Source organism: Spea bombifrons, chromosome 3, assembly GCF_027358695.1.
Source record: "Spea bombifrons isolate aSpeBom1 chromosome 3, aSpeBom1.2.pri, whole genome shotgun sequence".
In the NCBI taxonomy this organism is placed as follows: Eukaryota; Metazoa; Chordata; class Amphibia; order Anura; family Pelobatidae; genus Spea; species Spea bombifrons.
In genome coordinates, this window is record NC_071089.1 from 16,762,298 (window position 1) to 17,024,383 (window position 262,086).

Consider the following 262,086-nt stretch of genomic DNA (forward strand, 5'->3'; position numbering starts at 1 on the left):
ATGTTACAGAGTGAGAAATGTCCTGACCCCAAACGTTTTACGGTAGTGTATATATACAGTGTATATAATTTATTGTTTTATATAGCGCCATCATATTCCGGAGCACTGTACAATGGCTAAACATGTAGTAAATAGCATAACAAGCAGTAAGGAGCTTACAATGTAGAAGAAGTTGGGTTGTATTACATAAGTGGTGAAAGTGCCATTGTATTGAAGGACCAGACACACTGGTATAAGTATTGTCTGAAGACAGGTAACGGACTAGGAAAGGTGAGCCAAAGAAAGATGTGAGGAAGGCCGTTAATCTACACGTTCGTAGGCATCACTAAAGACTTGGGTCCTGAGGGATTTTTTTGAAGGACCAAAGGCAAGGGGAAAGACAGATAGCCGTGGAAAATCTTGCAAGCATGCATGAGAACCAGAATTTAGAGCACAGGACAGATGGAAATCATCGGATTAGCAGAGTCAATAGTCAAAGAGAGATAATGAGGCCCATTTTGTGTTTGGAAGGGACAAATGTCAAGGGTGACACCAAGACAATGAGCATGAGGAACGGGGAGATGATGGCACCATTAACATTAAGAGAAAGTGTGGAAGGAATTTTAGAACTGGAAGTTAAGGAGTTTGGATTTGGAAAGGTTGAGTTTTAGAAATCGTGCAATCCAGTTAGCGATGGAGGCATATATATATATATAGATATATATATATAGACACACAAAACACACACTGATGTAATCTCCCCCAAATTGAAAGCATTTATCCTAAGATTTTTGGAAGCAATGCTGTATTTCAGCAGTGATATGTCTCGATGACAATACTTTATAGTACCTAGAATAATGTTCTGTCTGTACATTATTCTAGATAGTTGGATTGCTGTGTAAATGAGCATTGTCACGGTGCAGAAACCATTGAACATTTCCCCACAGCTTGCTAAGGCTTCTTGTAACTTTGTCCCCCCAACTGGCTGTTTGACCACAAGGTACACACTTATTATAAACATTACCTCCAACATCAAAAAATGCCATCAATATTGCCTTGACATTTGACTGAATAGAACCATTTTGAACAAAGAGAGGAATTGCAGTTTTTTTTAGGTTGTAACCTTGAAAATCATTGTACATTACCAATAATACGAACATTGGTACGACGTGAAGGTCAGTCTGCAGCTTTTGAGATCCTCCAGTTAACGATCTTGGAATACATTCCGTGGACACTTGACGCGTGCAGATGTGTTCTGCAAAAGAAATTTCCAGTTCATTAGCGATTTCTCAAGGTTAATTGCCCATCATTTCAAAGAGGTTTTTTATCACTTTAGTGACCACTTCACCATTGCATGACATCGAAAGTCTTTCCGATTTTTTCTTGCCATCTTGACCAAAACCTTGGCCATCTTGAAAATGTTTTATACATTGATAAAGCACAGCCTCACACAAGCAATCATCACCTAAGGATGTATTTAACATATAGAGGATTTTTCACATTGTCCTTCATATACACACAATATATATATACAATGTACACGCAGGTATAAAGAAATGATTTGTTCATGTAATAGTTCGGCATCGCAGACACTTCTGTATTACCTCGGTATCACTATCTATAATAGACAAAGTCTGAGAACTTGTACTTATTTATTATAGTGATTGAATAAAACAACGTATAATTCTGTGTAGTAATAATAATTACATAGTAACAACGGTATAATATGTTTTTGTCAACTATTTTACCGTTTAAGCACCGTAAAGCATTAAGCCATACGGGGCCATAAGACGTTACTACTAATGTGCTGCCTCTTACAGTGAAAGGGTTAAACGAACGACTTTCTAAGTAAATATTTGACCACAAGTTTATTTTGTGTCCCGGTAATTGGCGGAAATAGCGCTGTTCTCTGTTCCTATAAATCATCGGGCTGTTAATAATTACACAATATTCAACTCTGTCACTGCTTTTTTGGATTTAAAAGGAGCCACTCCCTGGGATAGGCTGACTATTTTTAACATCAGAGAAAAGATCATTAAATAATCAATATAAGCCTCTGACTCAGCCGAGTCAGTGTGTGGCAGAAACCCCGGGTCCTGCGCATTCTATGTAATAATAGGTTTAGTAAGGTACCCAGAAGATATGAATGTAATATCAACATATGCAGCCAAACTAGGTTGTAATGTGCTGTGCTTTACAATCTTACTCTGCTGTATTGTTTTTAATTTGTGAGTGGAAAGTACTTCTGAATGTTATTGGTGACATGGCTCTGAAAAGTTTTCATGGGATGTAACCAACCCCGTAGTCATGAGGAGGCGTGGTGTGTAAGCATGAATGTACTAGTTGCTTCACTGAGCATGAGCAGGAAGTGCTGCTTCTGGGTACACTTCCTGGTTTCAGTAGAGGCAGCCGAGGGTGGAGTTACACGGAACTCTGATTTTCTAACATAGGAACGCAGAATTTGACATTCAGTCCATCTAGTCTGCCCCATTTCTAAATACTTTCATTAATCCCTGGCCTTATTTTATAGGAAAGCCTTACGCCTATCCCATGCATGCCTCAGCTCCTTTAGTGTATTAACATCTACCACTTCTGCTGGAAGGCTATTCCATGCATCCACCACACTCTCTGTAAATAAATACTTTCTGATAACAACATGAACCTAATGAAGCACGATTCAGTTTCTGTTAAAAGTATAAGTTGCGATCCGTGCGAAATGGACTTCATCGTGCATTAAAGAAAGAAAAGTACTGGGCTGTACCTTCAATACCTGCTGATCTTTCACTTTAGTTTAATGTATACTTCATTAATTGTGTATATATCTGAAATCTGCCAATGGAAATGAAATGAACTCCAGTGCGTGTATTGTTGTTCATTGTCTTTTGTAGCCGAAAGACCCAGAAGACTTTTAAAGACCTTCTTCAAACTCAATGCGATAAAGTTTTGCAAGTAAATCTCACGGTTAATGAAGGAATGAAGATTTATCATGTGTCTAGTTTATTAGTTTCCCCGCATTTCGCAGGCATGCCTCCGTGCTTCTCACGTGAATCTACGTCTGTCGTACCTGGAAAAGGAGATTACTGTGTGTGTGTAAACACGGTGAAAGTCCGGCTCCTCCAGAGGCTAAAGGAAGTAGATTAACAGCAGTTCTAATAACGCACGTCCTTCCTTAATTAAAATCCATTTTCCTTGCTAAAGAGGGTATTTTTCCCATTCTGACATTTGCAGATAAAATGTTTTTGCTGCAGAGCCAAGTGGTTAAACTTCGAATGAGATCAGGTGCTGGTTTTCTGCCAGTAAGCGGTGATTGTTCGGCAAGCACTAGTATAGTGAACACTAGTCAAATATTTATTATCGGTAAATAAATGACCTGACAAAGAGGCAGCACAACTAGATTTTTTTAAGCTCTTATTTATTTTACTTATTTATAATTTGGGCTTTATTTTTATTGCGGCGAAGTCAGGCAAATAGAACTGAAACAGTGTCAAGTTAACATAGTCCACGTTTAATCAGAAGGACCTCGAGGATCCACTCGGGGCGTGTATGCTACCTGGTGGATACATAATCTAACACTAGAAGGTCAGAGGCTTAGATGTAATGTAAAGAAGTTTTACTTCACTTAGGGAGTGGTAGATAAATTGAACAGCCACCTAGCAGAAGTGGTAGGCGCTAATACAGTGAGGGAATTTAAATGTGTAGGACAGACATAAAGCGATCTTGATTAAGGTCTGAATGTTTACAACAGGAAACAAAGTAGATGGGCTGAATGGTTCTTATCTGCCATCAAAGTCTACGTTTCTATGTTTACCGTCACATGACGTTACTCACATGATCAAACCTAAATACATGCATCGCAAAGTGAATTTATAATGGAGCTTTTACACTTCTGACTCATGAGCTAACAGGATCAAAGGTTTCTTTGACTGAAGACGGTATAAGTATTATCATGTAAGCCTAATATATTACTTTAAATTTAAGACAAGGCAGCTACAGACATGGAAATTAAACAAAGTTCTTGGTTTTGCTGCTTACGGTTGGGCACTTTATCTGCCTACAGAACAAACTCATCCAGCTTCTCACGGTCTAACAACCTGGGAGAATGAGGCTTGGAGCACAGCCTTATTCTGCATTACATAGCCCCTTAGATAGCAGCTGGTGGTCTATCTCGCTGTCATGTTCTCCGGTCACCGGTAAGGCTGTGGTGAGTGTCCACGGGAGGTCACTCTCTGCAACTGCACTAGAGACTGGAGAGGAGACCCACGGAGCGAGATGTCCAGACCGGGTGCATGACAATCAATTATAGAACAACAGACAGAATCATGGGTTAAATCTAGACTGCAAGCAGGATCGTAAACCCACCATGCTGTTCTGTATACTCCAACCACGGCCCCCGGGGGCTCTGGCTTGTAGATACACACCATTTAGAATCGCACATCGCATCTTCTCTCTGCTTCTTTCTCCGTACGCACGTAATATGTAAATAAAGCGAGCTGTCATGATACTCTCTTCTGAGTCGGATATGAATATGCTGTTCTTAAAATGTCTTCATTTCTGTTTTTCTTTGTAGTTCTCTGAAGTCTGCGCACTCACACAATAATTACAGCTCCACAACTCAGTCTCCAGAAGCTGTAAGGTAATCACGTGGTCTTTTGTTTAGAACAATATTGAGAAATATAAAGTATGTATAAAAGTATCTAAAACCCCAAATATTTAGCTTCTGCGCTCTAGTGAGAAGTCTCATTATTTTGTAAAGGATACGTTTCTCTGGACTCTGGACCTTCTCTAGCTGTGGTATTTGTACGTTATCAGTATCCTTGAACTGGATTGACAGCCTAGAAACACGTAGATTAGTTTAGTGTTTTAGAAGCTAGTTTGCATATAGATGATGACAAAAGTAAAATAAAATGATCAGATTAACACTTTTTAAGAGATTTGTAAATGATGCCAACAAATTAAAAAGTTCCATATGATTTGCCCTGTGGGGTTTGTAATCTGTCGCATGATTGGCATCATCCTTTTTTTCTTACTTATTAATTTCTTCAAGACAGTCAATAGCCAAAAGGGGCAGCTGTGGGCTTTTGAAGGTCATCGGGCCCTGGACGGTTTCCTCTTGTTGCCCAGCGGCAAAGACAGTCCTTTACGAGAAGAACATTTGTACTGTTTTCAGTGTAATGGGTAATGAGTTGAAAAAAAATCTCCCTAAAAACATTCCTTGTAATCAGTTTACAGTTTTATATAATGGGCAATTTCCGATTTTTTTCCCATTTCCTAATACTTTGTCTTATCATTATGTCCAATGGGCGTTTTTGTGTCTCTTGGTGCTGTGGCTGCTTTTAGATGAAGAAGAACATTATGATCCAGTTATTCTTGCTCAAGAGCAATTAGTTGGTCTCTATACAATAGAAATAAAAATAATTAAACAGCTTTTCCCTTCTTTCGGCTTAGTAAGTTATTGCAGAGATTAAACTCTATTAACTCTGAGAGTGTCTGAGAAAGGCAAAGTGGTCATATGTCACGGATGCTGCACAATACTCTTCTTACCACAGTATATTGAGAGTAATTTATTACCCTTATACAAAGTAATAATAATAATTAAAAATAAGAATAGCCTTTTTCCTCCCTTAATGAAAGTTTGTTAAAAATGTATGTTTTATTGTGTTCACTTTTATTATTTTTTTTAGCATTTCTTTAACTAATCATAAAGAATAACTCCCAACTACCGTTTTTCTTCCTGTTCCAATTTGTAGTATTTTATACTACAATCAATAATTTATATTGGACACTACAAATATATTCAAAAATTCTCCAGCGCTTCTACATTTCATTAAAGTTTTTTTTTTTTATAGATTATTCCACTTTATTACTTTTAACTAAACTCTCACCCAGCTGAAATACAGAATGCTGTTGTAACCGCAGTAATAGCTCATAAGCAGTCATGTAATCGCTTGGAAATTTATATGATTTACATTTATCAGAGGCTTCAAGCAATCATGGAATAAATATTGTGGTGAACCAAGGCAAGGAATTGTTTTTTGGAGACTTGCAGTTGCTTGATTTCCCTGTAACTCGGCATCAATGTATCAAGGTAGAGCTAATGAGTAACTTGTTGGTGGTCGGAACGCATTAAGTGGTAAAGAATCTCATTTTACTACTTTCTTCTATAATTTGCTGAAACTGAGAGAAAGTTGTGTTCATTAAGCATTCATTGAGAAAGTAATAGATACTTAATGCTTTATCGTAATTCCCTCTAATATAGTTACCGTATTTTGATGTACCTTTCCCTCCCCCCGTAGCCTCCTGGAGTTCCGGGGACTTAGTAAATACCTTAAAAATGATAGTTATTTCTAATTTATATCAAACTGTTTAAGTCTGCAGCCCTTTCCTAAATGGCCTTCGCCTTCTTGTTTGTATACTATTTCGGCTTCCTTGTCAGCGATATGCAGAGTCTGTTTGCAGATACCCAGCACTTCTACCTAATTGATGTTAGAAATGCAGAAGGCAAACATATTTTCTTCAGCTATTTCATGGAGAAAAACCGTCCCTTTAAATCTTCTATTTTAACTCTTTCAATAAAGCTTACTGTGTAGCTACTTGCCAGCACCCCTTGTCATAACCCTTGGCTTTGGCCTGTGAGCTTTCTTTATCAAATGGGTCTGAGGCGACCACCTTCACTCCTCTTAAAGTGGCAAGAAGATCCAGCCCTGCTTTCATATTTTGGCTAGAGAGGAAATGAAGGGGCCACACGTTTATTAGAGAAGTGTGAGTCCAGAGGAAGAAGACTGCATGCCCAGGGACCCTCTGTGTCCCCACATGGCACAACCCACCCTCACCTCTTCTTCACGTGACCTGGTAAAGCATGGCATCACCTTTTGATTAAATTAAATTGTTTCCCCCACTGGTACGTGAAAAAACACACGAGGCACCCTGCCCATTAGCATTTTGGGCACACATGCTGTGAGGTCAACATGTTTGTATGTACATATTTGCCCTTATTTTTCTTGTTGGGCCTTTTGGTGAGAGGGGGTTCTCTTTGCTCTACGTTGTGTACATTTTTAGAATACATTTTTATTGTTTTCTTTTCCGAAACTATCAAAACAAAAAAAGGAGAAACAACTATGTCATTCTTGCTACAATTCGGAATATATTACAGTAGGACGCCATAATTAAATGTCCTCAAATGATCTGACAAACAGCTGGTTTGTTTGTTCTTCTGGTTGTTTGGCATGACAATTAAGAACAATGACAACATCACTCATCTAGTGCTCTTCTTCCTCAGAGGATCACGTTCTCCCGAGCGTCAGAGTGGTGTTAGTGGCTCACAGTGGGAAACTTGATATTACCCATTCCAGAGGATGGGGGTCCGTGATGCCAAAGAGTACCTCAGTCTGCATCATTATGTGTATGATCTGCGGATCCTTTCCATAAAACTAACATAATTTAACTCAGGACTGTCATTGCCACTGATATGAGAGTTAGTAATTAACCATTAATTTGAGTTTGTACTTATATGTGTGTAACCTCACTTAAAAAAAGTGTTCATGTTCTTTTCTTTTGCCAATGTAGCATTCACCCTGTCCAGATAAAACGATTTGGATTTAAAGAGCGCTAATTAAAATAGTGCTCATACAAGTGCTAATATTGATAATGTCACCAAAAGTACCGCTCCACTTCCTGCCAATATGCCTTTTTAATGTAAGGAACCTAAAGGGTTACGTCCAACCTGAAACATAGCCAAAAGTAGTCTCTTTTGCTGGAAAAACGTCCCCGACATAAGTGATCCAACCTGAAAATCTCCTTATGTTTATCCTGATCCTTTGTGTTTCCAATCTCACATTTTCAGTAAATGAATCTCGACTCTTAAATCTTTTTATATAATCTACTCATGTAATATAAGCTGATCTGCATAAATATGGAAAAGATAGTTATCAAGATGATTGCAAATTTAATCCAATTGCAGTGCACAGGAGTGAAGCAATCCCCAGTGACCTTGAACGGAATGGAAACTATTGCAAGGTTAGAGCAGAACTCAGTATTAATGGACATTAAGTTCGTATCAGTCCGAGGATTTATGATGGTATTTACATCCTGCTGTAGCCTAACTGACAGAAATGGTGCTTCCTATAACATTTAGGTGTAGAACGTCCAGGTTAGACAAATGATGCTAAAACACAGAAATCAGGTTTATTGGAACAAATGATTATTTTTGGCGTTTGGATTAATTTATCCTTTTCGATTTTCACTCATTAAGATGGTCAAACACTGTATAGAAGCTATGTCCCTTTTTCCTCCCCTGACCAAAGCACGTTGTGCAGCCCATAAGGTCACCTCCATAAGTCTAAATGCTGCATAAAAAGTCTCAGTAAAGCCCAGTACCGTAGCCATGCATCTAACCACGAAAACAAATGTGTTTATTTTTTCTTATATACCAGGAGATGCAGTAAAGGATGCATAAATAAGAAAGCAACCTGCCATATGCTGCATGCTAAGGTGCTTTCATCACCGATACAATGCATCCATTCATCTTCCTTTTCCCATCTGTTTTCTGTCAAAATTTTGATTTGCATCTTGCTTTCCGCTGGAGAAGCTGAATTATTGATGAGATTCTCATAGTCGACAAAGCAATTTGCACTTATTTCCCAAAGCCACATCTGTAAAGTGCTTTAGCTACATATTTGGAGATGGAGTCCAAGTAATTTGTGCCTCCACTCGCTAAATAAAATTGTACTAATCTTATAGAATGTTCGAAAGCACTTCCTAAATGCTTTTATATATGTTGATTTGGTTACCGGCCCGGTGGTGGGTGGCAGTCTTGAGAATTTGCTGGAAGCAGGGCTAACGTATTTTTTATAGAGAAACAAAGTTTGTTATGGATCTCCCCGTGTCAAAAGCTTGTCCCAACTCGAGCAGGTGTCTTGTAGTATCTTTATACTTATCTAGTGACATGGATACATCTCAAGTCCTAACATAACTACATAGATTTCAGGAGATGTAGCTCCTCTTGACCTCAATTTCCAATAAGATCAGGTGTTCCCCTGGTTCTCCTATATCTGATTGTCTTGAGAAGTTATCTTTTTCCTCTCCCTGGCTGATACATTACTAGGAATATAGTCTCTGATATCATAATCTGGTCTCCTCATTTACACTGCACAGAGGTCTCCTCTCACATTACACAAACATTTTGACCTACCAGATGTAGGCTATGGTGGGTCGGTGTGTAGTTCCCGTGGTAACATACCAATTCTAAAAAGTTTTATGGAAGTGACTATGTCTAAGAAACTGTAAAACTGGAGTCCTGTATAAATTACTTTGCATGATAAAAAAGTGCCTTTCGTTAAATGTAAAGCTTGAAAACCATATTATGCCTCTGTGTAGCCTGGGGATCAAAGGGTTAAAGATGGCCTAAGGAGCGATATCATAAATAATAGTGTCGGTAGAATCTTTCCCTTTCCCAAATCCTTTTTTTTATGTCTGAGGAACCCACCGTAAGCGTGCTGAGCAGGTTCTGGGGACCTGCATGATTATTCTTCTCTACCATTTAACGGCTTCCCTTTTTCACCGGTCTGACTATGTTAAGGGTGGGTTCAGCAGACTTAATTGTTACACAGCCTCTAGCACACATTCTATCTTCCCTCAAGTCAAATAGACTTAAAATCTTGAAAACAGTAACAATGTTTATTTTTCACTAGGTCGTAATGTATGATCATGCGCGGAGTTCTCAGACTTATTGGGTTAAATCTATGTGTAGAGTTTAGCAGAATATGCCTTACAGTAACTGGTTTTACATACCTTTACATATATCAGAAAGAATTAACACATTAATAGATGACGAGCTCACAAAAGCAGGGCCCTCTTCTTCTTCTTTAACGTGTTTGTGATATTCATTTTCTATATAGTCAACTTAATGACATTTTTGTTTTATATTGTAATAGTGCTTCTGGCACGCTGTAAATAAAATGTAATATGACACATTTAAAACTTACAGGGAGTCACTACTTTTTTTTTTGTTTGTTTTTTTCTTTCTTTTCTTCCTAGAAAAGAAATCAGACTCCAGATTGTCCCCTTATAGTCATTGTTTTAGATGTTTCTTTTGTTGAGTGGTTTGTACGTATAAGGAGGTTTCTCTTTTATCTTCGGTCTGCGAGTGCACGGAATGCTTCGCGTTGCCTAGTGAGTTTAATTGAAAAGAGAATTAAAACGATATTATGCAAACCTTTATTGGCACCGCGAATGGAAATGTGTAAGGGCTCAAGCTGTGACATGCCTGTGGTTCCTTTTGTTGTAGTGAAGAAAATAAAAACACATTTTTGTTTGACGAGGGACTATAGATTGTTTTTCTTTTGTAAAATGTTAACATGTTGCGTGATACGCAAATCAGTATCCGCATATTATACATTGATTTCTTTTTTTTAAAAAATTTTTTAACACTTGTTATATAAAACTGTTGTGTCAATTTTGGAACCCTTATTTTGAAATGATTTACATTAAGCAATTTAAATATATTTATTTAAATATTTAATAATAATAAAAAGCAATTTTTCAGTCTCAGTTCTTGTTTCCAAATATATAACGTAGGGGTTATCGGCAGGTACCTGTAGTTCTCATCATCCTCTATATTTTGTTGGCACTAGATCATGGGAGTTGTTGTTTAGAGGAAGCGTGTATAAGCGAGCGCCCAGGCATGTGCGGTGACTTAGCTCTCCTGATTGACTGGGTTCTTCACCGACTCATTGAACTCATGATGTGTGGAAGCTCCCAGCAAGTAAATGAAAGAGCATTGAGTCTCATGAGCACACTGCTAAGAACTGGGGCATACTTGGTTAGTGAAGCAAACATGGCTTGGTTCATTGCTTAGGTTAAAAAAAAAATGGACATGATGGATCACTTTTTTAAAAAATGTGATTGTTTTACATGCATGTTTAAGAAAATGTGCAAGATTTGCCATATAAATGTAAAGGCAGTTTCAACTAGAGTGCAAATATACGAACATGATACTCTTATTTATGTATTTTATGATTTATGATACCCCCAAATGTATTTACAGAAACAATATTATATATATATGTATATGTAAGTGTGTGTGTGTGCGTTGGCTACTCGTTTACAAATTTAGTTATATCTGAGATAGAATGTAAAATATTAATGCAAAATATACACCCTTTTTAAAGCTACAGGAGTGAGCGCATTTTCCTCCAATTCCCTCCTCCAGAAACTGGTTTTAGGCAACATTTCAGTGACACTAATTGTCGGTCCATCAGTGGCTAAAGAGACAAGGGCAATCCAATAACAGGTGCCTTAGGTACATTGTCCCCTGGGCATTGTATCTTTAAATATTTCTGGATCAGACTAAAGACGTGAGCACACCTCAAAGTTTCCATTAACATTTCATTTGCTTCAAAGAGTTAGAAATGAAAACTTTGACAGCACTTCAGCTGAATCTGGAACAAACTGGAAAAAAAAACTTGAAATGCTGGAAAGGCAGAATTTTATGATCCATTTTAGGCGATGAAGAAGCAGGAACTGTGATTCCTACATGGATGGTGTCAGTAGCCTCACACAGCTTCTTGGATCTGCAATGCTTGTTAAGCAAAATTTGACATTTACTCTTAAGTCTGTACGACTCCACGGGGAGCTTCCTGATATAAACACCGCTCGTTTTGTGTTATGCGAAAGCTGGTGGTAGAAATGATAAGGTTTAGGTTACGTATCTCATGAACCAGAAACTGATCGAACTGATCTAAAAAAAGTACATGACAAGGAAAACGTGCGTATATATCTTAAGTCAGAGCTGGCAAGTTGGGGGACTTTCCAACTTTTTGAGAATTTAGAAGTCAGAGTCTAGTTGAGCTATCATGATTGGGTATAGGATGGGGAAATGTTTGTATCAAATGCAGGAAAAAGATGTTGTCTCATTAAAGGAGAGCCATATCATCGGGGCTTTCTGTTTTAATTATTGGTAATAGTTTGCAAAGTTGCGTAATTTTTAACAAGCTTTTTAATTGGAAATGGTTGGACAAGACCCTGAGTCACAGAGGTACCACTTTAAGTTCCCGTCGGGGCAGTTGTGTGGCCAAAACAACCCCAAGTAGGCCTACAGAACTTGGATGTGGATACATTAACAGGCCACATAAAATCCCTGAGAAACAATGGTTCAGATCGGATCTCCAACTCTAACAAAGTAACGGTTTTATGTAAGAAGACGCATGGAACCTCAATTAGACCACAGTCACAAAACAGATGTAAGCAAATGTGATATCAAGCGCCCATAAATGTTGTTTAACTCTTCATTTATACTGGGATGCGTATTGTATCAAGAACCTGAAAAGAAGAAAAAAAATGGTTAAAATGCATGGTTAAAAATGAACACCTACCAGATCAGCTCCAAAAGAGACTTTTCCCTTCAAGGAAACTTTAGGATTTATTCATCAAAGCGTGGAAAAGCATGTATGCTAACTGGAAAAAAAGGACTGTTGTTTTGAGGATGGCATCGAACATCTTAAGTTAAGGTAAGAAGATCCCCTTAAGAAATGGACAATGTACAGTTAGAGCTAGCAGATTCCATCATGCTTACAACAATGGACAGTGAGAATTAACAATAATACTAAAATAATATAAAATTATGAAATAAATTGCACAAAACTGACAATAATATCAACACGCGTTAGAACATACTGGTACAGAAGGAGACGATGCCCCCGCTCTTGCATAGTAAACTGATGTAGCCAATCCTACTGTTTCTGTAGCAATTGATATAAAACTACACAGTGAATATTGTAACATTGCGATGCTACGTTTTGGCAGAATAGTTGGAAAACAAATATAATCACGCATTAAATAAATAATATAAAAAAGCTGGTGGATTGTTGTGTTTTTGGGGTCAGAGGGCAAACCGTTGGAAGAGAGATGAAGATGAATTGAGCCGGAAACAAGATTTATATAGCAAGGAAAAAAAACACATTCATACCAATTTGGGCATTTCTAAAAACAATCCTGCTCCGAGGAAAAAATGTGCAAAGTTTCCGAAAGCACTGTGAGAATTTTAGTTGGAGATACGCAGATGCGGATATAAGACTTTTCATATTTTGATTCCTTACCAATGGATTGTGCCTTCAAATCCACAGATGCCTTTTAATAATAAAAAAATATATATATATGCAGGGATATAATCGGCTATTAGGACGGGTATTTGTAGCTTGTCGATCCATTTGCAAATCAGATTACAATTTGGAGTCAAAAAAAGGAACAGTTCAATGTGGGGTTTTTGCCTTCTTCTGGATCAATAGTGGGGTTGAGCACAATGGACTTGTACCTTTTTTTCAATGTAAATGAATATATTATACATGGGGTCCCTTTTATAAATGGCTTAGAACACAGGACAGAGTTGGTCTTGACCGGGACTTAGAGTTCCACCTTCATACAGATGCTTTGATCCTATTAGATCTAACCAGTGCAGGATAGGAAAGGTTCCGTCCCATGCAAGTGAAGCTGAGAACGTGTCTTAATATAAAATCTGCATAATCCCCCCATATACATTTACCGCCCCCCCAGCTATTTGCCATGCAGAATCTCCTAACACATGATAAACTTACTGCCAGTCAGCTTTAGCACTGGCTCATCGAGGACTTAATGAGATACCCAGTGCGCATGCGCAGAAAGTGCATTTTTTTCAGTGGATTTTTATTGATTGGTGCAAATCTTCCGGCCATTGAGGAGGTGGTGGGCTGCAGCTCTGTAGCTGCAGCTTCTCTATGGAGCCCATTAAAGCACTCACAAAGAACTTTACTGTGCCCTTGGTAATGCTGTCTAGGACTTCAAACTGTCCCTTTAAAATAATAGGAAACCTGTTTATTTTCTGACCAGCAAAGCCCTGTACTCATCCACATGAATTCATTTCTCTTAATAATTGGATCCTAGCTGTTCCTTCAGCGGTATGATCAATAAGGGGTCCCTGGGATGTCACTGTGTGATCTCTAGAGTATTAGATCGTTGTTCCTGAATTCTTTTTAATATTGACTTCATGTTCTCTCCAGCAATCTGGGGATTTTCTAGTGCTGGCAGCATAGCAGCCGTGCAAGCTTTTTTTAGATCTGGCTCAAATATTTTTAGAATGCCGTTTATACTTTGTTCACAAGATATATCGATGAACACAACTACCACTTCCATAATATTATTAATGAGCGCGTGCATGGCGAGAAAAGGTTTACAATCATCGCATACCGGAACAGATGCTTGGCTCTTGCCGTGTCCAGTACAATACGTTATAGTAACTATAGCCGCTCTGTTGCTTTTTTTTTAAGGGGAAATGTTATTTGAATATATTGAATATTAGAATATTCCTAATTATTATTAGAGATCCTACAAAATATAAGTTTAGGATAGAATAAAGTTATTATTTTTTTTAACGTTCACCTTTCGTATGGAGACAATGAGGGTCTTGGAAGGCACTGGCCCACAGCACACGACGAAAAGAAAACAGATATGATGTCATAATAAAGTATATCAGGTAGGGAATCCATAAAAAGTACAATACCATGTTAAACACCTTTTATATGAGCGTCCATTGCATTGTAATATATATATATATATATATATATATATATATATATATATATATATATATATAGATCAATATATATATAATATACAGATACGCAACTGCATCTGTGTACCAGAAATGAAATGTTTAATGAGAAATAAGTACATTTAATAATATTACATACAGTTTGTAACTATATTTGGTCCTTAATTATCCAATTAAAACTCAAAAATGTGTCTTTTCAGCGCATTTTTGGGTAGCTATCAGTTATAAGTGCTACGGAAATCATATACCTAGAAAGCCGACTGTAGTTTAAGTTTGCCTTAAATGCATAACATAGGAGCCAGAAACCGTCGGGAATATGTTTATTCCAACTCCTTACTTACGCCGTGTCTGCCTTGTCAGCAGCGAGGAGTGCAGTGGAAGCAGGAAAATACGGGAGGAAATGGAAAATGGCAGATACAAGATAAACAAAAAGTTTGACAATCTTTCAATAGTCATTAACTACCGCGGCACGAAAGCTGGCTACATTAAAATATGTCTTAGGTCAGATAAGTCCCGAGCAATATATCCTAACAAGAATGATGCCAGTAAAACCTTAACGGGAACTCCATATAAAAAAAAAGATGTTTTAAATGCACAATGTTTTCTTTTATTGCCAGACTTAATAATGTCCCATAGTATCCTACCAATGAGGAGTACTTATTAATTACCTTACTCTGCATTCTATGCGTTATATGATTATTATTATATTGTGTGGTTTACAGCATGCATGTGCTCCAACGCTGAATCTACTATAACGGTTATGTGATATGAGGGTTTGCTGTACCTTTAAGACTTGTTTCATGCAGAAGGTGGTAGATAAATGGAACAACCTCCCATCAAAAGTGGTAGAGGCCAACTGAGGGAATTTAAACATGCATGGGAAAGGCATGGAGCTATCCTGAATCTAAGACAAGACCAACGGCCGATTAAGGTCTGAGTCTCTACATCTGGGAAAACTGGCCGTCTAGATGGTATGAATGGTTCTTATCTGCTGTCGGATTCTGTGTTCCTGTGTTTCTATGGAATCAGAGAAGCTTAACATGGGTCCTCATCTGTCATCAGATTCTGTTTTGGGGTTGCAGGGACTATTAATGGAAAAATATGATGCTGAGAGCTACCATGTCTTTTCTGGGCATTACTGAAGGTGTTTTCTGAAAAGCTTGGGATGATGCTGTCATATGACGAGGCGAAGTGATCTAGCAGACAGGAAGAATAACACGAGGCACATGAGATTTTTTGAACTAAGTTTTGTAGACTACAGAAGTCACGTCTTCAGAAACCTGGCGCCTAACGTCATTTTTAAGCCGATATAAGAATTTCCATTTTTTGTCCGGCTAAAAGCATTTCAGCATTTGGACTACAGTTCCCATCATTCTTAGCTAGTACACGGACAGCCTGTAGACGGCTAAGGAACGTGGGAGTTGCTGTATTGTCCTATATCTCTAGTGTAAGAGAGATGTTAATCATATGATTGCCATCCTCATAGCTCTGATGTCACAAGGCCAGCATCAAAGTTACAGAACGTTGTATGTTACAGTATTGAAGGATCTGGTTCAAGAGTTCAAGTTGGTTAATAGCCTGGGTTTCTTTTAGCAAGATTGCATAGCTTATTTTACTTTCTTAGGAATAAGAGCCCTTTGTATGTAACCTACAAAGAATCTGAGTAATGTCTGCTCATATCATCAGTGTTAAATTAGAGCACTTCATTCTTACGTGCGCCTAAATATTAAGGAGTACGTTGTCGGGGAGGGGATCTTACATTCTTTCAGGGCTCCAAAAAAAGTTATTTTTATGCTCGTATCAAGAAAGAATATGTTTATTCTAAATACTGAGATTGTTGTACTTAGTAGATGGGTGGAATGTTCTGTATTAAGACACGATGGAACCAGCGAATTAACCACACATTGGAAATCATTGCCATACAGTATGCTTATAGTGATGAATGTTAACGTTAAACCCTCACTTATTCACAATATCTATATTTTTACAATCCACCAAAACATAAATGAAGAACTTTTTATATATATGGAACGAGGAGAATCTCATAAATGACCAAAGTAGACTGGTTCTTCTGCATTGATTTTTATATAAATGTGATGTAGAATGATATATTATTGTGATTGATGTACAATTATGTCTCGGACTTAATGGGACACTCCAGCCATCGTATGGACTTTAATGCATATGATAGCTGCGTGGTCCCTTTCAATTTTCATGTAGTCCATGTGGATTCTGCAGAATCTCCCCAAATGCATTTGCCCCGTTTCCCGCTCCCCAGCTAAATGCTATGCAGGTGATATACTCACCTCCAGCGCTGGCTCAGGGAAAGCTGAGGACGGGAGTATATTAACCTAACTAAGTACACCTAGCAGGGTCTAGACGACATTAATCTCTACAGCTATTGTTAGGCAATGGTTTCCAACCCCATACGTGGTGCGGGCTCATGTTCCCTATGAACTCCCTTTCATATCCCGACCCTGTATCTCAGGGTCAGTCTTCATAAGAGCGCTAAACTTAGCTTATTTTCATTGCAAAAAGAGCTTTATTCTCTAATAAGGATAATGACTTTATTATGAATAAGTACTACAACGGACCACTTTATAATATTAAACATTCTTCGGCTAAGCAATGATTATTTCACACTGTCTCGCCCGAACCATAAACATAGACATGTAATGCAGTTGTGTATTTTAAACATTATTGCAGTTCGACTTCCCACAAGGAAGCCTTTTCCTCACGATTTATTTTTATTAGCGGTTAGCCGGCTACATTATTGCCGTCCCAAATAAGGTAAGTCGTAAGCACTTGCTTTCTCTGGATACATTCTTGAGCGCTATTGTAAAAGTGCCTTGCTAAGGAACCAGAATAATGTGGGTAAATCATCTTTTCTAAGCGCAAAGTAATAAATGGCAATCCCAGTGTGCAGCGAACCTCCCAAGATGTTTTATGCCTTGGTCTGTGGTTTTACTCATTCATTCTCTTAAGACGAGACATTGTTCTTCCCGAGTTGGAGAAGGTAACTAGTCTTTGTTTTATCTCCTTATCTTTAAGGAGATCGTGGCGTGTTGGGAGTGACCGTCTCATATTATGGATCGCTCTCTTCTAGTCTGGTGGTGATCTATATCGCAATTAATGTCAGGAACAAGAAATGCTCATAATATCAAAAACTGTTTATATTCCATAAAAGCTTAGTGCACGATAGCGTGTCACTACACTAGGATGCTTTACTAACACACCTTTTAGAGGCAATGAAACAAACCCCATTGGGATCCCGCATTGTGTAGACTCTGTTTGTGTATGTTTAGTACATATACACAAAAGGATCTATGTGTGTTTCTCATTGTTTATTTTTTCAGACTTTGTTCCCCGGTTGATAGACTCTTGAGAGGGCTTGAATCGCCCACAAAGGATAAGAACTTGTATAAGAACACGGAGGCCTTGGAACAAGAGCCTTAGAAATCATCTCACCTAGATTTTCCATATCAGCCATTTTTCCAGGACACGTCTAATTCATACGTGTTGCTGACCACCAACTGTAAGGTGCTTCGGTGCATTAAGAGGAGGTGGGAATTATAACTTGATTAAGGGACACCAACAAAGAATGCATACTAAAGTAATTGAATATACGTTGTTTAACCTTTTTTAACCAAATGCCTTTTTAACCAAATGCCTTTAAGAGAAGCTGCAGTGATTACCATGGCGATAAACGTTGCATGAGAGTTATGTTTTATATACAGATCTCTACGACTGTTTTAACGCTGACTGTGCTGTTTTAATGAAACAACTCTGGATTCCCAAATGATTATCTTAATTATAATAATTATATAATATATTTTTCAGCAGCCATCTTTGTGGTGGCTGGTTGTCTCTGGGTAAAAGGACCAGAACGCAGCATATTTTTAGATCCCAGGGATGATAATGACAAATTGCTTGCATAATGTTATCGCAAGTTTACCTGTTCTAATCACTCTAGGAAAATTACTCCACATATGGGGAATTTCATCAGTAAATGTAATCAGAGCTAACATAAAAAAAGAAAAGATTGTTTAATAGGGATCAGTCATTTTCCAAACTTCTACGGAACTAATAGTACATCCAAGACACTCGGCATGCTTGGCTTACCGGGCTCATTCACTGGACCAGTGACTCACGGAAGATGATGATTGAACATAACAGATAGAGGTTCTCTTAGAATCATTGCCGGGATCTGAGACAGTAAAGGAAACATTTATTCCTAAATTCAGACTGAGCTATGATTTTACCACTTATGTGGTTTCAGGTTGCCCATTAGAAATGACTGAGTGTTAACTCATTGCTATGATTTACAAGAAACCTGGAAATCAGTTTTGTGCGCATGGGGCTCCATCTGATTTTGTTTCCCCCTTTCGTTTAACCATAGCCAGGCTGGCAATGAGAACTTTGAACTCCATCTTGCCACGTTTCTTTAGTTGATTGACACATGTATATGGACTGCCATTTCAATGATTGGTAGTCGCAACAATCAGATTGTGGTTGATTATGGTAGAGCTCTGCGTATGTCCGAAGCTCCGCACCATTACTAATCCTTACTGCCCTCCTTTGCTGTAATGTAATTTGCGACCCAAGGAAATCTCTGTTTTCCTATTTGTGTTCTTCATGTGCTTACCCCGCAGTCCTTTCTAATATTAGCAGCTGTCCTCAGCACTTTGTGTTTCTCGTTTTGACACTTTAAGGTTAATGGAGCAGCTACATCTGTTTTCATTTGGAACTGTTCAGGCTAAACCAAGGAGGGACAAATTTAGGTATACAAGTGTCAACGTATATTAACTCCCATCACACTCAGCTGGGTCACCATGCACCTTATCACAGTGTAATCTGTTGCCCAGCCCTTTGTAGCAGTACAGAGGAGCACCTTTGTAGCTGTATAGTTACATGGTAACCAGAGACGACTGTTTTATTATTATGCATTTATAATGACGGTGTACACGCAGATAAGGCATTTTCTATGTAATTATTTACTTATCATAGTGGAATGCATGGACTGAAACCAAACCTCCTTCCCAGTACCTGGGCAACAACCACATCACTCATGTCACGTGCTCTTAACCTTGCAGACCTAACCTCCCTCCGCACAAAGAGACACTGTCACCTAAACAGCGCTAGCTCTACGTGAACGAATGCTAAAGTGGCCTGGTGCTGCTTTGTTCAGGATGCAGATTCAACTAAACATCGTGTGAGTTTAGAATAATTGAAAAGTGGCTGAAGGATCTACGCTCGACTCAGATATTGATGGCACAATGTAGGCAGGAGGAGTGCGGCACACACATGTACAACCGCAATCTTTAATATGACGTATCTATTGATATTGCCATACATAGTTAGGCATTTATCAGTGTAGTGGTAGAGAAGACCACCAAGCTTTTACTTTAAAAAATAAAATAAAAAAAGACACGTAACAAATACAGAATTGTCAGCAAAACTAAATTTTGGTTTGTGATTCACTTCTTATAAGGCTCACAACCAGTATTTATGAAATTGGTGGCAAAATTTATTGTACAAGTGGTGATAATCGTGTATGTGTATATATACATATTATATATACGGTATATATATATATATATTATATATATATATATATATATATATATATATATATATAATAAAATAGCTGGGTCATCTCTCACGCATTTTCTGAATGGTTGCCAGTTAACCAGTTAGTTGTTACTTTTGGCGTCAGACAGGCTTAAACAAGCCTACAAATGTAGTTAAGGTTCAAAGTGGGTACACCAAGCATTCAGTCCAATAAATCTAACAGGTGCTGCTTATTGAGTGTTAGCAAACACAAACTCCCCAGGAAACAATCTAGATCAGCGTATACTGAAAAAGTCCTACCTCACATTGCTCTAAAACTAAACTTAATATTATAATATTTTAAAATCTCAACCCAAACACTAACGTATAATAGAGAGGTGCAGGATAAGGGGTTCTGGGGACCTCAAGCTACTTCTGCTAGGAGGCTGCTCCACATACTCACAACCCTCTCAGCAAAGTAAATATTCCTTACATTAAGTAAAACTTTCTTACATTAAATAAAAGAAAAATCTCAGGGGTTCTCAAGCTACTTCTGCTAGGAGGCTGTTCCACTTATCAACCACCCTTCCACTAAATCCTAAATTAACCACATCGTTTAAAAAACTAACAAGGATCCCAAGTGTAACGTGTATGAAATGTAAACCATTAAGCCCAAACAAATGTCCCTCCTCCTTTAACCTCTGTGGTCAAGCGAGGATTCTGTAATATTTTAGGGCAGTTGAGTGAGACAATATTAGTTTTCTTTTTAAGCCAATGTTTTTTTTCTTTGGGGGGGGGTCTTGTGCTGCTCCCACAGTTTCAAAACTAGCAGCGTGAGGTCCCCAGAACTTAATGTCAGGAATATCTACTTTACTGAGAGGGTGGTGGAAAGATGAAACAGCCTCCCAGCAGAAATGGCAGATGAATTAAAACATGCACGGGATATGGCTTCTGAATCTAAGGCAATATCCGAGACTAATAAGTGTTTTAGTCTTTACAGCACATTAAACAGGCAGACTAGGTGGGTCAAATCGGTCTTATCTGCTGTGAAATTGGTTTTTTTATGTCACTTTACAAAAAAAAAGGAAACATCCCAGGAATGCTTTGCCACCATCTTTCCACAACGAAAGATTGATGTTAAACATACACTTTACGGCAGGGGAACCAATGCTATCAGACTAATACATATTAGGTAATTTTTATAACAGAGCATAATTAAAATGTAAAGCATAGTTAACCATTTCAGTGCCTGCAAGGAAAACTGCGCATTAATTTACCACTACAGAGAAGCCAGGATTATATTATAATTTATTGCAGCTTCTATGGCAGGCACTGTGTACACTACATGCTTTCTCTTCTCCCTCCTGTCATTTATTTTCTCTGCAGCTGAACACTCTTTAATATACTGAGTCGCTCTCCCTCTCCTCTAAATGGAAAAGGAAATGAAATTCATTGTCCAAGAACTAAACGAAAAAAAAATGTCTGAAATATTAGATTATTCTTATATATGTCTAATATTGGCTATAATTGTTCCATGTACCTCCATATAAACCTCTGATTTATATGGCTTTTTCCTGATTTGTGATTGTAGGGCCCTCTTCACCTAATCTATTGGTTTGTCTTTGTCAATTCTAGTTTTGTACCCTTCATTAGTTTTGAATGTATGTACTGAAGAAAGTGCTGTGTAAAATGCTGCCGCTAAATAAATAAAAGATAATATTAATTATAATAAGGATAATGTATATGATAGCTGAGTGGTCCATCTGCCTGTCGGCTCCAGCACTGGCTCGCCAAAGGTTTGGGGGGATCTAACAAGACATGCATAGAAAGCCCCCCATTAATTTCACAGGGAGCACTTTCCAGACATTGATGGGCTGCTTTAAGCACCCAAACAGTGGCCTGAAACATTGGGCCAAAGGAGGGATGATCCACTACAGATCTGGATTTGCAACTACTCCTAAAGTTAAGTACTTTATTTTATTTATTTTATTGGCAGGTTATAAAGAGTGCAAATAAATAAAAAGTGTGACTGGAAGAACGCGGTGTAACATAGTCTGCATTTCTAGCAGAAGAAACTGAGTAACACAGGATTACGTTCTAGTGATGAGGCTGCTAATCCGCACTGCCTTAACTAGCGCCACGTGAGATTAACAAAGATAATACTTGGTGATTTAGGGTTTTTAAAGTGAAATGTTAAAGGATGGGCTTTTCACCTCTTCTCATTTATAAGCACGTGTTATTAAAAATTGGAGGTAGCCTCCTTTAAGGGTATTAAAGGACATTTGCAAGTCACCACCATGTCGGCCTAGGCCGGATATGTCCTGCTTCCTGCGCATGCTGAGTGGTACTCACTTTCTAGTCAGGGGTAGGCAGAAGGAGCTCTGCTCCCATTAAACTCAATGAGACTAGCAGCAGCCATCCGTGTTCATGCTAGCCAAGTGCGTGTGCACCAGATAAACACGCTCGCCTCCCAGTGACTAGACGATTGGAGAGCTTCAGAGCATGTGCGGGGAGGCTTACACTTCCTGGCTTCAGCAGAGGGAGCCAGGGGAAGAGTTATATGAAACTGTGTTATATAAAAACTAATGTATGTGAACGCTATAAAATGCTTTGGAGTTAATGCAAGATGGACTCCAATAGGAATTAAAAAAGGAAAAAACTTTATCACTTTAACAGTGCTAGGTGTTACAACTATCAGATTTAACATACCTTCCAACACTGCTGAAGAGAACACTGCTGAAGCAGAAGTTGAAACTTCTTCATGGTGGCCATGGTTTCCGCTGGGGTGGCCTCGCAGGCAACTAACCAGTCCTGATGCCCAGCTAAGCATAAGCGTGTGCAGAACGTAGCAAACCACGCTCACCTGTACACAGCGCCATCGTTTTTTGGCACAGGCAGAGAAACATCTCTCCCAATTTCCTTTCCCAATCCAAGGCATGAGTCCTGAATCAGTCGGCAGGTATGGCAGTAGGATAAGGCCACTACCTCTGCATTGCTCCACAACCTTAAATGTATCTCCCAGCTGCACAATGCTTTGCAGTGGGAGCGATCACTGCGATAATTAAATTACTTAAAAGTTACACACATGATCGTTTCCTGATGGAGCTGTCACATAATCTCTGCACACCACAAGTAGGCCAGTCAGCAGGACGAGTGACATCAGGAGGAGGTTTGTTTACATTAAGAAATATTGTTGAACAACGTTCCATCTAATTCTTCTTAGTTGGCGTGCGCAGAAAATTTCTCTTGTGCAAAAAGTTTCACAGAGTGTAATCTGTAATTTGTGTGCAATATCCGCGCCGTATAAAGTTTCAAAAACATCATTATTTTTTTCTTTTTTTTGGGAAAAACAGTTGTGCGCACAATTTTTGGACGTAAAAAGCTATGTGCGCGCGCACAAGTGCACAGCTTAGAGGGAACACTGTTGTTGAAATGAATAAATGTTCGAAACACACAAAACCAAGCTGTGTAACATTCTTATGGTGGGAAATCTACTGTAAGAATGTGCTTTTGTCTCATAAAACCACACAAGTTTGTTTTCAGTTCACATCAAAATAATGATTTATATATTATTTTACCACAAATGGTTTAAATAATTTATTGACCAATTTTAGGCAAATACTGTAGTGTACCTTCTGTGTGTCTTTTATGGTGATTAACATATCTCTGTCGCATTGAATATAAACATCATTGCCTGTATTTATAAATGGAATTGATCAAGTATTTTGTCATGGTTGTTTAATGTATAGTACATTGAAGAAGAACTTTTATAGTTCCATTTCAGTGAATTTCATTCTGTGCTTAAGAATGAATTGCCTACCGGGAGGTTATTGGACAGCAGTGCAATTAAATAGATGACAATACTTTAAAAAATACGTAAGACAATGGAACAGAGTACAAGAGGGAAGAATACTTTAATGGAGAAGGACAATAGGTTACAATCGAAAACCCTCTAAAAATATAAAAAAAGGCTTAGATCTAAGACAGCTTTACTGGGTAGGGCTAAACCTACATGGGATGGATCTAATGCTATCCTGGACATAAGACCAAGGACCAATTCAGGGCTAGTTCTTATCTGCCATAAAATATGTTTCCATGTTTCTATTTCCCAGGAAATGGTAGGCCTCGTTTTACACATTTGTATTATTTGAGCCTGGGACTAGCTTAGCGCACCGACATTTTTCTCTTCCCTACTTTATATTAATTATTGAAGTCCGAAGCCCGTTTGGAGCCACTTTGTGAAGGCCTTGTGCGTCTTCTGCCCCTTTGGCAGATCCGTGGCTGTGCGACTGCTGGCGGGAGCATTGGGGGATCGTTGGCGTGTAGCCCGTTAGATTTGGCTATTTCTATGTTTGGACATCCATTGTGATCTATTTTAGGCAGCTTTGGGTGAATATAAAGTTGCTTCATGTGAAGGTCCCGCTAATTTCTTTCCCCTTAATTATGATTCCTGGGGATGCAGCTGAGTCTTTCCCTTCCCAGTCTGAAATATGCTGTGGCTCTTATGTGAATTGTGTGTATTCACCCAATGAAAAATGGAAACTTCTAGAAATCCTAGAGGCGGCAGTAAGAACACTTTAAAGGATTAACTCCCTAAACTAGGCCAAAACATAGCTAAACATGATAAAGAATAATCCTAGCAAAGGCAGACAGCTGTTTTGAGTGCGTTGTCGATATTTATTAACGTTAATCCGAGGGTGATTTCCACCATAAATCACCGTACTTCCCTGTGCCTTTCATTTGGATTTAAATCATGTTCTTTTTTTGAGAAAATACCAAGGCTTGCGTAAGTACATCAACAAATTATTTAGGATTCTCACAGACCTAGATACTTTTAATCATTTTATATTTTTTTTTCATGGCTATCAGCTACATATGTAATTTATGTTATGCCTTAAACTATGTATATAATAAGCACATAACCTGTTCTAGAATAGAGTTATGACAGGGGACCCATCCCGAAATAAAGGAGGGCACTCAACAAACCACTTCCTATTTCAAGAGTTCAACATTAGTTGTTCAACATTTTGTTGAGAATTCCACTTTTATTGTGTGGTTATTATTAAAATTGATTATCTTTCAATTTTCTGAATACAAACCTTTGCAAAGACTTTCCATAGATTTTCTTAAGAATACATTTTGACAGAGAATCTGCATAGTATCTGGATTGCTGGTTTGACATCGGATAGCTCTTTGATTGCTCTAATAGAAAATTGGATTATACAGGATTGTGCCCATCTGTATAAATCTATCCTGTAACATTTAAGGTTTTTGGCAATAATTATAGCAGTATAGTTTTTTGTAGGCATATTGTTTTTAGGATATACTGGATTTTAATGCAAATGTGTTAATTGGGGATATATGTAATAATATAATTATAATATTAGAATTAGAATATTATAGAATATATATGGTATAGAATATTAGAATATTAGAATTAGGTGGGTTTTTGTTGCTTGAATAAATTGCATGTCACAGAGAATTAGATGTTTTTCCATTTGATCTCTTTTCCTTTTATAGTTAGAAAGAATTTCTCAATTTCTAGGTCATCACCACAACCAGAGGCATCAAAACTGGCATCGCCAAGATGGATCATTTTATCTTATTCAACAATCCTTTTTTTAAAAAACTATTTATTATTATGTTAACGTAAAAGACATGGATGGAATATTGCAAATTATTTTCTATAATAATACTTTATGAATATAGTTATTTGGCTTGAAATACATTTTTATGCCAATGCCAAAATCTGGTTAATAATTTATTCAAATACCCCTTACCAATGTTGTCCAAACAACGAATTAGCTAATGATTTTTAAAGCATTATGAAAATAAAATACCTTATGGTTGACTATATAGCTTTTTTTATCAGTCAATGAATAGTAATGGCAATTTCTACACACAGTTGATTTGGTTTTCTTACAGGAAACATATTGTCTGCTGTACTTTGAATCATATTAGACTTATTATATTACTTAAAACGATATACGTGTGTAATTTGGCTAAGGTAGAGGCTTGTTAAAAGCTAAGTTTAATACTAGATGGGTTTACTTACATCAGGGACACACTGGGGATGGCTAGATGGCCCTGACACTTTATGCCCAGAGGCTACCAAATGCTATGCAGCAGCCGGCTAGATATACACAGCCACGCATTACATTTTCTATTAATGCACATATGCAGCCGGTGGCCACATACTACAGGACCTGATCTGCTGCAGGAGTGGCAATATCTGTGAGTATGCGGCATACTGTCCCACAGGCTTGTGTCTAGTTTGCCCGAAGGCCAGTCCAGACCTGGTTTATGTCAACTTTACAGTCCAGACCTGTCACCGAAAATAAACGTAACATTTACCAACAGAGCAAATTGAGTATTTTAACACCAAATGGATTTTTTTATTATTATTTTAAGAAAATATATTATTTGTGGAAGTTATCATGCTTTTGGCTTTTTTTATAAATCTACTCACAGCCAATCAGGAAGTGATCGCCAGGTGCGTGCTGGGATCCATCATCCTCCTAATAGATAGAACTAAGCTTTGTTACTGTAGTATGTGTAAAACACGCTACAATGATATAAAGGCACGCCTGGGAACTGCGGGTTTCACCAGGCGTCTCCGGGGGAAGCTACTCCTTTTCAGGTCAGTTTCTTCTTTCTCCGTGCGGAGGAGCAGCGTTTGGCCGCTCATACTCTTTCATCACACTTTTCACCCACCAAAGGGCTCGCACGGACCCTTCACAAATGCACTCGCCCACAAAAGGGAGAGCTCCTGGTAGCCTTGTCGGGTTATATCTAGTTTCTAATGAACTGTTGACCAAAGAAGCTGCCAGGTCACTATTTTAGACATCTTATCAAAAAGCAGAGGACCTTTACCCTTTACACACTTTACACCGAAGAATGAATATGTTACAGAATGATTACCCTCATAACCATAAAATACACGGAGAGCAATTAACTATCACTTCCTGCAATATGTTTCCTTCGGAGACAAAAAATGGTATTTAAAGAATGACATCCTTCACAGTCGGTATTTCTTCAGTTTCCTTTTGTTTCTATTAAAGGGCTGCAGATTCTATATATATATATATATATATAAACACACCCATACTGTACCATTCAAAAGCCCTTGTTTTTAAAAGAAGAAGCCCTTTTGCAATGATGTTAGCACAGCTAGAAATGTCCTTGTTTTCCATGACCCCAAGCGTTTGGATGTTAGGATGGTATATATATATAATCAAGCAAAAAAACATGGATTCTGAGCACCTGTCTTTATTCATTTAAAATATAATATTTGTTGGGTTGTTTGAGAACGGTAATAAATCCCGACTTATGTCAGACTCCTTCTGCTCATCCGGTTTTTGGTTTCTGTCAACTTATACAGCTGGTTTTACAGGTGTCATTGCCGTTCACAAGACCAGCCAGTCCGGAGAGATACCTGCTGGTACTCAATACATGCCGAGCCCAGGAAATCGCTAATCCGAGTACAAATGTGAAAAATATAACTTAAATATGCTATGCTATTCTACAAACTATAGATTTTTGAATAAACCATAGCTGATGTTTTTGACACATCTGATCTTAAAAATCTACCCCAATAAAGGAGAAATATAGCAAAGCTCACTGCAGAAACGACACTGATCTTGTTGGGGTATTTTTTTATGTTTTTTATTTTTTATTTTGCTTATTTCCTTTTTTTTTTTTTTTAAAGCAATCACTTGATGATAAGCAAATGTTGAGGGCTACCAGGATGGTTGCGTGGCACGAAAATATAGGGCTGATAGATAATAATTATCAATCCTTTTGCATGTAGTGTCAGTAATGCAGATCTGACTATCTGTCTGTTTGATTAAGACTAAGCCATTCTATGGTTTTACCACAATGCAGTATGGTAAGGAGTCAGGCATAACAGAGCACGAACACACATGTAAGTTGTGACTATGCGGCTGCCTGAAGCCATATTATGTAAAAAAAACATCATTATTGATTTAATGTAAGCAGACCTTGGTGATGCAGAGGGGTTAATGTAAAGCTTTGCTTTTTGTCCAGTTTGCCTCAGCGCCTTATAAGTGGAAAAATGATGTCTTCTTATAGAAAGGGACCTACCAACAAAAAAATGCTAACGGGATTCCAAATTACGAATTTCATACACTCTATAAAATATATATATAAAAAATTATTATTATTAATATTATTATTATTATGTATTGCTTTATATAGCACCATCGTATTCCATGGCGCTGTACAATGTCTCAGATCCAGTAAATTCTCAATTCTTAAAATGTGTGTCCAACCCTATGAAGGTGACAGGAACCTGCTTAACTAGGTTCCTCTCGAATGTGCATTTTAAATAAGCATACTTTTGCCCCACAATCTCTTGCTGAAATATTTCTTCCCGAAAATCTTAATTCTGTCACTCAAATTCCTCTGCTCCTGTATTCCTGTCCATTTCTGACATCAGAGAAGGGGAGTAAACCTGTGAGAGCTCGCAGCTTAAATTAGACTGCTCTATTCACTAACAGGAGAGGAGAGCGACGGAAGAGAGCAGAGGTGAGCAAAAATAATATTTACTTAAGCAGTAGGGGAGGGCTAGGGTGTATGACGGCTCTTTGTTGCTAAGCAGCACCAGTTAAAACCACAAATGCAGTGATGGGCTGTTGTCTGATGGCACAGGACACTTGACTTTTCTGCTGCTTGTGGCATATCCAGTGTTTTAGTTGGTTGCGCATGGTTGCACTTTGTGAGAATGCAGAACATAGCGTTTGGCCACATGTATCCGGTCAGCGACCGCATTTACATCATTTATTGGCTGCTGGCCACTTTTAAGTCCACACACATCAGTTTCACCTTCTTCTCTTTACATCAAGTAGTTCTCATCTGGTGATATTTATGAGCTTACCTTAGGTGGAACAGCACCTTTAAACATGTATATATATAGACATTAGAAGCATGTTGTACTTTCTGATCTCAATATCTCCATGATTATTCCTCCCCATATGTTGTTAAGTTTATGGTGGGTGAGAGAGTAGAAGGGACAGGACAGGTCATTGCGTAAAACATGACACAGGTTGCCACCATTTCTTTGTGTCATTTTATGTTGATCTCAAAAGGTGCACCTTTTTCTGGCTACTAAAAAATGATGAAGCTGGCTCATAAATTTGTCCCTGTGGTTTCTACACAGATGCCCCAGCCCTGAAATGACCACCTACAACCATGCAGCTCAGGATTAGCTAAACATACCAGAACCTAAGAATTATTACGGATATGGAGGTCTATTGGTTTCCATGTTGTCAAGAAATTCTTTAAGAAAAAATAAGTTTACCAAGGTTGTAAATACAATGTTGCTATTCTTGTATAATCTGTTTTTCGGCAACAAATCAGCAACCATATAGAGAAAGTGGAAATGTATGTTTAAATCTATTTATCAAAAAAATCAAGTGGGTCTTTTGCTGACCATAATTCGGGCATCACATATTGTCTGTTTGCAGAGCTGCCTAATAAGAGATGGACCATATCTAACGGGCATTGTGATGAGACACTGTCTATGGTTGTATGGCTTGTAAAGGGAAGAGTAAACTTGGTTTCAATCAATATCATTGATGTACTCATCTATAGAATTTTACAATCGTCTCGGAAACAAAAACATTTTTTTTGTCATCCAGGATATAAATAACCATTAATATTGATGTCTAGAAAAACAGGTTACTTCCCGCATGTATAGAAAATACCGGTTTTACTAGTAGTGGTTATCTTTTTACACAGAGCCTTTTAGGGTTTTTAAACAGACCTCATACAACGGGTTTAAATGTTCATTAAGTCGACACACTTTATTTTTCAGCATGCACTATTTTTGCATGAAGAGCAATTTAATCATAAAACTAAATTGTAGCTCTCTTGAGTACTAACTAAACGACACGTCAGTCCTGGCTACCAGAAACAAAATCACCCTCTTACCTTGCAAAGCCAGTGATCTACAATCTCAAGTAAGTAGGAACGCAATAATAGTTGATACCAAACCTATGGGCAATGGGTTCGTTGTCAGGTGGGATTTTAAGTGGGGACCTTAGACTTGTGCTCTGACATTAGGATACTAATACATCCTCGAACCTTTGTGTCGGAGAGTATTGATCAGCCCTTGTGTCTCGTGGTTAAGAGGACAAGCTGTAAGGACTATGTCTAGGCCCTTAACTGATGTACTTGGAGATTCAGGGATCAATGGGTCGCCTTCTGGTACCTGATTATCTCATAACAAGCAGATCAGCAAGAGAGAGAGAATGCAGAGAAACACATTAGCAGTGAGGGCACCCGGCTCCCTCCGGCCCTCATACTCAACCTGGTGCAGGGGTGAAGGAGTCGAAGAGTCATTATAAACATTGAACGTGGAAACAGTTGATATGTTGAGGTCGACAACCACCTTGCTGTTTTTTTGTTTCATACGTTTCATTTCAACATTTAGAGTTTTGTTAAGTGGGTTCTCTTTAATTATCCTAAATAAATGCAGTTTCGGACATTGTGTGATTGATCGTTCTGCTTTACTTTTGTCTAAAATGCACAATAAATCCAAAATCAAGTCTGTTTCAGGGAATACACTGTGGAATTGAAGAAATAATGACATTTCTATGAGAAACACTTTTCTCTAGACACATAATTGGCCATTACCTTTCATTGTAATGCCTAAAGCACCAGTCTTTCTGACATATTCCGCGGTAACTCTATACCTTTCATGCACTGCCAGCTTGTAGAACATTTGTGTCTTTAGGTACCCAAATGATCACGTAAACCAATGTGCCACAGAATAGCGGAAAAAATATGCAATAAATTGTTCTCAAAGGATTTAATGAAATAAAAGAACAAAATGATAGCATTTTACTAAAATGTATGCTTCCGACTGAACACGCGGATCGTTATTATTATAATTTTAGCTGTGAAGAGCCAACATGCCTTTTCTAGAATGCAAAGAGCTGTTGTGTTTCCCAGACGCCGGAGTTTATTCTTGCTGTATGATAACAGATGGCATGCGGTTAGATTAGCTTCCTTCTCGGAGTGAAAGTTTTATAACATAACACTGAATCCTCACAGCATACAAACATGTATGAAATACCCATAATAAGGCCTGTTTTGGACTTTTTTTTTTTTTTTTTTTAAAGAAGATCAATGTTATTTGAAACCAGAAAGAACAGAAAGAGATGCAGTGTGTACTTTTTATGTTTTTTGTTTTTTTTTTTGCATTTTATCAGGGTAAATGCGGTATATAATGCTAACTATTGTAGTACCGGGCGATTAAACAAAGCAACTGCAAAATAAAATTGCTGTAAATATTCAAAGGATTTTAACCTCCTAAGTCACAAAGAGCCGTGTGCTTTCTTTCCAAAGCCAACTTATTTCTCTGGAAGCCCCTGTAGGGCACCACTGCTTCTCCCCTTTTCCTTTGAAAAGAAATAACTATACTTCCAGAACTGAGTGAAATCCCAACAGTGTTTTAGAAGCACTTTTGAGTTTTATGGCAGATGGCCGCCTCCTGACAACATTTCTAGCATGTTCACGTGTGCACAGTAAGGCACTGAACCCATATGTGACTTGCTTCTGTCATATGCATCAAGACAGACTTTGTTTCTTGTTTGCAGAAAGTTGGAGGACTCAGCAGGTCTTGTCTCTCCATTTATCAAGTTCACTCAGATTAAGGCAGACCTGCAGTTTACTATAGAGGATTAGCAATAGGGGCATGTGATTGGCAGAACATGATGGATTTACATCAATATTACATATGACCTCCGATGCTGTTTCTGAGGATGACATTACCTGTGCAATTCTTCTTGACTAGAGAATCATGAGAGCCAATGCATTGGGTGAGTGTTCTGCAGGTGATGATGCCTCCTTCACTGGACCAACCTACAGCATCATTTTTTAAGGCACATTGAACATTTTTCTCTCTTTGTGTGGCAGCTACTGTTGGTGCACTGCATGTATCTGAAGTCCTCTAAAGGATAACAAGATTGTTGTTTTGTGTTAATCAATGAACTCTCCTACTGAGGTTTGGGGTTATCTTTAATACATTTGCAGTGACCAGTCATACTGAGATGTTTGGCTCGTGTCCCTTGGGATACCAGTAAGAGGGATTAAAGGTTGCTATGGTGCAGTAGTAATCCAGCGTCCTCATTAGGACCACTATCGTGCTAGAAGTTGCATGTAGTATAATCCCCAGTGCTACTCTGGAATGTTTTACGTTAATACATGTATAGGTCATTTAATGTATGCCTTGATTAATTAAAGTTCCCACAGCTGGGTCTCTGTTAATGACCAATCTCAGGTGTCATAGCATGGTACTTAAGTCTTAAGGGGCTTTATGATGTGCGTATTCTAGGGAGCTATACTATACAAAGACATGAAGGTGCCCACCCTTTAGTCCAAAACACTAATCCTTTCTTCTCGTTCCCTATTTAATTTGTATCAACAAATAAAACTCTGTGTTCTCCAATGTTAAAAACATTTGTACTGCATGTGTATAAGGACAAGACTAAAACCCAATTATCCCAATCTCTTTTATTCCTGTTACCTTCATAACAGAATTATCTTGTTACATGATGCAAAAGCCTTTTCTCGATTCTGACATTACAAAATGTACATATGGTCAGCTCTGTTTTTTTAATTTAATTTTTAATATATCTATTATAAGTAAAATACTTGACTTTCCAGCTATATACAGCAAGTTAAAGGTTTTGTTTGAGGATAAGTAAGACATGATTCTATTATCACGCATTATTCTTGTCTGTGGTGTAAAGAAAACACTTTAAATAGGAGCTTTGCCCCAAGGCTAAATTCCAAATTAAACAAAGTGTGAAAAGGTCCCTTGTGTGTGTATATTCTCGGCCGCTGCAGCGCCATGAGATCCTCTCTACCTGTCCAAGTGTGTTTGGTTCTCTTCTGCCGAGCTTGAAACCCGGCAGCTTTAATGCTAATAACGCAAACAGCCATTACTATGTATACACTCTTAGATATAAAAAAAATGCCCCAAAAATCTATCTCAATTAGGGTGACCACATTTTATTTCTGCCATTCAGGGACACGCTATGAGATTAACCCCTGTGTTGCCAGGCACTAGCAGATTCAGAGAATTAACTCCCCTATTACCAGACATTACACACACAGTCACGCAGACGAACACAGTCACACAAACTTCCTTGGGCTCCGCTCCACACTCCCCAGAATGCACTCACTCCCTCCGCTCCCGCACCAAAAAAAAAACATTTGCCACACTGACTGCACATTAGGGGAAGACTGTGAGAGTAAGTAAAGTCTTCTTCTGACCCTACCGTGACTTTGAGAGATCCTCTCCCCCGTAATCATCCCCAGTGTCCCTTCATTCACTAAGAGATACCTCTCTTTTACTCACTCCCTGTAGTTCAGGTATAGATCAAATAAACAACACATGAAACAGCACTTGCATGTAGAGATCAACTGAATAAGATATACAAACCCTATATTTGCAGGTATACATAAATGATGTATGGAAACATAGCATAGCCGATCAACACATTAACACACAAACCCAGCTTTGCATGTATAGATGAATTGAAATTCACATGTGAACTCAGCACTGAAGGTATAGATCAAATAAACAGAATCAGACATACAAATCTTGTATTTGCAGGTATAGAATAATAATGTATGGAAACATAGCATTGCAGGTATAGATCAACAGAACACACAAGCCCAGCATTGCAGGTATAGATCAATTGGAAATCAAATGTAAACTCAGCACTGAGGGTATAGAGGGTATATTTCACACAAATCAATTACACATATTCATTAATGCATTCTCACAAATTCTTTAATTCTCTCATTCATACAATTCATCCACACAATAATTCATTCTCTCACTCATTCTCACTATTTATTTGAATATTCTTACTACCCCCTTTATCACTATCTACCCCCTCTCCTACTTTTTCTCACTATATACCCCCTCTCCCCCTTTCTCACTATATACCCCCTCTCCCCTTTCTCACTGTCAACCCCTTCTCCCTATCTACCCTCTCCACCCTTTGTAGTTCACTTACCTTGTAGAAGTCCTGCAGTGGGAGCGCGAGGCCTCTGCCTCCCTGCTCTACTGCGACCGAGCGAGAAGCCTCGCGAAGGAGAGTGAGGTGCGCCAATCAGTGCTCCCTCGGCTCCTGTCGATGCTACTGATTCCGGGACAATGCATTGAGGACTAAAACTCCCATTGCGGGACTGTCCCAGGCAATCCGGGACATGTGGTCACCCTACAGCAATACAGCAATACACTACTATATAATGTATAAAGAATGCTCCTGGTTTGAATTGTTACGTGTCTAAATCTAAATGGAAATCTAATGGAAATCTACACCCACCGCTATCCTTCTCTGTATTATGAAGAATTGTAGACACTCAGGGCATTGATGTTCATCTTAAGAATATGTATGGCTTGATCATGTTACAATGTTTTTTTTCTTGTGCTTTGCAGGAATAATAACTAATCTGGTTGAGCAGAACACAGCACCATTCCCAAGTTGTGCAAACACTAGTTGGTAAGTACCTACGGTCTGATATATAAATATACTGACTACTTAGGGATGCAAGTGTTCAATAATTCAGTAGTGTACTTTTTTGATACATTATTCCTTAATGTAGGATTGTTATTTTAAATTATATATTCAATTATTATTATTAAGGAAAATCATGGGGGTTTTATCTGTTGGTGCTGGGCCAGACCATAATATCGAATCTGATCCATTCAGCTCTTATCCGTGGGAAAACATCTATGCTAATAAACTGTCCACTGAGAAAAAGTACAAACATAAAATTTCCATGATTAAATGATAGATTTTCTTTTCTGAATGAAAATTTTTTTGAATATTCAACATGCTAAAGCTGTAATTAATTTAAATTATGTTTGATGTCTCTGTTTATATTTGTTTAATTTTATATATTTTATTTATTGTATTTTAAGTATTACCGCAGCCCTAACAAATGCATCTATTCCCTTTTCGTTCACGGATTTATGTAATGAAATACAGGAATAATCTGGTTAAAGACGAGCACACAAAAAACCCTAAAGCATATAATTAGGTGGTTCAAAGTCTGCAAATCCTCTATATTTCTCCTCGTTATATACTAGAATTAAACAAAAGTGACCCAGGCAAAGTATGCAGTAAATGTGTTAGAGTTATGAAAATGTTGGAAGACGATGTGGAATATTAATCCTAAATAAAAAGTTAGCACCCTTTTTGCAAATGGAGGGAAGTTGTTTCTGAAACCACTAATATGTAGTCAACCAAAGGTACCCAGCTCAATCTGTTACAGTCTCAGTCATGTCAGAGGGTTTGAGAAGGTAGAATTAGCTGGTAATAAACCTGTCTGTATATTATCGAATAGTTTTTGTATTGCCCTGAATATTTATGCCATTAGTTCAGGAGCACGCCTCCTAGATGTTGACCTTTGAGAACTTCCTTAGTGATATAGTTCTAGAAGACCAGGGCAGGACAGTCCTAGAATTTTAACAAATGACCTGGTGTTCTGGTCAACTTTGGCAGTACATAAATAGGTGAGCTTGCATATACAGGCTCTTCTCAGAGAATGGTCATTTCACATGGAGTTGTCCGTTTGCGCTGTAGACTCTGAATGAGGACCGACTGATGGAGAGACTTCCCTACCTAAATATAGTTCATTGTGCCTTAAGGAACAAATGTATTACCGCTATCCAAAATGAATTTTAACGAAAAAAGTGTCATGTCAGATTGTCCCCTCTGATTATAGACAATAACAACATCTGATTCTAAACAATAACATTATCAGAACGGTAACCCCAAAGCCAAACATTAATGTCTGTGATACAAGGCTGCGCATGGTAAACCTGCACCACAGTGTGGACGTTCCTTCCTATTCATTATTCATGAAGTTCTATGTAAAACCGTAATGAAATCTTTACCAGAAGCGCTTCATAAAAAAATGACTGTAAAGCTATGATAGACCTTAAATAACCCCTCGAGTCTTGGCTAAGATTTCTGTTCAACAGCAAAAACCTAGAACTCAAGACAGTTGGCCAAAAATACAACCATAAATATCGACCGCGGGCTTTTCCAATTCCAGCAAATGTGTGTTCCATTTTGGTTGTTCTTTTTCAGTTCATGCACTTCGCGTGGAACCTTCACTAGTTAAAAATGAAATCATTCTGTAGATGCGCTTTCCATTTCCATTTTCTTTGGGTTATGCGGAAACTTGTCACAACGGTTTTGTAAATATTTTTTTACATTTATATTTAGGATGGCATTTGGAGCCATGATTCCCTTTAGCAACATCCAGTCAAACGGCGTATTAACTGTATTCCACACACAAGAACGAACATCTGGAAGGATGGGCCAGACTATGGTGTCAGTAAGGACATCCTTGTGGGAGAAGACATAGGGATTGTTCTTAAACAACTCACACGAGACTTGCCTGGCTTTGCTAGCAAGCTCTATTTGTATCTGAACTATGCACTTCTATCCAGTTCAGTTAAGGTTGAATTATTTTAGTCCTCCTGGTGCCTTTAAGGCATGCGTCCCCACACTACATAGAAATAAAAAAGAAAACTTACAGTAAAGAAACAGTTAAATCATCCCAAATATCATGGAAAAGGAGATCATGACCATTCCCACCAGGGATTAGAACCCTGTCCTGTGTAAGCTGTGTGTCTAAAGCCCTTTATTGAACTGTAAGCAGAAGAGAGGATTAAGCCGAAGCCCCCTGGGAGGATACAGGTGTTACTGGAAGATTCACTTTAAAAGAAAAATCTCATTATTTACCTGGATTACTCCAAACAAGTACAATGTAGCCAGTTATTTATAGTCGAGAGTAAAACCTCAAAAGGCTCATTGAAATCTCTAGTTACTAGAGAAAGGATTAGCCCTTTTGCAAAGACAGAATGGGTCCATGATACACAGCGGCCACTATACAAAGTTGCTGTCTATAAATATGAACCGATTAGTCTCATGGTTTTTTTTTCCACAAATAAATAAACTCACAGTTCTTCTATCATAGATGAGATAACGAGGGGCTTGAGGCAGAAGTGCATATATATATATATATAATATAAAGGGATAAAATATATATATATAAAGGGATAATTCAACCACAAATCATGCCAATTCTCACAAAACCACTACAATGCTGCTACAAAAATAACATGGAGCGTCAATATTATAGCATTTTATTTTGTTAAAACACACCGAAAATACACTTTTAAAAATTGCATGCACTAGTACCTAGGGTAGATTTACATATTTTCGGGGTATGTACAAGTTCTGTTTGGAGGGGTAGATTTTGGGGTTAATTTCATCATCATCACTTGCATTAGCATGTAGTGGCAAAGTCAATGTAGTTTCAGGGAGATTATCTGCCAAGATGGGTTCACCATTTTCCCCAAGTGTTCCACTCCTGAGTCCCCGTTGAGGTTGGCTCAATGGTTTATAGGCATGCTTTTTAAATCTTAATAATAGAGCTTTAGCTTTGCCTTTCGTTTATAGGCATGAAGCGCCAATACATTTGAGCAGGTGAATAAAGGGGAAAGAATGCGGAATCACAGTTTCCAAGAGTATAGAACCAAGAACACATTGGCAGAACAGCTATTTTTAAACCTATAAGCTTTGCTCGCGTCAGATTGTTATCCAACATGAGCATTGAGTGCCTGGTGTGCAAAATGACAGAGACCCTTAATCACGCGGTAATGATACTTAGGATACCAGGAGTGCTGACTGTGGCAAAGTGGCCTTACAGCACTCAAACGGCGGGGAACATGCACAACTAATCTGTAGAGGGCTGGAAAGGAACCTTATTTTTCTTGAAAAAAATTAATTTAACCCGGCAACAAGCCAGGTAACAAGCCACGCATGTAAATGCCAGGAACAAGGTCTTTCTGTGATGTACCTTTCAGAAAGCGTGATAGAAAATGATGCCTTCCCTTTGAGATCTGCAGCCGTTTTTAGACCGTTTCCGTGGAGATGCATGGTGGTACATGGCGCATTGTGTTCTGTGTTGTTGGTGAATTAATTGATAATTTACCCCATACAGACACAAGCAGCAGATAATAGCTATTTGGCCCATCTGATATAAACATATTTTCAGCTTGCTGTACACCTTAAATGTTGCATGGTGTTTGGCATTGCCTCGTGTTACAGAGGTCTGTGCTTATCCAAATGCTTGCTTATCTCACTGAAAACACGTACCACATCTGCTGTCCATCCACCATTATTTAAGTGAAGTAATACGACCGTTTCTCAGTTACATCTTGACCTGTGAGTCAGTATACTGCGTTCATCTCCTAGGATTCCTCCTCCTAAAGCGTGCTTCCATTTCCTTTATAGAATCTTTTAATGCATTAAAATATCTCTATCAGATCTACCAATTCCCGTCTTCCCACCAACCTATTTGTGTTAACCATTCCTGAAACCATTTCATATCCCCCCTTCACAGTACAAGCTGTGACTGGAGATCTGAAGAGAAGGATGATCACTTCTATCCCAATAACAATGGCTCCTGCCACATAGCCAGTCATTCTGTTTATGTCTCCTTCTGCTTTGTAGTATTACCTTCTTGCCTTTACGTTTTCAAGAAATAGAACTCTTAAGTGCACTGTGAATTCTTTGCTGGGTCCTTCATTAGTCCACCTTCTGTTAGTTATGAGAAAACTCCAGAAACACTGATATTTGTTGGCTAACTAAGACAAGTTGGTCATTATTTCAAATAAGAGAGAATCCATAGACATCATTTAGTTATTTCCAAGGGATAAACTTTGCATTTTTATTGAGGTGAGAGAAGAAACAACCAGCTCAAAAAAAAAAAAAAAAAGTAGTGATACTTGATACCTTGTGCTGTTACGGCCTCTGTGATGGCTAGTACTCCTGGTAACTGGACCTATCCTGGGGCAGGAGACTTTCCACTTATACTTTAAGCATTTGCTGTGAAACGTAACATACCCTTTAATGGTGAAGGTTTCTCAAACAGAGGTTGTTGCCACCGCAGCTTTTAGCATAACTAAATGAATTAAACCAATATATTACGGAAATACTGTATTGTATTGTATTTTTACTAATGATGGAATAAGCTACGTGTGAAATATTTACATGTTTTCAGAAGACAACACAATTTGGGAAGCGTTGTCTTATTAAACTTATTCATAATTAGATTACTGTTGTGATGGTAGTCCAGCTGCTGGTAGCCCAATAAGCGCCCATCTCAGACAATGCTTGCTTTGTCCTGAAAATAGATGAAAGGTGAACATTTTTAAGAATTTTGGTTATCTTGTCAACTACTTAAAGGGTGACTTTGTTTAATTAGACAACACTTGTCATGGTTCCTTACCAAGATAAAAACTGTCAGTTGCGTTAAGACTTCCTAGAATAGTCAGCAAGGGTCGTTGTGATAACACAATTGTGTCACCATTGAAATCAGTTGGAATGCACCATAAATATTATGGTAATTTAGCGCCTTCTTCTTCTATTTCTGTGCCAGAATGTGTAAAGTTATTGTTTCTATTAAATTGTCTTTGTTTTCACCGCCTCCTGTTCTGTGTATTGTAATGATATTCCCCAGTTTTAGTTGAATGTACACTAGACTATTAAACTTGGCTGGTCTACACCTACCAACTGGAGAATCCAGCAACACTACGATGCCCCTTGTTTCTGGAGTTTTGTTTTATTGAACCTTTGTATTTTACACACTTTCATTCATTTATTTTACCAATACATTCGGGTATGTGTCCATCCCTTGTCTCACGTGGCACAAACCCAACAGGTTTTCAGGATTATACACAAAACACCATTTTGTCGACCACTTTAGAGAAATCCTAAAACTGGCAATGTTCCGGCATTAAAGGTCACAATTATGTATCCCATTATTTGAGGACTGAGAAGTATAGCAAATCCTGTTACTGTATAGGTTAATCCTCCATATGGTGTGCTATAACTCCTTATTTATATTTTAGAGAATAACAATGATTCATTCTAAGATGACAACCTGTAGAATATCCTATTAGATCTGTCTTTGTTTACAACTTAAAATAATTATATAAGCAAACCATTTTTTTCCTAACTGATGATATCCTACATAATGCTGACCTTTAAATACGTGGAGCTGTTGCGATGAAAGTTTAGTTTAGGCTATAATTTAAAGCTTAAATGAATATACCTGTAACGCTTGACTGTTGTACACAGTGCACACATCACACCTGGAAAGAAATCGGATACATTTATAATGAAGAAGGCCCATGTATTTTTTTTAGAGCGTAACCCATATAGTATATTTCGAGAGGCGTAACGCTACATCTAAAGCTAGGGAGACAGAGTAAAAAGAGTGTGAAAAAGTGAAAAAAAAACTGGGGCTCCCTTCTTCATTTTACTTATTCATCTTCGACTTTATAAATATATTTTCAAAAGATGCCATAATGAAGAAAGTGTTGTTTTTTTCACAGCGCAAAGTAAAATAGCAAGCCTTCTAATTAATCATGTGGCCTCTGTGTTTTTCCTTTTCCCTAAAAAGCACAGCTTGTGCTCATTTTACGGCTTTTTGCAAAGATTTCACTTAAAGGACATTTGATTTAATAGGGGGGACATAGCCTACATCTATTGATCCAAAAGCAATTTTACTACAGTATAGGAGGTTCTTTAACTTAAGCCTTAAGACCAAGGCAGACAAAAGTATTGTGTTACCAAAACCACCAGGGCTGTTTGTGGTTAATGGTAAATAAAGTGACTATTTTAATATGTACGCTTGATTCCCAGAACCTAGAATTCATGTTAAGTGATGTGTCTCTGGAATCTCCCAAACAAATCTACCAACGCTAGAGATTATTTTAAGATTCATTGACCAAACTTTGGCAAGTTATGGTAGCTTCAAGTACTTACCACCCAGAAAAAATGTCACTAGGGAGACCTCTGGGGTTCTGATTTTTTTTCTGCATTGGCCAACTAAAATCATCACCTCTACCTAAGGACTATCTTCTCTTGGGTTAATAAATATTTATCCAATTTCTTTATAAGGTTATAGTTCAAGATACATGGGTTAAAAGAATTTATACCAGTGTGTGTGTGTGGAGTTCTTCTTTTCTTCTTTTTTTGCTTTCTGGTGGTCAACACTAAAAGGCAAAGACATTGCCAACTCTCAGCATCAAAACCTTAGGTTTTAGTGAAGACATATGTGTGGATGAGATCCTCCTCAGACTGGAAACCTTGTGGATGTACATTGTGCTAGCAAACACACTTATGGGTCTGTAGATGTTGGGTTTGATGCTGATGAGTTTTTCTAGGTAGTATTGTACAAAGGTATTATCACGATTCAGCCTTTGTCCACATATCTGATTTTGGGCATATTAAGGAATGTATAATTTTTCTATAAATATACAGTAAATCAGCATCTGTTTGTCACTTCATTTACTGAGTCATAGAGTGGAGGAAATCCATGCCAGAGTAAGCAGTTATGAATGGTTTTGTTGCCTGGTGACCTCATCTCTATTGAGACAAAACAATTGCTAACCAAATATGTCCAGAACAATTATACTGAAAAGGGAAAGCACAAGGTATATGTAGATTTAAGAATTGAATGTCACGACAGAAAGAACTCTAAAAGTAATAATTAATTTTAAAAAAACACTTTAACTTGCACCACAGTCAGCATGTAAGCTTCCAAACACCAAATATAATATTATTCCTGCAGATGGCTATCGAAAATGAAATAAAACAGCTTTCTATTTTTACTACGCGCTAAAACTTTAATTTACTTTCTTCATAATGCATTTAATGCCAATGTTTTGCTTTTGGAAAGGCAGCTGTGAACTTTAATTAAATGTAGATCCGCGATACTTATTTAACAATTTAAAAGATTACTTAGGTCTCAGATGTAAGCTGAGGATTTCGCTTATATGAAAAGATGTTGACTTGGATTGTAGTTTAATAATGTACGATGAAACATTAAAGAACATCTGTGTCGTACAAAAAACCCATAGTTTCACAGTTATGTAATTATTCTATATTTTTTTTAGTAGAAGAAGACACTTGCAGGTGCAGAAATCCCCAATCACTTTAATTAAACCACATCGTTAATTTGACCTGGCTGGATAATTTCTCAAGCCTTGGGACTCGGCAAGGACCATAATGTGGCCAAAACGTTGCCTGTCTCTGTGGTGGCATAAAAGTCAAGCCTTAAGTATTGATAGATCCTCACACTCTTGACACCAGCAAACCCCGTGCAGAAATTAAAATGGACTGCTGCTCCTGGCAATAACAAATTAACATAAGCAGTGAAGTAAGCAACACTACCACATTTTACTTCCAGATTACATATTTGTCTACATGTTTGGGTAGAGTAACATATCCCTGAACATGGAGAACAGCTTCATTCACAGTACAAAAGGTTCCCAGAGTGCCTAGACCCTCCTGAGACCTCTGACAGGTATTGTGATCGGCAATGCAGGGCTATGGAGCCCTGCTTACTGATCACTCTGCGATCACCAGCAATGGGGATAAAAGTGAAAAGAGGGAGAAGCAGTGTTTCGCCCTCTTGAAAAAAAAAACATGAAAAAAATCATAAGGGGTACCATCCAGTTCCAAGAGACCTCAAAGGGATCTGTAAAAACATGTAAAAAAAATATAAAAAAAATAAATAAATAGGTGCCCAAACACTTTAGGGCCCTCCAGCTAGAAATACACACCTTTCTTACCCCAATCCAAAGTACAAAATAAGAATATATCAAATTATATAAATTCTCCCTTTTTCTGTAGGCGGCGTGTCTATACATTGGCCTCGCATTTTAGGTTCACTGGGAGATGTATAGTTATACAATATTGGATGTGGTAACTCTTGTGGTTGTTATATGTTTTTAGTGATATAATTCATTAGTTATGGTTAACTTTCCATGGATCAACTGTAGAGAGTCTGATCATTTTTCATGTTTTTGATTACATTATTTTCTGGGTTGCCCCCATAGCTTTTTGATTGGATCACATGTTTGATGTTAATACATTTGATAATTTTGTTTCAAGGCCAAATCAGGATATATATAGATATATATAGATATAGATATATGTGAATAAAAGCCGTATTAAGATACTATCTGTCCTTGAAAAAACAATTTATAATTGGGTACGCTAAACATGGAAAAGGAGGAACATGCCCCAGCCACTTAGGGGGGTCAACTCTTGTGTCACAAAAAGATCTTTCCCAGCCCTGAGTCAGGCATTTAAGAATAAGAATGTACCACAACAAGCTCAGCGCGACCTGTATATTCAGCGCCTTCTGGGGAAACAATGATTCATCTCCGTACAGGACACATTTGCAGAATGTTAGATGGCATCCTAATGTTTTCCCATCCCCCCTGAAGTCGGATCTTGGTTTTAAGCTGCATTTAGCATTTAACGTTTAGTGTGTAGACGTACATTATTTTAAACAAGCTTTATTGGATAATGTCCCAGTAATTGATAACCATGTTATATTGACATTGTTTGTATGTAATTTCCTTTCTTTTTTTTTTCTTCTTCTCCATTTACTCCCACACTTTATGTATTTAAACATATAACTTACCATAGTAATTCGCTTTTTGCATTGTTGTCTTCTACTTAACCCTTTGAGTGTGAACAGTTGTATATAAAGCTTTTCTGTTAAGTGTAATACGCAGTTTTTTTATCCTAATTTTGGGCAATTGGCAGATAATCTTTAAAGGACGTCTCATCAAATGTTTTATTACTAGTATCAGATTTAAATGACTTTTTCTAAACCAATGTGCTGTGTAGTTTTTGTAGAATGTAATGTTTTCAGGCAGCTGCCTATTAGCCATTTGTATGCGTTCTAGATCTGTTATTTTAGCCCAGGGTCAAACACTCTGACTCTTTCTTATACTGCCTATAGGATGCAATATGATAGCCTAATGCAAGTCTACGGAGAAACAGACTTCATTAGCATTTCCATAAAGAATCTGCTTCAGTGTGGTGTTTGAGCAGGGGAAGGCTTCCTCAATATCACACAATATACCAATTATTGGAACAAAATCAAATGTTTTGTATCCGTGCTATCCTGCATTACTGTATTTTATGTTCAATGTTATGTTCCTTTGCCTTTAAAGACTAACATACAAAAAAAAGAATTCACTTGCAGGTATACAGTAAACCATAGGGTAGTTTAATGTCATCAGACAGACACAAGTTAATTAAAAAAAAATGTTCTATAACCCCCACTTTGGTTAGTTATCACAGCAGATTTTATAAGAAACAGTCTTTTTGATTAATGCCCGGGACATGCCTCGGTGAGGTTCATACCGCGCCACGTTTAATTAACTTAGCTCGCGGTAAGGTGGCAGATTACCTTTTATGGGCTCTGCCATTTCAGGGTGCAGTAAAAGCTTGGATCGTTTGTACTGCTATAATATTGCTTTGCATTTTTTTTTTTAAGCCAGAGAATTCCAGATTAGATAAGGTCACAAAATGAGGCCAACCGCACTGAAGCTTCATTAGCGCAGCAAATAACATGTGCGAAAGCTGGTCCGAGAGAATCTCCAAAAAGCTGATTAACGTGGCATGACTTTCCTGACCATAAATGAAAACAATTTGATACGACGCTCGATAGATCCTCCCTAGCTGCGCAAATCCCACCGTCATTACTGAAACACTTTACTTGTTAATTCTTTATGCAGTTAAGATGAAGATGGTTTGTGTCTTTTGAGTTTTCCCTTGTGGATGCTCTTGACTTTCTTTAACCAGTGAAGAGCAGTGAAATTGCATGATTCATAAATATTTGAAGGTATAATTAGTAACCATTCTTGAACTAGGGGTAGTTCTACATAAAATACCCTGAAGTATGGGATCCCCAAAAACACCCAAACGTCCCAATAATACAGTCAATTATGTTGACAATGGAAAGGACCACTTCCTATGACATTAGCTGCGTTTTGTTCTTTGGTTTCCTTGTGTGGTCGCTCATGGAATTATAATTCCTGCTGTTGTAGCTCTACTGTAAAATATTCAGATTTTAATATCTTGTCCCCGTTTTTTTGATTGAGTTCGTATTATAGACAGATATAGAAAAGCAGGTAATTTATATAAATTTATTCTGCAGCTTTACTTCTAAATTAAACATGCGTTATATATATTAATGTTTATTTTGCTCAAGACTTTACAATATATTCATACTTACAAACCCTCTGGGTTTGACCCACAGTCTCCAGGTCAAACATAAATAACGGTACTTGTATATTAAAAAAAATTGGGGATAGTTATGTGCTTAACATTTTACTGGATGTGGGCTTTAGATATTTTTAAATCATTTTGGGGATAGGACAGGGAAGGCCAATATCAGGGGCATTCGGGTCTCTTCTTGACTATTAAATAGTGATGATAGTTTGGTGGCTTAGCCACACTTTTACAGCGGAGTCAGAAACACAACTGCCATATTTAGGAACCCTTTTTAATGCGGGGAACAAAGTCTTTGCATCTGCTTTGTGCGTCTCAGAAATTACAGAGCAGTTCTTAAGTGTGGAGCTTTGTGGAGTATACGCTGACCTTCAGAAACGCTCAGCGTTCACTTGCCTTTTAATTTGAGGTAGTGATAGCTGGTAGCCAAGCGCCCCTTTGTCTATGACATTTCCGGATCTATGCCAAATCCAAATCTAGCCTTGACGCATTCTCCAGCACTAGATTGTGAAATGTCAAATAACTGACCGTAATGTAGCTACAAATGGTAAATTATTGCCCTTTTAGCAAAAATAGATCATAATTCTGCTGGTTACATAGATATATTTATCAGCATACATGGTTTAGAATGCAATGTGGAAGGCAAGGGGGGCCATTTAAATGATAAATGGTAAACGTTGCATTTTTTTGCATGATGAATTTAATTTAAAGGGGAATTTAATTATTGCATTGGCATTGAGAAATAGTTGGATGCAAAAATTAAAACTGGAAACCTGTTTGTGCATTAAACATAAACTATAAAATAGACTATACCCTTTACCAAAATGAAAGCTAAATCTATTTTTTATATTCTGGTACTCAAAACATTGCTAAAAGAAAATACCGGAGCTAGAACTGTACACAATAAACTGGAATTAAAATGATAATTAAAAAGCAAGCAGCCAGCTTCTCATAGAGACTGTTACCAAGGCCACATGCAACAGACGGAGAATTTGCCCCAATGTAACCTTTACTTTAGATGGAGGGGGATTTATCATACAAACAATCTGTAAATTATATATATATCTATATATATATATTTATATAAATATATATATATATAATAGTAGTTTGAATGGGAAAGAAAGTAATACTTGTTTATTATTATTATTCATATTATTATTATTCTAATTACAATTTTACAAGCCTTAGGCCTGGTATATTACTTAAGTAACTGCAGATTTTAAAGTATTAATATTTCACATTTGTGCAATATACCGTATTTCCCCAAGTATAAGACGCACCTTAATTTTGGGGCCCGAAATTTAAAAAAATATATATTACATAAGGTTATTGTACTGGCTGCCTGGGCATGATATGAGTGTGATTGATGTTAGCTGCTAGCAATCGTTAGCAATCGCACTCCTATCATGCTCAGACAGCCAGTACATGCACATCACTTTCAGCCTCCCTGTGCCCCCTAAACACGCATCCATGCGATCACACACACATATATTCATTCATTTACTCCCCCACCCTTAGCTGAACTGCAGATCGTCTGGTCCGGCTCACTGACTTCCGTGGGGCCCGCTGTTTCCCTCTGCGTTGCTCGAGCAGGAACAGGAATTGAGCAGAGTCATGTGATGCGATGTTCATTCCATTCCATTGGGTTCCTGTGTCGCTGCGACACAAAAAAATCTACCACCACTGTATAAGACGCAACCCAGTTTTTAGATCCGCAAGACCAGTTTTTAGATTTTTCTAAAAAAAGGTGCGTCTTATACATGGGGAAATACGGTATATCCAGGAAGTGCCATATACTATAATGTGCACCATAAAATGGGTGCGTTGTATTTTTTATAGTTAATCAATAGAATACAGTAGTAGAAGGTAAAAGATTGTCATGAATCCTTGCTTCACATCTGGACTGTCCTTTGCTCCTGGGATATCCCCAGGACTCACTTATAGACCAAGAAGTGATCAATACGATTGACCTGTAATACTGCAAGCAATAAAACTGATTAAATCAACTCAGTGGTTTATGAATCAATTATACAGAAATCAAAACACTTAGCAAAATTGTATGGGTATGAGTATATATATATATATATATATATATATATATATATATATACACACACACACAGTATATATTGTATATATTATAACTTCCATGTGGACACAGAGAAGATGATTTTACCATGTATTATAAAACATGCAAGACAAAGACACAAAGCTTCTATGGAATAGAACTACGGGGAATTGAAATGTGTTTACCTACTTGTGCCTTGACTACGTGTGGGTATGGATATGAACTCTTTAGAGTGTGTTACAGTGACATTCGCTTTGAAGCATATTAAGATACTTACACAATGATCTCCTTTCCCGTGAGTAATTAAAGAAGAAGATTTCCTGAAATTGTCCTAATGTCTGCCAGCCGTTAAATGACTTCCGCCGACAGCCTTTAGCGATGGATGAATAACCTACAGCACCTTTCTTCCGTGGCTAACCTGGGAATGCAAGCTCCATCTAATATCTTTCAGTGCATGCAATGTATACATTATAAATGGACTTAAATGCAGATTTCATAAGAATGTGGAATGCTTGTCCTCATCATTGGCTTGTCTTTGTTTGGGGTAATGATGGGATAATAAGAATTGATTGAGAGAGAAGACGGACACTGTTCACCGGATGGAAGCACAAATCGTTCTTCATGGGAAACCATTTTGCGCTTTACACTCGCTTTGTACATCCTTCTCATCATTAGTAGACCTAATTTCCTATCTGCGCAACTCACGTTTCCAATTAAGCTCTTTAATAGCCCGAGAACTAGCATTATTACTTCGTAGCATTATCATTCAAATGCACTTAAAATGAGTGTGTCACATAGGAATACACTCATTAAAATGAAATATTTGCCTAGAAATTCACATCTTCTACAAATATTTCCTGTACAACTTAACAGCAGCTGACACAATTGTCTTCTCTTCTTTCCCATGGAGCGAAAAGAAAAAAATAGAACAGCTTTAAGCAGATTGCCTGGAATTTTGCTTGATGCCATCAGGACATGGATTAAAAAAAAAATAACAATGCCTCATTATGGACTGGCTAATCAGTATTTATTCATTTTATGGCCAACAAGATTCACATCCTAATAAATTGTGTTACAAACACAATGAACATTACACAAAATTGTGAGCATGGGGGGTCTGGCAAGGAGCACTTTGTGCATGTCCTCCTTGTAATTCCACACACAGCCACCAGGGTGTCTACAGTAACAACAACTTCATGCAGCAGTTACAAACAGACCCCGTCTCTTTTGTGCTCATTTGTATCCATGCAGCCCATCTGGATAAATGCGCGATAGACATTTTGGGACATTTTTTGTCTAATAGATGTGTTTTGAGACACTTTCATACTGGACATATTGCTGGACTTCTCATTGGCCTAAAAACTACTACCCTCTGTTTTTTGTGTCGGCTTATGGACTACAACATAAGATCTACAGCAAATACCGAAGGAGTACTAAAGTTGATTCCTAGGCTTTCTGTGATTTAGGTGAGCTATAGTTATGTCCCATGAGTGTCTTCTCTCCAGTACAGGAGTTATAGTTATGGGTTTGGTATGGTCGGTGAGCCCAATAACGTGTTTGTTGGGTTTAATGCAGGGCTTAGAACTTGGCTGTCTTCTATAAACCTTATAATTAAGGATAATGTTACGATAAGTCTAAAGCTTTCGTGACCACAGATTACCCGGTTGCTTGACAGGATTCTGTTACGTTAAAGTTAGCGTTGGACCTCACACATTTATTTTTTGTTATTTATTTCAGCATTTCTAGAAGAAAACATGGCAAAACCATATGAGTTCAACTGGCAGAAGGCTGTCCCTTCATTCATGCAGGAAGGTGCTATGTTTGACCGATATGAAGAGGTAAGATTTTCTAACTAGGCCTACAATTTTCCTTGTGGAACATCATCTCCCAAAAGTGGTGGAAAGTTGCCATCCTGTTAATGAAAGAGAGGATGGATTTATAATGGTTAATGTTAGGTGGAGAGCAACTTCAGAAAGACTAATTGCATTTGTCAGCTGACTTTCTAAGATCCCTTTAAACGTACGTAATAACCTGGTATTACGTTACTATCGGTTTCTTTTATGTTCTCTGTATTGATATATTGACATCCTTGTGGGTACTGTATAATTTGTTTGCGTTCCTTTTCTTTTCTTTTTTTTGTTTGTAGGAGTCATCTGTGTTTGAACCGAACTGCCTCTTCAAAATGGATCAATTTGGTTTTTTTCTTACATGGAAAAGTGAAGGAAAGGTAAACTGTAAATCTAAAATTCATTTTACAGCTCAGTGTCTTATGACTTACTCAGAGTGGAATATTCTAAGATTTCAATTAACCCCTTAAGGACAATGGGCGGTTCCTAAACCCATTGAAAACAATGCATTTTGAGCCCGTACATGTACGGGCTTTGTCATTAAGGGGTTAAATATTTTGGACTGGTTTTTCGTGAAATTGAGCTCACTGTCCAATCTGGGGTTTTTCTGTCATCGAGGATCTGAAGGATCCCCCTATATGGAAACAAGTGAAGAAATCAGTGATGCCTCTAATTGGGGACTTAGTGATCTCTGATCCCTCGGTTGAAATCTGTAACAAATCACTGCGTTACCGTGAACCATAAAGGTCAAAATGTAAGAAACTTACAGAAGAATAATTCCACTTATACCAAAGTATCCAGTGTAGTCTTTAAACAAAAAAGACTAAATGTATTCCTTAAGTGGCAAAGGAATTGGGTATTGTCTTGGACCCCAGACATGTTGGTAACTCTAGGTTATTCTAGAGACTTTAAGAATAAAAAAACAAATTCCAGTACAGTATTTTTTTAAATTTGATTTTAATATAGACTATAAACCGTATATATTAGTGGTAACATAATGTAAAATCGGTGTCATATTTGCATACGTCTCTCTCCGTTAATTGATAAGGACCCCATAGACAAATCAGTAGGGGGTAGGCTTACCAGCTGCATACACTGTATTTAATATCACTAACATTTAAATTGTATTATATATTATATTATGCCACTATTAATTATTTTCCATAGTAACACAATTATAATAAATGTACGGCTTTTTCTTTTCTATAATCCAGTTTCCCATTTATTTTCTCGTATTTAGGAAGGCCAGGTTTTAGAATGCTCTCTAATCAACAGCATACGTTGTGGCGCTGTACCAAAGGTAAGGTTCTGTAACATTGTTGTTTCTTTATATCTATAGTGAGCCCAATAAACCCGAAAAATAATGCAATTCCTTTTTTCAATAGGCTAAGGAGAAATTTGAATGAATTCTTAAGAAAAAGAGATAGCAGGAAGAGACACAGACATATCAGAATATATCTCATTTTCTATTAATTAGCAGTCACTTAATGTATATATTTTAATTTATCTATTTATATTTATTCTGTGTATACTTTCTATAGTACATATTATTTTATGCATTTACAGCATTATAAGGCTTTTTTAATCTTAAAAAAATGTTGAAAACAAGATTCTGCAGCTGTTTATGACATTATTTTGGGTAGCTGGTGCATTATAAATCATCAATTGGCTTCCTTATGAAATCTTAGTAATGTCAGGTCACTCAATCATTGGTTACGCTACAATTTAAACCTTATTTCTTTCATTCATACAGGACTCCAAAATACTATCAGCGCTGGAGGCAGCCGGGAAGGCAGAGCAGGAGCTAGAAGGCCGGATAGTGTGTGTCTGTAGCGGTACCGATCTGGTGAACATCAGCTTCACGTACATGGTAGCGGAGAGTGTGGACGTGGCAAAGGTATAGTATTTCAAGCCGCCGCTACCCTGATCTGTTCATGTTAATTACAGCGTGACTCCTGCAGCGAAATAATTATTGTATTACCAACAGCTCAGCATTCGGTAGGCAAAGTACGCGGACTCGTACATCAAGGGAAAGCAAATTAATTCTTCGGGCTTTTTTTCCCCCTAAACAATGTCCCTTGCCACCTATTGCAAATTACCGTAACACAATGACGAGCATAATGCCGAACAGCAGCACAGATTAGTGTACATCTCCATGTAGCTGTCTAGGGATCATCTCTGTGTGTATAACGCTTTGTCCTTTCCAAGTAATTGGAAAGCTGCGGTCTTTAAGGTATTATTTAACTCCAGTTCCCATCAGTCTGGTTGGTTTAGGATGATGTGAGTTATTAAAAAAATTAAATAAAGCAGCTAGAGGGGCACAAGTTTACAGGATGCGCATCTCAGCCCACACACTAAAACATAAATGGGTTACATTGACTTATGGACACATAATATATATACCTGTATATATATATATATATATATATATATATAAAAGATTTAATTCGAGCCTATTGTATTATCAAGCCTTACGCAAGAATCCTGTTAAACTGTGTTTAATAAGGTCCCTAGATCATAGAGAGACCCTGTCCTTTTTTGTGTAGAATATATATATATTTATATATATTGTATAGTATTGGCTTGTATTTTATAATGATAACCCTCTCAGTGCCAGAGTAGGGATTTGCTGGTAGAAGCAAGGGGGTTAAAGCTCTCACAGCCAATAGTTAACGGCAGCATCGTACCTAAAATGATAAATATGGGGCATTTGTTTAATATATTTCCAACCACGCTCCCAAATACTGAAGAGGTGGCCTGATCCTGCGTCACAAGCTCTCCCTTGCCTAGACTTGGCTGTTACTTTCTGTTGACCTTTCTTCTCTCGGTGGACACAGAGACATGTCTTGCAGGCACCTGTAGACACGTCAGCGAGAGTGATTGATGTTCCTGCCGAACAATGTTAATCCTCCTGACAAACCTGTGGAGGTCACAATAGAAACCTGCACTGGAAAGCTACAGAAAATGAGGACATATAAACAAAATAAATGGATTGAAAGGCCCAGACAGCACAGAATTGGTGACACTGCAGTGGAAGTATATATATATATATATATATATATATATATATATATATATGCTTATATATATATATATATATATATATAGTGTTTCCCATGAGCTTCACTAGGCCGTTGCCACACGCTTGTGCTGGAATTAAACCTTCAGATGGAAAATTGTAATGACTGACCAGCAGCAGCTTCTCATGTTGACAAATAACATGTTCTTTTTGGGTACTATCCTGTTTATAGAAAGACGATATATTATTCAGTATCACCAATGGAGGGATATGGATGTAGCCACCCATATTGTCAGATATGCTCATTTACTTGTTTATTTGTTCCTCACTATATTGATGTTAACATTTGTTAGACCAAAAGTGTGTTATATAAGAAAGTAGAATACGCCACGCTTGCTTTGCTTCAGCTATTTCATAAACTAGAATTATACTTACAGGAACAATAAGGATATTGGTTGAAGACAGTTTAACGCGTTTCGCGTCTGCGCTGACCCTTACTCAAGTTGCGTTATACTTTGGCAAAGCTCATTTGCGCTACCTCTGTACTGACACCCGGTGGCTACACCAGGAACAACAACTCCCAGCACCTCCACTATAATGAACATAATAGAGTAATCTAGAGAGGGGGTACAGAATTGAGCCACCTTGTAAGACTAAATTTCAATACCATTTACTGCAGCTCAAACTATAAAATAATACAAAATTTAAAGTACTTTTAGCACTCCAGTGTTATAGATAACCCCTGCTAGCGTTTTTGTGGTTGCAATATTTCTGACCTGGGGGTAAAAGTCCATCTATGGTTCCCAGGTGACCCTTTAATTGTTTTGTACCTGCTTTATGTTGTACAGTCATCGACACACCACCAGCTGGATCGATTGGTCACACTAAATAGTGTTAGGACACACCAAATATTTTATTATATTTCACTTCATTATTATGATTACATAATTGCTGGAACAATGTTATTTATTCAGTAACACAAATTTCTTGAAGATGTATCTTCATTTAATAATCAATAAGATTATCTTGTGCTTGACTTCAGGTCATTCCAATTCAGTGCACACAATGTTAAATAATGAAAGTTCATTCCATTCTAGTTATTTTGATTGCATTCCAACCAAGTGTGAAATGAATAAAAATAGGTTTGAAACTGGACTATCTTGATATACAAACGTGTAAATGAAATTAAAATCCTATGTTTCACATAAAGAAACACTTGAAATAAAATGTGTGTATAAATTGGACAGAGGGAAATTTCAATTCGCCACATCACCTTCAACAAGTAAAACAAAAATGTTTTCCTTAAAGAGCTTGTCATGTATATCCATGATGGTATATCCAACCAAAGGTGCCCATGTTAAAAACAAAAAAAACAAAACAAAAGCCCACTCCCTCTTCCATCAGGATGCCAATTAGTGAAGCAGAGTTCTACCAGCCCCTTCTTACACGTCAGTAACCTTGAAAACAATGTGTTGGAATTCACATTTGGACTGTCGTGTCCCAAGGTCCAGAATCTGTACCCCACTGATGGTGCCCTGGTTAGGCGCAGAAGGATCCTTCTCTTGGTGACACTAGATACCATGTTCTTACCTCCCACATGTGCTGACGGTCAGACACGGTTATGAAGGGAACAGGGACTTGAGGCAAGAAGAACACGCTCACCCTATATTATCACTGAGACCCTGGCCCGTTCCTTTATTGTAGGATAGGGAATGTGCACGTTTTGATGCTTTTTACGGTAATACTGATGAATGTTGACCTAGTGATGAGTGATTTGTATGAGGACCACACCAACAGATTAGATTTTGGACCAAACCACTATTGTGGCAATCTTTCAAACCTGTTCTCGCTAGCATGAGGCTTTCCTTTGGCAAACCACCCTCACAGTTCCTTATTTAGACTTTTCTTTTACACATGCTGTAAAATTACCATTGTTTATTTTCTTCCTGAGTCGTGCTGGCTGTCTTTCAGCAGCCGAACAATGAAGGGCTTGTTAACGGTGCCATTAAGTATAACTAAGGTGGCTGAGAGTGGCACAACACAATTTTATTAGAACACAACTTTCAGGGTGTTTTCCTACCCAAAGTGTAAACCAGCTCAGTTTATGTATATGTTGAAAACATGTTTTATGTATTATTGTCTCTCTTTGAACATGCTGGTATTTTTGTTGTTGTGTTTATATATTGTCTAGACTCGATATGTGAAATTACATTGTTGATTGTATTTGATGTAGTTGATAGCCGTATGAATTGCAGGTGAATGTGTTATAGAAATAAAAGGATAAATGGTGTACATTATTATATAATAACACATGCATGTATATATATATATATATATAGATCCATACATATATATTTTTCTCCCTTTAACAGCAGTCCGCATTTCAGATTTTGTTGCATTTTCCAAGAGTAATAGCGTTACCAAATATGGATTTTGTTCCAGTAACCTAAGGCTCCGAAAACTTTTAAAGGTCACATTAAACAATAATGCATTCTTCATATGAAAAGGAGTTTAACCAGCAATACAAATTTCCAACTATTGTCGGAAAAGAACAGGAATTCCCTACCAAGCCGGGAGACCCTCAGAAGTATCCAGAAATAACACAATGCTGGTATTATGGCTTCCCTGAGTACATTAGTGTATTTGGAACTCGTGGGTTTGCCAGCAAACTAGTGCATGTAGTTCTCAGAGCAGATTTGCTTGCATGTCGTGATCAGCAATTCCAGATCTAAATAACCAGATTCTTTTTTAGAAAATGCTCAGCGCAGTTAGAGACCGGATTTTCAGGTTTTGCTTTGTAGTTACAGATACGCATCAAGTGCTCTTCCGCTTAAGGCTGCAGAACCAGTCGGGTGAAAGTAATTTGTACATGTTCTGTAAAACTCTTTCTACTTTTACGTGACGTAGTTTACTTCAAGCTATTATTCAGTAAGAGACAGGACCATTGTTTCCTCTACAATAACCCATCACAGAAACAGTAAAAAATGGGTTTATGGCTTTTTTCTACCTGTTGTTCCCTTGGAAAGCTTATTCGTCTGGATTCAGTGCCGGTAATACATATCACAAGTAACTGAATAGCAATCCTTGGATATATTGTTCCATATATATAAACTGAGATGAACGGTCGCACTCCTTTTTGTCTCTTGTTTTATGTGACAATCGTTTTGCTTGTGATATTTTTTACCTGTGCTGAATTGCTCGCCCTAGAAGGGACACTAGAAGTTCTCAGCATTAAAGTTAAACAACATTTAGCCGCTAACTACAGATAAAAGTTACACAATTAAACATGTAACACTCCTAAATATTTATTTCTCCTAATAAATAAAACATGATCACCAGTTATTTACCGTCTTCTATGCTCTTAAAGATACATATTAACTTGCAAGAGATGTTCACTCTAGATGTCTCATCATATGTTAGGATTTATATTTTACACTCCTAAAGAATATATACAGATTTGAAAAGTGACCTTATCCCTCAGGAACCGATGGAACAGACCAGACAGCAAGAATAGTGGGCTGCTATTGTGTCAAGACTACTTTTCACCAAACTAACTTTTTATACTCTTATTGTCATGAATCTGTGGAGAAAGCACAGTGGTTACCATAACATGAAACACAGGACAAAGGGTTAATACCAGAGTTGGAAGGGGAACTGTTGCCATCATAGCTTTAAGCCTTACTACTAGTTTATTAATTACTGATTACTTAAAACTGCTTTTAGCTATTTTATATGTCATAGCTAATATGTTATTCGTTTGGAAAATTTGCATTGAAACATCGATGCTATAAGGCTATATAAATTGGAAGCAGACTATGACAGAAAGAGCATTATCTGATCATCTTTCTTCCCTGTCGTTCTCGCCCATCTCTCCATTCACTAAAGGTTACACAAACCAATTAACAACAACTCTTTCTAAAAACAGAATCACATTAGTCCTAGCAGTTGGTAAGCCGTTGTCCTAGCCGTACCCATGTTAGGAATAATCTGGTGGGTCAAAGAAAGTTGGTCCAGAGCGATACTCAAGCTTATATAAAACTACAACTCTATGATGATTATAGTCCAGTAAGTCCACCATCAGTGATGGTCTGAACTGCTTCCAACATACTCTAGTCTCTGTGGTGCATTTGGTTTGTCTCCTACGTGTCTTCAGCCGTTGCAGCTCTTACTGATTTTGAAATAAATTTTGTCAAAGTGTATGGCAGCATTTCCACTGTAAATGAACCCATGACGATGTCTTGCTTTGGTTGTGTGTCAAAGGGATGTGCACTTCCTTATTTGTTTTATATGTTTGTATGTCTTTCAGCAATGGGTAGAAGGGCTAAGGTCTATCACGCATAACTTTAGAGCCAACAACGTCAGTCCAATGACATGTCTCAAAAAACAGTAAGTGTCTTTTATGTGTCTGCTTTCTTCATGTTTATCTTATGTTAAAATTATGAGTTTTAATGAAAGGACGTTCACAACATCTCTATTAATTAGTATCTGTACATTTTACTAAGTGGTTCGGCATACGTTTTAGCTGCTACTCTGTGTGTCTGTAGTGTATGCGCAAAAGTGGAACTTTTGTATATTTGTATATACAATGTATATTTGTAAATTGGGGTTTTTACGCCTTCACTCACTTTCTCACGCACTCTCTCTCTCACTCAATCTCTCTCCCACAAACTCTCTCACTGTCAATGTCCCTCTACCTTCTCCATGCTCCGCGTCTCCTTCTCCTTTGTTCCACTTCTTGTTCTCTGTATCTTCTGGCTTCTCCGTCATTCCGCTTGTCCTGGCTCTCCACAGCGTTGTCCCACCCTGGTGTAGTAGCTCCGCGAGAGGTGGGGAGCCTCGCCGATTGGAGGGATGGGGAGAAGTTATCTATGTTTTGTGTCGAGGCACTGCCCTGATGCGGAATTACTACACCTGGGCAGAATAACACAGACAAATCAGCTGTCAGACAGATCTCTCTCCGCGGATCCATCTGCATTATTCTGGTCTGGTGTACTGCCGCAATAAGGCAAGGCCTCGGCGCACACTCTCTCATCTGATTGGTGGAGTGGGGAGAAGCTTGGCACTACACCAGTCCAAAATAATGCAGATGGATGAGCGGAGAAGGAGAAGCGTTTCTACACTTTCTCTGTGGAACCATTTGCATTATTCTGGGCTGGTATAGCAGCTTCAGGGCAAACCACGGAAACGGCCTCTGCATTTAGTTAATGTCAGAGGAGTTCTTGGAAGTTACTCCACATTTAACTGTGCGTCATACAGGGCCAGTAGTTTTGAGAGAAGCTCACTGGGGTTGGCCCTTTCTACAGCATAGATAAGTTATAGACTCCCAGTTTAGTGAATACATACATCAGTTGTATTTAGTGCTAGTGTTTTTTCACTTGGGTAATTTATCCCGAAACTGGTATCCCAAAGACCTCGGGGTATAGACCCGGTTAAATGGACAATAAAATCAAATTATACTTTTTGTTCATTTCCTACTCTAATGTTGAATGATTTTAAGAACTCTTACCGTTGTTTTATCATTATTTTCATGTCAGCAGGAGGAAATTAACAGTAATGAATGAATTTGTTTTCTACGTCCAAACTTAATTATAGATAAACAAGGGCTGACATCATTTATTTAAAGTCTTTTTTTTAACAGTGATCAATGACTGGCATACTAAAGTAATGGGTTTCTTTGTGTGAAAATCAACAACAATCAAATTAGCAGAGGGAAAGGTCTCAGTGCTTGTGTCACCCGCCCCACGAAAAGCCTGTTTCTGAGAACTGATTGTAACGTTTTTGAATGCTTATTGCGATTCGTAAAATGCGATGCAAGTTGGCCACATTCAGTATTTTACATTTGCTGCTGCCGACTTGATCCATTCATGAGCTATCTATGTGAGATCAGAAAAGAAAGAACATCTACACCCCAAAAATATAAAAATATAAATTTCATTATCAAATTATAATCTTAGATGGATAGATTGATAGGCTTTGTGCTGTATTATTACATACTCTACACGGGAGTGCTGATGGCTAGGAAGGCTTCTAACAATAACGCTAGATTAAATCTGCAAATCAGAGTAGAAACTGGGTTAGTGACTGCCCTGGCTATTACATTTTATGACAGGGAGATAGCGATGGGGCTCTATAAAAAAAACTGAACAGAAACTAACATAAAAATGTTTACTGATGTGAGAGGTTAGCGGAGTATCTTTAAATGTAGGTATTATATATGCTTTCCTCATGCTAAAGAACGGTCTAGTGTTTTCCTTCTAGAAACACGTTCTGTAGTAGAAGGTAGAAAATACATCTAATTCCCCAGTTTATCTAGCTATCACAGGATGGAAGCAGGCCCAATGATGATACGTCTTTGAGATTTGTTTTAATATATGATGCGTTTTCATATGATTCTCTTTGCATTTATACCAGTAACATAGCTGGTCCACACACTAATTCACCACGGATTTCCACTCTCAAAGTCCTTCTTCCCCGAACCTGAACTAAAAAAGCTATAAATAGAGAAATGCTAAAAAAGAAGAATTATCAGCCAACCAAGTGTGTAGAGCTGTTTGCATATACATAAAGGTGGAGAATAATGAGGACAAATCAATTGGTTATTTAAAAAATAATAAAAAAGATGCAACGCACATCGCCCAGGTGATGAGAATAATACTTAAGTCAAAAAGGATCTAAAACTTTGAGTGGACTCCAATCGCTAAAATTAGAAGCAAAAGCCCATCTGCTGTACATTACACAAGAGACGGTTAATGTACTGCCAAAGATCTTATTGAATTATTTTGAAAATGATTTATGTGATTTCGTTGGCAGGTGACTATCATTCTTAAAACACATTGACATGATCATATCGTTTACATGGTGTTTGGGAATGCGCATCAAAAACAGTACTGACCTTTATTCCCCTTTTTTCAGCTGGATAAAACTGACCTTTCTGACAAATGTAAATGGAAAGATCCCAGTAAGAAGGTAAGAAGCTTTATATTTTCAAAAATAGAAATCATAGAGAAATATGAACAAATAAAGACGATAGATATATTATTTAATAGCGATCAATGTTACAGATATATCCAGGGTCCGGTCAGGTGGCATGATCAAAAATTAAAGACATCTCAGTTCTCATGTTAGGGCACGTTTATTAGTTTCAAATATTTTAAAGAGTCATTTAAATAATATTTACATTTTTATGAAATTTGATATTTTCATTTTTATGATATTTGATCATTTATTTTCTCTTTTTAGTATTACAAGAACCTTTGCATCAGGAAAAACAGAAAAGGTCATTTTTCAAGCAATTAAGGAGTTAGGCTTTCCCTGCGGAAAGGTATGATTGACAGCTGTCTATGCCTGTCTATGTTTATTCTGTTGTTTGCAACATTGTTTGCATTTTCGTTTCTTGTGTTGGCTTGAAACGGATAATAAACCAATCCATAAAGTAATCTTTGCTGAGCTATTATCTAGAGGTGGGATTTATTTGCTATTAGGCCTTTTGGCTAAAATCAAGTGGAGTACGAATAACATAGGACAACACTTAGGTCCTCTAACCTTAAGGCTGCGGAGGCCATGGAGCACAGGGTATGCTTGGAGCCCCCTGGGTAGGTCAACAAGGGTGCTTAACATATGTGTGTATTGTGGTGGAGCACAGGACAGGTTCACGCTGTCTGGCACAGTAGAAGCACCAAGGACTATTTTTATTCCTCACTAGCCTATGGCTGTGGGTCTGAGGTTAACCTCATCCATGAACTAGTTTGTTCATAATGCTTACCATGCTACCATGTTTTTTGGCCAGTAAAGGAAGGAAGGGGTTGTATATTCCATACCAAAGGGCAGCCTTTTAGTTCCAAATTATCTATCATATAATATTAACAATAATATGATTACTATGTCTACTAAGACATTATTTGTGTTTTTCCCCACAGAACGATGAAATTGAGCCATCTGCATTCACGTTCGAAAAGTTTTATGAACTTACCCAAAAGATCTGTCCTCGAACTGATATAGAAGAGCTGTACAAGAGAACGTAAGTCAATACGCATACCATATGTACTTGAATATGTAATTTTAATAACACAAGATTATCCCTGGTAAAAAGTAACTCAGAGGGTTGTTTAGATAGTTAAGCTCAAATTACTGAAGCCCTAACATTGTGGTGGTGTTATGGGTTTCCATGACTGGGTTACAAGCAGCCAAACCCCTAGTTAAGTGATGATTGGGCAAATCCACCTTTCCAGCACATTTTTCCATACTACTGATAGAAGATGTTGTGAGCTGCAGTCAACCAAATATGGTTGCTGGTTGCCCAACCGTGAGTTGAGTAGACATATGTACCCCATAACACCTATGAAGCAGGCATTCTGCACGGAATACTTGGCTCATATTCTTGTAATGTTCTGGCTTGCTGTAACCATCTATAGATTAATTTGCCAGTTTACAGGTTAACAAAGTACACAAAGTAAACGAATTAAGGTTTCACACAACCATTGCCTTAACTGTAACAGAATAATCAAGGCAAATTGTGGTAACTATTTGAGATGCATTATATTCTGAATGTAGTTATGTGAGCATGTTAGCCATGATGTTACACACACACACATTTATGTTTATATATTTTCTTATCAAACTCATTGTTTTTCTAATAAATTTCTTTTCAGCATTGGAGAAAAGGCAGAGTTTTTAGCGGTAGACCAATTAGTGAGCTTTCTAAATGAAGTAAGCGATTTCATCCATTAACTTGTCGGAATTTCTTGTTTGCGGTGGCTTGCCTGTTCCAGTGTGTGCGTTGCATGTGTCATGCAATCAGTGTGCTCTTGGTTCCTGCCCGCTGATCCTTCTCCTGTTTCAGAATCCGGGTGCAGTTTAGCAAATTTTTCTCTGTATTCCCTCTCGCTTTCTACATGCCTGCTTCCTACTTGCTTTTTTCGTGACGGCAGCCTTGTGTTTGTTAGCCTGTTCTAATTGTTGGGGTGATTTATTTTGTTTTGTTTTTTTTTATGTAGATGTGCTTATTGTCTAAATTGTGACTCTAGTTTGTCATTTATAGTTATGTTGGTTTTGTTAATGGCGTGATTGGTGTTATGTAGACTGGTAAATGTAATGGTTTCGTAAGCTTCAATGAAACATGTTCACCGCAGCTATTCTTTCTTCATAGACAGCATGACACTGAAGGGACAGTCTAGACTCCAAAAATTATAATAATGCATTTTGCCTGGACTCCGGTGACTATTTCTGCATGCAAATAGTTGCATGCATTGTTTAGCTATGAGACGTTAGTCTCATTTAAATAGTCCCCATCACCTATACTGAAACCTGGATGTGCAAGCAGAAAACTTAATTCCTGCACATGCTTAATAACACTGCCTTTGAGGTCAATAGGAGATGAGCTGCTATTATAGTCAATGGAAGTAGCATCAGCCAATCACATGTAAGCTTAGCAACCATTTACCGTAATGAGAATACTACTGAGCACGTGCAAGAAGTGTACACAAGAATGCCCTCTACTTTCAGTAGTGAGAGCCGAGGGAGGAGCTAAATGAAACTTTCTAAAAGTTTAACTTTCTAATCTCTGTAAATGAAAGAATGCATGCAACGATTTGCACGTGGTAAAATTCTCCGGTATGCATTTAGGGTTTGTATAGGCCTGGGGTTATCCTTTAATAAATATAATATGTTTATTAATATTTGTGTTCTTTATGAAACAATAGTTAACACATCTTCTTTCCAGTCCAGCATAAGTTATAAAATTAAACTAGTTAACACAGTGCAGGAAGCAAACTACCAGCAGAAAGAATAGTTCAGGTGAATGTATGCGGACCTATAATTACATTGTTTAGAAATTATATGTTTACAATAATATACACTATAATTATTTGATGATTCTTAGAATAAAGGCTCTGATTTCGGTGTTTTTTGGAGTGATGTTGACTTAACCTTTTCAGAGTATAGAATGAAACAAGAGAATAGTGTTGGTTAAACACGAGATAATACTGTAATCATATCACATATAATATAAAGTGTTATCACCTGCTTAATATGCATATATAATGTAGCCTTTCTTAAAATTAGCAAATACACATCACAAACCATGCAAGGCTAAGCACATTTTAAATGGCCAGAGATTAACTCCCTCACCACAGCTCATTGATGCATTACAGAGACATTATCTGCATAGAGTAACATCCATATAGGCCAGCTGGCTTTATAGATAAACACACACATTGAGTAACAGTTGCTCACCAGCTCATTGAGTAACATTGGCTTATTGGCTTTATAGATCAATATTGGCTCATCTACCCCACATAAATATATAATGAGATAAAAGAAATATATTTTTATAACCAATATTGAAGATTTCAATTTGCCACCTTTTGATCACTTAGTGTCTATATTACCAAATAAAAAGATTTCCCGTATATATATATATATATATATATATATATATATATATATATATATATATATATAGTGTACATGTTTGGCTGCTAAGTATACTCAGACATACAGTGTTTTTTCTGTTTTTTTACACTAAAGACAAAGTACAATTAAGGAAAAATAGTTGTTCTACCAAGTGCACATTGAACCAAAAAACTTAGACATGGAGAACCTTAAAGCTGGTAAATGATAAGTCTTTAAATGCCGCATTAACTAAATGCTGGTTACTGACAAGTGCCTCCCTATATCAGTGTTTCCATATGTGCCTAACTTACATGAATCTAATTGCCTTTATGTATAGAGCATTATAGATGCATGTAGCATGTCCAGAGGGTATTAGTGTTTGCTGCTTCGGTAAATGTTTTTTTTTTGTATCCCTTACATTCAAGTATGTATTTAATTATTTGTTTGTTTTGTTATTTGTAATTATAAAACAATTGAGGAAAACTCACACTCACTATTTAACATGTTACAAAACAATGGAGTATAACTTATAAACATCAAAACATGTAGCCTGACAGCAGATAACCCATTACCATACCTGGGAACTCTCCGGGTGAAGGACCGGTCCTCCGGTTCTCCAGGTCAACACCCAAATCCTCCAGGTCACGCAAGCGGGTCTTGACACGCGCTGCTCCAAGTCCATTTCTCTTTTAAATGGGAGTGCATACTCACATCAGCAGGAACGCCCCTACCTCAGCGGGACCGCCCACCGGCGTCAGCGGGAATGCCCACTGATGTCACAGGACAGCCCTGACATCAGTGGGACCCCCTGACATCATCAGCGGGACCGACCGGTGGCGTCAGTGGGCAGTCCTGGCCGCGTCCCGCAAGGGAAGGCTCTGGGTAGATACTCTAGATTAGGTCTGACCAGAGATCTGTAAAGTGGCACAATCACCTCCGTCTTCCTGCTATTCCTGAACAACCATGGAAATACATCCACTAATGCAGCCTTCTTATAGTGTATGGTTTCTATACGTGTTGCCTGTTAAAGGTGATAGTTCGCCTGCCTATCTAGTTTACATTAGATATTAGAGGTTTTTACGTCGTATCTATGTTTTCACTTTGAACGTTTAATGCATTTTTGTTGTTTGTCTCCGTTCCCACAGCCATTAGCACCACAATATAACAAGGTTCACTGGCAGCGATCTGTAATCCCCTGACAATAATACGAACGTTATTAGTCCCTAAAGGCTTGCAAAGGAAGGCTGTGCCGATATGGATAGTAGACCCAGCTATTCCATGGAACTCTTTCCCACGGTGCTGGAACCCTTTAAAATACCGTGATATAGGTAGAAGGGGTCTAGAGAATATAGCACAGGTCTTCTATTAAATCCAAGAGAATACATATTCGGAAAGTAGAGTTTCCATTGTGCGTAAAGTTGGCGCCTTTTTTCTAATTGTTATTGACCCTAAAGCAGAGTATCTGTTCACTGAAAACTTTTGTAAACAAATATTCCCTGCGAGGTTTATGATGACCCTTCTCACACCTTAAAGACACGAAGACAGAGATATCCATTTTACTTTTTTTATGATCATTTTAAACTACCGGTGGTCTAACGCTCCCAGCTTATTTCACACACTTATGGCTTTTGTTATTTTGGAAAGGATGCTTAGTTGTATCTACAACTAGGCATCCTTTTAATGAAATAATGTGTATTTTTGACTGATGTGGAACTGCATGATTACATTCAGAATGAATCAACATAGTCCCTACTTTGTGTGATTATTTGTTTCGCTGTACGATGAGCGAATATCATTGTTTAGTAAATATGGAATGCCTATTGTTGAAATATATTTTTTTAATCATAGGATTTATCTTTGATCATCACAGATCATCACTTGGCCACTAGTTATAGAACCTATAAAGCCACCTTAGAGATGTTATTATGTTATTAGAACACAGTGTGCGGTGGTGTCTCCAGCCACCAGTCTTTTTATATGTGCAGATGCTATTATTGGAGGATTCACTGGCGTGGATATTAATGTAATTGCTAAAAACATGCAAATGTAATAAACACTGGCCTTTCAAATACAGAAGACGCATTTGGCTAGATTTCCAGGAAGTAGAAGTGGCTCTGATCTGGGTCCACATGCTTATATTTATACTCATGGCCCTTTCAATCATGGTTCTCCTACTTTCTATCCATACCATTCTTACACATAATATCTTATTAATTTTCCAAGAATAGATTACAATTGGTATTACAGAAAAGAGAAAAAATAAATTAAGTAAAAATAACCTGCCGTCTCCAACTCAAACAAGATAAAAAAAACCACCAAAAAAGAAAAAAAAGCTCAAAAGTCTTATGATAACAGAAACGCCTGTACCCCTTTAGTCTTATGATAATAGAAACGCCTGTACCCCTTTAATCTAATGATAATAGAAACGCCTGTACCCCTTTAGTCTAATGGTAACAGAAACGCCTGTACCCCTTTAGTCTTATGATAACAGAAATGCCCGTACCCCTTTAATCTAATGATAACAGAAATGCCTGTACCCCTTTAATCTAATGATAACAGAAACGCCTGTACCCCTTTAGTCTAATGATAACAGAAACGCCCGTACCCCTTTAGTCTAATGATAACAGAAACGCCTGTACCCCTTTAATCTAATGATAACAGAAATGCCTGTACCCCTTTAGTCTAATGATTACAGAAACGCCTGTACCCCTTTAGTCTAATGATAACAGAAACGCCTGTACCCCTTTAATCTAATGATAACAGAAACGCCCGTACCCCTTTAATCTAATGATAACAGAAACGCCCGTACCCCTTTAATCTAATGATAACAGAAACGCCTGTACCCCTTTAATGATAACAGAAACGCCCGTACCCCTTTAATCTAATGATAACAGAAACGCCTGTACCCCTTTAATCTAATGATAACAGAAATGCCCGTACCCCTTTAGTCTTATGATAACAGAAACGCCTGTACCCCTTTAATCTAATGATAACAGAAACGCCTGTACCCCTTTAGTCTAATGATAACAGAAACGCCCGTACCCCTTTAATGATAACAGAAATCCCTGTTCCCATTTGAACAATGCTGGAAGTTCCCAGACAATAGTTATTTTCCACCAGACCTACTTTACCTGTCTGCAATTTGCATTATAGATGAAAAAAAGATGGTTAAGCAACCCTGGGACTTACGCACACTATACAACCTCGCTGCCCGCAACTCCTGGGCTACCAAAAAAAAATGAACAATATCTCAGAAGAGCGACAAATGCATTTCACTTTATATCGGAATCTACGTGTTTTTCTTGTCCTTATCACTCCAGAGATGTATGATAAAGATAAAAGTGTTACCACCCTGGTTAATCTTTTAGCATATTTGATCAAATGCAGTGTAGGAAATAAGGCAAATAAATCCATGATATCAGTTGTCAGCAGCGACTAAAGTTTTGAGTTATTTTAGAAGTTCCTCTGTACTTCAGAACTGAGCCATAGGGTATGGATGTAGGACAGCAATGCATACCATCTGTGTGACTACTGTGCACCAATCTCCTTTCTACCAAACTTAAACTAATTAAAATACATATATGTGTAACATAATATCATCATAATCATATGCTATTATTATTGGTTTTTTTCAAACTTAGCACCAAAGAGATCCTCGACTGAATGAAATTTTATTCCCATTCTTTGATGCAAAAAGAGGCATGCAGATAATAGAAAAATATGAGCCAGATGAAGAACTGAAGAAAAATGGTAGGAACTAATGGATTTTGTCTACTGCGACAACGTCATAACTGTCTCGGACTATACGTTTATTATTTGGAGAACAGGCAAGGCACATCTGGCCCCTAGGAACCCAACACTTTTTTGCAAAATGTCAAAAACAAGCTAAATCCTTTTAGGTCATGCCAACAACATTCTTATGTTATACACGAAACCTATGGTTTTTGTTCCTAATTGGTTCTTGACAAGACGGTTACTTATTTGCTAGATACAGAAACATGTTATAAGCGACTGGTTGAAAAGAACTGCTTATTTTTGTGCCCTAGTACACTTTTACAAGAACCAGTAATTATAATTATATACATGTGATGTGTACGTCTTTAAGATTTGTCCGGCCATCTCTGTCTTTCTCATCTTCTTTTGCAACAATGTAAATGTCACCAATAAAGATCTTTGGAAAGGAAAAAAGGTTTGCTAATTGGCGAGCAAGTTAGCAGGTCAGCGCCCGCCGTCTCTAATGGATGGGGATCCTTGACAGCAGATTCTGTAGCGCTATTACGTATAAGTAGCATAAGCTAATGAGCAGGGGAGAATCTGACAGAACGGAGTAGGGAATTTCAGAGGATAGGTAAGGCATGCGTGACATTTGGAAATGCCAGTGCAAAGAAGCTGTAACATTTGAGGAGAGATAAATACATGGTGGACAGAGTGAAGAGGTTGGTTGGCAGGATATTTGGAGATGACAGCAGATATTGGGATGGTGCAGTCTTTTTCTAAGGGCTCTGTAGACAAGCAGCGTATTTCTGACTAGATCCATATATTCATTTAAATTACACACATTGTGGGGTTTGAGAGCCACTGCAAATAACGTTCTCATTACACTTATATGAAAATATATGGTGCATAGAAGGTTTGTGAAGCACCTCTATTTTTTTTCCTTTATAGGTCTTATATCAAGTGATGGATTTTGCAGATACTTGATGTCGGATGAAAATGCCCCTGTGTTTCTCGACCGTTTGGAATTGTACCAGGAGATGGACCATTCTCTTGCTCACTATTTTATCAGTTCATCCCATAATACATACTTGACTGGGAGGCAGTTTGGCGGGAAGTCCTCCGTGGAGGTGTATAGACAAGTCCTTCTGTCAGGATGCAGGTAGGTTGGCAGGTTCCAAGCTGACCCGTTTTGAACGAGGCAATCCAGCTTCCAAAATCATTTGCTTCCCCAAACAGAATAATTTCAAGGTTATTTAAACTATTATATGCACATTTAGTTTTGTTATTATAAATTTCAGCCACGATATTGCCTCAACGGCAAAGTGTTGCTATAAATGTGTTTTTCTCCTTGAGAATAACAACAGGTCACTATCTCCAACGCTATGCTATGCATCAAAACAAAAGGATAAAAGGAGACAGGAGCGAGGCGTGACGGCCGCGCAAGGTTTCACGAGCCCAGCTGCTGTGATGTCAGCAGAGGAAGGGGAATTAATAAGTGGCATAATCGTTCATTGCCATAGCAACACTTTGTATAAGGGTTTGTTTTGGTTGTTTCCTAGAATGGTTAATCACCTTGGAGAAGGTGTAGAAATAAAACTGAATAAAACTTTATAGCGCATACAGGTGATGGAAGCACAGTATGAGTTCTTTTCCTTGAACATATGAAACTCATATGGCGCACACTAATTACAAAGATGTTTAACATTAAGAGATGATAAATGTTTTGCACGATCACCCTAGGGTCACCCTGCTCACCCTTCTTGTACTTGACAATGAACTACTTAAGTGCATTTCATATTGTTGTATATGTGGTATAAATATTAGTGTTGGGATTGGTGTTAATCCTTTAGTCCTTGACTACATACGGCAAGTGCAACAAGCTAGGGTCCTGGCAAGAATCACTATTTGGGAGGGGAGGATGACAACTGTATAGGTATTCATATATAAAGAATCTTAACATACACACTATTGTTATATGACTGTTTTAACATTTTCCCCACGTCATCTTTGAAGAAGGTGCACCAAAAGAAAAGGAACTTCAATTGAGAACTAATCTGTATATACTTTCTCCTGTCATTGTGTATATTTGCCAGTAGTTCCGCTATTACAGTGCACAATGTTTAGATGATATGGTCTTTTATGTCTGCTGTTAAATGGTATTCTCCAGGCGTTTTTGGATGATTGTGTGGTTGTTTGGTTATTCTAATCGTTTGGTTTTATTTGTATTATAAGGTGTGTTGAACTTGATTGCTGGGATGGGAAAGGAGAAGACCATGAACCTATCATAACTCATGGGAAAGCTATGTGTACGGATATCTTGTTTAAAGTAAGTGCCCATCATATTGGCAATCATGGTTAAGGTTGGCTGCAGCTGCCCATACATCACGCTATCTTACCAGCATTAATCAAAAGGACGTAGCACTAGCTGTACCCCTGGCAGGTGCTTTATTTCTTACCATGTTTCTGACCCCCTCCCATTACCCTTTTATGATATTTTTAAGAACAGCGGCTTATTAGTGACTGTAGAGGCCTGGAATATAAAATTGGACCCTTAGTGATTAATTGTTCTATTTACATAGAAAATACCCTTACTGAGATACTATAGAACTTAAATTCCCATGAAAGAAACGGCGAACAAAAATGTACTTTTTGTTAATTGTTATTTCTCTTTCAATGGTGCAAAACAATTGCTGTAGAGCAGCAGGTGGTCTTCCAACATTTCCATAACTTTATTTCCCATGATACAGTTAGAAACTCATTTAGGTAGGTTTAGTTACATAGCCTTTTATCTTTATTGGGAAAAAAATAATTGCTCTTATAGACAACAAAATCTTGATGCTATTTTGTGTTTCCATTGAATTTTCATTATTTGTAATCAGATTTTTATTTATTTTTTGGTCAAATTAACCCCGTCGCTTTCTGCTCTTTTCTGAAGGATGTGATTGTAGCGATCAAGGAGACCGCGTTTGTCACATCCGAATATCCTGTAATACTTTCGTTTGAGAATCACTGCAGGTGAGATCCCCTTTCTGCTTTCTGAACATTTCAACATCTATGTATTAAACAAATGAAGCTACAGAGAATTGGCTTCACCGTGGAATTGCCTTAATGAAAGAGAAATGTAGCAAATTATTCCGCCTCATTCAGCTGGTCATAATGGTGTTTCCACTTTGCTAATTTTCAGGTTTTAAAGTGTATAATGTGGCATCTGTGGCCTGCGTGTGAAATTGGAGATTGTCTCCTTTTTGCCCTTGCCTTCCATAGCAAATATTTAGAGCAATTAGAGCAGTTATTTGTAAATAACCAATCATTAGTGCATGATCCCAAGAAATATCATATTATTGCCTCTTAACCGAGGATCATGTATCCTAGCCTTTCAGACTGTGATTAACACATCTAATTTCGGCCATGTTACCAAGTAAAACTAGCTAATGCTTGGGATCTTTAGTAAGAAGTCATAGATCTATCTCTGCCTGTCGCCACCCACTGCTCTTGAACGTACAAATAGATAATTGCCGTCCATCACGACTGGGGCCTCTACTCACCCTGCTTAGTCTTGGTAGGACATGGCCAGCTTGTAACAGCGGTGGACTATGGCTTCAGAGATCTACCCACGTTTGAAATAATTGCCACGTTTTGTTCCAACTGCACAAAACAAAATGATAGCATGTATAGGAAACACGGATCTCAGCACAATGGTCCATATGTGCCCAAAGTTCTTGGTGTCCGGGTGTAGCTGGGCTAATCATCACATGTAACCGTCAGAAGAACTCTATCAGTCAGAAGTGACTGTGACGGGATACTCTTAATTCTTCCATGGGTAATACGAAATAACATTTCTGTTTCATTTTTAGCAAATATCAACAGTACAAAATGTCCAAGTACTGTGAAGAAATATTTGGAGACCTTCTTCTGAAGCAACCTCTGGAGACGCACCCAGTATGTATACCTTGCTCGTTAGTTATTATAGTTCATGGCAGGGTGAAGCGCTTTTTTCACGTTGCTCTGCCATTCACTTGAGTGCAGGAGTCTCTCTGGGTCAGAAGCTGAGATCTATCGTTCATTCCCACAGGAACAGGTCACTGCATTCAACCAACAGAGCAAAGTGACGCAGGCACAACATACTCATCACGTAAAAACCTTGAGCTTTGCTTCCATCTAGTGGGGAAAAAAGTCCCTAATCATGAAAATGGAAAAAAAAAAAAGAATTTAGGAATGAACAAAAAGCTTGTTTTCCCATTTTATGTATTCTAAAGGTGCTATTCCTCTAGGACAAAACTTGAGCTCTGTAGTATATTAAACAAATGGAGGTTTAACCAAATAAAGACAACATAGACTCCTTTGGGAAGCTAGCATCTACCTTTGTGTCACATGACAAATGTTTCTAAGCAACAAATTCTGAATGAAACAAAAATTTACATTAATTTAACTAATTAATTCTGTGAAGGATGGAACAGCACCTTTAACAATTTGCCATATCTCTTCTCTTTGGTTTCTACTGTAAGGAAATAGAAATGTATTATTTGCTTTCAGCCTCCACGATTCTTCATTAGCTTCTCATGGTTGATCATTATTACTTAAGTTATAAAAGTGTAAAGAAGATTTGCTATCAACATATTTTTCTCATGGGATCTATATTAAGAATTTCATATTTATCGAGGCTAAATTGTTGATCCCGATATTACTATAATCAGTCCTTCCAAATAAATAGCTGAGAGGATCCACCATTCATTGACTATTTCATAGGCGCCCTACAGTTCAACCAGCTATACTTCATAACCTTCTAGAATGCACATATTAGTTTATAGAATAGTGCAATATTTAATGAAATGTGTAGCTCATAATCAAAGGTCTCGTTATTATTGTTGAGCTCCCCCTCAAGTTAATGACTATATTTTTAAACCGGGGGCATTGGCAGGCTCATTCAGGATCGGAGGTTTTGGCCCGTAGCTTCAACGTAACTTTACTTATCATATACACACAACCATTGTCATATGCAAATAACATTACACATCCTAGGAACACACGGAAGCTTTTTAACATGGCTTTGCCATTGTGATTATTGGCGATATGTGGCGACCATGTGACCTGTTTATCGAGGACACATAAGGTGCAATCTTGGTGTAAATTCTAAGTATGACGAATTATTGGAGAGCCATAATTAATACGGGAATCGCTACAAATGTAACATTTAGCCAGTTTGTCGCTTTGAGTAATCCGATATGATGCTCTCTGTTGGCTAGGTAATTTTAGGTAGGCCTTTGCCATTTCTTGTAATACCCCAGTTCCCAAAGGGGAATATATAATACAGACCGTAGAAGGCTCCCTGTACTGACCATTTCTTTTTCTATATGTGGCGCATGCAATAACACATTTTTGAAAGCAAAACAACCAATGCCAAAGTATAATATGAATTCTACTACTAAAAAATACATTTTAAAATTCTTGAAATGAATGATTAAACAGAGAATTTGAAAGCAGCATTAGTAGTTTATAGCATTTTTTGCGGCCTAGTAAACGTAGCATAATTTTAATCTGATTGCATTATTGCATGTCAAAAATGCTGTTATAGCATGCCTAATGTCATAACATGGTCTCTTTAACTGTGTGTTAAAGAAAATGAATGTATTAGTACTGATATCCATATAGATTGTAAGCTCTTTGAGGCAGGCATACCCCCATAACCATTTTTTGCCACATACATCACAGAATGTGTAGGCTACGGTGTACTTGGCTATTAATGTTTTAAAGATGGGGCTACAGATCCCATAATCCTCCCCCAGACATAAGTAGGAATTAAAGGGACTCTTAAAAGCTGCAAAGCAGAGGTAAGCTTTGAGATGTAAGTTGCATGCTTCTTCTCTAAAATCACCACTCTTGTTTATTTTCTTGCACTGTCGGTGGAGGATCATGGGATTTGTAGTTCAATAACTACTGGAGAGCCACAGTTTGCATTCCTCGCTTTAAAGCCACCATTCTCTAATCTCGTTACTGGAAGACCTTGCTGCTTACTGCAATACATTGTGTATTGCTGTAGCACTCTGTTATCAATTTCTGGGGTTTTCAGAGAAAAATATAAAACCTGAAAATGACATCACTCCAAAAGAGCTAGCCATTGCTTGGTTTGATCTCTGACCTGAGGTCAGCAAAGCCCCTGTGTTGTTTAAATATATAATGTTATCATAATTAGAAATAATTCTAAATGGCATGAACGTGCATTAACCACTTTCTATACCTAAATTGTGTATGAACGGTTAATGACATGCAACAGATTTATCTGTCACGGAGCAAATGTGCAATACACAAGGTTATAACGCATACGTACACATTAATACTGCTTCCCTTAGGGCGTTTTATCCAAGGTGTGATGCTAACACGCTTGTGAAAATGATGCACATTTTGGAAAATGACTGCACGTTTCGTAGCACTTTATCCTTTTTGATGAGTTTTTTGGAATATAAGACTTGCTTTTTTTTTCAAAACAAAACAAGTGCCTTTCAATTTGCCTGCATCTTATATTCTGAAAAGGTTTCAATAGCTGCTCAGATAGTTTAGATGTTTCTAAAATGATATATGTGTTATCAGGCGCATTAAACTTGTATGTTACTTTGTAGTGGGGATAAAATGTTCCTTTAAAAAGGAAGGACAAGGCTTGTGCATTCTATGTTTAGATCTACAAAGTTACATCAAAATATAAAGAATTCATTCATTCATTCATGCAAGTTCATGCATATTAATGCAAGGACTTTATTTTATCCTAATGTTAAAAATAAGAGATTGGTGTAGTATGCTTATTAGTACATCCCTTTATAACATATACATTATTAAAATAAAAAGAAGTGTGATATATAAATATATATATACACATATAGACTATATCAATATATATATTTATATATATATATATATATATATATATATATATAAATATATATTTTTATATATATATACACACGCACACATATGTTTGTATGCTAGAAGTTATTATTTGCGCTTTATTTTAAACAATACATAATAAATTTCTATTTGTCTCTTACAGCTTGAAGCAGGGCGACCTTTACCTTCTCCCAATGATCTCAAAAGAAAAATTCTTATTAAAAACAAGCGACTGAAACCGGAAGTGGAGAAAAGTATGTTAACATGATAGAAGAAACTGCAATTAATTATCCGTGTTATATATTTGTAGGTGTAATGGGTTAAGCATTACTAATTATAATTATGTATCTGTAATATCTTCTAGATTTTGTTTAAACGTTTTGCCCAAGGAAAATCTTGCCCAAAATCCTGCTGTAAACAATGCCTATTGGTTAAAACAGCAGAGCAGAAGTAATATTCAGCGCTTACTGTGAACTATGTGTTCATTAGCGGTGTCTTATATAGAAGCATACCAATGAGCACCCTGTGTCTGTCTCTTTGGTGGTTTCCTCTTCTACTTTTAACTCCTCTCTTGATGATTTTGTTGATTATCCTTATATCTCAACAGAACAGCTGGAAGCAATAAAAAGTATGATGGAGGCTGGAGTAACTGTGGCTCCTGTTAGTATTCTTGAAGATGACAACGAAGAAGAAATAGAAAATGGTATGCGTTACAAACAATTTGTAAACAACTTTTACTAATAAACCAAAAAACTCATTCATGAAATAGTTTGCGCTTTGGTTAAAACCAAATCATGCTCCTTGATTATAATTAGTAATGAAGATAATAAGTTAGCCCTGTAAAACATGTCATACAAAGTCTGTTTATACACTTATATATATACACCATATGTATGTATATACCAGATACATTTTGTGACCAGTTGGTCATTTTATTTGATCAAAATGTTCTAGTGTTTTGGCTTCCATAATATACTAAAATACTTTTATTATGAATGATTCAGGCGGGGGCCGTAAGTCACCATAGTCATTAATATTCTAGGCAAATAATTTTAGCGTATTTGCCATTTCTAACCTTCCGACAAATGAAAACATCTCTAAGGAAAAGTTTAGAAAGGTTCATGCCATGGACCTTATCCCCAACATTCGTACTGGAGACAATATGGAGCATATGAGTGGTATCAGACACGTCATCAGTTGCTACAAAGAAGAAAATCTGAGACTTGTCATTTTTCTTTCAGCTGATCAAGAAGAGGAAGCTCATCCCGAGTTAAAATTTGGGTCTGAACTATCAGCCGATGACCTCAGTCAAAAAGAAGTTGCATTAAATCTGGCAAAAAAGGTACCTGTACTTAAACATAGTCCCTTTTCTAGGCATCCTTACCTGCTATGTGCAACTTCTCTGAGCATATTGTCTAGAACTTTCCATACATGTTTATTGTGCCTATATAATAAGTACATTGTACAGACACTCCGGACACATCAGGCAGCAAGCGTGTCTGCATCTGTATGGGAATATATTTTCTGAAATAGTGTTATTTTTTTAGGCACTTGAAGATGCTGAACAAGAAAATAACAATAAGAAGGTAATTATGTTTCATTTGCTTGCAAGAAAGCTATCTAGTGTTTTGCTCCACTGTCTGCACAGAATCTATACATCCTGGCAGCTGTTATAACCCACAGAGTGTCCGGGGGGGCCAGTGTGCAGTAGTAGGCATCCAATATTGATAAAGTAATGCATATGCGCATGCCATACCAGCAGGATCCATGTTCAGGCCTGATCCGATGGTACAGAGGCAGATCCAGATGGCAAGCCGGTGTAAAGGACAGGGATACAGGCAAACGTTAAACAAAAGCTGAAAAGAAGCATTGTGCCGAGTTCTGGGATCTGACTCAAATGTAAAACATGAAGATTTAGTTGATCATATGGCCATACGATGGCAGCTTGCCACCACTTCCCATTAGGCAAGTCCCAACACTTTCCCTAAACTAAACGGAACACCGAAACTAAAACAGGGGAAACGGAACCCAGGGCGCTTACCTGTAGCAAGTAGGAACCAAGCATAGTGTGGCAGAGAAACAAACTCAGGCACAGATATACAGGGAACGGGGTGCATAGTACTGCGGCAGCACCCAAAACATAGAGCCTGGGACCAGCTGGCTTCACCCGCGTGTCATCACCACACAGCCTTACACGTAAATTCACTTGTTATATAATGTAGCAATTCACATTTAATGCATTATCAATGCAGAACCCTACAGATAAATTAAGTAGTCTCCATTCTGGCTGTTCATCTGTGTATTTAGCATCGTAATGCCAGTGGATCCTGACAATGAACCAAAAGTCTTTATGGGAAATTGTGGCATTTCAGGATAATGCCGTGGGCTACACTTACAACTTTTAAGTGGCCCGATCCCTTTGAAACGTGTACATTGTAATTACCCTAGAGCTGGGAAGTAACCCAGAGCTAAATACACATTTTCTCCAGTGTTAGTAAGAGTCTGGTGTAATTCATTGAGAATATGTGTGATATATTCTGTTTTAGGGCACGTTATCCGTAGAGGAGGAACAGGTGTGGATGGCGAACTATCAGCATGTGCAGGCTACGACCAACATCCATCCATTCTTGTCTACATTGATCAACTATGCCCAGCCTGTAAAATTTCAAGGCTTCAAAGTGGCAGAAGGTAATGTTTTCCTTGCTTTCATAGCACGTGGAGGAAATTTGACGTTTTGTTCTTATACAGGGCCTGAAACTGAAAGTAACGCAGTAACTACTTTCTATAGTTCTGTACCCTAAATACTCTTATGTAGTATTGTTTACAGATTAAAATAAGCACAATATATATGCGTGTACATTGAAATGAGCCTTATATGTATACCAATATATTCTAAGCAGTTATAGTGATTACCAAACAAAAAATAATAGCTAGGATTTAATAAATGAATTTATGAATTAATTAGTATATGTTTGAATTAATGTATTTATGCAAAATGGACACATGCAACCACACGCAGTAAGCGTGTAAGGGTGAAGTCACATATTCTATACTTTATTTATATATTCCAGTATATCTATCTATCTATATATATATATATATAGATATCTATCTATATATATATAGATAGATATCTATATATATATAGATAGATATATATATACATACATATATACACACACACTACCGTTCAAATGTTTGGGGTCGCTTTGCTGCTTTCAGGGAAAACAAGAACATTTCTGATCTCTATCTGTAACATAATTGCAAAATGGGTTTCTAGTGATCAAGTAGCCTTTTAAACTTGGATTATATATATATATATATATTTGTTTTACTAACATACTGCGTTTATAAATATGGAAGTTATGCATGTGTTTTTATAACGGTTTCATTCAAGAAAAAATGTTTTAAAGCTTAAAAGGCAACATAATTAAAGCAGACAGATATTAGAAGGCAAGTCCTTTCTAAAAGCAAAATTTGATATGGAAACCGTATTTAGGGAAATATCCACAAGGTGGCTCTGAATAAGTCAGTCCTGGAGTACATCTTTATTATTGATGGATGCAGCGTGTACCCATGCAATCCGCGTGTTAATGCCTTTGCATCTCTTGTGGTTCATTAACTTGATTTAGTAACATCATTTACATGACTCTATATTTAGTTTTAAACCACCAGGGTCATAAAAAAAACAGTAGGATGTTTAGAAAACAGCTTGATTTTCCTGATTTTGTTTCTTCTCTGGCAAATGAAAACACCCCGTTCTGATCTGCTCTGTGTTTTCGTACATCTCTCCTCTGTGTCACATTTTCTACCAGGTTAATGTAAATGCTTTTACTTGTGCATGTAAGTTAAAAAAGATAGTTACTCAGGAAAAAATAATTATGTACTTTCTGATTTTCTAGAAAAGAACATTCACTTTAACATGTCCTCTTTTAATGAGTCGGTTGGGCTTGGATACCTGAAGACACATGCCATTGAATTTGTGAAGTATCCTTTCAGTTTAATGTTTTCCCGTCTTTCTACTTGAGCTGTTTGTGCTACAATCCGAAAGCTTGGAATCTAATTTCTTTCTAGTGGTGAAATGAATGTAGTTTCTTTAGGCACTCCAAATGTATCCGATGAAAACGTCGAACAGTAATTTTGAAGCGTAACTTCAGTTTACAGCCCAGATGCCCCTGTGTCCTATACTCTAGAAATCTGTCCTAATTGTATGGTTGGCCAATTCCAAGTCCATCGTTGGGTGGGTGATGAAAATGTAAGTGAAAAGCTACAAGTCTCTATTGGGCACCAATAGGCTGGTTTGGTAATTGCTTAATTTTATCAATGCTAAGTTTGCACAGACCTCTGTAGGACACCCTAACATTGGCTTCAGAAGGTCACGCGTTCAGGGGAGGAATTCCCCTGAACGCGTGACCTTCTGAAGCCAATGTTAGGGTGTCCTATGCCGGCACTCTTCACAAAGACCAAGGTAAGTCTGGGGGAGAGCTGGGTGTTTGGTAAGGTAGCTCTTAAGGTACCCTAAAACAGCTCCCCATCTAAATGCATCATATTATGGTACCAGTTCCTATTGTAGACACCAACCAAGGAATATACGGAGAACGCACAGTGTGCTTCTTTTATTGTTTCAGAGGTTGATATATTAGCTTTATCTGTAAGTTCACAATTATCCATTCATTTTCACAATAACAAATTATTATCTATAAACCATCATTTTATTCTAGAAGCTTTTATTGTTTTAGTTATTTAGTCTAACCTTTTACAATGCCTGATCTTTCCTTGAGTGATCTTGAGATGTCTGATTTTGGTCCTCACATGGACAATGTTGGCTCCTTTTATGATCATGGCTATATCTGTTGACAAAATTGGTACATGTCTTTATGCAACTTGTTCCTGAAACTTGCTCTAAAATGAGTATTTGAGTACTGAGAAGCTGTACACGTAATGTCATGGAATCTTAGCAAGTAAGAGTCTGATAATTTGAGGAGCACATGTGGAGAACACAAGGGTTTTATTGTATACTATGGACTAAAGGGCTCTCAAATTGTAGCTGTATTAACGTTCCATTTTTCGATGAGCTGTAAGATAACGCAGATACATAAAGCATAGTCTGTCGGGGTTGGTTCATAAACGGTAAAATATTTTGATCTCCTATGTTCATCGTGCACCTTTTTAATTTAAAGATTGACTTCCTTACTGCAAATACAATGAGTCATAAAGCAGAAGGCGGATATAATGGGATGTCATGCTCATTTTTTGCTCATTTGCAGCTCTGTATTATTTCCCTTAACAATTTCAATAGCTATAACAAACGTCAGATGAGTCGGATCTACCCTAAAGGGGGTAGAGTGGATTCCAGTAATTACATGCCTCAGATTTTCTGGAACGCCGGCTGCCAGATGGTGTCTCTGAACTTTCAGACCCCAGGTAGGTTGCAGCGTCCAACTATGCTTCATGCCAAGAACTATTTGCTTTGTAACTTTCAAAACAGATGCTACAAAAACACTTTTTGGCATTTTATGTATAAACACGAATCTGGCGAAACAATTCTAAGATGTAAAACAAATGTCTAAAACGATGACCATCCCAGTTCATTCATCAAATTACATTATATAGTACACTCAATTAGTGAAATAATGAATGAAGCAGCACTAATGTCTGGTGAAAGGAACCACATTAATCAGGGCTGAAACTAATGTTTGTAATGGGTAATGTTATGCTAGTATAACATCTCCAAGATCATAGGGGCATACTATAGGAGATGGCTCTAGAAGACATCCAGTACAGAATTTTAGTTCAACTGGCGTAGGATTATGAATGTCTTTTGTTTATTGACGGTGGATATTAGAGAACTGTCATCTTTAGAATAGCACCGGAGTCTTTGCTGCAGTACTAAGCCGACTTTGTTTAATATCAAAGATCTTCAGTTATTGTGTTATGATATGTAACTTTTTCCAAAAATCTGAAATTTGGGAAGATAATCTTGAAGCGGCACACCTTCCACCTTCATTTGTCTAGAACATACTGTCAAGTTTTAATCTAATTTAACTAATGCATCTATATCCAGTAGGGTTTTGTTTTTGGTAAATTAAACACTGCAGCCATAAAGTCTATTTTAGAATCACATCAGATGTCTGATTGAGGACCCAAGTTAAGCTGAAGCCAACTCAAGTCAACTCAATATTAAGGGGAGAGAAATGTGACTTGTACCCAGGGAGTTCCCTTTAAACTGTCCTTGTGGCATCCATCAAGTGTCTTAGAGGACATGCTTTCTGGCTTCATGTCTTAAAGTCCATACTGGGGCACCAAATGAGAAAGGACCATACATTTTGTGTTTTAACAGATTTAGCAATGCAGCTGAATCAGGGAAAGTTTGAATACAATGGATCATGTGGGTAAGTAATTCTGCTTGAATGAAACAAATATGCAAATATAATTTAAAAATTGACTGTAAAGGTTAATGGATCTCCAATGCTCTACTTAAATAATTAAACTGGTATTAAATGAAGAGTGATTTAAATCATATAAATTATGTATATAGCTGTACTTAAGGTTAACCCTTTTGTAACGGACTTTATAGTGCAAGGATGACCTTTTTTTCATTTTGTATGGAGATTATCTAGTTTCTTCCAGTTCTCTAGTGTGTTTGTTAGTATAAGACCCTCGGCATTAAATAATGAGCTAGAAGAGGGCAGAAAAAAAAATATGGGTTAGGGAGGGGACCAGAGATGGACTGGTTATCGCTCTATTGAATAGACCTGTGCAGATCTGGTACCTTCTGTCAACCCTCAACAAATCACATTTTGTTCCATAAGCTCTATAGAAGACATGAAATTTGATGTTCTATTTCACATCATCGTAAAATCCTTCAGACATCAAAACTATTCAGCAAATAGAGGTCAAGGAGCTTAATGCTGTCACATCTCTTATCACGCGGCATATTTCTATCCTGGTTCATTCAGCGTAAATGCCAGATTTTATTATTAGATTGCTATGGGTGTTCATTTGGAAAACAAAATGCTTCATCACGTATTAATTCATTTCCACAAGCTACCTCCTGAAACCAGATTTTATGCGACGCCCCGATAGAACATTTGACCCATTCTCGGAGACCCCTGTGGATGGCGTGATTGCAGCAACCTGTTCTGTTCAGGTAATTTATTTACAGTTATTCCAAATGCAGGCGTTGGCTTTTACGATTCACAAACAAAACTAACACCTTTTGTAGCAATGGTTCTAAACCAGTATATGCACAGCGTGAGTACGTACCCATCAACATACTGAAAGAACATTACGGCCACAAATGGCGGGGTTTCATTTTCACAATCCTCCCAGTTTCGTTTGCTTTGATGAACACAGCTGTACTTTTTATTCTCAAATGAACTGGAAATGGAGTAGCCATTGGTAACCACAGCCATGCACCTTTCTGTTCATTTAGGTTATATCTGGACAGTTCCTATCAGACAAAAAAATCGGCACATATGTAGAGGTTGACATGTACGGGTTACCCACAGACACCATCCGGAAAGAGTTTCGTACGCGCATGGTGATGAACAATGGTCTGAATCCTGTTTACAATGATGAACCATTTGTATTCCGAAAAGTGAGTATAGTTTGTTTGATGTGTGGAATAAAGAAGACGGATACCTCTGTGAGATGGATCCTAACTGCGTTCTCTTTTTGGTGCTAGGTTATCCTACCTGATCTAGCTGTTCTGAGGATAGCCGTGTATGACGACAACAATAAATTAATAGGCCAGCGGATATTACCTCTTGATGGTCTACAGGCTGGTTATCGTCACATTTCTCTACGAAATGAAGGCAACAAGCCACTTTCACTACCCACTGTCTTCTGTAATATTGTTCTGAAGACCTACGTTCCAGATGGATTTGGAGGTAATGTTCTCACAAAACCCTAAAGCTCAGGCCCAAATCCCTCTGAATGTATTAAATGGTGCAAAATACAGTCACCCACAAAGTCATCACATGATACTGACTACTGTTTGTAGAGGGAAGTTGCTTAAAGTGAGTGTTGGTTGAAAGAAGCTTTTTCTTGATTTATACATTTGCTTTGTGAATAATGCACAAATAATTTGTCATTTCTACTATACAGATATTGTGGATGCTTTATCAGATCCAAAGAAGTTTCTCTCTATAACTGAAAAAAGAGCAGACCAAATGAGGGCAATGGGTATTGAAACCGTAAGTATACTTACCAAAATGTTATCAAAACTCTGTAATTAAAGAGTCAAGAGTATATTTATGAAAGAGCAGAATATGAAAGTATAATACGTGGGAGGGTAGTAGAAGAGTGGAACAACCACCCAGCAGAAATGGTAGAGGATAGTAGAGTGAGGGAATTTAAACATGCATGGGATAGGCATAAAGCTACATCAGGAAAATGGCAGACTAGATGGGCCAAATGGTTCTTAGGTGCCATCAGATTCTATGTTTCTGTGTTATCTGGGTGTCTTAAATATATCATTCATAAAAATGGATTCCAGGGCATCAGTGACTAGGTTGCACTTACTAAAACATGCCTGAAATACACCATAAGCAGCTACTTATAGCACATACACTTATTTTTAAGAAAGAAATATATCGGTGTGCCTGCAGGCTGGTTCAAAATACTCGACTGTCTGCAGCGTCATAGTGAAAATCATGTGTGTGCTCTCCTAGATGTTGCCACTTCATCACTTACAGGGTACAGATCATACATCTATAACGTTTAATCGCCCACATAAAGAATTCTCTTACACCCATTGCTGGAATCCAAATGTTTATGCATTGGCCTTAAATATCCCAGAAGGATAGAGTCACAAAGTAGTGTGAAATTTGTTATGGCGTGTCGATCCCAAGTAGACTTGGCCACGCCAAGGCTGCCCCTTTAATAGTGCTTTTACATGGCAGGGTGAGCATTTAATCACTGATAAGGATGGACCACTCTACACGCTATAGGAAACAGTCAGATCATTCATTACATTATATTTTATTATATACACGTATTACATGAATAGACCAAATGAATGACATGAATACACTTAAGACATAGTTACGTATTTCATAATGCTTGTGCCTACAACAAAAACCTAACTCATAATGTCTGTATGACGGCTGTACTTACTATATGACGGCACTTATTGTCCTCCCCCTCTATTATACTATAAACTATAAAGCACTAGGTATGTCTGTTAATGCTAAATAAATACGGTATATACATACGCTAATAGAGAGTTGAAAGGTTTCTTATTATAAAGCAGGTCACACTTGGTAGTTCACAGTCCATTACACCAACAGATAGCAATAATGCTAGTTTTTCAAACTGTTGCTAATACAGAATATATTTTTTTAGAGTGATATAGCGGATGTGCCAAATGACAACTCCAAAAACGATAAGAAAGGGAAGGTGAACAATGCCAAAACAAACGTTACTCCTCAAACCAGTTCAGAACTGAGACCAGCAGTAGCTTCATCCTCTGGCACAGGACCTGAAACTAAACGGGGTAATTTGCATTTTAACATCATTTTCATTAGGCATTTATATATAGATATATACGTATAAAATTATGACATTCAATCTTTTTTTATTTTTTAGTTATGGAGGTTATTCCTCAAGTGAAACTTGAAGATTTGAAACAGATGAAGGTATGCTTTGCGACAATGAAGAAAGATTGACAATTATTAGTTTTTTTCCATTTGTTAAATAAAATAGGATTTTTAAGTAAAAAGTACATATAAAAAGGGGCATCTGTCCAAGTAAATCCAAGGAAATTTGGATTTATCGGCCGCCTGTAAAGATTTTTGCATGGGGTCAGTGACCCTGAATGTCCTCCTTTTTGGTATGCGGAAGATTAGGAGGTTAAATATATATATATACATGTCTTTATTGTTTAACTAGGCATCTTTGAATGTTATTGTTTATGTTATTCCTTTCAGAGAGCAAAATAATTTAGCCTCTGTTTGTTTAAAAATGATAATATCAACGCAATGGTATGATTGGAGTTTAGAGTTTCATATGTGACATGATTTGTTTTTTGGGGGGGTTGCTAATTTTAGGCATTCATCAAACAGCAGAAGAAACAGCAGAAGGAGCTCAACAGTCTTAAGAAGAGGCATTTGAAGGTTAGTGATCTAGTCAGCTAGAAGATGCCATAGAACCTGTGATATAACCAACATCGTGTTTGCAGCAGTTAGGATGATGTAACCTAGAACCTTTTAACTTCCACATCACAGGAAATTACCTCAGAGATGCCGAGTGGAACAGCGATTAATATTGTTTAGAAATGTTACAAATGGAAGGGTGCTGTTTTGTAATATTATGAGTGGGTTGTGTGTAACATTTCCTATGTACCCGTTAGGATCTAGTTATACACATGGCTTCTAATAATTCAACTTCGGCAACTAAACTCTCTCCTGTTTTTCCATCCTCTGTCTCACCAAGAGCCGAAAGCTTTGTCGTCCATGGTGGTTTGAGACGATTCCTAACAGCAAATGGCACAGACCCCCAATGGGGTGTATACAGTACTTATCTAGGGTGTCTACAGTCAGAAACCTAGATCTGCTCCATTGAGGAGGTTTTTTGTGGCTACATCCATGTTCTTCTACAAGCACATGCACAAGCTCACCCTTACACATGTATACATAAAGACATACATTCTCGTATGCATACACATGCTATCCTAGTAACAGAGAGAACGTACAGTTGCAGTCAGGCCTGCTGTATTCTGAGAAGTCCCTCATGGTCTGCTACGTATATAAACAAAAACAGATTTGTAAGCTCTTGGGATCAGGACCATTGTTGTACCGTCATGTATGTATGGTGTGTTCCCTACACTCCCTTGCAATAGAGTTATGGGATATATTGTTGCCATGGAAATATAATAGCGTTGTTATGTTTAGGTGATTTAATCGGTAGGTTTTTGTACCTGATCTTATAAATGGGTGTACGTTTAGAGGGTCTTCCGGCTGGTTATGTAAGAATCGGTTTGACTGCCTTGAGCCTTATTGCACAAAAGCAGTTATGTTAGATTCATTTACACGTTGCATGCGCTGCCAAGTATTGCTTCTTTCCTTTTCCTTTTGTGGGTTTGGTTGGCCAACATTTAAACATTGTAGCTGTTCATGCATAAAGAAAGTAACATCTTACGATTGCCCAGCTGCGATATTTTTAATATAAAATGAAGAATGTTATAATTAGAGCATTTACTTCTATTGATTACTGGTATAGATAAGTGTACCTCACGTCTTCCTTCTCCAACCCGCTGTCACGATTCTAGAACAAGAAAGCAACGCAATAAAATGCAATGAACCTATTAGAATAGTAAGCAGAAATTAGTAAATAACACCCTAAACAAATCTTATTTTCCCTATGCTTCTGTAGTCTAAATAGATCAGGAGAAACATTACCATGTAAAATAACGTCTGTACCTGGGGCAGCACAGTAGAGTTTTAACCCTTAAGGAACATTGTGTGTGTGCCTGTGCCTGGCATCTTCAGTGGGGATTCAGCTATGAGTTTGAATTCAGAATAGAATTCTCGTTTTCTCCAGTGAATGGCTATTGATTAACAGAATATCTTGTATTAATAAATTAATAGTGCAGCTGTCTAACGCAGAACAATTTTTGATGGGTTTATAGAACTGCTTTTCACTGCTAGCAGCTCACAGGGTGATATTTTATCAGAGGGAGACGTGGTGGAATCATACGTGACTCTTTTTTTCACGGTGTGCATATGTTTTTAAACATGTTTCATTGTAAAGCATTGTAATGTACCAATCCAGGCATCAAGGGGTGCAAGCAAACCAGCTATTCTGTGTATCTTTACCTGAAAACGATCATTTTTTTAACTTCAGTATTCAAACATTGCAGCCTTTTTGTGGGTTTGGGGGCCTGGAGTTGTGCCGCATGGTCATATCTGGCATCTATCCGGGTTCTAGCCCCAGATAGCATTAAATGGGTTAGGAGTGGGAATTAGATGGGGAGTTTGTATGGAGACCCTGGGAAGAAGCTCTTCACCTGGAGACTCCGGGTCAAACTTCCTAGTTTTCCTAGGTACGGACATGCCATACTAATTGTCTGTGATTCCAGAATAATCCCTTTGTGTACATTGGAACTAAAATACTCCAAAGAAAGTATTAGTAAATTATGAAGCATACAATACAATAAAAATGAACATTAGAATTAGCCATTGGACTCCATGCTAGTGCTCCCAACTGTAAGCCAGTCCACCCACCCGAGGTGCCCTTTCACACCAAATAACAATCCTATGCTTTGCCATTGTCTGAGCGCGATATAAAAAGGCTAGATGTTGGAAACCCAAAAGCAGCAAATTACACAGAAGAATAGAACAATAATACAGAGCAGCCGAATACAACAATAGAATACAACAACACTTGTCACGGATGCTGTCAACCTCTGGGTTAAAAAAAATCCCAGAAAACAAATTGTATTCGGAGGGAGAAGAGGAGCTGGCTTCACTCTGTTGATGAGTCATCGGTGTGGGTGGAAATCATTATAGCTTAATAAGGCCCATCAGATAGCTTTTATCTAGCAGCCATAGAAGTCTTTTTATTACCACTGTTATGATTGAAACGGCACAGATTGCTGCGCTGCACAAGTACTTTTGATCACAGGTTGGAAATGCACGTGTGTGCCTGAATCGAGGCAGTAGGAGGTTGTCTTCCGCAAACCCACCGAACTGAAAATGATTTGTTAGTTTGGTTTTAAATAATAGGCACAATTGCTGCCATCCAGGTGGTAAAATGATTGGCTCCCAAACCGTCTTTGCTGTAGATTTTCCCTTTCCTATTATTTGTTTGCAGGAGGATGTCCTTAATATTTCTGTGTGCGCCTTTTGGTTGGTTTCCTAGTTAACCCTTTGATGAATGGCAAATCGTGTCGCTCTGCTACAGAATAGATTTAATGCACTGGTTTTGTTAATAGAACTGGCAGAAATCACCGGAACTGAGAAGCCTCACCCAGGGAAATTCTTGTTTCTGCTTCTGAGTTTCTGCTGATATATATATATATATATATATATATATATGTCACCTGCATTAAGGCAGCAGTGGGTAGAATTTTGCGTTCATTTTCACACCCATGGATACTTCAGCAGAAAGCCCAGCTCGGTTGCATTACAGAATTACAAAGGATAACTTGCAGCTTTGACTTATGCGCTATTGAGTTTGGAATCTCACCAGTGCAGTGTTCCGTTGTCCCGTATCACTCACTTGCTGGTGAGTTGCATGTGCAAAAGATTGTGAAAGCGCCGTAAAATAGGATAAAGAAAAAGAGCTTCCAAACCAGAACACTTGTTAGCTGCCACTACAATAGTCTTAAGAGTCTTGCACCAGTGAGGGACCTTGCCAAATTTAGAGGCACGGTACGGTGGATTCAGAAGGACTTTGCTGTCCTTCCGTGTTGGAGTTGAAGGTACCTCTCATCTGCTCGCTGGACTTTACATGCAGGATAAAATGTCATTTTCCATCTAGCTCCTGCTGCTATGGATGAAAAACATTGTTGTTCATTCATACCTCTTTCCCCCAGTAAAAATACTTAGATAAATGGAGAAAATATGGGCTATTTTGACGGCATATTCATTGACGGTATGGTACGCAACATGCTGGTGTGGGCCATGGAATATAAATGAATCGAAATTTCTCAGCTGTATCAAGTGCACAGCCCAGTGTGATGTCTAATCATTCAAAGCTACTGTTTTACAGGAAGACAGCGCTGTGCAGAAGGCGCACTGCACACAAGTTGACAAATTAGTGGCACTGTATGCTAAAGAAAAAATGTCTCTTGAGAAGACCTTAGAGAAAGCAATCAAGAAAAAAGGGTAAGAGCTAAACCAGCTAAAAACAACTCATTACAAGGTTACTAAGTACATTCTGCCCAAGCTATACGCGGGAATCAGCGGATAATTCACTCATTCAGATCAAACACAATGTTGCCATTTTATACTAAATAGTTAAAGTTGACCTTTTAATTGATTAAGTAAAATATCCATATTGACACGAATTATACGATTGTCGTTCCCAATTATTTAATCAATTCCAGCTCATGTAATCCATGTGAGTCAAGCTGATATTGGTTGAGAAGAAGAATTGATAAGGAGTTTAAGATCTAAAGTAAATGAGTAGGTAGGATTAAGACTGTTTTTGAAAAATAAAACCACTGGGTAGTTTCGGAAGCAAATTGAAGAATATAAATATGGAAATCCTCTTGAAATCAATGTGACAATTGTAGGGTCCAGTATCGCACCCACCCGTTAGCACGCTACCGCACTAGCTGGCTAACATGCCTTTACTATTATAAGCCAAAACATATAGTATTACAGTATAGTGAATATAACCGACAAAATATCCTTTTAGTATGTGAAGAGAACTAGTTATAAAATGTACTAGGTAATATTTTCTGTTGGTTTGCAAATTTTCCATTTCATTTAGCTTTATTATAACTTTTTACGTAAAAATCCAACATATTTTGAAGTTTTTCTATATATTCACTCCCCAAAATATTTGTTCTACTCATGGAGGCGAGAGGGCACCTTCAGTTGGTTCTAAAAGTATGCATCTAAAACGATGAGCAGATTTTTAACCTTTTAAAACAGGTTTGAACGTCTTCAGACATTTAGAAACCAATATCCAGCTGGATGTTCCCTATCAAAGCCTTCTAATTATACTCCTACATTTGAACTATAGAATAATTAAGCTTAATTAGTTTTTTAAATTCCTTTGAAAATGTAAACATTTTCGTGAGTGGGTTTATAACATTTTAATGCCAGATTTGTGAGCAAATGGGCTTACAAATTCTCCATTCCCCACTAAATGTGTCAAATAAAATCAAGTACTATTTAACATCTTAAAATTACTTTCTCGTATGCAAACAAATTATGGTAAACATATAAGCTTCCATTAAGCTATGTTTTTCTTGTTACATCAAATTTTGTATTCTTTGTGATGAGGAATATTAACTATTCAGGTGATGTTAAACTGATGTGAATCATTTGATTCCAAAAATAAAAATTCTAAGCAATTTCAATCCATCCTATAAAATTTTTGGCTTGATTGAAACCTAAACCTATTTTCCTTGTAACCTAAGGATACTATTCCTCCTAATAGCCTTTGATGTTTAATTAGTTACTTCAGCTTATTAAATGCAACACAATTAGCATGTACAAAGTATATTCTTTAAATTATTAACCTTTAATAAGCCTTACAACATTAGGAAAACACATAATACAATACCGCGGGCCAGAATTCATTGATGTATGGTCATACAGCCAATTGAAACGTAAATTTAACGCCTTGATGTACCAGCGACACCCGGTTGTACAGCCGTACAGAATAATACAGGCGTTTAGTGTATTGCCAACTTCAAAGTACCTCCAGTCCAAGCTAAAGCATCTGGGATGTCCACTTTTTGTTTAGCGGCTGAAGTCCAGCATCCTATACAGGAACGATAATACACAAAAATCAGACATGTGTCAGCATTATATTGTAATGTGTGTTTAGGGCGTAGAACTGTAATTTGTAGCTTTGGGGGAAGTGACAGATCCACTTTAAAGTTCTGTGAATACGTTTCCCTTAAACCAAAGGATTTGTACGGACTGTGATGTCACTTTTCCTAATTTTCGATCCTATATAAACACATGATTAAATGAACACTTTAGTTCCCCATCACAAATAATGCATATTAATGAAAATCGTAATTACTTTAATATGCATTTATTTACCTTTAGGAGAAGTTGCAGTATACCCATCCCCCCCCCCACCCCACGGTCTAGTTTTTGCATCAGGTTTTGCTGCTAGAAGCCAATCGCTGATAGGGAAGCGGTCCCATTGAAATCAATGAAAAAACGTTCTGCCCATGTGCACAGGGGGTCTTGTGAGACCTCCTGTAAGTTTCATGCAAGCGAGGGCCGGAGCCGACTAGCGGAGAGTATAGCGTGCGCGCAGAGACAAGCGAAGAGAGATGTGTCTGTCTGAACACAGAGCCGGCAAGCCTAAGAGATCGGGGCTGGGCAAGAGGCAAATGCATGTTGTGTGAATCCCCCCTATACATCTGCAATAGAGAATAACTCCTAAAGGGGTCACTCAGCTATCATATACTTTAAATTGTATGTGAGGGCTGTAGTAGCTCTTTAAAATAAGCAATAGATATGAAAAGGAACCCATCTTTCATTATATTACAGCTATCCTATTTATACTAAAATTATCAATATCTATACATCATAGTATACAGGGATTCATGCTGCTGGTTGAATTTCATTTCATATAATTTATAGAACCTCACTTTTAAACTGATAGGTAGTGTCCGTAAAACCACAGATACATCATTTAGTACATTGACATTTCGGATTTTAGTTACTAAATGATGACTTCAACCCCACCCCAAAATAGCAATAAAAATAAAATCTTCTTATAAGAGCAGTATAGGTGGAACATGTATATAATGGGTGCAAGAAACGTGGGAAGTGCAAAGCTTGAGCAGGTAGCCAATAGCCAGGAGTAGGAGGTATTCCATATGGCTCTGGGATCAAGGAAAATGCGTTGGACTGGCCTAGGCTACAATATATTCATTTAAAGCTCAATAAACTTTTTATTTTATTAATTTTAGCTTATTAATAATTATTTGCTTATAAAGACAATAATGCTTCAGATCATAGCATGCTATAAACACAAGAATGTTGGCGCTCTAGGGATATATAATAACAGAGCTATAGGATGAACTCCTACCAATACTCACATCTCTTACAATTAACCATCTACCATTAACATAGTAACATAATACTTTAGCTTAAATCTCGCTGTTGATCCAGAAGAAGGCAAATACAAAAACCCACATTGAGCCAATTTATGATTCCATTAAAGGAAAATTACTCTTACAACCCATTGGAAATACATTTCACATAAATGTTATACTTTTTTTTTTAATTTAGGACTTTTATACTCACCATGAGCATATACGGCTTGTTGCCATTCCCAGATTTACCTGCATAAGATCAAACAAGATTGAAGAGGCCTATGCAATCTTACCCTGTGCATCGTATACAGGGTAGCAGGGTATGCAGTTAAGAGAGCCCACAGAACAGCGGATTAGTGTATTAGAATGAAGACTTTTCAATAAACATATCAAGACTAAAAGAATGACAAAACCAGCCTCTTAATGCTGGAAAATGTAATCAGGGGTGCCTCCATTGTCTTCTTCTTGAGCTGTTCCAATGTGGACTAAATCATTTTGTTGCATACATTGTTGGCACTGTATAAATAAAAGATAATAATAATTATAAAAATGATATATGGCGTAGGTAATGTATGTTGGAAGGGAGACCATAGATTTTTAAAGGTAATAATCCCCATCTCTCATTTTTGGCCAAAAAAAAAAAAAGCTGAACCATGACAAATCTAGCCGTATAATTATTACTTTACATTTAAATTAACAAATAAAAAAGATAAATAAAATGCCATTAGATGCTAAAGAAGATTTGCAAGGTGCTCAGTGTGATCTCTACAGAAAATAATTCTTAATAACAGTACAATATATATGACATAAATGGCTGCCATGATTTCAGCCAATAGAAATGCAGTATAACAAAGCCTATATCACACCATTTAACCCTTACAGTGTCAGATGGGACAAAGGGTTTCATGGCAATGCATTGCCTTTCCTTTGGGTGCCCGGCCATGTGTGTTTTCCGAGTCACCAAACTATAACTACATGATGACATAAAAGAGATTATATCTAACTATGGAACGTATTTTACTGTTTAGAGGAAGTAACTGTCTTGAAATGAAGAAAGAAACAGAAAATAAAATTCAGGTATTAACTTCAGATCATAACTACAAGGTAAGACAAAGTTCACCACCATTCACGGTTTCATTCGGATTTGATTCACGTTAATCAGCCATGCAACTAACTGCACGCGGTGTTCTAGAATCCTAAATGCCTCACCAGCAGATTCCATTGGGCTAAAGGGTTAAACATGGAATATAACACCAAAAAAATTCAATCTTTTACTTTCTTGTTCAACCATAATCACCCTAATCTATGCCCTTCCTGCAGTTTTCAGTATTGTTATATTTTAGATTTAGGACACATTTATCTGGAGCATGCAGATGTCTGGAGCTGTCGCAAGAAAACAAGAAAAACAATCATACAGATCTGACGTGATACTTAGGGTTGTTTTTAGAAATATTATTTTAAACGCAGAAAATATATGTTTTCATAGAGCGTCATAGTTACATGTATAAGCAATTCAGAAGAAATGAGGCTTATATACTGAAAACTGCAAGTGAGGGGTACTTGTCATCAACACTCCTGTGTCTGGTCTGTATGGCATACATCAAAAGCGCTTTAGAGGACTGGTGGCTTGTGATTGGACTATTCTTTGCTCTGTGTTGGCAGCCATTTTCCTTTCTCACTTCCTGCACTGATATATCATCCCTGTGGCTCTCTTCTGTGGGGTCTACACACGTGGCTGTTTGTAAAATTATCGTTCTCACAATATATGTAAATGCTGAGGTTGTTTTTGCAATGAATCCCAACATTCTATTCAATTTAAGAGCAAAGGTTGCAACCCCATTTAAGGCTTTACAGCTTTTTTTTATATACAAAAAATCATTCTTCAAATGGCATAACGTAAATCTAGAAGAGGAAGGATTCGTTGTAAAAGTGACTGAAACCCATGAGGGTTTGTGTAGAATTTTCTTTGTGTGACTTTAGCACGGTTCGTCGCTGATTTTCCTTCAAGGAGATGGTTCTCATATAACATTATAAATCTTTGAACGCCACTTTTTTGGGGACACTGGGTTTTAAATTAGGCATTAATGTATTACCTATTATTCTATAGATTTGTTTTGTTGCTATTAGGACTATATAAGACTCCAAAGGTTTCTGTTAACCCTTTAAGCGTCAAACCTTGCGCTATGCTTTTATCGCTCAGCCCTCTAGCATCTAAAAGGTTAACTTGCGTTTATTCGTGTTTGATAGAATGACTTTGCCATGGTTACACTATTCCATTAAAATAATTTCAACGTAGACAGCATTCCAGTGCCTTTTACCAGCCCCAGTACCCTGTATTTAGCAAATCCTATGAACTTTATTTTTCTTTACATAGCCATGAGTCATATATATGTATATATATGTGTGTATGTGTGTGTGTGTGTGGTTTTGTAATCAGAGAATTGTGTTTGAAAAGTTTATTGAATTGATTATATTGAAACATAACAATATAGAGAAATTGATTACATTTGAGTATTTGGAGATTTTCTTTCCACTATAAGGCATCTGTGATCTTTCTATAGATAATAAACAATACCAGATAAACTTTAGCCAAGAGCATCTGGATAACAGTCTCCTGATGCTTGGCCATCTCATTGTAGAACTTGACAGAATTACTATATGATTATGTGCAATACTGTATGTACATATGTGTATGAATGAATAAATAGCTCAAACATACAGCATAGCAAAGTACTTGATTCTGGTTCACATCAGACCACACATAAAAATAATAAATCATATGTCTGCCACATCACAATTAATACACTAAATATTACTTGAGATATGTTGAAAATTGTTAGCAGGACAATACACATTCTCCACGCCTCTCGCTCCCAAACGGTTTCACTATACGTACCTGTGCCGTTCATTAACGGCCTTGTTTAGCTGTTTCGCAATAATTCCCTAATGACATAATGTGCCTTTCAATACATAGAACATTTTAGTCCTGAGTTTCCATGTCACATTTTCTTACATGCGTATTACATAGTACTAACGTCGCAAACAAGAGTATGATCAGTGAGAAATCAGAAAGACAGAAAAATTGTTTTTCAATTTGATAATATTAAATAGAAGTCTGTAACTCTCTGTTAATCCATGGAAGAGCATAGTAAATTGATCACATTAGAAAGTGAGTGCATAGAATGTAAATCCTTTAATGATAAGCACATGGCCCATTCACTAGGGGACACGTTATTATTATTATTATTATTATTATTATTAATAATAATAATAATATTATTGTTTTATATAGCACCATCATATTCCATAAATACCAAGATATTTTGCAGAAGCTTTCCTACAAGTTATTCACCAGTTCAGGATTTGCTAAACTGTCCTGAAAGAGACTAAACCTATTTCTATCAGTATTTAATGCATATCAGCTGTGATATAGATATTATTAAATTCATTGTAAGAAAAGAGAGGGATCTCTTTAATATGAAATAAATTGCACCTAACATTCTAGAAGTCCTATGAAATGATTTAATAATAATAAAAATAACCTTATTGCATTTTAAATTTAATAAACACGTGGTTTTGGATCCACGTGCAGATGCTCTCAGTATAGTTTTAAGCTATAAATAACATATATTTTTGTGTTAAACAAAATAAATTTCACTATATCAGCTAAGGTCCTAACATCAACAATAGAAAATATTCATGGGTGGTATCTGGCAGGCAGAATCTTGCTACGATGTGAGTATTTTACAGGTCGGCAGTATGAAGTCCATTATAAGACTGGTTTAATTTCTAACAGTAGTAATAAATGACAGTGAGGACCGGTATTCAAGCGACATGTTTTATTCTTTGCTATGTATTCACTAACTCATAATTTTGCAGGAGAGTTGAGCATTACAAGTCCCTGAGATCATTGCTACTTTTGAAGGGCCAACAGTAGTGAGATTGCCTGAAGAAGGGCTGAACCTGTGCTGCGTAATGCATAGTTTAATGTGAGATGTCCTTAAGAAAGCTCCTGTGCTTTGTGGATGGATCAGCTGTGTAATTCTTTATAGAGAAGCTCATCGGGGTTATAACCCTTTATAATTCTTAGGGGTATCAGGAAGCTGCTAAGTTAAACTTACCTGCAAATGTCTGGTTTAGTGAATACATCTATTGTGGCACAAGGTTGGTAAGAACGTTGTGGTAGACCAATGCTCACCCCGCACTCACCACCGAGCTATATCGCAGTATTGTAATGCTGTTCATTATATGTAACAAGGTAGCCTGTCTCTCTCACGCTAGGTAGCAGACTGCGTGGCCAAGCATACAAAAGAGTGGTCCGAGCTAGTTAGCACCCACAGCGCTGAGGAGCAGGAACTGCGGGACCTCCACTTAAGACAACAGTGTGAGCTCCTCAAAAAACTGCTTATCACCGTCCAAGAGCAACAGGCACAGCAACTAAAACTGTCCCAGGAAAGGTGAGCGATCTTAACCATGCATTTACCCCGAAAACCATCTACTCTGTTACTTCAACTCTGTGTGATATCCTAAAAAAGTATTTATTCTAACACAATGGCCACTCAAAAGGCGTACGTACCTTCAGTAAGTGTAGATAGCTTTATTAGTTCTGCTTTCATAAATCTCTGACTGGGCTACTCTGATTTGAAGATAGTGGGTGGTTTCAATCTTTTTTTTACTCATAGTGTGCATTTATTTGCAATTCCACCAAGGGTCTAGATGACCTTAGACACAATTTACAACGTGTCCATCCTGGGCTCATTCTCTGTTTTTTAATGCGGTTCCTTATGGGGAAGATGTTGGATAGGATATCGTCAGCCGGTTGTGTTTTGGGCTGTTGTATTATTGGCCCAGTAGCCTGTAGTTGACCCTTACCCTGTGGCTGCCAGTCCAGCTGTGCTCATTAATATGGAGAATTAGCATTAGGTTGCCCCCTTTCCAGCCATGAAGCAGGGAAAGACCTGCGGCACATTCAGTTATGGCATCAGACAGGTGACTTTTCAGCCGTTATGTGTATCAAGCGTGATGTGTGTCAGACTTGTATTCTTTAAATACCAAATGACGATGTTTTGAAACAAAGGCTTTACACATTTTCGAAATACATTTACATAACAATTTAAGCCAGTAATGTCATTTTAGCTGCAACTATTAAATCAGACTTTGGCTTTGTATAACTGCTAAAATGATTATTTTAATCTTTAATGTTACAAACCCCACTATAGCTTAATATCTGGAGGATCACTGCCTCCTTTAACCAGCATTTGTATAATTACTTAAAGCAGTGGAACCCCTTAACAACATGCAGTGTCCACATTATGTCTATGAGGAGTTTGAAGATCTGCACAACCAAATGAGCATCATTTTACAGGGTTCACCAGGGAGTGCATTGATGTTAGAAGGCACCCTTGTTTTTAGGGCACATCTGGGTCAATTGTGTTTCTCACCATATAGCGAGTTCATGGAATTGACACTGATGACTTCTGTCCACATTCAGCTTGAGTTGTTGACAAGTTGCCCAATAACTAGAGCTCTTGGCTTTGTTAACAGACTTCTCTCTCAATCATCACCGTATTATTTGGCATAGGATCCGAGCGACAGTCACATTTGAAAGCATTCACAGTGTGTTGCCCAAATGACCTCATGTATTTCATATGTTCTATTCACAGAGAAAGCAAGGAGATGCGTGCAAACCAGGCTAAAATCTCAATGGAAAACAGCAAAGCCATCAGCCATGATAAATCTATAAAAAATAAAGCTGAAAGAGAGAGGCAAGTACTTTCTTCATCCAGTTAGGTCTAATTGCTTCAAACTCTATTACATGTGTAATAGGACTGCCTCAGTAATACTTCACTTACTTCTTAAATGTATTTGCCGCATAAAGTTACTGTGTATTTAATTTTTTTATTGCCTTATTTTTGCCTGGATTAGTCCAGGTTTTGTTTAAAATGAATAAATTAGGGATGGTTATGAAGGATCATTTAGTGCAGCATGCTAGTATATATATATATATATATATCACAAGTATGTCCTGCATGCCCTAGAAATCTAGATTTACTATGTCAAGAATTTGACACTATATTCAAAAAGTTGTATGTACCACATCCTAGAGCCCACTGCCACAAACTATTAGGAGGGAACAACTAAGTTCATTACAACCCTATCTTACCAGTGTGTATATTTAAAAAATACCCTATATGACCAAAGATATGTGGGCACCACTCTCGATTATTGAGTTTAGGTGTTTCGGCCATACCGATTGCTACCAAGTGTATCAAATCCAGCACAAAGGCAGCCATCTCCTTAGGCAATCATTGGTAGTAGAATGGGTCATATGGAAGGGCTCAGTGACTTTAAACATAGCATGTCGTAGGATGCGTGCTTTACCACAAGCCAGTTCATGAAATATCTACCCTGCTAGATCTGCCCCAGTGCATTGTAAGGGTAATATTAATGGTAAAACAAACAATTTTAGACAATTGTATGTTTCCAACTTTGTGGTACCAGTTTTAGGAAAGGTCCCTTCCTGTTCCAACATGATGGTGTGCCAGTGTACAAAGCAAGGTCCATAATAACATGGCTTTATGGGTTTGATGTAGGGGAAATTAAGTGGCTGCACAGAGCCCTGACCTCAACCTCATTAAACACCTTTGGGCTCAATTGGAACGCCGATTGAGAGTCAAGGCCTTCTCCAAAACACTTGCAATATAATGTCACGCTCATATAGATGCGATGGTCAGGTGTCCACGTACTTTTGGTCATATAGTGTTATGTGTAAATCTTTGATAATCACAAATATCTCAAATATTTTTTTTCTTTTAGGCGAGTCAGGGAGCTGAACAGCAGTAACACAAAGAAGTTTCTTGAAGAGAGGAAAAGAGTAAGTAGAACTGAGTCATGTCCTTGTCTTCCGGTCCGTGTAAGTGAATATCAAGGAATTGTGTCCTTCTCCACCCACCCATACTTAATGTTCTTATGATGACTTATCTCCAGCTGGACAAACTGGCTGCCAAACTCTTCCCCTCTGGCTGCATTATATATATATACGAGCATGGGATACATTTCCTGGTTTTATCCAGTATTATGCTTATATATACATATATATATATATATATATATATATATAAGCATAATACTGGATAAAACCAGGAAATGTATCCCATGCTCGTATTGTGGTTATATATTGCTCTTAGACTTGTACACATATGCCACAAAAAGAACAGTTCTCAGCAAACTGCTTAGTGATGCTTGTTGTTAATATTATTAGAGATATCTTGAACAGTCAGAATATAGACTCAAAAGACCAGGCAATGAAGCTGGAGGGCAGAGTAATGCACTGAAATGTAGTTAAAACACAGGTTGGCTATCAGTGACAGCTTTTCTCTTTATTTACACATTAATGCATAAAAGCTAATCATCAGAATAAACTATATATATTATGATTGGTTGTTATATTCAAGAGAAAGATGTTCCCTATTAATAAACATAGATTTTATTGCTACAGGTTACTAGAGCTATGTTTTTACTAAAACTACTATCACGTAACACAGACCCCTGCAAATAATTGAGTACCTATAGAAAAGGGATTGATGTATAGTATTTTGGAAACAAGTGTATTGTGCTGCTCACTGGATGAATAGTTACATCATTCTTTTTCTGTTGGGTTAGTGGTTTTATTGCCATTTGGTATATACTGTATATCATGTAAGAGAGAAAGTCATGATATATAATATGACATGGTTCTGTTATTTACACATCTTAAAATCTGGAAATACCCATTTCCATTATGAAACGTATTAGCAATGTAGATTTGCCAGAATGAAAGATGTTACTGAATTCTGAACATGCTTAAATAGGCCTTTTGTAGTTGGGTACCACTTTCCTGAAGTGCATGCATTTGCATTGAGAATGCAGGCAAAAATCTCCATCTCTCCATCTCCTCGTTACTGTGACAACTGCAAGAGTCTGCAGGTTTGTTCTGTTTAGGAAGGTTTTCACTGTGCTAACAACAAGATAATAGAACTTCCCTCACGCCAAATTAAAATGCTGAAGCCTTAATGGTGGTGTTGAATGAAATATATCTATATATATATATCTATATATATATCTACACACGTGTGTATATATATATATATATATATATATATATATACCCGCACATGTACACGCACACACACTACTGTGGGGTCAAATTTTGTCAATTAAAATAGCATCAAATGGATCAGAAATACAGTACAGATATTGTTAATGTTGTAAATGACTATTGGAAAACATTGTAGCTGGAAAACAAATGATAGAGAGAGATATAGATATATAGCTATATATGTATATATATATATATATATATATATATATATATATATATATATACATATATATATATATTTATATACACACAAACATACATACATACATACACCAACATTTTTAAAATGGCTAACATTTTTTTTGTTCCCTTTTCAGTTGGCAATGAAACATTCAAAAGAAATGGATCAATTGAAAAAAGCTCAAGATGAACATTTGGAAGTCCTCGAAAAGCAGAATGACCAGGTATTCTTGGTTCCAGTAAATGATATATAATAAACCGCACTTGTACATTTTGAGATAATTGCTGGTAGTTATTTGGTGAGCCGTCAGGGCACTGCTTTTCATTCTGTTTAGTTCAAGGATTATTTTCTTATAAATCAAACTAAAAGTAGTGATAGAATAGATTCGGCGGCTGTGTCATAATGTCTGTACTCATTTGACCCAATTAAGGTAGTCATGGAAACTACAACAGCTCCTTAATGGCTGTTTAACGATGGAACTGTGGCCACCTATAGGACATTGGCTTGTTGCCTAGTTGTTGTATGTAGATTCTGTGTGGATAAGGTAGATTAGTGACTCATAAAATGCTGATAAAATAACCCAAAGCATTTGTTTTTTTGTTCATGTCATGAAAACCAAGGAAATATACACATATACACATGTCTCAAGTTCACCACTCACCTTTATCGTTCATTAATTACGGTGGGGTACAGAGTTAGCTTCCGTTTTCATAAAGTCAGACCCTAGCCAAAATAAAAACCTCCACTTAAAGTTAAGAAATAAGGAAGAATTGCCAAACACTAACCTACATCCACCAGGCAAGCCTAAAGACTTGTTTTTCCCACAGAAATCATATATTGCATATAACTAGATACAGTTTATACACACTGTATTATACACTGTGTATATATATATATATATATAATTACTGTAGGAAAACACGAATACTTTAATTGGAATTATCATTATAGACGTCCTTGGTTGATGAAGGGAGCATCATGGCGCTGCTTCATCTTTAACTCTATGGTTTCTAACTGTTTGCAGTAGAAGCAAAGAAAAGTAAAATGTTTTTTTTTATGCATCAAAACGTTATGAAAAATAAATATATGAATGTTAGCCATAGAAAGGTGAATGAAAGAATCCCACAGAGTGTAATTATACAGATACACACGGACCCACGGCATCATCACTTTGCCAATAAAATGTGCTTTTTAGCTCCATTCTCCAGAAACGCTTCATGCTTTAATATGTTTATTATTTGCATCATCCTGCATACGCTGACATTATTTGTTGTTATTTTACAAACAGCTATTGAAATCCTGTCACACAGTGTCTCACCTGCAAGGTATGGCCGGTCTCTTCTCCATCTTTCATTCACTTACATTACTGTTCTAGTGCAGAATTATCTTCATGTGATTCTCTACCAAAAATGTGTCATTTGTATAAAATTCCATTTAATACATTTACTAAAGTCTTTCATTGAGTTGTCAGCTTATCAGTTTTATTTAATTTTAGTATAATGATTGGGTCCACTTTATTGAGAGGCCTTGCATGTTAATCGGAATAAGAAAAACGTATGTGGATTCATTACCGTAGCCTTGGCTCTTGGTATGTGTCAAGCTGGCAGAATGGTGGTAGATAAGAGGAATGGCCTCCCAGTGGAAGCAGTAGAGGCTGAAACAGTAAGGGAATCTAAATATGCATAGGGTCGGTATCCTGACTCTAAGTTGAGTCCAAGGACTGATTGAGGGCCGAGTCTTTAGATCGGCAAAATAGGCAGACTAGAGGGATGAATGGTTTGTTTCTGCCGTCAAAGTCTATATTAACATGAGCAGCAAATACTTTGTGATTTGGACAAATTGATATTTTTTCTGTAACGTTTTATGATGGGAACAGCTGATTATTTTTGTGCATATGCTTCATTGCCACGGTCACGTGTGATCTTTTTCTGTCCGTAGGCAAAGGAGATGCAGCAGATGGTCAGATTGGAGGCAGAGATGGGCCGCAGGCCAGCAACAGTTGTGTAAGACTGCAAAATGCTAACTGAAGTCAAGAAAATCCACTGTCCTCTGAAGAACACTGTACAATACAGAGCACAGACACTGACGATGGAGCGTGCGCTCATACTGTACCCCTGTGTGCAGGCGGAAAGTGGGGGCACTAGGTTTTAGGACTGGCATTTTTCCCTTTAACATTTTGAGCACTGTTATATTTATTCTACAGAAATAGAATTCTAAAGCTACTGAGAGATCGTTTTATTCAGCATAGCAGTATGTTCATATTTTTATTATTTGCAGCCTGTGTCTTGTTCACCTTTTTAGTATTTTATTTTTTACTCACATGGATACTGAGATGAGAGAGATGTTAGCTAACCATGTTTTTCAACTGAGTGCTACGGTTCTCTGATGACTTCGTCTGCGCTACATGCGGCTCATGTTTAAGAGCCGTGGGCTGTATTCACTAAGCAGTGCCATTGCATCTAATGACTTTGAGAATATATCAGGTACCTTGCATCAGTGTTCACTGGCCGGTGTCTCTATTTTGCATGGTTGTTTAGAACGGTTAATAATTGCGTTAAGGTGTTTAACGCTAGGCGCGCAGAAATAGGCCCATCTGGAAACTGTAAAAATGTCCTATGTTGACAGTTCCCAGCAAGCACAACGTGTTCCCATCTGCAGCTGTCCCCAAATACCATTCTCTTAAGCTGTGCCTGGAGACCATTACCATTCACTCTAAATTGTATATTGAGGATATCGAAAGGTAAAGAACAAAACAGCAAAAGTGACAGAGGGTGTTTGTTGATCGCAAATCCAAATTGCTTACTGTATCCAAGCAATTTTCTCGTTCTGGCTGGCGTGGGCAGCAAGAAAATCAGCAACTTTATTTAAAAAAAAAAAATTCTCCCTCTTCTTGCCGCTTAGTATCATAATTTCATCCTTAATGCATATCCGAGAGCTCAGCCTTGTCAGGATGAAGAATAGAACTTGGAAGGATTAAACGTGTGCTCACAGAACATTCAGTAATATCCCAGGAAGAACAGCCTTTCATTTTTTTTAAATCATTTTTTTGCTGCTTTTTTTTTTTTTTTTTTAAGGGATACAAGTAAAAGGGAGGAATTTTAACAAATTACGGAAATATATTGGGGTAATATTATGTTAATCATTAATCGGGTGACATAACTGCTTGAAATGATTTTTAAATGCAAAAATAAAATTATAGGTCACTTGAAAGACGAAAAATGCAAGCCATGTAAAAAGCTATTGTGGGGTCCAAATCGATGCAAATGTAGCATCTGCTCATGTATATAAAACAGGGAAAAGCGGAGAACACTGGACCAAAATAGACGATGGAACTGAAATTGTGGATTATTTGATACTTGGGTTTTGGATATGATGCAATATATTTAGAACGACGTAACAGTGCTACAATTTTATGTCAATGTATCCTTTGCACTGTTGTAACTTTGTACAAGAAAAGTCACCCTTTTAGACTTTTTAGTTTAACACTGAATTTTTTTTTTCATTTTTCGGCCTCACTTTGAGAGTGTTTTGTAAAAGAAAAAAAAAAAAAGACTGGCGCTCACCTTCACAAAGACATCTTCATAGATACTACTGTAATAAATGGAGGAGAAAAATAAGCCTAAAGGGATCCTTTTTCATCATTAGCCGTCTTTATTTTTACATATCCTTCAGTGTTGCAAATGAAGTATTTGTACTACTTTTTGTGTATGTTATAGAATAAAAGCCTAGCCGGCACCAAAGATATAACATATAAATATAAATATATATTCTGAGCTGCAACGTTAGGGTTATGTTAATAATTTAATAAATGTGCGATGTTGTAATTACTTGAATTTTGGGAAATGTGTAACAGAGTGCTTTCATTTGAAGCGTAACGGGTTGTTTTATCTTTATTCGCTGGTAAATACAGAATAAAAAAAAAAAAGATTTGGTAGGACGTTATGGAAATGTTTTAAAGCAATAAATAACACAGGGATGTCCCTTTTGGAAGCAGTGCTCATATGTTAAAAGGATCATGCTATAGGCACTTTAAGACAAGTTTACAGCCAATTGTACAGAAAATGCATATTCATTTAAATGCTGCAAGCCCCTGGTGTCTGTTTGTTGTACATTGACACTGCAACGAGAGAAACAGTAGGTTTGTAACTGTGAAGAAATACAAGATATATATATATATATATATATATACCTGTAATGAAATATTGTAGACTATCCATGTTAACACAGGGACTTTGTAAACATGATTATTACATTTGCATGTTCTGCAGGAACCTGTAATAAGTACCTTTTATGCATTAGATCATAGCCATGCTGTATTTCTGAAATATACGGTTTTAATGTAGCACACATCATATTATTTACCGATGAAATGATTTGGGGGAGGGGGTTCTTTTTAAACCCTTTGTGTGCTTGGGCAGCCAGTCTTTGCCCATCTGCAAGTCAGAGGGTTATATATGCAGTTAAATGTGGCCAATAAAGATTTGTGGTTTCTCGTATATATTATACAGGATAATTTCACAAAAAAAAGATGTATGCAGAATTTCTAATGTTTTATGGTTGATAATTGTTCACACAGTTTTCCAGGGAGATTACTTGCATGGTCCCTCAGCCTGCAGTATGTATATTCCAGACAAATGCATGTTGGTGAACATACTAGCAACATATTCATGTTGTCAGTACAAACCGTGTTAAGAAACTAGTAGCTTAGAACAATTTATTTATGAATCTCAGTGTTCTAAACACCGGTTCTTTGTATGTTCCTTCTTCTGACACTCCAAGGAGTAGACGTGCTTAGTAATGAAAAGTCCTGTTCATCTCCTTCCTTACGACATAGTGCTTTTCAGTTTCCATCCTTTCATCTATTAGCAAATCAAACATATCAAAATGTCTAAATGTGTGGGGGGGTGTTTTTAAATCCCAAATATTATAGAAAATATAATCCACAACTACAAAAAAAATGTAGCATTTTCAATTTTCCTGTTCTTTGTGGATGTATTGTTAGCAAAAAAAATGGTAAACCAACAGAATTGTGCTATCAAACGTCATTAAAATATTTTGTTACATATTTACAAATATTTGCAATGTTTATATGGTATAAAATGATACCAACACCACTTTCTTCTGGTCTGTTGATACACAAAGTGCTATGATTGCTGTGTATACTAATTGCTCATTTATTTGTGCCTGTATCCTTTAGTGACTTGTCTCGGTCTTCCACTAGCTCACAATTGCCTTTATTTATTCTGCTGTGATTTGTGGGGTAAATGTGTCCATTTGTGCTGTTGTGACTATTAGTCAACAAATCCTATTGTGACTCTTTTTCACCTAGAAATGACATAAGGCAACTCTTATAAACTTTTTAGCTCACAGCCATCACGATAGGTCACAGCTTCCGTTGTTGATAGCATAGCATGTAGCTTAATTTGAGGCTCAACAGAAGTCCACTGACCACCCAACCTCCTAGTGAAAAGACCACAAATGTGTTGAAGAGGGTAGTACAGGGGGGTAGTTTCACTTTGTAAGCCTCCTTAAATCTACTGTTACCATTTAAATAACTTCAAACCTAAAGAAGTCAGTTAATGTCTGCAGTGATACCAACTTCAGAACACTCCAGCTTTCCGTGTTTCTATGTGGAGGTCCTTCACAGCAAGGAAAGAATTATGCTCAGTTCAGACCTGTCTGGACGTCGACTGGTCTCCAACGGAATAGAAGACACAAGACCAATGATGATCTACCACTGAGTGACCAAAATACTGGGTCATAGTTTTACTGCAGCGCTGGTGGCTCCACCACATCTAATGGTCCTGCTGTATTTGGTTCTGGTCATCATTTAGTTTACAAAGGAAAGCACCCTAACAAGCAATTGTAAGGTGGTCTAGGATGTAACAGATATGGGTAAGCTGTGTAAGACGGTCTGCGGAGCCCATTCCCGTTGTAGCAAGAAACTCAGGATCTTAAAGACAGAAGGAACAGCACAGAAATGGTAAAAATAGTGAATGCAATGCCAAATTACTACTCACTTAAAGATATTGTACAATGTTGTTATTCTTACCCATATCGTTCTCATTGGAAATGTGTGCAGGTTTAATTAAACAGAATAAAGCACCATCCACAATAATGGTAAACGGGTTTTCAGAACAACTTCATGGAAGTCTGGGTTATTCTTTTACCTGTCACTCGGTAGTTCTTAAACTCTACATCCCAGTGCAAAGAAATTCTAAAATCGGACATATTGGACATCTTTAAGTAGAGGAGAACCTTATGATTTTTTTTTTCTTTTTTGTTTTTTTCATGATGCTTAATATTGCAATATATACATATTACTCAATATAAGAAAAGAACAAGTCTACATTCAAGAAGTCTACAGTGGAGATAGTATACATATTTTGGAAGTTTATTTCATTTCGTGCCGTCAATATGTAACATTACACATGCTATCCATACCTCATTAATGATTGGTATCATTGGACAAAACAATTGTGTAACTCTGCAAGTTTAATTCATGCTTTCAAATAACTCAAAATAATCAATTTCTAGCTAGAGGAGTTGGTGGCACAATCCATGGGCTTCCATGTTCGCAGAAAAGATTGCAGGAAAGATATAATTGTTCATTTGAGAGGTTAACATATTTTGACTATTTAGACCAGACTTTCTCAACATCGGTTACTTGTATCCCAATCACTTCTGTTTCCCCTTACTTGAGCACAGGTATTTTTTTGATTGCAAAAACATCTTAATGTCAAGCACTGAAAACGATAGACTAGCGCTCATTTGAAGAGATCCTGACAACGCGTTGGCACTTGAGGAACTCAAATGTAATATTTTCTTTTTTCCCCACATTTAACTGTTCTCTGTAGAACTTCATAAATCCTTAATCTCGCCTATGACTGGACACATGTTGAGCTTACTTGCTGTGAAATTGTTCTGTTTTCTATTTTTAAGAAATTTCTCAGTTAACGACCACCTTTTCTAAAGACATATTCATGGCTAAATGCTTTTTTGTATAGATAATTTTTTTTTTTCTCTCGTAAACACGAATCCCCTGCTGTCCTGTAATTCTAACATCAAACATTTTTAGTGATGTAACCGTAATAATTCCTCATTTTCAACACCGATACAGAAGGATGCTGTTCAAACATTGTCTTTTGCAGTTATTAAGAAAGAGAAAGTTAATCTTTTTCCTTACAGGAGGCTTGTGCACATGCAAGCGAACATCACCTCAGGTGTTCAGTTTTTAATCAACTTATAACAGAAAACAGCATCGAAAGGGATGAAAGCTGGATGTGTCTTTTATTACTTTGTTCATTTAAGTACCAACTTAATCCCTTCCAAAAAATGCTTATTTTATTGTAAAACCAATGAACGATGATCCTATAGCATTATGTTATTATATAGCCATCAACTAATTTTAACTAATCTTTATAAAATAGCCAATCTTCTTCATTGTCCGTATTAAAAATATAATTAATGGTTTGTTTGTGATACTGTCCAGTATATAAACCTATAGAAACGAAATTGCTTCATCATTACCCATTTTCTGTATGCCCAGACCATCAGTGGGGTATGGAATATATTATCTGTAATGTACATCCTATACCATGCAGCTTAGAGCGTTTTTCTCAAAGGCAGAAGAGAAAATTACAGTTTTTTTCTTACTCATTATGTAAGTCTTCTGTCTGATGAAGGTTTTACCAAGGCAATCTGCTTTGTCTGTTACCATTATAATAACGTTTCAGTTGTATTTATTATTGCATGACATATTATAGATCTACACAGTCAGATTGTTTTGCTTTCTGTTCTGTAAAAAATACTAGAACTTATATTGTATTAGAGTTTGTGCAGTTTATCTAAAATTAATATAGCGCATAATCTTAAAAGTTAAATAACCGAATAATAATTGGTGAATATATAATGCTGATGATGCCTTAGACGAGCTTCCTATTGAAAACATAAAAGTGCTCGGCCCTTTCTGGGTTACTGTCATATAGCACTAGGTTACTACCATTGCTTGCCTAAGGGTTTCTAGCACTCTTGGTGAACTATGTTCTGCTTGCACCTCCTTGGATCCACTTGCTTGCAAGCATGGAGATCTTGGTGAGCCGTCTTCACTGTCTAGACCACCGATATGATAGGGCCAGCCCGGATCATGCCCACTCTACAGTCAAACTTTAATACCAGTTGACTATTAGATGCTAGTTACCATTTCTAACATATAAAGCAACAAAAGAACATTCGTATGGCTTCTCCTGAGACTGCCATTGATAAATATAATTTAGAAAAACAGGTCATAAAGCATTTAAATACTGTATTTTATCTAAGATTATATTTATTTGGGTTTTTTAGAGAAAAATGTACCTCTTGACTGAAATATAACCAGTTATGTAGATTTATAGCCACAACGACACAGTTCATATGTTATAATTCCTAATTATGTCTAGGTAGCATCTGTTCAGAGAGCGACCTATTTGATCTGTGGGTAGACAAGCTCTCTCATTATCAAATTCATTGTAAAGCAGGTTAAATGGCTTTTGAAGAAGATCTTATGTTGATTTAATTTACTTGCCTGTTAAAAGATCTTTACCGATAGATAAAAAAAAAGCACCATGTATAATTCCAATACCTTAACAATTCCATATTATCCTTGTTATGAATGCACACAGGAGAGGGTTAGCACCTTCTGGCCAAGGGGGCAGGTAAAGCCAAATCCAGAAGCAACCTTAGATTAAACTCTTATAAGTGTCATGGTTTATATGATTGCGGCGCGACCATCAGCATTGATACTAATTGATGTCTAATCAGTTGGGCAACAAGAAAAGAATTAGTTTTTCCTGGGACCTCATCAATATTCAGATTTGCTCTGTATTTCATGATAATTTAACTAGTGTATGCTCTTATACATTTAAGGCCAGATACTGAAGGAGGTAGGTTGCTATATTATTAAATCTGACATGAATTAAATCAAGTAGATGCAGTATTCTACCTGACATTGATGGATACGCTACTACGTAATTAAAATGTTTCACTGATGAAAATGTATTCCCACACACATCAGCGGTTAATATCGGGCATAGAATTATGTATTAAATGAAAGCTCTGTTAATACGTAGCATGGACGGGATGTATTGAAGCTTTGCTATGTAGCATTGCAGTTAACACATAGCATTGATGGAAGTGTATTGATTCTTCATTTATATGTAGCATTGTTGGAAATCAAATACATATAAAGAAAGGGATATAACACTGTTAACATGCATATATTTTTTTTTTTATTGCCATTTATTTAGGTTTAGATAAATATTTTCATATATATATATATATATTTGTATAAATACACACACGTGTACGTGATGGAAAACCCTTCCACTTAAATTTAAGGGGTAGTAGAAGTATTATTAAACACTCATCTACAGACACCAGATAAGCCAGAAGGCTTGTTTTCCCTCAGATATCTCATGGTGCTACCACAACCACAAGGGATTCTGGGTAGGCACATGCAAATATGGTCAACAATTATCCCCTTTGCCTCTATATCCACTTTATACATGGATCGCTTGAAAGTAATTGCCTGCTGTACAAGACAGCCTTTAGACAAAACTCGGGTAAGAGGTGCAATAGCCAGATCACCACTCATGGACAGCTTTCTTTTTTTTAAGCCCCGAGGTGCCAAAGTGCCATAAGGCCACAGCAGACACCAGGTCCCCTTCTTCGTGGTTCGCACTCCCGAAGGATATGTGACCCCTTCCTTCAGTCCCTCCCCGGCCATAAGGCCCACAGGAGGGCCGGATCTTCTCGGCCCCTTTGGGGTCACTGAAATTGTTGTCTGGAGGAGGAGAGGAGCTACCTAACTCCCCTCCTCACCAGAAAGGCCAGACCTTTAGGAGACCCAGCTCTGCCATGGCTTTTCAGTGCCATATCCTGTATCAACAAACTTTCAAAACAAAAAATACATCAAAAAGTAAAAACACACATGCGCTGTAAAAAAAAAAAAAAAAAAAAAAAAAACAAACAGTGCAATCATGTGACAAAACTATATACAAAATGCTCCGAATGGAAGCCCCAGCCTTACTGGTTGGTGTGAGAAGAAATTGCCTCTGGGCTTTACGCATTTTCAGGCCAGAGGACCAAGTTTTCCCTCTCTCACAGGTACTCACTTGATCTTAGCCAAAGACCAAGAAGCAACTCCGAAAAGGAGGGCCGCTGTACGGAAGAGGTAGGGAGCCAAAACGCATCACACTACCGCTACCTGCCAGGACAAAAAAGTCCAGATCCACTGCTAGGGTGCAGCACTCACATGAAGTGCAAAGTCCACGATCCAAAAATCTAAATCAAATCCTGGTCGTGTTCAAATAAACCATGATGTGGAAGCCCAATTAATTGGCACACGTGCATGTAGAGCAAATCATGAGAATAAATACATTGCACAGCCATTCTTCCTTGGCCTAAACAAAAAAATGACAAGCTCCATGCCATCTCAGCTCTAAGGCTAAAGAACAAAGCTACACTTGAGCTTAGCCAAAAGGAAGCAAAGCAACAACAGACTCATCCTTAATGGGATTCACCAGCACGAAGCCACAATACTAGCGTAACACTTGAGGCTTAGTGTAGCTAAGAAATACCATTACATAAGTTATGGTGGGTAAAGGTGATGGAAAACCCTTCCACTTAAAATTTAAGGGGTAGTAGAAGCTTTATTAAACACTCATCTACAGACACCAGACAAGCCAGAAGGCTTGTTTTTCCCCCAGGAATCTCACGGTGTTGCCACAACCACAAGGGATTCTGGGTAGGCACATGCAAATAAGGTCAACAATAATAATAAAAGGTGATTATCTACAGACTTCTACTCCTATGATCCTTTGCAAGCCCTTAAAGAATACCTTTTGTTAGCTGAGAATTATCGTATTCACCCTTCACTGTAGCAGTAGTCAATCTACAAATTCACTTGTATTATTATTCCCAGCACGAGTTTACGACAGGCTGAAAAAAAAGTTTTACATTGACGCATATCCAGATATGCCAAGGTTGGCCACCTCTGGTGTACCAGGATATAATATTCACAAGTTATTATACGTGACAATTTATGTATTTAACATTTATACTCCCCTTTCCACCCAGCTTTATTTTTCATGCATTGATTAGAACAGTGAAAAAAACTAAAACTGTAAAACTTTGAAACAGTCACAATCCTGCATTGTGTATTCATGCAAACTCCAACAGCCGCAAGAGTCTTTTCTAACGCACCTTTTGTTTAAATACACAATTACATAATGTAGTTGCATAACTACTGCTTTTATTTTTGACATTATGACAAAGTCTCATCGGTCTAGTGTTTGAATGTTTTCTTCTGGATTTGTTCTGTTTAGATATTTTATAGTAACCTTGTTAATAAAACTGTGCTAAAACACAATATATAAGTTTTGGTTTTATATAATGTGATCTTAGTTCAAATGTGAAAGATTACTATGGCAATAAGCAAAAGCTTTAGAGATGGATGTGAAAAATTACTTTAGTACCTTCTGTTATTATTTGCCAAGAGTACATAAAACATTCTGCATCCATAAGGAACAGTTAAACTTCCAGTTAATAAATTTCTTTGGAATAGACACAGACAGGTTTTTATATAAAGAACAATTCTGGTGTAATGGTGCTGCCACCATAGTGATTAGTGAAATCACTAATTTCACTAATTTTCTAGCTAATTGTGCCACTTTTTACCACTTTGTACCCAAATGACTCTTTATTCATAACAGTCAGAAAGTTCTGTTAAAGACGGTTCCCGATTTCCTCCCAGATAAAATCTCACCAGCTTGATGCCGTCATGCAGAAGTAACCATAAGAGTATTGGTGGTCCAGTTGCAAGTACTCTGGGTTCTAGGAGATCCAGCCACTCAGCACCGCCTGCAACATCATTACTTGGTGGTCCAGTTGTGTAATAGGAAGATCTGTGCCACCTTCACCACAGTTCTCTCTCCTTACGTTTCACCAGTTTGCATGCTGTTAAGAAATCAGATGCCATGTTGTGACATCATAACCCATTAGCAAACATACTACCAATGGGTGGATCAACAGTAGCAGAAGAAGAAGGAACACTAGGGCCACCAGGATGCCTGCATCATACATAACCCACAGGATATCACTTTCTCCAGTATTTCATTGCCTCCTTGCTTTTCACTTTTCATTCCCTTGCAACTGCCCCCACCTTGCTACCAGATGATAACCATGTCTATGGCATGTAAACCATTATTCTGTGCTTCACAGTCTTCTGGGACATTTTTTTTCCTATTTACATAGGCGTAATATGAAACAATTTGTTTTTAAATGAAGATTACAAATATTTGTACTGAAACATAAATGAAATGCCCGTTCAAAGATATATTGCGGTGGATACATTTTATATCGCGTTGAGTGGTTCTCAAAGGTTATGGCACTGGAATTTTACAGATATTTACATTATAAGGTTTCCAGCAAGCAAGGTGTTGGTGGAATTTTAGAAACCCTTACATTCAGTTGTTTCCAAAGAACAAAGAAAGGTTTAAGCAAGCGAGCTGGGTTAGCCGGCAAAATGAAAGTTTGGAGAGTAAAACTCTATGCCCTAACTCTTGTATGAAACCAAATCTAACAAAGCTCGTTGAAGCAGAATTATCCCATGTCTGAAACATTTATTTGGGGAAAGAGTCACGAGAAATGGCATCTCTATAATTAGCTTAGAACAACGGGTGGATCATACGCGGTCTAAGGAATAATTTACAAAATAACATTGGAACTAAATTTGGGATGATCGGGCTAACCCAACAGATTATTAATTATTATTATTTTTATTTAGGGGGCGATGACCCACATGAAAAGGGTAAAATCTCTGGAGCTAGTTTAGAACTAAAGAAACAACTGTCTGATAATCTATCTGTTACTCCTTTAAACATCCCTGCATCCCTTTACATATAACTTCTTGCCCCCATCTGATGTCGTTTTTTGTTTTTTTTTTGTGTGCATTTTATATGACAAATCTTCAATAAAAAAAGAAAGATTTTATTATTAAAAAACTGGCAATAATCTTAGTTACGTTATGAAAAGCCAAAATGTTCACACACAAAAAACTGACGTTTCTAAAAAGAGCTCAAAAGGGTAAGATATTGGAAACATAGATTATGAATGCAGCTGCATGTTTCATGACGGCTATAAAAATCACCTTCTGCGGGAGATGTTAGAAATCTTTAATAACATCTTTTACACAACAATAGAAAGAAGCATTCAGTTGCAGCCGCGTTTCGCTATAATAGGGGCCTTTTTCCATATTCTATATTTTTTCACGTTGCTTTTCTTATGCATCATGTATCCTTTGGCTTTCTGTATGTCTCTGTTTTACTAATTTATGTGGACAGAATCAGCACCTTAAACATGCATACTTTAGAAAAATATGACCCAACTTTTGTGTATTTTAATATTATGTTTTTTGAAGCATCTGTTTGAACATCAAGTAAAATCATCCTGCCAATCGTTCACTGTCCGGAAGATCTATGTGAGCATCTGGGTGATTATTTAAGAATCTTTGTAAAAGTTGGTTGTGGAACGTTCTCTAAGCTCTCAATGACATCATCTTTGACAACCAGAATCCATGTGCTGCATTAAGGAGTGTAGATCATTGGCAATGCGATCAACAACAATTAATAGTATGCTGTGTAATGCCTTATATATAATAATAATGCCTTAAATATATCATGTCGGAAGTGACAGAAAAAGGCAAATATTGGCCCAGATCCATGTCATTACTAGTGTATTAGGGCTAAGGTGTATTGGGCTGCCAGAAGAAACCTATCACATGTAATTGAATAGTAATCCTCACATACACTGCAACTTAAAACCATGAGATCAAAAGTTAATCATTGTGACATCATTTCTTATTCTGTAGCCTCAGGGTTGGTTCTTCAGGTTCAAAGTATCAACTGATATAAATACCAAGCACTTATTACATTTCCTTAAATGTCATTGCCCCAAGCATAATAGGCAATTAGGTTTTTACACTCTGTTAAGAGTAAGTAATTTAAATTCCATTTATTTCCTTAAACATCTAATGTAACTGCGATCCCTGACATCTTTCTCGATAAACACCCCTGGAACCGGGTTTAAAATTATCACCTGAAATATCTACTAGCCAAAGCACAATTGTAGGGGCACCACAGCAGTTAATTTAATCCAACAGATTCTCCCTCTTGCCATTCTTTCCATATCTTGCACTTTCTTTAATTTTTATTACCATTTTTGTATGGGCATAAAGGACCATGCATTCCTGCCAAGATTACCACTGATGTCATGGTTCTGTCACGATCCAAACTGTTGATCTGTTATGTGGAAGCCAGTGCATTATCCTTGGAGCCACCAGGAGCTATCAGCGAGCCACCAGGAGCTATCAGCGAGCCACCAGAAGCTATCAGCGAGCCACTAGGAGCTATCAGCGAGCCACCAGCTTCCAACCTGATAACCATGTGGCTATTGCTCTAATCTGCTTCATCAGCTCCCACTGTGCAATTGGGTCTTTATAACACACACTTTCCCTGGCTCCTTGCTTGGTTATTGTACAGTGCGAGATTGCATGTGTCCAGTGTTCCCGGTTCCAAACCTCAAGTTCCAGCATTCCTGGGTCCTATTCAGTTCCAGGTTTGGATCCTAAGTTCCTGTTCCCAGCTCGGCCAGCCTTGGTGAAACCTGCCTCCATGCTTGCTCCAGTGCCATCCAATGCATGACAGATTGTGGTCACAAAGAGCTTTGACTGTCACTGGGCTCCAGATCCATTCTATGAACGTTACACCTGAGATATAATTGTACACCAATGAGCTTTAAAAATGTTATTTACTAAAGCAAACAGATATTTACATCCAAAAATGTAAATTCATATTTTTAAACAAAATCAATTTATGATTGAAGGCAAAAGGCATACAGTTGGATGGCAGTACAGGTGAGAAAACCACATCTAATATATATTTTTTTTTAAAGCCAGTTCTGGGCGTACTGTGTATATGCGACTACCTATACAACAAAATCCACTTTAAAAAAAGAGTTATACACAACTGCTTCTAGAGAAAATCAACATTACCGCTGTTGCTGAACTTAAATTCCCATGAATCTTAATCGGACCTATGCTATCAAAGTAACCAAAAAAGTTGTTTAAATCGGTTTTACACCCCAAACTTTCCATTTAGAAGAATGCCTGACATTATCCTGCTCCGCAGAGTTTATTGCTTATAGCTCTGTTCCGTTCTTCTCCTCTCTTAACATTTTATTAATTAAGCTGCACTAAGCTCATATTTAGACATCTGTTTGATGGTGAGATTTTAAAGAACTTCGGAACGTAATGTACCATCCCAGCAGCATATGTGTTTTTTATTGCTTCTTAGGGAACTTATGTTGTGTTGCAGGGAACATTCTGACAATTTTGATAAAGTTCTGATTATTGCTATATTTTCTCATTTTAATCTCTGTTTTTTTATTTCTATAGTATTGTGGAAATTCAATCTTGCTCCTCGGGGGCCACACTCACCTTAGTCCAGTCTCTGTCGGTGGGGAGGGAGGCACTCTCACCGTGAATACTCCCGCATAACCAGCAGTAATGATGAAGTCCCGGTCCCTTCCCTGGCTCCTCGTCATGTTATTCACTTAGTTACCCAAGTCTGTCTTATTATAGAGATACTAGTACTAACTAAGTCTTACAGTGCATTTCCAATCCAGAGCCAAATTAAGTTAGCTTCTTCAGTTTTACGCCCATGCCTCAATACAATCTGACATAATGCTATCCCTGCCATCAGGTGTCTGGGGATTTGTATGGCAGTGAAATTCATTTTGGTCTTGCTGTGCCTGTTTATTAAGGTGTTGATACTTACCCTGTAGTGGATGGGAATGCTTATTTATCCATTTAGAGATATGAGCAAACATCATCACCAGTTTAGCCCTGATTGTCTTACGTTGTATCTTACAGTATGGGAAATGGGATCCTTATCCACCTGTGACAAAGGAATGCTTTCTGTTCCCTGACTGTGTAAACTTTGATATGTTCCAGGGGAGTTATCCTCCAATTAAGTTACTATTTGTAATGGCCACGCGTCTGAAAATGCACAGCTCAAAATATATATTGGTGTAAACGTTGCTTCGGTGCTAGTGTTGTATCATCTGTGCAGATGTTTATATCTTTAAAACAATAAAGAATAATAATAATAATAATAATAATAATAAACATTGCCTGGATTTCCTTTAAAAGTCGGTATTGCTGTCCATGGTGCTGATCTAGAACACGATTCACAAACTCTACTAAAGAGAAATTGTTATTGTTGGCTTACTAAAGACATAAAAAGAGCATTGTCATTAGCATGTTAAGTGTTCTGGTTGCCATGGTAATCACCCAAATCAAGCAAAAGTGCCACATCATTAGTATAACAATTTATCTAAAACAATAATGGTTCAAGGGGAGATATTACATCGATATTGTCATTCTAGACTGCTGTTTACCTTTATTTCCGTAGCATGATGTGTTTTCTGTTATTCTGATTGCCTCACGTTATTGAATATTTAAAAGGGGTACTGCCCCATGGTAGGTTACCCCAAACCATAAACACAATAGTCTCATTTTCATTTCACTTAAATAATATTTCGACCATTCAGTCCATCTAGCCTGCCCATTTTCTTGATGTAAACACCTTAATCTGCCCTTGGTCTTGTCTTTGATTAAAGGTAGCATATTTATTTATCCCATGCATGTTTAAATACCCTATGTTAACCTCTACCATGTCTACTGGGAGACTTCTCCATTTATCTACTTCTCAGTAAAGTCAAACTTTTCTTACATTACAGCTAAGACTCTGACCTTCTAGTTTTAGATTATTAGATCTCGTTATGATACTTTTCCTCCCTTGAAATCATTTGAAGTGCGTTGTTAAATCACTTGAAGTATTAAAATGTTTCTATTGCATCCTGCGTCTCGTTTCTCTCCTCCAAGCTGTACATATTGGGACTGCTTTGAGATCTTTCCAAAATCCCACAGCATCACATTCTGAATTACTGCTTCACCCTTAGATAATCGAGACAACTTTACTGGGGAATCGAAAAAATACCAACGAAAAATCATGAGATCAGAAGGAAAACTTTAAAGAAAACTCACTGGCTGGTGGAGGATGAGATGTCTGAACTGGAAAATATAAATCTAGAGAATGAGTTAAAAAAAATGAATGTGAAATAAAAATAACACATCAGTGAAAGATACAATTATGGTTTCATCTGTGCTATTGTATGTCGTTTACTATATATATATAAATATACACACAATTCACTCCTTCGCTTGGGAGGGTACCTGCACCTCAGCAATGTTGTTGGAAGTGGCTGCAGCCTATTTAAGGGTCTTTCTTTGTTTCTTTTTCTAGGAAATCCCTGGAATTTTATCTCTTTTCATTACTGGAAGAATCTGATTCATGTAAAACAGGGCACTTCCATTGTGTGGCATTAATGGGCAAAGAGGAAAGCCATCTTGGGATCAACTACTACACACTAACCACATTATGGAACATCGTTCCGACTCAGTTAAGTGTCTTAGTGCATTAAATAGAACGCTGCTTGCTGGTCCCTTGAGTAATCTAACGTTAGTATTGTCAAGCCGGATTTGGTGTTGATCATCGCTCTTGTGTATTGCTTACCATTTTAGATTCTTAAAAAATGTATATTTTTAAAAAGAGGGTAATTGATATAGTTAAGACATACAATATAACACACCTGAAATATGTAGGAACAAGTAACAAAGTAAACAAAAGTAACAAAGTAAACAAAGTTTCAATAAGTGGGTTTATTCACTAAAGGAAGAGTATACAGGAGAGTTCGACTCCCTCACATCACTTTGCGTTGCATGGCACCGGTATGTTCCTCCAGCAAGAAGGTCTGAGCTTCCCCTGCAAAATATATCGTTGTATCATTTAGAGAGGAACTTCCAACATTATTTTTAGTGGCAGGGAAACATCTCCATGCTGGTGATATACTTATCGCCAGTCAACTCCGGCGCTGGCTCTGCGAACGCTGCGGGTGGGGATATATTCAGACCCCTGTGCGCATGCATTGCAATCACTACCACTGGTTTCAATGGAAGAGCTTTCCTGACATTGATTGGCTGCTTTAAGAAATGCTTTAGCTCATGGAGGGTGAGAGCAGCTGCAGGGCTGCATCTTCTGGGTCAGGTAAGTGTTTTATTTTAGTTATTTATTTCAGAAGCATATTAAAGTACGCACAGAGTGCAATCTTCTTTCGCAGGGGTGTCAGGAACTTTAAACTGTCCCTTCAACTTCAAGATTGTAAGCCCTCCTTACCTTTTGTTTCTGTAGGTCCAAATTGTTATTCTTATGCATTACTCAATATGTCCTGTTTACCCATTGTACATCCCTGCAGAATATGATGGTGCCATATAACACATTAAATAATAATAATAATAATTTAAAAAGAAACCATAAAACACAGGGTGCTTGAACTGTTCCTCATTTAATAACTGCCTCCCCTCCCCATGAGTGCTTCTCATTTTCACTCCCATTAGGGTTTTTTGCTCCAATAATACTTTTGTCTCTGGATTTTTACCTGCACTGGTCCTTTTTGATGTATATGATGTTATTGTATTTAAGAAAAAAATAATATGTATATATATATATATATATATAGTGTGTGTGTATATATATATATATATATAGATATATATATATATATATATATCTATATATATATATATATACACTGTGTATATATATGTTTTTTTCTTATATCCTCCCTTTCTTAACCCTTTCAGTGCCAGAAGGGGGATTTCCACATACAGTTTAATCTTTCTCTCACAGACAGCTGTACTATTATTTTTTGCAATAAATATGGCAGGCATCACAATAACTTTCCCACATTTATCACCTATTCAGGATGAAGCCCCCAGGTGTTCGGTGTCCAGTCATCATACAGTGACCCTTCTAGCCATGTCATCTTTGCACAGAAGAGTGAATAAGGATTCATTATAGCAAATCCAGCCAAATCCCTACCGCTAACCCTTTCAGTGCCTCGGAGGTGAAGAAAATGTGTTGCTTTGAAATGCATAACTAACCCAGTGACATTTAAAGAGTTGAGATCATTCATGGTTTATGATAAATGTGAGTACACACAAACACACACACTAATCACACAGTTAACCATTTGAGTGCCAGATGGGTATTTCTAATCGAGGGGTTAACCTAGTGAGGGTACCAATACCCGGCTTAGTGATTTTAAGGCTGTCACCGTTTGGTTTTCTGAATCTCCAGTAACCCATTTTACTGATGACATATTTAAGGCATTAAATCAGTCTTTTGTTTTGCTAACCTGTTTTGTTGTTCTTCGTTTTGTTATCAGATTTGACACCCCCAGCACTTAAAAGGTTAACCCTCATGCAACCACATCCTTGGCCATCAGGGTTTGTTAGCTTCCCATTTTGATCCGGTAAACACCAGAAGCACCACCCAACTCTCTCCCACCGGGAGGCTGGGCGAGCTCCTCTACAAAGACGCCTCTTGCTAAAGCCCCGGAGCAAAGACCTCGGTGCTCCGTAGGGTGAAGCTCCGCAGCCCTCCAGAACTTGTATGCGGACGAGGAGGAGAAGCAAGAACCGGAGATCCTTTCTCACCAAACCGATTTATCTGTCTTATCAGATGTGACATGAAGGTCACTCTGTGAGCCCCAGGAGACAAGAGCTGGATGAGCAGGGAGAAGCTGAGGACAATGTCCTGCTGACATCATACTGAGGACCTCATGGACCCCTCACGGCTCCTTCCTTACTGACCTTCCTAAGTGGGGCTAACCTGTTGCAGGATAAAGGAGCTGTCCATAGCAAAGCGTCTGGTTTGTGTGTCTGTGGTGAGGATACTTATTGGTGAATGTTATTTTATGTTAGGAACCGCATCGAAGACTAATAGTGTGTTAGAGAAGGGTTATGGTAACTTGGCATGATGCTTAATACATGTATGTTCACAATGTTATGCCTTGAGTAGCAAAATAGAACGTTGGTTGTATATAAAGGACTGTGCTTACAGGAGACTGATTTACACTAACTTCAGTAACAGCAGTATATGTTATATGTTATCTATGTGGAAGATGAGCACAGATCTAGCACAGTATCAGTGAATACTTTACAGTTGAGTGTTGGTTATAGTGATAATTGGCTATAAGGTAGGTTAAGACTAGCAGTTGAATGTATAGGTGATCAGTAATTTGTTAGACTGGGACTTGCAGGCTGGTGTAATGAGAACTTGGAATTACTGTGGTCAGACTAGCTGTTGGGTCTAAGAGTTGAACCCTGTTTGGACAAGGCTAGTAGCAGAGTGTAATTAGGTGAGTTGACTAGCAGTGGTAAGTATAGATGTGCAGGCAAGAAGATTAAGACTTGCAGTAAGGAAGGAGTTGAGGGGATCCAAGGAATAAATATGCTCAAGGTATCTGGGAAGCCAACTAGAGAAGGAAATGGAACCCAGGCTCTTCTGGATGCCATGTGCAATGATCAAATGCACCTGGCCCGATTTATTTTGGAGGCACTGGATGGGAAGATAGTTAACACCAGAGGGGGGGACTTGAGCCGAACCCCACTGATCTGCAGTACTCTGCTACCAGAGCCCCGGGCCCGGCAGCGCTACATGCTGCTCCTTCTGGAAAAAGGAGCAGAAGTGAACAGCCGTGACCGCGCAGGTCGCACCGCGCTCAGCTACTCCTGCGAGAGAGGCCACCTGCCCGAGGTCAAGATCCTGGTGCAGCATGGGGCTGACCCTGAGCTTGCAGACCTGTGGGGTAACACCGCCCTCATTTATGCCTCAGTGTCCGGCCACGCCCAAGTGCTGGACTTCTTGACCCGAGCATTCAAAAGGCTGGGTTTGCAGGTAGATCGAGCAAACAGGGTGGGCAATTCTGCTTTGGACGTGGCAAGGTACCTGGGGTATCGAGACTGTGAGCTTACCTTGAGTGGGTGTAACTGGAGTCGGAAAAAGGAAGAGCAAGATCCCTTGCAGGGAAACTGGGAAGAGGGTCAAAGTGGGTCCCGCGGAGCTGCACACAGTATTCTCTTAGGGCGAAGTCGTTCTCTGGCCTCACACAGACGCATGGAGAGTATGGACTCTATAGAAGAAGAGGACGGGGACAAAGGAGGCTGTGCTGCAAGCTCCTCCAGCCATGGATTTTCCAACGTGTTGAACCCAAGACCCCGCTCCTGGAGCCTCCAATATGGAGGTCGTACAGGGGAGCGCAGAGAGCTCGGACTCCACCTTCCAGCACTTAGCAGTGCCTCCATCCAGATCTCCACCAGCCTCTATTCACCTCGGCCTGGGAAACAACATGAACCATCAATCTGCCCTCTACCTGGACCACTAGGCATCCTTCTTACTCCGCTTTCTGCTAACCCTCATTCAGGTCCTCCGGGGGGCAATGATCATCAGCCTGGATGTTCCAAAGAAACTGGGTTTAGGCGGTTCAATGATACATATTACAAAAAGAGGAGCAGTCTTCCCTCTACTCTGCTTTCCCCAACACCACCAGATAGAGGACTTTTGGGTTACCAATCTAAAGACTCCCAGCCACATGGTGGGCCAAGTAACCCATTTACTGTGCTGGGGAACAAACTGCTTAGACGTTTCACCTTCCCCGAATTTAAAAAACAACAAGTTTCTGGAGGAAGCAGAGAAAAAGTTACCCTCGAGAATACAGAGACTGGACACAGAGGGATGGCAAGGTCTGAGACCTTCCCTGTCAGCAAAAACCACCCAAAGGTGGTCAGCAAACCCAGTGTAGACAGCATCAGCAGTGTAAAATGTGAATTTGATTTCCAGCAGCAGACCAATTCTTGATGCAAATCTCTAGATTCAGAAATTACAGCTTGCTTTCAGGCCCCAAGGAAATCAGAGTGCCATGTTTGACAAACTTCATTCGTGCCCAATTATTTTATGAAGTAAATGAAGTACGTTTGTGAATGATTGGATGGAAACAACTTCCTCCTCAGCTGATTTCCAGCAGTTTCAGCCCATCTTAAGAACCTGGTTCATTTTACAGATCTTTATCTGCAGCTCATCCAGAGACCCATGTGCTCCTCAGCATGAACCAGAGTGTTAATTGGGCATCAGTGAACTAATGGGGATCCTAATGCAATGCTCAGTGATGCCCTAAAAATTGGGTGAAAATCAGCCCCTGGGGCAGAATTCTTTGGTATCAGAAGGCGGCCATGTTTATTTGCGCTGGCTGTCCAACCCTGTAAATGTTTTCCTGACCTCACTTGTATTTTGAGTTCTTAATCCTTTGAGTTTCAAAAAGGCAAACTTGCTGCTCACCCCTATGGATATTTTCATATCCTTTGGCCCATAAAACAAACACAATTCTGGGAATTAGAGCTAAATGTGGTGTGATCAGCAGAGACATTCTATTTGTTTCCATGGTCGGTGTTTGCTTTACATTTAACAGGATTGTGACTGAACACTATAACCTCAAAGTTTTTTTAAAAGAATTTTGGAAAATGTCAAACTAGAAATGTTATCTTTCCCTAATGATTTTTTAATATGCATATGTTTTAGCATATTTAAACATGTGTAATATATATATATATATATATATATATATATATATATACCGTATATATAGTTTGCAGGTTCTTAAAGCCAAACATTTGGTAAGAGTTTCCCGTTAAATTCATTATTGGCACAACATATGTTTGTTTTGGAAATGTCATTGGAATTTCTATTAGAAAAACAGTTGATATGTATATGTTATTATTATGTGCAATGCAAATATTGTGCCAGCTCAGGGTGTACTACAAGCTGTTCATTGTAAACAGAGACTCAGGGAAGATATATATGAAATATACAATGTTTTCTTCTAATTTATAAATGCAGCATGTGCCCCCCCTCTATTGTAAGCAGCTAGCAATGGTTATAAAGGTAATCTCAGTGCAGGCAATGGATAACCCGTGTCGGCATTAAGATGACCATAGAACGGCTGGTATCTGCTTCTGCGGGCCTTAACTTTTCCAGAGTAACTCCTGTTAACAAGTCCCGTTGGACTATAATTCCCATCATTTGTGGGATAGGATCTCTATTAGAACACTAAGTATAACACCAAGTCTAAGTTAGTAAATCACGTATCATTGTCCATAACCAAACAATGTATCTCTGGGGGGCATTTAGCCATTGCTGGGAAGCCTGGAATCATGAACCACCCTCACTGAATTAGTATGGCTGGGAGTCATGGGGATTTCAAAAGTAGCTATACAGTTAGTGTTTGACTACTATCTACTACTATTTATAATACTAGCGAATAATCATTTTTTAGGTGTGCTGGTGGAAGGGGCTTACTTTTAGTAACTTAACTCGTTCAGTAACAGAAGCATCAGGGTTTTTTTGCTAAAGAAAAATGTAATTTTATCTTTTCCCCAGTAATAAGCACCTAAAGATCAGACAGAATTATGGGACCAGTTAAAAAATGGGATATGGATCTGAATTATTGTGAGTTTATCATAGATATCATAGAAAAACATAAATCCTTAAACCATGTATCACTGCTTTTTTTAATAAATAGATGTTTAGTGCAGGTTAAAGCAGCAACAAGTTTTTTGAAGAACATTTTAGGAAATGCTGCATTGTTTTCATTCACTTCTTAAAAAACCCTGTTCTTCTATGGCACTCTGTCCCCGGTCTTGGTAGATATGTAGAAGCTCCTATATTCTGCTGTTCCTTTAATCATGATGTTGGGGGATGCTAGTACTTGGCGCTGCTCAATGTCTCAGAAGAAAACAACTAGATTTCAACTGTAAGATACAGGGATAACGGAAGGTCTCTGCGTGTTAGAAATAAGATGTGACACTGAATCTCAGCCATTTCCAAATAGGTTTGAAATGAGAACATTAATCTAATGCAGTCATATATAGTCAGAACCTGACAGTATCCAGAGTTTGTCGTTGACTTTGTCACATAGGCTGGATTTGGGTCTGCGGGTGCAAATAGCACAGGACCTGCAGAAAAGTAGATATTAAAAACATTTATGTTGAGGAATTCTAGGGTGAAGATGTAATGAGGCGTAATTAACAACATATCGCTGGTCACTTTTAAATGTTTGCCCGGAATGAATTGTTAGGTGCAGCGTCTCTCATATTACAGAACCTGGCACACAACTTGTACGTACTGGGCTGTGCTGGCTAACACCTGGCGCTTGACTTTAAAGGAGATGCATTATGTGTATAACATGGGGAAGCTTATCTTCTTGTTCTCAGGACATGCATGATTATTCCTCGCCATTATTACAGTTGACCTAGTACTCATCTTGATAAGGTCCCAGCTGCCAAGGGATGCTGTCAAGTTTAAATTCAGAGAAAATCAGAGAACGGTTTTGGGATTAGTAAACTCATGGCCTTACTGGAAGTCAAATCCCTCTGTACTCTTTTGCTTTCCTGCAGGGAACTACTGGCACCTTCTGGCCTAGAGGGGCAGGTAAAGCCAAGTGGCCCTATCGGCCCCTTGCACCCCCAGTATCTCATATATGCGCTGGCACATATATTTACACAAACATACATGCTAATACACACATACACATTCTTGCTTACACACATTCATTCTTACACGCACACACACATTCATGCTTACACATACACACACACATTCATCCTTACACACACACACATTTATACTCACACACACATTAACACATTCATGCTTACACACATCACACATACATGCTCGCAGACACACATACATATACACTTATACATACATTCTCATGCATTTTCTCTCCTTTACACACTCACCGCCTACCTCACCCACAGCTTTCTCTCTGTCACGTAACATCACTCAGGAAGGCATTAGGGGTATCTCTTCAGGAGTAGCCATATTGATAATTATCACACCTCCAGAAACATTAAATGATTTGAAAAATATAAACACAATATATCTAGAATTTCTGGTGGTTTGGTGAGACCAAAATGTCAAGGGCGACAATAAATGTTATTGGGTGATGGTTCTGACTTTTAGAGTACCGCTCCAATCATCCTAACAAAAGTACTAAAATCAGATTTTATAATTACATTCTGTTTGTGTATGAATGGTCCATATAATAGTCGAAAAACTGTACATTTTGCCTACACATTGTATCATAAATTACACAAAAAGGTGTGTTAAATTGATTGCAGTGGTGTACTCTACAAATGCTGATACTGTGTTTTCTGCTAGATGTATTTCATGAATTTGTATTTTTGAAATGTTTTTAACCTATTAAATGCCAGGGGGCTGTCATCTGCATGTCTCATACAAGGAAAGCGTTATTGTTGATATCTGATGCTTATTCTAGGTGAAATTTGATGTAATTATTGAAAGTCTCTTACGGATATTGCTCTGCTGTGCTATTTCTATTGCAATTCAGTTTCTATTTTTAATGCTGATTGTATTGGCAAAGCAGATAGAATTAAAGAACTTGCATTTTCTCAGTTGTTTTGAAGTTTCTTTTGCCGCATGCATGTTTATTTTTCACCCCAGCTGAGATGTGACATGCAAGAGCAATTTATTGCTTTTAGAGATTTATTGCTACAAAGGCGTAGAGGTTAAATCACATTCTTCTAATAAGTGCTTTTAAAATAGGCAGTTGAGTGATTTTAGTGTATTTAGTTGCTCCACCATCAGTTCTAATCATTGTTTTTCTACACATTTTAAATGTGAAACAGTCCAAGACATTTCCACAGACCATACTTATCATTTCCATCACAGCTAGAATAGAGGAAATTACAAAGGATTCTAAAGAACATTTGTACGGGGATGAAGTCATCCTGTTAGAATATAGAAACTAGAAAAAGCAAAGTATAATAAAATACAATAAGGAATAAGGGGGGAGAGGTACATAATTGCACTCGGTAGAAGAACATATAGATTTGGTCCTGGAATAGCATGTGAGTGGAGATTTGTAAAATGATATGTGGGCCGGGCTCCGTAGAACAGCTTAAGACTTTGCTTTGTAGAATGACATGTAGAGATTTATTCACAAAAAACGGTGTTTGCAGGGGAGTTAAAGAGTTAAGCATCCTGATATCATGATACATTATGAACGCAAACTCCAGTGACCCTCCATGCTAGTAGGGAGAAATGGCCCTGTTTAATGCATAGCTAAATGAGCGAGAAGTGTGCAAACAAATCCCCCACAATACCTGTGTGTAGGGCTAATTCAGATCTTGTAAAAGGCGATAGTAAGTGGGGTTGCCCTTCATAGAGACATCAAAGATTTGAAAGCATCCCTCTTTAGTGAATATACTGCATAGGTTTGGCTCTGCAAAATAGCATAAGAGCCGATGAGGTTTCTCTCAATGTAGTGAATGCTCTTTATGCATTGTAAGATTGAAATTCTTTCAGAAATAAACAGGAAAAATAAAAGCTTCAGAAATTATTGCGGATTTTAGATCCCCTAGATTGTAAGCTTGCAAGCCGGGCTCTCTCCACCTAATGTATCGGTTTGTCTTAGTCTGTCAATTCTTGTCTTGTCATATCCCTTGAATTTATGTATTGTATTAAGCGCTGCATAAACTGTTGGCGCTATATAAATAAAAGATAATAATAATAATAATAATAATAATAATAATTTTAGGAAAACTTGATTTTTTGTGGGCAGTCTTGATCTAAGGGCACTGTAGCAGGTAACTGCCCCACCGGCCTTGGGAGCTGTAAAATCAATAGGGGTTACTTCTATTACTTCTCCACCTCTTTCCACGCCTCCACGCCTAGTGCAATAAAATCACATTTTTTCAATGTAGTTAGGCCATATGAAAAGAATTCACAGATTATGGCAGATAAACAATATTGACTTTAGTAACAGAATAGTGGCATGACTGGGCTGAACCCCCGTGCCCCCAAATCTTCCTCTGTCAGAAATGTATCTGCAGCATATATGTTCATTTAAGCACCAGTTTAGCCCTTTAAATGCTTCCCCGAGAAACTACGGCTCTCATTTACATATAACTTCATCAAGAACTCACACTATAGTGAACAGCCCCTACTTAGTTACTCCAGTAGGACATCCTTATATAAAAGGCAAGCCATTGCTATTCATTCATACGCTAGGCATCTTCTTAGCTGCGCATATAAGCCCATTGCTACCGTACAGCACTGTGTCTTAATGGGCTTCTTCACCGATTTAGTAGTAAACTAGCAAAGGCACACTTTAATTTATATATGGTTAATGAAAGGTTAAAGCCGTAATTACCTTTACTTGGAAAACAGTTTAACATAATTTAGTGTAGGATTTAGTATAACATCATTATTAAACAATCCAGTGGCATTGGGAATAATAGCAGTCTGTTAAACACATAAATATTCAATAAAAACATGATTAAGCTAATCAAGTCTTTATTCATGTTGGTATTTAAATGCATCTGTGCATCTGGCAGTGTGTTAACCGAACTGAATGTCATTAAAATCAATATAATTAGGGGGCAAGATGCAAAAAGCAAAGGCATACATGCAGTATGTAGGAAAATGATTGAAATAAAATCTTATGAGCAATAGGGATGTGTTTGCAAGGATGAAAAGCAATTGACAGCAAGCAGATGGAGGTCATGAAGGGGAAGTTAGCTTAGCTTTAAAAGCAGAGGTCCTGTCAACTCAGCAGAATTTGGTAAGTAAGTACACATACATTGCATACAAACTGCACATTAAGAAGACTCTCAGCCAATATATATATATATATATATATATTGAAACTACATGTTATTGAGAAGTAGACAACTCAGGTTTTTAACGCCTTCATGACAGCACTGTTTTTAAAATGTTTGTACCTTTCATTACAATGGCTTTTACCGGGTACAATAGTTTTACCATTACTGCGGTGTTTGTGCTTAGATGTCATTTTCTTCTTTCTCATTTACTGTACCCAAACAAAATTATATATTGATTTTTTTAAGGGCAAGAAGGGCATTCTTTAGATACTGTTCTAATTTGATATTAAAAAAATATATATGGTGAAAATTGTCAAATTTTATCTTTTTGTTTTGTACTTATGTTTTGTAAACTAATGTTTTGTATTTATCTACAAAAGCTAATGAAAAAAGCACTGCTAAATAGATTCTAATATGTGTCCTGAGTTAAAAAATACCCTTGTTTTAAAAAAGTTATGGGTTAATAAGTACAAGTAGTGTATTGCTATTTCAAAACCATTATATTCCAATCTGATCATTCTGTGCCCATGTCCTCTTTGGGAACATCTTTGAAGTCGGTCAATTCAATTTAATTTACCCTCATCAAACCAGCTTTTTAAAAAAAAAAAAAAAAAAATGCCTGGCCATAGACTGGCCATAAATAGGTGTACTACAGATGGGTCTGGTGCTCCAGTAGGAGTGGATGGAGTAATTCTTAATAATACCCATTAACATTGTGAGTGCCCAGAACTTAAGAAATTTGGGTACTTCAATGGGGGTCCATGGCTGCTTTGCCAAAATATAATTAGAACTAGAAGCATGGAACTGTTGGGCATAAAGCTTTGATTGGGAGACAATATTGATGCCAGGAAGTGTGGTAAAAAGAGGGGTAGTTGTCCTATAACAATTAGAGGCTACCCATTTGCTCAGCAGCACTTTTTATGTGGCAGGGAATCCAGCACCCACAGATGCATCACTAGATTTATCAGTGAACTGACAACTTCAAATTCTGAAGCTGAGCCAGTTGCTTCCTAAGCTCTTTCCAGCAGCCGGGTGCCGCCATATTTAATATGGTGAATGTGATTGCTCCAGAGAGTGTTCAAACGGGTCCTTGAGCAACACCAGCTGAGTGAAGAAAGCCATAGTTGATCACTTTACAAGCTCATTTAACCCACAACGCTCCAGGCTACTCAATTGTCACTAACTGCATTGCCATTAAGGGGATAACTGGAACCATTTTGACACTTTTCAGTATGCACGGCATATGTACAAACAAAAACAACAAAATACACGGAGTACAGTGATGCCTCACATGCATGCATTTGGCATGTTTTGATAAAGCTATGGGACCAAAAATGAAACATGCTCAGTTCAGTTTTCGAATGTGGGGCCCATATTCCATTTCCAACAGTTTAAAAGCCTCCATTTCAAATTACCTCCCATAAAAGTGTATGTGTAAGGCACCTACCTTAAGTGGCTCCCGGACGTCCTCTCCTCACTCCCGGCAGAAACGCCGGCACCGTTCGCTGAAGCATGAATATTTCGTTCATGAATATTTATGAGGCTGACCGCCGGCTGGATTCCGCTGCGTCGCTATGGCGACGCAGGACGCGATCACGTCCTGGACGTCGGGGAAGGCCCCCCCGGGCTATTTAAACCTCACTTACCGTTTCCTCGGTGCTCAGTTATACTGGTGCTTCCTGTATCTCGTGAGCTCCTCCAGTACTTCAGTTGTTTGTTCTGTTTACCCGGTATTTTACCCTGGTCTGCTTAACGGTTCCTGTGTACTTCTGGTATCCTGACTCTGGCTCTTCCTACGACTACGTGTACCTCTGGCATCCTGACCCTGGCTATCCATACCGACTACGTGTACCTCTGGCATCCTGACCCCGGCTATCCATACCGTCTACGTGTACCTCTGGCATCCCGACCCTGGTCTACTAAGCGGCTTCCCTCTGACCACCCGTGCTTACAGTTACACCGCCAAGCGCCCTGTTACCCTCTCCAGGCCCCTTGTGCGTGTTCTGTTCTGAGCAAGTGTGTTCCATTCCTGCATTCCGGATTCCTCCTGGTAAGACGAACCTCACAGCAGACAACCTAAGGTATTCGGCTAGGGTAATTTCTACCCGTTTTAATTCTAGATTATCCAACCTATTCTGATGTCTGCTGCAAAAAGAAAATACAATGTTGCAGTTATATCTTATTATTAGACTTGGGTGCCAGCCAACTCTTCGCGTTCGTGTTCGTCTTCGTGGGGGAAAAAATCTTCGTATTCCGCGAATATTCACCCTTTCCTGTGTTCGGAGTCGCTCGTACAGACTTTTAAAATCCTGGTGCTGCAACTTGGCCTGGAGAGACCACTGGTCTCCCTGTTCCAACAGTTAAACATCCATACAAGCGACTTTATTGGTCCTTCGTACGTATTTTTAACTCTTGGAGCGGGGTGACCAGTGGTGTCTCCCGGTCAAGTTGCGGCACCAGGATTTTAAAAGTCTGTACGAGCGACTCTATTGGTCGCCAGCAGGGGCCTCCTCTGGCATCAACCAATCAACCGTTATCATGTTCGCATGAATACGAATGCACAAGTCTACTTATTATTTGATATTTTTTCAGTGTCAATTCAGGCATGTTTATAACAATTTCATTTAAAAAATGTGCTATATATCCCCACCAATGAAAGAAACTGCCCTATGGTGAGAACACTTCATATTCTATGTGCTGATAGCCTTGTCAGACTGCACCATCTGTATCTGCTGTATGTTCTAAGGAAAATTCATCCAGCTAGAAATAGTCTGAGTGTCTGACAAGTCCGGGAAACCTTATTTAAACCAATCTGTCACTTGTTTGGCAGCTTAGTAAATCCAGCTTTTATTTAGAATTTCTGATGCATGGACAGAAACAGAAGGAGCATATCCAAGCCAAAAGGCAACAGTGCATCATGTATCACCATTGTCTATTGGCTAACACAATGTATAGCTGAAATGTTAACCCGTATAAAATAACATCTGATCATTGTCAAAGACTGCTTTAAATTAATTATAATAAAAATAATTAGTCCCATGCCGTCAGTATAGAGAAAGCATACTACAAGCATGGCGGGGCTACACGCATGTGCGCACAATCATAATTCTGTGGACAGTGTCACAGAATACATACAACATTATAACAATGTCTATAAAAAGCCCAAGAAAGGAAGTCTGTCCTAAAAGCATAAAATTTAGGGGTGCTGCTGAAATGACCAATGTGTACATGATCCAAAGTAAGAAATCAGTGGCCCACCTCCTTGTAGAAAAACGCCAGCATGCTTCAGATGAAGAGATGAAGGGGACTTCTGCACTTCTTTATGTCCCTAATTTCAAGGAGGAGGTCAGGTTCGGTAATGGCACACAACATTGCATTTTGTAAAGCTTGGAAATTTAGATGTTGTCTAATGTTTATTGCATTTGAGGCTTTCATTACTTAGCATGTGATTTGACCATTTCCCTAAGTGTACATACTTACACATATACATTCATACCTACACAAATACGCATGCTAATACACACACTTTGTCAGGGCCCGGGGTCAGGATCAGTCTTGGGACTGTGCTCAAGACAGACGAATGTTGCCGTGTCATGGTTGTTACACCCCTTATAATTTTTCTAAAAAAGGGCACAATGCGTTATTATGCAATAGTGCTTCCTATTTTGTTTTTTTGGTGGGGGGGGTTGCTGGTCTTTTTTGTGAAATACCCCTGGTTTTGAAGCTATTAACCTTGGGATGTACAAGCAGTACAGATAGATTCACAAAGTGTCCACATGGTGCCACTATATAGCCAAGATTAGTTTACATGACAAATAAAATGATATTTGCTTTTTTATCAGTGTGCAATGTGCAATTTTACTTCATGTGTTACCAACGTTTCAGCCAGCAGAACACTATTGGATTAAAATATGTTTTTTGATCTATACAGTTGCTAGAACATTTTTTTTATGAGACAAAATGCACTCGTCATCTGTGAATGAAATATCTTTCTTGCACATTTTTTATATTATCCCAGTACAAAATCCCCTTTTTCATGTTTATTCATTTGTCACTTATGCACATGCATCATATGTGTATACATTCCATGCTGTTTATCTCGGGTTCACTCCATCTTATTTCTATATGAAAAGTAGCAGCTACTGAAATTCAAATGTACAGTCCCCGCTGCAAGGTCAGCATCACAAAAATAAAAATGAAACATGAACAATAAAACTTCTCTATAAAACCTTTTAATTAAGCCGTCTGAATGACCAACATCCTCTACAGCTCATCCTGACTCCACCAACTCATCTCCATCCAAGCAATTTTCTCCTACTCTTTCGCATCCCCTCAACTACCACTAGATTATAAACTCCCAAGAGCAGGACCCTATTCTTCATTTGTATCAATCTGTTATTGTTTTGATTTTAATTTATTTTTACTGACTTTACTGTGCATACAGGCCTTGCATCATCAGCAGCTATTTAGTAACAGAACGGCTGGGACTCATATATATTTTGCTAGGTATTGTTTGGTGAATTGTTGGAAAAGTTCCCTGAAGTTTTTCAGGGGTGTCTTTGCATCCTTGTTCCCACTGTGTGGACAGGATTTCATTCTTTTTCATCTTCCACAGCAATCCAACATCGCCTCTCACACCCAGAGCACAGACCTACTAGGTGACATCTCTCGATCACATCAGACGTCCTTGCGTGAAGCCACATACTGGCCAAAATCAGGATGCAATGCATGGCCAGAAGTAATGATGTTGTTGCTGTAGTGTTCTGAGTTCTAGGGGGCTTTGAGGTCACGAGGGAAGATGTTACATTGCCGTTTACAACGAGGCAGTGGCAGCTGGTGGGTAATTCCAATGGGGGTTCTCAATATATACATTTTGAAAATTAAACGTACATTTACTACTTAATGTACAGGTTAAAATACATTCCACTAAATTAACCCTAAAGACCCCATCAACCATAACTGCCCCCTAAATTAACCCTAAACACCCCATCAACCATAACTGCCCCCTAAATTAACCCTAAACACCCTATCAACCATGACTGCCCCTAAATTAACCATAAAGACTCCATCAACCATAACTGCCCCTAAATTAACTCTAAAGACCCCATCAACCATAACTGCCCCTAAATTAACCCAAAAGACCCCATTAACCATAACTGCCACTAAATTAACCCCACCTCCCCTATCTTTCAGCAGCCCAAATATTAATTTTATACTCACTGTCAGATGAGTTGCTGAGCAGTGTGGACGCTATAAGGAAAGGAGCGGAGCCAATCATCAGTGTGACTGCAGGATTGCACTGGGGAGGGCAGGGAGACTCGATCGCTCAGCCGGCCCTTTGGCAAGTGTGGCAGCAATTGAGCTAAATAGGGTCTTTCTTCCTATAGCACGTGCGATAGGCAGAGGCATAGGCAGGCTACATCAGGGAGCAGGGGGCTTCATGGCATGTGAACCCCAAAGCGGAAAAAGGGAGAAAAAACTGCAAAATTCCTCAAATATCCATTTTAATCTAATTTAGATTAAAATGGATTTTTGATGAATTTCACAAATATTTTTTTCCTTTTGCGCTTGGGGGTTCACGTGCGCATGTGCTCCTATGGAGGAGTCTCCACTGAAAGCAAGTACATTAAAAATTACTATATTTGAAATATCAAAATAGCCAAAATCTTCCTAAGGATTTTAGGATTTATTTTATTGCCATGCAATAAAACATTTAAACAATTCATCGCCATGCAATGGGTCATGATCTTAGATATAATAATGAGAACGCGCTGGGATCTCAAGAACCTCAGCTGGCATCTCTGTGTTGAAGAACCAATGAACAGAGTAGTACTGAGTGTCCATATGAAACCAGCTCTACTTCTTAAATGCGTATCGCTTGTTAGAAATGTACGCATTGTAGACAAGCAGGGACCTGCTTATTAAAATGTTACATAATCAATGCTGCTCATAGAAATCCTGCATCTGCTAATTATATTCACTGCTAATAAATACCTTGACTTTAGCTTTCATGCCGGTTGAGGAGAACATTTGTTCTTGTCCGTGTTTTTGTAACGCATAATACTTATGTTTAATTGTTACTTTTTTCAAAACTGTGCTTTCAGTTTGAGACAACATTGCTATTCTGATGTTGCACAATGTTTGAAATGACTCAACATTCTTTGTGCTAACATTGGTAAGGTTCCTTTGTGGCTGTATATTGTGCTACGAAGCCTGGAGAAGGTGAAGCATGGCTTCATATGTCATTACAAGACCTCGTATGCCAAAGCGCTCTACATGGAGTACAAGTGTAACAGGCGTACAAATTAATGCACAATTAACCCTACCATTTGCCACCCAGGGGCGGGCTGGGCCGGGGGGCAGGGGGGCAATTGCCCCCCAGGCCGCCCTAAATCCGGGCCGGTGGGCCGGACGGACGACCGGCAGACAGACATTCAATGCGGCTGCGGCCGCAAAGTTAAAAACTAAGCGGCCGCGAGCAGGATTGAATGCGGCCGTCATGCGTACCTGGCGGGGGAGGGAGGGGGGCGGTCCGCCCCGGCTGCCGCTCATCTGAGGGGTGCCACCATGCCGGCACGCCTCCAGTTTCTGGAGGCGTGCCGGCATGGTGGCACTCCTCAGATGAGCGGCAGCCGGGGCGGACCGCCCCCTCCCGTTTCGGTGCGCGCGGCAACAACACTGAAGCCACGCCCAACATTTTCCGCGCTCAGTGCACCGGAAGGACAGGAAGAAGAAGAAGTAGAAGAAGAGGAGGAGGAAGAGGAAACGTGAGAGTGAAAGAAGAAAAGGTAGGAGAGAGTGGATTAGTGTGTGAGAGTGATGGGTGTTATGCTGAATGTAAGTGTGTGAGAGTGATGGGTGTTATGCTGAATGTAAGTGTGTGAGAGTGATGGGTGTTATGCTAAATGTAAGTGTGTGAGAGTGATGGGTGTTATGCTGAATGTAAGTGTGTGAGAGTGATGGGTGTTATGCTAAATGTAAGTGTGTGAGAGTGATGGGTGTTATGCTGAATGTAAGTGTGTGAGAGTGATGGGTGTTATGCTAAATGTAAGTGTGTGAGAGTGATGGGTGTTATGCTGAATGTAAGTGTGAGAGTGATGGGTGTTATGCTGAATGTAAGTGTGTGAGAGTGATGGGTGTTATGCTGAATGTAAGTGTGTGAGAGTGATGGGTGTTATGCTGAATGTAAGTGTGTGAGAGTGATGGGTGTTATGCTGAATGTAAGTGTGTGAGAGTGATGGGTGTTATGCTGAATGTAAGTGTGTGAGAGTGATGGGTGTTATGCTGAATGTAAGTGTGTGAGAGTGATGGGTGTTATGCTGAACGTAAGTGTGAGAGTGATGGGTGTTATGCTGAATGTAAGTGTGTGAGAGTGATGGGTGTTATGCTGAATGTAAGTGTGTGAGAGTGATGGGTGTTATGCTGAATGTGTGTGAGAGTGATGGGTGTTATGCTGAATGTAAGTGTGTGAGAGTGATGGGTGTTATGCTGAATGTAAGTGTGTGAGAGTGATGGGTGTTATGCTGAATGTAAGTGTGTGAGAGTGATGGGTGTTATGCTGAATGTAAGTGTGTGAGAGTGATGGGTGTTATGCTGAATGTAAGTGTGTGAGAGTGATGGGTGTTATGCTGAATGTAAGTGTGTGAGAGTGATGGGTGTTATGCTAAATGTACGTGTGTGAGAGTGATGGGTGTTATGCTGAATGTAAGTGTGTGAGAGTGATGGGTGTTATGCTGAATGTAAGTGTGTGAGAGTGATGGGTGTTATGCTGAATGTTTGTAAATGAGGGTTTCAGATAGCATGGATGTGTAAGTGTTGGGGGATAGCTTGGCATAGGGAGTCCGTAATCACATTCCTTTCATGCCCAGATTCCAGCATGTAGTGGCTGCCTAGGCATGATAGGAGTGTGATTGCTGTTATAAATTATTTTTTGGTCCAACTTCGGTGTGTTAACACTTTTATTGGACAGAATAATTCAATGACCGTTTTAATATATATATATATTTATATATATAATTGCAAACAGCAATCACACTCCTATCATGCTAAGTCAGCCAGCACATGCTAGAACCTGGGCATGATAGGATTGTGATTGTTGTTATATATATGTGTATATATATATATATATATATATATATATATATATGTGTGTGTTAATATTATTGTTGATTTTTTTTGTCTAATTTTGGTGTTAGTATTTTAAAGTTTTTTTTTTTTTGTTTTTTTTTTCTGTTTTGGCCAAGTGAATGCTGAATTTTTAGTTTCAGTCCAGAATTTTCATTTCGGTGCATCACTACTATATACTATGCCAATCACTAAAGTGGTAAGCCTACACCACATCAATGTTTGGCTTAGTATATAGTGATAGGGGTTGTCAGTGTCTGGCTCAATGTATAGGCACACATTGACAGTGGTGCTGCGTAATCCCTATGCATATAATGATAACAGTTATGCTGTACCCCTGTCAATGTTTGCCTAACCATAGAAACTATGCAGTTTTAAAGTGTGTGTGTGTGGGGGTGCCACATACAGGGTCTGCCACAGGTGCCAAATACTCTAGGTACGCCCCTGCATCATGCGGCTGTCAGACCCAATGGCCATGCCTCAGCTCCTCTTCCCACGTCTTAAAAGGGGTGTAATGAAGAGCTGAGGCATGCGGTGTTTGCACGCCGGCCACTTTAATTTCATTAGGCACTGGTGGAGTGACTGCCGCACGACGGCCGCTTTCAATGTCGCTCGCAGCCGCTTTGATGGTGCAATGGGCCAGTTGACTAGACTTGCCCCCCAGGCCTTAGGCTGCCAGCCCTCCCCTGTTGCCACCATACCCTGTGGTATAAAGAACGTATAACTGAGTAACCTAGTCCCTTGTGAGTTTATACATCCCACACACTGCGGGGGGCAGCACCTTAAACTTGGTGGTCTGCCACATAGGAAATGTGTATGTGTCCTGGAAAACGGATGACTACAGGGTTAAGGGCATTAATGTAACCACATTAGATTAAGTATAACACTTGCCGTCATTGAAGAGTTAAAACCTGTGTGCACTCATGGCACGTGTCCACCCCTGCGAATTACTTCCAACTGGAAACAGTAGCATGCCCCCCGCCTTAACAAAGCACAAGGTATTTAACCCCTTAATGACAAAGCCTGTACATGTATGGGCTCAAAATGCATTGTTTCAATGGGTTTAGGGCCTGCCCATTGTCCTTAAGGGGTTAATTATGTTTAAATAATATATTTGGCATTTTGTTTCTGTTTAAATGAGGCTTCCAGTCTTTTCCCCTGAGATCATAAACATATGTTTTATAGCCTCAAAATAAACTGGGGTTGCTAATAGTGTGAATTGGTTAATATGTGAAAAATGCATCACTAGCGTGGAAATGTTCCTAATGATAACAGAAAAACTAATGTCTATGGTGACTGAATATGCTCCCTATGACTTCTTTTCCATAGATACAATGGGACCACGTAGGGAGGGAGTTTTTGCATTTCTCCAGTTTCTAGGCCTTATTACATAATTCTCTAGATTGTAAGCTTGTGAGCAGGGCTCATAGCAGTGACTGGGGAGGAAAAATACATGATTAGAGGTTAGATGCCTTACACATATCCTAAAGTTACTGCCTGATAAAAGCACCACTGTGTATCTTTTTGCCTTGCATGTTTTACATAGAACCACTAGAGGGCGCCTGACATCTTCTTCCTGGCATTTGCCAGAGAACTTAAATTGGTATTAACCTATTGCATGGCAGGGGTCCGAAGATTTTTTTTTTTATTAGTCTTTTTTTTGTTGTCTTTTTTCTTCCAGGCAAATTTTCTTCATTTAGTTCTTGTTATTTTGAGGTGACAACCAAGAGAATATTTGTACATTTGCCATTAAAAAAAAAACAACAAAAACTTATGTTTGCTACTATTGTCTCTTGTATGACAAAGTAATGTATTACAAAAGAAACTAAAACTATGTATTTTTTTTCTTATATGGGTAGTAGAAGTATTATTAAACACTCATCTACAGACACCAGACAAGCCAGAAGGCTTGTTTTTCCCTCAGAAATCTCACGGTGCTGCCACAACCACAAGGGATTCTGGGTAGGCGCGTGTAAATAAGGTTAACAATTATCACCTTTGCCTCTATATGCACTTTATACATGGATCGCTTGAAAGTAATCGCCCGCTGCGCAAGACAGCCTTTAAACAAAACTCAGGTAAGAGGTGCAATAGCCAGATCACCACTCATGGACAGATCCCGCCAGAAGGCCAGGGCTCAGCAGTCCCCCTTGAATGGACGTGGGGGACCAACCAGATCCTGTCAGAAGGCCAGGGCGCAGCAGCAGCTCCCCCTTGAACTGATGTGAGAGACCATCCAGAACCTACCAAAAGGCCAGGGCCCGACAGTCCCCCTTGAACTTCTGTGGGGGACCACCCAGAGCCTGCCAAAAGGCCAGAGCCCGGCAGTCCCCCTTCAACCGTGTGGACTTCTGTTGTTAAAGAACTGATAAATATATATATATATTTATTTATTTTTTTGGTCAAATAACGATAAAACATGGCTGTCTCATTGCCAGCATGACATTGTGATACTGGCTTAATAGTTGAGAAATACCATTATATAAGTTATGGTGGGTAAAGGTGACAGAAAACCCTTCCACTTAAAGTTAAGGGGTAGTAGAAGTATTATTAAACACTCATCTACAGACACCAGACAAGCCAGAAGGCTTGTTTTTCCCTCAGAAATCTCATGGTGCTGCCACAACCACAGGGGATTCTGGGTAGGCGCATGCAAATAAGGTTAACAATGATTACCTTTGCCTCGATATCCACTTTATACATGGATCCCTTGAAAGTAATTGCCCGCTGTACAAGACAGCGTTTAGACAAAACGAGGTGCAATAGCCAGATCACCGCTCATGGACAGCTGTTTTGTCCTGGGACTCACAGCATGAGGTTGGGATACTGGCTTAATAGTTGAGGCTTGTACAGCGGGCAATTACTTTCAAGGGATCCATGTATAAATATTTTATGTATTTATTTATTTATGTATTTATTTATGTATTTACTTACTTACTTACCGTTATAATGTTTCCACTTTAACCCAGATGGAGGTATATTAACAGATTTCTTTGCAATGTGAAACGTTCTCCCCCGGGGATGGTTCTTGTAGTATTCCCTTGATCGACTCTTGCAAGGCTTTTCGTCCTGATGAGGTTAATCAAAAAGGTTTATTTAAGAAGAGATTTAACTGTGATTAAGTGGAGCCAGGATATATGCTAATAAGGTTGCTAATTCTTTAATCGGAGGTGCTGTGTCTAGGCCATGCCACCACAGACTTCAAGCATTATGACTCCAGTGCTTCTCCAGCAAGGACCAAGCTGGCTCTGCATATTACAAATAGCATTTTGCCATGGCAACCATAATAAAGATTTTATTTTATAAACCCTTCAGTACATTTAACCCTTGTTAACATCTGCAGGGGCTCATTGAACTTTTGATTCAGGTTTACAGATGCAACATTGCCATTTTCTTGCCATTGTACCAGCAGGGTCACCAGTTGTGTTTTTTCTGTATATTCACAGCTATTTCATGTATCCTTTATCTTCTAAACAGTCTTTTTCTTTGAGTGCCAATATTCTTTCCCGTATCCAACGATCTTGTGATTTAATGCTGATCTAAAATATGACAATGTTTATAAAATATATTTCATGCACACACCCCAATTATTTGTAATATCACAGGAAAAAAAACATTAAACTTTATACTATATTTTCTTATTTCAAAACAATTATAGTCGCCACATAAAAACATTTTTATATATGTATGCTTTACGCTGTTTCTCTGTCATCTTGGACCAATTTGGTAGACAAGCACATTATGTCCTTATTATACTGCCTTGTAGCAAACCAATGGAATGTCTCAGTCTTAACTACCTGAGGGACCACGTAACTAATGAATGTCTAAGTGAAAGGACTTTATTAGATAAGCTCTGAAATAGATTGATTTAGTGCAGTTTTTGGGTAGGGAATATCACCCATTTATCACATGACTACTTACAATAGCTCTTGGTCTGCAGATAAAAGAAAGTTTATTGGTTCAATATTAGATAAAATTCACCTTGTAGAAAACAGCGGAATTGTCAAAAAATATGAAACTGCTAATTTAAATCATGAGATGTTATAGTGGTAGAGAGAATTGTATTGTTTATTAAAATAACAAAATCTATTTATCAAAAGTACCAACAACCTGTGTTTCGTGTCACTCAGTATAATTGCTTTGGAGATATTCAGTATGAAAGTTGATCTCATTGAACTTGAATTCAGTGGCGGCAGGGCCAGCATTATTTACTGAATGTCCTGTATTTTTAGTTAATCAAGTTATATGCCTTCTCACCCATCCTGACAAACACTACCTGAAACAATCAACACCAATCGGCAACGTAACAAGTGGGGAGGAATAATCCCATTGATCCCTACAATGGCTGCTCTCCGGCAGGTGTTAAGGTCAGATATGGCAGGCAGCTGTCTTGGTGACGGGCCCAGGAGGGTACCAGCAGCAACCCCAGAAAATGCCACCATGAGGGACATTCACAAGAGATCTATGACTACACAGACATTCTAAAAGTATCAAAAAAACCCATAGAATATCAATGGGTGACAAAGAGCCATTCGGTTGAGTCTGGGTTGGCCCCTGAGGAGTCATTAGGTTGAGGACTGGCGCTGCTCCAATGTATATCTAGATAAGCTTTATTTTTAATATATAGCTTACTTTAAGCTACATATAGATTTTTTAATGTATAGAACTTAATTTTACGTTTATAAGATCCCTTTATCTTAAAGCATAACGGTTATCAGGGTCTCCTGTGATCCATTCCCTTTCAGGGTCTTTTCATACAGGACACGACACTACATCTTGCTTCGTCAGCTGACTTTGAAAGGTTTGCATTATTATTTTTATTACATTCAGAGAAGCACAAGCAAAAAACATTTTATATTTTTTTATTTTGATAACAAAGACAAAAACAAAGCAATGCGTTCATAGAACAGATGCGTACAAAGAGCCCCTCTTTCTCGAGTAACAGTGACAATAATAGCCCCGAGTGTCAATTTGTTTGATGTGTTTTTTAATTAGCCCCAAACAATGGAATTCCAGTAACAGTCGGAGTCAATGATGGAAGTCGATTCGCCTTGAGACTCAATAAAATAGAGCGCGTGGAATGAGTTTGGTAAAACATTAGACGCACTCCTTGACTGATTCCGATCCTATCTGCAGCTTGCAGTTCTACTTCATCAAGCTGGAGAACGAGGCTGCAGATCACAGACAAACATTTATTACAGTCAATCACAATCGCCTTTGGTAATCTTGCCCAACGCCAGGCCACATGTAATTAATTGACCTTTTGTTCCTCATTAATACATTTTACTCACTGATCTTAAAAAGTGTAGCATTTTTAACCCCGTGTTTACTGTAAGATTATAGAGAAAGTATTTGGGAGCAGGCATCTATCCTTGGCGATGCCATCAGTGCTTTGTGGAAATGTATTTAGTAGCTGTGCTGACGGCCTTTGTCTTTCGGCAGCGTACATGATTGCCCATGATGCCATATTTTTGGTGCAGGGTAGTGCATTGTGATGGGTAAGGTGTGGCTTTTTTGTATTGTTACATTGGGTTCGTGTAACCTGCTTACTTAAGGTCTCCATAGGTGATTGAATGCGATGTTTTCCTGCTAGGCATTTTATGGGCTATTACTCTTTTAACCCAAAAACATATATCTCTGCTATTTGATTTATTTAAAATGAATTTATTATTATTATTATTATTATTATTTTAACATTTTTAACATTTCTTGTGTATATTAATACTTGCTTGAATATTATTTTAAATGTGCGACATTGATTATGAAAAATGCTGACTGAGTAGACGGGCTCTGAATGAGAACTGGGATGCCATATATTACATCTTTACAGTTGGGAACCAAAACATAGCCATATATATCCAAAATGCATCTTCATATGTATTTTTTGCTTCTGCTTCACTAGAATTCTAGACTTAGACACAAACTTACATCTTAATGTTTTACTGCTTTTATGGGTTGAATGATAAGCAAAGCATGCAATATTATGAGGTTTTCAAACGTTCTCATTGACATTCCCTTTACTAAAATGAATCTAATCCCCCTTCTGTAATGTAGAAGCCTCTTAGTACATTGCTGCATAGTTACGTAATGCAATCTACAACGTCTTCATGTAATCTATAATGTTCTAAAATGCATAGTTTTGTATAAATCTATCCAATATTCTTACTTTATTCCAATATATATATATATATATATATATATAAATAAAATATATAATTTTCTGTTGTTGTAATATTTTATAATAATCAATATGCCACAATTTAGCCCTCGATCCAAGAATATATCTTACCCAGTCATCAATGCATTCTTCTTGCTCCATAATGTATTTTTAACCCCTTAAGGACAATGGGCGCTCCCTAAACCCATTGAAAACAATGCATTTTGATTAAGGGGTTAAAAATGCTGCAGCTCTATATAATATAATATGTATGTTTTTTATTTATATATATTATTAATATTTACATATCATTTATAATTTATATATGTAAACGTGTGTATAGATAGATAAGTACACACACACAATTGGGCTACTTTGACTTAGTGGTGGGCTAAAAAATATACAGCCATATAGTGAGAGAGAATCCCATATATATATATATATATATATATATATATATATATATATATATATATATATATATATATATATATATATATATATATATATATATATATATATATATATATATATAGTGCTCTTGAATAGTATTTGCTGGATGTGTGTGCTTTGGTGTGTGTGTGCGTAAATGTATGTATGTATATGTATATCTATATATATGTATATATAATTACACACACTCCACAGGGCTGTATCATTCCGTCAACACTAAGCAAGCATTGCACAGCCTCAATGTTGTGTTACATATTTAAATACACATGTTTTGGAATGATCTAATCATCATAGAGACTTAATATACATTTTCAACACATTTTACTGTAATGACTATTTATCTGACTTCCTAAAGTGCTGTTGACACATTGATCAATAAAAGTTTTGTCTGAAAAGCCTTATAAGAGGTTTTCATGTTCTGTAATTTATTCTACACAATAAGGATTGCTAACAAATACCAAAACTCATAGGCATTGGCAGTGCCAAGGTCATTAAGATTTTAAACCTAAGTACCTCTTCAGAAATGATTGCTGCTTCAAAAACATTACTTAACATTACTTAAATTTGTTTCGTTTCGATAATTCTATATAATACTGAGCATAACATTGTGGTTATAAAACCTTTTAAATATAACTCATAATACTGTGCAAAATCCGGGTGAAAGAAAATGGTACCTTTAAAATATTTCTTTCCTACAAATATTATTTCAGACACGCATGCTTTGGAACTTTCCCAAATAAGACCTGTGGTAAAAAAAAACTTTCTTAGAGTAATTTATATGCGATGTCAATCAGATGCTTGTGATCATTAAAATAAAGTAACATTTCATTTGTTCCCCTGTTAACTAAAAAAGAGGAAAAAAAAACTTATAGCAAAATATTTTACTGACTTTATTTTCCTATTAGAAGATCGTAATAACAACAGTGTTTTTTATTTCAATGAACTTTCCAATTTAAAAGAACAGTAAAAAGAGCAAATTTGTCAAGGGGTTAATTATCTACCACTATTGGTCAAATCTAGGACCATCCACACAACATGTTAGTGAAGCTAATTCTCTTACCTTGGGAAGCAAAGCTTTAGGAAAGGATCTTTGGGAAATCATGAGATAGACCTGCAAGAGAGTGCAAACCGGAGAAACAAACCACAAATGAAGATGAGCTTAAATTCAATGAAACAGTATACATCTCGATACAACCAGAATAAACATCAGGAGGGACATTACTCTTTTTTGTGTCCAAATTAAGTAGGTTCCATCTCATCTCTACAAAACACATTCCAGGCCCTGATCCATTAAACTGTATCTAGCACTTGGATCTCTGTTGGGCATGTCTCCAGTCTTGGATTTTAATCCTTTTTGTTGAGATGCATTTTTAAGGAAATCTCAATATTTGTGATGAATTCCAGCATTATCTTCTCTCGAATGACATAGCGGATATGTAAAGCAATCCTTCCTGGGTTCTAGCTAATAATGCTTGTCCACGCATTGTGCTGAGAACTGGCATATGGTCCTTCATGGCATTCGCTGTGAACATCACAGGCTGCACGCTCGCTCTCATGGGCTTGTGAGGCTCTTTCACCTACACTCTTGCTTCACATGCTTCCCAGAGCCGCTGAGGCCAACCCACTTTGCTAGGTGAGGGGGCTTATTAATGGATCAAGGCTACCAGGCTTTGTTGAGGTTACGCTTTGGAATGAAGTCATCATATGTTAGTTTGACAATTCCTGTCTTAGGCTACCAAGAACCAAAGAGCTCTGCAAAGCAAACAATGATACAAAAGCATCAAGGTGTGCTACAGAAACCCACAATCACAATCAGATACAGTGAAGATGATCGCATCAAGTACGATAAATGATAATGATGCAGTTGATGTCATAACATCCTAAATCTGACCTGCAAATTAGAGGTTCATGTATATAAAAATATAAATGGGTAATTACACACAACTATACTGTATACGCAGCTGTGCAATGTATTATTATTATTATTATTATTATTATTATTATACAGCGCTAATAAATTAACGCAGCACTTCTTACAATACATACATTAAAGGGTATGACAAAACTAGAACTGGCAGACTAAGACAAACCGATACATTAGGTGTGTGATGTTATGGCTGTATGTAACACTGAAAATGTTTATTTTTAGATAAATGGAGAATATGCTTTATAAGATAACTGTATCTTAATCGTGATATCTGTTAATAGGTGATAAGTCCCCTACAGAACTTTTAGTGTCATTAAACTCATTTGTGCTGTTTTATTGAAGTGATTGCAGTTGTTTTTGGAAATAGAATGTATATATCCCAGTATGCAGGCCCGGCGTGTGTCTCCAGAGCTTCGTGTTTTAGGTGAAGAAAATGTTTATGTTAGTTTTGGGCTATTTTCCTATACCTTTTCCATTTTGCTTCTGTGTTAGGTGGCGAGGCTGAACAAAGACTTTTGAAACAAGAACAATGATTTTTTGATCACTTAGATATTATAATTTTCTTTTATTCTGACATTTTATATGGAGTTCTGTATTATGTAGTCTGCTTCCAGCAGCCGTGACGGCGGGCTATATAATCCTGTGCATTCTGTAGAAATATAGCGTTTTATGGCAGATAAGAACCATTCAACCCATCTAGTCTACCCATTCTCCTGATCTAAAGGTTCAGACCTTAATCAGTCCGGCATTGCTTCATACCTATCCCGTGCATGTTTAAATTCCTTCATTGTATCAGCCTCTACCTCTTCTGCTGGGAGGCTGCTCCACTTATCTACACTTCTCTCAGTAAAGCAAAACTTCCTTACATTACATTTAAGCTTCTGACCTTGCAGTAGTACTCCTCTAAACAAGCTTCCATATTGTGCCTAAAATCCATTTATGTATTGAAATGTCTATCACATTTCCCCTCTCTTTCTTCCAGGTTATACCTCGCCCGCATCCCAAAGAAAGTTGCGTAGTGGAGATCGAGAGCTCACTACTTATAGAAGAAATTGGTCCCCTATGCCAAGTGAATTTAAGGACTCACCAGCTTATATGGTGGGAAAGGATAGCTGCATCAGCACTGGGGACCATCCAGCTCAGTGGATACAAATAGATCAGCATTAGGAATTGTGTTTATATTACAATATTGTGATTGTGTGATTTTGACACACATAGTAAGATTTCAGCCACATATTGAATGATCATTTATGATGTATATATAAATATATATATATATATATATATATATATATATATATATATATGCCATTATGTTTTTTTTAATTCTTATTATTATGTTACTGAACTGTCCGGTGTGGAATATAAAGAGTTAAAAAAACAAATCCCATAACCCGGGAGTGAATTGCCTTTAAAAAGAAACACGTTGCGGGTTTTCTTGTATATGTGTACCGTGTCTTCCTCATCAAATAAATGGAGTCTAACAGGGACAAAAAAGTAATACCAATTGGCAGGATTTTCCGAAATACTATTGTACAGCTCCAATTGACTCGTGTCTCCGATTGCCTTGGAAAGAGTCATAATATCCTCAGCGTGATACTAAATTGTTCTGTAAATTGTTGAAAGATAAGAAAAAGCAAAAAAAAAAATGAGAAAAACACAAGGTCACTGGAAATTCACCCCCTCCACACACTGCAGTATTCGCTGAACCAATGATAGTTCCCTGGGCTCCTAAACAGGATGGGACCCATACATTAACGCCATGTCGTCCTTACCATTATGTTACCAATGGGCTTTATGGCAACGCAAATATATACACCGTGAAGACATATCGTCCCTGACCTTCCTTGTCTCTGACCCACAATGTCCCTGGAAGCTACTTCAAGTAAGAATAAATCATTATTGGGTGTGGGGGGGGGGACATGGAAACATGCAATAAGACCCTTTCTGCCCATTCTTTCTGATGTAAAGACTCAATGTTTAATCAGTCCTTGGTCTCACCATAGATTCAGTATAAACACATGTCCCTGGCTGTATTAGCCTCTACCGCTTCTGCTGGGGGGCCATCCCACTTACCTACCACCATCTTAGCAAAGCAAATCTTCCTTACATTGTATGAAAGCCTCTGATCCTGCAGTTTTAGATTATGACCTCTTGACTTGGCTTTCTATCGTTTCTGAGATAGCAGTGGTGAGGCATGTAGCAGCTGGGTGCTCTCTGCAGGAGAAGGAGGCAGTGGATGCGCAGCGCAGCCTGTCTGACACTTCCATGTGGGCGTTCATCTAACTTTACACAGAAATGCAGGCTTTGCTTTGGCAATCTCAGGTAGGCAGCGATCAGCCAAACCCCTACATGTCTCACCCTGCATTCTCCTGCTTTCATTAGCTATACCTGCATTTCTGATGAATCAGTGAGATCGGCTGCAGACATCCCGCTCTGGATTAAGATCTTTTCACTCCTGATCATCTGAGTCTCCCTGTCTCCCCATCTAGATGACTGCTTTGTGGCTTGTGGATGAATGCAGCAAGGAGCCTGTTCTTGCATGGAAGTGTTTCAGCACCTGGACAGCTCCTCAGCCAGCCTCCTCTGCGTGCCTGTGAGTGATCTGCATGTGCGCAGCTCTCCCATTCAGCTCACGGTTCGATCAGCTCTGTGCGGAGGAGCTACAGCTGCCTGGGACCTGAAGCTGACCAGATCCTGAGATCCTCTGTGATCACTTAAAGGACAAGAGGACTGGGAAACCTGGAAACATTACTAGAGAAATCCTAAAGGGGAAAGCATGGCTTCCAGGAGTTCTTGTGCTGTCCTGGGACTGCAAGCATTCATTCTTCTTCTGTGTAGGTGTTTTATACGATTCTTACCCATTTAATGGATTGTGCAGGTGTTCTACATGTAATCAATTAGAATTATGTATCATGTATTGCTGAATGAAGATGTGATTTAAAGTGTTCTTTAACAGTGAGTGGATTGTTCAGTGAAGGGATACTTGTCTTTGTCTGCAGAGTAGTTGTGATCTCACCGTTAAGATGACATTCATAAGGCAACATGGCACTCATTACATACACGTATTACACCGTGTTGCTGAAAAGGGATGTTTTCTGTTACAGACACGGTGGGTCGCAACATGGCAGAACAAGAAGTTGAAAATCTTTCTGGTCTGTCTAGTAACCCAGCGAAAAATATTTTTGCCATTCGAGAAAATGGGACAACGTGTCTTATGGCGGAATTCGCAGCTAAGATAATAGTACCCTATGAAGTACCTTCCATCAACGAAGTGGATGTAAGTCCCCGTTTACAATTAAAGTATTGTACTTACTGTATGTATTTATTCACAGACCTTCCAAAAAAGATCCTTATGTTATAGTTTGGGCAGGTAAATGCAGCAATCATATATATATATAATATTCATGTTTTTTCTCCAATGATTACACTTGACCTACAGATAATATATATAAGATATAAGATATATATATATACTGTACATACATTTTTATTCTAATTACACTGTCTACACTGTGGTTCTGTGTCTGTTTTAGTGGGATCTGGAAGAAGCGATTATCCAGTTGCCCAGAGATACCGAAATAAAAGGCAAATGTTGGAATAATGAGTCTGAGCTGCATTTGTCCTGGTTAGACAAAGCTTACACTCTCAAGCTGTCTTTCCTGAAGGTAACTGAATTTGTAATTACAGTTTTCACAGGTATCACGATACAAAATGTGATTTTTCTATACTTATAATGCCGTAGATTACCTGGTAGTGCACAGAGTAAATGCATGTTATTTTTTTTAGCAACTTGCTAGTTATGATTAATTCTCCACCGTAATGCCAAATTAACCCCCATCATCGCAGATAATCTGGATTTAACTGTACTATAGCAAGAAATGTTTTTAGTATGTTATGCTATCCAGGAATGCGCCTAACCTTACACATATTACTGATGGGAGGTGTGCATTTTAGTTATTGGGGGTAACTGTATTATTAAATGTATTGAGTACAGATTTTTAGGTTTTAGTATCTTGATGTATCAATTATCTATCATTTATTTTATAATTACCAGGAAGATTCCACTAAATCCCACGGAAAAAACTGGAAACTGAATAAAATCCAATTTTCTTATAACGTTTCGGAGCGCACAAATTTCAAGAATGGCGCAAGACGTACGTATCCACAATGACAATTTATCACACAAATATAATCGTCTTCCCAGGCGCGTTTGTGACATTGTTACGGTACGCGTGACATGCTCGCTGATTTGGAAGCGGTGTGCACCCGTTATAGTAAGGCTGCTGCATTGCGAGGATACTCGGAGTAAATTACGTAACACAAAACAAGGCCTGGCTGCGCTTGAGTGATTTATTTTGCGGGAAAGAAAAAGAAAATACGTCCTTAATTTGTGAAACCCCGCAATTACAGCATTAGCATAAAAGAAGGAAAATGGGCTCTTTTATGGCCAGATGAGATGTTAGCTGCAGTCGCTGACTCATTTTTGCAGTTGGCTGCTGACGTCTTACTACCAGATGTTCACTTAATGCTGCCTACCATGCCGTCCTCTGTTGTCTTCTTCCGTCTGTCTATTAGAGGTATCCCTCCTTCCAGTCTATAGAACGAAAGAACACGAGCAGGGGATCTACTTTTCTTATTTGTCTATCCAGGAAGCCCGGGTTATAAAGAACATGCAGAACATGCGGCTTTTATGAGTCAGACCTAGATACACCACGTTGGCAGTCTAAGAGCTCAATGAATACTCTTTGATTTCAAAAGGGAAAAAAAACAAACAAACTAGCCCCGAACAGGTATTATTCACGTCAGTGAAATTTAATCCACGTGATGCTCCTTTGAAATCCAATACAGACAATTTGTTGAAACAGCAGACTATAGTATTTATTTTATTCCATGATATTTGATATCATATCTACGATGGTTCTGAGAATGCACCTTTATCATTTCTAGTGAGTCAACTCCAAGCACAATAGTCGAATCTTTAATATACCGTAACCACCACGTTGAAGTGTATTTACTGACGGGTGACCACATTATGCGTATTGGTCGTATATTGCTGATGCTATCTTTATTTGTAGCTGGGAAGCACACAGCCAGCAAGCAACATCTTTCGCTCATGGTCACCCCAATTGGAATGTCCTACGAATGCGACTCTCCAGAAAGAGTCAGCCTGACCTCTACCGATCACCAGAAAATCGTGACCTTGCTCCTCTCCGACGTTCACATTCAGCCATTCGATATCAACAGTGATTTTGTTTACAGCGAAGGTACAAGTACCGCAGCTACCGTTACGAACAAAATCTGTGCTTGTGATACTGTTTGTTACTGGACAATAAGAATGTACTCATAGAAAGTTAGTACATGCAAATACACGCATATTATTATTATAATTATTATTATTACTGGCAAAAAAAGAACACGGATCTCCTGGTTTTCAGTGAAATCCGTATAACGTGTTTAATAGATTCGATAAAGCACATGCATTGGGAGCTTTGCATGTTTTGGATTTGAGATGGTGTTTAGACATGCTCACACATGTATTTTATTTGCTAGATGTATTCGGTACTGAGTAGAACTGAGTAGAATCTGTGGCTTGCTATCATTCTCAGACTTACATGAATGATCTGAGATGATCCCGTCCTGCACTGATGAGATCAAACAATTGAAGCGGCTGTATGAAGGCGATCTCTCTGGCCTCTGCAATCTAACCCTGTGCATTGTATACAGTAGCAGGGTATGCAATTAAGAGAGCCCACAGAACCGACTTGAAAAGTGCCACACATTGTGCTGTGTGCCTTATATGTTCTTTGCATGCTACTGCCTACAATTCTTAATATTCCTTAAAAATCTTATTCCAGTATAAAGACTTTTGTCTACATGACTCATATACCTAATGTAAAGTATATATAAATACACACGCACACACACATACATGCATACACACTATCGTTCACAAGTTTAGGGTCACTTACCAATGTCTGTGTTTTTGAAAGAAAAAGCACATTTTGTCCATTTCGATAACATGAAATCGATCAGAAATGTAGTGTAGACATTAATGTTGTAAATGATTATTATAGCTGAAAACGGCTGATTTTTAATGGAATATCTTTAGAGACGTACAAAGGCCCTTTATCACTCCTATCACTCCTTTTAGATGTATTAAGCAATGGGTTAAATGTTAGTTATGTTGTTTGCCTGAGTGGTAACATTTCTTATAGTACCGGAGGGATATGGAACAGGGGTTAGTTAGTTAGTTTCCCTGGGGGAAGGTATTTCTGGTAGTACCGTGGTTGACCCAATGTTATGTCTAGAGAAAAATCTATGGTTTTTGTATAAATGTTGATATTTTGTCCCAATATTATTACGCATTGATTGATTTGTGCTCCGATATGTTTATTTTATGTTTTTTTTTCCATTCCAGATTACAGGTGTCAAACAGATCAAAGAAAACAGCTGGAGGAAAGCCTGCCGGTGATTCTGGGCATAACCTTAGGAGTGGCCATCGTGATCATCCTTGCCGTGTATCACATTCATCACAAAATGACAGCAAACCAAGTCCAGCTTCCTAGGGACAGATCTCTATATAAGCACATGGGATAAACAAAGACTTATTAAATGCAGGGCACATGAATCATCAGGTAGATAAAGCAACTGCACTTTTCCTATTACCACTTACCTTTGATGCCCTTTGATCTAATCAGTAAAAAGTGCTTCCCGGCTTTCATATATGTACAGCGAGGCATTGGGAACCGATCTATAGATTTAAATATGATATGTGTGCCAATAATTTTTCAGTTATAGCATTTCGCTATTTACTTGTATCCTTTTCATTTCCAGCGGGTTACAAAATTCATCTCTCACCCCTCTAGCACCCAAATAGTTAAGATAGGGGGGGGGGGTTCATAAAAGTTCATAACGCACAATTCTAGTGGTTGCTTCATTATGTATTTATTTGCACACATCATCTGTGGTTGGAATCTCATTGCTAATAGGACCTATGCATGATAAGTATTTATATCTTAGTACAAGATAAAAAATAACAGAATATTGAAAATATATATTGTTAAATAAGTTTAGGCTTTACAAATTATTTTATACAGACAATTGAAAACACCAAAATTGTCAACTTTGTTTTCTAAAAGATATAGCTAAGGGAATAGCGTAAATAATATAATGTAAATGTTAAAATATTAGATTATATTTAATATTATTATATTATATTTAACGTTTCTTTTAGAATAGGAAGCAATGTTTGATGATAGGAGAGAAATAACTTTTGCAAATGGAACGATTCCACTTTGCATACCTGGCATGCTGCATGTTTAATTATTATGTGATTCTGTACACTATGACATCACACTGTTTGAAATATGAGAATACAATGACTATGCATACCTGTCCCTTTTTAAACGGCACTTGAAAAGACGAAATAGATCCTGTAACATATTAAACTCCTTTTAATTAAAAATATGTGTTTGTTTGAAATATTGATTTTATTAGTAGTTAAAAACGAATCGACGAATCGCATCCATTGATCTGTGTTTGAACCTAACATCTGTCACCAGGTTAAGAAGGGTTAATGTTTCTATAGCTGGATAGCTATGTACTACCATTCCATCCAAGACTATGGTATTAATGTGTTTGTTACGTCAGCCAATAATTGACTATTATACTGAAATTGCATCAGAGCTAGTAGATTTCTTCATATGTGGAAAGCTGGAGAAAAAGTTACAATTACAATTTTGGTTCTTTACTTGGCCCAACTGGATTGTCTAATAATATTACTTGAAGAAGCAATACATTGTAACATTGCCCTAGGGGTATGTGTTAATTAAACAGTGAGTTACTCCAAGGGGACAAAAATGTGTTAATCCTTGTATTACTAGCGTGACCATATGGCCCCCCTAACCTCAGAAGAAAGTGTACTCTGCAGGGCTGCCTTAAAATCAGCGATACTCTGCATGATCATTTGGGGAGAGCCTTTGGGTCACCTAATTCTTGAGTGTGACCCAAAAATAACAATAATATTAATTTTAGACTAAACTTATCTTTACTTACCTTGGTAGCAAACCTGTCGTCATTTGTCAATTCTTTTTGGGAAACAAGTTGCCAAACTGAGAGGAAATGAATTACCGGTTGAACCAGTTGAAAGAGCAGGTTCTCTCTACCTAATAAATTCTCTCAATTCTAGTCTTGTCATATACCCCAAATATATGTATTGTAAGAAGCGCTGCGTAAAAAATAAAAGATTATATATATAGGTATAATTGTAACTCTATTTTAATGACATCTTAACGATTTTTATTTTATATTTGCCACGTAATCTCTACTTTTACTTGCGAAATTCTGGTTTGAATGCACACTAATATTGTTGGGTGGAAAATTCGACAAACAATGCTATTTTTCCTACCCTACAACCATCCCCTCACTTAATACATTATCGCTTCATGCTGGAGGCAGGTTTCTGAGGCTTGCACATTAAGGGATATTTAATTAGATAACAAAAAAAAATGTTAACCTAAACATTTACCGCTGCAGGGCTACATACGAGCGATGAGGTGTATCGCACCCATGGCAGCCATACGAGTGATAACAACATGCATATTCCTTTGTGCGGAAGGTAATTATAGTTTCTGCTGTGTCCAAACACAATATACATCAGTACATTAGAAGCACAGACTGATGGGCCACGTAATGTACTAGTGTGCAGCAGCGCACGTTATTTTTGGTTGTTTGTATCCATTTTTTTCCCTTTGATATGTTTATGTTCTTTTATATTGGTGGGGACTTTAGCGAATCAGCTGTTGCGCTGAGGGTAATGTGGATGATTTAGTAACACTTACATCAACATTATTTTGTATTCTGCAGTAGCTAGAGTCAAATGATTGCCTGTTTCTGGAACGCTGAGATATAAAGAAGTATGGAGAGGAGGCAATATAAATGGGTCTCTATAGCACTGGTTCAGGGGTGCCAAGAGAGATGAGTGGGAGAGACAACTATTTGTTGATGTCTACCAGTGCACCACACTCGTCTTCCCAGGTCCTACTCACATTACACAGTTGGTTGGTACTTGTGCCGTGGGGTGTCTGCTATGGACGTCCAGTCCTGGGTGTTCCTTGTGAGCTTCATACCTTTAGATGTAAAGCCTCACAGCCCAAGCTCAACATGTTATCAGGATAAAACATAACACATGGATCATTCATGCACAACATATCTATGAACACATATTCAAACTCAGGCTTGTATGTGGACTGAGGAAATGTACCGGTTTAGGGTGATGGGTCCCCCCAATGAATAATTATATCAAAAACCAAGAGATACATAAATACGATCAAACAATTAAATGCAAAACAGTTTGGGCTGCATTCAAAAAAATGGTTAAAGCTACGATCTGTATCGTTCTCCCCTATAACAAATAGATTAATTTCTAACTTAAGAACAATTAGGATGCTTCAGTTTATTCTTCTAGGGCTTTAATGTAGTGAAATTCACCGGATTCCTCTTCGATTCATTCCAAACAGAAAGTTTTTTTATGGTTTTCCCAATCGTAAGGAACATCTTTGCAGCACTTTGGCTTCATTTACCATCCTTGGATTGTGTGAGCGTTTGGACAAGTCTAGAGAGAGAAATCAGCTGTGGAAGTTGGCCCTTTGCTAAAAATATACAACTATAGAAATGGATGCCCATCATTTCCAACAGAATAGGGTCATTTTACTTACTAATCAAACAGCTTTTGTTAGCTCCAGTTTATAAATAATAATTCCGAGTCAGTTATTTATTCTGAATAGTGGTTTTCATTGCCTTATTGGTTCCCTGGAAACAAAATTAGGATTTGATTTTGATGCAGTGCTTTTCTTCAGTATAAAGTCCAGTGAAAAATCGCCATAATGTGACAGAAAATCAAAATGTATTTTTTGGATGAGGCAAACGTATGTATAAATGTAAATATAAAAAGTGTAGGAAGTGTTTCAGCTAAGTTAGGGGGTAAGTTTAGCCAGGAGTTAAGCATGCGCCCCCACTTGCTCGCTTGGTTCCTGCTGCTTTCCATGTCAAAATATAAAAAAATATCAGAAATGTTAAAATGAGCTAGAAAAATAAAAGCTGATGACCTGGGAATTGATGTTCTTATTTTACCACCAAAGTGCATGTTTCCACCCGTTTTTGTTTTAAATAAAATCACTCACGATCATTAATAAATAAAGTTTATTATTTTGCATTGAGATAATTATGAATCAAGTGGTTGCAAAAACACAAATCTATTTACGCCTAGCACTGACATGCAAGTTTATTTGACAAGCAACACAAAATTTTGTAGCCATTCATTTATTTTTTTTTACATAAAAATAAAACAGACAGCAGCACAAGTGTATCTTAAATCAAACACATCCTACAACAACATCACAATGAAATGATGATGGAAATATGGAAAAATACCCGCTTTATGTTGACTGCTGGGTTTAAATAATAATTATAAAAAATGGAGTTTAAATAAAAAAATTGAAATATAATAAAATAAATATATTTAATTCGGTCTTCTCCTTTTACTCAAGTAAAAATTCAAGTAGGGTTGTAAAATAATAAATTAAAAACGTTAAAAAAAATGGCCTTAGAGTTACAAAAAATCATCTAAAACAAAATAGGTTTTGACACCAAAATACTGCGATTTCTGTTACACAGTCACCCCCTCGGAATGAATAATGACCAGCAAATATATATATATGCAATAAATAAATTACATCTGGATTCTTTTATAGGTTATTTGATTCTGTAAAGGTAAATACTGATTGATGCCAATACATGTATTTGATCTTTCATAGTATTTAATAACGTCAACATTGATGGAGGCAAAAGGGCCCAAAAGAAAGCATTGCAAACCACTCCTGGAAACTTTATGATATTCCATGTAAATTTCATGTAAGCAAAAGAGACATTGAAACCGAGGCATTTGTGTTTTCCAAAAGGGATATAAAAGTAGGAATTGTTTGTTAAAATGTTTGGTAAATTACACCTGGTTTTGAACTGGCACAATGTTTACATAACATCAAAAACTGCAAATTATCAAAAGTATCATACAGAAAATTACAAATTCATTTCAAAATACATTACACTCCTACTTTTTTTTTTTGAAAAAAAGTGCAATTTTACCTCAAAGAAGGATTTACAGTATTTAAAGAAATACCATTTGTGTTTCCCTTTATTCAAATAAATATTGGGGATAGCTCTAGATTATTAGTTAACTACTATTCGACTATCTCAAAAGAATAATAGTAAAAAGTCTGCATTGATATTTTTTTTTTTTTAAATTAAAGAAAGCAAAGAAAGTGAAAAGTGAGGTTTTTGTTTCGACACACCCCAGAGTCTTGAAGTAATTGTACAGAAATATAGGCAGTTTTGCTAAAAAGAACTGGATTTTGTTTACATCTTTTTGTGGTTCCTCGATTTGGTAGCGGCGGATCATCGATTTCAGATTATAATGGTATAAAACTGTGGCTTAGTGGTGTCGGTATTGCCTCATGAGTGGGATGATACATGACGGGGGTCCTGAGAGTTTCAAGAATGGATGTCTTAATAGTCCTTGTGCTGTTGCTCTCTGTGAAGGTTCCCGCACCAACATTAAGTCCAAGAATCCACGAAGGACGGAGGAAACCTGAAAGGAAAAGGCAGAACATGGAGGAAATGTACCTTTTACACAGCATCTAAAATGCATTTACACATACGCCAAGAGACCATGTACATTCAGGCAAAGTCGTTTTAAGGATTTTAGATGATTAACATGTTATACAAAACCAACTTTATCCTAATGGCTTTGCAGTCTTCACGAACCTTTCTGTAATTACACAAATATCTCTAATACCCCCTGTTGTTTGCAAGTCCTACTTAGATTGAGTTCATGTTATACCTTCACAAGCATCTATCTCCGGGCAAACGTTATTCTGAACGTAAGCCATGGCCACTTTAAGAAAGAAGGAATTCTCCTTGCCTGTTTATGAAGACCTTACTTAGCTGACCTAGCTGGACAAGTCATGTTCCTTTGAAGGTGGCATGGGACAGGTAGTGAAGATAACCCCAGGAATCAAATGTATCCTAATTACACTCCAAGCTGTGTATGCAGCCAGAAAACATAACCTTTGAATTAAGATCTCTAAAATAAAACTGCTTGGAATCTAGAAAGCAAAAAAATGTATTTGGGAAAAAAAAAAGAAAATGTTTCAAAATATTCATTAATGAAAAAAAGTATAGACAATTAAGGCTACCTGATGTATATCTTTCACTCGAGGAGGTAAGTTATCTCGTATCCGACGCATTGCCTGCAATGGCGGCTCGTTGAAATATGGCGGTTCGCCGTCTATCATTTCTATCACCATAATACCCAAAGACCATATGTCCACCTAAATCAAACAAGAAACATAAATATTACTCAAGAACTATAAAGTGGAAAGTCAAGTGGAAAGTCTAGAAGCTTGTGTTCTCAATGCTTATCAGAGAATGCAAGGCAATAATAGCAATTAAATCAGAGATTAAAAAAAAATCTTAAAAATGTTATGTATTTAGGTACATGCATACAAACATGATTATAAAAAAATAATAAAATGATAAAACAGTATATAAATTATTGCTAGATTTTGAAGTGATTGTTGTTATGGTATAAATGAGATATCGGATACTTTACCTAAATATATATATATATACCTAAACATGATAGATTTTGTAAGATTTTTTTTTATTATTTTTTTTTTTTATCACCCTGTTCTTTCCTTGATTTGAATGCTCACACCAAAATATTACCCTTAAAAAGGTGCTATAAAAAGGTTTTAAATTAAAGTCCTATACAGAAACTGAATGGACGCTGATGCATGCTAAAGTGAGGCATAAATTTATAACCTGATGCTTAGCAACCATGGCTAATAAATCCTTATATATTTTAAGGAGATGAGATTTAGGAATGATTAGAACTGCATTCAGATATATTGTTATATGGAAAGGCTATACTGTCTACTAAATTTCATGGGAGCCCTAAATATATAAAACATATACAGTACAGATGAGCGCTTACAAGAGATGAAGAGGAGGAATTGGGAGGAAAGTTAAGGGCTGGCATGGTAAGATTGGAAGAGTGGGGTAAGCTTGGCACATGGGAACTTATGACAGATGAAGGGAGCGGTGAGGGAAACTGTTGGATCAAAATAATCAAATCAGATGAAATATAAACTAAAAACGGGACATGGAAAGTGAATAGAAATAAAGATGAAAGCAATATGTAATGGTGAGGATTCTTAATAATGTGTGTTAACACTATCTAACTAGTAATGTCATGAATGCACACATGCCGAAAAGTTCTAAATTTGTAAAATGTATTAAAAAATATAGCAATATTTGATCCCTTTAAATATACTATATTTAGTGTATTACTATATTAATAATAGTAGTTTTGTTGAATAAAGTGGAATAGATCATGCTACTTATCTAGGTCCACTCCTACCTACCTCAGTCCCATAAGGCAGTCTTGAGATAACCTCCGGCGCCATCCAGTAAGGAGTGCCAACCAGTGACTTTCTTTTGGGAACCTCCTTGGAAACTTGAGCGCAAAACCCAAAATCAGATAATTTAATCTAAAAAAAATGAAAATAAAATCAGATTAAAGCTAGCTAGTAAAATCTTTGAGTGCTCCACTATCACATAGATAACACCACATAAACCACATAGAAAACGGCATAAATCGGAGGAGCAGAGCAATTACTCGCTCTTGTGAGCTTTACAATACAATGCAGACAGCTCCTCGTGGTATTGATAGATGCTAGAGGTTCAAAAATGGTAACAGAAGATGGGCACCATTTACATACACTACCCTTCAAAATGTTTAGGTTACTTAGAAATGTCCTTTTTAATAAAAAAAAAAGCATAAAATGTTTTTGTGATTATATTACAGCTAGAAATGTCCTTGTTTTCCGCTAAGTGACCCCAAACTTTTGAATGGTGGTGTACTTAAATAAGCAATTACAATTCCCGTCATTGTCAATTCCTGTGTACTTCTAGTAAACAATCAAATCTTGTAACCCTATCGTATGACCTTAAAACCAAGGTAAATATTTACATTATGGATGCAGCTTTAGAACTCCCACCTTCCTATGGCAACAACTAAGAATGATGGGCAAGTTCAAAGATCCACAGGTACCCTCTCTGAGTTCTAAATTAAAATAGGATTGTTTTTGTTTGTGGAGCTGCTCCGTTTAAATCAAACGTTTACTTACCCTTCCATCACTGGTAAGGAGTATGGAGTCACTTTTGATATCCCTATGAATAACTCCCTGGTTATGCAGATATGACAAAGCTTTCAGGACAGACAAGCAAACTGTGGCTATCTGCTCTTCATTCATTCTAAAAAATAAAATATTACATCTGTGATACCCAAGGGGATAAAAGCAACCAAGGGTTAGCAATTACATTCAATGTCTATTCTGCAAGAACAGGTATTTCAGCATGTATATCCTGCGTTCACCAATGTGCGTGTTGGAATTCTGTAAACATGTTGCATTCATCGCCAGGTTACGCATAGCTGCTAACAGACGACAATCTTCAGCTCATGGGTCTACTAGGTTCAACGGGAAAGTCCAGTGGGCAAGTGGTCTCCTCTCCCTCCTCTTGTATTGACATACCCTAGTTTCCGACCACATGTGATAGGCAAGATCCACGTTCTATAGATTGTTTTGATTTAGCTAGTGTTTCAATGCAGAAAAAGTGAAGAGTTGGTTGGAGAAACCTCACTATAAGTTGGGCAATATATAATAAAGGTCTCACGTCGACCCAAACATACACCATGAGATACATGCGTGTTTTTCAAAAGATATGTTATTTCTGTTCCATTAGTTTGATCTACTCTACCGGGTTATTATTCACCTAAAACAGCTGCAATGAACAAACATCTTACATCCTATATATGACGTCTCTGACAGTATGAAGACTATTGACAAACCTTGTGTGAGTTACAATATCCGTCAATGCACCACCTTCAAGAAACTCCATAACGACCCACAGCTCATCACAAACCAGGTAGCTATTGTACATGTCGACAACATTTTCATGATGATAATCTCTCATTATTACAACCTATGGGAAAACCAGAGGGAAATTATGGCAGTTCTATATTTAAAACAATGGTGATTTTTTCAATAAAACGTAGTGTTTTCGTTGACATATGGTATCTTTAGAGGATTTTACTTCTAAACCAAGCTCATTCTTGAAAGTTAATCACAAAAAGGGTAGTGTCAAAAAATGCATGAAAACTGAATAACGGACACGAACTATAACTGCACTTTAGCCAAATGCATACCTCATTCATTTAATCCAACGGCCAAAGAGGGACACCTTTGTTTAAAGACACCTAGTTAAAGGCATGGCACGTAGATGATCTTTTACGTAATTTCATGATCTGATTTTTAGAGAATTTCATTTATAAGCATATTATGTTATACAGGTTATGTTGAAATGTTATGTTATTTGGAATCCAGAGAGGGCCACTCAGACATTTGTTACAAAAAAATTCTATGACAGATGATCTAGTGAAACATGATCTATGCCAGATGATCTCCTAAAATATTGGAGGGGAAAATTGTGAAGGTAAGATATTGACTTATAGTGAATATCAAGCAATAGACGTAAATACTCAGCACTTTGAGTTTCCAAACTAGGCCCAAGTTGACGTACCTCATTAAAGAGAAGTTCTCTTCTCTGCTGTTTCCTGAGATCCATCTTTTTCACTGCTACTTGTTTCCCTGTGTGTTTCTCAGTTGCTATGCAAACTATTCCCGTTGAACCTTCTCCAATTTTTATGAAGTCATCCAAATATTCTCTGGGGTCCCCGGGGCTGACCACAAGCTGTAATGCAGCCCTAAATTGTTCATGGGACACTCTAGATGGTTGCTGATCAGAAGATGATCCCCAGCTGGGAGGAGGATAGACACTCGATGTAGTACTTGGAGAACTGGGGTAGGAAGCTGCAGACATGAAGTGGGGGCTTGTATGAAGAGGTGACTGGTGGTAAGGTGACGGCTTATGGTAAACTGATGGATACTCGTAATTGCTTGAGGGATAACTGGATTTGCACTGAGACTGAGGTAGCTTTGTGGGACCTCGGGGGTATGTATCAGATCCGGTCAGCGGAGGACTCATGGATGTCTGTGTTCTATCGTAATCTGCCTACAAAACAAATGGTTCATAAATTACATTTTTAGAAGGCATATAAAGTATCAACATAATTTCAAGAGATGTTAATTTAAAAAAAAAAATATATATATATATATAATTCAAAAAACATCTGCATTTAGAACAGGCCTTATGAACAAAACACCTACAGAAAAGTACATTTTAAGGACGAGCCTAGCAGGAAGGCCTTGTCGGATACAAAGTCAAGTCAAAGTTTTTATTACTGTTAAGATTTTCATGGAGTTTGTTATCTCATGAGATGCACCTCGTTCTCTGAAGCTGTCTGAGAGCAGACTGGCTATATACGTGTCTCAGCCAATCACATACGACGGAACGCCGAGTCTCTCACTGCTTCCGCAATAAGAAATATCACTTTTCAGGCCCGATTTGTAGTTATGGCGACATAGAAGTTCAGGCCTGATGAGTGACTATTCCTAATCAAAATACCGTATTATCTAGGAAAAAGCAGTGGTTTTCAGAAAATTAAAAATGCATTGTAAAAATGTTTTCTTTTTTTTTTTTATTTAAAAACATCCATTTATTTGATTTTCTGGAGACACAAAGGAGCGTTCACAATGTATACACCATATAATCCATATAATCACTACAGCTGAAAAAGATTTTTTTTTTTATGTAGATTTTTGGATGTTTAGAATTTTTTGTTGTAAATATTAAATATCCCATAATTAATTTTTCAGTGCTACAAAATTAAGTTCCATGCCATATAGCTTTTTTTTGCAAAGCAGTGAGAAATGAGCATGAAATTTCCTTTCACACGAAGATACAAATAAAAAAACACATATACCGTACTTAGCATCAAAATGTTTTAGATCTGGTGTTTTTTTTTGTAATATAACATGCAGACTGCTTCCAAAGTAGCCCCATCCACAGCTCGCGTGTCTAAGGTGAGTGTGACTTACACGTATCACGTATCACGATTACAAATAATTATACCACTGAATTAATTTAATCAATCAATCTCACCGGCGGTGAATGGGGAAATATACGTCAACCTATAGTATTACTGCTGGCTGTCAGCCAGAAGTCCCCTGATTCATGTTAGTTAAGCGTACATTAATCTGAATTTGGCAGCATAATCAAGGACCTAAGTGAACTGTGAAATTGAATTCTGCAGTCGAACATCATCTGACCATTTTATGCGAAGACTGCAAAAAAAAAAAAAGAAAAAAAAGAGGAAAAAAAAGACAAAAGGAAAAAAAAAAGAAAAAAAATCAGCAGAATTAATTTATCGCGGTACTTGCAGCACAATACAAGGGAATGTTTGCAAAGCTACATTATAGTATAAGGAAAGAATTGCGTAATCAGAACCAAGCGATATAGTATTCTCTATAGGTTCATATAGTCTACTACCCTGTGACGTGACATTGCAGAAGTAACCGGCTCCTTCTTCCTGTTATTATTGTTATTAGGATTATACATTATTGCTTAGATTCTAATTTAAAGCAGTAACCTAGTTGCGATGACTGCTGCACCACCTTAGCTGCAAAACGGGGGGAAATGTAGTGATTTTTAAAAATTTTATGCAAATTGCTGCCGAAAGCCGCAGCTGAGCCATATTAATGAAGCTCATTCCATTTCACAGCCGAGTGGTAATTAGCTTTGTGTGCGGCAATAGTTATTGTTTTAATTATGACGCTCGTAAAAGAGGCAACAGCGAGACTCTCCTGGCCAGAGAAGAGTTAACATCTAGAACACTGCAAGCAGAAGATAAAACGAATGCCTTGGATACGCGTGTTAATAGTATCTTGTATCTATGGAAATGGATCGCGTGAGGAAAGCGGGCGATACTATGACTAGTATTTAAAGGCTTTGTACACTTAATGTGCTTTTTTCTTTTCAGCTCTATTCAATTAAGTCCCCCTAGGACGGTGGGATAGGCGGAAAATCCAGAGCCAATTCCAGATCAGATCACTGGAGCGGATTGTGAGCTGACATGAAATCCATCACTGTGTTGCAGAGGGATGCAGCTCCGGGTCGCGTTGCGGAGCCGGGTCACTGATGGATAACGGAGCGTGATAATATCATCGCTGAGAAGGTCTCCTGATATACCTTACATGCTGCATTTCCCTGCACTCCGTCTAAAGGGCCGAGGCGCTGGCGTTTGCATGGTTTGCTGTCGCCGCTTAATACCGTGTAAAATACATGAACTCGGAACAGCGGGATGCCGCGGCACACATGGCTGTGTCTATTCCACAGGGTAAAAAGAGACAACTGCCCGGGGCGAGAAACAAAGCTTGGGGGATCACAGCTGCTGCATTTGGTTCCTGCCAGATGCCTGGCGTATATGAAGCGAGAGGAGGAGAGAATAACGCACGTGTAGCAGACCCTGCGTTACATTTGGGGGCCTCCAGCACATGCACCCCACAGAAGGTTGTTAAAAAGAGTAGATACATTTGTTTCTGTAATGTATTACATATATGAATGCACAATGGCATATACGTATAGGTGCGCACTATTTTGATGTATAATGCAGAAGAATGCTGACTGGTATGAAACCTGCATCACATGTTAATGTAAAGCGTGGGTTAACTGCTCGCATCATAGCTGAATCCCCCATACAGCTGCGCTCTCCCCAACCCCAGCACCGGCTACTTGGTGTGCCGGAGATGTCTTCGGTCAGACGAAGCAAGGAGCTGATGATATGCCCATTCCCATCGATATAAGATCACGGCTTCAAGCAGCCAAAACTGGCACAAATATTGGACAATGGGCATGGCAGTGAGCTGCAGCTCTGGAGCAGCAGCTTCTTCTATAGTTTTTTGTCAGCTTAAGAATGCATATTAATTACAAGGGAATTGAATGTGAATTCTTCACTAGGGGAAAGGCATCGGGGCACTAAGAGTTTCCAAACTGGCTAGACTTTGAAATGGTTGCCAGTAGGGCTGAAACAACGAATCGATAAAATCGATAATAATCGATAACGGAAATCGTTGTCGACGATTTCCGTTATCGATTAATCGAGTGATCGATTCGTTGTTGGAGCACTCGGCTCCTTTTACTTACCTCCGCGAGCGTTCCCCGCTTCTGCTACACGCTCTGCACTCTCCGCCTTCTTTTAGCTACGTGACGGATGTGACGCGCTTCAATCAAGACTTCAATAAAGTTTTAAACTTGAAGCTTGGAAGTGGAACGAGTCCGTAGCAGAGGTGAGTATTCTTTGTCTATGTGCGAATCGCTCTATTCGAACAGAGCGATTCGCTCTGTGCGAGTGGCTCCATTCGCTCTGTGCGAGTGGCTCTGTGCGAGTGGCTCCATTCGCACAGAGCGATTCGCTCTGTACTAGTGGCTCCATTCGCACAGAGCGATTCGCTCTGTACGAGTGGCTCCATTCGCTCTGTACTAGTGGCTCCATTCGCACAGAGCGATTCGCTCTGTACGAGTGGCTCCATTCGCTCTGTGCGAGTGGCTCCATTCGCACAGAGCGATTCGCTCTGTTCGAGTGGCTCCATTCGCACAGAGCGAATGGGTAGGAGACTGGGTGCAGGGCAGAGTGGGGGTGGGGATGCAGGGCAGGGTGTGAGTGTGGGTGTAGGGCTGGGTGGGGGGGCAGGGCAGGAGACTGGGTGCAGGGCAGAGTGGGGGTGGGCATGCAGGGTGTGAGTGTGGGGGCAGGGCAGAGTGGGAGACTGGGTGCAGGGCAGAGTGGGGGTGGGGATGCAGGGTGTGAGTGTGGGGGCAGGGCAGAATGTGGGGGCAGGGCAGAGTTGGAGACTGGGTGCTGGGGCAAAGTGCTGGGTGCAAAGTGCCAGGGCTGGGTGCAAAGTGCCAGGGCTGGGGCAAAGTGCTGGGTGCAAAGTGCCAGGGCTGGGTGCAAAGTGCCAGGGCTGGGTGCAAAGTGCCAGGGCTGGGGCAAAGTGCTGGGTGCAAAGTGCCAGGGCTGGGGCAAAGTGCTGGGTGCAAAGTGCCAGGGCTGGGTGCAAAGTGCCAGGGCTGGGGCAAAGTGCTGGGTGCAAAGTGCTGAGTGCAAAGTGCTGGGTGCAAATTGCCAGGGCTGGGGCAAAGTGCTGGGTGCAAAGTGCTGGGTGCAAAGTGCCAGGGCTGGGTGCAAAGTGCTGGGTGCAAAGTGCCAGGGCTGGGGGCAAAGTGCTGGGTGCAAAGTGCTGGGTGCAAAGTGCCAGGGCTGGGGCAAAGTGCTGAGTGCTGGGTGCAAAGTGCATAAATATTGTGTTTGGGTTCTTGTACTTTGAAAATATTGTTTTTTATTACATCATAACAAAATAAGAATGTTAATGTAAAATTTAAGTTGTTTTTTAACATCCAGTTCATTAAATTATTTTAAATAAACGAAAAATTTGCATATTGTTTTTTTTATCCGATTAATCGATTAATCGAAAAAATAATCGGCCAACTAATCGATTATTAAAATAATCGTTAGTTGCAGCCCTAGTTGCCAGCCATTTCTAATCCAGATACCATGTAAAATATCGGTTAGGAATTAACAAAATTAACAGATTTTTTTTAAAGATAAAGATCATTAGTGAAACTGGGTAAACTATTAGTAAAATCAAGTGACATGAAGGGTGAACGCGCTACTCTGTTTTTACAGACATTAATAGCAAATTAATATGACAGTTCTGCATCTGTGCCTCCCAAGTATTCCTCTTCCAGACCCACATCCAACTGTCCCTTTTTCCTCCCCTGATGTCCCTCTTTTCTTAGCGCGCGCAATGTTTGCTGGGTATGAGTAATCATGCCCATGAATGGGAATTCAGATTTTTCATATTGCTGAAGATCAAAGCAATGTTAAAAATAAATGTAGCTTTTAATGATTTGAGCTTTCTTTCATATAATTAATCCCTGGCAGTAGTCTGATAAATCTCGTAGCATTTGATCTACGGTACAGTAGCTTAAAATCTTAGAATAATCTTTTTTTTTCACTATCCTAGAAACACAGCACAAGATCGAGTACGTCACTAGATCTTTATGAATAACCACAGTTACCAAACTTGCTCGAATATAAGATGAGGTTTTTCAAAGCGAATGACGGAGACCTGGCGTGACATCATTGATGACCCGGAGGAAGTGCCGGGCTGAAGCGGAGGTTGTCTACGCGCATCACATTGATGATCGCCGGCTGCCCCCACTAGACAGCAGTGAGTCTGGAGCACGGGGGACATGTTTGGTGACGCATCGGTAATGTCTGGGGGGTCAGAGTGGCACATCAGGGAAGCAGAGTGGCATTTCACGGGATATAAGGAATATCTTGGGGCAGAGTGGCATATAAGAGGGTATAAGGAATATCTGGTGGGCAGAGTGGCATATCAGGGAGGCAGAGTGGCATATAAGGGGGTATAAGGAATTTCTTGGGGCAGAGTGGCATATAAGGGGGTATAAGGAATATCTGGTGGGCAGAGTGGCATATCAGGGAGGCAGAGTGGCATATAAGGGGGTATAAGGCAAATATGGGGGCAGAGTGGCAAGCCTGGGGGCAGATGTGCATAACTGGGGGACAGGTTGGCAAATAAAAGGAAAAGAGGAAAGAGAAAAAGACGGGGAAGAGGGAAAGCAGAAATTATATATAGGATTCATTGGCCACTTCACTTCAATGGCATACCTGCTCTGTGCAAAACCAGTGCAATTGTGTGAAAAAAACGATATACAAATGTGCTCCCCAAGAAAGCCCCGGCCATTAGGTTGGTGTGATACAAAATGTTTCCTGTATATACCACACACCTAACCATAAAGGCCGGCAGCGCATCCAAAAATAAAAAGTACATGTACGGGTCTGAAGTTCACAAAATGCTTACCAGCATGTGCATCAAAAAAGGTGAATTGCGCTTAACCCCACACAACATCACTGTGCACAACGCCCCGTCTTGGACCAAAGAATCGAGACAAATTGCAACCTCGGGGCTCCATGCTATCCCAGAGGACCAAGCTTTACCTCTCTCACAGGTACTCACTTGATCGTAGCCAAAAGGCCAAAAGGATGGTATAAAGCATCATGGAATAGGAATAGGTATCAGTATCAAAAATGTGCACTGGGGAAAGTCCACCTCATGACAACCCCCCCACCACCATGAAAGCCTGTGGAGTTGGCCCTTGATAACCTTAATAGTTAATAAAGTGATTATTCCAAACTGGAATTTAATTCCAAATCAATTCCAATTAAAGAAAACATATACCTGAACGTAGTCCAAAGGAAAAAAAACTACTTAGATCAACAGAAAAATTAGCCGTGCAATTAAACGCAGGAAGCTTTTTATAATCTGTATTAGAGTCAGGTAGCTCAGTGGCGGTTGGAATTGGTGTCAGAATTCTATAGCAGGGAAAATTCTAAGAAAGGATTATGTATGAAAATTCATAAGGGTTAATCTAAGAAGCCAGTAGTTTATAACAGCATGCCGGACAAATAGATTGTGATTTTTAAAAATGAGTTATCGGGTTATTAAGCTCTAATCAATAATGGTTTCCTTCGAACTAAGCTTTCTGAGACGGTGGAACTGATTTTGACAAGCCCGATAGATCCGCTGTTGATTAAAGTCTAAAATAATTATTCATTAGACTAAGTCAAAGCGCTATTGGCGCTAGCAATTCGGCAGTTGCCAATTATGGTTCACGTTGCTATTATCACGGTTCGGTAACTGGCGTGCCATTTCTGATTCTCTTTCGAGGTCCTGATATAATACGTTTATATGTTAGTTCACTAGTCTACATGGGCTGGGTTGGTAAATCAATCCAAAATTGGAAAAAAAGTCCTTTAAAAAATGTTTGTAAGACATATAGAGTTATAGAAGGGTAATGGCTGATTAGATTGTCTTCTTTAAACTGTGCAAGCTGCAGGAAGCAAAGAACTTGACAGCAGATATAGAACCATTCGGCCCATCTAGTCCACCCATGTTTCCGGCTGTAAAGACTCAGACCTTAATTAGGTCTCATCTTGAACTCAGCATAGGAGTCAGCCACAAAGTTAGAGGAGGCAGCTTTTTTTTCATTCCCAATCATGTTTTTATTTTCATATATTAGCCAACCTGGCACCTGGAGTTTGCCATACATGTACATTTACACACTCTACCACCATACAGTAACACACACACACACGCTAATATTCTATGCTCATGTACACACATGCTAACACCATACACTAATACACTCACTAACACTGTATGCTAGCATACACACTCTAAGGCTACAACGGATTCATGATGGCAGCCCTGCAAAACCCTGGAAATGTTTGTCGAGCACTCTTATCTACTACCCTCTTCATAAAGTTAAAAGAAAAAGGTATTAGCCCATTCTGTACCCAAGACATGCAAATGCTTCACCTATACGAGGAATGATATTCACAATGTTTCCATATCTTAAACCGAACTGACTTATTACCGTATTTGCTCGATTATAAGACGATGGTTTTTTCAGAGCAAATGCTCTGAAAAAGACCCCTCATCTTATAATCGGGGTCGTCTTCTAATCAGACCTCAAATAGGTCTGACTATGAGACTATAATCCAGATCCCCTGCAGTGCTGCAGGGGACCTGGATCCTACTGTCTTATGCCCCCCCAACTTACCGGTGCTTCTGACTCCCCAGTGTGTAGCCGGGGCAGCGTGTAGACATCTACGCGATTCGCGTAGACAACTTCCGCTGCAGCCGGAAGGAGTTGCGGTTAGCAACTTAACTTTTTTACAATAGGGTCGTCTTATATTCAGGCTTTTTCTTTTTTCCTAAATTAATATTCAGATTTTGGGGGGTCGTCTTATAATTGAGCAAATGCGGTACTCTCTGCATTCAATAGATGAAGCTCTTCACAATTTGTTCATGATAAATTTTAAAATATTTTGATGTTGTTATATTATAACTTGAAATATAACTTTGGAAATCCAGATTTTAATTTGTAAGAGGGTATATATATATATAGATATATATAATAAACGTTTCAAACTGCTATGGCAATGAAACATCCAATAATTATAGTATTTATAAATTGCTGGGGATGATATGAGTATAACAAAGCTTTGTTTTCTTAGCTGCTCTCACACACCTCTTTTCAATAAGGAGAAAGATACATATAATTACAAACATTATACTTGATACTATTTTTATCTTTTTTTACTTGTTCACACAAACAAAATCGCCAGTTTTTTTAGATGGATTCTGAAGCGTGATAATTAAAAGCAAATAATAAAAATGATGGCTCGGTAGACAGATCTGCACACATATCTAAAAAGAGATGTTTACCAATGGGTGGTAATAACTGTTCTGAACTCTGCAAGGAGAAGAAGAATTAAAAAGAAACCCAGGGAGCAGCCCAGCTAATGGTTTGACGACATCGCGTAAAAATAGATGCTGCGAATGGCCTCCAACATCCTATATGGAAGTTGTGTATTGTAGAAAAAGTAAAAGTAAGGAACATCATCGCTAAGGGATGCTGAGATCTATGGCGAAAGGTATGAAAAAAATCTATTTGTTCTGAAATACTCTCCTTTCACCCCTTCTCCCCTTACAAAGGCAACAAGAACTGGTCAACTCCCATCAAAGGAGAGGGAAATCAATGGAGAGGCCTAATCACACAAACCCAGAGAACAGGAAGACAAGATGGCGGCACCCCTGGGAAAAAGGAACTAAATGAAGTGGATTTCTAGAACATATCGTTTTTTCAAATCTGTAAACATCATTGCTAAATGCAGGATATGGAAATATATATACTATTGCTCGAAAGTTTGGGGTCACTTTGCTGTTTTCATGGAAAACAAGGACATTTCTATCTGTAACATGATTGCAAAATTGTTTTATGACGATTAACCCCTTAAGGACAATGGGAGGTCCCTAAACCCATTGAAAGCAATGCATTTTGAGCCTGTACATGTATGGGCTTTGTCATTAAGGGGTTAATTAGCCTTTGAAACTTAAACTTGGATTAGTGAACACAATGTGCCATTAAAACACAGGAGTGATGGGAGTGATAAAGGGTCTCCGTACGTCTATGAAGATATTCAATAAAAAAGAGTTCCAACTACAATAGTCGTTTACAACAATGACAATATCTACACTGTGTTTCTGATCCATTTGATGTTATTTTAATGGACTATACTTGTGTTTTTCTTTGGACTATCCTTGGACTCCCATTATAATAAATCATAAGGGAGGAGCAATTTTGATGGGACTTCAATAGTTAGATTAAATTTTTTTCATATGTTTTTCCTCCAAATTTCAATACCATTTTTTCAATAACAGTTTGAAGAAGAAAATGCAGATGAATGTATTCACAGGGTTAATATTACCTTTGGAATGCACGCAGCAGTTTCTGACAAGCGGGGGTATGTGTATGAACTGAATGGATGCCCCTGCTGGTTTGTTTTCAGAACACTTGCCCCATATGGCATGAGAGGTTCCTGAAGACCAGATCCAGACCTCGACCTTTGTCTTATGGCTGGTTGAGGACTTGTCTGGGTAACATATGATGACTTTGGCCTCTTATCGTACTCATCCGTCGGTATTCCATCACTCCATTCAGTATACTCAAGTCTTTCTTTTGAGCCCTCACTCAACATTACTGTCCCTGTAATTGAAGGTGGAAAGTAATCCCTGTAGTCCTGAAGAGATGTCCCAGTGAGCCTGTGATAGTCCCAGGGAAGTCCACATTGGTCGACAGATTTACTTTTCATTTCCAGTTGTGGGTGGTACTCAGACGGATAGCTGGACATATCTGATTTCACAGACCTTGTTTCAGGAAAGTATGCTTCATATGACCTCATTTTTATGGGATGTCCATTGGGTCTTGCTGGCTTGTTTGTTCTGTAATAGGTTTCTGCTTCCTCTGCACTAAGGCTTCTTTCTTTGTATCTTTCGGAAACGTTACTCCTTGGAATTTCCCAGCCTACATGGGAGAAGGTAAAAAAGCCATTTTCTTCGGGGTAGCCTTTTAAATGGTTAGAATGTCCCTGATGAGGAGTCGGTGGGCTTTCTTTTCGAAGGGAATTGGAGCGTGTTACAGAAATATTGTCAAAATCTTCAAGCAAGCCATTGATGGAAGCATCCAGTGGTGGTTTACTGCCTCGGACAATTGTCTACAATGGAATTAAGGAACACATCGTTAGTTAAGACTGAACAACACTTCATAAGTAACATCAAATTGTGATAAAAATCACTAAATGCCACATCTTGAGAACAAGTCTGCACATAAATATCAAAACCACTGAAAACCACATATGTGGGGAGTTGGCAGGACCCTGCATAATGTATAGTTTATTCAATAAATTGCCTCAACAAATCACATTGATTTAAATATGCTTTATACAGGGTCTAATCTAACTAATCTTGGTGACAGAAGCTCCCTGGAGTTCATTATGTAAAGTGAAATCAGTGACAAACTGCAACTCCCTCTTTAGTGAATAACCTAGCTAACTTGAGTAATCAGCTTTTGAATAATGTTCAAATTACCAACATTTTGAAGTCTAAATCTTTTTTTTGTGTGATTTTTTGGCAGTGCGGAAATGTGTACTTGACACCTGACCCTGTCAAATTTCTGATTCCGTAATCCTCTTTTTAATCCTGTAGAATGTTAAAAAAAAAAAAAAAAAAAAAAGGTTGACTAAGAAGAAAAATATATGCCTGGTGCGGTTTAATGGGTAAGGCAGCACCAGATATGAAATATATGTGCAACATAATAATATGACTTGAAGAAAAATAAAATCATATCTATGACAACCAAAAGCTGGCATTGCTCCCCACAGATACACGATTCTAAGCAGCTGGTTAAAATAATCAGGGCAAAATTGTATATTAGTCACTCTTTTTTTGCAAAAGCCTTAAAGTATAAGTATAAGTACATTAGACACGGTGCTGCATATAGTGACAAAGTTTAGTATTGAAGAAAAGTTTGATTTCTGTTCCAATAATCATTCATTCCCATCAGTTATGTGATATTTTTTTCCCCTGCTCAAGCACCCCACTGAGCTGATCCAATTCTACTGAGGTCCTGCTTATGTACAGAAGTCCTTACCGCTTTAGGACTTTCATGTGTCTCTCGGGGGGATAAAAGGACATTATATTATTTCTCACCAGGAAGAATGATAAAGAGCCAAGATGTCTGTCAAATACACTGGAGTAAGATAAAAGACCTTAACACATAAATGTGACAAATATACAGCTTCTAAAACCTTTAGAGTATGCAGTGATGTATTTATCGCACCGCGTTTCTTACTACTGGGCTCCACTTTTTAAAGAAGCTCTGCAAGGGATCTCTTTTTTTAAGTAGAGGAGTTGCAGAAAGCCTGAGGCTCCCTGTTATGTGGCAGAGGGGCTGCACTACTTCTCAGTTCATGGTAATTACCGTATTTGCTTGATTATAAGACAAGGTTTTTTCCAGAGCAAATGCTCTGGACCCCCCCCCCCTTATAATCAGGGTCGTCTTATATCAGACCTCAAATAGGTCTGACTATGAGACTAAGATCCAGATCCCCCGCAGCGATGCAGGGGACCTGGATCCACCTGTGTTATACCCCCCCCCGGGAGTCCCCGGTGCGTAGTCCGGGCAGCGTGTAGAGCTCTACGCGATTCGCGTACACAACTTCCGCTGCAGCCGGGAGGAGGTGCGGTTAGCAGCTGGAGTTGTCTGCGTCCATCGCAAAGACCTTCCCCAGCTGTCAGAGATCACGGGGAACTCTGATCTCTGACAGCCGGGGAAGGTCTGCGCAAATCGATCAAATACGGTACATATGCGGGATAGACCCCACACAAAACATTAGAAAACATTATAGAATAACACTCCCCAAACGTACACGCTATTGGCACAGGATGAATTGTCCCTAAATTCCACACATTGGGTAACTTGAGAACGAGGAGCATCTGTAGCAGAGAATAATAACTGACTGTATGTTGGGCTAATGTGTCTTACAAGCGAAGCCGTACGTAAAATATGTAGCACTGTAATGAGTGTCTATATATCCTTTCACTTTAATTGTATGCATAATAAACCCTAGGATGTAATTCTCCATCACTTTCCGACTGGCTGCTCATGATTTCATACATATATATATATATATATATATATATATATATATATATATATATATATATATATATATATATACACACACACACACACACACACACACACAGATATATATATATATATAAAAACACCACAAAGTAACAATTTTTACATAAGATAATAATATCTCACACTTACATAATACATTATTTATAATAGTGGAAGCTGTCATTACTACCAACTCCAAATGGCCTACTTGCTAATGATAGATAATCTCTTGATAAAAGCCCCGGAGAGTTCCTATTACGATACCTACAATGTGTGAATACATCGTCTACTGTTTCCAGCAGAAATCCTTGGTGTGCTCTTTTACTTTCTTATATATGGACATTGGTTTGAAGACACACTCAGGTATGAATCTATAACCTTGAGAATGCTTTCAAAAATACACGTTTTAGCAGTTTATTTATCATTTAACAAAAAGCAGAAGGAAAATATAAATCAAATAAATATTTGGTGCGACTACCCTTTGCCTTCAAAATTGCACTGATTGTCCTAGGTACACTTAGTTTTGGATCCATATGGTTAGGTGTATGTCTAAACAATTATATCAAACAGATGCTACTGATCATCAATATGTAGGTTGAAACTCAATCATTAACAGACCAAAACTGGAAGAGGAACAGCCAAACTCAGTAACAATGTGAGGTTGCTGAAGACAGACAAAAGTCAAGCACGACAGCAAGAATGAGCACAGCAACAAGACACAAGGCAGTTATACGGCATTAGCGAGGTCTCCCCAAGCAGACATTGGTTTCCAGATGGTCTGTCCAAACTCCTTTTAAGAAGCACAAGGAAACGGACAAACACTGGAACCCTGGTACAGCCATCTATTGTCTGGAAAAGTCTGATCAGAAGTTATCGTAATATAAAACTTGTGGCCAAAAAGCCATACCTCTGACGTGGAAACATGGCCAGGCGACCCAACTGGGGATTTATAGTCTCCTTAATGCTGAGAAGTACAGTCAGATACTTATACCTCATGTATACCATCAAGGAGGCATCTCATCTCCAAATTTATTCTGCAGTACGAGAACGACCCCAAACATACAACCAAAGTCATTAAGAACTATCTTCAGAGTAAAGAAGAACAAGGATTCCTGGAAGCGATGGGATGACCCCACAGAGCCCTGATGTTAACAGCAAGTCTGTCTGGGATTACATAAAGAGAGAGAAGTAACTGAGGCTTAATCCACAGAACAACTGCGGTTAATTCTCCAAGATGTTTGGAACAATCTCCCTGCTGAGTTGTGAAAGTATATCTAAAAGAATTGATACTGTTTTTAAAGCAAAGTGAGATCACACAAATAATGATTTGATTTACATTTTTCTGCAGTTCACGCACTTTGCATATTGTTAAATCTTATACTATTAAAATGTCTATTTTAGTAGACATTCTAACACTTTACAGCATTTTTCACACCTTACTAAACAGAGCGAGTGAGAGAGAAGAAAAAAAAAATAAAAAAAAAATCCCCAAGGAAAACATTCCAGGTATATATTTGATAGTCAATAAGCCATCCTGGAAACCCCCTACTCTCGCATTTACATTGAAGAGCACAATGTCCCATTATACACCTGGGTGCATGTAGCCACTGCAAAGTATTTGTTCAAAAGCACTGAACGCAAAGGTTAACAAGTGAGAAAACATCTATACATCACAAAAAGAACAGAATGTAATCTATTTAAATTAGGGTGAGCTACTCTGCGTGCACTGCTTCCCGAGCACTTGCTCTACGTTTGTTTGGGGGCAGCGGTGACAGTAGCTATATTTCATGGTGTTCTTCTCCTGGTCTGTTCTCTAGTGATAAGCTCTAATGGATCTGACTATGAAAACATCTGTCTACTCCTGTTCCAAAGAGAGGATGAAAAACAGCTTGGCTCACAAACATTGAATTCACTTTGACAATAATGAAGTAGGAAATTAACAGTTTGCCCTCAGAAGACCTTACATGTAATGCTTCAAAACAAATCACAACTATATACACTTTTGGGGTTATAAAAGTCATCTGTTCTCTTTTGTCATTATATCGGTTGCATTCTTCACTTGTATGCAGTATTAAGGAACATTTTCCAAAATCCACAGGGTTTTTTTTGTAGGTACAGAGGGTTAAAAAATGAAAAGATGATAATTGATGGCTTCTGCTGCCTTTGTAAAAATGCACCATTCACATACCTGGGAACTCACCGGGTTTGACCCAAGAGCTCTGGGAGAAGCACCGCTCCGGTTCAACACCTCAACCCTTCCCATGCCCCACTCCCCGCCCACTTTTCCTTTAAATGTCCATGATGTCATCTGGACCGCCCACTGACATCAGCGGGACCGGCCCCTGACATCAGTGGGCAGTCCTGGCTGTGTCCCACAAGGGTAGCCGGAGCTCAGAAGTTCCCAGGTATGACCACACAGTGAACTCCTAACTTGGCTGCAGAACTTTATTGAAAATATTCTTGCCCTGTAGTTGTATAATGCATTTTTAGAAACATCACCAGTAAAAGAAGCTGTGCTTTCCACTTCTTCATGGCACTATATGTTATGAAGGGCCAACCCCGATGAGCTTTTGCTGCAGCAAGAGTTTGGCTGGCTCTGTATAATGCAGTTAAATCAACTAGATTTCTTTACTACTCGCCCGCTGAATGATGCATTATGCAGGACCAGTTCAGTCCTTCGCACTGTAGAAACCTGCTAGCCTTGGCCCAACGTAACGCATAGTGGAGTGAGCCAACTGAAACTCCAAGTCTCCTGCCAACTCTGTCTTTAGTGAATAAATCCCAAATTAATTGATGTTATTGGGGTTCAGCACTTTGCTATAGAATTTTCATGGACAGCAGGCTTCTAAAACAGCAAATATAAAATGTTTTAGACAGAAGCTTGAATGTATTCATGCGTCTTGATTTTGGAAAACACGAATATTAATCAATTTTTGGCAATTGCAATGGTTCCAAAATAGAAGTATTCAAAATCATGTCTGTGCCGGGGCTGTCACCTTCATAGCGCTTACAGACCCCGGCTGCCGCTCATCTGAAGGGTGCCACCATGCCGGCACGCCTTCTGAAATGATGCGCGCGGCTGTGTGCCGGGACTTAATGTTAAATCCCGGCGCACAACACTGAAGCCACGCCCACCGTCTTCAGTGCACCGGAAGGACAGGAAGAAGAAGAAGAAGAAGTAGAAGTAGAAGAAGAAGAAGAGGAGGAGGAAAGGTGAGAGTGAAAGAAGAAAAGGTAGGAGAGAGTGGATTAGTAAGTGTGTGAGAGTGATGGGTGTTATGCTGAATGTAAGTGTGTGAGAGTGATGGGTGTTATGCTGAATGTAAGTGTGTGAGAGTGATGGGTGTAATGCTGAATGTAAGTGTGTGAGAGTGATGGGTGTTATGCTGAATGTAAGTGTGTGAGAGTGATGGGTGTTATGCTGAATGTAAGTGTGTGAGAGTGATGGGTGTTATGCTGAATGAGGGTTTCAGATAGCATGGATGTGTAAGTGTTGGGGGATAGCTTGGCATAGGGAGTCCGTAATCACATTCCTTTCATGCCCAGATCCCAGCATGTAGTGGCTGCCTAGGCATGATAGGAGTGTGATTGCTGTTATAAATTATTTTTTGGTCCAACTTCGGTGTGTTATATATATATATATATAATTGCAAACAGCAATCACACTCCTATCATGCTAAGTCAACCAGCACATGCTAGAACCTGGGCATGGTAGGATTGTGATTGTTGTTATATATATGTGTGTATATATATATATATATATATATATATATGTGTTAATATTGTTGTTGATTTTTTTTGTCTAATTTTGGTGTTACTTTTAATAAAGTATTTTAAAGTTTTTTTTTTTCAGTTTTGGCCAAGTGAATGCTGAATTTTTAGTTTCAGTCCAGAATTTTCATTTTGGTGCATCCCTACTATATACTATGCCAGTCACTAAAGTGGTAAGCCTACACCACATCAATGTTTGGCTTAGTATATAGTGATAGGGGTTGTCAGTGTCTGGCTCAATGTATAGGCACACATTGACGGTGGTACAGCATAATCCCTAAGTATATAATGATAACAGTTATGCTGTACCCCTGTCAATGTTTGCCTAACCATAGAAACTATGCAGTTTTAAAGTGTGTGTATGTGTGGGGGGGTGCCACATACAGGGTCTGCCACAGGTCCCAAATACTCTAGGTACGCCCCTGCATCATGCGGCTGTCAGACCCAACGGCCATGCCTCAGCTCCTCTTCCCACGTCTTAAAAGGGGTGTAATGAAGAGCTGAGGCATGTGGTGTGTGCACGCCGGCCACTTTAATTTCATTAGGCGCTGGTGGAGTGACTGCCGCACGACGGCCACTTTCAATGTCGCTCGCAGTCGCTTTGATGGTGCAATGGGCCAGTTGACTAGACTTGCCCCCCAGGCCTTAGGCTGCCAGCCCTCCCCTGTATAGCACCATCATATTCTGTCACGCTGTACAAGGGTAGACAGGACAAAACAAGTAAAATTATACAAAATATTGTTTTTTCTATTGATAGAGAATACCTTCTTAACGGATCACATTAAAGAGAAGGGATTCCTTTAAGATAAGTACTACATTCAATGTCAAGAAAATAAAAATCTTGCCAGAAGTTCCTCTGTTAGCAGGATTAAATGGCTAAAATGTGTGGTATATAATTATTATATATTGTATTCTTTTTTTGTTTCACGTCTGTTACCATAACAACACTGGATACATTTAATTATAATCATACTTGTATGTCTTACTCCGTGATGAGATAATTAAGTAATCTGTCCTACAAGGCTCCTAGGACATTTCACTCGGTTTGAAGATTTTTACACGATTTTAATAAAAACACTGCATGGGATTTTTTTTCAGTGGAGGAATATATTCTATCACGTGCAGTAGAGCATTCATTCTTCCGCAGATGGATTCATACTTGTCGGGGATAGTCCTGCTGCTATGCTTTGGTCACTTCTGTGTTCATAGAGATATTCATTTCCCATCTGTGGCATGGATCTTGGCTTTCTATATCCCAGCTGACCATGTTTTTTTTTCATTTTTGTTATCTGTGTATTCTGTTTTTTTTTACATAGTGTTAACTCATTTTTCACTTTTTCTGACATATAACAATCGATAATAGTGCTAATGTGTGCTTTTAGCGGTGGATTCCAGATAAAACGTTAATGGGTGTCATTTTGTAATTAATTTCCAAGGACTATGGTTATTGTTTCCGATTCTGTCTTGTACCCAATGTCCCCATCAGTAAAAGTACACCAAAGCCATCACAATGGATATGATAACTGGGTTTTATCTTAAATGTTAGCCTTTTGAGTACCTGATTTAGTCTTGTTTCTTATATCTGATTGTACTAAAAGCTGGAAGCATACTTAAGTACCCTCTTGCACATGCACAGTAGTTTCCCCTTGCACATGCACAATAGTGTCCTCTTGCACAGTAGTGTCCTCTTGCACATGCACATGTATTGTTTGGGGCGGACGGGACAAATAAAAGAGTCGTGAGAACTGCCTATATGTGAAACCAGCCTTAATGCCTCAATTAAGATATTCTGTTTTTGAGGAGTCTTAGTGAAACCCTTGGTGGGAAATGTCAGCGGTGTTGGCATTCAGAAGGTATTAGAGGGCATGTGACATAAACCACCCAACTTTGGATGGCTTGAAGAATTGCAGCTGCTGATGCAAATAGAAAATGCTGTGCAACTAGGCAAAGGTATAGACGTGGGGATTTAAATGGATTGGAGAAAGGACATTTCTACTATTTAAACCCACCAGGAATGATGCATTATTGGATGTATTGGACTAATATCCAAGTTAACAGTTATAAAATATATACATATATATCACAATATGGTCTGTTTCAAAATACATTTTAATAAGAAAATCTTGGGGATAAATTGAATAACTTAATTTCTAGAAAGGCTAATTTTAATTTGCTAAACTGTGTTAATTAAGCACAGAAGATAAATGGAATAGCTTTAATCTATTAGTAAATATATACCTTTGTGAAACAGTCATTGAAAATAACATGGTTTAATAAAGCGGTAACACGTAGTGGAAAACAAAAAAGCTGTTCTTGAAGGATTTGAAGTCACAAAGCTCAGTTGCTCCCTTTCAGAGAGATACAAAACATAAAAAAGTGCAAAATGAGAAAATTATCGCAAAAGGTACGAGAAAGGAAGGAGAAAATGTTGCATGCCTGAAAATGGAGGAGGAGGGTACAGATCACAAGGCAAAAGCGCTTAATACATTTTTTTCTACACATGTTCCAGTGATGTGGCAATGGCAGATATCACACAATTATGAGACTTTTATGGCTGACCCAGGAGAGAATTCAAGAGCAATTTATTAACACACTGAAGGTTAATCAAGCACCTGGACCTGATGGGATTTACTCTCGAGTATGTCGGGAGCTGAGTTCAGTAATTGACCTTTATGAAAGTGCAGCTGTTATCCATGCAGAATATATCATCAGTAAAATGTATTTGTCGCAACAGTAAAGTTCAGAGGTTTATGGGGAGAAACGTGTATCAATAATGTGTTTGCTTGCTGTATGGAACTCACTCTGCTTCTCAGTCCTCCTTCTAAAGCCAAGACTAATCAGCTTGCTCTGTAGAGCAGTAAAATATACCAACCATTTAGGATTTGGGAGAGTGACAGATCACATTTACAGGTCTTTTTAAGCTGTAATCAGCTATTGCATGCAGCCTTTGATCTATCAGTCAGAAGTTGCAAATATAGTGACCTGAAAAACTAAATTAACCCTCTGGAATCACATGTTTTTCTGCACTAATCATTCATAAAATGTGATCTGGTCTACAAGTCACAAGTATAAAGAACACAACGTGCTTAACCTAATAACCAACAATGATCATCTTTCATGTCTTTATTGAACACATACATTAAACATTCACAGTACTAGTAGAAAAATTGAATAGTTCTATTTATTCTAGGGATGCACCAAAATGAAAATTCTGGATCAAAACTGATTCAGAAAATGACCCCCCCCCCACAAATTAAACAGCACACAAATTCCAACATGTACTGGTTGTCTGGGCATGATAGGAGTGTGATTGCTGTTAACAATCATATATAAATTGATATTATTGTATTTTTGTCCAATTTTCGTGTGTTACTTACTTTTTATAAAAGTGTGGTGTTATCATACCAAAATTGGACAATAAAATACAATAACAATATTAATATATATATAATTGCTAACAGCAATCACATTCCTATCATGCCCATTGATACCGAGGTTCCAGCATGTACTGGCTTATTTGGCATGATAGGAGTGTGATTGTTAACAGCAATCACACTCCTATCATGCCCAGGCAACCGGTAAATGCAGGAACCTGGGCATGATAGGACTGTGATTGCTGTTAGCAATCACACTCCTATCATTCCAAGTCAGCCAACACATGCTGAAACCTGGCTAGCTGCCCGCTTGTGCATTGACGCTGCCAGCAGTATGGGGTCAATTACAGACTCCCTGTGCCATGCCCCCCCACTTACACATCCATGCTATCACACATACACTCATTCATATACTCATTAGTTCACAGATTCATTCCCTCAATCACACATACAACCCCAACCCCACCCTCTTACCTGCACCGCAGATCTCTCACTCGCAGACTTATGCAGGGGCTGCTTCCCACTGTGTATCCCGCAAGCAACTTCTCTTGTGCTGAACAGCGGAAGCAAGAATGGAGTGGAGTCATGTGATGTGACAAATGCACGTGACTCCGCTGTGTTCTGCTTCCACTGTGCGGTACAAAAGACACTGCTGTGCGAGCAACCCACAGGAAAGCAGCAGGACCCTTGCAAATCTGCGATCCCGGTTGCCCTGCCTGCGGATCTCCAGCTGTTGGACGCCCCTGATATATATATATATATATATATATAAATTATATATTATAATATATAAATATATATAAATTATGTCTGTCTGTTTTCCAAGCATCGAAACATAGAATGTGTCAGCAGATAAAAACTATTTGGCCCATCTATCTGCCCAAGTAGAAAAACACATGAAAAGAGGGTCTATTCATGAAAAGGATTTTATTTAATAACATTAGCATTTGCACTGAAATGATATCAGTGTATAAAAATAAATGGAGCCTAACAATTCACAGTACTTGTCCAGCATTCTCTGCCAACTCTTCTACAAGAGAATCAAGAACTTTACAAGAATAAACTCCCCCTCTTCTCACTATCTCCTCCCTTTGTAGAAGTCCTGTGTTGGGAGTGCAGGGCCTCTGTCTCGCTGCTCCGCCGTGGTGCGTGCTGCTTCACTGCTGAGCGCCGGGATATGACGGCAATCTGCACGTCACTCAGCACTGCAACCGAGACAGAGGCCTTACGCTCCTACCACCGCAGTCAGGGCAGAGCCGAGGCGGGTGGCGGTAAGGAGCGAAGGAGACAAAGGCGATGCCAAGCGGTCGCTAGGCGCTCTGCGCCTCTCTCTCTCCTCCGCTCCCTGCCGCCTGGGTGCTGGCGCAGCCCTTGTTGATGGGAAGGCTGACTGGAGCCCCGTGCAGCCTCTCACCCCAAAGGCTGGCGCTGCATGCCACAACGGAAGGCTTCACGTGCCGGTTGTGACACGCGTGCCATAGGTTCGCCATCGCTGCTGTAGGTTTTTTTTTTACCTCATTATTCGTACTGCATTATGCCCTCCAGTCATCTTGGCTGAGCGCCAACTTCTAGGGAGAGTAGCCACAGCACCTAATTATCTCCATTTATAAGCAATTTGTTTAACTGTGGACTGATGAATATGAACTCTTTGAGATTACTTTGTAGCCCTTTCCAATTTTATGCAAATCAATAATTCTTGGACATAAGTTTTCTAAGATTTCTTTTTTGAGAGGCATGGTTTACATTAGCAGAGGCTTTTTGAGAACAGCAAACTCAAAATGCTTTTTATGTCAAAGTAGCTCCAAAACACACCTCCGATTTGACTCCAGGTTTGTTAACTCCTGGCTCTAATTCGATTTTGTTGAAGTGATTAGCCTAGTGGTTCACATTTTTTTATAACCCACACTGTACATGTTTGAATGATATATACAATATGGAGAAGAACAATACAATAATTCTTGTGCTACTAAATAATTGAGTTTGTTCTTTTTGGTAACTTAGATGAAGATCATATAATATTTTAAGACATGCCTCCAGAAATGCCTTATACCCCCCTATATGCCACTCTGCCCCATAATATGCCTTTTAACCCCCTAAATGCCAGAGTGGCATATAGGGGTATAAGGCAATTCTGGAGGCAGAGTGGCACATAGAGGGTCAAAAGGCATATCATGGGGCACAGTGGCATATAGGGGGAATAAGGCATTTCTGGGGCAGAGTGACAAGACTGGGGCAGATGTGCATAACTGGGGGGGGGCCGGTTGAAAAAAAAGGAAATAAAAACAAAATATGTTTTCTCAATCATAGCTTTTATTAAAAAAAATGTTCACATAGTTTACATGAATTAACATTTACTGCTAAAACTTTTTTCCTATAGGGTCATCTTATATTCAGGCTTTTTCTTTTTTTTTCCATAAATGAATATTCAGATTTTGGGGGGTCGTCTTATAATCGATCAAATACGGTATGTTTTACAAGAAGACCACTTTTAGCTGTTTTACAGCATGTACACACCAGATCACACTGCTATGTTATATACACTGCGTTATACTCTAGCTCACTGCAATAAAGAGTATCTAATTGAAAGGTTCTCATACACCACCATCTGGTCAAAAGCAGAACTGCAACAGACGTACATAGAAACAAAAAGTTCCTCTTTAAAAAAAAAAAAAAAAAGATTTCTTTTATTCTACATACTGGTATCCCCCAGGCCACCTCTATACCCCTCCATTTGTTGCAACATGATGTATTTAAAATCTTTTACTTTTTTTTATGTCTTTGAAGCTTGAGGTGCAATGCTTCTCTAGCCAAACAGTGAAAATATGACATTGATACTGTGCCATAATAATGCCACAGCGGGCCCCCCGATGCCCAGTTTTAATCTTCTGGAGCCACGCTACCTAAAGGGATTTGCTACCCCAGCCTTCTCTCCTTGGCCAAAAGGCCAACAGGAGAATCAAATCTTCATAGATCTGTTTAAAATAGCAGTGGGGATATCCAAATGAAAAAAAACAACTCACTTAATCTTTTTTTTTTTTTTCCATATGGAGAGACTCTTCCAACCCAAACCCTTGGCTGTGAAATAGAAATACATTCAGTAAATGAAAGGATATGCAAATGAAAACATGATGAACCCAAAATGCCAAGAACCCTATCAACCATAAAGGGGGCACAGTCTAATAAAACCACACAAACACCTAGGTTGTGATTGTGGCTTTATAATAACTGGGGTTTGGAGGTAGTCCTTTTCTGCCCTAATACAATCCAAAATGTAAGCCTCCAACTGCTCCTCAACTACAGTCCCCATGATTGTCAGTAAGCTTTTGAGATACCCCAAATTTTCAATTAGTCCATTCTGGATATGGGGGAATTCTCAGGATCCCCTCACACACATTTGCCCCTTTCTTCACCCCAGCTTAATGCCTCTCACTGCACAAGGAGTACCGGAGCACTGACCCCATGTGTAAAGTCTTCATTAGAACATTGAATAGTTTTAGTAATAAGAGACTTATTTTAACCATTTTATAGCCAATTAAGTAAATTCTATGCCTTAACAGAATACACATTAAAGATCATCATTCATTGCACTTGCATCCCTTTTTTCAGTAAGACAAACTTAAATCATGTTTTCCAGAGAATGCAGAAAATTATTCATCCCAACCCACACACTGACTAATCCCCCAGTATGTGTCATCACTCAGATATCTGCATTAATAACGTATTTTATCTGGGTACCGCATACAGATTTTGGCTCTCCCTTGGGTACAGATGGAATCTCTACATGCAGTTTTTGCTCCAGTCTTTAATACTTCTGTAATCTGGATTTTTAATCCCCGATTTGTGTTCGTGGAAGGATACTGATAAAAGCAGTAATGATTCAGTCACTTAATTTTCCAGATGAAAAATGCTTATCTAGACTGATAAACTAGTAATGTATTTTACATTGTGTTGAACCCCAATCTAACAGATTACATTTTTTGATTGGAATGTTCTGTGACATAAATATGGAATACATAACTTTCCATGATGTTGCCTCCTATCCTTAACTTTCTCAATGCATGCAGAGTAAATAATATCAAAAATCTGTAAAGGTAGTACTTACAGTAATGCCAGTTATTGGTCTTTATATCTCATACATGTCTGCCGATTTTTCCACCTGCTTTCCAACTTTGCTTGGTCCTTTTATATTATTGTAGATATATCATATTCTGGGTAGCCTTATAGCTATCCTATACATACTTATATTTCCTTACTGTATTAACATCTACCACCTCTGCTAGGAGGCTGCTCCATGTATTACACTTTCTAAGTAAAGTAGTCCTAGAATCCAGTGCGCAGAAACAAGTACATAGCTTTTGTTTTTTTATTACACATGCAAGGTGAATATAAAATAATTTACTACTACTATGAATAATAGACTCATGACTCTAAAACAGGAACAAAAATCGCCTTTTGCAGCCACCACTTGGAAGAATATATTCCCATAAAAAAGTAGATATAGCACTACAGAATAAATCCGGCATGACATGCTAAAAAGAGGAGGAAAATCACCTGTGCGATCACAGATTAGATTTGTTAGTAAATTAATCTTACAACAGCCAGTAGTGTAGTGTAATTATGTAATACAAGTAGTGTGTATATATATATATATATATTTATTTACACAAACCCAGAAATACATAAATTTATATTTTATTATTATTTATTGTGTCAAGAAAAAGCACTAAGGGACTCTGTAAGTACTTTAATATGCATTCCTTAGAAACAACTAAAATACACTTTCCCAAGGTAGAAACTTGCAGGTCTGCAGCTGCAGTCGGCATCCTCCTCTATGGTCCGGCGTTTGTTGCCACTGATTGGGTGCTTGAAGCAGCCAATCAGTGACAGGAAAGTGCTCCCATTGAAATCAATGGAAGTGCCTTCCCCACATGTGCCGGCCTTTCGCAGCATTTCCCAAGCAAGCGCTGGGGCCGAGTATGAAAGTTGCATAAAACATGCATGAAAGTTGATAATCAAAAATACTTATTACCGTATTTGCTCGATTATAAGACGACCCTGATTATAAGACGACCCCCCAAAATCTGAATATTAACTTAGGAAAAAAAGAAAAAGCCTGAATATAAGACGACCCTAAAGGAAAAAAGTTTTACCAGTAAATGTTAATTCATGTAAACTATTTTTTTTAATAAAAGCTATGATTGAGAAAAATATTTTTTTTTTGTTTTTATTTCTTGTATTTTCCAACCTGTCCCCCAGTTACGCACATCTGCCCCCAGGCTTGCCACACCAATATGGCACTGTGGCCCATGATATCCCTTTTAACCCTCTATATGCCACTGTGCCCCGTGGTATGCCTTTTGACCCCCTATGTGCCACTCTGCCTCCAGAAATGCCTTATACCCCTATATCCCATTCTGGCATTTAGGGGGTTAAAATGCATATTATGGGGCAGAGTGGCATATAGGGAGGTATAAGGCATTCCAGGAGGCAGAGTGGCATTAAGGGAGTTAAAAGGCATTATATAGAGCACTCTGCCTCCAGAAATGCCTTATACCCCTATATGCCACTCTGGCATTTAGGGGGTTAAAAGGCATATTATGGGGCAGAGTGGCATATAGGGAGGTATAAGGCATTTCAGGAGGCAGAGTGCACTATTAAATGCCCCCTTAACGCCACTCTGCCTCCTGAAATGCCTTATACCTCCCTATATGCCACTCTGCCCCATAATATGCCTTTTAACCCCCTAAGTGCCAGAGTGGCATATAGGGGTGTAAGGCATTACACACACACACACACACACACACACACACACACTTACTTACCGGTGCTTCCAATTTCCTGCTGCATTGCCGGGGCAGCGGGTTGACGTCTCATTCCGCGGCAGCCGGAAGGAGGTGGAGTTGGCAGCGGGGGTTTGTATGCGTCCGTCGCAAATACCTTCCCCGGCTGTCAGAGATCAGGAACTCTGGAGCTCTGATCTCTGACAGTCGGGGAAGGTATTTGCGACGGACGCATACAAACCCCCGCTGCCAACTTCACCTCCGGAAGCACCGGTAAGTGTGTGGGGAGGGGGGGGCGACGACAGGAGGATCCAGGTCCCCTGCAGCGGTGCGGGGGATCTGGATCTTAGTCTCCTAATCAGACCTCTATTTGAGGTCTGATTAGAAGACGACCCCGATTATAAGACGAGGGGTATTTTTCAGAGCATTTGCTCTGAAAAAAACCTCGTCTTATAATCGAGCAAATACGGTATTTGGTTATTAGTGTACAGCGTAACTAAAAATGTTATCAACGAACACCACCACACTTACCTCAAACTAACACTAGGTGGCGCCTGTACTATATTTTTGATGTTTTAGAGGTAGACCTACGTACAATGTAAATTGTAGGATTTTTTTTTTTTTACCCATGAGCAAACTTTGAAAAAGTGGCTTGCATTCTGATGAGGATTTGGTTATTAAAATCATTATCACCATTTTCAGGTAAGAAACAGTATAATTGGCCTAAACCACTAAGGAACAGTCAAACAGACTGTAAGCTCACAGGAGCACAACCCGTTTCTCTAAACTAGAAATATTCCCATTCCTCAGTACTAGTAAGTCCTGTGTGTTCCAGTTGATTATGTATATTGTTCATTTTGTTTTGTAATGTAATGTAGTATCTTACACTACGGACCCAGAGGACTCATTGTTTTTCAGAACATATACCATATTAAAACAAAAATAGGATATCATAGCACTAGAAAGGGTGCAGAGGCGGGCTACAAAATTAATAAAAGGAATGGAGCACTATAGTTATGAAGAAAGGTTAACTAATTTAAATCTGTTTAGTTTAGAAAAACATCGCCTCAGAGGGGATATGATAACGTTATATAAATATATTCGGGGCCAATACAAACCATTGTGTGGAAATCTGTTCATAAACAGGACTATGCATAGGACACGTGGTCATGCGTTTAGACTGGAAGAAAGGAGATTTAGACTAAAGCAGAGGAAAGGGTTTTTTACAGTAAGGACAGTAAGGATGTGGAATTCTCTGCCTGCAGAGGTAGTTTTATCAGAGTCTGTACAGACGTTTAAACTGCAACTGGATGGATACCTGGAAAAACATAATATTCGGGGATATAATCTTTAATTATGGGGAAACGGCTTATTGATCCAAGGAGAAATCTGACTGCCATTTTGGGGTCAAGAAGGAATTTTTTTCCCTGGTTAGTGCAAAATTGGAAAGAGCGAAGCCGGGGTTTTTTGCCTTCTTTTGGATCAAACAGCAATAAATTAACAGATATAGGAAAGGCTGAACTTGATGGACGCATGTCTTTTTTCAGCCTATGTAACTATGTAATACATTATATAAAAATTAATTAAAAAAAAATGCTGGTGAACCGCAGCTTCTTCTAAAATAAGTGCCTTTATTTTATTTTTATTTTTTACAGTTTAGGAATGCATATTAAATTACTTTTAGGGATTTCTCAGGTCTACAGGAGACTACATGTAAGTGCCCGAGACAATGAAAAATAAATAATATAATTTAAGACTCCACTCCCCATTAAACTTATACAATATATGTGGGTATACACATGTAGACTGCACAGGCAAACTGTGTAGGTCACAGACAAATGTATTACAGGGTAGGCATACATAAGAAGAAACTCTTGGTAGTAAACACACATGATGTATACTACCTTCCCTTAATTGAGAAAGAGACTGCTTATCTGGCATACTAAGCTAAGTTTGCTGGCACTTCAAGGAGAAAAGTATATGTTGGTATATGACATCATATAACAGTGCTTTAACTAGAACAGAAGCACACCACAGGGATGGTAGGTCCCGGTGGCCCTGAGTCAAGCCAAGGACAATGACCTCCATAAATGCATCACCGGAAGCCAATCTCAACACTGAACCCCTGGCTAGAGATGCTTGTTAATGCATTTACAGTATGTTTCTTCATCTTAGAGGGATAGGACAGCTTTATGTTGAACCAAAATTATAGTTGACAAACATATTTTGGAAAATACTTTTTCTTTTTTAATACACAAAAGATAAATCCAAAAAAACACTTCCATGAATCCTCCTCCTCGGATTTTGTTCTGGAGACAGCTATGGATCATACTGTCAACCCATCTGGAAAGTATTTTCTCCTCCCACCATCCCACATCACTGAGCTGTCTACATAAGCAAGGTTCAAATGCATGGAGTTGGAAATACATGATTAATAAGCAAATTAATTTACATCTGTATAACTAGTTCACGTATCACACAAATGCAAGCCACACTAGCCAAGATACTTATGGACTTTGAGGAAGTTACTCAAAATAACCACCAACTAAAATAATAATTCGTCAATGAATTTTACCTATGATTAGAAAGACCTTTTACATATGAGAAACATCCAAAAAGTATTATTAATAAAAAAGCAAGGGATATTCCAGCACATATGGTGGGGTAATGAGTAAAGTCTGTCACTGGTGCAAGGTGGGGAAAAAATTAAGGTTTTGCCCATTCTCTGTGGAGGATCCAAGGGCAGCTTGTGGATGCAGCCTTACGTTACATAAAAGCAGGATTTGCATAATCATTTTCGTAAGAGCCAAAGAAAAAAAAGTTTAGTTGCACTTTAATTTTTCAACACATTCCACTAAACGTTTTAGCAAATAACTTTTATTTTCAAAATGTGCAGTACTTTTCATACCCTTTTGTATACTTAGCAGCTAATTACCAACTTAACTCGATGCATGTTCTACCATCCGCAAAAAGAAAAAGAAACAGGTTTAGCAGATGGATAATACGCTGCAGTCACGTTCCTGAATACTACCTTTTATTTTTGAAAGTATTTTAGTACCTTTAAAGCGAATTAAAAACGAGTGACAGAATAAAAAGTATTAACTAGTAAATTAGAAACTTCACCTGTCCAAACCCTCTCTAATCAAAATCATACCCTTTTACAGAAATGCAGTGATGTCACAGTTTTTAACGTTGCGGAACATTACCACGCTATCTGCCACTTAGCACGTTAAATAACCATTAACCAACACTGCCACCTACTGGCCAGCTGTAGTAGTGCTCCACGTAAGCTAAAGGCACCAGTTTATTAGACAGTCCTTATCAAAGCTAGCCGTTTGTCCATTATTTTTTAAAACTTGTGCTATTAATACCTCCCTCCACCAAACCTGAGTCTACTTAAGTAAAATACATATCTGAGTAATCATTGCATAGCAGTTAATCCTAGAATCTGTAGACAAGATAGTTAATCAGCATGGAATCAGCATTATTAAAATGGTATTTAGATAGATGCAGTCCCTTTATTGTCTCTGAGGCCTTGATTTTTTGAAATATAAGGCCATTTTGGTGCACTAATGTCATCAACATGCATATGTGAAATGAGGGACCAAACTTATTATAATCTTAAGGAGAAACCACAACAACGAAGAACATTTCAAAACACGTATTTTCATTATGGCCAAGTTTATAGCGGCACCCAGCCAGGAGAACCCATCTTCACGGCTTTAAAGACTGAGGCACAAACTATAATTTTACCAAGATTATTAATCCGTGTTCCATTACCATGAGACACATATAGGTGTTTTGCCAGTAACTAAGATTAAATATTATACTTTTGTTATATATTTTTTGCACAAGGATGGGTTGCCTACCTTGTTTGTTGCTTCTGGTTCCAGTTTAATGTGGCTCTGAAGGTGAAAACATAATTTACATATACATCAGCATGCACTGTGGCAAAATGTGCGTATAAAATGTTATTGTTTTTACTTATTATTTTTATTTATTTTATTTTACTTAATCATTTCTAGATCCAAAATGGAAAAACAGTTTTGTCTGTATTACGCAATGATGTGAGGAGCCAACCAAGGTCCAACCAATAGTATAGTAACAAGGCTTTGACCTGTCCCAATAATAGGGTTACATTTATATAGAGAACATCCAGGTTCCATATCAGGGCCTGCAATGTGAAATGCTGCTGAGGATAACAGTTTAGCAATTCTATTTCCGAGTAAACTGATGTTGTAATATATTTTCAGTGTGCTGTGTGTCATTACACAGTCAGACTCAAAGTGTTGTAACTATAGAGAAGAATTATTAAAAAAAAAAATACTGATAGGTTGTAATGTTCCCCTAAGCAAGTAATCATTTGGTCCGGGACGCTTCTATAGGGAAAGAAATGCTGCAAACATTCTCATGCCTTGTTTCTAGCTAAAACTTGTGTTTTTAACATAAAAAATGTAGCCTAACTTTCATATTTTGTTCTATTGTCATTGTATCCAGATGATGGGAGGCATATATTGATAAGCAATATATTTACTTTCATTTACAACAGGTTGTTAAGCTACAGCTCAGCAGTCCCTACTACCACTGACTACGGGACAGCGTTGTATTCTTGTTGGGTGATGAAGCCAATGGACCGGTTCCATGGAGATCTCGGATCTCCTTAACAAGCCCATGTACACTATAGAGGAGCGTGCTGAGGCAGCACAGCCTCCATAGCACGTTGTACCCGTAGCCATACATGTTTTCAAGGCAGAACATGGGATATGAAGTCATATCCCGGCGTTCAGTATGGACAGGGCGTCCAAGCAGGTCCATGAGGGGGCAGCCCTGGTAAAGGTCTAGGGCAACACCTGACAAAAACGCACAGCTGCAGCTGTACATATACAAAATGATATAGTTTACAGTAGGAGTAATTTAGCAATGCAATACTGTACCTTCATGGGAGCAAGCTGTATCGGTGTGATGCAAGATGGGTCCACCATAGGCTTAGGCCTATTGGCCGTGTCTGCCAGCAAACTTTGCCATTGTTGGGGTAGGCCTATGAACTTCTGTTCCTTATGGTCAAATCCAGTGTGAACCCTGTGTTCAAAGTTTGAAGGCCCCGAAATCTCAATTTTTTTCTTCTTCTTCCCAAACATTTTGGGCAACCCAGTCAGACCTAAAATAGAAATAAAAATAATAAAAAAAAAACATTTTAACAAACCAAAAGAAGTTTTTTCTTTCCTAATAGGTAAACCATCCATGTGAAAAAGACAATGGCGAGCAGGCCAGCACTGACGGTTAATATAAAAAAATACAACAGGAAAAAAAACAGAATAAAAATAATATAAAGAAACCTGTGGAAATATTCTAATAAATCGTTAACACAGATAAGCAGGAACATAATATACCATATTGCATAGGCGTGGAAATTGAGTTATATCTTGCATTGGTATTGCATGCTGATACCTGATGTTTTGCCTTTTTTGGATTTTATGCAAATATTTAAAAATATTAAATTAATCCAAGCGGGGGCTCCTGATGAGCAACACCATCCATCATCCTTCCACAAACAAAACTGGGAGACTGAGTGCAGTCCAATTAACCTCATTCCAGCATCCAAATATTTAGATGTCACATAGGTAATGATTTATGCCATGTTACATGCAATTACAAAGCGGCCCATCAGTAAAATATACAAAAAGGATATTAGTTTTCTAACTGCAACAAATGTATACAAATTAGTCTGTCCAGATATAATACATATATTTTTAAACAAGGAATATCAGGGAGGCAGAGTGGCATATAGGGGGTTAAAAGAAATATCAGGGGGGCAGAGTGGCATATAGGGGGTTAAAAGGAATATCAGGGAGGCAGAGGGGCATATAGTGGGTATAAGGCATTTCAGGGAGGCAGAGTGGCATATAGGGGTGTATGGCAAATAAAATGAAATAAAAACAAAAACCGCATTTTTCTCAATCATAGTTTTTATTAAATATGAAAAATAGCTTACATGTGAATTCATATTTACTAGTAAAACTTTTTCTTTTTTTCCTAAATTAATATTAAAATTTTGGGGGTGGTCGTCTTATAATCGAGCAAATACGGTACTTGCATCTTGTGCTTTATTTATTCATATAAAATATTTGACAGTGTACATATTAAATGATTTCCCGGTATGTTGTGTTAGTAAGACCATGTACCATTTTAGTGGCCTTCCTTTGAAATCGTTCTTAATTATTTATTAAGACAGGCAATGGTCTCCAGAACTGGACAACGTAAATTATACATTTACTCTATACCTACCACTTCCACCCTACAAACACTTGAAATTAAGAATCATTAAAAATAGATAAGGGGCTATCCACCGTAGTTACTGGGTTTCTTAAAATAAAGAATTCACAAGGCCAATATTACATACCCTTATATATATTTAATATCCAAAAGCTTTAAGATATATGCAAGGACAAACTCATTAACTATACACAGTTAAGTGACCGATGACAAATGGTTTGTCAATGGACTCAATTACAGCTTGAATGCAATGAAACACATTTGTATGTTACCTATAATCTTACATTGTCTCAGAGTTTAAAATACTTATTATTATAGCCAAGGAGCTATAGCCAATAGAATATCAAAAAGTAATATTAAAGCCCACTAAAGAAGAAAGCAGATTAAAGTACCCTGTGAATACCTTAATACGCAATATATACAAATAAACAAAAAGACAAAATAAACCCCCTAACGGAGATAGGAGCAGCTGCCCTTCTCCTTTGTTGTCCATCAAATCGTATGGCTGTGACAGGAAAGTGTTCCCATTTAAATCTATTGCAGCATTTTCTGAGCACGCAGGGATCTGAATACACACATTATATATATATATATATATATATATATATATATATATATATATATATATATATATATATATTAAAAAAAAAACAATAATATGCTATTGCACTCCAAACCAATTCTGTAGTAGCTTGGTGCTAGGTAACAAGGCAAAGTAACATACGCAGTCGATGGATAGTTACCAGCACTCTAGGTCTTTTCCCAATAAATACAGATTCCTCTTTTTTGAAGCTATGGAAAAAACAATGTTTCCCCATTTTTTCTTTTTTTGGAAATTTTCTGAAAAATTAAAGAAACAAAATGCAGAGTGGAATAGCTTTACAAATTGAAAATCATTGTGTTACCATGGGAACATGAATGCAGTGTATATAAAAGCATAATGTTTGAAGTAAATAATAAACTAAATTTGCTTTTTAAAACTTTATTTTTCGTTACAAACAGAAAAAGGTCTGTATGTGTGAAGAATATTTCAGATACACACGAGAACAACATATTGGTCTCACCATTTTACCGAGAGGAGGAAAAAAAACGAGTTTACTGGCCAGACTCAGACTATAGGTACACATTACACTGCCACAGGGGGAGAACATTAAAAGTTATCATTTAGATAAAGCTTCTAAATATAACTTCATTTCTCAGACAAATGTAACCTCTTACCATACCTGGCAACTTCTGGGCTCCAGCTAGGACTGGCAGGAAACACCCCCATTTAAAGGGAAAATGGGCGCGGAGTGGGGTGTATCGGAGGATTCGGGTCTTGCCCCGGAGAACCGGAGAAGCAGTGCTCACTCGGCAATCTCTAGGTCAAACCCGGAGAGTTCCCAGGTATGCCTGTCAACTGAGGCCTAACCGAGAGGACAGAAACCCCCAACTACTGTATACCAACAAGATGGAGTCCGGCCACAACCAAACTAAACTGAAACGTTTCCCTGCAGCGTCGCTAGAGACAGAAATGCATTTTGCTCTTATTTACTCATTTGCTTGTCTTCAGGTGAGAGAACTTGCAATGCTTTGAGACTTTACATAAAGCCTCATAAGTCTTTCATGAAGGTCCTTATGTTATATAGTATGAATACCATGCCATAAACATATTAGTTATCACTGTGAAAGAACATATTGCACACTGAATTTTTTTTCTACTTCTCTATTTTTTTCAGTTTTTCTTCCAGGACTTCCCATCTCTAGTCTCACAGTAAACTGACATAGTCCATGGTGATATTAAACTTCCCCCCAAAAAAGCCCACTTAAAGCATACAGAGAATTGTCAGTGGTGGCATTAAATAATTGATTCTTTGAGTTTTTGGAGAAGCAGATGAAGAAAAAAAAAAAGAAAGAAGACAGAAGAACAAGAAGATAGAGAAGAAGTAGAGCTGCACAGCAAGGAGACCGGGGAAACGGTCGGCAGAGAAGGTAGGGAGACATACAGAGAGAGATGAATGAGAGTGTGAGAGAACATGAACGAGAGAAAGAGGATAAGAGTATAAATGAGTGACAATGAATTACCTTCCAAATGTAAAAAACTTTCTGATTTTTTGTCCAAATCGATAGGGCAGAAAACAAAATTTGTTGTCTGAAAATGTAAAATGGACCAAAGCAAAACTAAATATTTGTCTTAACTGTTTTTGGTCCATTTGCACTAGAAGTCTGCCTGTTAGACACACGTTTGTAGAAGGGAAAAGAAGTCAATGGCTAATGCGTGTGTCCCTAGAAATGTGTGCTTGTGCGTGTATACAGAAATCTGTGTGTGTGTGTGTGTGTGTGTGTGTATAGATGAGGGCCCTTGTATCACTGTTGCCCCAGGGCCCCACCCGACCTGGCCCCTGGCTCCCACTGCCTGTGTAAGCCTGTGGAGCAGCCCACACTCCTACTGTACAGAGACTCAACAGTTCTGCTACAAAGTATGTTGGCCTCAGAGCACATTTTGCTTTACGGAATAAAAAAAAAGCTTTTGACCATAGATACCAATAATATTTAATATCATAATAATATCATAAAAGTAGCAATTTCCTGAAACAGCTTTCCTATTTGTGTGCTAAGGCATGTTCTGGATGTTTTTGAATGTGTTCTACTTTCCATTTCTGTTCCATTTTAGCCAAACTATAAATAGTTGTTATACGCTCTGATGCACTGAACCTATTTATAAATGCATAACTGCTTTTCTCTGCACTAATGGCAATACGATGCTGCACAGTTATGTCATAACCATACTGGTAACAAGCAAGCCTACTTACTGAGATATTTCACTTAGGGTCTGAACTAACTAGTCCAAAGAATTTTCTTAGTGCAAGCTGCAGCCCCACATGAGCTGGCTCTGGGCAGAGGTAAAAACAGACCCCAGGATTGGCCTATCTATTCCTGGGAACCTGCTGGCTTTCACCCTGAGTCTCCAGGTAAAGCGCTGCAGCCCCATGACTCCTGGTTAAAACCTTCTCAGGGTGAAGGTTCCTCTAACTCCCACTTACTCGATGACCATGTTCCACTAGCTCTCACCTACTCCCCTCCCACACTGTGCTAGCTCTCACCTCCTCCCCACTCACCTCCTCCTCCCCACCCATGTTGTGCTAGCTCTCACTTCCTCCCCACCCACGTTGCCCTGGCTTTCACCTCCTCCCTAGCCAAGTTGCGGTAGCTCTCACCTACGTTTCGCTACCTCTCACCTCCTCCTCACCCACGTTGTGCTACCTCTCACCTCCTCCCCACCCACATTGCGCTACCTTTCACCTCCTCCTCCCCACCCACGTTGCGCTAGCTCTCACCTCCTCTCCACCCATGTTCCCATAGCTATCACTTACTCCCCACCCACGTTTAGTTTGCTCCCTCCTACTACACGCCCCCTTCACATTCTAAATGGGCCTGCCTCATAAACACAGATACAACCTCTCTCTCCGATTCCTTATCTACTTCTTAACATTTTCTACATCGATTTCTAATTAATTCAGTTATTTTAATCAAAGTGAACGTTAGACACATGAATGGTACGAGTTATAAGGGGAAAATGCAAGTAGCATATAGATCTGCTTTAATAGCTTACTAGAGATCTACAGTGCATTCAGGAAACATAAGTGTACAAAAGTAGGAAGCTGGCAGTTTAGTGGATAAGAAATATTTGGCAGATGTGGCAGCAGCTCAGACTTAGTAAAATGTCACAGAAAAGTCAGGCCACCAATCAATGTGTCACGGTGGATTAATAAGGCAAGCAGTCCTTTATCCCCTCTTTAGCTAGAGAGGATTAGATCTAGAATCAAATGAACTCATCTTTTGCGGGATTGCTGGTCATAGCCATTAGACAAGCACATATTTGCTCAGACTACATCATCCCTTCCATAAAACAAGCATGTGATGCCTTATTATTAGTCTTCTAAAGTCATATAATACAATGATGTCAAATTGTTCAAAGGTCACCGTGATGCTCCCTTTATTAACACTCTAATTAGAAGCAATAGGTTTCTGACATCTCTTTGAACAAACGTTCCTACTTGTGTCAAAAGTCTTATAAAAAAAAAAAGCCCATCCTTGGTCCATCTATAAAGATAAGATAAATGGAAACAATAAAAATGAGAAACTGAAAAGAACATAAAAAGCTTATTAAATAAAATTACAAAAAGCTGTCACAAAAACATAGCACCGAATCTGACCATCTAACCCATCGTGATGAAAAGGTTAAACATAGGAGGTTGGTATGGCTTTCATTAAATTGTCCCCATATGGCAACACACCTGATCCATCACTTATCTCCGCTTATCCTGAGAGAAGTGATGGTTAAAGTGATGAATCCCAGCCTCTGTGTCATTCTGCGGGATACAGTCAAGGCATGGCCAGGGAACAGAACCAATGGGAGTGCTTTTTGCGCATGTGCACAGAGGTCTGAACGCACCACAGTTATGTTACCAAGCTGACTGAAGAAAGTATACCATGCACACGGAGATTTATTCAACTGAACACATCTTATGCACAGTACATAGCTGACGGGGCAAATGCATATGGGGAATTTTGCAGAATTTGCAAGTGGGACACCACAAAAAGTATGAAGCAACCATGCAGCCATCACATGCATTAAAGTACATGACAGCCGGAGTGTCCCTTTTAGTGCATCTGTTGGCGCTAAATAAACCTATACATACACACAGGAACATTTAAGGAGAAGGTAAGACCGTTTTAAAACAGAAAGTATCATACATTTTGCTCCTAGAATATCCCTGAGGTCGAGATGTTTTTTTTTTTATAGAATTTTTTATGGATCGGTGGACATTAGTCCTTAGTAGAAGGCATCAAATCACCTGTTTCGATGCTGTGATACAGAACACTCTGTTTTGTGAAAAGATCTGAATATAAAATACTGCTTTACTTAGAGCAATTGGGAGCATCTAGAATGCGTCCCCAGATGGCCAACAAAATGAATCATTAATGTTGTAGGCTGGAGCCTTTTAACTGTGATTTCGCAAAAATGTTATATTTAGCAAGCTTGCTGCTATACCAATAAATCCCACCATAAAGCTACATCCCCAGACCTAGGAATGCCTCGACTAGTAATAACACCATCACCTTAAAGCACCATCTCACTGCTAAGCCCCACCCACTTCCTCATAACCACACCCATTTTAACTAAACTCTGCCCTTCTCCACCTGACATTGATGATGTCATAACAGTGCTTCCAAAATTCCAACATCTATCCTAGCTAAAAGCCGAGATATAAAAAAATGACATGTTCCCTTAAATATTATTTGTTCATTTTGTTGAGAGTTTTTGGACGTTATTAGACATTGGTATTCTGACAATATATATGTTTTTACTTGATTTTCTAGAGCATTAACGTTACCCCATCTAATGTTGCTTTGACATTAAGTGAAAGAGGAAGTATATTTTAGGGTCTACACATCACTGCCTGCTGATACTTTTATAATAAACATGTAATACAATTAAAATAATTATTTTAGTTATGTATAAGCCTACACTAATTTATATAAACTGGCTAGATTACCTTTAAGAAGTATCCAAATCCAGATATTAAAGGGACGCTCCAGCCATTATGTGCAGTTTAATGCATATACTAGCCAGGTGGTCTGCTTACATTTCCGTTTGGTCCCCATGGGGGGTAGATAATGCAGATACGCTCATATGCATTTGTCCCTTTCCCCGCCACGAGCTATACGCCGTGCAGGAGACGTGGCACATATACCACCAGTCAGCATTAGGGTGGGCGCTGTGTGCATTTGGGGGGATATCAAACTGCAGCAGATATGCTTCCCATGCGCAGAAAGCCCTCCTATGGATTTCAATGGAGTATGCAGAAAGTCAAAGCATTGGAAAGGCGTTTAAACTTAAATACCTGAATATGCATTACGTGTAAGACTCATGTCTTACCAAAGTGTCCTTTTAACTATCCATTATGCAGGGCCAACACAAACTCTTGTTGCATTATTTCACAGAGGTTGGCCCTTCGTTAGTCTGTAGTGATATCTGTTCATTTAACCTCACTGAATACTATAGATGTAAAGCTTCTCCCTGCATGTTCTGTTTTAAAACAGCATATTTACTGTAACTAAGTTACTGATTAGCTCCCCGTGCAAAAGCCTTTAAAATAGCCACCAAAAAAACAACAAAAAGCAAGTTAATATATGTTGAGAAAAGGATAGGCAGATATTATTATTACTACTATTAATAATAATAATAATTATAATAATAATACATCACTCATCTAAACCAAGCCACATAAGTAAAGTGGACTATAAAGTCCAGAACCCCTCCCCCCCGCTGAAAACGATCCAGTTTATGGTTATCACAATTTCCGCATCCTGAGATGTTTTGTATTTTGGCTTTGATGTTAACAGGGCGCGTCCCTTCCTCATTACAAAAGTGTCTTTGCTAAAGCAGGAATACATCCATTTCTATGGATTCTCCATAAAGCGCAATGGAATTCAGTACGAATCAGTTTTACAATATTCAGTCCACACAATCAACTCTCCTTTCTTTTCAAGCCCCTGTTTATGCATAATCATCCATCGTGAGTCATTCTATACATCGTTGTGTAGGTAGGAGTATAAATCTGCTCTGTAAAAGACAAGTTTTGACACCACATTTCAGCTTGAACACATCTCTTCAGTGTTTTACGTGTGATTTGATTATTTGGTTGTATAAGCATTCAATTATTTTAAATACAGATACGACTGGGCTGTTCATTAGCAATCCAAAATCCCCACCTTTCCTAAAGCAGCACTTACCTCCGAGGTGAATCATCCTCTGGGGGTTAAAACAATGGCAACACGTATATACACTTTACACTCTACTACACACGCTAACTCCGTATCTAGAGTGAATAATTCTTCAAAGAGAATGTTGGCGCTTGGATACTGGGTAGAATAGAGAAGTCAGAGAACTCCGTGTGGATATTCCAATGAAACTGCAAACGCCAGCAGACCCATTCAGGCAGTCACCGGCAGCACGGCTGGGAGGTGTAATTGGATGATTGCTGAATTCCGTTCCCGGTCAGCTGCTTTTGGGATGAAGTGTCTGTGGGATTGTGCTCAGTGACATAACGTGTCCTACACTAGCCATTCCTGTCATAGGCACGAACACATTACTGGCATTCACAGCAGTCAACCGGCATGAACCACGCTGACAATGTCCAGCACACCCTTATCTGTAGTCTCCATTCTTGCTGGATACGCAGCACTCTGAAAGTAAGGGAAACTACAGCTCGACCAGCATTAGACAAGCATGTTATCTCGTATAAAACATTAGGGTATTATCAAAACAAGCAAAAAAACACACAACCCCACCCATTTTGCTTTACACTTTTTGAATGTGAGCGTGTGATTCCGATTTGATCTGTTACTCTCGCCCCTCTTCAGCTCCAATATTAATTCTCCTGAACATACTTCAAAAGAATAAAATGATAGCTCTTCCATCATGTTCTATGGGTTATTCACTTAAAGGGACACTCCAGTCATCATACACACCTTAATGCATATGATAGCTGCATGGTCCCTTTAAATTTTCATGTTGTCCCTTTTTTAAATGAATGGGGGGGATTCTGCGGAATACCACCATACGCATTTGCCCTTTTCCTCACCCCCAGCTGAATGCCATGCAGGAGATGTTCAGCCCTGCGATGGCTCAAGAAAAGCTGCGAGTGGGGGTCTTTTTAACCCTGCGCCAAAGTCACTCACACTGATTTCATTGGGACTGCTTTCCTGCCACCAGAAGAGTACAGCAGCCGATCAATCGCAATCATTTTCAGACCACAGAGGAGGGCAGAAGCTTCCTTTAATATGCATTCTTTTTTTATAGGGAGTGACAGTAAACTGTCCATTTAAGTGGAACCGACCCTTTAACTGTATAGAAAAAACACCACTATTAATGTAAATAGTTCTTTTATCAAAACCCAAATATTCAAACATGCAAAGTGTCTCTGTGTACAGTGAAAAATAACAAACGTAACACGACACGGAACAAACATTACCGGAATAACGTATCATCCACATCCTGCCTTAATGAATGGCCAAAATTAAAAGGGATTTTATTTCTTAATGGGATCTGGCATTTAAAGGGTTAACAGTATCCCAGAAACTGTATCCAGATTATAAATACACATGAAGAGTCTCAAGTACCTGCTAAGGGTACTTCATACTTTCTATAAAAAGAAGTTCTGCTGCCTCCCTTTATTCGTCGTGGTATTTTCAGTGGCGGCCAGCGTCCGGAGCTGTTTTATGTTATATCGGTGTAACGTGAGCTTCTATTTATTCATGTGAGTGAAACCTAATTAGTAGAAAACTACCTTCGGATCGCACGTCATAACTGAGGGCTCATTAAGGAAGCCGGGAGATAGTCTTCTAAACCAAGGTATCGACTTTCCCCATAGAAGTACAGTATTTGAGGATACTCTCCGTGGCTGATGTAACTGCCCCTTTAATAATTAGGCACAATTAAAATGCGGTATAAATACTCACTAAAATGATATACCGTATTGGCTCGGATATAGGCCGCACCCTAAAAGTTAGGTGCTTTTTTAAAGAAAAAAATTTCTTAGTAAAAAAAAAACACTTACAAATGCTGCCACTCTGCCCCCGCGAGATATGCTGCTTCTCTGCCCTCCCCAGATATGCTGCCACTCTGCCCCCCCCGAGATATGCTGCCACTCTGCCCCCGCGAGATATGTTGCCACTCTATCCTCCCTGAGATATGCACTCTGCCCCCGAGATGTGCCCCCCCCGGGATATGCTGCTACTCTACCCCCCCTTAGATATGCTGCCACTCTGCCCCCAAGAGCCCCCCCCCCTAGACTTACCGGTGCAGACTCCCCGGGTCTTGTAGGGCCGGCGGGGGACAGCTACGCAGTACGCGTACTCAACTTCCGGTGCTGGCACTTCCGCCGTGGGAAGTGCCGGCAAGGAAGATTGTTAGCGTACATTGCGCAGACGTTCACCGGCTGTGGCGATGCAAGCGTTAACAACCTCCGCTGCCGGCACGTCTGCAAGATGTGCTTTAACAATCTCCCTTGCTGGGACTCCCCCCGTGGGAATTCCCGGCAAGGGAGATTGTTAAAGCACATCGTGCAGATGTGCCGACAGCGGAGGCTGTTTACGCTCACATCGCCGCTGCCGGTGAACGTCTGCGCGATGCGCTTAGACAACCCCCCATGCCGGTGCTTCCCCTGTGGGAAGTGCTGGCAGGGGAGGCTGTCTGAGCGTATCGGAGAGTAGGATACAGGTCCCCTGTATACTATGTACTAATTATTGACCTTAATTTATATAGCGCTTCTTACAGTACATACATTCAGCAGACAAAACTAGAATTCACAGACTAAGAGAAACCCATACATTAGGTACAGAGGGATCTTCTCGCAAGCTCACAATGTAGAGGATCTTTGTTTCTTATGGAGTCTGGTAAAACAGACTGCATCAAAATATAATCACCATCCAGTTATATGTGATGTGAAAAATTCTACAAATAGAACCTAAAAGTCCATATATGGTATAAACCGTAGTCTTCTTGAGGATGCTGACAATGACCTTGGTACCCAATATGTCAATGCATATGATAGCTGCAGGGCCCCTTTAAATGACCATGCTCTCTGATTCTGCAGACTCCCCCATATGCATTTGCCCCTGCCCCCCCCCCAGCTATTTGCTGCGCAGGACATGTGTTGGGCCGAATAAGTCAGATAAGGGAGGACAGGCCAGCTCCAAGATCTCATCTGGTTGATCTCTTTGATATGTACAATGTAAAGAGAGCCAGATAAGCCAATAGAGGTATAGAGTTGTACCGTGTTAGCCATAGAAAGAGAAAAAGCAAATCTGGTAAAGATGATACCTTTATTGGCTGACCTATATTGGATTGCAAGCTTTTGAGACTATCTAGGTCTCTTCTTCAGGCATATTATACCTATATTACTATATTATCCCTGAAGAAGAGACCTAGATCCGTTATACTTTAAGTTAACCGATAAAGGTATCATCTTTAAAAGATAAGCCAGCAATCACATTCAAGATGCACTGGCATGGAGAGGCAAAAGACAGACATGAAGGCAATTAAATTCCACTAAGTGCATAAATGTTTGTCAGTGTGTGGGAATTCTTACAGAATGACTCGGGGTGCGAATAACAGCAGTAGGCTTCATCGCGCCCCCCGCCAGCTGCCTATTCCTCGTGTTCAAGCTTATATTTCAGCATTTCAAATCAAATACATAGTTGTATATCTTATTACTAACATAGAACCGCGCTAATGTCACTAGTGCCCTTCTTTTAGGTAAATAAGTGGTCTTTTACTCGAAAAAGCTGTTTAGTTGACCAGTGACTGCTGCCTGCCTCCTGGCAAGACGGTTCCACCAGAAATCCAGAGCATGTATGCGCATGGCCTGGCGTTGGAGGCATGCTTTTCCATACTCCCAATGCATTCACCTTGATGGCAATCATGCAGAATAAGGACGCACCAAATTGAAAAAACAATAGGTAAAAGTGTTTTGGAAGTGATTTTATCGATTTGTAGATATCTCCATTCAAATACAGTTGGGTATGTGATCCCTAATCACACCAGGCGTTGCTGATTTGAGTCAGTCTTTGTCTGACTCATCAGAATGTGAGGTTTTTTTATACATTTTTTTTTTTTAAAAAATGCTATATTTTATCATACAGAGTGCACTATTATTATTATTATTATTTATTTATTTTTTTCATGTCCTTTATTCTATATAACCCATTGGGGTGAGGGTGAGTTACGTTTATATTTACTTCTGTCTCTCCGCTCACTGTTGGTGGGTTGCACCACCAATACCTGTCTTTTATAAGGGCGCACCAGGCTGGCATGACATCAGGTCAAAAAAGGGCCCTGTAGCAAGTTGCACACAGAAGAGTCAGAGGGTTGAACGAGCTTTTTGCCACAACGTATGTCAACGAACTGCAGACTAGTGCAGACTTCATACGTTCTAGAAAGATTCAGCGGCTGATATTGAGTTTAAATTTAAAAAAATCAGCCCATTTGGTTATTAGACTTTTATGTACACCGATCAGCCATAACATTATGACCGCTGACGGGTAAAACTGATAATCTTGTTATCATGGCACCTGTCTGTGGGTGGGATATATTAGGCAGCGGGTTAAATTTTGTCCTCAAAGTAGATGTGTAAGAAGCAGGAAAAAGGTCTAGTGGAGTCCATGCCTTGAAGGGTCAGGGCTGTCTTGGCAGCAAAAGGGGGACCTACACAATATTAGGCAGGTGGTGATGATAATGTTGTGGTTGATCAGTGTATAGCTGCTTAAAGCAAAGGTGTCTCCAGCTCCTAAGTCATGACAAAAAGATTTTAAATGAAGATACATTTTAACACCAGTAATGCAAGCCGTACGTTTAAACTATGTTTAATTGAACAGGATGTCAGAATTACCCATCTGTTCCAGCACATTTTACATATATTTGAATAATCTTGATGGCAAAAATGTTGACTAAGCAGATACAAAATGTAACAAATGTGTATTTCTGTGTCTTGCTTTAACGGGAATGAAAGCCTGTTGCCTATTAAAGGTACAGTCTACTGTCTGACAGCCCTACTAAAGAGGATTGCATATTAAAGTACTTTAATATGCATTCTTCCTAAAAAGAAAATTAGACCCCCGGCCACAGCGTTCACCAAGCCAGTGCAAGAGGAGATGTGTTCTGCTTCACGGAAAACAGCTGAGGGTTGTGGAACGAGGGTAAATCCAAATGCCCCCCCATGCATTTCCAAGAGGAACACTATGGAAATTTAAATGCACCTCTCTGCTTTAGTAGAAGCTAATCAATGCTTACATTTCTTGGTGACCTTGGCCCATCCATAGCATGTGGATAGCTGATATCATTGTGAACTAGTTGTAGGACCCACTTCTCTTAGCTTAACATGAATTCTGGATATGGTGGGTCTAATTTTAAAACTTTGTTTCAGAATGACATAAATATGACCTGCATTTTGGCTCGGGTTTCACCTGCTGAATATATGAAGCGGGTCTGTACTGACCTGGTTAAAAGTGTCCATAAACCAGCAGGGTTAGTAACCTGGCAGCTCCTGGATTTTGTGACTGGCTCCTGTGTGTGGAGAGAATTTTTCAAGCCCTCCTCCAACACTACAGAGGAGGATTAAAGGAAAATGAATTTACGTGAACAAAAAAAATTATGTTTTCGTTCTCCCTCCAGTAATCAAATCATTTTATAGGGACAGAGGGGGAGCAGTAGTTGGAAACGAGTTTGTAGTCTGTCGGTAATAAAGGGAATGGAAATTAGTTCCATATAAATGCCTCTGGTCCTTGTATCTGCAATGGCTTAGTGCAGGGACGTCCAACCGGCAGCCCTCCAGCTGCTGCAGGACTACATCTCCCATCCTCCTCAGCCAGCCCCTTAGCTGAATGGGATTCACATTATGGGAGATGTAGTCCTGCAGCAGCTGGAGGGCCGCAGTTTGGACGCCCCTGGCTTAGTGTGAACACAGAGCAAGGGGCAAAGAAATCTTTGAGTGGGGACTCCACCTAATCCAATATATATTACATTAACACAATGGACTTCAGCACTTTCTAAGGGTACGTGCATGGATCACAGGTGACTATGGCTGCCTTACAATTCCTACACTTTCCTATTGGTATAGCCATGTAATGAAAACTTTTCATTTTAAACAGAGCGCTGGTAGCCCGGGTGTTTTGAAGTCAGAGGTTCCTTTGAACTGCTCCAAAACATGATGTTACAGAAATTAGCACTTTAGTATTAAGTTAGATCGTATTAAGTTGTGGCACATCTCGAACGGTTACAATTGAGTCATTTTTGATGACAACTAAGTCTGAGATTCCATTATGATCTACACACTGATGTTGGACGAGAAGGCCTGGCCCACAATTTTCGCTATAATTCATCCCAATGGTGTTTGATTGGGTTGAGGTCAGGGCTTTGTGTGGGCCGGTCAAGTTCTTCCACACCAAACTCATCTAACCATGTCTTTATGGACCTTGCAGGCCAGGCCTTCTTGTCCAACATCAGTGCCTGACCTCACAAAATGCTCTACTGGATGAATCGGCAAAAAATCCCACAGAAACACTCCAAAATCTTGCGGAAAGCCTTCTCAGAAGAGTGGACACCATTGTTCAAAGGGGGAACCAACTACATATGAATGTCTAGTCAGGAATATCAATCCTAATATATATATATATATAACACACAGAGACAATACAGGTTTGATTAAAGCTCGTCCTTTAAGCTGTGGGAGCTACCAAGCAAGCACTGAGTATACTGAGGACATTACTTATCCCACATTGATGAAGATAAGCAGTTCACTTATAAGGTACTTTATATTTGTCAGCAACATTATGCAAGAAAAGAAAGACATTATGAATAACTGCTGCGTCTATGGGGGCACAATCTTGTTTATTTTTTCTTCAGCAGTTACATTTTAGTAAGTATGCTACATTTAGAAGGCAAGAAATGAGATCATCAGAAGGTTGGGTACAAACAAATATCAAAAAGCGACTTTTTTTCCCATTTGCTTGAAAACTATATTGGAATACTCTCCTAATTAGTGGGTTCTGCACTATTTTACCCATGCTTATGTGCAGACACAAAATACAAAATTACCCCATATAAACTGCTGTGAGCCCAAACCGGGATTTGGGTCTCAAAGATGATATGTCCCTCTTAAAGAACAAAAAATGTGAGGTATGATACAGGAGAGGACAAGTGCTTTCTACAGACAACCAGGTACATACCTTCATTAAACAAGATAGTTACTACGATTCTGCACCTCTAATAAAATAAATCCACCCGACTAATGGCAATAATGCTATTACTGGCCTGCTATACATGAAGAAATCGGAATACAGTTTTCTACAAAACTGTGGGGGTTTTTGCAGGTTTTCCATATTTTTTTTGATACATACAATTTTGCTTCCAAGAATGTTTATAGAAGACTAGAAAAGCCATTATTTTTAAGTTTCCAATTTTAACACACATTGTCACCAATCCTCCAAAAATAGTAAGCTGAGAAAATAATAAATAGGATATTGGTATTTTGATTTCTGGAATCGACAAATGCATTTAGAATCTAGAAATGACCGGTCTACCCTGCTTATTTTTCCTAGAAAAAGAAATATATAACACAGTAAGAGGCGTTTATTTAATATACTGAAAGGGCTGTAAGCAGTGATATTTTTAACGCATGCCAGCTTCCTGATTCCCGGGATTTGTCGAAGACGGTTGTAACGTTATTAGTTCCCGAAGTCTTGTTAAATATTCCTCATCAATTGGAACTGTGTCTCGATTAGTTTTTCCTCTGCATCCCAAAGGTATGTGACAAACGAGAGCATAAAGCTTACGCTCTGATGTCATAATGTCTCAACGCAATTACACGTATTTAAAGCAGTAGGGGTCGCACATTTTATTTAACGATATTTACAAAACCGCGCTGACAATTTCACAGTTCATTTACACTGGATTACAATAGGTTCTCCGAAAATAAAGCTGGCAAAGGACCTGCAAAGTATAAAGCATAATAGCCCCGGAAAATATTTCTCATTGAGCCCTCCATCCTCGGAGGCCAGGCTTATAATATAATTAATACAGATTCCCAAAAATGCATTTTCCCCCTTACCTGCCAAACCACATAGTAAAAGCAGCAAAAACTAAACCAAAGCCCCCTCATCCAAGTAAATGTATCCAATGCATGTAGCGGCACATACATGTAGACTGCAGATAAAGCCCCGTTTAGGTGACAAGCGATTACACACTTAATTATATCGAAAAACGTCAACCTTTCAGTTCTAGACTACACCACCTTCTGCTTGCAGTTACTTCCTATTAACTATTATCCCTTTTCTGTGTTTTCTTTAATTAATTGTATTTTAACGTTTCTATTCTATCTCCTCTCTCATCTTTCCTCCAAGCCGTATACGTAAGGAACCTTTAGCCTTTGCTCAAAATTTGTAGTTCTTCTTTTCGACTCTTTTCAGAATATCTATATCTCTCTCAATATGGTTTCTCGAGAACGGTCCACGATTATACTAAAGCCTCTTTGTATACAATTACACAATTCTGCGTGTTTTTTCCACTTGTTTTTACTACCCTTGATTTTATGGTCATCACATAATTACTCCCAAGTCCTTTCCGTAGGTTTTACCATTAGATCAGTACCATTAATACTATATTATGTATAATAATCTACCTTACCACATGCAGAGCTCTCCATATGCATTCAAATGATATTACCACTACCACAACACTAAAAAAAATGCTAAATAAATACACTGATGGAACATTTTAACTGTTTAAATACACGGAAAATATGTTTTATTAAAGAAATAACCTTATTTTTCCAAAATAGAATATCTTTCAAGGAAAAACTTGCAATTCTTAATAAATTTGACCCAAAATGCTACATCAACAATGATTTAACATTACCAAAAATCAGGTAGGACGCGTTCAAAATCATTCAGCATTTTACTTACGGATTATTCGGAAAATACAGATTTGTAATATTTATGTGAAATTAAAAATAAAGCCAATATACCAGATTCTAACGCCCCGTCCACACGTGTGAAGTTTTAGGCAGCAACATCAATTGATCCTTCAACTGAAGAGAAGAATAATAATTTTCCACCATGTGCTAATGAATCGGGAGACAAAAGCAAGCATTCTGCTAAAAACTGGGAATCTCCATGGTAATCTGGCATCGAGATACAGGAACTCAAAAGGAAAAAATAATCAGTGTTAAGAATATCCATCTGGGGTCTACACCGGGCGTTTCGAGGCGTCTCTTCAAAGGTAAAATAAATATTGTTTTTATGGGATTTCACCATGTTGACAATCTGACCAGGTTAGATAAAAAGACTGAGCTTTACAGACAGGATTAAACTGCCTCATATTTGGCACCGAAGACGGCTGGGAATGGTATAGCCAATATGGAAATTGATAAGCCCTATTTAAAGAATTTCGGGTCAAAAACAGTTATTCCAGCTAATTAATTAAATAAAAACATGGAGAACTGGACTTATCGCCTCAAGAGACTTGAACAACTTTCAATGAAACTACTTATAGTTTGCACATTATGTTCTCCATTTTTTTTATATTTTGGGACATATGGGGGGTAAACAATAAATAATTTGATGTCAAATTGGGGTCATGAGAGGCACATATTGCATTTCCAATTACTTTCCCACGCACCTTTATTCTTCGCGTTTGGCTCTGGAACCCAATCAGTTCCCACCAAAGAGAAGAAGTAATGTAAAAAGGCAGATTAATCACGGAAATGATGTGATAAATATGTCGCACGGTCACGCATACTAACACACAGATAAAGATGAGGTTCTATTTGTAATCTCTGATCGCGGGGAGTGAATGCTTGGAGGGGGAGGTTACCCCTACCAGTCAAAATCGCCCCCACAAACAAAAAAAAATAAAATAAGATATCTTGTTGTCCTAACAAAAAATTTGCAGAATGAATATCTTCTCTTAGTAAATGTATTGGATATATGTACCAGCACATACATGTGCACAGCAGACATGTTGCAGGGTAGGTACACAGAAGAAGTTATGTAAGTCAGTATAGGTCAAGCTGGCTGCCTTAATAAATTCTTCTATTCAGAGTTTTACAGAGGCGAAGCGGAGTTATGAAAAAAGAAATAGCGAGTCACGTAAAACGCGTGTTTACAGAGGAAGAGGTTCTAGAACTCTGCAATGTAAAGACAGATAAAAAGTTATTAAACAAAATAGCCAATCACTGACCAATCGCTGACCACTGTGATCCGAGCGGTCACTCTACATCAGATGACAAAGGCAATGCTTGTAAAGAGAACAGTAAGAAACCAACGTTCTCATGGGTTCCAAGTCTCCAATTTATTCAAAATACACACATTTTTTTTACTTGACCCTAAGGGGTTAATTTTCTATAGTTAGTTGTAGTGGGTGGTTGGTTAGTGGGGGGTTTAGTAGAGAGGGTTAAGTATGGGTTAAAAAAAAACACAAATAAATGAAAATCATATAGGCAAAATCTTATAGCCATTTTTACTAGCTGCGTATACTTTATATACCTGCAAAACCCATTTTTTACATTTTATTCCTAAAAAATAGGCGGAGCGTGGAAGAGGAGGGCAACTCCAGCAGCAGGGCTGCATCTACCGTTGCTTTTAGCCTGTGCAAAAATATGATTATGTGTACGTTGTAATATTTGCCCCATCATTGCATGAAATGCAATATATAAGGTATTTCCAAAATAAAGACTCTTAAATTCATGTATTTTGGGATATTTGTGTCACCTCAGTTAATTTTGTGACAATTTGTCACAAGTAAATGATGCTTTTTAAAAAAATATTTTCATACATGAACACAGAGAAAGCATAAGTAAAGAAGTAGGAGGAGCCAATCACATGTATGCTATCTAAACGCTAATGTTTTGCTAGCATGCATGTGATTGGCTGCTGCTTCAGTGACCTTATACATGTTACACACAAATGCTTCCTGGTTTCAGTAGAAGCAGCCAGGGGAGGAGTTACACGAGACAGAAATCTCATTTTCTAATGTCAAAAAATAAACAATTTATACGCCAATTTGCATGGGGGTTCTTCTTTAAAAAATTAACTTTATTTGGCTTTTAATCAACCAATCAGTGACATGAAAACAGAAGAAGAAAGAGGAACGTAGCCGGCCATACCATGCCTCCACTCCACCAAACAGCAACCAACCTATGAGTATAATGTATTCACTAATTTGGGGGGTTTCCGGGGCTATTTCTCAACAATATCACTACATTATGAAGAACCAACCACAGATGGCTCTGAATAAATACAGAATAAAAAATAAAATCCAACAGAAGCCATAAATCCTCATTTATTACAGTAAAAGTCTACATATTATCAAACAAAATCTATCATTTAGTAAACATTTCTCGAGCAGATCCAAATATTACCATGTTTGAAGTACAGAAGTAAACCGATTGGAATCGCAAAAACGCATATATTTTCTCTTTTTTTTGCCCAAGTTTTTTAGATCAATGATAAAAGTCACTGTATTTACCCCAAAAACTCAAAACTGAGAAATATATGAATAATAAACCCATAAACCTGACATCAATTGAAAGTTCTTAGTTACTTCTGTACCATCAGCAACGTACCTGGGAACATTGTTAATGAGCTCACCCTGAGACTCACGGAATATTAACCCTTTAAAAGCCCACTGTGGAGACTTTACATAGAGATAGATGTGATAACCAAGCGGCTCTAATGCCAGTCCTCGTGGAAACCTTAACTTGTCATTAATTAATTGAGTCACCTGCATTCAAGCAGGGATATCAACCATTACGTACATTGCTGATAGAAAATGCATCAATCAGGAAAGGATGGAGTCAGTTCCAGGCTCTGTGACCCTGAGAATCTGCCCTTTAACCTTGAGGCAAAAACCTTGGGACTCAAACCTTGGTATGATTACAACTCAAAGCCGATGTATTGGTTCTACTCCGTCTTATGGAATTAATACCGTCAACTTCCTATACACAATAAACGTATATTAGATATATATATACATCACTAGTATATTTCTACTATATAACCAGGCTTGGCAAAGTTGTAGTATAATAATGTTAAACGGGCTGTTGAAAGTAATTGTGGGTAATAGTGGCTTCGGCGACATCACCAAGGAAACAAGTCAACCGGGTTCTGTCAAAAGCAAAAGCCTGAGCAAGAACTGGGATGTATCCAACCCCATTGGCAGCGCACAGAAGGTGCCCACGACGCGTGCCAGTGTGTAGGAGTCAAGGACATGGTGACAGTAGGGAAGCCATATGGAGCCACAGCTTTACATCAGCACCGTATCAGCACTAGGAGCAGGGATGTACAGCGGGGGGTTCTCTTAAAAGATACCTAAATTCAGAGTTCAGAAGGTATCTTTCTAATAAAATCAAATTTAAAAAAAAGTGATTCAGACATTAGTGCGCTCTGCTGACCACCAAGAAACATTCCCAGGGGAACAGGCAGGAGAGAAGTAACTCCCATCATGGAACATAATAACGTGGGTGCGTGTATATTATATATATATATATATATATATATACAGTATATATATACACAAACATATATACTACTGGAGGTAGTCATTATTATTATTTTATTATAATTATTTTGTTGTTAATAATAATATAATAATAATGAATAAAATACTTTATTATTGTTATTAGCTCAGTTTTGCATTGTATGATCTTTTGGGGTTTTAGATGCTATAAGGTGACACTGAATACCTGGCACTGGAATCCTGTCTTTAGAGGTTAGTTGGGTTAGATGCTCCAGGATGGAACCTGAGGCCATAAGGGGCATGTGAACTATGCAGAGGCAGGGGCTGGGGCAGAGGCAGGGGCTGGGGATGGGGCAGGGGCTGGGTACCGGGCAGGGGCTGGGTACCAGCCGATAAAGTCACACTCCGAGCAGACAAAGCTTGGATTAGGACTCGGCCATATGCACAGCGCAAGCGGAATCAAAGCATCGGATGTACACTTAAAGCGCCCATCTCACGGGAGGGCGCAGCGTAACCGGGGAGCTCCCGGGAGGACATTCTAAGGCAACGGAAAGCCTGTGAAAGCTGCTCTCAAACCACACGGGCTTAACGGGAGATCTAAAGGCTCTGCAGAAGGGAACAAAAGGGATGCTCTTGAAAGCAACAGACTGAGGCTCGCGGGGGTGCGGGATGCAGGCGGGGAGGATGGGGATGCTGATGCTGCCTGTATCCGCCAATGCGGCGCTCGCGATGACACTCACCCGCCGCTGTCATGAAATCCGAGGCATCCCGACGGCCACCGGCCCGTCCGCTCACTTGGCTCTCACCGCCATCTTCCCGTTGCTCCCCGGGGCCCGGGCATGTGCCGGCCCAAGCTGCTCGCTCCCGACCGGCGGCCATCCCACCACGGGAAAGTAGGAGACGTGCGCGCAGGGATAGGATGCGCGCCCCCGAGAGCCAGAGCGCGCAGGTGAACTGAGTGGAGAGGGGGAGAGAGGGAGGAGGCGGGGCTGGTGGTGCTGCAATACTGAGCACGGCCATACGATTAATTTCATATATTTATATATATTATATACATACATATAGTGCCCGCTTTACAGCTTTATTAAAATATATATGTATAATGCCCCCGGGATTCTCTGATTCAATGCTTTTTGAGCCATTAAAGAAGCATTTTCCCCCATTTTTCTGCATACTCCAGAAATTCCACAGTGTGAACTGCTTTAGTTAGTTAGCATTTATTCCGAGACTGGATCCTTAAAGTGCTTCCTTTATGGGTTTTCATAAGACCCTCTTTAATGAATATGTGTTGCCCATGACTGGAAACTGTGAAGTGTCATTTGGCTTGGCATGCCCAGAGTGCTCATAGCTCCCAGCCCCCATTTTAACCAGTACCTGTGTATCTATTTGAAGGGGTAGTTATGCTAAGTAGTGCTCCTGGCCATACTGGGCTCGACTTGGTGGCCCTGTCAGTTTAAGGCAAGTGGCTTTCAAATGATTTACCCGCGGCCTCACGTTACAGTTATAAAGTGGCACAGAGTGCGGTATAAAGTATCCAGCTGGCAGCCAGGGCCGGATTGGGAATTAAAACCAGCCCTGGAAATAATTGAATGCCAGACCTAAATTTCTTGGCACCATTTTTGTGCACACGAGACTTGTTGTTCCAGTCATCTACCACCCACTCAGTAAAGTAAAAAGTATGTGGTTTATTCTTTTCCTTTTTCAAAACACACATTATGACTTTATTAATTGCCAGACTGTGAATGATATCACCCATTTCTGGAAGCAGTATTTATTACAATAATACTATATACTATATACTACTAATATACTATATATTACTACTACTAATATACTATATATTACTACTACTAATATACTATATATTACAATAAATATTCTTTAATTAGAAGAGCCAGTCAGTGCCAGATTAAGCTTCTCGGAGCCCCTCAGCACATGTGCGAATGTACAAACACATGGGCAAAAAGACACACATTTATCATTACCTTTCAAGCATGTGGCTCCTCTTCTGCGTGGTGAGAGATGCATGATCACAGTGTGATTAGCAGATTGTAATGGCTCGACTGTGTGGGCTACCCGGCAACCACCAAGATAACCGGGACTACGTGTAATGGACGATAGATGGGTCTATTCATACTTTTGGCTTCTAAGAAAACAGCAGGACCCATTTTACACTTTTTTGCAACAATGTAAATTACCGGTACTTTACTTTACAAATGCCATTAAAATGGTTTTATATATTCTTATAAACTTTATTTTTGAAAAGTGGAGTGGATGCTACGGATCGCTGGGGACACCCTATGAACGCTGGGATCGCGCATCATCGATGACGTACCTGGTACGTCCCGGTCTGCCGGTGACCTTTGACCAGGAAGTACCAGGTACGTCCCGGTCTTGAAGGGGTTAAACAAAAGACAACCAGTAATTTGCTAGTAATGGCAATCTTGAGTTGAAATACAAAAAAACATATAGCGGGTGTGGGGAAAGGGGCAAATACATTTGGGGGAATTGTGAGGAATAGAATAGAATTGTGACTCTCTGCAGTTGATCCCCATAAAGTGGCTCATTGGTTAAAGGTGGGTGGTAGCTAACCCTCAGCCCCACCCATTCCCACCTCTAGCCACACCCCTGGTACAGGTGCCCCATTTTGGTCACCTGAAAGGTTGGGTGGTATTCCCTTACAAAAAATTACCGCAGTTTTTCTGAAGTAATACTGCTGTTTTTTGGACATGAAAAAACGGCAATACTGCACTTTTACTGCACTTTTTTTATATATTGCAAACCTACAGTTGTACTTCAATATACTGCAGCTTTATTGCATTTGTACTTCTGTACAAAAATAATACAGTGAAGTACAAATGCAGTAAAAGTGCAGTAATACTGCAGTAAAAGTGCAGTATTGCAGTTTTTTCATGTCCAAAAAACTGCAGTATTACTTCAGAAAAACTGCAGTATTTTTTCGTAAGGTTTACATCTGTGTATAAGGAATATCCTCTTGGCTCCCAAAAGGGACAAAAAGAGGAAACTCAGTAAGAGAACCATAGAGTATTTCAACATAGTTGGTTAGATATGTTTACAGTGTACTGAGCATTGTCTACACAGAAGGCACTGTGTCGTTTCAAGGAGGCAGGGTGTAACCAGAGCTCGGGGCTGGTGCTGCTTTCCATATTACTAAGAAACAGCCAAATCTCAGAATCCGAGGCGATCATGGTGCCTTTTTCCTGCTGCTGGGAGCTGCAGATCGTTGCCTGCATTGTCTTATTCCTGCTGTTTATTTCAATATACAACAGCAGTACAAGCAGACATAATGGCTTTGATCCAGAAGGAAAAGCCGTGCTTATTACCGGCTGCGATTCGGGCTTTGGGAATATGTTAGCTCACAGATTACTGGAAATGGGCTTCACGGTGTTTGCTACCTGCCTGGATCCAGGTGGAAAGGGAGCTCAGTCACTTATGAAGAAATCTACCCCTGACCGGATTAAGATTGTCAGGCTCGATGTTACAAGCGATACAGAGATGGATGATGTTAAGCAATTTGTGCTCAACAACCTTCCCGAAAAAGGTAAACTTTCATATATGTTACATTTAAGAAAGTATATATATATATATACGGTAACTTGAATATGACGTGTCCTGTAGGTGAAGACCTATGGGAAATATGCTAAGGATGGGACAAGCACTGTTTATTTTTTGTTCATTTTATTTAGATTTTTACCTCTGTTTTAATAAACATGGGTTTCTGTAAGGTATCATAAAGGAACACTCCAGCCATCATATTACGTTAATGAATATTGTAACTGTGTCATCCCTTTAAATTTTTGTGGCATTTCCCCTTACATGGGGGGATTGGGCGAACACTACGGCGGAGGTCTGCGCATGCCCAGAAAGTGCTCCCATTGCTTTCAACTCCTCTGTTTATGTTTCTTTTTCTTCTTTCTATTTTCTGAAGCATGCATACTCACATTGCTCTTTAATATGCACTCTCCTTTAGTGGGGCTGTCAGGGGCAGGCTTGAGAAAGACCTGTGTGTCGAAACGTTGCCTGTGTGAAATAAACTCACCTTACCATTTGAGTGCTGAGCCTCTGCTTCTTTACTTTGGATTTATTGAAGGACTTGGTGGTACCCTGGCTCGTGCACTCACAGCTGAGTGCTGTATTCCAACCTTTGTTTATCCTTTAAAGGAACGGTGATTTATTAAATGATGAAAGTATCCCCTCTCACTCTGCCAGTCTTTATAGAGCCCAAAACCAGTTCAGTGTACAGAATACCCAAATATGTACAATGTGCTCTTATACGGCATACAAAGTCTGTAGGAGCCTGCGGATTTACAAGACATTACAAGTAAAGCATGCACACAAATAATTTAAAGAGTTAAAATGAGGTCAGCCTAGGAAGTTATTGCCTCCCTGCCCTGATTGCCAGCCTAGTAAAGTTTGAGAATTTCCAGATCTCCCCATGAAATATTTCATTTTCAGAAAGCACTCACAGTTCACAGTGTGTGATTTTTGACATCCTGCCCCTTTAAGGACTGTCTCTCTAGGCAGCAACACACAACCCAGGGATCCATCCATAAGATTCACAGGCACTTCAGCAGTAGCACTGTACTTCTATACAAAAAACATACTCAATATAGATCTTAACATAACACAGAAACCCTTCCATGTTAACACACCCAGTCCTATGCAAAGAGTTAACTCTTTAATAGATATGAAACAGGTAAAGGCAATCTATTAAAAAGCACACCAAAGGCAATTATTATTAGTATTATTTTCCTATATAGTGGTTCCTAATTTCTTTTTTATTTTTATTAACAGTAAAAATAAACATATAAGTGCAGACATGAATTTCATACAAACACATCAAATGTTATGAAACTTATAACCAGTGCCAAGTTATGAGACACACAAAGCTTAATATACAAACCAACACCCTGCTTGCTTTTTCCGAAGCGTTACTGCATTGTCTGCAAAGCCAAGGTTAAACAGCTTTGGGCCCTGGAGAAATTATACAGCAAGGCTCACTCTAGGGGGCCAGGGAGACCCCCATGATCACCTGGGCTGAATACTTACCTCTACGTTGCCCAGGGTATGCAGGAACCCAGCAGAGTCATGTCACGTTATGTCACATGACCCTGCTGCGGTCCTGCTTCCCCTGGGCAGTAAAAGAGATCGCAGAGGTAAGCTGCCGTGCAGAAGTCTGCAAGTGCCACAGACAAATATGCAATTGAGGTAAGGGTGGGGGAGGTTGTATGCATGAGTATGTGTGAATGAGTGAATGACTGAGTATGTGTGTGATAGCATGGATGTGACCTGGGGCAAAGATGGCACAGGCAGGGTGTTTGGGGCAAGCATGGCACAGGGAGGCTGTTTGGTGCATAGATGCACAGGGAGGCTGTTTGCTGCATATATGCACAGGGAGGCTTTTTAAGGGACAAGCATGGCACAGGGAGACTTTTTTGGGGCAAGCATGGCACAGGCAGGCTTTTTGGGGGAAAGCATGGCGCAGGTAGGCTGTTTGGGGACAAACATGGCAAAAGCAGGCTGTTTGGGGACAAATATGGCACAGGCAGGCTGTTTGGGGCAAAGATGACACAAACATGCTGGACAAAGATGGCAAGTCCTATGAGTCCAATCTGGGTGCTAGTGAGGTCCTGTACAAGTAAACTGGGTCCTGTGCAGCTGTCCCACTTACAGGCAGTGGGAAGCACGGGCCACTGGAGAGATCCCCTGGGGTGGTGAAAAAAATCAATGGAAGTCTGTGCTGTACTTTTATTGCTGCTCCTACATGGCTGAAGGGGTAAGGTGACCATATCTCCCGTCCACTTCCCAAGGACAGCTTCAACTTTCCCGTCCTCTTGCTGCATCCCCATCACAGGTGACCCAATTTTGACAACTGAAATGTCGGGGGTATACATGTGTAACAGCACAGGTAAAGTGCCCTGCTGCAGTGGGATGTATAAACTCATGGACATCACTCTAATGCCTAATAAATGAAGTGTGTGTGTAACCCATCTGTGGGTGTCTTTATGACTTCGCTCACCTGCTCTGACTAGAATGACTGCCATTGACTAGAATGAAGGCAGCACAGTGATAAAGACTATACATTTGGCCGCCTTGTGAGCTGTGTGCACATGTACATTTACCACAATGTTCTACATTATGTCACAGAATGCTGGCAGCCATATTGAACTGCTCCAGCAAATAGAACCAGTAGTTTTTAGGTAAGTATAATTTTGCTACCACAATGTATAATTCAATGGCAAAATACTTGTGTTAATGCCAAACCTAATTTCTAACTTAGACAGACAAAAAGCAGGGAAATACAACACACAACATAAAGTTATGTTTGTTCCTCCGTTTGGTTTTGCTAATGACATCAGACATGACATAGTGATGACATCAAAAATGTAAAGCTTTAATTGGGATACTAATGTAAAAATGATTAAGCGCCTATATTTTAGCGGCTGCCTGTGTATTTTGTTTTGTTTCAGGCCTGTGGGGATTAGTAAACAATGCAGGTATATCCACATGGGGCTTTGCTGAGTGGATTCACATGGACCAATATAAGAAAATCATTGATGTTAATATGCTTGGAAGCATTAGGACAACGCTAGCATTTGCACCACTTGTCAGAAAGTGCAAAGGTAAGATCTGTTTTTAAAATCTGTTGAAGGAGATAAACTCGTCTCTGCTAGTCATAATACAGTACAGATACCAATCTGAAGGAAGAAAGAAACCATTCAGCACATCCATGTTCCCAGTTGTTTGGTGCTTTGAAAACCATGAACCTTGTTTTGTCCTCGGCCTTGTGTTATGTACAAGAAACTTGCTGTTATGGGTTATACTTCCTCGCACATTACCGCTGTAGATCCTGGACTAGTGTAATGTATATAGCAGACCTTTTTTTCCCTTTCCATTATCTATTCTTTACTTACAGGGCGGATGGTGTTCTTATCCAGTATAAATGCCATCATAAGTTCACGAAACGGAGTCTATTCCATGACAAAGGCTGGTATCGAAAAATTCTGTGATTCTCTCAGACTAGAAATGATAGACTTTGGAGTGAAGGTGAGATTTCATATTGTTCCTTCCCAGAAAAGTCTATCAACAATGAGGGTTTTTTTTGTTTTTTTTTAACGCTCATAATTTCTTTCCAAAGCAATGATATGCAGATGTGCCATGCCAGCTCGATAACAAGGATATTAAACTTTGGTATCTCGCTAGTGGGAAAAAAATAAAATATTTTATAATGTGCAAAGAACCCTTACCAATCCGAAGGAAATAATAGTGTTTTTGCTATAAGTTAAAGCAAAGACCCCCCTTTGCTGGCTTTCTTCTTTCAGTAGAGGCATCCAAAGGGAGGAGAGAAAATGAGAAGGAAGTCTTTATTTTTTATTATTTGTTTGCTGGAAATTCATTTAAAATTCACAAATATTTGTTTATATTTCATAGTAAATTATGGGGGCTGGACTGTCTCTGATCATTCCAGCACAATAATGCAGTGATCTATGTTCATAGACTGATTGCGTTTTCTTATGATGTTGCCTAAGCCTAAATACTTCTACTATTTATTTGGTTATGTCTGCTACATGGTTTATAGGATTCTTTACATTTCTATTCTAGAGACCAGGCCTAGTATATATATATATATATATATATATATATATATACAACATTTTATTTGTATTTGGACAAAGAAATGCATACATTATTAACACTTACATTTGATACAGGATGTTGAGATCTGATCCTGGGATAATCCAAATGGTCTAGTAGTAACTATAAATGTAATTCATTTTCAGGTGTCCATTATTGTGCCAGGAAATTATGCACGAGCCACAAGTATCCAGGGCCAGAGATCTGCAGAAGAAGTGTGGAACTCCATCCCACCTCATGTAAAGGAAATTTATGACAAAGAATATGTGCAAAAAGTAACAGACTTTGTTAACAAAGAACTTCTCAGCGGAAGTGATAAGGCATATGAGGTCATAGATGCTATTGTTGATGCTATCACTTCAGATAAACCAAAAGCTCGATATTTGGTGGCAAGCCTAAAGGAAAAGATTGCGGTATTTGTCTACTTATATTTTCCTACCTCTATTGTTGACACAATTTTATCTAAAATAATGAGGAAATGATTAACTGAGATAAACATTTGTACATGGGATAGCATTGTTTAACTATCTCTAATATCTCCAATATCCCTTTTTCTAATAGATTAGAAAGTACATCATATTTAGAGGTAACCTAAACCGAGACAAAAGGGAATCCTTATCTATACTGATATAAATCTTTGTTATTCTATCTTTTATCCTTTAGGTGAATGTAGCGAGAAAAAGAAAGTGTCTAAAACAATCATATATCAAAGTCTTTTTGTAGAGAAAACAAATCAAACTAGTGACACTGAACAGCAAGAAGCTGGCCTGAATGTATATTTTTTATACAGTTTAGTGTTAATTGGCATGGGTCCGTTGATAAAATGCTGCGCCACCCCAATAAAACCACACCAAGATATGCACACAAAAAAGCTGGCAGGCGCACACGCACACACCCAGACATAAACCCGGTGTGGGAAGGTAAGGGAGTATCTTTATGTAAGCCAAAGGGTGGAATACTATATTCCCTGTCTGAAGGGGTTAATACTTCACTTACATTCCTTCTTAGGCAAAGGTAATTGTCTCAGCGCTTAAGTGTGATTGTGGGAGAGTGAGGTGGTCTCATGCTCAGAGACCCTACAAAAAAAGCTCTGTGAACACCTGATATTTACTGTGTTTTTGTAACTGGGAACCAGAGTAGCCGGCCAGAGTGCTAGAGAGAAAGATCTGTGCTTAGATAGTGTCCAACCATGGAGTAGCATCTGTTTTTTCTTTTCTTTATTTGTGGAAAACCTGATTGAAAGATATAGTGCTTTGTACATAATAAATCGCCATAAAAGAATCTTATCTGATCGTCAGTGTTTAACTCGGTCAACCTGTCATACTAGACACACATCCTAACATATCCATACATGCTATCATACCTAGAGACACACACACAAATCCAGACAGACACACAAATCCAGACACATGCATCTCCCTTACCAGGGACAGGGAAGCTACTGCCCTCAGGAACTAAAACAATCATGGCTTTCCTCGTCTACAATATGACTATTTGTCTTCTTCAAACCCCAAATGAGTCCTGGACCTCTGGGTCATTATATTTTTTATTTCCAGTTAGCAATGCTATATGCCCTCCAAGAAAATGTCATCCTAACACAATAGTCTATTTGTATTTCGTCATCATTTCCTATGAGCAGAAGAATGGTTTTACTGTTATGACCATTAAAAAGAAATGTAGAATGTCTACATAGCGTTATTTGCCTCTTTGTCCTGGTCGCATAGTCACTATTGTTGTTTTTTTTTGCTTTTGCGTATTATATTTGGGCTTCTGGTGTATATCTACAAGGCTCCTTTGGTAATTCACAGACATGTTCAACATAAACTCTTCTGTATAAACATAATAAATAAAAAGTCATCAACGCGCCCTGGATTCTGTATTATTGTCCTAATACTGCTTTCTGAGATACATCCTGATGTAATATTTGTTTAAAGTTGGCCACACATATTTGGAATTGGTTTCAGAAACTTGTTGAGTTAATACTGTGTTAAAAGTATACCACAAAATATACCAGCTCATCTGATTTATCCACAGAGAGCAGTCTTCTCATTTCCACATACATGTTCAGGGGAGGGCTGGTGTCATCTGATCCACGAGTAAACCCAGCCAGGTGGCCCATTAATGGATCAAATTGAGGTGTATTTGGGATAAAACATAAGTATATTAAAAAAAGGGGGCTACATAGAATACGGATCCCATAATAGGAACATTGGAAGGATCCAGACATGGTGTAAATGCTGCTCAAAATCCTTGTAACCACAAAAAAGTCCAGAATGCTCAAATGAAAGCAGCCCAGGGGGTAATTGCTCTCCTGCCAACCCTCCCCTGTACACGTTAATTTTTGTTTTATGTCAGAGTCTACCCTATAATTTCCAGATAATTAATTTGTTCTCTCCTTACCCTTGCTGTATGGTCTTGGCCTGGTATCTAGTTTCACACAAGGTAAAGTATCTGCTTCTCGGTTTTCACATGTAGGAACAGGACCGGGTAGAACACTGCACAGGGGGAAACCTGCACTGCTGATCAACCCAAAACCCATGAGAATTTTACCATAAACTTTGGGGTCTATTCACTAAACAAAAAGGTTATCAGGAGGCTTTTGTTTTAGTTCCTTGACTTCACTTTGCATTATGAAGTTGACAACCCCAGTGAGATTCTGCTACACAAAGAGCTTGGCTAGCCCTGTATAACCTATATGTATCAACAACATTTCTCCTTACACATTTAATTATTCATTATACAGGGTCAGCTCAGCCTGGAGAAATGTACCAGCGTTGGTCGTTCATAATCAATAGAGTCGGAACGGCATCTCTACCTTTAGTGAATAAACCCCATATACAGCACACAATACGCTAAACATTCACATCTCCGAATGGTTAGATTAGATGTTTTTACAACATTCCCTGGAAGTGCATATTTGCTTGGCCCCGCGACACTATTCCTTGTCCAAATACTGTTACTACGTCTACTGGTAAATAGGGCATTTAGGAGTATGGATACTGCTTGAAATATACTCCAGATACTTTCCTTAATACTTCTCCAGTCTCCCTTATTGTGTATACCACTACTTGATACGATAAATCTGACCCCTGATTCTGCAAAGGTGCATATGAACCCTTACAGTGACGTATAGATTTATATAGAAAGATCTCCCAATTCGACTTCTTCTGCCACCTAGTGGACAACCCTCCGAATGACACGTTTCTTTTGGCGCATGCTCACAACAGCTAAACTTTCACATTGGGCGATCGTCATGGAGACGGAATGTCGCGTCCTACCCTAACAATGCCGTGTGATAAGCCGGTCCATCAGCTGCCTGAAGGTTCCCTGGATGCCACTATGTAGAAAATACAAAGAACGACGGATATACGCTTAAGAACTGATCTGTGGATAAACAAGGTACGAATAGCTCACTCCTAAAAAATGCAGCTTTATAGTAAAACCGTATTAGGGATTTTTTTATTTGTTTAATTTTTCCAGAACATCCTATGTCTGATCCGTCATACTCATGTAAAGCTGTGTGTTTGTGACTAGGGGTTTATCCACTTTATGGCACTAATGATATTTACCTTCATTGTCTAGTTGGGGAACTGTAGCCTGAATGTTCGTGTCACGTAATTGGTGATGCATTGCATTGGTAATAATTGGTCGGACTGGTTGATTAATGAACATCATGGATTACATGCTAACAGCACAGTGTTATCGCAACTTGTCATAGGGCTCCGAATGTATTTGGGTCTCAAACAACTCCCGACAAACTGGGACTGACGGAATGTGCGTTTTGAGCTTTTAACTTTTTTTTGTTTTTAATTGGATTGCGCCGCCAGCTGGTTGTAAGTGGTAATGCAGCTCAATCATTCCAATCATATGGATCAAATGCACAGAGCAGAATCTTTTGCTATAGACTGATTGCCTTGCTTGCCATGTAGTGAAGCTCTGTATGTAATGATGCAGATGTGTTAGCTTTTACTGAAAGATTCTCTACGTGCTGGTTTATAATCACTGAATCCTTAATGCTTTTCTTTCTGGTGGTCCTTCTGAAGATATTTTAGGAAAAAGAGTCTCTGGCTAGTAGCTCACAATCTACTCATATCTCACTGCTATGTATTTCCACGTCTGGAATAAGTGGAGTTTAATGGCTAGAATAAGCTTTAATAATAATTATAATAATAATAAAATGCACCATGTTAGCCCTCATTTGTAGCTCTTTTTAAGGGAAGGGCTGTAGATCCTTAGAAGCGGGTGAACCTGCCCTGCCGCAAGCTCCATGCACACCAGCCTAATGCCATGTGTGCCATTATTCAATAACCCTCCACAAATAATGTTCTATAGGCAACCAGTGTAATACCAGTATTTCTATTTTACACCCCACCCCCAACACAAACGTGTGCAAAAGTACAGAATACCATTTGTGAGGAGCAATTTTAGTTCAGATCCAATGTGCACATCCATGCTTTGGTTGAGCTGGAGTAGGTGTTGGGACCAAACACATGCTGGTCTGCGCTATAGAGGTCCGAAGATCTCTGTTAAATGAAAATGTGGAGATGAGATTTTACACAAAGCTTCTGTTAGGTTTACTTACTAAAGGGAGAGTATGATAAGGTATAAGGTGAAATATTGTAGACCCTTCACTTCAGCAAGGGAAATGTCCCCAGTTCCCATTATTTTGTAAATGACAGAGGGGCATTGTTAATCAAATGAATCAATCCTATTCTATTATTTGCCCAATAATATCACTGCAGAAGGACATGGTTTTGCCATTGCTATGGCGCTGCAAACGCAAAGATACATACCGGATTCATTTACTAAATGCTTGTCTTGATAACCACAGATAAACAGCTTCATACTTTAGTACACAAATACTGGAACACAAATACCTCGCCTCAGCACAGTCGAGGATTGTGAAATATACTCATTCTACATGGACTTTCCTGGCTGCTTAAAGTCACAGATATGCCGTATTGGCTCGGATATAGGCCGCCCCGTATATAGGCCGCACCCTAAAAGTTTGGTGCTTTTTTAAAGAAAAAGTTTTTTTCTTTAAAAAAGCACCCAAAAAACATGCTGCCACTCTGTCCTCCCCCCCCCCGAGATATGCTGCCACTCTGTCCCCCCCCCGAGATATGCTGCCACTGTCCCCCCCCCCCGAGATATGCTGCCACTCACTCGAGATATGCTTCCCTCGTGGAAAGTGCCGGCAGGGGAGGCTGTCTGAGCGTATCAGAGAGTAGGATGCAGGTCCCCTGCACCGCTGCGGGGGATCTGTATCCTAACCCCGCCGCCTGCCCGTCGCCCAGGACTGCATGTCCCGGGCGTCGGCACTAGACCCCGAATAGAGGCCGCACCCCCACTTTAAAGACTTAAAGTGGGGGAAAAAAGTGCGGCCTATATTCGGGCCAATACGGTAATTGTTCGTGTTCATACCCAGGGCCAAACCCAGAGAGTTCCTGGAGTCTCTGGGAGAAGTGTCGCTTCTCCTGGTCTCTGTGTCCCTACAGGGAAACATTGGGTCGCGGGAGCAGCATTACGACACTCCCCGCCCACTTCCACTTTCATTCCCTCGCTGTATTAGCTGATGGGAGGCCATTCATCTACCACCCTCTCAGAAAATTAAAATTTTCTTACAGTATATCTAAGCCTCTGACCATCTAGTTTTAGATTGTGACGTCTTTCTTTTAACATTTCTCCTTCTTTGAAATAAACTTCCCTCCTGTTCTTTGTTAAATCACTTTAAGTATTTAATTGAATCTATCACATCTCCCCTCTCTCTGATTTTTCCTCCAAGCTATACATATTAGATTCCCTTAGTCTGATAATTTTTACCCTGCGAGCCATTTACCATTTTGCTAGTCCAAAGAGCTTACAAAAGAGTTAAATTAAGCAGAGTAGAAATAACTCATGAAAAAGAAATCCGATAGATCCCGTTGATAGAATAACCCAGGTAACTGAATGAGGAGGTTATTCGATATGATTAAGACTCTGGTAACATAGTATTTGAACAATGATTGTGACATCAGGGCCCGGATAATAAATTAAATGAATTCATATGTTAATAGATGGATCATGTGGACAAAATATAATTTTTTGAAACAGAGTATTGTAATCAACCTGCTCTCACACTGGTCTCCTGTATTTAAAGGATTAGGCTTAAGATCATTTCTGTAATCGCCCCCTATTATTAAATGTCATTCCTGAATACCAAACACAGCACCATCCCCGTCACAACAACCTTCACAATTTCCTTCACCTCCGCTGATAATCTGTTCCAATTAGCAATGGTCAAAGTGGAGGAAGGTTTTGTACCCAAACAAGCGGAGTGTATATTTCCCGTTATTTTGGGACATCTTTTGTGTGATGGAGTAGTAGAGCTTAATGTATAGACATGTTATTAAGAACAAGTCCTAACTTGTTAAAGAGATCTTTTGACAGCGGACTCCATACCCTTCAATGTCAACGCAATTACGCAAGTCTCTAAATACAGGTTTTCAACACCTTCTGTGTATCTGCATTTTTTTTTTACAAAGAATTCACTGCAATGATCTTGTTTTTCTATGTATCATGCAATGACCTGTTTAACAGACAATAACGGCATATTCTGTCACGTCTATTCATAAGTTTTTCAAAACACAGAGGTTTACCACAAAACAAATGTGTATGCAAAGGATCTAGAGCATTGGTGTCCATCTCTAAGATCTGAGGTCTACAAACAGGCCACATTTGTTATTTATCCCAGATTTAGTGCAGGCATCTCAGTTAACATTCATTACATTTGTATTTTCAGGGAATGATAAACATACGGTAATTCCGGGCCTGCTCATGGCCCTATAGGTCCGGGTCTGACTACTGATTTACTCAATGAAAGGAGCTGCACTCTATATGATTAATCACATGCCTTTAATACACCAACAGTAGAGGACTACATTTCAGTCACGCCAAACCTCAAGTCTTGATCAAGTGTTGGTGGGTAATGGTCTTAGTGAGTCAAGCAACTGTCTAGGATTCCTAGTCCAGGAGGTACTGACTGTCACCTCAGAAATTGCCCCCACTGTGTAGAAATTGGTCTGGTACCTGACACAAGTGCAAAAAAAGTCCCTACAATGCATAGGGGACGTGGAGAAGAGATCCATGCTTATATTGGAATTCTAAATGTATAAAAAGATATGTCATGTGTGTTTGTGGAACCACAAAGATGTTTTTTCCTGGGGTGCTGTTTGGTCAAGGGTCGTCCGTGGCTTCTATGAAGTAATCTTGTAAATTTTTCTTTGTTTCCAAACTAGATTTTCAAAAATCCAATTACTAATGCAGTAAATATGACTACAACTGATGGACCTCTAGCGACTACAGCTCAAGAAAGTCATATGGAACATATAGAAGTTGGCAAACAAGAAAAGGAACCTGTTGTAAAAGACAAGCTAGAACCTTTGGAAATAAACCAAGAAATACTAGAGTCTTTAGAAATCAACGGAGAAAATAGATCTGCAGCTGAAGGAAGATTAGAAACATTACAAATCTACAAAGTTCTTCAGTGTGTTCGAGAGCAAGACACGGCACAGATAGAAAAACTTACCAGGCTTGGTGTTCCAGACCTCATTAACATAACTGAACCACAAAATGGACAAGGCGCTTTGCATTTAGCAGCAGCAGCAAATAACGTCAATCTGTGTAAATTCCTTCTCAATTTAGGAGCGCAACCTGACATTCAGGACCTAAAAGGATGTACCCCAGCAATGAAGGCAACAGAACTAGGACATGACTTAGTCTTGGATGTTCTTGCCAAGGCTCAAGCTGACATGACTATTGTAAACAAGGCAGGGAAAGGTAAATATTACTTGATAAGCATATGCTGTTATTTGTCCCAATTAATGATATTCTGGGGGCCTCATCATGGCACAAATACACTTTATTTTATTCTTTTCATGGTAAGAATTGTTGGGAACTGTCAAAAAAAAAAATTGATCCTTGAAAAAAAATATGTTCAAGGTTTTCAAGGATACATTATTTAGCAATATCTATTTGTTACAGAAAATGATGGGAAATACAAGCAAGATAGTAGGTTCTTATTCCATGTGATTGTGTTTCTTTACCAACACTATTTTATCTTTCGCAGGAGTTTTATTTTACTGCATCTCTCCTAGCAAAAGACATTTACGCTGTCTTCAGATAGCCCTGGACCATGGCGCGGAGGTTAATAACCGCACGGCAGAAGGAATACCAGTTCTTCTGGTGGCTTGTGAGCAGGCCCGGGAATGTAAAGAAATATGTCTGAGACTTCTGGAAAAAGGAGCCAATCCCAACGCTCTAAACCCAGTATGAAATGTGTTAATTGAAACTATGTAGTACACATAACTTACTAATATTGTGACACTAAACATTAAAATGTTCAGTTTTTTAAACCTTAAGGAATGCAATTGATAATTAATGGATTACCATAAGAATTGTCCAATAACAAATAGATAATTGATAGGTGCTACTTTTCAGCAAGTGTAACAAGTGTATTCAATGTGAACGAGAGATGTTGCACACAGGACAGGTCTCTCCTACCTTGTTGGTGCTCAGTAAAGGTAACACACCTTACTAAAATTTTAGTATACTCTTTTTGTTCCCACAAGTAAGCCTAGGACAGTAAATCTGGACCATCAGAGGCACATGTCTGTCTATTCACTTCCCTGGGGTACAAATAACGCAAACCCAGAGAACATTAGAAATGTTCTACATCCATTTGCAGAAGTGGGCATTCAGTGGTTGTTCTACTAAGAACCGTGTCCATTGTTTTAGGAATCCCACGTAAGCATACACAATGGTTTGCTCATTAATGTTGTGTTGTCTAACACGTTGGTTTGTTACCTGAAGGCTACAGGACGCACTGCGTTAATGGAAGCATCCAGGGAAGGTGCTCTTGAAGTCGTTCGCAGCATCCTGGAGAAGGGGGGAGATGTGAATTTGTTTGATAAGCAGCGATATCATGCTGTTCATTTTGCTGCCAAAGGTGGCTTTTTGGAGGTATGTATCTACTTCAGTTGTGTCTACGTGTCTTGTTTCCTATGTTGTGTTATTACCAAACAACCCAAATCCAACCTGCAAGCGCCCTCTGGTTTTATAGTGCAGTAAAAATAGTATTTAAGACTAGGATTATGAACAGGAACTGAGTAATTAAATTACATCACATGGGCATCCTCAGAATTTTTCAGGGGGGGGCATAATTTATATTTCAGCATTCTCTGCCCATTTTTTGACCATATCATGGTAAAAAACAAAGAATTTAGGATGCAGCTAATTTATGAGTGTTCTTTTTGCTTCTAGATTCTAAAGGTGCTATCAGCATATAAAGCCGACATAGGAATTATTGCGATGGATGGAAACAATGCCCTCCATCATGCTGCTAGCGGAGGCTTTGCTGACTGCTGCAAGTTTCTAGGACAAAGAGGTGGGTGCTACTGTTTATTTTTCTTTTTTTTAGTACAGTTGAGAGTCCTGCATAAAAAAAAAATAAAAAAAAAATATCTACTTGTGTGCTGGTAAGACCTAAACGTGTTCATAAAAGATATATAACGTATCATTTTTATGGAAGAGGTTTTATAAAAGGGTGAGCACAAATGTATGTTGACAGTTTTACGCTTTACCCAGGGAAACCTATTTTTTCAAGACAAGTTTAAATACTCAGAAATGCGTGGTTTTAGGTAAACTGAATAATTCATCATATAATATCATGATACAAATACAAAAGGTCATGTAGGTTTCTGTACGCATCATATTGAAAGGTAAGTACACGTAAGACTGGATCTAGACATAAAACACACTAGTATGTCAGCCTGTTGCACTTATGGTGCACAACCTTATAAATCTCCTCGCTGTTCTGGTATACAACTCATCTGTCCTTTTGGAATTAAAAAATACATTTATAGAAATATATCTGTGTTTTTTAGTTATTGAGAAAGGGTACACTTGTTGCGTCACAGAGATCAGACAATGGATCCTGCATCAAGTTACATAGAAAATAAACAAAAAAGCACACACTGCATTTAGTTAGATAAATTAATTTAGTTATATTAGTTATTAAAGTGATGCCAAATATAAATGATAATCATCTTATCTAAAGCCACTACCTAATGACAACCCCTCATTCCATCGCTTCCTCAACTGTGTCTATAGGAAATTGCCTAGCAGGTCCCGTAGAGAATCAATAATCAATAATTTAAAATAATTTAATCTACAAATTTATTTTTTTTTAGTTTTTTTTTCTTGCAATTGAGGCAGTACTTAAAAATAAATGAGACATTAAATAATGATTATACTGTTCATTTAAATATGTGCTTTGGAATTTAAGAATTATTGAACCTATGCTTAAAACAATTGTGAGCATACAAAGAGAAAACCTTCCCTAATTATTTTCTTTTAAGTGTTCCAGGCGGTGTTTGTCTTCATTTGTTAATTGTGTGCTTGGGGCATGTATGTTCTCATTGAAAATCCTACTGTGGTGCCTGAAATATACATGAATTCTTTTACAACTAAATGGGTTCTTTTAATCACTACTTGCAGTGGTCATGATCATGGCAAAGGTCAATTCTGTGTGTTGTAGGTTGCAGTCCAAACTGGAAAAATTTTAAAACCTTGACTCCCAAAGCTATTGCGAAAGAGGGTGGTTTCAAAGCGGCTATGAAGGAAATCGGAAAAATAATGCGCTATGTGAAAAAACACTCTAAGCCAGGAGTGCAAAATCCTAACCCGCCGTGGGCTATTACTTTGCATGACTGGTCATGTGAACATCAAACAATTCTTCGAGAATCCTTTAAGCAGTTTGATAGAGAAGATGGATCCATTACAAAAGAAGATTTTGTTACAGTACTCATGGAGAAGAAGGCCCCTGTTAACCAGGAGCAACTTGAGAGCATTATACGTCTTCATGAGAAAGGAAGAGGAGGAGCGATTGTCCCAGAAGAATTTTTGAAGGGTTCCAAGTACCTTCAAAAACATTTTTTGCTTTCTTCCTATGGACCAAAAAAGAAAAAAAGCAAGAAAGGAAAAAAAGGAAAGAGCAATATTCCTATGCCAATATGTGTGATGCCAAGCAACTCGTTTCCACGTCGTGAAGATGGTGGCCCACCAACATTTATGATTAAAACATTCCACAATGTTACCGATATCAATCGTTTTGACTGTGACCACCCACCTCAAAATCCGATAACCGATGACACTGGATGGTATGTGGACGATTTAGAAAAAGTTTATCATCACATACATTGTGCTGTCAAAACTGGAGACGTGGAATCGCTGAAGAGGGCTTTTGAAGAGGGCGTTCCAGTGGATGGAAAAGATATGTTTTATAAAACGCCTCTAATGTCGGCCTGTGCATATGGTAGCCTAGAGGTTGTCAAATTTCTTCTGCAAAAAGGGTAAGCTTGCTTTTTATTTCATTTTCATCTACATTAAAAAAAAACTGTTGAATAGAGCATCATGGTGAAAATGGTCTATATAATGGTCTTGGGATTGCCATTACTGAGAACAATTTGGCAATGAACTAGCGATGTTTCCATCTCATAGGTGTGTATTATTTAGAAGAAACTTCGATATATTCAAATATTTCACTAAAGAATTTGATGACTATACCTCATAGTTCCCAGTAAAATTAACATTGACATTGTTAGAATTTTTACTTAATTTGATCTACCTGGGACCATGTAAATTTGGCCTATAGGCGCCAGACATGGAAGCTGATTGGCAGGAGAGTCCTTTTGATTTCTGGGTGAAGGGGATGGTATTAAGAACCCCCACCCTGAATGTCTTCTTTCTCTTGTGCCCCATCTTGTGGCAATTGGTTGAACATCTGTGTTAAATTCTTTTATTTGTTCACAGTGCTAATGTCAATGCAACTGACAATTTTTTGTGGACTCCTCTGCACCACGCATGCCATGCTGGCCAGGACGATATTGCTGATCTACTGTTGAAATGTGGTGCCCAGATAGATGCGATCGCCTTCAATGGATCAACTCCATTAATGAGAGCAGTAGAAAGCTGCAGTTTGAGTTGTGTTCAGCTTTTGATAAACTCTGGAGCAAAAGTTCAAATTGCCAATAAGAAAGGTAAATCATATGTGTGCCCCACAACATAGTGTAAGCTCTTCACTGGCCCAGACAGGTATAAAAACACATTTTCAGGAAAAACATACATATTAAAGGAATTAAAGCATCTCAAAAAGGACTGTAACATCATTCACAGAATTATGTCCTTCATATTGTCCTGGGGCCATTAAAAAAAATAACGTAATGTGTGGGTTTTTCTTTCAATAGGACAAAATGTTTTAGATATTGCCATGGCATATGCTGACTACAGACTGATTGATATGCTAAAAGCCAAACTGGACAGCTTGCCAAAGCCAAAGGAGAAGAAAGGCAGGCAGAAGGGCAGAATGGAGGGCAAATCAAAAGCAGTCTCCAAACCTCAGACCCCTGGTGCTGGAATCCCAGGTGCCACTCAGGTTATACAAGAGGTACATTTGTACATTTTTGTAAAAAAAATATTGTATTCTGTAAATTATTATTATGCGTTTTACAAAAATTTCATTTATTTACATCATGTCTCGAAGCCTTTGAAATCCGACGAGGAGCTTTTTCCTGGAAAAGAGAGGAAAAACAATATTGCTCATCTTAACAGCAAGATAATTATGGGAGAAACAAAAAAAGTGGACATCACATTTGTGCCTAAATCGGTAAGAAAATACACGATAATCAATATGTTTTACTGCAATACTTACCATTGTGTCTACAGGAATACTAACTGAAAGTGAGAAAAATGATTTTATATTGTGTAGTTTAATGATATGTATAGGGCTTGTGCATCTAGATTCGTACAAGTCTAACTTTAACAAAATGTTGTTAATTTGCACAAAAGGAGGTGAGAACTCAACGAAACAAACTAAAACAAAACAGAGCTCTTGTTGGTTTTTACTCTCACTCACACTTTCTCACGCTCTAACTCACTCCCTTATGCTCTCACTCACCCTCTCTTCATCTCCTTCTCAATGTCTCCCTACCTTCTCGGGCCCACCGCTTCCGTGTCCCTGTCTCCTTTCCCAAAGCTCTTATTCTTCTCTTGTCTCTTCTTGGTCTTCTCTCTTCTGCCTTCTTTCTTCGTTCGCTTCTCCCCAGTATCAGAACCATTAGTCATGTCTCCCAGACAACCTCTGCAAAAGTGCGGCGCTTCCACACACACCCTCTCTCCCGATATTAATATGTTACATTTCATTGTAGGTTTGGATTTCAGAGCCAACTACAGCAGATCAAATCAGAAAGAGGGAACTGCAACGTGAGCGTTTTACTTACGAAGTGGACTTTGAAGACTTCAAGATGCCTTTCAGCAAGAACCTAATGGAAAAGACTCTAATCTTAGGGAATACTGATCGTGTTTAGACTGAACAAAAAAGAGTAAGGGAAGGTATGCAAACTTGTGAAGAACACAGTATGACTGCACTGCTTATGATGCTGCTTCATACTGGGTATGTTTTAATAAACTTCAACTGCACATAATGCCAGGATTTCATACCTTTCATCATTTCAGGCATCCGTATTAGGACACATGTGTTGTGGTGGCAAGAAGTGGTGAGGGTAGTGGCCATCGGCTCACTTTACAAGAAGAGCCACCTTGCAGCGCTCAGCTTAAGAGCGAAGCAAGGTGGCCATGCGGGAGCTGCAATGGAGATCTGTAATGATACAAATGGGAAACAAATGCTGAAACATATTTTCCCCCATCATTCTCCTTTGATTGCAAACCAGGTAATGTAACAGTAAGTAATAAAAAGCAAATATTTGTCCTAAAACCCCTGCCCACCGCTAGCAAATGTATCCAACACACAAGTGTGTGTGTTTTTGTTAATTTATAAGGGTTTGTGTCACATCTCACCGATTATCACAATTGTTACTGAATGCCGACAAGCAGGTCAAATAATAGATCAGTTGCCAGCACGAAGGACCCTTTATTTTTTGTTTACCATGAAAACAAGCAGCTACATTATTCTGCCGGTTTCCATTCAACAATCCTTACTTACCAGCAAGGATTGGAGAGTTTATTCTACTTTAGAAAAGCAGCACCTTCCCTTTCTTCACTGGATGCCTCTCTTTTCTAAGTCCACGCATGGAGGGAAGAGAAATAGCCGCTGACTGTGTCAGCCCCACTGCGCATAGAAAATAAATGTTTGCTATATGGGGAAGGGGTCTTGGGTGCTACCCTGCTTCAGATACATAGTTGGAGAGAGGGTGAGGGAATTCCATTATTTGACAAAATTATCATCAACACATTTGGTTGATATATTCCTTTAAACTTTTGTTTGCTGGGTGCGATGATTTTAAAAAAAAAAAGTACAAAAAGAAACAAGGTGGAAAACGTGTTTTTTGGGAAATGTTTCTAAATCTTTAGTGAACAATTACTTAACGTGATAATACTGCAATTCCTTTAAATTAACCCATGTGATCAGGTAGTATTATTATTTTGTGTTTCAACAATTGTTATATAAATGATATTTTTTAAATCCTTCATTGCTGGTATTAATTGGCTGTATCACGAGTTCCATTACAGTGATTAAAAACCTGATACTTTGTATATACTATTTCCTAGAAAGATGTGCTATTATTATTATTATTATTATTATTAAAGACTCCTATTAACAGTTAACTCCATGGCTTTGATACCACAAAGCATACATGAAGCACAGCTTGAGAAATTGAACTAAAATGCCACCATCCATAAAGTAACTGTAATTTTTTATAAGAAAAATATTTCTTGGCAACAATAAAACACATGGTGCTACACAGAGGATTAAAATAATTCCATACTCGAGAAGTTGGGAGACCCGCCGTCTGGAGAAGAATGGACTGCTTTATTAAAATCACTACTTGTACAATCCCTAGGAGAATGGCGGGAAGCTCCTGACACGCTGGTATATACACCCTACTTGAGACTTCAGACAGGCTCTCCTTAACAGGTATTATGGAGCACTAAACATTTCGGCCAGTGTTAATAAAGTCAGCGCGGCAATGTGTTTGGCTGTAGCAAAATCCTTCAAAGAGAAGCCGCCCATATGCTCCAAGATTGACAAAATTATTTTGCACCATAGAAATGGGGACAGCTTTTATGCACGAGATAACATAACTATTTCTCCATATCTGTATTCTTTGGTTGACTTTTCCCCCTTTAATCTGGTGCTTCCGCTGTTTTAGGCTGGGGTGGGAGCCAGATAGCTGTCTGTTTCCCCTCTTTCCCATACTCTCCTGTTTACCCCCCCCTCATTTAAAAGGGACACTCCAGCCATTATGTGCTCTTTAATGCATATGATACCTGTGTGGCCCCCTTGAATTTTCATGGTGTCTTTTTTTTTGCAAATGCATGGTGGGATTCTGCAGACTGGAGTCATGGATGGGTGACACAGGATGCCAGGGGTTAACGGAGAAAGTATGGTCAGACACAGCTGGGCTCGGTACACTTAACGGGCAGTCAAACAAGTCAGAGGTTCGGTTGACAGAGCAAGTAGTCAGACAAGCCAGGTACGGTGCACAGGCAGATCAAACTAAAGCAGATCGCAAAGCAGGAGAATAGTCGGGCAAGGCAAGGGTTAAAGAATATAGGGTAGCAAAATTTAGAGCAGGACCACAACAGGGTATCTGTCCTGAGCAGTTCCGGATTTATAAATCAGCTGCCCAGCTTGTCCCGTCTGCAGCTGTGCGTCACGGCACGTCTTCTGCTGAGGGCCTACATTATTCCTTGATGGCGGGAACGTGTGGACAACGGGGATCTTGCAGCCAGCCAGGTCTGATAAGTACATGCCACTGGGAACCAACGCCCCGGCTGGCAGCAGCCTGTCTGCCGGTAGCGGGTCCAGACGACAGTAATTGATACTTTAATGAAATGTGTATGATTGTTATCTATGAAAAGTAGTTCTGCTATTTGTTAATGCATAGAAGTAACCAGCGATCTATTATGCGCATCGAATGGGTTCATTTGCTATGCATATTACCGTGAATAAACATTTGATGTACAAGGAATATATCTGTAAATCACGGCACCACCGTTCATTTATAACACAACCCGCGAGTTTGGAGCTGATTTTGATGTAGTCACACAAACTGTGATGAATATGGGATGTTAATGCAATGGGCTGTGTTTTACGAGTTGCATCATTGTTTGTGTTAAATCCATAAGCCAGGATCTAATATTTGATAACCAATCAGTCATATACGTTATTCTGTCATGCTATATGTTTTCAGGTTCGTTTTTTCTGTTTTACAATTTGTAAGGGACACAGATCATATTGATATCTCCTAGATTTTTGTCTTCACAATAAATTATATTTTTACGTAAATATTGTAGTTGTATGGTATCTCATTTTGAATTTTACATTTTAGTGTTATTTTCAAGAGGTAAAATATAGGGTATTTCTTTATATCAATATGTGGGCCTGGTCCTACTATAATTAATAATGCCATACATTTATTTAGATCATAATTATCCCTAATATCCATCAACGTTTCTATCTTCTGATTCGGCACCCCTTGTGGATCTATTATTGACATCAGACTATACTTTGTCTTATACCTGTGTACCACATTTTGGCCCTCTAGTGTATTACCTCGCCTAGCCTGATGTGGTTTAAGTTTGCCGCTTCCCGGTTCGCTGCCATCTCCCAGTTGCCAGACTCCTTTAATCATCAGTGAATTCCCAGTCCGTTGTTGTCTGCCAGTTCTGAGGTTCCAGTCTCCTGCAAGGTCACAGTCCTGTGCCAGTAGATGGCAACTAAGGCTGCAAGCAGACGGTATTGAACCTGAATGCCCCATGCTGGGTCCTGCACAAGAACCCGTCCCTGCACAGAAAATCCCGCCTGACCCGGTACTCGCCATTGTGCACATAGCTTGCACCAATGAAGGATGTATGGCGCGAATAAGGGTGTGCAAGATAAACACAGACAGTGTAAATGGAGAGGTTATAAGGGGGAGATCTTGAGTGCTTCACGTTCACCGATTACAATACCTTGAAACACTATGGGTTTGATGTGGAGTCTCCGGGTGACACACTGCTTCCCTGGGTCTCAGGGTGTTAAAGATATATCACTGGACAGCAGTCTTCATCTGAGATGACAACTCCTGGTATGAGAAGTCACAAATAGTATTATTTTATTGAATTCCTTGTAATTATTTTGAACACAGGCTGTCGCCTCAGTCTACAGTATAGCCAAGGATACTGATATGATCCATTTAGTTTAGATACTTTCCTTTAAGTAACGGATAAACTCTAATGTACAGATGTTCACAGCTCTAACACAGCATGGACTAGATGTAATCATTATTGCATCAGCGTAAAAATAGAATTAATTTCTATTTGTCAGAATAGGGAAGACATAACAAAAGACAACTGTCACACGTCAAACATCACTATAATTATTATTTGTAGAAAGACTTCTTTCACCTGACTTCTTCAGCGCTGCTATTTTTTACATCCTTAATAAGTACCTCCTCCCCTCTTTTGTTTCTTTAAAATCACAATCAGAAAGAGTCAAAAGCAACTGAAAAATATTCAATACAGAGAAAAAAGACATTGGAAATGGGACCTATACAGCGATAGATTGCACTGCAACATTTTTAGGTCTACATGTGAAAACTGGAGTAATGCTTGGATTTAAATGCGAGGAACCCATAGGTATAGTAAGCTTAATTTAGATTTAAAAGGATCTGTTGGGCGACCATAGGCATGAAACAAAGCATAAGGGGAGTGGATAACGTTTAGTCAAGATAGCAAGTGCATAGATGGGAACAGACCCAGGTTGTCATTATGTCAACACAAATCTGTTAGCATGAGTGTGTAAGTGTATGTCAGTAAGCATGTGTAAGTGTGTATGTGTGTTAACGTGAGTGTGTGAATATGTGTGCCAGTGCATGTGGGATATCAAGGAAGGGGGCATGGGGCCCATGGGGCCACTTAGCATTACTCGCCCCCAGGCCAGAGGGTGCCAGCCTTCTCCTGTACACTTACACCCAGCAAACATTTATAGAAACAAAGGGAAGTAAGAGAGAAATGGGGTCCCAAAAATGGGCTGCCCATCCTAGAAACAGATGCTTGGGAGGTATGCACATTGGTTATTAAAACACATTTACTAGGGCTTTTCTGCCTAGAACTCTAGTTTAGGATAATTTAGCATTTCATAATAGTTTATGACACAGTGGTCTATCTGGGTAATCTCACTCTAAAATATTTAATTCTTTTTGGGATTTCAGGGACCTGTTACCTAGGAGAAATGTGCATGAACTGTGCATAAAAATTGCCTATTCACTCAAGAATGGCACAAATATAACCTAGTTTAAGCACTAGAGAATTGTAATAACCAGAATTGACCACCAAATGTTAAAAAACACACTCAACAATAAAATTCAAAAAAATACTAATACTGCTCAATGAGAAAAGGTATTGTAACTAGAAACAGAAAAAATGAATGCATAAAAAGATTCTGATAAGGACATGTACAGGTTAATGAAGAAGTTTACTTGTACAGTCAGCAATAACTTATTATCCTCAGAATAAATACAGTAATAAATACCGAATTGTTAATCAAATTACAATTATTAATGAAATAATTATCAATAAATAATATTTCATAGAAATGTTAATATGTGCACAATTCATTAATTGAAATGTATTCTAGGCAGGTACAAAAATAAACTAATCGATGTAAAGATGTTTAATGATTGAAACCCATGTAACCTCATCTTTTTATTAATAACGAAATAATCAAGTGCATATTCTATTTGATGACTATAGAATGACTATGATTAAGATTAAGGTCTATACTACGCTAAAAAAAACAACCCTAAAAAATGTAAATGAGCCGGATAGACCCGTTAAATGCCCTTGATCAATGCAAAATTCTCTTGTGTAACAGTGCCTTGTTAAATATTCCATAAGGAAGATAAAAGCCACAGTAGGCTTGAATTAGTGTGTATCTATTAGCATAGATTAAAATTTCCCAGCAACAGTCTTAATTGTTATTTACCCTCTGGCAGAGTCCTCTTGAGCATCTCTTGAAAAAGAAAACATCTGGAGAAACATTTTAACCATTTAAGTCACCAATAAAAGAAATCAAGTTTTCTAAATAAAAATGGTCAGGAAAGGCTAAAGGATCTCGATACGTATAGATTGGAAGAGAGAAAGGTGAAGGGAGATGTAATAGAAACATTTAAATGCTTAAAGGGATGTAACAAGACACAGGAGGGAAGAAATGTTAGAACAAAAGGTCATGGTAATATATCATAGTCATGGAAGTTTTATTTTATTGAAAAAGTGGTAGATAAACAGAACAGCCTCTCATCAGAAGTGGTAGAGGCTGATACGGTGAAGGAATTTAAACATGCACAGGAAAGGCATAAAATAACCTGAATCCGAGACAAATTAAGCACCGGTTAAGGTCTGAGGCTTTACATTAGGAAAAAAGGGCAGACTAGATGTTTCAAATGTTCTTATCTTATGTTTGAAATATAATTGACCGTTAAAAATGGTCTGATCAATAAAATGTATATTCCATGAAAGTTGGGTAATCCACTCTTACATGCACATTCTCACAATTGTCACTCTTATAGTGTGAATTCTGGCTATTTTCCACTTTTCTGTTAACGTTCCCTCTATTATTTGCTGCCCTCTAGTGGTCAAACCTGATTAAGCATAATAAAGTGATCAGCCAGGATATAATACTTTATAATATACTTTAATGGGCAATACTGAGTTTGTTTTAATCCACAAAAAACAGGTGGTCTCCCTGTATTCCACTTGTCATTTTCATACTGTATGCCTTTTTCTTACGACATTTAATATATTTTTCTTGTTTTCAATTATATACAATATTCTGAAGTTGATATCAAGTAGTTATTGTTTTACACCTATTTCCAGTACATACTTAAAGGCATGCTGATTTTCGCAGTTATTGTATGTACTTAGCAACTATCTAACCAATAACTAAGGTAAGCAACAGCAGGCTTTGTGCAGATAATTCAACTGTTATGCTACACTGACTTCCATACGTTTTTTCAAAGTATTATTTAGTAAAAGCTCCATTTTTGGTATTTCAGTAAAAAAATATAAATGACTCTATTCTTGTAATAAAACTATGAAATCCACCAGTGCTCTATAAATAAAATGCAATAATAATTATGAGTGGAATGTCAATTTCACAATATTTCTCCCCTGGGTGGAAAATTATGTCACTATGCATCATGATGGTCAAACCCCACTAAAATTATCCTGCAATATAATATTTTTTCTTCTTTAATTTGGTTAAATCATTTATATATATATATATATATATATATATTTTTTTTTTTACTCACCTTCATATTTTTTGAAATCCTGCGCAACACTAACACTACCTGATGCATTTCACAGACTAAGTGGACTCCTCAGAGGTGGAAGGAATATGAATAATCACATTATCTGCTATTATATCTCCATTATGGGTTTAAATCTATAACTGAAATTATAATATTATTTGACTATTTTAAAATAATATTTTTTTACATCAATTTTTGTGCATTACATGTTTAAACAACAAGCACAAAAAACTTTTATTTCGGGGTGTTCTATATCATGCTAAAAAATGTCTCTAAATCACACATATAAACCCTTTGTATCTTTAGATCGTTACATAGTGTTTCATAGTGTTTTATGTCTGTGGTATTTGCCAAGTTAGCAGTGTGATATGAAAAGAGAAGGACTTACACTTACTTGTTTTAGTGGAAAATATTATTATTGTCCTTCATATGAACTAGAGGACTGCATTGGGAGGCGGGTCCCGCCAAAGAACTTGCGGGCGCGGGCGGTTTTTCAGCTATTGCGGGCGGGAGCGGGCGGTCAGCCATATCATGGGCACAGTGGCATATAAGTGTCTATAAGGCATAACTGGGGGCACAGTGGCATATCAGGGGTTGGAGTGGCATATCAGGGGGTATGTGGCATATCATGGGCACAGTGGCATATAAGAGTCTATAAGGTGCACCAGGGGGCTATAGGGCACTCCAGGGGGGACAGCACAGTGGCATATGTGGAGATATAAGGCATAACTGGGGGCACAGTGGCATATTAGGGGTTGGAGTGGCATATCATGGGCACAGTGGCATATAAGTGTCTATAAGGCATAACTGGGGGCACAGTGGCGTATCAGGTGTTGGAGTGGCATATCAGGGGGTACATGGCATATCATGGGCACAGTGGCATATCTGGGGGGTATAAGGCAAATCTAGGGGGCAGAGTGGCATATAGGGGGATATAAGGCATATCTGGTGTAGAAAGTGGCATATAGGGAAATATAAGGCATATCTGGGGGGCAGAGTGGCAAGCCTGGGGTCAGATATGCATAACTGGGGGGCAGGTTGGCAAATAAGAAAAATAAAAACAAGAAATACGTTTTTCTCAATTATACTTTTTATTAAATATGAAAACATAGTTTCCTTATCAATTAATATTTACTAGTAAAACTTTTTTTAGGTATTAAAACCTAGTTTGAGTGGGCAGGATAGGAAACATATGTTGCGGGAGCGGGCGGGAGTGGACAAACAATCAGCGGGAGCGGGCGGGATTGGACAAAAAATCAGCGGGAGCGGGCGGGATTGGACAATAAATCAACGGGAGCGGGCGGGATTGGGCAAAAAATCAGCGGGAGCGGGATTAAAAAAGCAGTCCCGCGCAGGGCTCTAATATGAACCTTGTATTGTTTGTGGGAAGTGTGTCTTAACCCTAAAAAGTATTTCTCATAATGCATAAATACTGTCATTCTAATACATGTGTATTTTGGGGAGTATTAGTAACAGCAACAGTATTATTTAGTTTAAATGTACATTATTTTTTGCTAGTCTCAAGTATAACAGGAACTTTAAATAAAGATGATGTTATGTGAAATGTTCTAGTTTGCCTGAAGTTGAATACGACCTTGAACCAGGAATGCTGGGAGTTTGGGAACCCAGACTGACAGGAGAAGGACTACAAAATGAGGATCCTGTGTTTTATTGGACCACAGAATTTATAAATAATAGTTAATGAGCATGATCACCTAGAGAGCTATTTACATAGAATTTCATGTATTACTAAAAGGTATAAAAATGGGCCCCTACCGGCAATGACGAGACTCTGCCACGGTCTGGTGCATGGTGCCTGGCGTTAGCCCTGTGAAGCCGGGTATAGCTTCGAGGGTCTCCTAGTGCAGGAAGGGACGTGAGCCCAATCTGCTTCATTCCTCTGTCACTGCTGATTATTATGCATGGTTAATAAACTATAGGCATGATTTCATCCATTGAGTGAAAGTGTCATCTCTGTAGCCTCAAACCTGTTAACCCCTGCTTGCCCTTGGAAGCATGTGCAGTCAGACTGCTAACATAAATCTTCCCAGTCTCTATTTAGAAGAAGAGGATTTGAATGGGCATTCAGTTCTCATTTTTCGCCCCAATAAATCCACGCCTCCAAAATATTTGTTTCTCAAACTGAAGATGAATGTATTGGCTGTTCCAATATTTGCTAAATATTTATAAATAAACAACCTTTGTAAAATATATAACCAAGTCTATCTACTTTAGACATCCCATTTTAATTTTACCACAAAACAGAAGGCTTGGCATCCACATGATTTAGTATATATACTCTCAAGTTTCTTCCATCAGGATAAGATGAACATTGAACCTACATGTCTTAGACTAAAGCTCCCCACATTTAAAGTTGCATACCCTCACATGTCCTCTCAAACAACATGCATTTTAGTGAATTTGCTTGTTGTTTCCAACTTCAGTCGCGTCTCACTACTTACATCCTTGGGAACTTGGCTATGAAAACGAGCTGTGAATAATTTGCAGCAACCCCCCCCCCTCCAAAAAAAACTAACAAACATTGTGAGACACATTATAATTTCATAGATGACATTTTAGGGGAAATGAAAATCAGAAAAAATATTCTTCGAAAATAACTTTTGAGCAACATGTCTGCAGGTTGACAATCATAAAAATAGCATAAAGAATGGACCTTCTCTGTAGCTGACTATCCCCAAAACAACCGCAGGGGCGGGCTGGGCAGGGGGGCAATTGCCCCCCAGGCCGCCCTGAATCTATATTAAATGGCCGCGCGGCCACCCATTTAAGCGGCCGATTCGGCCACACCAGGGCCGTCTTTAACGCCCGCAGCATCCGCGGTAGGCCGGCCGAACTGGCCGGCACACCGAAAAGCAGCCGATGTGGCTGTGACTCTTAAAGCGGCCGTAAGACACGCTGGTCACAGCCACATCGGCTGGAATGGTTAATCATTAAGCGGCTATAAGACACGCTGGCCGCTTTAAAATCATTAAGCGGCCAGCGTGCCTGCACAGTGCCGCCCAGTGTCCTGTGTGACTCCGCCCCCTTGAGCGGCACGTCACATCGTCAATGTGATGGGCCGCTCAAGGGGGCGGAGTCACACGGAACAGCTCCTCGTGACAGCTAGAAGAGCACGTTGGAGCACAGCAGCAGTGAAGAATGCGGCAAAAATGTAAGTATTAAAAAAATTTAAAAAAATAGTTGGGGTAATAGGCGGAAGGGGAGCCATATTCAAAGGGGGGTGCTGCATTTGGACAACAATTAAATGCAAAATGGGGGTGGCTATACACAAAGGTGGGGGGTGGGGGGCTGGGTTTAAATTACATGGATCAGTCATTAACAATTCAAAGGGGGGCATCAATACACAAGGGAGGTGGCTGGCTGGGGACATCACATAAATAAATACACAAGGGTGTTGGGCATAATGTACAAAGGGGGCTGGCTGTGGGCACAAAGCCACATGGGGCAATACAGAAGGGGCATAATGTACAAAGGGGTCTGACTGGGGGCACAAATCCACATGGGGCAATACACAAGGGTGTGGGGGGAAATACATTAAAACCAAGGGGGGGGGCTGGCTGGGCATCAATACACAAGGGGGAAAAACAAACAAACAACAAACCATTGTGGAAAGCATTTTGGATGTGGGTGTCAGTGTCTCAGAGCCTGTCCTGGTGTGTGTGTGTGTGTTTGGATATCGGTGTGGCAGAGCCTGTCCTGGTGTCTGTGTGTTTGGCTGTCTGTGTGGCAGAGCCTGTCCTTGTGTGTGTGTGTGTGTGTGTGTGTGTGTGTTTGGGTGTCGGTGTGGCAGAGCCTGTCCTGGTGTCTGTGTGTTTGGCTTTCTGTGTGGCAGGGCCTGTCATGGTGTGTGTGTGTTTGGGTGTCAGTGTGGCAGAGCCTGTCCTGGTGTGTGTGTCTGGGTGTCGATGTGGCAGAGCCTGTCCTGGTGTGTGTTTGGATGTTGATGTGGCAGAGCCTGTCCTGGTGTCTGTGTGTTTGGCTGTCTGTGTGGCAGGGCCTGTCATGGTGTGTGTGTGTTTGGGTGTCAGTGTGGCAGAGCCTGTTCTGGTGTGTGTGTCTGGGTGTCGGTGTGGCAGAGCCTGTCCTGGTGTTTGTGTTTGGGTGTCGGTGTGGCAGAGCCTGTCCTGGTGTGTGTGTTTGGGTGTCGCTGTTGCAGAGCTTGTACTGGTGTGTGTGTTTGGGTGTCGGTGTTGCAGAGCTTGTACTGGTGTCAGGGCAGGCTGTTTGGGGACAAAATTGGCTCACCCTGGGCTGTTTGGGGACAAAGTTGGCTCACTCTGGACTGTAATTTGTTAATGTTATCTTGGTGCTGGTCGGGTTCTATGTGGGCAGTGTGGACACCAGGGCTGGCTTTGGGGGTGTGCATCCTGTGATCTATGCCTGTAATTTAGGGGGTTTTATCTATACCTTTAATGCTTAGTTGTTATGTGATTTCCAGTTGATCTGTACCTGCAAAGCTGGGTTTGTGTGTTATTCTGCTATGCTATGTTTGCATACATTATTTATGTATACCTGCAAATACAGAGTTTGTATTTCTTATTCAGTTGATCTATACATGCACGTGCTGTTTACACGTGTTGTTTATTTGATCTATACCTGAACTACCGGGGGTAAGTAAAACAGAGGTGTGGCTTAGTGAATGAGGGACAAAGGGACTCTGGGGATAATTACAGGCCGGGGCCCAAGGAAATGCCTAGGGTCCAATTTTTCCATATTTACATTTTATTTTGTTACAAAGATTAGCTGTTTTTTAATGTATTAAACATCATTTTTTTACTCCCAGTCCCATCACATTACATCAATATGCGTTAGAAAATCAGGAAAAGATGGGCATGTATAGTGGGCTGATTCGGTGGCACAACGGGCCACTTGACTAGACTTGCCCCCCAGGCCTTAGGCTGCCAGCCCTCCCCTGAGTAAGAGGTAGATATTTCTGTCTCATTTCTATATTTTGCTTTAAATAACTGCCTCGGGCTGTGGTTTTGAGAGCTTTATAGTTTTCACATATTCACTACGTAACATACTAGTAACATATGCTCCGAACACAATCATCATTCTCTGCTCCCCGGAGTCTGCTATGGAAAGCTGATGATTGTGATGTAACCTCGCTAAGAACAGTTTTACCCCAGCTACAGTTACACACATCCCAAACCTTGCCAGGAGGACATATACGATGTGAAGTAAGAAGCACTCAGTCATATAGCAGTAGAGAAAAATTTAAATATTTCATCAACATTTTGGGTCATCTTCAGATAATTAATTTTAGAATAAGTTTATATAACATACCAGTCTAAGACAGATCCCCCACAACCCTTTACATCCGGGCCCCTCTAACCCAATTCGTATTAACCTTTAACTCACTGCTACCTGTTTCTGCTTCTATGCACATCATTATAAACAATTCTGCATACTCAAAAATATTACTGAAAAAAAGCTGAAACGGATGAACACTGTAATTAAAAAAAATACAGAAAAATATAAATAGACAAAAAGTAAACAATATAAAAAAGTATAACCCCCCCCTATGATATAAAAATCACCTTTTTCCTCACTACCCCTGTATGTATATATATGACTTGGGGTACCATTACTATGCTGGAGAGTTATTGTATGAAAAGTATTGGTTTATTAGCTTTAAATACATTAAATAAGATTGGGTCACGTTCTTGATGCATTATGTTTTGTTTTTACGGTCCTGTACATCAAAAATGCAGACATGCACCAGAGGAATTCTTTACGGTTAATACTTCTACATACATTTTTAATTTCCTTATTTATAGTAAGTGTTTATTTAAAGTTTTCCGCAATGTGACTTCATTCTGTTGTCATATGATACACGAAGACTATCTCTTCCCAGTCTGTGCAACCACTGCAAAACTGGTGCAGCAGAATAAAATATTCCCTGGTTTTCTTTGAAAACCAGGTTGTGTTCTAAAGTGAGAGCGCTCCTAATCGGTAAAAAATATCATATGCTACAAGGTAACAGTTTCCCTCAATACTCCGTCTCCGTAGACCAGGCGGTTGGAGAACTCCATAGGGAGTGATATCTCCAGGCAACCAGCTATAGTGAGCCGAAACAAACAAGGCAGCTGTATGGATTTCTTATTGGTTATACATTCATGGCAAACAGAGCCCACAGAAATCTTTTCCTGTCCTTCCCTTCATGTCCTTCTTGTTGGCCCGTGAAGAAGAGAGCAGTGACCGCTGATGTCAGACCCATTCTTCTAGTTTAGCATAAACCACCAAAATGGCAGACAAAAGAGGTCTCTGATCGTTCCCTCTAGATCACAAAAGGAACACAGCAGCCACTGCGTGCCTGATGAAGGCCCTTTTTGATGTGTGGGACAAAATGTTCTTACAGATATGGCAAATAAATGTGTTCTGGATATTTTAGTGTTTTCAGAGGCTTCTGTCTTAATAATTACAGGTTTTTAGTGTTAGTGTGTGCTACTAATTAGTGTGCCATTAGCGTGTGCTACTAATTTATCAAATTCTGGTCCCCACAATACCAACCGGTTAAGTAGCTTACGCTATTAAGCGTAGAAATGGGGGTAAATGAGTGTTTACATATCCAGAGCAATTATAATGCAAAGTGATATTCCTGATGCATGCCCCCCTTCCACCTATCTGCCCTAGATATTACTCTTGACCATTGCACTGCCAATGTCCCAGGAGATCACCTTCTGTCCCACCTATTCCCTCAATAATGACACGGGACGCAAGCGGGATTGGATTTTTAAAAAATCTTTTTCTTAAATTTTACAACAAACAGAGCAAAAGAAAATCAGAAAGAACAAAATGCAGCGAACAAATTATGACCCCACACATACGTCCCCTAGTGAATGCCAGAGGACAACATTGACGAGCAACAAGGGGTCTACTTTACATCAAATAAAGATCACTAAAGACAATGTGTAAAGTCCCATATTCCCCCCCGAGTTGTTATTCGAGTTGAGTGTCTGCATATGTGTCTGAACATAAGACCCAGTCCGCCATATAGCGGTGTAAAGCTACTAGGTTATAATCACAATGATTACAAAAGTTTAGGAAATGTCACCATTTTAATAAGAGTTACCCTACCCGAGGCAATTTTTTCCAACTATGTAGCTCACTGGCAAGTTTAGCAAAAAGGGGGCTATAGTTTAGTGTGTAAAGGTTATCAGGGTCATTGGGGATCCTAACACCCACATATGGAAGGGACTTCAAATCCAATTGTATACCCATGTCGGGAATATGTGCTGGGTGCCTATTTATACCCGAAATAGTTTGTGTTTACAGAGTGGATGTCCTCAATAACATAATTATCTAAAATAATGTAAACTGAGACCAAAACTCCTCAAGCAAATGCATTTTACGTTAGTTGTCATCGCGAGTGATTTAAGATTTATTACTGTTTGTCAAGCTGATCTTTCTAATTTAGCCAGTGAAGGCGATGCTGTTATAAGTGAAATATTCCTTTTAACATTTGTGCTTTAATCAGCATAATCAGCATAGAGCCGGTAATGTTACAGTAAATTATAGTAATGGTATTTGCTATGCTGGACTACCAGAAAAAACAACCTTTCTATCATCTTAATAAAACAAAAGTGTACTGTCCTGCTGCTAATTATCTGTTCACTCCACTAGATTTAGTAATATATCTGTATATCAGAGCGCTTGAAACATCTTAACAACAACTTTAGTTAGCTTTAACTTCATAAAGACCCTTCATGAAGATACTCCTCCAGAAGAAGAGCTTTAGAAAGCCTACTCTGGCTAGTATGTATTATTATTATTATTATTATTATTATTATTATTATTATTATTATTATTTGTTTTATATAGTGCCATAATATGATAATTTTGCAACTTTTTATGCAAGCTTTCTTTTGTAAGCATAATGTAGATTGCACAGAGCGATGTTACACAGTCTCTGTCTGCAGTGAAACCGTGCATGACATAATAGTACGCCCTGTGTCCATAACATATTTCATTTAAAGTCTACAATTACTTCCTGAAGGAATTAAACAATCTTTTACCCAATAAGTTGCTTGTTTTGAAGAACAGAGATAATTATAGGACAGAGACATGATTTTATTTGCTTTTTTGCCACAGATTATAGCTTCTTAGAGCTAAACTTTTAAAATACATTTTTCCAAAACCACAATGCTGACTGGAAAACATAAAGTGAAAAGATAGGTAAGTTTGATAACGTAGTTTTGCTAAATGTTGTGAAAGTGACAGTTCCATGTAGGTGGTCCGCACTGTAGTCTTTCGTTCCGGCTTTTACATGTATTTGTGACGATACTCTGGCTTCCCATACAGTGCTTCTGATGTCAGCTCAGGCTAGTAGTGCTGCTTAGTGCCTGAAGTCACTAGTTTATACACACTTTATACATCAACTATAAGTTGCTAGGTACCCGCCTAACAATATAAATATACTGTAAATAAAAACAGTACTTACATACAAAATAAAATGTTTAAGAAACGGAAAAAGCAAACACTCAATACAAATCATATTTTTTTTCCATGGTGTGCATTATTTTATGAAATTTCCCACATGCCTTCCATGTTTTCTAATGCTGAATCCACGCAGCCTGTTCTGGTTTGTAATTCACGCCTTGACCCATGTGGGTCATTGCAGCAGCAGAAGATCACTGCAAGCTGATAATCAAAGTACGCCTTTGTTTCCTAAGACAAACTGTCCATTTAACCCATGCCATTCGCTTTTAAAACAAACACGCAATCTATAATATACAACCCCTTTTTTTTTCTTTATTACATACGTATGTATGCAAAGCAACCTTGAGGTTACTTAGATGAACATCACATTAAGAAAAGAAGACTTTAATAATGAAAATACGACTGATTCTGGAAAACATTGGCAGATTGATAAAATTACAACATGCAATGTAATATTTCTTATTATTGAAAGCGATATAGAAACAATCATTTAATGCAATTTGAATGCAATTATATTGTTCTACCCTGCACTAAAACAATAACAAAACACTGATATGTGTGCGTTGATTAAATGCAGAAATCTAATTTATTTTTGGACAAAAAAAAGGCTTTCATCTTTTTTTTTCACTGTAGAAATAATAACAATAATTTAGGACCTCTCAGAGACACAGATATTATGACTAAGACTGAGTCATGTTACAGGAGCTCCACACTGCACCAAAATAAGAAAAAAAAGAAATATGGCTGAGCGTGCCAGCTGAATGCTGCAATGAATTGATTCTGCCACACAGCAGTGGTTTGTTAAATCCCCTGCACCGTAGGTTACAGTTTCATTGCAGTAAGAATGACTCCTTTTTTTTCCTAGCACGCCATTTGTGAACAGCAAATTTCACAACAAAAGCAAATATTATTGTTTAAGCTAAAACACTTTCAATAATACAGCAGTTAAATACAAAAAATAAAAATAGTACAATTGTTTATTGTGCTAAACAACCAAGATAATTGCTTATGGGCACATTTACTGGGGCAGTGCCTAAATTACTGTATTTTGTTGCAACTTTACAATGACCATACATACAGTTCTTTAACAGCTGCATAATAAATAAGATATAAGCAAAGGCGCATCACAGCATACATACAACCGAAAAGTGCATCGAAACAGCCACAGCTGCCTTGGTATCTCACGGCCCATGGGCAGTGGCATATACTGGACTAATTAGGGCTAGTCCGCTAGTGTTAGGGGCTGGTGGGAGATCCAGCTCCCCCTAAGGGAAAACCTTCATAGGATCTTTACCTAATGTGACACTTCATTCTGTGGCTGTTGACAAGAATATGACATCATATCCTGATGCTCAGCAAAGAGGACGGAGGTTGCGGAGGTAGGTTTGTGGATATGTTCCCCATACCGGGAAATTACTCCCCTTCCCCATATGGGATCTAAAGCGTCAAGGCTAATTTTACAAGGGTAGGCCGGCAAAGGACAGGAGCTTCTCAATCCAAAGAGATCAAAAATGCAGTACCTGAGGACCAATAACCATCTGTCACGGACAGAGCCACCAGATGTATCCAGAGATTTGAGTGTTACCTAAAGTGGTAACCCTTATAAGTAGATTAAGCAGCTGTCTAGGCCCCTCAATGATTTATGGGGGCTCATCAGAGAATGGTGATGAGAGTATGACAATCCATCTTAATGTTATGTCACTTTATTATCATTCATTTTTAAACTGAATTCAATAAACATGTTGGATTCTTTAACTAAATCCAGAATGTGTGTTAAAATAGCACTTTAATAAAGGAGCAAATATACTGATTCATTCAAACTAAGAATTGATTAATCAAAAGGTAAAGCATTGATCAACCTGTTAGGGTATGTAGGAACCACTCCATCCCCATGTCCTACCAACTCCACACCACCTTCAAGTCTGTTGGGTGCTAGCCCTGTCCCTATCTGAGGCTAACCCAACCTCCTTAACACAGGAACCCCCCATTCCTGCCTCCCAAGGAGCGGGGGGAGAAAGCACTTCAGAGGGCTAGTGTTGGGAAGTTCCCAGCAATGCCTATTGGAGTAACGCCCCTGTGGTCCTAACATTGGTTTTATGGGTGGAAGAGAATGGATACATAGTAACCAGTAAGTAAAGCCATCCATATGTACCCTCCTGTTCATATTTTTTATCTAATTGCAAATATTTCATTTATGTTTATTTAATGGTGTTTTGATCATAGTTACAATTTTGCGGACAGCTGAATTATCACATTTATGAGTAATAACCAGATGACAGAAATCCAAACACATTTCATAACACTAAGACATTATTCACGGGTAATAAAAAAGCAGCGTAGACCTGTCTTGTAAGGAACTCTTCAATCACGAAGTGGAAAGTTCATTTCTCATGCCACATTTTTGTCAAGAAAGTTTGTTTTATTTATTAATATTCCGATGAACTGTTGGTTTTGATGTATTGCCAAAGATAAGAAAGTAGCGTGTGCAGTCCCCATTACAACGCCTCAATGTTTACCTTCAGTTTTTTTCCTTTTAACTTGAGTTTATAAATGCAGGTACATGACAAAAGCTGTAGACTATACCCATGTATTGCGAGGATCAGGCACAGACTGGCCATCTGGCACATCAAGCCAACAGCGCGACACACTCACCCAATCTGCTGCTCCAATCTGCTACGTGAGCATACAATAAAATGTAATAATCATAACGTAAGCACAAAACATTTAAACCAAACAGAGAACTATGTATAAAAAGCATACGTTTGAGAATTAGCTGTATCAGAGTAGTAACATGCCTGGGAACTTTGGGTTGACCTCTTTCTCTAGACTGGAGAGGCCTTGTCCAGAGGAGCTACCCCAGTACCCACCTCCCTGTCCAGGGACCCACGTCATACCAAGAGTCCTCTGTTGAAACATGATGCCATAACCTAGTGTTCTGCTTCGACAGTAGAGTACTATGAAGGTTGTGACAGCTAAGCAGTAGCTTAAGAGTTGTCTCTAGGCCTAGCAGGGGTGGATCCAGAGCCTGTCTTCAAAAGGGGCACTCATTCTAACACCCACCTACAGACACTTGCACTAACAAAAAACAGACACTAACACACACACACAGTCAATACTAGCACACACATGCAGACACTCACAATACAGACACTCCAAGACACAAACTAACATACCCAGACACAGTAACACAGCCACACAAGCAGACATATATTGAACTCATTCTGTAAAGCATCAGTCTGTCTTCAGTGCAAGCTGTTGGATCATTTAGTGTTACGTTACATGACCACGCTCAAGCCGCCTCCTTCTTTAAGTTGTCCGGAACTCCAGACTTGCCCCTTTCTCCTTGCTCCTGGAGCATGCTGCCATCTTTCTGAGGGAGGCAATTGCCCTGTTGTCCCATTAGTTGTGCACATAAGGCCTAGTCCAATTAGTATATGCTTATACCCTTGGACCTGAGCTTTATATATTCTAAAAAAATTATTCTTTACAGAACATGCAGTGAAAGTCCCAGCAATAAAACTTTGACCTCCAGTAAAGTCCTTCAGCAAAATAAAGGTTTGCCATTCTGAAAATTACTGTTATTTTCACCACGTAGCTCTGAGAGATTAGATTTTTTTCAATGCAGTATAAAAGCATAATAGCCGCAATATAACTTGTTAATGAATATTTAGCTGGGGTTTCTAGACTATCATATACCTTAACTATACTTTATATGTTTGGGTTATTTGCAAAAAACAAACAAAAAAAAATCTTTTTAACCTTAACCTTAACCTTGGGGAAAAGAATAAACATTTACAGACACCAGATGGCCTGTTTTTCCCTCAGAAATCTCACGGTGCTGCCCCAACCACAAGGGATTCTGGGTAGGCGCATGCAAATAACGTTAACAATGATCACATTTGCCTCTATATCCACTTTATTCCTGGATCCCTTGAAAGTAATTGCCAGCTGTACAACACAGCCTTTAGACAAAACTCGGGTAAGAGGTGCAATAGCCAGATCACCGCTTTTTTTTTGTGAAGCCCGAGGTGCTGTGCTTCTAGGTGCGTGCATTCTGTGCTTAAGAGCAGCAGAAGCCTGAAACTTTTTCAGGTGTTGGTCTGACAAATCCTCATAAGGAAATGTCAAACACAAATTCCTCCCCTCCACGGCCATAAGACCTGCAGGAGGGTCAGACCTTCAGGTCCTCCTCCGAAGAGGAGGACCACTGTACGGGAGAGGTAGGGAGCCATAAGGCATTGCGCTACCTCTACCCATCAGGACAAGAAAGTCCAGATCCACTGCTGGGGTGCAGTGCTCAAACGAAGTACAAAGTCCGTGATCCAAAATCAAATCCTTGCCGTGTTCAAAATAAACGTGAAGTGGAAGCCCAATTAATTGGCACATGTGCAAATCGTGAAAATAGATAAATAAGGTGTTCAGCCATTAGCCAAAATCAAATGGGCGAGTAAAGGGAAGTGCTTCAGTAGCGTGGCCTTCAGTGCTTCATCGTGCAGTTCACATCCACAGGTGAATTGTGCCGACCATGGAGAGTGACGCCAGCGTACTACAAGCTGGGGCTCAATTTCACACCTCCGGCTCCATGCTACCTTGACCTTAAGGCTAGAGGATCAAGCTTTTCCCCCTCCACCACTCATGGACAGCTGTTTTATTTTATTTTTTTTTTTCTGTGGGGGACAGCCCGGATCCTGCCAGAAAGCCAGAGCCCAGCAGTTCCCCCTTAAACTTTTGTGGGGGACCATCCAGATCCCACCAGAAGGCAAGTGCCTAGAGGTCCCCCTTGAACTTCTGTGGGGGACTGCCTAGATCCTGCCAGAAAGCCAGGGCCCAGCAATCCCCCTTGAACTTCTGTGGGGGACTGCTTAGATCTTGCCAGAAAGCCAGGGCCCAGCAGTTCCCCCTTGAACTGTGTGGACTTTGTTAAATAACGATAATATCTGGCTGTTTTTTTTTTTTTTTTTTGCAATCTCTTTTTACACTTCTTATATTATACCAAGAAGGCTCAGGACCCCAGCTTTCTTTACTATTCACCCAAGTCAGAAAGCTGTGTGCAAAAGGTCCCTTCAAGCCCTGTTACCCTTTCAACATCCCAGCCAGAAAGATTCAGCCTGGCTAAAGAGTAAAGAGTTACTAGGTCCAGCTTTACCACAGATGCCCAGCCAAAAGACATAGCAGAAGAGCTGGACACTGCAACCCCTCTGAGGGCCCTGCTGGTAGCAATCAGCTCATTCCAGGCACTAAAAAATTCATCCTTAATGGGGTAGCCAAGAAATACCATTACATAAGTTATGGTGGGTAAATGTGATGGAAAACCCTTCCATTTAAATTTAAGGGGTAGTAAAAGTATGATTAAACACTCATCTACAGACACCAGACAAGCCTAAAGGCTTGTTTTTCCCTCAGAAATCTCACCGTGTTGCCACAACCACAAGGGATTCTGGGTAGGCACATGCAAATAAGGTTAACAATTATCACCTTTGTCTCTATATCCACTTTGCACCTCTTACCCGAGTTTTGTTTAAAGGCTGTCTTGTACAGCGGGCAATTACTTTCAAGGGATCCATGTATAAAGTGGATATAGAGGCATTGGATATAGTGATCATTGTCAACCTTATTTTGCATGTGCCTACCCAGAAACAAACCTTCTGACTTGTCTGGTGTCTGTAGATGAGTGTTTAATAATACTTCTACTAACCCCGAAATATATAAATAAATAGAATAAATTCTCTAATTTCTCTGATTCAAATACTGACCAATATGTATATACAACAAAACAAGAAATCAATGCACACTCAACAAATACTATTTTAAAAAAGAAACATTTGAGGCATACTGATAAATATTGGGGATTCCATCATAGTCACATAAGATTAGTTAGGACTCGCCAAAACTGGGATACTTTGAGGTAGTTGTGGGCTGAGCAATACCAAGAAATACAATAGTAGAATACCAATGTTAACTGAAGATACTAAATGGATATAAACTATGCACTGCTGTTTTTAAATCTAGGTTACTGGATTAAATATTCTGATTGTCATGAAGATTTTTTTGGCACCTAATGAAACGGTGCCTAGATATATGTCCAAAGGGGTCACAGAAGCACTGGTTAGCCCTATCAAAGGAACGCGTCTAGATCTGTGATGGCACAGCAGTTATTATTTCCAGAACACACAACATATTGACCAGCGGGAATGGACTGTTGATTTATATAACAAGATGGATATGGGGGAATCAGACTGCTTGAACACGAGAATCTGCTCAATCACACAAAGTCTGGAATAAAAGCCAACCGATATCCTAAGCATGCTGATATTGGTTTAGCGTGAGTCACAGCACTTCCTATCTGCATTGTTTAGTATTCAGAACCTCACACACCTGTCTTATTACTTGGCAGCTGCAGGTATGGGAACACATAGCTGCGGCAAGGTAATGATTGCAGGAATCAGAACAGATTGTCTTATACATTTTAACCACTTCTGCTGTGCGTATGTGGCTGTCTACAATTTAATCCCTTTGTCCAAGTCTATATGTAAAACAGAGGTTAGATAAAATGGTGAAATCATATACATTAACGTAGCAAAGATTCTGTAATGCCACAAAAGCATTAAACAGAAGGTAAAGAGAACCATTTTTACAACAGATTGTGGCAAACGACTTAAGACTTCATCCTGCTGGTATTCACTCCTTTCATGGTGATATGTTTGAGACATGAAGTCTTGATAAAGGCTGCAAGGGCGACCAAAACAATGACCACATAAACAATGTATGTGCTAATAAATTGAAATTAAAAATCTTACTCCATGCCTCCCAACTGGCCCACCTTGCATGGGACAGTCCTGAGTTTTCCACTCCATCCTGCTGTTTCAGCCAAACCTGGCAGGACAGCAGGATTCGGAATAATGGTGTAGTTCGGAGCTATCTAAAAAATAAATAATAAGGCTGCAACTTTCTCTCATTTCTTTTATCTACAAATATATTGCATACATACATACTTAGGTGGCCACGTTGGCCATGTTTTCCAGGGCACCTATATCTTTCACAGGGGAAAATTAGCACCTTCTAGCCCAAAAGGCATGTAAAGCCAAGTGCTCCGCCTATAACTAACACACACACAAGCACAATCATACACAAACAGTAACACACACTTACACACAGGCTAAAACACGCTCACTCAATTGCAGGTCCGAGCCTGTCTTCAGTGCATCACTACTAGCATGGAGTCATGTAACACTGTGTTACACGGCCCAACTGAGCCCCCTGTGTGAGCTGCAGATTGGACCATGGCCACCTTCTCATCGCCAGTCTGGTCCTGATGGGAGCTATGCTTCTTTGGCATTAGGGAGTGGGCTTTTTAAGACAAGATGCCAGAGGAAGTAACAATGATGGGTTACGATAGCTTGGGGCCTGGGCTCTAAGCTTATACTGGCCCTCATATTTTCTGATGACGTCTGAATTCAAGTTAAACAATTTATATTTCATTGTAAATTAATAAATAGCATTCGTGTTAATGTTCGTGTTAATGATAACTTTGTGCGTACCTTACTTACAAAATAGCATTTAGTATATTTTTCTTTGACAAGTAATGTTGTTGTTATAGAATTATTTATTAATTTATTTTTGGAGGAAATTAAGCAATCTATTTAAGCATCCCATCTGTAACACTAGAACAAATTAATATCACCAGATTTATCACAGAAAAATTCCTGGCAATTCTTTAGAATAAATTAAGTTAACCCCTTGAATGGCAAATTGGTCTATGAGATGCTGCAGATCATGCCATTTGCTCTTTTTACAATAAAGGGGTTAACCTGCTTAATTATTTTATCAGTTCTTTAAACAGTGAGCCATTAATAAGTCGATAAAAGGCCCAATATCATTTAATTACTCATCCACAGCTAAGAAAGTATTTGCAGATCAGTTCTTTCATATCTGCAACATACGTAGGATCTGGTATTGGAAGAAAGGCTACACTTAAGTCTTGCTAACTAAAATCTATTGAAAACCTGGGAGCTTCCAGGTTTCGACTTTGAGGGAGTGGCTTAGTGAGGGAGAGAGTTAACCATGTGAGGGGGCAGGTTTAGCCACAAATATGGGTGGGGCTAGCCTCAAATACATTAAATTATAAAGTATGGGGGCGGGGAGTGGTCAAACCTAAGCACCACACACATAGTGAAGTGCCTTGGCCCAGAGATGGCCAACAAATCGTCTGATGGCGCTCGAAGGAATTATACACTCATTTTTTATTAAGGTCCTTAGTTCTTCAAAGCGAAAACCATGGCAGTATTCAGATACTTAATCCATAATGTGCATGGATGAATAAAAAATGGAACGCTTAATGCTTTATCAAAAGCTGCCTAACTATAAATTCTGAAAAAGCCTCCTATAAATAACTAATACCAATTAAAAACAAAAAACACATTTTGAAAATGAACAGTATAACATATTGTGAAGTAAATGTAATTCATTATGCTTTGGGGGGTTTTTAATAATTGGGAAGTATGAAACTAAGATGGATATAGCTATTTTTTCCTATTCTGTAGCTGCAATAATTAAAGCAGATTAAATAGACTGCTATTACTATTTTACATTCAGTCAATAGACAGACTACTTTCTACTGTGATTTGGCAGCCTATAGGAACTTACAGAAATCTTTACTATCAAGAGGATGTATGAATCAGTATGAGTGATACATTTACATCAGTCAATATATATAATGAAATTAACATTCTTGTCTTTCAGCCATAATAAAATGTCTGTTTTGGTCAAGTGCCCGATGGGACTTTATTCCTCTTCCTCTTTTATTGTATGCAATGTCTCCTTTTTAATTATGTATCTGTAAATGCACAGCTATTACATCGGTTCCGCTTGTATTGTCACATTATTTGGATAAAGGAATCCAATATATATAAAACAATAAATAATAATAATGAAGGAAAGAGAATCATTTCCCCATTTTTAATCATGTAGTAAGATAATACACAATATTTTTTATTCTTCTTGTGGTTACAATGGTTAGATGATCTGTCATTGCCCCCAAATTCACTCTCCTTTCAACATGTATGTAAAATCACTGTTATTATTTAGTTTTAGGACTTTAAACTCAGCCCATATAAATATGAACTGGCCATTGAACTGGCCATTGAGCATAGTACTGTAGTTAAGGCAAAATAAATGCTTCTCTACTGCAAGCCAAAAATATGCAAAACCCTACTAGTGCAAGAGCATAATTATGGTAGTTCCCTAAATATTTTATAATTCAGTTCATGTTAAGGTGACATTAGCAAATTATTTACTATTCTAGGGTCAAATGTGAGGCCATCTGTCTGACATCTAAAGCTTGGCCACAATAGGGTCATGCAACAGAAGAATCCCAAGCACAACAGCAAATCTACAGCAAGATCCAGACCTCAACCTGATTAAAATGCTGTGGTGGGACCTTAAGAGAGCTGTTCATAAACAAATGCTCGAAAACCTCAATGAACTGAAGCAACATTGTAAAGAAGAGTGGGTCAAGATTCCTCCACAACGATGTGAGAGACTAATAAAGTCCTACAGAAAACAATTATTTCAAGTTATTGCTGCTAAAGGTGGTTCCAGAAGCTATTGAATCATAAGGTGTACTTAGTTTTTCACACATGGCTTCTCCATTTTGGCTTTATTTTTCACACAACTGTATATATGGATAGAAGTACCGTATTTGCTCGATTATAAGACGAGGTTTTTTTCAGAGCAAATGCTCTGAAAAATACCCCTCGTCTTCTAATCGGGGTCGTCTTCTAATCAGACCTCAAATAGAGAGAGAGAGAGAGAGAGAGAGAGAGAGAGAGAGGGAGAGAGAGAGATGCCTTATACCTCCCTATATGCCACTCTGCCCCATAATATGCCTTTTAACCCCCTAAATGGCAGAGTGGCATATAGGGGTATAAGGCATTTCTGGAGGCAGAGTGCTCCATACAATGCCTTTTAACTCCCTTAATGCCACTCTGCCTCCTGAAATGCCTTATACCTCCCTATATGCCACTCTGCCCCATAATATGCATTTTAACCCCCTAAATGCCAGAATGGGATATAGGGGTATAAGGCATTTCTGGAGGCAGAGTGGCACATAGGGGGTCAAAAGGCATACCATGGGGCACAGTGGCATATAGAGGGTTAAAAGGCATATCATGGGCCACAGTGCCATATTGGAGTGGCAAGCCTGGGGGCAGATGTGCGTAACTGGGGGACAGGTTGGAAAATACAAGAAATAAAAACAAAAAAAATCTTTTTCTCAATCATAGCTTTTATTAAAAAAAATAGTTTACATGAATTAACATTTACTGGTAAAACTTTTTTCCTTTGGGGTCGTCTTATATTCAGGCTTTTTCTTTTTTTCCTAAGTTAATATTCAGATTTTGGGGGGTCGTCTTATAATCAGGGTCGTCTTATAATCGAGCAAATACGGTAATAGCTCCTCTTCCCAACCAAACATTAAACAGCATAAACAAGCTTTTATGAAGTACATGGTAAGGAATGGAATGGAAGCAAAAACGACTCAGTGGTTCCTTTCACTCTAAAACCTGACATGTTAATAGGACAGATGCTCCCTCCCATATGTGATTTGTTACATAATGCACTGTTCTGTTACGAGACCCATGTATATATCATAATCTGTGTTTGTTCTTGTACAGATCTTCACTGCATTCTGTAATGGATTTTTTACAACATTCCCTAAGTCTCTCTACCTAATCACTATGCTGAGTGATGCACAGTTCACGCTTTCTATGCGAGCAGATATATAATATTGAAAAGTAATCACTTGTTCTGCATTATGTGGGAGACCGGCCCCCACACCGTATGCTCTGAAACCACAGGAAGATATTTTTCTTGACTAAAATAAATAGCGCTTAGTGAATGCTTCTACTACTCACCCTTTGTGTCCCAGAGGGGTGCTTTACTTTGTTATGGGATTCATTGGGGGTTGTGACTATGCTACCTCTTCATGGTGTATACCTTACCTCCAATCACTGTTTAGGAGACCGTTACAGTCCACTGTTCATTTGAAAGCAGGGAGAGGCTGGCCTGGGAGGCAATTGCCCCCTTGAATAATTCCCTTGTGTTCTAGAAAAGGTATTCAGGATTTATGGTCTTTATAATGCCCTCAAGTCCCTGAGCTCAACAGCCCTAGGGTGCCTAAAACGAAGGCTTTCTTGTATATTCTGTTAGAAACTTATATAGACAATATAGACTATTATCCGACTGTTCAATATATTTCTGTTTCGCTTATTTAACCTCTTTCTGGTGTCTATCTTGAAACTTTATTTCACACTAGACCTATTACTTGCTGCCAAAAACCCATAATGAAGAAAGTCAGTGAAGAAACAGTTAAAAGTCTCTCTGTTCAATTGGCAAACCTGTGAATTTTGTAAATGAGGCAATATCCTTGAAATATTAATGCTTATTGTCATTCTTTAATTGTGATAGCAGTTTAGTTCTAACACTCAGGCCTGGACTGGCCATCTTGCACACTAAGCACATGACCAATACTCACCCGATCTGCCTGTCCAATGATATTTATTACTTTGTATGCATTGACATACAATGAAATCATTGATAAAGTACCTCCAATTGGATGTAAACAGAAAAGAATTGAACACAACTCCATACATAATCAGTGCATCTCATCTTTTCTAAATCGAGAAGAATGTGCATCATTTCCCCAAACATATTGTCAAAATATTTGAAAACTAGTACAATCTCAATAAATTACCGTATTGGCTCGAATATAGGCCGCACTTTTTCCCCCCACTTTAAGTCTTTAAAGTGGGGGTGCGGCCTATATTCGGGGTCCAGCGCCTGACGCCCGGGACATGCAGTTCCGGGCGCCGGGCAGGCAGCAGGATTAGGATACAGATCCCCCGCAGCGGTGCAGGGGACCTGCATCCTACTCTCTGATACGCTCAGACAGCCTCCCCTGCCGGCACTTTCCACGGGGGGGGGCTGCCGGCACGGGAGGTTGTCTAAGCGCATCGTGCGGACGGTCACCGGCTGCGGCGATGCGGGTAAACAGCCTCCGCTGCCGGAACGTGTGCCCGATGTGCTTTAACAATCTCCCTTGCCGGGAATTCCCACGGGGGGAGTCCCGGCAAGGGAGATTGTTAAAGCACATCGTGCAGATGTCCCGGCAGCGGAGGTTAAATTATAACCATGATAAATTAGTATGATTTTTGGTATAATTTGAAATCTAATCAGGAAGGGAACCCTTTTCATTATGTAACTATTATTTAACTATATTATTATTTAACTATACTGGATATTATAAAGTATTTGTGCATAAAAATTAGAACAACAATAATAATAATGGTAAAACAGGATGGACATACATCCCTTATCTAGCTTGTTATTCCCATCAGTAAAGCCACTGAAAACTGCATTGCCAAGAAAGCTTTGTTTCAGATGTCTGTGTTTGTTCCTGATCAGTATTCAAGGTTATTTATATGTTAAACAGAAACGAGAGATAAAACAATGGATTATGCTAGAGGGAGAAAAACTCTTGGTTGCACACATAAAAACAAGCTTCTGAAATCATAAAATCTAGAGAAGGTTTTGTAACATCATTGAAATATCTAAATATATTATGGGTAACGTTTTTTTTCACCTTGCTGAAAGAAAGCAGTGTTTGGCGTTAGATGGTGGGAAATAAGCAAGATTATGCATTTAACTTTTTTAATTCAAGTTGTCCTCCTCTGTATCCCTGTTATGTTTTAAGCAGGTGCCAAATTAATCAATGTTAAAATCTGGATATCCTTCTTTAAAGGTCATCATGAAAGAGTGGAGCATATAGAGGTTGACATAAGGAGATATTTTTTAAATTCAGGATAGATTCTACCAAAGTAATAATCACCTTCATGCTTTGAATGGAAGGCTCAGTATCTTCCCACCCTGTCCTTTGGATTTATTATATTATAATTATATGTATTATACAATTATTTTCAGTTTCATCAACACAAGACATTGACTACTACTTATACTTCACTACTGGTTCCTCCAGGTTCTGTTCATACTAGTTGCCAATGTTAGGATCTTTTTAAAATTTTTCCATGGGCTGCACTAGGATTTCCCTGATCCCCTGAACAAGCTGTACAGGTGCCAATATCTCAAATCTCAATATTGGTCACAAGTTTGTAAAAGAAAAACATACATGATGGTTTTTATAAATAAAAGAGGAATGTGTATTACCCTCTCAATCCATAGGTGGGCCTTCAGAATGATGGGGGTCTCCAGAATTGGTTTAATCTATCTACTTATATGGTAAAACTACCCCCATATTTTTTTACCCTACCACATCTCTTTTTTTCTTCTGTTTTTGGTGTTTTATATTTTGGTGTTTTATATTTTGTGATAACCCGTGCTTTCTCTTCATTTAAACCACTACACCTTTAATCTCAGTTATATTGGATTTTATGTAAAATGCAGACACAAAGGTATACTGCTGAGCCAGCAACATTGACTGTTCAGATCTGCAGACTGATCTCTCCTGTATTGATCAGTTCTCAGTGACTTTATGCTTAAAGCTCTGCCCAGTTTCTTTGCCAGTAAGGTCTACAATTCGTTGGATAAAAGACAAAAAAATTAAGAAAAAACATTTCTGTGCTACCAGTTCTTTACTTAAAGGACATTCCCCTATTCTTACACATGTGTACATCCTTTTTGTTTCTTTCTACCTTAGTAATATTGTAGAAGTCACCTCTACCATTCCATGCTGTGTGGAAGAGCGGCTCTCTTGCTGTCATATCATGTATTTTACGATGGCTTGCCTTAAGAGATTTGTGATAATGGCTTTGGATATGAACCGTACAGTTTTAACTCTAAACCCACAGGCTTATGCACTCTGGACAAACGCTTGATGGGTGGTTGTTCGTGCTTAAAGTGCCAGGGTCGCCTTGTCGTCCTCAGCCCTGGGTTTATGCACATCATGGTTCTAAAATAACACAGGTCCATTCCAAAAAGGATGTTACAAATTCCCACTTGAACTCAAAGTAGTGGGGCTAAGCATCCCTGATGTAGCCCATTAGCACTATCATACCCTTCTCTTTTCCACAGCTTTTTATTCTCTGCCTTTTTTTCCTCCCCTCTCCCCTGCTATTGACGAGGAGTGTAAGATTATAGTCATTTGTTTTCATGTTTCTACAGCTTGCTCTGCACTGCTGCGTCTCATTGACGTTATGCGTGTTCCATACTTTTCAAATTTCCCCTGGTAAAAAGTTTAATATTTTCTGTATTTGAGGTCTGATGGAGATTTTTTACCCCAATTGAATGATCCAAATCTATGCAAAGTAGTATTTTTGTGGAAATCCGAGAAAGGCACAAGGACATTGCATGGAAATAAACATGTTATGGTATGTTATGGTGGTACTAATAGCCATCTTGCTATCATGAAAAAACGTTGTAACAATTGTTCAATTCATAGCCATGGATTTATAACTAAATTGCTGGATTTGCAGACATACCTTCTACTGTTTAACCTCAGTGTGAGGAATGGGTCATCTTAGCAATGCAACAGCTACTGTGTATCGGGAGAGTGATAGGTAATGGAAATGATAATGGTAGGTTTTCAATACAACAAATAAAAGTACTTATACAATGTCTACCAAATTACCTTTTTGAGGCCGAAATCTCTTTGTCCTTCTTTCCTCCATCGATGTCCCTCCCCAAATTATGGGGGTGTATTCATTAACCTTGGAGTTTGCATGACTTCCTACCTCATCCCTTCTTTCACCCCAAAAGAAAGACACTACTTGTGATTTGGAAAAAAGCGGCCACAGCGTTTATCAACATAAAACAAACTAAACAGAATACCATGTTAAACACAGTAAACAACGTAAGTGCCAAAGTGTTCTGAGCTCCAGGAGGCTTCCAGATCATGAGGACAGAGGCTGAAGAGTGCCAGAGGAACATAAGTAGGTGAGTAAAGATAAAAGTAGGTTAAAATTAAAGAATTAAAGAAAAGGGATTAGGTGCCTAGTACTTATATATTTAATGCTTTATAAAAATGTTGGCTGAAAGGTTAATGCTGGATTAGTGACTGTTCAAACAATCTCGCACATTTAATTTAAGGGTCTGTTAGCACTGAGTATGTTAAAATACATCCAACAATCTGTGGTCGTGGCAGCTCAGCTTTGTTTTATTAGCTTCTGAATGTCCATACCCAGATCTCTGTGGTTTCCCCTGCACTGATCTGAAATGGTTTCCGTGAGACTTTCTGTGCTTGCTTTTGTGACTTGCAGAATTTACATCCTTCCAGCACATCCTCCTACGGCTCAGCACTGCTCTGTTGGATGCTGGAGGATTCACTGCTGGCTGTTCCCAGCCCACGATATATAGCGTGTGCCACTGAAGCCCTGATTAAGTATTTACTCCCTCCTACGCAGCTTTATGTACATCTTAGCTCTGTGTATCCCTCCAGGATCAGGACCTGCACATAATGTCTTGTGTAAGATCACCCACAATTCCACTGACAGGGGAGCATTAATTGGGGAGAGTAAGTATATAAGTAAACATCATTCTAACTTTGAATTATTAATGCAGCTGCCTATGGCTGTTGCCAACATGAGATCCCTGCAGTAGGAATGCAGTGCTTACCTTTTGACAAACAGATCATGTTGTAGAATCTTAGTATTTGGATTTAACTATTAACATTATAGGTCCATTATAAATTATTGTGATGGTACCAAGGTGGTGACCTGCAGGACACTTGCAGGGCTTTCGCTTCCCTGGCTTTCGTCCCTGGTCTTCCCCTCTCCTAGGGCCGGAAAGCACTGCTCGATTGAGTTCATTCATAGACTAACCATGCCTTTCATATACAAGGCATGCTGCGACACAGAACACAAACATTGACAGCTTCACCACGTATATACAGGCATATTGTGTGTACAATCAACTTCTTTAACATCATAAACACTGATATTGTGTTGCCGCACCAACAATCATTTATACCTTAGTTTGTAACAGATTATAGAGAAGCATCAGTCATCAAAACCATAGGAAAAATAGAAACAGTTTTAGGGGTGCAAAAAAAATGATATTATGGCAGAAGTGACATCTGGGTTGAGAGGATGAGCTGAGAAGATATATGGTGGTTAATTTTTCTTCTGTTGACTGCCAATGATGGAGTAGTCTTTAAGCAAGCCAAAGATCAACCTGTGACAGTCTCGGATGGTGATCTGTTCTCTACCCAGTATCAGAGGGTTCCAAGCAAACCACAAAGCATTCTTAGTACAACACGTTAGGTTCCACACTTCTTCAATGGCACCCTCTAAGTGTGTTCCTGGAAAAAGTCCATAAAGTACAGAATGGTAGGAGAGGAGCTTAATCTCCCCAGGATATTTAACTTCATGTTTCAAGGAGCCCAGTAAAGTCTGCATAAAACAAGGCTGCCAGAACAAATGTAGTGAAGTCTCTACAGCTATGATGCACATGCAGTGCCTGTCTCTGCCCACACCCTTAGCATAAATGTCCTTGTCTCCCTGAATGGCCACAATATCCTTGTGTCTACTGGTCAAATTGCTTGTTAGTCCAACCA

General features: G+C 38.7%; 6 protein-coding genes and 1 long non-coding RNA gene across 10 annotated transcripts; 6 read left to right on the forward strand and 1 right to left on the reverse strand.

Annotated features, from left to right (window-relative positions):
- The first annotated feature begins 4,539 nt into the window (after positions 1-4,539).
- PLCB4 (phospholipase C beta 4) lies at positions 4,540-103,327 on the forward strand. Its single transcript, XM_053459510.1, has 39 exons — positions 4,540-4,612; positions 34,587-34,650; positions 49,082-49,182; positions 49,491-49,571; positions 50,432-50,491; positions 50,945-51,088; positions 56,517-56,596; positions 59,123-59,176; positions 59,450-59,531; positions 60,127-60,227; positions 60,859-60,916; positions 66,241-66,349; positions 67,265-67,475; positions 68,549-68,642; positions 69,252-69,331; positions 70,171-70,255; positions 73,356-73,446; positions 73,800-73,895; positions 74,434-74,534; positions 74,740-74,778; positions 75,739-75,880; positions 77,095-77,179; positions 78,492-78,616; positions 79,533-79,584; positions 80,240-80,342; positions 80,628-80,792; positions 80,880-81,084; positions 81,302-81,390; positions 82,541-82,691; positions 82,784-82,833; positions 83,245-83,310; positions 86,909-87,024; positions 90,962-91,037; positions 94,215-94,390; positions 95,597-95,698; positions 96,750-96,807; positions 98,391-98,477; positions 99,543-99,579; positions 100,193-103,327. The coding sequence occupies exons 3-39, from the start codon at positions 49,099-49,101 to the stop codon at positions 100,279-100,281; spliced, it is 3,624 nt and encodes a 1,207-aa protein (XP_053315485.1). The 5' UTR covers positions 4,540-4,612; positions 34,587-34,650; positions 49,082-49,098; the 3' UTR covers positions 100,282-103,327.
- Positions 103,328-118,452: 15,125 nt separating this feature from the next.
- Positions 118,453-120,143, forward strand: LOC128483349 (ankyrin repeat domain-containing protein 63-like). Its single transcript, XM_053459515.1, has one exon. The coding sequence runs from the start codon at positions 118,705-118,707 to the stop codon at positions 120,109-120,111; it is 1,407 nt and encodes a 468-aa protein (XP_053315490.1). The 5' UTR covers positions 118,453-118,704; the 3' UTR covers positions 120,112-120,143.
- Positions 120,144-145,018: 24,875 nt separating this feature from the next.
- LAMP5 (lysosomal associated membrane protein family member 5) lies at positions 145,019-149,739 on the forward strand. Of its 2 annotated transcripts, none has more exons than XM_053459517.1 (6): positions 145,019-145,434; positions 145,705-145,877; positions 146,134-146,277; positions 146,655-146,754; positions 147,676-147,864; positions 149,019-149,739. In XM_053459517.1, the coding sequence occupies exons 1-6, from the start codon at positions 145,377-145,379 to the stop codon at positions 149,195-149,197; spliced, it is 843 nt and encodes a 280-aa protein (XP_053315492.1). In that variant the 5' UTR covers positions 145,019-145,376; the 3' UTR covers positions 149,198-149,739. The 2 variants fall into 2 exon arrangements, with proteins under 2 accessions (XP_053315492.1, XP_053315493.1); XM_053459518.1 differs by having other exon boundaries at positions 146,134-146,265.
- A 3,044-nt stretch (positions 149,740-152,783) lies between these two features.
- Positions 152,784-209,974, reverse strand: PAK5 (p21 (RAC1) activated kinase 5). Of its 3 annotated transcripts, none has more exons than XM_053459511.1 (10): positions 209,796-209,974; positions 188,657-188,880; positions 187,592-187,627; positions 168,039-168,824; positions 158,300-158,791; positions 157,569-157,702; positions 156,847-156,973; positions 156,082-156,207; positions 154,852-154,986; positions 152,784-154,244 (listed from the first exon to the last, which is right to left on the reverse strand). In XM_053459511.1, the coding sequence occupies exons 1-10, from the start codon at positions 209,932-209,934 to the stop codon at positions 154,089-154,091; spliced, it is 2,355 nt and encodes a 784-aa protein (XP_053315486.1). In that variant the 5' UTR covers positions 209,935-209,974; the 3' UTR covers positions 152,784-154,088. The 3 variants fall into 3 exon arrangements, with proteins under 3 accessions (XP_053315486.1, XP_053315488.1, XP_053315487.1); XM_053459513.1 differs by lacking the exon at positions 209,796-209,974 and adding an exon at positions 196,776-197,036; XM_053459512.1 differs by lacking the exon at positions 187,592-187,627.
- Positions 209,975-212,173: 2,199 nt separating this feature from the next.
- Positions 212,174-217,582, forward strand: LOC128483350 (D-beta-hydroxybutyrate dehydrogenase, mitochondrial-like). Its single transcript, XM_053459516.1, has 4 exons — positions 212,174-212,617; positions 215,547-215,699; positions 215,993-216,123; positions 216,858-217,582. The coding sequence occupies exons 1-4, from the start codon at positions 212,263-212,265 to the stop codon at positions 217,191-217,193; spliced, it is 975 nt and encodes a 324-aa protein (XP_053315491.1). The 5' UTR covers positions 212,174-212,262; the 3' UTR covers positions 217,194-217,582.
- A 2,402-nt stretch (positions 217,583-219,984) lies between these two features.
- Positions 219,985-224,151, forward strand: LOC128483353 (uncharacterized). Its single transcript, XR_008351062.1, has 2 exons — positions 219,985-220,110; positions 223,989-224,151. It is a non-coding gene; the product is annotated as an uncharacterized LOC128483353 (long non-coding RNA).
- Positions 224,152-224,153: 2 nt separating this feature from the next.
- On the forward strand, positions 224,154-230,231 carry ANKEF1 (ankyrin repeat and EF-hand domain containing 1; the record flags this gene model as incomplete). Its single annotated transcript, XM_053459196.1, has 9 exons — positions 224,154-224,529; positions 224,819-225,018; positions 225,562-225,711; positions 226,012-226,135; positions 227,288-228,101; positions 228,562-228,788; positions 228,996-229,195; positions 229,292-229,414; positions 229,956-230,231. Coding segments are annotated over 9 exons (2,373 nt in total), but the record flags the coding sequence as incomplete, so codon positions are not given.
- Positions 230,232-262,086: the final 31,855 nt, after the last annotated feature.

Bases quoted from the DNA above. Each gene is read 5' to 3' on its own strand.
- LOC128483349 (XM_053459515.1), top strand. From the start codon at position 118,705: ATGCTCAAGGTATCTGGGAAGCCAACTAGAGAAGGAAATGGAACCCAG.
- LAMP5 (XM_053459517.1), top strand. From the start codon at position 145,377: ATGGCTTCCAGGAGTTCTTGTGCTGTCCTGGGACTGCAAGCATTCATT. The intron at 146,755-147,675 runs GTACGTATCCAC...CTTTATTTGTAG, and splicing joins TTTCAAGAATGGCGCAAGAC to CTGGGAAGCACACAGCCAGC. The intron at 147,865-149,018 runs GTACAAGTACCG...TTTCCATTCCAG, and splicing joins TGATTTTGTTTACAGCGAAG to ATTACAGGTGTCAAACAGAT.
- PAK5 (XM_053459511.1), bottom strand. From the start codon at position 209,934: ATGGCCGCCGGTCGGGAGCGAGCAGCTTGGGCCGGCACATGCCCGGGC. The intron at 188,881-209,795 runs GTGAGTGTCATC...TTTCTATTTTAG, and splicing joins GGATTTCATGACAGCGGCGG to GTCTGACTGGGTTGCCCAAA. The intron at 187,628-188,656 runs GTACAGTATTGC...TTTCACCTTCAG, and splicing joins TACAGCTTGCTCCCATGAAG to AGCCACATTAAACTGGAACC.
- LOC128483350 (XM_053459516.1), top strand. From the start codon at position 212,263: ATGGTGCCTTTTTCCTGCTGCTGGGAGCTGCAGATCGTTGCCTGCATT. The intron at 215,700-215,992 runs GTAAGATCTGTT...CTTTACTTACAG, and splicing joins ACTTGTCAGAAAGTGCAAAG to GGCGGATGGTGTTCTTATCC. The intron at 216,124-216,857 runs GTGAGATTTCAT...ATTCATTTTCAG, and splicing joins TGATAGACTTTGGAGTGAAG to GTGTCCATTATTGTGCCAGG.
- PLCB4 (XM_053459510.1), top strand. From the start codon at position 49,099: ATGGCAAAACCATATGAGTTCAACTGGCAGAAGGCTGTCCCTTCATTC. The intron at 56,597-59,122 runs GTAAGTGTCTTT...CCCTTTTTTCAG, and splicing joins ATGACATGTCTCAAAAAACA to CTGGATAAAACTGACCTTTC. The intron at 80,343-80,627 runs GTAATTTATTTA...CTGTTCATTTAG, and splicing joins CAGCAACCTGTTCTGTTCAG to GTTATATCTGGACAGTTCCT.